The sequence below is a fragment of the Patella vulgata genome, chromosome 9, assembly GCF_932274485.2.
Source record: "Patella vulgata chromosome 9, xgPatVulg1.2, whole genome shotgun sequence".
NCBI classification, from domain to species: Eukaryota; Metazoa; Mollusca; class Gastropoda; family Patellidae; genus Patella; species Patella vulgata.
The window spans coordinates 36,192,640-36,438,848 of record NC_065887.2 but is presented as its reverse complement, the minus strand read 5'-3'; the positions used below and the strand labels follow the sequence as shown (position 1 = coordinate 36,438,848).

General features: G+C 33.8%; 5 protein-coding genes and 1 long non-coding RNA gene across 30 annotated transcripts; 2 read left to right on the top strand and 4 right to left on the bottom strand.

The window, feature by feature from the left end:
* Positions 1–14,873: 14,873 nt before the first annotated feature.
* Positions 14,874–24,762, bottom strand: LOC126832313 (ADP-ribosylation factor 1). The gene is made up of 5 exons (XM_050563061.2): positions 24,671–24,762; positions 19,016–19,187; positions 18,447–18,557; positions 17,719–17,843; positions 14,874–16,496 (listed from the first exon to the last, which is right to left on the bottom strand). The coding sequence occupies exons 2-5, from the start codon at positions 19,161–19,163 to the stop codon at positions 16,338–16,340; spliced, it is 543 nt and encodes a 180-aa protein (XP_050419018.1). The 5' UTR covers positions 19,164–19,187; positions 24,671–24,762; the 3' UTR covers positions 14,874–16,337.
* A 5,288-nt stretch (positions 24,763–30,050) lies between these two features.
* LOC126832300 (rho GTPase-activating protein 12) lies at positions 30,051–54,590 on the bottom strand. 2 transcript variants are annotated; one of them, XM_050563026.2, is made up of 16 exons: positions 53,811–54,590; positions 50,037–50,258; positions 49,023–49,166; positions 47,073–47,186; positions 46,502–46,678; positions 45,563–45,652; positions 43,267–43,325; positions 42,938–43,124; positions 42,050–42,148; positions 41,580–41,616; positions 39,958–40,086; positions 39,200–39,298; positions 38,876–38,953; positions 38,136–38,267; positions 36,624–36,729; positions 30,051–35,696 (listed from the first exon to the last, which is right to left on the bottom strand). In XM_050563026.2, exons 1-16 carry the CDS (start codon positions 54,243–54,245, stop codon positions 35,522–35,524), a joined length of 2,283 nt encoding a protein of 760 aa, XP_050418983.1. In that variant the 5' UTR covers positions 54,246–54,590; the 3' UTR covers positions 30,051–35,521. The 2 variants fall into 2 exon arrangements, with proteins under 2 accessions (XP_050418983.1, XP_050418984.1); XM_050563027.2 differs by having other exon boundaries at positions 45,563–45,649.
* Positions 54,591–60,430: 5,840 nt separating this feature from the next.
* Positions 60,431–69,352, top strand: LOC126832304 (ribosome biogenesis protein WDR12). The gene is made up of 12 exons (XM_050563049.1): positions 60,431–60,535; positions 61,695–61,780; positions 62,150–62,253; positions 62,411–62,517; positions 63,215–63,330; positions 64,184–64,344; positions 65,423–65,468; positions 65,688–65,773; positions 66,327–66,467; positions 67,530–67,635; positions 68,126–68,258; positions 69,169–69,352. Exons 1-12 carry the CDS (start codon positions 60,483–60,485, stop codon positions 69,314–69,316), a joined length of 1,287 nt encoding a protein of 428 aa, XP_050419006.1. The 5' UTR covers positions 60,431–60,482; the 3' UTR covers positions 69,317–69,352.
* Positions 69,353–69,766: 414 nt separating this feature from the next.
* Positions 69,767–83,214, bottom strand: LOC126832306 (male-specific lethal 1 homolog). Of its 3 annotated transcripts, none has more exons than XM_050563052.2 (8): positions 82,654–83,214; positions 77,550–77,683; positions 76,269–76,591; positions 75,782–75,843; positions 75,111–75,178; positions 74,356–74,486; positions 73,914–73,986; positions 69,767–73,131 (listed from the first exon to the last, which is right to left on the bottom strand). In XM_050563052.2, the coding sequence occupies exons 1-8, from the start codon at positions 83,050–83,052 to the stop codon at positions 73,053–73,055; spliced, it is 1,269 nt and encodes a 422-aa protein (XP_050419009.1). In that variant the 5' UTR covers positions 83,053–83,214; the 3' UTR covers positions 69,767–73,052. The 3 variants fall into 3 exon arrangements, with proteins under 3 accessions (XP_050419009.1, XP_050419010.1, XP_055959311.1); XM_050563053.1 differs by lacking the exon at positions 82,654–83,214 and adding an exon at positions 81,404–81,843; XM_056103336.1 differs by lacking the exon at positions 82,654–83,214 and adding an exon at positions 79,235–79,309.
* A 4,822-nt stretch (positions 83,215–88,036) lies between these two features.
* Positions 88,037–222,646, bottom strand: LOC126832302 (5'-AMP-activated protein kinase subunit gamma-1). Of its 22 annotated transcripts, none has more exons than XM_050563028.2 (18): positions 222,518–222,646; positions 207,856–208,295; positions 148,360–148,947; positions 122,008–122,056; positions 102,767–102,879; positions 101,991–102,020; positions 99,947–99,992; positions 98,609–98,712; positions 97,572–97,653; positions 96,870–96,928; positions 96,477–96,522; positions 95,520–95,698; positions 94,740–94,820; positions 93,435–93,557; positions 92,893–92,964; positions 92,105–92,182; positions 91,055–91,148; positions 88,037–90,721 (listed from the first exon to the last, which is right to left on the bottom strand). In XM_050563028.2, exons 2-18 carry the CDS (start codon positions 208,018–208,020, stop codon positions 90,711–90,713), a joined length of 1,920 nt encoding a protein of 639 aa, XP_050418985.1. In that variant the 5' UTR covers positions 208,021–208,295; positions 222,518–222,646; the 3' UTR covers positions 88,037–90,710. The 22 variants fall into 22 exon arrangements, with proteins under 22 accessions (XP_050418985.1, XP_050418986.1, XP_055959304.1 ...); XM_050563029.2 differs by having other exon boundaries at positions 99,947–99,989; XM_056103329.1 differs by lacking the exon at positions 101,991–102,020.
* Positions 116,629–165,909, top strand: LOC126832315 (uncharacterized). The gene is made up of 2 exons (XR_007684656.1): positions 116,629–116,782; positions 165,590–165,909. It is a non-coding gene; the product is annotated as an uncharacterized LOC126832315 (long non-coding RNA).
* Positions 222,647–246,209: the final 23,563 nt, after the last annotated feature.

Below are 246,209 nucleotides of genomic sequence, written 5' to 3'. Positions count from 1 at the left end.
CAGACATTGATTAATCAATCAGCGTTGATGTTTCTAGTGGGTTACCCACAGGTCCGTGCACCTCACGCCAAAATCTTGCCATAACATTGGCTAATCCCTCACATCATCCAAAACGCAGGTTATATAACAACTCTTCCAGAACTATGAAAACGAAACCAAATAGGATGTGTGTTTTGATCAGATTGCTGTTCAAAACACACTTGTTCTCTGTCACAGTTTGTGAATCTTTTAGGATCACATCTGTTTAGATGTTATTTTTCACATACAGTGTAGATGTTAATGAGTAGCTGGAGGTTAATACATGATTAATGCTACTTTTAAATGTATATATTTATTATGGTGCTACATGCCTGTTGGGGACAGGGGCTTTGGGACTTCAGTGTTATAGAAATGAGTATTTACATTGTCATTTACAACTTATATTCTGAACAAACTTGGCCAATCTTATCACAATTACTGGCCATAGATCATAGAGCTTGTATAATGTATGCATATTGTCCGTTTCAATATTAAAAATCAACATTTATTGTACTAGCTACTCAAATAGCATCGAGTCCAAAAAGATTTGAGATTGAAAGAATATGATTGTTCTGGACAGCCACCATCACTAATAGCATGATATATGTAGTGTAAGGTATGCTGTGTAAGTCTGTAAGGTATATGATAATAACTCTTTATATAAATCAGGTTATATTTCAGGATAAAGGGCAATATTACTTTAACTAACATATAATGAAGAAAATTATATCCTTCTTTTCATTCAGTTTTATGTTTTCATTGCCATTATTACAGTAGTCCTACTTCATTATTTATTGTGTTAATTTCAATACTATTCATCAGACCAACAACTTTTCCAAATGGTTAATCCTTTACATCATTATGTCATGGACAAATATCTAGTTGATTGGTTAGACAAGTCCTTTGAATCATGGACAAAAATTTAATTGATTGGTTAGAAGAGTCCCTTGAATCATGGACAAATATCTAGTTCATTGGTTAGACAAGTCCCTTACATCATGTGTTTAGACATACTGTAAGGTAATGAAATATAAACATACTGTAAAGAGGGGATAATTTAAAATAGTTTTTTATATTTCAGTGTTGATAGTATAAACTTTATACTGTACCATGTATTTTATTGTTATGTTATAATTGGTTTAAGGTTAATTTGTAACACTGATTGTTTTTTTTATTTATGTTTTATGGTTTAAGGGATAATTCACACTAACAGATCTGTTAGACCATTTACACATGTTCAAAACTTGAAAGAAATGTAAAAAAGTATGGAAGTTCAGTATATCGGATAGTTGACTTTACATGATAACTGAATATATGTAAAAATGTATATTGTTGTACTAGTCAGAGCCATATATATTGAGAGAGTCAGGTCTACTGCAACCATTATCACCATTTTCTTACCCTATCTGTAAATTTGATAGATCAACAGTTTGACAAATTACAAATAGATTAATCAGACAAAAAGAGGCATTTTTTAACCCAATCGTCCGAATCACATTTGAGACAATAGTTGGTCAGACTCTCTCTATTAGTATGAGCAGGAGAACCGTACCACACACAAAACCTAACCGACAAGACAAACTACACAGACATTGCAAGAAATAAACAACAAATATCATAATTGAGTAAATGCATCCGGGGGTCAGTCTCTGAAAAAATAATAATTAGAATTTAGTCTTGATTGTGGTTGTCTTCTGAATGGTGATATACTGCCAGTTGACGTTTATGTATATAGCTCTGGTTGTAGCCACCATGGCTCAACAAAGTTCAATACCATCAACAGGTGTATGGACTTTTGATTTGTCTTTGTCATTAATAACCACGACATGGTTACATGATTATTCAGACACAGGATATATGTACTAATGATATGGAAATGAAATGGAATAGGGCTTAACGTCTTACTGTTCTGCTCCGACTGGGCTAAGACAGGCATTCACCATACAGTGTGATATGACTATGAGAGAAATTTTGCCGAGACAGTGGCAGTACGACCTACTCTTATATCAAATTCCAACTGTTAAGGGGTCTTTTACAGACGTGCCAATGACCAATGTGTACACGGAACAGTGGATTTTTGTCCCATCCTATCAACTATACATTGTCTCTTGCCAGGCCCTCCGTTCTGCACCACTGACAAGGGGGAACCATGTCGGAAAATCCTGATGAACTTGCTCATTCAACACAGGGATAGAACATAGTTCTTATTCAACTTCAACAGTTTAATTTAATAATTATAGTTAACAATATATTTCACCCTTTCTCACTTTTTTCTACTAATAATAAGACTAGTGACCCATGAGAAATATATTTATTATACATAAAACCTACATAATATTTGAATGATCACAGTTCGTACATTAAAATTATTTGGTAAAATATGTAAATTTATTTAGTCATATTATGAAATATTTGGTAAAACCAGTTCCATGTTATTTGTTTAACTATGACCGTTACTGAATGCAACGTTTCTTGATCATAGCATTATTGTGAGAGATGTTGGCTATTGAGTCATGATTTTTTACCATTTGACAATGTAGTAAAATGTGTGTCTTAATATTTTTCAGTTTCCCAAAGGAAGAAGAAAATCCTAAATTAATTGTGAAGATTCCTCCTAAACCAGCTCCAAGAACATCAACATTGAGAACAGCATCAACATCCTCGGTTCAAAATGGGTAAATTTACAGATTTAAAATAGGATCATGTAAAGATCGTGTATCAGATTTAAAATTGGTTCATGTAAAGATTGTGTATCAGATTTAAAATAGGATAAGGTAAAGATCGTGTACATGTAAAGATCGTGTATCAGATTTAAAATAGGATCATGTAAAGATCATGTCAAGAAGGATGTGTCACATCTTGATTTACCATATTATTGACAACTCAGATGTGTCACTTATTGACGAGACCCGCTGATTGAAGACTATGAAATTAACAACTTGCACTTATCTTCTGTCAGTAAGAATAAGTCAAACAATGGCATGATGAAGTGGTGTAAACATCTAATAAACAAAGTGGAATGAAATGGTGATATAATTTCAATAAGAAATGTGAAAATTGAATCTATATTTAGATATTCTTCTAACAAAATGGCTCTTATCTATCTTGTGAAAATTACCGTTCTTACCAATGGAGATAATGTTTTTTGTATTTTACAGCACAGAGAGTCTAACCAGACGATCTAACAGTAATACCAGTAGTTCTCATGGCAATGAATTACGTACCAGTCAAAGTAGCGATACATCAGATAAACATCGTCCTCCTAGCGATGTATCAGATAAACATCGTCACCCAAGCGATGTATCAGACAAACATCGTCACCCAAGTGATGTATCAGACAAACATCGTCACCCTAGCGATATGTCAGATAAACATCGTCACCCTAGCAATATGTCCGACAAACATCGTCACCCTAGCGATATATCAGATAAACATCGTCATCCTAGCCACAATAGTGATTCGGGTATGAATACACTAGAAAGACGTAAAATAAATCCAACTAATGAAGTGTTCATAACAGGCCCTACTGTTCAAAAAAAGGTAAATGAATTTATAGTTAAGGTCCACCTCTGAGATCATGCAACTTTTCTTGCTCAAGTTATTTTTAACTTTGATTTTGTGGCCAAGGTTAAACATAAGACATAGAATTGCTTCTTCCCTTGTAATTAATTTGTCAATGTATTAATGGTGTTGTATTGTAAAGAGGGAGAGGGTTATACATTTGGGTTGAGCAGGAAAAGGTTTTTACTATCACAGGGTTTTTATTTATTGTGTGTACGGTAATTTTTAAATACTTAAAGTCTCTGTATGGCATTTGAAGGATTGTAAGTCCAAAAATGATTTAATTCGATTGAATATAAATTACAAAGATATGACGAATTAAACATTCGGGAATTAGTCAAAACAAGCTAGAGCCATAGAGAATCTTTGCTAAAAATCTTTTAATGGATCTCATTTTAATGTTATTGATTCCATGCTGGGAGATATCTAATGTTGATATTTTCATTATGTTATCTTAACTAAATGTTATGCATTATGTAAGCTATATCTGCTTATTGCAGATCTTTCTTTTGGCCTCAAATGTTATATAAATTATTAATTAGACATGTATTAACATGGCATGACCATAATCAACTCTCTAGGTCATCGAATGTTTGTGATTTTTAATTGATTGAAGCACGATCACCATTTAATAATTTAATAACTAAAAGTAATTTGACTGAAATTTTCAATATGTTCCTTTTTCATTATCTATTTTCAAACCTCTTACATAAATCTTACATAATGCATCTTTATATAATCAACTAAAGTACATTTTGAAATGAAAATTCAATGTTTTCTGAAAAAAGGCAAATGACATAGAGAGACAATAAGATAGTAGTTATGAGTTGTGTTTTATATGTAAATGTAGAAGGTAAATGGTACATCTATACTGGTATTTATCAAGTATACACGAGGTGAAAGGTGTTATAATCTGTTCCTATATGTAGATCACACTAGAAGCACATCTTAAAAATATCTCACCATTCTTGCACATTGACAGTTATAGATTTCTCTCAACAGTTGATCATAATATTATTAAGTTTGGGATTAGATTTATGCCCCAGGTCTGTCCACATTTTATGTGGATATGCATTATTGTCACCCCTGTCTATTTATCCATTATATTTTATATATGTCCAGTGGGTCCTTCCACCCCCTATCCACAACTGAATGTCAGTACTGTTGAGACTACAATATTTTCTGATCTGTTTGAAATTCAAGCACATTGATTACTTACGATAATGTTTGGAGTTAAGCCCTTTGTAAATAAATCCTGTTGATATATTCCGTAGGCTACAATTAATACAATATTTATTTAAAATTTGTATGTGTTACTTACAAGGGAAATTATTGAAAGATTTTAATATTGTAGGCCTTCAAACTGATGAGCTATTATTAAGACCTTTAAGCCTCTTTTTTTTTTGAATAGTTTTAAATAGCTGTGATGATGTATGCTTTCAATTATTGTATAAAATTTGGATTATTTTGTCAACTGTGGCTCTTTTCCTAAAAAGAAAATGAAGTTCACTTTATTTCTGCTCATTTAGTTTCATTAATTGCCTTTGATATAAAAAAAAAAAAAATTTAGGGACAGGGTCATAGTTTACATTGTTGTGTAGCTTTTTTTTCCTGTGTCTATGTTGTATATTCAAGCCTGGAAATAAGGCACTTGTCACAGACAGTGTCAGGCACAAATTCTCTTATGCCTGTCATTTTGGCTGGCACAGATTTGGAATTCATCACTGATTTTAACGATGTTAATGATTAGTGTCGGACACTTTGTCTGATATAACTAAAACCGTATTTCCACGCCTGTGTATACGTTATTGTAAATCTATTTTTATTTTGTGTTTCCTTCCCACAGCATAATGAAGATAGTAAATCAAAGCGCCCAGCACCACCACGGCCAGATAAACCTCCTACAATAAAAAAAGATAAAACACCCCCTAAAGTAATTACATCAGTAGACATCTCTCATTCTCATGATAACAACGATATATCCACTAAATATACTACCACTCCCTCTATAACTAATACTAAATATACTGGAGTAACCTCTCTTGATATTTCTACTGGCGAATCTCTTTATGATAACCTAATCTCTTCCAAGAAAAACACCACACCCCCTTTTCCAACGATTGGGTTTGATTTTGAAGAAGAAACTAAAATTAAGGATCATCCCTTCCCTCTCACACTTGACGATGACATTCTAAATGAAGATAACATTTCTTCAACAAAAAATCAGATAGAAAACAACTCAGATGAAAAGTCAGACTCATTCTCAGGCTCAGCATCTGCTCAAATACAAGAAAATAAATTTACTTCCCCTGTATTACCAAAGTTTCCAGTCTCAATATCTATTAGTCCTACTTCTAATCCTTTCATAAAAACACCAGCTATTCCTTCTGAACAAGAAACTGATGAATCCAATATGGCTGTTGGTAGCCAAGGTGATATGCAAGAATCAGGAGAAAATAACCCTGTTGTAATTGTAAGTTTCCAAGCAAAAAGTTCCATGCATATTTGACACTTAGCACGAAATTAAAGCGTTGATGATCATAATGCATTATATGAAAGTTAACACAAGCACCTGTTGAATTATTTGATGTATCTTCAGTGTTTATGAATGAAGCACTGTAGAGTTGATTCCTTTTGTTTTGATGACCCCCCCTCCCCCACCAAAACAAAACAAAACAGCACTGTTGATTTGGAATGCCGCACCTTTGTTTTTCTAGTTGTTTGTGTTTGTTATTATAACATGTTGAGGCCATCTTATTTTGTTATGAAGAATACCACCCCAGTTGTTCTCCCCCTATTTACAGTTCCCCCTCTTCAAATCCTTATATGTGTATTACATGTATTTATTAGACATAAACATATATTATTGGTGGGGCTGCATAAGAGGGTCTGCAATCTGCATGCATTATGTGTTACCAGTCAGTTGAATATTAACAGAAGAAAATCATCAAAGATGCTGGCTTTCATGCAGGCTTTTGCAGTACCCACTATCATTCTCGGAAACCCATATTTTCTTTCTAACATGTAAACTCAATCAGTTCTTGACTTTCTTATGTCGAAAGGTGATTGGCAGCATTTAATAGTTGATTAACAACTCAAGCAAAAAACTGTGCATGATGCATGATTTTACAGACTTGGCTGATTTCTAGTGTTAGCATGAGAGAATGGGTCTCGGAGACTGTCTTATTATAAATATGTAAAAATTTATGTAGACTACGTAGATCGCTTTGTATGTAATCAATTATATATAATATCTGGTGGAGTGTGATAAATAACAGATTTCAATATATATTTATGTATGATTAGTTAGACTAGAAAATTTAATAGAATTGAACCTCTCTGATTTTTTGTCTTTTGCCTGGTGTACGGGTTGTTCAGAAATATCGTTTACAATCATTTTGGCAATTTTTACCAGACCGTTATACGGATATACTGAAAGTTTTATACTAATTTATAGTCTGGTTTATCAAGACTACATTTTTCACATAAATCAAAGCGGTGGTTTTGTCATTCTGAATAACCTGTCAGTCCCCTCTACTTCACTAGCATCTACAATAAGTGATATGAAGTAGAGAGAACCATGGCTATAACTATGACTGATATTAATGTAAATAAAGTATTAAGTGAACGAATAACTTCTAATTTGATTAATTAATAGTTATTATACTACTAACATACAACAAGATGTTTTACACAGATTCAAAATTGTCTGGATTTTCTGCTTTTCTTTTTTTTTTTTAATGTATTTGAATGCATCAAAGAATCTAAGTACAGAATCATTAGATAGATTACCATTCGAAAATGGGTTGGGTTTTTTATACAATTGAATACAATCTTTTTATTTTTTATTTATTTATTGATGAAAATGGCAAATTCTTAAGTTGAAAAGGTATGATTTTGGGAGAAAAAGAATAAAAAGTAAGAAAAAAAAGTCATATGGTATGTCTAAATTCTAATATTTGGTTCCATGATTCATGAATATATTGTTTCCACTTGCGCTTCAGAAAAAAATCAACAATAAAAAGCAATAATATTCTGTTTGTGAGATTTATTGTTTGTTCTGTGTATTTCAGGAGACCTCATTTACCGGGAACAAATTAGTTACCAGAAAATCAACATCCACATCCAAAGTGGCATCAAATCAAGTCATAACAGTAACTCGCTCAAAGGCTGAGACTTCCCCGCAAGCTTCAAATGGTAGCGAACTTTCACCATGGCATGTTGCTCCACCAGAGAAGAAAATTGAAAGGAAGATAACTCTGACAACTGAATTATGAGTGATGGTTAAATCGTGTGAACTTCAGATTTATTCAAATGAGAGACATTTTGCTCGTAAAAACATAGTTCAATATAGCCATGTTATTTTAGTTGATAATATAATCTTATTCAAAGGACATATTAATCGTTGGGTTTTTAGATTCTGTTAGTATGAACCAATATTTTATTCTTCTTATAAACTTTTTACGTTTTTTTTTTTTTTGCTCATTATTTAAATATCGAACCAACTTTAAACCAGTACTGATCTTGTTCTAGATTAAACTGCAGATGTATCCTAGATTTATTTATATGTTCACACTGTAGTTAAACAGGTGAGCTTTTAGAAACAAAATTCTTATTTTTTCACCTGTTATTAATATCTACTATACATATACAACAAGAAATTATTGTTAGCAAGAAATTAACGTTCAATTACATATAAATCAGCATAAACTTAACACACCTGAAAACAGTACGAATGTGGTTAATTAAATTGTAGGCAAGTCAATGTTTAAAGAATGTAATTATCTGATAATGTGGGTCTTAATTCTTTGTTTAACTATCAAGATGCCACCCAGCCATCAGTTTTGAAAAGGGTAGGATATGATAGGTCGCATTAATTTCCACGCACATTTATATCAGCTCCTTCCCATCTTCCATCTTCATTAGTCTGGTTGGTGTTAAACCCCATTTTATTTATTCCTTCCCACCGTCCAGTTTTAATAATTTCATTTGATTATCACATTCCAATAAAACGCTTGTCTGTTAATTCAGTTGAATAGATTAAGTCTAGATAGTCATGCATTTATTATACTAAGTGATGTTATTATAATAGATTTAGTGCTAATTTTAATTCTTTTTTGATTGGCATTTAGTAATTGAACATATTAAAACAAAGTACAACTCTCCTCTGTCAAGCAAATAATTTTAATTATTAGTAACATTATGCATTATGTGAAGTAATAAAGAAGATATATTGTAATATTGATGGATAAGTTCATTTTTATGGCATACAAACTTAGGTTTCTTCTGGCAACCTGCTAGGAAACTAGATCCAAGGTATATTAAATTTTGACCCTAGAACAGGATGAATAAATTTTACAAATATACCAACTTGTGTCACTTAATAATGCAGTTTGTTCTTTTGTAAAATTCTAAAGAAATGATATTTACATAAGATTTATTAATTATGGATATTATTTTATGATTAGAAAAGAATAATATTTGTTGTGTTTTTAAATGAATAACCCGGTATAGAAATATTAAATTGATCAAATTGTTGGTTGTTAGATCATCATGGATTCACAATGAAATGTAAAAACATACTCAACAGTATAGAACATTACTTTAAAGGAGCTAAATCTCTAACTCAATATATTTTTAATGTTATTAGAAATTAAAAATACGAATTAGAATTCAATATTGATCAACTTCAATCAATTAATATTGATGTTGTTATCTTAGTCGTGAAAATATAGCATCCTAATATCCAATATTTATGACACAAGGAACATTTTATAATCGGTACATGAGTCGAGTACTCTGTAGTTTTGGGTGTCATTTTTAATCAACAAAGAAAAACATATCCTATAAGGCAATGCGGAAGGAATTAGTAATGGCTGATTCACAAACAAAAAAATAATAATTTAAAAAACGTGCAGAATGGACTATGCAAGCATTATCAACTTTCGTTCAAATTGGACTGTTCCGGTATTTCACCAAAACCAAATGATTACAAGGAAAGCTGAAAGAATTGTCTAATTTTCTCCCTTTTTTCGACAGAAAATTGGCATAGAATGAAATTGTTGAGTAAATCTGTTTGTTAAAAGAAACTGGTTCATGGGTTTAAAGCACATAGTAAAATTTTGACATGTGAATGAGATTCAGTAACTTAGTTAATAAGAGAATCTATGTGAAATGGGAAAGTAAAAAAGAATGGTAAAGTAAAATAGAATCTATGTAAAATGGGAAAGTAAAATAGAATTCATGTGAAAGTAAAATAGAATCTTTGTGAATGTAAGATAGAATTTATGTGAAAATAAAATAAAATCTATTTGAAAGTAAAATTCGAATGTGAAAATTGAATCTATGTGAAAGTAAAATTCAAATGTGAAAATAGAATCTTTGTTAAATAAAATTCCATATTCACATTCAAAATAACTATGTAAATATTATAAAGAACGTCATGAAATGAAGTATGGAGTTATGGGTCTATTCCAACCAATATGGTGATAAAAAAGAAATACATCGGCCAGGGGCTGATTGACATAAAAAATATATTTATTTTTTGTATTCAAGATTTGTAACTCGTATACCTTAACAATAGATTCAAGACATTTTTTAACTTGATTACAGGTACATTTTCCACCTTGAGTGCTACAGACACGTGTTTGAAATTTGAGTTAACTGAAGTAAAGCAAAACAAAACAAAGGATTTAAAGGTTTATGGCCTTAGGAGTCCAGATCGTTGTGTAGATGCAAAATTCATGCTGGACTTAAAACTCTCCCAATAAAATGTAACATTGCCATATTGTTTCAAATACACCAGACTGTTTATATAACAAGATTCCATACTGGCTAATTTAACAATTTTTAAAACTAAATCTAGTGTTTGAACAAATAATAATGTTATAAATGATTTTTAATATCTTACGTAAATTCCCATGTAAAAGGTTGTGTTTTAATATTTTGTTTATTACATCTTTAATTTTTATATATATATATATATATTGTATTATGTTAGGCTGGTGCAATGATTATACATATATACTTTCGTATCATATCTTACATACATTAATAATATTATACAAGCTTTTCATCCAACTCAAGCTAAAATATTCTTTGGATAACAAACAAACATTATTCTTGTTAAATTTTCATTTTATTTCCAAATTCAAATGGGGGAAGCAAATCCATTTTGATAATACAGTAAGCTTTTATAGGATTATGAAATAGAATATCAATTTATTGATAATTTAAAAATAATAAAAACCGACATGTAGTATATTGCATATTATTAATTTGACAAATATGTCATTATTATTGCAATAAATATAAGATAGACTTAATTTATTTATGCATATTAGTTGATAGAAAGTAACAGTACTTAGTGTATATTTCACTTATGAACAAATGTGACCAGCTCTGGCTAAATGAAATAATTTTTAGAAAAAGGCAACTAAAATTACAAAGCCAAACTTGATAGTAATCTAATGTCATATCTAATCTAATATAAGGGACCCACGATATGCATCTCATTTAGCTAGAGCTGTTCATGAATTACCGGTATAAATGATATTGTTATGTTCTTTAATGTAGTAAAAGTCTAGGAATCGTAACAATTTGACTTATTCTGTCATTAGTCTTTAAAATCATCTTGGATGTATTTTGGCACTAGTCTGATATACATAGATACAGCCTATATAAAGATTTGTATACATATACATATAATCTACAATTTACAGAAGTAGTAGTACGATTGGGTTGAACCGCATTGTAAGTACACAAGTGAAATGTTTTCTCAGTTGAGGTAGATGATATTGTTAATGCTAAATGGAGGGTGGCAGGAGTTACAAAGAAAGCTCTCTTGAGTCCAGTAACGAAAAGAATATTTCAGGCATAATGGTAAATAATTTTTGATTGAACAATTTGGTTCCCTTATAGAAAGTGCTCAGATTCTTTTGGTTCAATTTATAATGACAAAAAACCAATACATGAATTTGCATTCAAAATGGCTGTCAGCAATATGTTAGTGATTGAATAAGAAAATTGACAGAATATGTTTAATGTTGTGATTATATGTATATAGTTGTTTATTATTTAGCTTTATCAGTATTCATTATAGATAAATATAGTGGGCTATAGTTAGCTTTAACAAATATTTCCTTACCCAATCCAATTAAAATACAGATACTATTTCATTTCGTTTTTTTATGGTTCAAAATTTTGTTTTACTTGTCTTTCCTACACTAGGATCTGGAAGAGTTGTTATATAACCTGCGTTCTGGATGATGTGAGGAATTAGCCAATGAAACGGTCTTTTAAGGCGAGTTTTTGGCGTGAGGTGCATGGAACTGTGGGTAAAACACTAAAAATGTCAACGCTGATTGATTGATTAATCAATGTCTGACGTCATAAGGTCAAAAGCTGCTCGTATGACACCTGACGCGACCTTCCACTACAACTGGTCAGATCATGTAGTGTAGGCCATTGAAATTATAAAAAAACGAAACAAAATATAAATCTGTGTTTTAATCAGATTGTTCCTAACCAGACCTCCATTCATTATCTTATGTTTCATACTTCTGGATTGAGTATGGTATATTTCAAAAAGCTGAAAGATACTTGTACTACGTTACGTGACATTGGCTTCCAGAAAACAAAAGACTATGTTTATCCCAATACCAAGTTGACTTATATACTGAAAATTACTCATATTAAAGCATGTTTACTTTGATTTTAAAAAAGGATTTTAGATTTTTTATAAATAATTCTGCTGATAAAAAAAGATTTTTCAATGAATTTCAAGATGATTTTAAAATCTGTTAAATTTTCTATATCCAGGGTAGTGAACTGACTGATAAGACATAAAATGGTATTTTGTAAATCTTTTTTTTATTCTTGTAACAAATCCTCTGATATTAGGATCTATATGCATTGTGTGAATGAAATGTACAGTAATGTTATGGATATTGAACCGATATGTGATTTTAGATTCAGTCATTGTAGGTGTAAAACTGAAGTTAGTAATATTTCGAATTGCTTAATTAATGCGTTTAATCTAGAATTTTTACAAGTTTATAACCCAATATTTTGAAACTAAGGTTTTTTTTTTTTTACATTTGTTCAATCAATTCCTAGTCTTTATTAGTAAATACAAACTATTGGATCTGGTTTTCAAAACATCTATACCAATTTTTAAGATTTAAAAAAAAAGTACAATGAAAACATTTGCTCAGTGAACTTCCTGAATAATGAAATCTTGAAATTAGGTTTTCACAACCACAAGAATAAAATATATTTTAGCTTGTATGAAATATTATTTTGATTTTTTTTTTTCGATATTTGAATAAATATGGGCTTGTTGCAAAATAAGTTCAATTTTAATGGTATGCATATTTTAATGCAGAATATTCATGCAATATTTGTGAAGTAAAACAATAATGGGGAATTATTTGTTCTACAAGTTTGGGGTGAAAATGCATTTGCTTTTGTATATGATTTTTTTTAATACTCTATTGTAAAAGATTTATTATAATGTGAAGCTATCTTAGCCAAATATATTCCCATCCATACTGTATCCATAGTTTTATTTACTATTTGTTCTATATGCATTATTCAACCCTTGTCTACACATCTGATCATTTCAGTTTATTGGCTGGTTTGACTTCCCATACATAATTTATTGGCAGGTTTGACTTTCCATGCATCATTTATTAAACTAAATGATTTGGTGTGTTGAAAAGGGCCTCCACACATTGGCAAGGTATTTGTCAGATTGGACGATTTTCTTGTCACATGATCCTTCATTTATTGAACAATTTAACAAACACTGGGGGTATGAAATAACCCAGAATCTCAATTATTCCATTCTTCTGAGTATTTTCAAGGTAATACTTTTATTGAACAAGGTGACAATGCCTATGTCCATGTTTTGTCTTTTGAGATTCTAGTTTGTGCGATACAGTCATGAGTAGAAGAGTTACTCCATTTGTGAAGTTGTTTGAAATCAATGTATGAGCCAATGTGTGAAGGCCTTGATGCTATCTATGATATTATATAATCTGTTGTATATAGCCTGTATGAATTTGTTATTGTTGGCTTTATGTAGCATGTTATTAAGTTTTATAAAGTAATTGTTGTAGTAAAATGGTGTATAGTGTAGAATTAAATATATATATTCCAATTTTATAATAACGTTCCATGTAGTATATCACCTTGTCCACATATTTTTAAAACATATTTCAATAGGCAATCTTTTGAATAATTCTGGTTATTGTTTATAACACCATTATTTAAACTTTAAACAATGGAAAGAAGAATGCTTCTTGCTACCAGATTCCTGTCATTCCAGTTTTAGTAAAACTGATATTAATTCCTGTTTCTAACAAAACTCTTCTAACAATTCATCCTTCTTCTGCTTCTCTATTCTTTTAAACTTTACTCATTCTCCATAACTGTACATTTTCTTAGAACAATATGGATTTTATTTTATATTAAGGCAATAATGTGTAATTTTAACATGTGAATTGTTTCAGCCAAGGTTATAGTTGAATAATATGGGACCATTTTTGTTTTCTGACAAATGAATACTGTTTGCAAGACAGGTGTGCTACATAATCAATCATCTTAAAAATTTTAATCTGCACATGTATTTATAATGTTAGATCTATATTTATGTAATATTTTAACATTTTGGAGATCTTTTTCTCTATATTCTGCCGTCATTCATATTGCCTTATTAAAGATTAAACGTCCTGTAGTTATATATCTAAACATATCGCTGTGTTGATCTAGCCTAATAACCATATATACACCAGGCATCAAGTCATCAGCACATATCATGCCTTAATATTTTAACTGAAAATAAAATACTTAAAATCTGGAATCTATTTTCATGGTGCTCTTTTATCAGACTAAATTTGATACAGATTTTTGCAAGATAGGATTGTTTAGAGAGTAGAAATGGAATTTAACATCCTACGCCATACAGTGTCTCAGTTTTCTGTACCATCCAAACGACTAGTCTGTCCCTGCCATGCCTTCCAACAAGGGGGAAAAATAGTTACTTGCTTTCCCACACTGCAAGCCAGCATGACTCTCAAAATTAATTACTGGTGGCTTTGATATATGCAACTTGCTGCACTTGATCCAAAGGTTGCGACACATGTGTATTGAAATTAATGCAACCCAAAGTGACAAAATTAACTGGGGTTTCACGGTCGACTTTTCTGCTCCATAGCGGCTATTGATGACTGGGATTCAATTCTAGATTATTGAATCAAATAACCTATGTAATACACAACTTTGAACTCTAGTAGCTTTTAATTTATTTCCTTTATTACATAAAATGACCATATATGGGAGTTAACCTACTTAATTTATTACTTTGTTCCGTGCAGACACCATTCTCTCTTTCCGTTAAATATATAATAATCCATGTACACCGTAATAGTACTCACAGATTATTAGAAATAATTAGAAGTTTTATTTAAATATGATTCATTTTGCTAAACACAGAAATTATATTACCTTACAAATACTGCCAAATAATAATATACACAACAGCTCAAATTAAATTACAGATTTTTTTTTCCCTTTAAAACAGCCATTCAATAAACCTTTATGTACTGGTCTTTACACACATAAATTACTAAAATTTGTGTACGTAAAAAAAAGTATATGATGCAAAGTTTGTCGTCTTTCATCAACGTTCTATTTAACTCCCCAAAATATCACAATATAATAGTTCTGTATATTTGTTTTTAAATGAAGGATGATAAAATGTATTGTTTTCACAGAATTGAAATGATAAACAGTAACGACTATAAAGCTTACATACATAAATATGCATCCATGTGCCATTCACGACTCAAGACGGCCTTTTTTTTGCTTGCTTCAATATAAGAAATTATACAGAGGAAATTTGAACATTGAGAAATTACAAAGCTACAACAAAAGAGAGGAAAATAATATATACACCCAGCATTTCATTTCACACACAAAATTACAATTTTACCAAATCACTCGCACATTGTCACAATATTACCGAATATACCTATTTCTAACACTGTATAGAAAGAGTTGAGAAACGTTCACAACAAAAGCTTATAGTATAATTAATGTAGTTTATAGACACTTGTATTATTGTAACAACATTCTAGTCATTTGATAAAATAATGATCTTAGACATTCAACTTATAAAACATGGATGACACTTTCGTTTCCATCACAGTCTCCGACTCCCCCCACCCCCAATCCTTCCCCATAGTGATGCCCCCTACCTCAACATCATTCAATCCGAATGATATAAATAAACTTTAAAAACATTAGACAAGATGCCGTGCCAGTAACTATATAAGTTCAATTGATATACAAAAAATTCTTTTCTAGAACAGATTAATGTGAAATAAACATGTCAACAACACAAATATTCATATTTATACAATTAATAATTTTATATCAGAATGTACAATTTTCTTTCTTTTTGTTTTGCGATTTGGGAACGTCTATAATATACATATATTCTTAGTCATAACAACATGTAGGACTTGAGGAAATGTTTTTCATGTTCATGACATAGTTTTGCCGATTTAACGTCAATTCAAATGCCACAAAAGCTGACTGGGATAGTCTTTTAAGCTGTATGACACATAAATCGGTAAAATGTCCCCAAATAAGCAAACATGTTTTTTTCTTATTTTACTTAGTCAACCCTAGTAGATGGATTTGTTTTGAGAATTTTTAACAATTGATAATAATTGTCTATAAATGGAGTGACTTTATTTCTTTTTTAATTGATTAGAGAGCCAATCAAGTCCTTCATATAATCCATCGCCACTAGTAGCACATGTTGACTGTATATACCAAGTACGATTTCTTAATTGATGTAAGCCCAGTTTATCAGTTATTTCGGCTGCATTCATTGCATTAGGCAAATCCTAAAATCATAAGAAAAATACAATCAGATAATATACTCTGAGACTTTGTGGGTTAAGATCGGATAGAACTATGTGAACTATAATAAAATACTCTTTTTATAAACTACACCGATACTTGCAGTATATAGCATTTGAGATGTCATCTTAAATACTGTAAAGTGTTTATTTTTTATCATTTTTAGCTTAATTACTAAATAAGGTTATGTAAAATAATGTCCATTTGGCATTTATAATACCGAAAGACTGATATATATATATGTAACCTGGGTATTATTTAAACATACATTATGCAAGAGCTAAATCTGTCTATTGCAGGTCTTTCTTTAGGCCTGAAATGTTATCTAAATTATTAATTAGACATTAATTAACCTATCCACACCATAATCAATTCTAGATGGCATCACTAGCCTGCGATCTTTAGTGGATTGTGAGCCGATTTACTGCATACATTTCCTTCACGATTTAACTATTAAATGGATAATCAAGACTATGCTGTTTATTGTACTGACTTTAGTAATGATGATCAAGGCTAGCCGAAATTTCAACTGCTTAGTTCTCGGTTCATAGTGGATCAATTTGAATGAAATTTTCAGCAAATTGCCTTTACATTATCTAGTTTTAAATATTGCAGTGAGAACTGCGAACTCGTTATCAAATCTCCCATAATGTATCTTTAATCTTATGTATTAAACATTAATTTCTTTCACATTCCTTTAATAACAAATCTGTTTAAAAATTTGTAAAAATCTTTAAAAATCACCAAAAATCATTATACATCAATGATCAATTGGGTTGTTTATTTTTTTAACAGTGATCGAGAAATTAACACTTGTAAATTGGAAACTCATCAAAATTGAACGGTCAGCTTTAAACTGGACGGAAGTAAAAATTAGATGATTTTTGGTGATTTTAAACAATTTTTACAAATTTTTAAACAGATTTGTTATTAAAGGAATGTGAAAGAAATTAGTGCTTAATACATAAGATTAAATAATATCGTTATTACAGTTATATATAGGACATGGTAAATGAGGGAAAAAATTTAGGGTCCTCGATTTGGCCTAAAAAAACCCAAAAAAACGACAATATACGGGGGCGACGACAATATACGACCACATTTCAATGTGGGTGTATAAAAAGAGTTGGTTGGGGTAATCGTCAATAAAGGTATTTTTGTTTTGGCTAGACCGAAAGATTTCATCTCAATGCTCTTACTACTAACCTGTTTATTTGCAAAAATTAACAATACTGCGTCCCTCAATTCATCCTCACTTAACATTCTAAGTAATTCATCTTTAGCTTCTCCTACTCTCTCTCTATCATTACTATCTACCACAAATATTAAACCTGAAAATTAAAAATGGAATGAAATTTGATTTAAAATATTGACCGCTTCCTCAATTAAGCAACAGCATCTGACAATGTATTTTTGTTGTACCTACTACAGTCTCAACTAGAAAAAACCTTGACATTAGGCACCGGTCACAAACACTGTCACTTACATTCATACACATTAGATTCTAATACATGTTTATCACCCAATAATACATTCTACAGTAGATATCACTTGTGTCATATATTTCATAATCTAATGCGATATCTCCTTTACATGAATTTGATTGGTCAGTTGAAAAGGGACTACTTTTATTTATTTTCAAAGAACAACTCATTTCTTAAAATGAACTATTGTTATTCAATTGACCTTGATAGAAACACTGGGTCAATATATATATATATAAAGGATTTTGCAATGGTTGAATAACAGAATTGCTGTCAAAAAATTATGTATCACTACGCCGTAATGTAATCAGGTTCAGTAAAAGAGAAATCTACAGTAAAGAATTATATTTATTTGTGCATGTAAGAAAGGATTGGGTGATAAATAAAATCTCCTACTCATCTTTTTTGATATCAAAAAAGACTCGTAGGAGATTCTCTATATATTCATACCTTGTGTATTCTGGAAATAATGTCTCCATAAAGGTCGGATTTTGTCTTGTCCTCCGACATCCCATACAGTAAAACTAATGTTCTTATATTCTACAGTTTCTACATTAAATCCTACAATAAAACAAAAATATAAAATATCACTTTCATCGCACTTAGTCAAGGTATTGATGTAATGAAACTACATGTATACACCATATTTAATCACTCTTACTCAATTAGAATCAAGGTTATCGAGTAACGGATTAAAAATAGGGTAGGGTTTTTTTTTGGGGGGGGGGGGGGTCGTTTTTTTTTTTAATGTTACATTGTTAGATCTGGTAGATCTACCGTAGCATAATATTCTGTGCGAAAATCTTCAATTTTATGTTAGGTTGAGTCGGCATCGGGGAATATGAAGCATGAATAGATTGGTGGATGGAATTCTTGGATAATTGTTTAAAATGTATCAGAGGCTAGAATTTGATTTAAATATTCTCTTAGGGGGCAATTGGACTTTTTAATCGTTCTATGCTAAAAAAAAAAAAATAGCACAGGGATGTCATTTTGTTCAAGGGAAAGAACCTATTTACCTATAGTTGGAATAGTTGTTACTATTTCTCCCAATTTAAGTTTATATAAAATAGTTGTTTTTCCTGCAGCATCTAGACCCACCATTAATATTCTCATCTCTTTCTTTCCCAAAATCTTGCTAAAGAGGGCTGCAAATACATTCCCCATCTTTATTCTTTATATGGATCCAATCTTAAAAGACAAAAAAAAAATATTATGAATAATATAAAATGTAAAAGCTAGAAAAATGATACCATTAAATATAATCAAACCAATAAGGTTACTTTTGCTGAAAGTCACCGATCAATGACATTGACTGCTACTTTCAAGTGCGGGGACATCAGAGTACAACATACATGTACATGTACATGGAAAATATCATAGTAGACTGTAGTGTAAATGCATGCCCCCCAGCCCCAGTACAATAAATTGTACAGTACATGTACAATCATTTGCTAATTTTATTATCTGCATAATGTTCCATAGCGATCTCGATAAAGTAATGAAACAGAACCTGTCGTAGCTGGAAAGAGAGCAAGATGATGTACGATACCATATGATTTGCCTAACTTCCAAACTGGGTCTTGATCATCTTATCCTTTAAAACTGATTGCCACGGATCCGTTAGAAATCTGGATCTTTCGAGACGTAATAGAAATGAACTAAAACTCTACAATTATTTATGTTTTATATATTATTAGCAATGTAAGTAAAGGCAATAAAAACTGATAAATCAATTTCCAACACAGACATTGATATATTACCATTTATTATACAATTCGTATGGGTACATTCACACCCGCTTCCTCCAAGTATCTACAATTTTTCCTTATAGTATAGTTAGAAGTTTTGACTCTTTCCGAGCATGTTTGATATTGATGTTTCTTTTAATGGTTGACATCTAGAGAGGGAAAAAGAAAAGGGCATGAGGCCCCGCGGATTTCATCTTGTTCCAATGCTTCAGGCGTTTTTTGAGAATTTTAAAGGGTCAACAAAAAGCAATAGAATTTATTTTTTGAAAAAGCAACATGACAGAAGTGTTATAAAATTTATATTATATAAACAGGATAACAACAAATATAATCAAATATATTATTATGACAGAAGTCCACAAAGCGGCATATAGATGACAACATGCAATCAATACAAATTAATGTTAGGTTCGGGTGGTCAATTTAAATAATGTTTGGTTGGACCAATATGGTTTTCATGATTATGTCTATACAACTTTATATATCTGTTGAAATAAATGGAAATTTCTCGATTTTAATCATTTTACATGGTGTTGATATGTGGGACTGTCAAACCAAATAAATATTAGCCTATCGATGTTTGGATATCAGCAAAACACTTCAAATCCATTTTCACGAAAATCATTTTTGTTGCTAATGTTTTGTTACTTAATAATGTAGTAAAACCTGTGAGAAACCTGTAGGATTTATATAATCCACTCTGTTATCAATCTTGGTTATTATCTATATTTTTCACAAAGGTGTCGCGATCACATTTAAAGAGACAAAATGGAAAAGCCCCGGTTTGGATTTTAGAAGCTAGTTAGATAACCACACAAAGATACACACTTCAATAATTGAACAATAAAAGTTGCCGTTCGAGCTGTAGTACGGTATTGCGATTTAAGAAAAAAAAACATAATTTATTTAATCCAAACTCTTTACATTTTACAATAAGGCTGACCTTAAAAATATCTTTGTTTCGCCTAACGCGACCGACTAACTAAAACCACCCCCGACTTAAATTATTTTATTGCACTTTTCCGCGATCTTTTTATTTTATTTTGTGTGTCAACCTGAAATATATCACGAGAGTTATTTCCCTTTACTATGGCTATGGTTTGATTCATCATTGAAACTGGTTGATCAAGACGAAAGCGTCATAAGTGTCGCTTCTCAACAAAATGGTTGCAGACGAAAGCACGTCCATTCCCACGAAATGATTCTGCCTCTATGTCTGTGGGGCGTCGTTTTAAACATGACGAAGATATTTTCAATATCCATTTTCGAGAAAAATGAAGGCACAACCCGCACGATCGTTAAAAACGTGTTGAAGGGGTTTCACACTTAGAATTCGTGGCAAATCGTGTGCGAGTCTCGGAGTCGTGCATCACGAAAAATCCCGATGTCATACTCATTGATTTGTTTGACAATAAAAAAAGACGAATGTTTCCCCCCCAGAAAATTATCAAGCTGTCAAATTAGCTCTTTAAAAAAAAATCTGAAAAAAAAAACCCGACCTACCGACCCTTCTCCTCGATTGTGGGTCGGGTTTGGCGAAACAAAGATATTTTTAAGGTCAGCCTAAACGGACATTTAAGGCACCTGTTGAAACTTGTATCCGAATATCTACCATTCACGGATATAATCTCGCAGATATTCAAATACCGTAACTATTCGACGCTATCCGATGCTTTTTTGCATAACCAGGCCTTCACGTGAATAAATTCCTGGGGAGTCAAAAAAAGCTCTCCTGAAATTGGAAAAAGAGGAAATCGCTCTCCTGAGAAAGCTCTCCTGAATCTCTTGAGGAGAGCTTTGTTAGCATTTGTGATAAAGTCCAGAGATTTTAATCCATTTCGAAACCAACCGGCCAGAATTGGGTCAAATGAGGTCCCGGTAAGAAACAGGGTAATTCGAAGCTCCCGTTAACTTTAATATCTGACTTCAACAAGTTCAAGTCAGTAATATTCCTGAATAGACTACTGTCTTCGTTTATCATCAGTCGATCGAAATTAGGATTTATCTGCTACGGCGAAAATAAGCTGATGCGACAGCATGACATTTCTTCATATTTAAAACACAAATTAATGTTTTTGTCTATCACGTAACTTACAATATTTTTTTCATTCGTGGATGAAAGACAAGCCACACAATGATCACGTGACTCCCATGATTGAAATTGCTTTAAATATAAAATAAAATAGCGTACGACGATGCCATGGCCTTAAATAAAAACGGCAATATTTTTAAGAATAAATCCCTGTCAGCATGTGTAAAAAATAAAATTGAATAAAACTATAACACTATTTAAAAATAAATCTTGCAATGCTGGTTTACTGACCTAATTCCAACCAATGCATGTCACGTGTTATCGGGAATCTGAAAGCATTGAAAATCTTGGTGGAAAAATATATTAGTTATTAATATTTGTTTCTCGGGATATCCGGTGTTCTATCAGGGATTATTCAATGAATATTTAAATTTAACTAACAACGGGTCAGTGAAACCATAAAATGCATTATCCAATTATTATTTTCAAATCTACCTAGAATTCGTACGGATCGAGAGTCGAAGATGGGGCGCGAAGCATGAGATTAACAATCCATGCAGAGCGAGATGTCTTCCTTCGCCATGTGGTTTATTATTACACAGGAAACTTAGTGGACCTGTTATGAATAACCAGCAGGCTTGTTGGGTTTTTTTGCCGAATTATCAAAATTGCCGTTAAATGTGCTAATTACTCGGATTATGAAACGGATGGCGGATTCTCACTAAGGTATGCTGTTATTGTAGCCGACAAGCAAGTTGATTGTCGATATGATATTGACAGTATTTTTCGTTACCAGTATATTTTTCCTGGTTATTTTCTTTGAGGGGAGTCAAATTAGACATTGAGGAGAGCTATAAAAAGCGCACCTCGACTGACATCCAGGCGCATCCAGGCGAGCGAGAGCGATCGCGCTCCTTTTACGTGAAGGCCTGCATAACTGTTTGTGTTATTTTGAAACGACACCTCTTGTCGTTGTAAATGAGCAATAATTTCCTGCAAATAAGGCTTGAAACTTTCTATCCTACACAACTGTTTTATTACTTTTAAATATTAGACGAATGCCATGGGGCATGGCGAGCTCCCAGTCATGCACATTGCCGATGATTAGGGCTGTAGCTATTCTGCGCGTTCACGCAAAGTCAACACGTCTTTGTTTACTTCGTCTGCTAAATTATGACAGCCATGACTGGCCAAATCTTATCTTAGTGTTCCAGCCACCTTGGTACTATCAGAGCGCGCGTTTTTTCCTGAGGGAAATATAGTTACCACTTAAAGATTAAATCTGGATCCCAACACTGTCGACCATCTAATACTCTTACACGAGATTTTACAAAATAAAAAGCTGTAGATAGTTTTAGACAGTAATCAATTAAAACTTGTTGTTTAAACAGTTTATGTTTGTTTCCTTTATATGGTGCCATTTATTACAGCTTTTTATATAAAACCTTTTGTGGTAAAGTTTTACTCTCGACAGTTTGATTTTTTTAAGCCGACCCATTTTTCCAATGTCAGTATTCGATGTTGGTAAAACGAAACATAAAAGCCAAAAAAGGATTGATCATTTCAAATAAATTAGTTCAGATAAAATAAAGTTTTAGAAAAGACGATGGCGTGATCGTTTGATACGTCCTGCATTAAGCTTATTAGTGACAATGACAATATAGGCTATTAAAAACATTAGCATTGCCAAAAGAGAGAGAGAGAGAAATGGAGTTTAACGTCCACTCGACACAAACTAGGTCATTTCAAGACTAACATATTGTTTAATATTATTTACATAATTCGCGTAGGGGTCTTTAGCAGTGGGAGAAAACCAGAGGACCCGCAGAAAACCCACGAGGTTGGACAGGCGACCCTACTCCTTGCCACGTACAACAGTGGATTGCATTGCCAAAAGGATGTCTGATAATTCAAATCATCTCTAATGGTTTATTAGCACATGTACAATAGACGAATTTGCATGCGCTTAAAACATCAAAACTAAGTTTTAAATTACACACAAAGTCTGAATATGTTCGGATAGTGCAGACAGATAGCCAAATACCAAAATATGCCCAGAGTTTCAACACTAATAAAAACTGGGGTGGGGGGGGGGGGGGAGTTTTACAAAATATTTTTCACTTCAATGGGATTCAAGATTGCAGTCTTGAACTAGATTTTACCGTTAGGTCTAAATTAGAGTATGAAGAATTGTTTCCAATTTCTCTAACAAATATATAAATAAACACATTAGTCCTGTAATTTCCTTTTTTTAAGACAAGTCACTGGTTTACTCTAACAATCCCACCCCTTAAAATCAATGAAATTAATCTTTTTATGATCTGAAAACAAGAAGTTCTAGGGTCTTTTTCATGAAAAAAAAACACTATTAGTTATTACACAAGTAGATGGTGAATTCGTTTTAAAAGATTTTCTGTTCAAGATGTGACGCATGTATTATATACTATTACTAGTACTAGGCTAGGCCTTGTCAACTCAAATAACTACGACGAATATGATCACTGACACAGTAGCCTAACTGACTGAGTCAGATCAGAAAAATGAGAGAAAAACACCTAAAATTAAAAGAATAAAACTTACACAATGTACAAAATATAATGGACGATATGAAATGATATAAATCGAAGCCCCACCCTTGAAATAGGCTTACAAAAATCAGTCTGAGTAATCGATTGGGCAAATTTCTGAATGTGGTCCACTGTTCCACAAAGCGGAAGCAGATTTATTATAAGAAATAACTGAATAGAATATGGATAGTTTACCGTCTTCTCGTCCGTTACCCACACCTAAAACGCTTATAATAGCCCAAAAATACCCCAGAAGGCTAACAACATAAAATTCGTGTTATACAAAAATTGTCTTCTGTCTAAATAAACGAATGGAACACATACCTGTAACAAATAACAAGTCAAAATGGCGGTCAATGAAAAGAATATCTCGTTGCACATGCCACGTCAATGTCCCGGCAATTGGGATGACACAATTGCTCAATACAGTTATCCCTGTCACATGACCATCTAAAATGTCGGCCCCCATTAAATGTAGAACATTAATGTCTATCCAGCCACAGCCGTAAATTAATTGTGGACAGAAATTTAATTTTCTACATTATCTATTTGCTAACTATAACGGTATTTTCATAAACCAAATTTATACCAAACTCTCTTTTATCATAATATGTATTTTGTACACCCAATACATACATATTTTAATCATAGTATTGCAGCCAAGTAATATAAAAATTAATTAATATATATACTAAATACATGCAGGCCTACATCTGCTTTCTTCGACATGGTACGTGGGTGTACAATTAAAAATATATATATATATATGTATATAAATTTTTGGACGACGATCGGTGAGGGGGAGGGGGGTATTGGGTGACCCAATGGTTAGCACGTGCGCGCTGTATGATAATGTCTGCCATTGAGTCACCTATGAACTAGCGTACGTGGTTTCGATTCCCCCGGTTGTACGTGACAAGGCGTATAGGTTCGCTTGTTCATCCCTGTGGGTTTCCTCCGGTTGCCCCCCCCCCCACTGCTAAAGACCCCTACACGCAAGCGAGTGGACGTTAAACCCCACCCCACCCCTCTCTTTACGAGGATCAAATAGTAAAAAATATGAAGACGAATGCATAAGTGAACAGGTCACAAACGTTAAAAGTAAATATAAATTGACACTGAAAAAGTCTGGTTGTTAAAAATAGGATACAGTTATAAATTGAAACGGATAATTGATCTTAAGCTTTCAAAAAAATGGGGTCATACAGGTCACTATTCCACTGAGATCTGGATACCATGGTTTCCATTTGTCAGTGGTGCAGGACGGATGACCTGACCTGCTGTCTAGTCGTTCGGATGGGACGAAAAACCGAGGTCCCGTGTATACATTGGCGTGCACGTAAAAGATCCCTTGGCAGTTGGAATTCGACAAAGAGCAGGGATCATAGTGCTGCTACCCGGGCAAATCCCCCCCCCCCCCATAGTACAATGCTGAGCGTGGTAAATGGAACATTGCCCTAACTTTACAGTCAATATACCTCAATTCTATTGAATAATTAAAATGTTTCTCACTTAACATAGACTACATGGGTTTTTTTTAATACATTTCACCAATATGGTTACTTCAATATGCTTACATTCATATTTTATGTGGCATATAGCAGATCAAGACTCGTGCTGGTATTACACCGTGTTTTTCTCTGGGTTGTATTCTTGATTGTTTATTTTCAAATTTGCGTGAATTCTGTATCACTACAGGCCCGAGACTGTACAACACAGTGGACGCTTACGGCTAGCCCACAGATCCATTCATTTAATATGTACGTTTGTTTGTGATTTCTGCGTATTGTGTCTTGTCCGTAGTTTTGTTTTGTGTAAAAAAAAAAACAACAGCTGAGTGTCGTCAGCATAAAATGATAATCCATGTTTTCTGACCATGTGACCGAGGGGTTTGGTATAAATTCCCAGAAGGGATCCTTGGGGGACCCCTGAAGCCAAGGACGAGGAAGCAGATTATACATTATTGATGATAACGCTTTGCGAACGACCGTTAACATACAACACCAACAGTGGCAAATCATTTCCAGACACACCGAACTAGGATTCCAGACTAAGCAGGAGAGTATAATGGTTAACCTATCAAACACTGCAGACATGGGCGTCACACATGGGGGGGGGGGGGACTGTTTGTAAATGGGATAACGAAGCATCCAGTTTTTCGTGGATTGTCGTGTATAGTTGTTAAACATGACGTACATAGCCCAGTTTCTACTGATTCATAATCATTTTGCATTTTATGATGTATTGAACGTATAACAGATTTTTTGTGGATTGTCTTGAAACTTTGCATGGCTGCACCACCGATTTTGGAGCTGTTTCATTTATTCTTTGCCATTTATATGGTAATAGAATTTGTGAAATCAAGTCTTACAGTTTTGATGGATTGCCTTGAAACTTTGTATACTTTTCTTATAGATATATTAAAGATGTATACGTGTATCTAAGATTTTGACACTGCAGTTACAATAATGTTTTTGCCATTGATGATGCTTTGTACTTAGTCTAAATTTCCACTGTTTATAAATTTGACAGTAACCAATTCGTGAAATCAGTATTATCACAGGGTTTTTTTTATAAGGGGTTTTGATTAAACATTGCGTAAGTGTCAGCGCTAGGTGTATTTTTAATCATTGCAATTGGCGGAGTTTTGAATGCTTCGGTACTAATATTGTGAAATAATGTATTCAAGATATGCGTAGATCACGTAGAAATATTGTACATACAATACCGGTTGGGGGGGGGGGGCAAAGTTTCATAATTGTTTGACCCGTGTACTGGTGTAAAACTCAATATTCCATCAAGTTCATATTAAGTCGCCATTTTGCAGTTTTACAAACTAGACAGTTTTCTTTTAACTTCCAAATTTTGTTAACACGTGTATTTTGGTACAGTTTGCAATGTAAGCAATGAGCTTTTTTAAGAAACAAATTTATAAAGTTTGTTCTTGGCTGAATATTCGACAAGTAAAAACATTTATGTAACTGTTTCACAAACTGCAATGCAATCTATGGTAATTCTGTTGAATGCCCGAGGATAAGATGTTTTCGGGACGTGGATGTCCTAGGGGTATAAATGTATTACGTGTACATGTCAGAACTTCACAGATAATGTTATTATTTTCTATACCGGTTTAAAAAATCATTTATATCATATTATACACGTAATACCATTATTTACATTTTAATGGCACATGTTAGATATAGAGTCGATTATGTTGAACCAGTAACTACAAATTGATCAATCCAGACGTAATTTATGACTATTTGGAGTTTTAATTAGTTTCTATCGATTTACCGCCACCATCTTTATACATTTGTATTGGTTTGAAAATAGGTCTATATTAGCTAAAATTCGACATGAAGGTACTCTATCATTCTTTAGTTTTCTAAATTCCTATTTAAATCAAACTAATCAGAACTTATTTGTCTGTAAAATAAATACAGACCATAACAGGTGGCGAGATGTTTGGGTGACAATGGAGCCTATGTCGATTGTTGATATTATAAGTGAACCAAGTAACACAAATATAAGCAGTGTTAGAAATCTATACTATTCAAAAAAAGTAGGGGATATTTGATTTTTAAGTGTTATTAAAGTCACCTAATGAAACTGATGAAGAAACAAATGACAAAATGAAATGAAGTTCACATTCATCGATTTATTCCAAATGATCGTTAGACTAAGTAAGGCACAGACTGACCATTATAAGGGTAAAATGATACCCGGGGTCAAACAGCAAAGTTACCACAGCATCACAACCAAGTCAGTAACGGTTAAATCCTCCTCTGTTTGCCAAACAAGCATTGATCCGACGTGGCATACTCCTAAGGTCATTTTGGTCCAGATTGTCCCATTCCTGTTGCAACGCAGCAGCAAGTTCTTGGACATTGGCAGGACGTTGTTGACGTTGACGTAACCTCTGTCCAAGCATGTCCCAGACATGCTCGATGGGGGAGAGGTCGGGACTCAGTGCTGGCCAAGGTAATGTGGTGATGTTCTGTTGTTGGAGGTAACCTGTAACGATCCTGGCCCTGTGACATCTTGCGTTGTCATCCTGGAAGATGAAACGGCGGCCATGACGTCGTGCGAACGGCACAACATGGACTGCCAAGATGTTGTTCCGGTAGTACTGGCCTGTAACACGCCCTGCAACAACATGTAAAGCCGTTCTTCCAGTAACAGTGATGCCTCCCCACACCATAACAGAACCACCCCCAAATCGATCATGTCTGATGACGTTAACGTCTTGGAAGCGCTCGTTTCGACGACGCCACACCCTCCTACGTCTGTCCAAAAAATCAACAGTGAACCTTGACTCATCTAAAAACATTACATTGCTCCAGCGTCGATTATCCCAGTGTTGACGATCCCTACACCAACGACGTCTTGCCTGAATGTGATGATCTCTCAAACAAGGGATCACGCGAGGACGTCGGGCGCGAAGGTGACCCCTATGCAGTCGATTCCGAATCGTCTGGCCACTCACTCTCACACCAGTGTCTGTTTGAAGACGAGCGGTGATCTGATTTGCTGTGATGACACGATTTCTCAAGGCCAAGGTACGGATAAATCGATCCTGGGCTTGAGTTGTCGCCCTTGGTCGACCTGAGCGTGGTCTGTCCTGTACAGATTGTGTATCACGGTATCTGGACCATAGCCTGCTTATGACAGACTGAGAAACATTCATCGTCCGCGCCACAACCGCCTGTGTTGTGCCGATCTGTAGCATGCCAAGGGCACGTAACCTTTCATTTTGGGTAAGCCGACGCATATCAAAATTTGTTTTCTGGTCACTAAAACAATTAAACTGACGTTTCCACCCTGGAATTCAATGCCACAATGACTGTAACATTCAAAGTCAGAGTCGTGCAAATCTTGGGTTGGACCCCCATGATGATCCCAAGCATCACCTGCATTCCATGCGGTAGCTATTGGTGCGTTTGGGCGTCACATTTAACTGGAAATGTTTCTTCCGTTAGGTTCTATAGTGACTTTTTTCGTAGTCACTTGCATATTTTAGTATTATGCCCCCAAAATCAAATATCCCCTACTTTTTTTGAATAGTATATTAAAATATAATTATGTGACTCTCAGGTATTAAAATATACAGGACTCTCATGCAAGTATTAAAATATATATGACTCTCAAGTATTGATTTCAGTATCATCCAGTCTTCGACACTGCAAACACGACTTAATGGTTTGGTCCGATTTTCAAGAACTCAACCAAAATTAGGGTGCAACGGTGATATAATCGAATTTTTTTTTTTAAATCGGATAATAATTGTGACCTCTAGAGGGACCACAAGCTAAAAACGTGATTTTTTCGTACAATCAGGGGCCATAATTCAGGAAGTTACGATTCGATATGCGTGAATATCGAAAGGAACTGAGATTTTTGGGTTATAAACATGCATTGCAAGTTTCATCATAATCAAAAGAAAATTGTGACTTCTAAGGGCCCACAACCTTGGTATTACATACTTTTGCACTATTTACGTACAGGGGACGGCCATTTTGTCAGACAGTTTCAGTCAGATTTTCATGTAATCAGAACTCAACCATTATTACGGTGTAGCGTTTATATATTTCAACAGTTTTTAAAATCAAATAAAAAATTATGACCTGTAGAGTGTCCACAAACAAAATGTGAACCGACACATGGAATTACAGACAGACAGGGCGTATAAAAACAAGAATTTTTATTTCAGAATTTATTAGGCAATATAACAGTTGGTGATTTACCACTGTCAATCAGGAATATATACAATTAAAATCTTCTTTAATATATTTAATATGAGTAGGATGATGTAATAACAAAAAGATGAACACGTTTATCTTGTAGGGATAATAATAATTAATATATCACTTGATAATATATACTTATATAATACATATATAGGTAAATAACAATAATTATTCTTTATATTTCACAAATTTTGTAACTCAAAATATCAGATTTTTTTCTTACCAATTCTCTAATAAAAGAAAAAACTGTTTTTCAATCTGCAATTAATGGCATGGCAAATTTGGAAGGAAAATAAATCAAGTCTTCTTTAAAATCCCAAAAGGAAAATGATTAAATGCAAGATAAAAAAAAAAACCTTTTGAAAACGGTTTGAAATGGCATTTATCACCCAAAACGAAAGATAAAAATCACAAAGTTTAACCAACTCTTTAGATACAATATGTGAAAATTTTACATACTGTCTACAAAACTGTATATCACATAAACTTAGAATTTATGACATGAAGAATATTGGGCTGGATACAAGAATCTATCTGGTGTTATCTGTGTATTGTGTAACATAATACAATAAACAAGGGGCAGGGTTTATATGAGGTTTAGTTATCAGTGAACAGATTCTGAAAGTCCTCCAAATTTTATTAGATTACATGGATTATGAAATTTCAGAATTCTGAATTACAAAAATGTGTAAAATAAAATAATCTATCTGTATTGGGGATTAATATAATCTATAATATACCATATCATATAATTTTAACAAAGAAGCAATAACAACTTGGTATCAGTTTCATCCAGTCCTCGAGAAGGAAATTAACATACATACATCCATTAACAACAATTAGAAAGACTAGTTGCCGGGAAACAATACATACATATACCCACCAGCATTTAACCTGACCAAATGTAAACTCTAAAAAAAAAAAGCCCCAAACTATCCTACACGAAAAATATCCCAATTTCAAGAATGTTTCATTTAAACAGCCCCCCAGAAAAACCCCTAAAACATTAGACAAAGTTTCAGTGATAATTGTTCAAGGCAAAAACACATGGAATAATCAATAAACATTTGGAATTTCTTTTCTATATTTAGTTAAGCACAAAGACAATATTGAATCGAAAATAAAGATGTTTACCCGACGAAGAGAATACAAAGATATACCGGTATATAAATATATATGACCACATTAATATGTAGGTGTACAAAATGTCATTGCTATTAGAGTCAGGTTCCTTTTCAATGGCCAATAGTTTGATAAACATTCAAGCTTAGAAAGAAATACACCACAGAACAAGAAATCAATCTTGATATTGTTTTGAATAATTACAATACTAGTATATTAGACTCAGCATTGAGCAATGGGAAGTGAGGCTAACATCAGCCAGGAATAGATTAACAGGGTTTACCAAGCTGTGCATCATTATAATATATAACAAATCATCATTTAAATTATAGTGGGTTTAATTAACTAATCACAATTGAGCATGGGTGTTACTTTTGGCATTTATTAAATTGGGAGGTTGTAGCTAATGGGAGATAATGCCATCTTGGTCTTAATCAAGTAACATATCATTATTATTAATGGTTTATTTGCAGTTCAATAGTTTCAGGTGCCTGCATGATCCTATTCACAAACAGTTTGATATCAGCTATTTATCTAATAAATAACAAAAATATGATTTATTTTACAGACTATGGTACATATTTAATTATATAAATAAGCACATCCATGTATAAAAAATACCATTATGAATTGATGTATTGGCTGGCTTGTACCAAAAAGATAAAAAGAATTACGTCAATCAATGTAAACATTAAATGGTCATAATTTATTAAAGTTATCATTTATTGATATGAATCATGTTTGGACCAGAAGTATTTTTTAAAGAAAAGTATGTTTGATTGATTTAACTTTTATTCTGGCATGTTGGAATTTTAATGAAAAGTACAGTAGAGAGACTCATCTCCTAATGATACTGAAATATACTGAACCACTAGTAGTAATGCTATATTATGGATATTGATAATATCAAGACGGAATATATTGGTAATCAAGACATTTTGTTTCTACTATATGTAGCACAGTGAATTATAATATCTTCTATTAAATTTGTATTAAATATTGTCTATTCATATGATAATCATTCTGAAATTTCAGGAAAACCTCTGAATCTTTATTTCTATTTGTAATAATCATAGAATTAAAAAAAAATTTCTTTGACTAGTAATATCCTAGACCTAGTTTAATATTGAACAGTTATTCCCCTTCATTTGAGCATTCCCTGGCATTTTGAAAAAACTTATACTGCCAATACTGGAAAACCTAAGGGGTAACTAACATACTTTGAAAAAGTAGGTCAAAGTTAATAATTTATTTTACTGTTATAACTTAGTTATTGTCATTCTTAAAGCAACATTATACATCTACTTTTTTAAAGTTATTTTCAGAAAGCATGATTGTGGATTAATACATAAACAAACATAACTAGTCTTAATATATAATTAGCAGCTGCAGAGTATAATACATAATTAGTTATGGTATCTAGGTATGTTATAAAACATATAATATTAGCTATGGTAAATAAAATAAACAGTAATGGTATATAATGTAACTAGGTGTGTTATATAACATAATCAGTTATAATATAAAATGTAACTAGGTGTGTTATATAACATATAATCAGTTACAATATATAATGTAACTAGGTGTGTTATATAACATAATCAGTTATGGTATAAAATGTAACCAGGTGTGTTATATAACATAATCAGTTATAATATAAAATGTAACTAGGTGTGTTATATAACATATAACCAGTTACAATATATAATGTAACTAGGTGTGTTATATAACATAATCAGTTATGGTATAAAATGTTACCAGGTGTGTTATATAACATAATCAGTTACGATATATAATGTAACTAGGTGTGTTATATAACATAATCAGTTATGGTATAAAATGTAACCAGGTGTGTTATATAACATAATCAGTTACGATATATAATGTAACTAGGTATGTTATATAACATAATCAGTTACAATATATAATGTAACTAGGTGTGTTATATAACATAATCAGTTACGATATATAATGTAACTAGGTGTGTTATGTAACCCAGTTGTATTACATAACTAATTGTTGTATATAACCCAGTCAATCATACAATAACATTTATATAAGATTTGTATTTAAGTATTTTGTTTCATTTTTTTACACTACATTTTAATCTAACATACTTTCTATTATATCTGTGTTTTACCTGTGACAGTTCTATTTATACTAACCACGTCATACTATAAACCAAACACCATCAGATTTACAAGCTTAGGTTTTAAAATTCACCACAAATCACAGCCCTGTATACCAATACAGACAAATGATTTGGTCAAGAAGATCACATGATCTGAACACTGTTTCCAAAAAAAAAAAAAAAAATAAATGTCAGATAATAACTTAGTATAAGATTTTAAAAAAAATAATTGGCAAGGGATTTTAATCAGATAGCAGTAGTATAGGGCATGATTTATTAACAAATGATAACGCTTCAGCTACGTAATTTATACACAAACTAATCCTCATCATTTATACCAACAATATGGAAGCACATTCTCACAATCCTATTGTTTCTCTATTAAACATTTAACTCAAGAGTTCCAAATTTGATTTAAAATAAGGGAACAATTGATGCTGTGTTTTAAAAAAAAAACAATGGGTTTACAAGAATTAGGGAAGCATATATATATATAAGTTTTATACTCACACTAATAAACAAAATAATATTGTCACCTGTAATGTGACCGTTATTAACAACTGTATTCCCTTAATCTATATTACCTTACTCATTCACTCATCATATCTGATCTCGAGTTCACAAAGCATTCTCAGACTTAAGTTAAGAATTTACTCAAAATTGTTTGTCTTATATTAACTAAAATGTAGTCCTTTATCAAACTTTGTTTGTTTTAATGTATCAAATAAATTAATAAGAAACTAAGAAAAGTTTTGTGTTTCTGTATCAAAGATATTTCTCATAAACAGTGATTAAAAGTTGAGTAAATTCTTAACTTAAGTCTGAGAATGGTTTGTGAACACGGGGCCAGGAGCTACTAATTTCTCTTTTGACTGGACCATGATGTAATCGCAGCCATCTTGGATGCACAATAAGAAGAAGAACAAGAAGAAGATTACCAAGTTCTTGGTTCAAAAAGCAATGAGTAGCTATGAGTTTGTAAAAAAGACAATATATTTGAAGAATACAACTAGAGATAGTATAATATAACTACCTAATAATCATTCTAGTTTATATAGTAGGTATACATGTTAATTAATATTCTTAGTGTTGTACACCCTTTTTCAAACAAAAGTCCTATTCCAAAATTTTCAAGATTCATGTTTCTAAACATCAATATTTTAGAAATTCAATATTTGGTATTCATTTTTAATCCACGGCTGAACTGTATACTCAAATCTAACTTATAATATTTCATTAAAGGTACATTTAGCAAATATAGACGTTCAGATCAGATGCATTTAAAGTAGTCTTATCAAAATGCATCAATGACATCATGATACATTGATTCAGAATTTAACAAGCCACAAATATCGAAGAATAATCATTTCTATCTGTAACCTGGAGGTCAAGATGATATCTAACCTAGGTTTATCGATCTTATTGTCTAAATTACAATGTAAACAACACATTGCAGCCCTTATATTTGTTAAATTTAAATAAGGAAACTGACAGGTAGCTTTCTGGTGCACTGAGATTTTAATATAAGATTTTAGACATTTAAAGTAACAGTGACCAATATGGTCGTAAAATCACAGTCAAGGGCGGATCTGGATTTCTGACTGAAAAAGTCCCATTAAAATTCATTATTTTAGAACCGGATTCTTGTCTCACTGGGAATGGCATTTCCAGGCTCCTAGTTTTCGAAATATTCCGGTGGAGGCCACCAGGATCCCCCGTTGTGTGCTTTGTGCCTCCGGCACTCACAGTGTGCGGTTTCCCTATCCATGGCCTCTGGATCCGTCCTTGACAGTCACACATTCAATCTTATAAACAAAATATTTGAAAAATATTTTCTTTTCTCTAAATACTGCTCAAAATAATGGGCAAATCATACTCATATTATCTATCAAAACACATACTTAATTCTTATATAACAAATTATTGTTTTAGATATATCTTAGGACCATAACAATAAATTTTATGTTTATTATTATAATCAAGAATACCTTTAACTACCTGGTTTCTAAAATACAAAGAGTGAAATATAAAGATTCCAATTCAATATCTCAAATATCTAGCTTTAAAAAATATATATATATATATCACACTAACAAGTGGTGACCTGAAGATAATCTGTAAGGAGAAGGGGGAGATAAGGGATTTGAGGGGAAGGAGGGACAATACTTAACAAGGCTATTTAAATAATTTATCAAATTCTAGTAACATAAATTCTACAATACGACTTTGAAAAACTGTCAGAACTGCTAAATTCTGGGCATCTGCATCATTTTTCCATGACAATGTTGGTCCAAACACAATGGCAAGATTATGAATCTGCATTCGATTCTTTTGACTTTCTTTTGTTACACTGAAAAAAAAAATCAATCCATGACTCTAATGCACTCACAACCTATTCTTGACACATTTTCACTAAGTCAAGGGTTATTACTCCACAAATAATTCAAGGAAGTTCATTCAATTTCTGACTCTCCTTAATCTCAATGATATGAATCTACATACCAATAAATCAAATGAAATATGTAGAATCCAAAGCATTAACAAGATATTAGTTAAATATTTTGCAATGTCAAGGGCAACAATTCGGCGAATAATTCATGAATTGAATGCGAGTCAACCAAGATCTCAAGGATACAGAGCAACATTAAAATCAGTGAACTAACAGATAGACAGGGGTGTCCACATTAAATGTATAATAAAAATACATCTTTTAAAGATTTACGCAATCGGAAACCCTAATTTATAGCCAATCCAAGGAAAATGAAAATACACAAATTAATATCAGGGCGGCAAAATCTTTCTATGGAAACTGAAGTACAGAAATTAATAATTTCCATAAGACAAACCCACTGACATTTCAAACTATAAACGTGTATATTAGATAAAGTGAATGGATCCGAAGACCATGTCAGACAAGTAAGTCACACTTATATAGTGCAATTTTCAAGAGAGAGAGAGAGAAATGGAGTTTAAGGTCCACTTGACACAAACTAGTTCATTTCGGGACTAACATATGGTTGAATTGTATTTCAATACTTTGCTTGCGCATGGGGGTCTTAGCTGTGGGAGGAAATTGGAGGACCCGGAGAAAACCCACGAGATTGGACAGGCGACCTTACTCCTTGTCACGTAAAACCGTGGAATTGAAACCATGCCAGTTGACTCAATGACAGACCTTATGATACAGCGCGCATGTGCTAACCATTCGGCCAACCAAACCCCCTGTGCAACTTTTAAAGATAGTTCGTTATAATGAAAACAATGTATATTTACTTACAGTATTAAATGTTGAAATAAAAATTTCATGGTCTCATAATTACATCTGGGTAATTCAGGTAATAATTCCTTCATAAACTTAAATTTTTCAGTATAAGATTCTTTTTCTACAAAAATAAATAAAATAAATATAAATTAAAATATTGTCACTTAATTTATTTGTAGACCTAATATTAACATCAACAGAACATAATTTTTATTGGAAACAATCACTGTTTTTTTTATTAACCTGATGTTTCGACAAGTACCCTCTTATTGTTTATCAAGCACAAAGATTGTTTCCCATAAGAATTGTGTTCTGTGTTTCTGACAATCTAATTAAAATATAGATCTATATTTCGTTTCGTTTTTTATACTTTCGATGGCCTACACTACATGTAGATCTAACAAGTTATAGTGGGAGTTCACGTTATATGACGTCAGGTACCAAGCAAGCGACATTTGACTCGATTACATCAGTCATTCGATTAACCAATTAGCAACCGCCATGTATTTTTTAATCTACTTTTGCTTTGTTTTGATTTCTATTGCCGCTAATGTCTACCCACAGTTCCGCACAAAAAAGATCAAACGCTCGATTCAACAGACCATTTGATTGGCTGACCCCTCACTTCAAGCAGAACATGAGTTAAATAACAACGCTTCCAGGTTCAAGTGTAGTAAAGACAAGTAAAATCAAAATTTTGAACTATAAAAACGAAACGAAATTTAAGCAGATTGTGTTTCTGATCAATCGCTAAAGATCACCTAAAGATTATACTAATAAAAATAAAAATCTTATGGCACTGAAATTCCACAAAGTGGCTGCTCATAAATAATCTATGAAAAGAGGAAATAATCTTCTTTATCTGTAGACTAAAATCATTTAATTAAAGGAGCTAAATCGCTAATATTTGGGCCCTAGAAATTGACACAAATGGGTCACAACGCATACAATAATGTAATATGAATGTATAATATAAATTGATTTACATTCAGTCATTACTGTTTTTACTGTAATTTCGACGAATTATTTATGTAAGGCGAAATACGCCAGAAGGCTCAATCGAATGGCAATCTCTAGCGTCTGGTTATTCCAGTCTACACTGATAGCATTTATTGTGCATGCTCTCCAGATAAGAATATGGCGTTACCGTTTGACATGACTTGTGGAACATGTCTGTCTCATTCTTCGAGTCCCTTGTTATAAAATGGTGCTGGTACACAAAATGGTAAAATGTTTATTTTGTCTTAAATATTGGATATCAGAAGCCCATCTTTTCCCGGTAAGATCACAACATCAATGTTGATTTAAACTGACAAATAATTTGTGTTTTTAATGTTGAAGACTTTGGATGATATTGAGTTAGAGACCTATCTACTTTAAGTAATTTTTTAAAAATTCTGAAAATATTAGAAGGAAATCCTGGTTATATTAAATTTTACCCTGTTTTCTAAGAAGCTCCTTTAACTTAATACCCTGTATTGACATTAAAGGAACTTTAAATCGCTTGCAAACAAAATAAATACTTACGAACTGCTGCAGCAAACATATCAAACATGTCAAATGGAATAAGAGGTTCTTTTAATTCACGAAAAAATAATTTCAAAGCTCCAGTTAATACGTTCATATCCCATTGTTTATCATCTAGATTATATGACTCCTCTGTAACAATAAGATTATACCACAATTCAAATACAGTCTGTGGATTTAATTTATCATTTTTAAATTAAAAGGACCAGTACCTCTTTAATTTGGGCTAAAAATAAAATTGTCAATGGATTTTATATGTTTTGGGATCGAAAATTATACTTGTATAGATAAAACCTGTACTGGGATATGATCGGATAAATTCTGCTTAGTTAAATGTATTTAATCCTTCATTGACAAATCAACAAATCACCTGACACCCCTGAAGAACTGTCATTGGTAAGTGCTGGAGAAATGAAATGGGGTTTAACTACTTTTCTGCTCCAACTGGGCTAATGGAGACAGACACACAACATACAGTGTGCTATGAAGGAAATTTTCCCCGGACAGTGGTGCTACTACCGTAACTACTCTTTTTTTAAACTGAAAAGGGTTCTTTCACGAGCACGCCAATGTATAAACAAGAGGAAATTTCTCAGCCAAAACCAGGAGTGAACAGAGGACCTCCGGGCTAGCAAGCCCGCATCTTACTCACCGAGAAAGTAAAATAGTAGATGCATCATGGTGATTAATTATATGAATATTCAGTAAAATAATCTAGAATGAAGATGATGTTTATTTACCTTTATCTACAACATATCGCAATCTTTGTATTTCTGCTAGATTACCACTAACTCTATATATACCATCATGATCTAACCCTGTTTACAAAAATATCAATTGTATAATCTCTTTTAAGACATTTTACTACCACCACTCAAAATAATATGTTAGTCGTGTGAACTCACAGGATAAAAAAACAGGTGTTCTGGAAAGATTTAGCATACCTTCAATCATACACAAAAATAGTTACAATCAGATAATTGTCATCAAAATACAAAAATAATTTTACAAAAATTAGACCCTTGTGGGACACCATCTTCATAAGTAAATCAAAGACTACTTACCTCTCTTTTCTACAGCTGCTACACAAAGACAGACAAATTTAGGTACCTTAGCATGTTCCTTTTCACATAAATCTTTTAACCTTGATCCAAATACTGAATCTGTAACATATTATAAAACATATCTTATTATGACATAATCCATTGAATCAAAATTAGCCATAAACAGAATATGAAATCTGCCGATAGATATGGTATGTACAACATCTGTGTATTTGGAAAATACAATGAACTTAAAAATGATTTATATTTATTTTGGAGAATTCACGAGATAAAAGATTCAAAGGACTTTTCTACCATTTTAATTATGCCGAATTTCAAAATTTACTAATAAACATGTGAATACAATTATCAAATTGAAACAAAAAGAAAATGGTTAAAAAAAAAACATGAAAGCTATATAAAATGAAAAAAAATACAAATTAAGATTTAAAAATAAAAGTTAGTATTGGTCTAATAAAATAGTGCCTACATATACACTTTCATCTAATTCAAATATTTACCTATAACTATTCAGAATATATTACACTCAAAAGAAAAACAATGCCACAAACTGAAGTCGAACAAGTGGCCGGAGAGGGAAGAGACAAAGCGAAAGCGTGTCACATATTGAACGAATCACCATAAAACAATGCTATAAATTTTTGATCAAATTTTTTAAATCTAGGTAAGTCGCGACTTTATTTTACCTTTGAGTAACTATGTCCTACTTAACAAAATGCTATATGTAAGCTACTATGATATTAACATGCGTATTTCACCTTTAATAATGCCCCGTTTGACTAAATCTTCTTGTGCTGGTCTCGTTCTCATTAAACTCAATAACTTAGTTTTTATGTTCCATATATTACGTGCAGTACTGCCATCTTCTGATAAACTTCTTGGCATTCCTACATAATCCCACATGAATCAATAAAATAGGTTGCCAGACAACAAAACATACGCCCACAGCAGCTAAATTGTCCAAACGATCGACAAAGGTTGTCGCATATTTATTTGTCTGTAGGTAATGGTGGGGAGGGGGCATTTATTTACAAGACAATTTCATAAAGATCAGATTATAATTTTTGTCATTTCAGGGTTCACAGGGTTCTGCAAACTGAAAAAGGGCCTTAACTCTGGAAGTAACTTGCAGAAATTGTAGAAATTTCATTATACTAATTTAAATAATGCATATAAATTTTATACAGATCGGATGATAACATTTATCCTTCAGGCGTTTATAGGGTTGAACAAAGTAAAACAAGGGCCATAACCCTAGATGTAATGGAATTTGCTGAAATTCAATAGGATTCTTCGTTTCACTAAAGTAAGTGATGCATATAAATTTGTTACAGATCTGATGATAACTTTTGTCTTTAGAGTGTTCACAAGGTGCAACAAAGTGAAACAAGGGGCATAACCTCTAGAAGTAATTAATGGAAATTGCTGAAATTCAATAGGCTTCTTCATTTCATGCTGCATATCAATTTCATAGAGATTGGAGAATAACTTGTCATTAGAGCATTCACAAGGTTCAAAAAAATTAAACAAGTGCTGTAACACCAGAAAAAGTTAACGGAAATTACTGAAAATAAATAGCCATAGGCTACTTCATTTCAATAATGTAAACATATATCCATTTCAAAACAATCAGAAGATAAATGTGGTCTGTAGAATGTTCACAAGAAATTGTGGATGGCAGACTGATGGACCGTCGCACAGACGGAGGCGACGGCAATATACGACCATATTTCCATGTGGGCGTATAAAAACATACAAATACAAGGTCTTTTCTATAACACTGATGTTTGGTCCAATGACTACACCGATGTAATAGTGAATACACAAGATGCCGACACCCACTTTATATAGGAAACACGACTATGAGATCCTTGTGTAACATGAATTGCTTTTTATTGAAAATAACCATTTAGGGTTAAACAATTCAATTTATTGTCAAAATGTAGGTACCATCCATAACAAATAATAATTCTTTATTAATCCTATCACGGTTGTCCTAATGTGTAAAATAAATATAGAATACATGTACTACTATCTGCTTAACTGTTAGTAAAGAAACATGCATGAATAACTGACACTTATCATACCACCATTAAGTAATGTTTGTTAAAATCAGTTGTAAATAAAATACATCTGAGTACATTTAGCATGAATTAAGGCGGGAGAAATGAAATATTGTCTGAAAATGCAAATGACAGTCAGCTGCTTTCAATTTATTTATTTGTTAGCATTTTCTGTTTAAAAAAACTGTTAGATCTATTAATCAAATATATAAAGATAAATACATGTAAAAAATGTATGATATATTTATTATAAATTGTTAATAATAATAATAGGATTAGTAAAGTCATTGATTTATAATATGAACATAAAAACATACCCTTCTTTTCTTCTCTCTGAGCATGACTAGTGTTTTCCTAAAATGAATTTAAAAACATCAGTTGAATTTCAATGTACCTTCAATGTCAATCAACTATATGTAGTTTTGTCTGTGCACAGCTCTCACTCAACTAAAGTCATACTTTATTAAACTATTACAAAGAAAATCTCAGTATAAAGTTTAGAAGCAGATTGAAACATATAAATTGATTATAATAATTTAACACTTGAGTTCAAAAGCAAAACCACAATATCAATGATAGATTATCTCCTGGCTTGGATTAAATTGGATTAAAGAGATTTTACACCACACTTACGGAAGGTGCTGGACCAATATGCCTTTCAGGGATTCAATTATATTGTACAAAGGATTCAAAATCCCTTAAATGACAACCAGACACTATAAAATCAGTTATAATGCATTAGTATTGAGAATGGCGCAAACAAAATAATTCATGATTTTCTACTTACATTAGTACCTCCAGCAGCTAAAGTTAATTCTGCTATCCATTTTAATACTGTTTCTTCATCTGACTGTAGTAAATATTTACTACCATTTGATGTTGTTAACTAGAAAACAAACAAAGGCATTAGAATCTTCAACATGAAAATAAATGTAAATAATTCTATATATAATATCATATTCCAGATCAACCCAATGCTCCCATGTACAGTCAAATCATGGCAAATCAAAAATTATCAATCATCTAATTTTTCTGTGAACCAAATGTACATGTCAACTATATATTGTCAGTGACAATCTGTATAGGAAAAGACTCACAATAGCCACATAGCAATTTCTCATCACAAATGTTTTTTTACGCCAACTAAACAGTTAAATACAAAAAGTATCATAATTCACCATCAGTTTTATCATACTTGTCAACATGTATGACAGATACTCTAGAAGCCAGCATTCTCCTGAAGGAAATACTAGTTGGAAGTAAATGCCTTTTCCTACTGGGGATATCACATATTCCATTTGAATAATGAGTAACAAATACAGCATTAGAAGATAATAACAATAAATCGTCGGTGAAGTGTCAAAAGGGTGTATCTAAGAGTTTCTAAAGATTAAGAAATAGAACTTTTTGCATTTCAAAGTTTCCACAAATCAAGACACAACATTTGGACACATGATACCCAGAATAGTTCTAATTGGCATAGAGATACATGGCTTGGAAAGAAATGTGCATATTAATTAGGAGATTTTAAAAATGCAAAAAAGCGTATTTGACTAATTTCCCGAGTTACACCCTTTTGACACTTCACCGACGAAATGTAGATAATCTCTTTACACTGATGTAGGTAGATACAAATTTAATATATTCACTAGAGAGCCCATGAAGTTTAACTTACCAATAAAACATTTTTCTTGCTGGTTAATATTTTGGGATTAAGTTGAATGGTAGCACCCTTTAGACTAACAACTTGATCTGTTTTACCATGAGGTGAACCAGGTTGTTTCTGGGTAGCAGCTTTCTCATCTTTATAAAACACCAGATTTGAATGTTTTAACACTAAATATGAAGAACTCCAATTTTTCCTAAAAGAAATAAAAAATGGCATTAAAGAATGAAATTATGAAGTTAAGTTTTGAATAAAATTCTTTGAAGAAAGAATTAATTACAGAATTCCAGTATTTGATAAAACAGTGGATAAATAATTTAACTTTAGAATATACTTACTTGACCTTTTTACCGACCTCAGCTAATCTGCATGTATTAAATGTGGTAGCTAATAGTCTCTGTTCAAATAAATTAAGATATATTATTAACTAATCATTAATCAACTACTGATACATATTTTAATTTGTTCCCTTTCTGAGCATAAATTGTATTCAAATATGCTCAAATCTAGTATATTAGACCGGAAGCTCAGCGTTGGGGGGGGGGGGGGGGTCCATCAAATGGGCACAAAACCAGACCCAACTTTTCTAGAGTAAAATTTTGCGTAGAATATGATGGCGAGTGGTAATCAGTCCGCCGTTGGGGCGTTTTCGAGATATTCGGGGTCAAAGGTCAAATGAGTTCATTCGCACTGAAAGTGAATGCGCAGTCATTCTTGTATTATGAAAAGAAGGTGAAAATGATCGAAAGTAATCACACTTTCAATAAAAATGTAAACTTGCTAAATTCACCTTTAGTCTTAGTGACCCTGGAGGTCAAAAGGTGAAATTTACCGTTTTTGCTCTAGGAAGATTTAAAGCAATAAAATGGCAACGTAAAATATAAAAATTAAAGCGAAACCTGTTCTAATTAATAATAGGAACATTTCAAATTTATCTTTAGGTGGTCTTAGCACCGAACTTTTACTTTGGAACGTCGAAAATGATCTTGCATAACAGAACCAACACATTTTGAAACCTGTTTCAAAAATACGTAAAAACTGTCAAATCGAAATCTCTCCGATTTATTTTCACAACGATTGTTATACATAATGATACTAGATATCTGAAAAACAATTGAATAGTTTCAGTGTTGGACTCCAGCCTGCAGACCGCGTGGATTTCCGAGAATCCCAGTCTAGGAAAACCAACGTTAATCTGTGACTGGAAAACACGCATCTGGCGACGAGATTAAAAGTTTTTATGAGTTTTTATGAATTTCGCCGGAACATGGACGCAGATAAAACCGACGAATGCATTGTACATAGTAGTTCACAGGATATATATGTCGTATTGGTAAATGTTAGCGGGGAAAATTATGGCAGGCTTTGTGACGCGGCCTGCAGGGTGGAGTCCAGCCATGGAACTATTTAATAGTTTTTTCAGAAAACTAGTATCATTATGTATAGCATTCGTTGTAAAACTAATTCGGAGAGATTTTGATTTAACAGTTTTATGTATTTTTGAAACAGGCTCCGAAGCGTTTTGGTTCTGTTATGCAAGATCATTTTCGACGTTCCAAAGTAAACGTTTGGTGCTAAGATCACCTAAAGATAAATTTTAAATGTTCCTATTATTAATTAGAACAGGTTTCGCTTTAGTTTTTATATTTTACGCCGACATTTATTACTTTAAATCTTCCTAGTGCTAAAACGGAAAATGTGACCTTTTGACCTCTGGGGTCACAAAGAACAATGTGAATTTAGCAATTTTACATTTTTATTGAAAGTGTGATTACTTTCGATCATTTTCAGCTTATTTTCATGATACAAGAATGACCGCGCAGTCACTTTCAGTGCAAATGAACTCATTTGACCTTTGACCCTGAATATCTCGAAAACGCCCCAATGGCAGACTGATTACCAGTCGGCATCGTATTCTACGCAAAATTTTACTCTAGAAAAGTTGGGTCTGGTTTTGTGCCCATTTGATGGACACCCCCCCGCGCTGAGCCTCCAGACTATATGGAGACAGAAAGAGAATGTATAATATAATGTATAATGTAATTGTAACTGCAAAACACTGGCATCAAATACAGGACCTCCTTGTTAGTGAGCCTGTGTTTTACTCACTGAGCCACCGTCGCTCTATGCTGTAAAGTAATGTAATGATGTCATGTAATAATGTTTCACTGTTTATCTCAGGTTGTTGAATGGCTTTAAATGTAGGACGCTCTGTTTTAGTTAGGTTAGTTGGTATGTTATAATATAATGAAGGTATGTAATATAATGATGTAATGTAATATAATGTAGTAATGGAACAGTATGATGAGGTGTAATAGTATGGTGTAATGTAATGAAATCATGTAATATAATGATGTAATGTAACAGAAAGATGAGATGTAATAGTATGATGGAATGTAATAAATGAAATGAAATGTAATATAATGATGTAATGTAATGATGTAATATAATGATGTGATGTAATGTAATATTATGATTTAATGTAATATTATGATGTAATGTAATATAATAATGTTATGTAATATCATGATGTAGTGTACTGTAATAGTAATGGTTTTATGAACTCTATTACAACTTAATATTGTAATGTAATACAATACAATAATGTTTCTGTTTTGAAAACATGATATTTACCTCAGGTTGTTGAATGGCTTTAAATGTAGGACGCCCTGTTTTAGTTAGGTTAGTTGGTATGTTATCACTGGAGGCTGATGACTGAATCTGCTATAAAAATAAAACATAAAATATAATGATGATAATCAACCACAACTTGGGTATTTTAAGCCTTAAAAGTCAATAATACATACTATTTTACTTAACACTATTAATCTGTAATTAAGCAAATCAGGGTAAAAATAAGGACCATAACTCTGGCAGTAATTATCAGAAATCGCTGAAAATCCATATGATTCATTGTCTCATGACCTTGAACACTGTATAGAAATGTAAAGTCAATCGGGTGATAACTTTATCCTCTAAAGCATCTACAAGATTTTTCAATAGGGTTCTTCGTCTCCTGACATTGAACAACACTGTGTATGAATTTGAAGCCATTGTATATATCAACAAGCAATAATGGACGCCGTTACGCCGGAAGGAAAGACTGGGGAGACTACAATATACAGCCACATTTCAGTGTGGGCATATAAAAGGCATGATGAAGAATGAGATAGCTTGTATGAATTAATATTACTTTATTTGTGTACTATAGTACTAATCAATCACACAAGAACATTTTTTTTTATCAATAGTATAATGAAGAATGGGATAGCTTGTATAAATTATATTACTATACTTGTCTACTAATCCACGATACAAGAACATCTTTTCATCAATATCGTCCAAAGTATGGCAACAGATTTTATAAAAAAATTTAAAAAATTATGAACAATTAAAATATTGAAAAAAAAAGGTCTTTCTAATGACTGACATGAGCGTTATTTCAGACTCTATTGACCAAAAACGCCCTTGTTGGTTGATAAATTGATCCGACAGAATCTAATCACACACTTTTTTGGGAACTGTTGAGGTTCCAATAAGTTGAGAACTGAATGGTTTGAGAGTTTAACGTACCATTTGATTGGCAGGTGAAAAATTAGGAGGTAACGTAGATGATTTAGATAGCGCATTTTCCAAACTTTGTCTGAGTTTTTCACCACCATGTACAGATCGTGATTTAGCTGATCTGGGTAAACTGAGAGAAAACTTGTCATTTTGTCCGCCTACATCTCCATTAGCGGGTTCTTCAACCTATTATTAAAAAGATCAACATTTAACATCCTTCTGAAACTCTACTCGTGTCAATAATTATTTTATCTAAGCTATGTGGAAGGCTAATATGGTAGGGAGGCTTGGCAACGTTAATATGTTATGGTTTGCAAGGCATTGGTTCAAAATTCAAATGATGAAAATTCTGGTTTAATTTCTATCAGTAAAACATTTCAAGAATTTGTAACTCACAATTCAACAAATGCAAATTGTCTCAAAAGAAAATTCTTACTAGCAATTCTGAAAACTATCAAGAAAACTAAATTGCTCAGATTTTGTATAATAATGTAGGGGTAACTATTAGATGACAAAGGAATTAGGTGTTTTTATAATGATTTATAATATTTATACAGTATAACAAAACAATATATTTTACCTTTGGAATAAAACTAACTTTTCTGCCAACCTTTGATGGAAGTTCCCAAACTGTTTCATTTCTATCTAAACTAATATAATATTCAGACTGGTTGTCATCTACAGCTTTCTTCCACTGAAATAAACTCAAATATTATTGGCTAACATATAAAACAGGTTGCTATAACACCTCATTTTCCCAAAGTGGGTTAACTTGAAATTCTTTAAAAACATGCGATAAGAGTACTGACTTCCGTTTTTGTAGGCGACAATTTCAAAATGTGATGGCAAGGTAAATTGTATATTCTAGTAAGCTGAGTCTATCCAAAAAGTTAGTGCATGACGTAGTAAAAACCTGCAAACATCTGGAGTTTAGAAATTCAAAATTTCTGTATAAACTAAATATTACCATTTTGATTTTAAAATGGTAGCATAAGTTTGTGAATTGGACTGAATAAAAATTTCTGTTGCCATATGAGCTCTAGTATAATTAGTTATGTTCCTCCTCTGTTGGATTTTCTCTTTTACTTTTTTGGCTGTTTTCTTTTTTACTTTATCTATCAAGAACATTTTTCTTTGATAAAATTTCTTGAGTATGTAATATCTAAAGAACGACTAGATGACAGGATAAACTGTGCTAGTGCACCAGTAAATTTCTAGATAATTTACAGAATATAATGTTACTACTGTTGTGTTAAGATATTGAGATGTTGTAACGTGTTTTATCTCAGAAGATTGCTACTTCCAGCTTTAATTTTAAGGCTTCAATTTGTTTAGAAGAAATTGATTAAAACAAATTAGTTCAGATAACTATGAAGAATTCTGGGGAGAAATTTGTTTTTTCTAGATGTTTTAAAAAATGGACGAATTACAATCACATATGTTTAAATTTTAACCGAGTCACCTTATTTCAAAAGCTTATGAGATCATGTATCTCGACAACTAATTAATATAAAGATCGCCATTTGAAAGGTAAGGATTTGTACTGAATAAAACACACTGTATTCAAATGGAGTTAATCTGATATCCACTTCTATCCCTCAAATGTAAAAAATCATACAGATAGTTTTATTGATAATGTTCTTCATATGTAAATATTTTATCAGCTGGCTTCCTGGTGGCCAGCTGGAATTATATATTCTAACTATTGTTATAATAATTGATAAATATAATATAGGGAAGTAGTAGCTTTATGCTGTAATTTGAGATTACTGTTAATTGTAATACATAGTAATTTATATAATAGTTTATAATTATATATTTTAAAAACAGTTTCATGAAATAAAACTTAAATATACTAAGAGTTCAGTCATGATAATTCTCTTGAGTGGCTGCTGAATAAAGATTCTACTGTATGTACAGGTTAAAGTAGTCTGTGACTGCCACCACAACCAAACCGTCTCTAGTCAAGAGATTTTAATATAAACATAGTCATAGTGTCTGGCATTGAAATCATGTGTTACACATTAATAAGTGTGATTCTGCAGCTCAACTTTTGGGCTCACTTGATTTATTTATTATAACAAAACATTTATATGTAGGACTGTTAACTGACATGCTTAACAAAATATCTGAATGATAAAATTAAACATATAAATTTAAACAATGAATAATAAACTTAAAAAAACGCCGAGTGCAACATAACAAGAGACAAATCAATATCAATTTTTTTTCCTTAAATCAGCTCAAGACTGGATATTGCACTTTAGAGCTTGTGTACCAACAGCCCTTAAATGAAAGAAATGTGTTTATTTTTTTTTGTACATGTATTAAGTGTAGCACTTACACACTTAACATCTTTATAAAACTGATTTCCTAGATAGAACGGTTAACATGAGCAATTAATAGGCTGACTTGGGACAATTACAACAATTATACAATCATATTTTAATGAATATGTCCTTTAGGCATTTATGGTGTGTAATAGGATGTTAAAGATAACATCTATGGTTTATCAATGTGTAATACATACCCTTTCTTCTGTAACTTTATGTGTATAAATTGTATCACCATGTTCTATATTTACATGATATTCATCTATAGCACTTTTACTTTTAATAATTTCTGGTACACTAGCCGTTCTTTTGTGGGATTTTTCAACAGTTTTTCCAATTGTCTATAAAAAAAAACAAATGCTAATCTAAAATGGTATTATAAAACAATACCGAGGTTGTAACCATGACTTAGTGGTGTTGTCGATCATCTGTTACAGTATCGACCAATAACTTCTTTTTCCTTTTTCTTTTTTACCAATATGCTACTAAGTAATATCTTGCATGGGATTTGTAATGCTTATCACTATTTGTCTGCCTTGCATATATACATATAAAGATCAATAGCATATTTCATGTGAGATACATGTACCTATATGTAAACAGTATCACAATGTGCACTACCATAATCTTCTTGATGCATGATATCAAGATCCGAATAATAAGATTCTGTCATTACAATCTGATCAAAATACAGATCTATATTTCATTTTGTTTTTTTATATTTTCAATGACCTCTACTACACGAAGATCTGACAAGTTGTAGTGAGGGTGTGTTGGGGGTGGGGTGGGGGTGAGGTTTGCGTCGGGGATCATATGAGTGCTGATGTTTCTAGTATGATACCCACAGTTCCGTGCATCGCACTCCAAGAACTCGATGCAACAGACCGTTTCATTGGCTAATCCCTCAAATCAACCAGAACACAGGTTATATAACAACTCTTCCAGATACTAGTGTAGTAAAGACAAGTAAAACACAATTTTGAACTATAAAAGACGAAACGAAATAGGATCTGTGTTTTAATCAGATTGCTGTCATGAATAAATGAATGAGAAAGTGAAAGAGAACAAAATGAACACAATAATAAATCATCTTTTAAAGACTATTATTGACATGCAAATGAAGATTTATTACGAAGACATACATGTAGTATCTAATACACTTAATTGTTTATTAATAAGCTTGCAATACAATCGGTCATTTTTATAATTACCTCTGGTGGAGGGGATGTAGGAGTTCGTGCTTTTCTTGGCGGTTTCCATGTTGTTTCATTTGTTTCTCTGTTATGAAAGAATTCTCGACCTGAATATCTATCTCTATAAACATCCCAAGGTAAAGGTTCGAGTAAAACATGAAGATAATCTCCTTGTTCTACTGATGGAGGGTGGATAGAACTTTGTATGAAGGCTAAATTTGCATATTCTCCAGAAGGCCCCTGCAAATATTAAAATAAAATTACCAAGTTTTTATAACAAGTAAAAGTTAAAAAAAAGCATATGCCAAATATGTTACAAGAATCACAAGAATCAAAGTCAAAATAATCAAAGAGAAAAGGTATAAAACCTGGAAATTTAAAACAATGATTCAAAATAGCACCACATTTTTAACCTTTTCTTGAATTGTCTGTCCAAAGATATTTATCATAAATAGTCAGTTAAAGATACATTATGCAAGAGCTAAACCTTACTGATGCAGGTCTTTATACTGGCTTCAAATGTTATATAAATGATTATTTAGACAGTTACAAACATGATTTAAATGGATTTAAAAACCGCAAGATTTAAAAATATAACAATAAATCTTGGTTGTCGAGTACTGTTGCAAGGATAATGACCGATCAACACTCTATCTTCAAACAGTCATAACTTTGCTGAAATATTCATTTTTAATTATCTATATTTGAACTACATGTATTGTAGTAAGAACGTCCAGCTCTTTATCTTAATCTTACTTAATACATCTTTAATAATTTACCATATGCCTAATACAAGTATCTACATCCCTGTTCATTTTATCTCAAGGAACAGGAATATTTGTCTTTATGTATCTGGGGAAAATTTCAACATAGCAAAATGAATAACATTTGTTGTGAAGAGGTGGTGTTGACAAATATTCATTGAAACCGTTTTCATCTCAACACTAATTAATGTTCCACTATGTAAATATATCTGGGATAGGTGTATAATAATAGTGTGACTATCATTTTATTAGATAAATTTAGTTTCTAATTACACATACACTGTAGTATTATAGCAAACATGACTCCATGAAAGAACATATCATTATATAAAGTTAATTAGGCTATGAAAAAAACAACACTCAATTACTTTGGCTGTAATTTTTACACTTAATCTGGATTAATTTTACCTGTATATATCACTTGCAACTTACATGTTGTACCTGGTGGTTGCATGCATAATTACTATTTAAATATTAAGACAAATATACAGGTAGTCATTTTTAGACTGTTACCTGAATATTTGATTCAATTTACATAATCAATTAAAGGATTGTTTTAGTGCATTTTTAAAATTTTTAGAAATCCTGAATCTATTAAATAAATAGATTTACTATATCTTTTTATTTATTTTTGAATATTAGTAGATTTCAATGAATTAATATATTAAATAATTTCTATTGGTGACAAAAACTATTAAAATTCCATTCATTTTAATTGATTTTAATTTACATTGAATAACAAGTGCCAAAAAAACACAAGATAAACATCTGAAAAAACAGATGAATATTTGTGTGAACACTAATGTCTTATCACAACAAATAAAATCCATCATACTGTGTAATTCTAGAACTTTATTTCCTAAAAGTTTACCACATTAGTTTTTTTTTAATTGTGCAAGAAAACCAGTTTAGCTTGACATATAAATACTAAATACTAATGACCTTTCAACAGTAGTGGTGATTTTCAAGTTGCAGTTCATGTGATATGTACAACCTTTCTGATTTAAAAATAGGCTATTTATATTAACAAAGTCATGCAATAAAAAAACAATAGTCCTTTCTAAGGTCATTATACAGGCTTTACAATAACACACTAAGTAATTAAATATGTGATGTTCAACTTATATTTAAGATTATGGGGGTGTGTCTTAATTTTGGCTTAAATGTTGTTCTTCTCAGAGAAAACAAAAAGGCTAGATAAGATAATAATTAAATATAGGTCAATAATTTTACATTATAATTAAGAAATGAGGGTATATGTTAATTTAAAATTTTAATTATTCAAATACTCATGTTGGTTATATGTTTTTGAAACATAGTAATATCAAATGTTGCACAATATTTCTCAAAAACTTGTAAAATTTAGGCTACCCCACTCCATGTATTTAACTTATTGGAAGTTCTAGTGAATGCCTTCACACTTTTGTAGGAATTTCAGCCCAAATGTTTCAGTTAAAAATCTCTCAATCTCTACATGCAGCTAAATAGGCTACATTAGATATGAAATAACTTTGTTAACAGTTATTTCCTGTCATGATTGATATGGAGGTCACTGGATGATCATAAAACAGTCACAGTAGACTAGTCACAAATGTACATGTATAAATTCCCTTCCTCTTCATTTGACCTAATAACTTCCAAAATCCTTTTCTTTAATTTGAATTATGAACTGTATGTTTTAAAAAATATATAATGTTCCAATCTCATCGCATATTTGAAATACAGACTACCACAATCTGATTAAAATACAGATCTATATTTCGTTTCGTTTTTTTATACTTTCGATGGCCTACACTACATGAAGATCTAACAAGTTGTACTATAAGGTCACGTCAGGTGTCAAACGAGTGGCTTTTGACCCTATGATGTCAGACAGACATTGATTAATCAGTCAGCGTTGGCGTTTGTAGTGGTTTACCCACAGTTTCGTGCTTGGCACGCCAAGTAGTCGCTGTAACAGACTGTTTCATTGGCTTATCCCTCACTTCAACCAAAACGCCGATATCAAAACAACTCTTCCAGATCCTAGGGCAGAAAAGACAAGTAAAACAAAATTTTGAACTATAAAAAACGAAACGAAATAGGACCTGTGTTTTAATTAAATTCGGATTACCGCCGCTGAGCACCGTACCTTGTAGCTGCATGTATTTAATGAAGATAACATTGTTTCAAGTACAGATTGAATATCATCCTGTTTTAAACATTTGAAATTCTTTGAATGTTGTGATCTGGGAACAATTTGTTTTAAAAGTAAGCTAATAGTTTTGGTCATTACAATGTTTCTTCTGTGTAAATTATTGTCTGTTACTCTACACTAATATCAAAAACAGATTCTATTTATGTTGTATTCTATATACAAAACATAATACATGTAAGTGTAGGAGGATTGCAACCCACATACACAATTACACAAGAAAAACCTATGGACTGGACACAAAATACATGTAGACATTTCAAACAATAAACATATATATATCAAATAAAATATAATGTTTTACACAATAAAATTAGACTAGAACATATTCATATCCCTGTTTAATTGGAGAGAGAGAGAAATGGGGTTTAATGTCCACTCAACACAAACTAGGTCATTTCGGGACTAAAATATGGTTTAATTTTAATCAATAATTTGCTTGCGTGTAGGGGTCTTTAGCAGTGGGAGGAAACCGGAGGACCTGGAGAAATCCCACGAGGTTGGACAGGCGACCCTACTCCTTGTCGCGTACAACCGGGGATTCGAACCTGCGCCAGTTGACTCAATGACAGCCCTTATGATACAGTGCGCACATGCTAACCATCCAGCTACCATCCCCCCTGTTTAATTGGTGATATACATGTTGCTAATTGTCTATGAAAGAAAGAAAAAGCATGGGGTTTAACGTGCACAAACTACATGAAGGTCATTTTGGTATATCTCTTTATAAATAAAAGGGTTAATTAATGCATGTAATTAGAACTTAGAAACATCATCAGATAAACTGCATTATCTACCAGATAGAGAAATAAATTTTATGCAATACAAACTAACATCATTATCAGCTAAATCTAATTTAGCCGGAGGTTGTGGAATGTTGGCTTTGGCCCTGTATTCATCGAGATTCGCATAGATTACTTCTTTGGTACTCGAAGGAATGTTGCTGGGTTCCTGTGTAGTTTTATTAACGCCCTCATCTTGATTATTTGATGGCACATTTTTGATGGCTTCTTTATTGGAATTTTCATCAGTAACTATAACACTGTCTATGATTTCGACATACTGAGCAGGTACATAGAAGGTGTTGGAGTCTTTCTTTCGGCAAACTTCCCACCATTCGTCATTGGTTTCTTGAATGAGAAAGAACTCCTCCCCGGCATGCATCGCCACATCTTCTTCAATATCTGAGTCAGTATAGCTATAATCATACAAAACTTTTACACGCCTATAATTCACATCTTCTTCTAGCGTTGTGTCAAGGTCACCCATGTCTTCAAATTTCACAAAACGTTAGAGAAAGGGTGTCAGTGACAACACATATTATATAATCACCCATAATACTGTTGACATGACACACAACAAATATTTAACACCTCCATGTTAGATCGTCTTCTCCAATTCTCAAACTATTATTTTGTTGTTATGTCCAATTTGGTCTTCTTGGAACAAATAATTACTGTCTCCAAAGTCAGTGGATTTCAAAGTAAATGCAGCTAAGTAGAAATCTAACAAATACTCCAACTTCCTACCGATAAATAGTATGTATTAAATTTAAAATTGTTCTGTTTTTGACAGGTGTCATGTACAAGGATTAAATGTCCGAACTTGACACATTTTCTGCAATAGAAGGCGGAAGTATTTCGATAATCGGCCACAGTTGTCGCCCCCAACCGGATGTTTACTAAGTCCATGCGCGAATGTGTCGACTTGTTGGATTGGTCAAATATCACGTCATCGTTTGCCCAACTAAACCAGAAGTAGAGAAATCGTACTCAGCTTTCATTAGCATTTTTATACGCCCACATTTTCATGTGAACGTATATTGTCGTCGTCCCTGTCCGTCAGTCCAGAATTGGTTTGTAGACAATCTACAGATCACAATTTTTATCCCATTTTGACGAAACTTGAATATATAGGTATAATAAGATCACCAGGATGATTGCAGGCTATCGGAGCATTATATACTATATAGACCAAAAATTAAGCCAACGAAGAAATGCAGGAAAAGAGGAGATAAAAAATTAAGGGAAAAGTCGTCTACTTAAGCAAAGTCGCCCACACGAAAAATATGGTTACGTCGCCCACACGAAAAATATGGTTAAGTCGTCCACACTCGTTGATGGTGTCGTCCACACGGCATTGGTTGACTCGTCCACACGACTTAGTTTAATTTCGGGATGTAGAAATAGGGCCCGGTAGAAATACGTTGGTTAAGTCGTTCACACAACATTGTGTAATGTTAGGGACACAGAAAGTATTCAATTCATAGTCAGTATAATTGAGTGTTTGATATGAGTATAATTTTCTTTACGCCAATTGGCGAACGCATTTATAAATAACAAACAACAAAATATCACTTTATTCGACCATAAATAAAATAAAACCAAGTACGAACAATCCAAACCATGGCATTAGACAAAATTCGAAGTCCTAAAAAATACGGTATAGGCAAAATAGTGTAATCAGCAAATGGACTGTTCACCGTGTACAAAATACACAACAAACAGTGGTAATCTAGGTGTCCGGAAGAGTAAGCCTACCCTGCCTGGCGCAACACCCGCTATAAATATTCCCCAGTTATTCTCATTTTATAAATATTTTATTGTGAATAGTGTCCAACTTCTTCCTTTTCATGCAGGTTGGTTTCATTATAACAGAATTGGCCCGTGATATAACAGATCAAAGAATAAAATTGCACGTAGCCACTTTTTCGACACGTGTTAAATCTTCATGTTCAGAATTATTTATTAAGACCTGGCGCCACAAGTAACCCAACATTAAAGGAGCTAAATCGCTAACATTTGGGACCTAGAAATTCACAAAAGTGGGTCGCAACGCATATAATACTGTAATATGAATGTATATAAACTGATTTACATTTAATGGTTTCCGTTTTGACTCCAATTTCAAATCAGTTATGTTCGGCGAAATAAGTCGTCAATCTCAATCGAGTGCAAATTTCTAGCGTCTAGTTATTCTAGTCTACATAACTCCATTTGATTTGGTGCAATGTGTCTAGCCTCGTCCCTCGAGTCTCTCAATACAACTGGGGCTGAAGCGCATTATGGTATACGATTCGTGTACCAATGTTAAAAAATTTATTTTACCTTAAATATCGGATATCAGAAGCTCATCTTTTCCCGGTAAGTTTACATCATCAATGTTGATTTAAATTGACCAATAATTCGTGTTTTCGATGTCGAAGATTTTGGAGGATTTTGAGTTACGGACTTAGGACCTTTAAAAGAAAGCATGCAGTGTCCATATATTCCATTGATTTGTGATTTATTTTATAATGTATTACACAGTTTAGACCACAATATGTGTATTAGTTGTGGAGGACTTAAAATAAACACAACAGTTCTATGGATAACAATTACTATATTTAATTAAAGCTACGTTTCAACGTAGCTTTAATTAAATATAGTAATTGCTATCCATAGAACTGTTGTGTTTATTTTAATGTGTCCAATTACTAAGTGCCATTCAAACAGTATGTGGAGGACTTAATCATTAGTTGTGGACGACATACCAATTATAATGCCCTGTGGACGACTTAACAAACGGTTGTGGACGACTTAACTGTTGACGACTTTGCATGTGGACGAGTTAACTAGCACAACCGGAGATAATTAGCCTTAGACCATTTGGATCAGTGACGTGGTTCGATTCCTCTGTTGTACGTGACAAAGAGTAGGGTTTTCTCCGGGTTCTCCAGTTTTCTCCCAAAGACCCCAACGAGCAAGCGAATTATTGAAATAAAATTGACCATCCTAAGTCTCGAAATGATCTGGTTTGTTTCCATTGGACGTTGAATTTAACCCATGATTATGAAATGTTTTGTATGCTAAAAAATGTTAGAATAGGATAGAACTATAGAATACAAGCCAAATGGGTTGTTACTCGTAATCAGATTTTAGTGTGTTGTAAATGTTTTCATTTCTGACAAAAGAAAAAAATATGAGACAACCCTTGTTGACACCCGGACGAATTAGCTGCTGACTGTCGTGGGTGTATGTTTCGTTGCCTGGCAACCGTTTTTTCTTTTAATAATAATAATAATATGTATATTTATATCGTGCACAGTTCCATGCTAGTATGCATGCTCAAGGCGCTACACAGACTGGGTGCCATGATAGGCCGTAAATAGATGAGTTTTTAAGTTAGTTTTGAATGTTTCTAGGCTGGGTGACAGTTTAATGTTCAGCGGTAATGAATTCCACAAAACAGGCACAATATGAACAAACGATCTGTATCCAAATGATTTGAGTTTATATTTTGGGATTGTAAGAAGATGTTCCTGTTTAGAACGGAGTGGACGTCCGGGAAAGTATGGTAATAACAGATCTGCTAGATAGGAAGGTCCAGTTCCATGTAAACACTATACGCAAGGCACAAGAGCTTAAAAGCTATTCTTGATTTAATTGGCAGCCAATGTAGTTCTTTGAGTGTGGGTGTGATGTGTGAGTTCCTGTTTAATCGACTGATGATTCGAGCTGCAGTATTTTGAATGGTTTGGAGTTTTGATATCAGTTTGTGGGGTATTCCAGATAACAAGCTATTACAGTATTCGACGAGTGATCGAACCAGAGTATGAGATGCGTCCTTCGATATTAGATGACGAATGTTTCTGATAGAGCGGAGGTGGAAAAAACAGGTTTTACAGATATAATTAATCTGAACTTCCATGGAGAGTTCTGAATCGATGTAAACACCCAGATTTTTAACTTTGTTGGCTGGTTTAATTTCTGAGTCAGCTATTTTCAAAGTTGATCTATCAGATTTTGATAATGAGTGTCTTGATCCAATCATGATAGCTTCAGTTTTGTCATCGTTTAATTTCAACATATTGGTGGACATCCAGCCTTTTAAAGATTGGGTGCAATTTGATGTACGTTGAAATGACTGGTCAAAGTCACAAGGATAAAAACTATCAATAATCTGAGTGTCATGTAATGATGTAATAGGCTGTGTTGGCTGATGATATGAGATACACTAGTTGTTTGGAGAATAAACAGAACATGTCCGAGCACCGAGCCTTAGGGAACTTCCCAGTTTAATTCAACTGCATCCGAAAAAGCATCTGCAATGACAGATGATTGACTTCGATTATTTAAGTATGATGCAAACCATTTTAGACAAGGTCCTTGAATACCGTGATGGGTCTCGAGAGTTTTCAACTTATGGTCATGGTCAATCGTATCAAAGGCTGCAGATAAATCCAGTAACACCAGGGAACCCACTTTACCGCAATCACAGCGCAGCGAATATCATTAACTACTCAAAGTAATGCTGTTTCCGTACTATGATTTTTTCTTTATGCAGTTTGAAATTTATCAAACAGATAATTAGAGGATAAATGTTCTCGAAGCCTAAGGTAAACAGCCTTCTCCAATGTTTTTGAGAGAAAGGGAAGATTTGATATCGGCCGAAAGTTTTTAAGTATATTCGAATCTGAATTGTCTTTCTTCAGCAGTGGTCGAACAACTGCTTGTTTGAAGATGTCAGGAAAGATTCCACTTTTTATACCAGTATTTATTTTTGTTGTGATAACTGGAAGAAGAATATCTAAATGTTGTATAACTATATGAGTTGGAATAGGATCGTTAATACAAGTTGTGGGCTTGGAAGAAAGGATTATTTCAGAGATTTCCTTTTCAATGAAGACTGAATTCAAGAAGCGGTTCACCACTAAAAGTAGGGGTATTATCCAGGGTGGCTGAAGAAGAGATTTGTAGATCCGACCGAATCTTATCGATCTTCTAATGTTTTAGAATTTTCAGATGCTGGTAGCTTAGTGTTGTATTTCTTGCCAATCCAGGAGTGCATGAATCTGTGAAGTTTTTGCCGATCGTTACTACATTCGTCAAATTTCAGCAAGCAATAATCACGTTTAAATGTAATTTTTATTGACTTTATGGTCAGTCTAGAATCGAAGATGAGTGTTTTGGTTTACATTTCCTGCCAAGATTTGGTGAATATTGATGATTTTGCGGCGGAAGGATCGGGAACTTAGAAGTAAACAGATATCTACTATTAAAATAACGTCATTGGCCATTGGTATCAACCGCCGGCCTAGTAAAAAAATCGAAACTGTTGTCATCCAGGGGAGGATTAGGCAATTCGTCTAAAAAAAACCTTTTCTGCTGAACATTATATTTGGGGGGGGGGGGGGTATTGGACCGGCCATGGAGCGATGATGATCATGTTGTATGTGGCCGGTGGTTTTAACGGGCCGCCACGCTATCACTGGAGTCTGGAATGGGCTGGTATAATAGACTTTCTGGGCCGGGTGTGCTGGGTGTGGGCCGGAATTCGGAATCCTGCAATGGGGATTCCGAATTTCATCCGAAAATTTCATCGGATTCATCCGACACTGTCGCCCGCAAATTTACCAATTATTAAGTCACCTGCACCCTGTTCGTGGGGATACGCCAGAAACGTCTGCCGATGGTTCGTAACTCCCCCCCCCCCCCCAAATAAAAAAAAAAAAAAAAAAATTAATTTTAAGGCCTCAGCAAAATTTGATGATAGCTGGTCTGCTGGTTGAATATGAGTGCTACTTTAGTACTTATTCAATATTCCTAACTGGTTAATAAAATGGTCAAAATTTTCTCAACTAGTCCCATTTTTTAACCAGTTAAATTCTCTTGACTCTTGACGATACAATGATAATACGTAAATTAATAATATGACGATATGATAATTTTACAGGTTGGTGGTTGTAAATTACTTGCAGGTCGGGGTTCTGACCTAAATTAATCGATTTATGAGATATATTATTTGACAGAGATTATAATCAGATATGCCACCACATCGCATATTTGGGGTTCATTTTTCAAAATTTTCCAGGGGGAGAGCCCCCGGACCCCCCCCCCCCCGTTCCCTGTCCCGATCCGCGCCTGTTGTCATCTCCCACCCCGTCATCCCCTTCAATATGTTTATCGGATGTGACATATGGGACTCTTTGAGATTATACAGATTAAGACTATCGGAATGCCCTCAAAATATTATATAATATGCCAAGTTAGAAGTGGTATGGATTTACTTTCAAGTCAATGCAAGTGGAGGCAGACCAACATTAAATTTCACCATCTCGGTACCCTAGTTCGTCTATTTATAGCAATTCTCTCTCTGTCTCCTTTCTCCCCTTTTGGCTTTTGCATGCCCATTTTGGTTGATTTCTTGGTCTGGAATGGACGAAGAGGGTTTGAATTAACAACAGTTATGTTTTTAGTATGCTTCTTCAAGTTTGTGTATCTCAAAATTTTGGTCGTCAACCTCATACAAATTTTAGTGCAAAGACATGACCATTTGTTCCTCTGTCTGTAGTGAAAAGCTTTCAGCATAACGAAAATTTGGGGAAAAGTTGGACGTGGGCAAAGAGGCCTGAATTAACATTGAAGTCAATGGGGAAATTAATGGTGGTCTGCATCCAAATGAATGACAACATATTGTATTATCTCCCTTAGATAAGTTCTCTTCAATTAAAGATAAATAACAATCATGGATGAAAACACACCACACGTGCAAGCTAAATTTTTCACCAAACAAACTCAGTAAGTAAACAACAAAAATATAGTAATAGAATTATTTTTTTTAAAGAATAATCTGACGATAACCGATTGATATAATCGTATAACAAGAGAAATTAAACAAATGAGTATCAGATCTTTGACCGTAATTGGCATGAATTATCATTATAATTTATAATAATTTAATGATCGGCATGTTCGCCCCCGCCCCCCGCCTTGGCCTGCAACATGTACACAGTGGCGGCGGCGCCGGGAGGGGGGGGGGGCAATCTGGTCTGCCCTCTGTTTGCCCCCCCAATAATTTTAGAAAATAAAAAAAAGTATTTGCGATACGTTTTGGTAATCAATGCCTTCTACGGTGAATAAATCCCACATCCCCACTCAGTCATAAACTTGCATGTTGTAGAGCATTTCCAACAGTCTATTTTTCAAAATATTCTTGGCGAGGTCCCCAATGGACTCGCTACTTTGGTGCTCACAAGGGGAACTCGTTGAGGTTCACAAGTCTGTTCGTTTGATCGACATTTTGTTCTCTAGTCGGATAAACTAGTGATCAGGCGACAAACAGTATCTGGGCAGATCTATTTATCTCGACGATCGGTGCCTGACAGAATACTGTAAGACAGCATTTCCGGCAGTCTTTTTTTCAAAATTTTCTGGGGGAGGACTCCCTACTTTGACGCTCGTGAGTGGACTTCGTTGTGATTCGCAAGTACGTTCGTTTGACACTTTACCTCATCGATCAGAGTCTGAAATACTGCCAGGTTGCATTTCTGGCAACCTGTTTTTCAAAATTTTCTGGGGGAGGCCCCCTACCCCTAGTTCAAGCTCGTGCGTTTGCCCCCTTAACCTTGGACTTTGCCCCATCACCGACGGCTGGCGCCGCCACTGCATGTACATGTAGACCTACTCATCCTAGGGGCATCAACTGAAGTGTTATTTCGTTGACATTATAGATTTACCAGAATAAATAGAAAGTATTGCTTCAGCTTTATTTTCATATACTATATTTAATGCCCAAAAAATTGTCATATGATTGACATAGTCAAGTTATGAAACTTCACAAAGATGTGAATAGACTGCATTGGAAGATTTGTTTCATCAGACTCCCTTGTCATTAAAACATATTTAGCCTTAGAAAAACTAAACTGTATGATTCAATATGGGTATTTGTGTTTTTCAGATATTCTGTTCCTGATACTCCATTTTCTGTTCCTGTAACAGTTGGTGTTGAAGAATTATCCTCTCTTATAAATGGACTTTTAAAAGGTTTTCATGATTGTATTTTTTTTTTGAATTAAAAGAATCCTTAACGTTTGCCTACAAAATATAAATAAAACACAACAAATATAATTGAGTTATTTTGAGGAAAAGCACCTTATTGTGTATAAATAATGGCCAGGCTGATATTATAATATCAGTGTTACTATTGTGGAGTCAACTGAACCTATGTACCCGGTAATTGCTATAGTTTAAGCATGTATTATAAAGGTCCTTGGTTTAAGCTTAGAAAACAAATGAAAAATAATATTTTTGATCAGAAATGATGAGAATTATTTAGAAACAGGAATAGAGTTTCATTATTTAATTTTAAATCTAGTCCCGATTTCTTGATATTTGTTTTTTTAATTTTTACAGGTGATGAAATTGAAGATGAATCTGTTAAGTTTGATTTTTTGATAAATGAAGAATTTTTGAGAGTAGCATTAAATGAATACCTGGAACAAAGAAATATCTCTACTGTAAGTAATTAGTTGTTGTATGTTCAAAGGCCTGTTATTTTGAGACTTTACATTTGATTAGTGAAATTGTCCCCACAGTTCATAAATTTAACATGTAGCAAATATAATATTCAATTGAATATAGTATGAATGATCTACTTTTGTTTTTTTCTTTTAGGAAAATGTTTTAGAAATAGAATATATAGAGCATCATCCAGCTCCAAAACCTGATAATTCACTTCTACATGATGACTGGGTCAGCTGTTTACAAGGTTATAGTCAATAGTGAGTTTTACTTATATGTTACATGCTTTCTACACTTTCTTCAATTTAATTGGAATTTATACACAATTTCAATTTTATATTTTTAAAAAAGAAAGATTAAACACCTACTGGACTGGAGACTTCCATTAGTTATTTACTTTAAAACATATTTTGATCTTCTGCTCAATGATTGAAACTATTAGAAATGCATTAGGTAAGATTAAGATAAAGGTGTGGTCGTTCTTACTATACTAGTACTGATAAAGGTCTGGTCGTTCTTACTATACTAGTACTAATTCAAACTAGATAATGAAAAATTAATATACTGAATATTGCAGTCAAACTACTCGTTTCAGACTTTGAAGTTTTCACAATATAGTCTTGATGGTCAAGTACCATTGTTACAATAATAAACAAAGTCTTGATTATCCATTTTTTGAAATAAAATTATTATGTGGCGATCCTGTTTCAATCCATTGAAAATTGTGACCATCTAGAGAGTCTAATTATATACAATGTTATTTATATAACATTTGAGATCAAATGGAAGACCTTAAATAGGCAGATTTAGCTCTTGCATACTACATCTTTAATTTAACTCAATGAAATAAACTACCGGTAATAAGTTACATGTGGTTTGAGAATAGAATTAGAGATGCCATCTTGGACAAAGGTTCTTCAACAACAGCTCTATTTAATATGTGTATATTTATTTCAGTGTTTTATCTGGTTGTTATGACAATACAATACGACTATGGAAGACGGATGGGACTGAGTTAATGACAATACCTGCTCATACTGGACCTGTAAAAGCTGTAAAATGGATAACACAAGGTATATAAACAGATGTAACTCCTATTGTATTTGAAGGACTATCAGGATATACCATTTCCAGTTCCCACTCATTGCCTCTCATAACATCAAATAATATTGCAAGACGCCATCAAGACTTCAATTTGCTAATAACAAAAACTCTGTAGGTCTCCATTCCGGTTTTTAGTTTGATCTTATGATATGGGGTTTTCAGTCCAACTGTTCTGCTCTGACGGGCATACAGTGGGCTATGTGCTATGAGGGAAATTTTGCCAAGACAGTGGTGCTACGGCCTACTCGAATTCCAACTGTCAAGGCTCAATGGATCATTTACGTGCACGGCAATGTGTACATGGGACTTTGTTTTGTTTTTTTATCCCATCCGAACGTCCTGCGTCACTGACAGATGGAATCAATACCATAAAATCCTTATGAACTTTCTCTGCCAACACCGGGAGCAAACTCCAGGCTAGCCAACCAGCGTCTTACCCACTTAGCCACCGTGGCTTTCTCGATCTTATGAGAAGTATAGTCATTTTCTAAATTGATGGGTTTTCAAGGTTTTCCACATTCCTGCCACAGTGCAATCGAAAAATGAAATGAATGTTAAAAATACTGCATGTTAGTCCCAATTGATTTAATAATATTTAAATATTAGTTAATTTCATTATAGATATACATGTTAATACATTCTATTTATATAAATTTACTTAAATTGAATTAATATTATTGGATAATTTCTAAAGGAGATAAAAACAAACCAAATTGACATTGAAGAACAGATACCAAAATATGAGTTTGAAAAGCGTTGAAAAACTATATGAATTAAATTTGTAAATTTTTGTGATCATGGAACTCTTATTCATATTTAAAGATGAAGAAGACACATCACCATTATTTATCAGTGGATCACATGACCAGACAATCCATATATGGCAATGGAACCAAGAAAAGAAAGAAGTAGATTGTATGGTGACCTGTAGAGGTCATACAGAAAGTGTTGATTGTCTTGCAATAAACAATGAAAATCAAAGGGTAAGTGTGTGACTAATATGTAAATCTTGAATTATTTCCATTCAATGTTAGCAAAGGTTATTGGTTATCTTATAAACTATATTGTAGGAACTTCAACATGCTCGTTGTTATTGTACAGAAAAGCAACCCCATTTCTCTATATGATTTCTTCTAAAACTGGCATAAACCAGCAAAAGTGTGCAATAACATTGAAAATGTCTGGTTATTGCACGGTTAAGCTCCACCCAATCTACTAGAGGGAAAGCAATCTGCTTATTGAGCAAAAACAACAAAGGATAATTCCCCGTCCTTGTTACAAATGCTATTTGTTGTATAGTTTTTATACGCCCACATGGAAATGTCGTTGTATATTGCCATCGCCCACATCCATCCATCCATCTTCCACAATTTCTTGTGAACACTCTACAGACACATTTATCATCTGATTGTTTTAAAATTGATATATGTTGTCTACATTAGTGAGACGCTCTAAGGACAAAAATCAACATCCAATCTGCATGAAATTTATATGCATCCTTTAAATTAGTGAAACGTAGAACTCTATTGAATTACAGCAATTTCCGTTAATTACGTCTAGAGTTATGGCCCTTGTTTGACTTTGTTGAACCCTGTGAACACTCTAACGACAAAATTATCATCTGATCTGTATGAATTTTTTATTCATTATTTAAATTAGTGAAATGAAGAAGCCTATTGAATTTCAGAAATTTCTTCTAATTACGTCTAGAGTTATTTTGTTGAACATTGTGAATGCTCAAACGACAAGTCATCATCCGATCTGTATGAATTTTATATGAATTGTTTAAAATTAGTAAAACGAAAAAGGCTGTTGAATTTTAACAATATTTGTATATTATTTCCAGAATTCAGGCCCTTGTTTCCCTCAAAGGACGAAAATTATAGTCTGATCTGTATGAAATTGTTTTGTAAATGCCTCCCATTACCTACAAAAGATTAAATATGCAACAACCCTTGTTGACCGCTCATATGATATTTACCTGCTGTGGGCGTATGTTTTTATGCCTGGCAACCTATCTTAATTATTTTATTGTGTTAAATGCTATTTATTTTATTGTAGTTTTGTAGTGGTTCATGGGATAAAATGTTAAAGATCTGGTCAACAGGTAATATATCCATTTATCAGTATTTGACCAGTAATTGGGGTACCTACCGACAATTAGATATTTGTGGAAGTTGTTCTGTGACAGAAAATTTCAACAGTTGGTCAGTAGTCTGTCATTTGATGTCATGTACATGATATTCTTCTTGTTAAGAAATATTTTCTTGCAAGCATACTCATTTTGCTTACATTCCAAATATACAAAAATAATTTTCTGTTCCAGCTTCTGCTTCTGAACAAGATGAACAAGAAGACAGTACATCAACACAGAAAAAACGGAAGAAAACAGATCAAATTATTCCAACTAGGGTACATTATTACTTTGTTCTCTAGAGTTTTCAATAAGGAAGACAATGTGTAGCATAAGGTCTGTCATTGAGTTAACTGGCATGGTTTCGATTCCCTGGTTGTACGTGACAAAGAGTAGGGTTGCATGTCCAACCTTGTGGGTTTTCTTCAGGTCCTCCCTTTCCTCCCACTGCTAAAGACCCCTACGTGCTAGCGAATTATTGAAATAAAATTGAACCATGTGTTAGTCCCGAAATGTGTCGAGTGGACATTAAACCCTCTCTCTTATGAGAAGTATAGTCATTTTCTAAATTGATCGGTTTTCAAGGTGTTTCTTAATTAGGTACTTTTATCAGTCTTCATTAGCATATCTCTCTCTCTCTCTCTCTCTCTTGTACACCCAAAACAAATGTACATAACTACAGAACAACTTTTTTCATATTAATCTCTAGCTTTGATATCTAAAAGCACCCTGCCATTAAAACAAAACAAAAATAATAAGAAATATTGCTAAAGAAATAATTTTGTGTTGTGGGTTTGGATTTAGTGTATGCATGTAGATTATATTTACTAGGTACCTATCGTTACAATGTCTGGTCATAAAGAAGCTATATCATCAGTAAAATGGTTAAATTTAACAGATGTATGTACAGCATCCTGGGATAATACACTACGTATCTGGGATGTTAACAGAGCTCTAGAAAAATCACAATTGGTATGTTATTATTTACAGAATTGTAGAAATAAATAGGGAGTAGAGATTTGTTAAAGATTATGTGTTTTTATATGTCTATATCTACAACTCGGAAGTAGAGGATCAAACAGTATTTAACAAATATACTCATTTATTAGAGAATATGGACGATGTACACAGAATTTAAACCTTGTTATATTTTCTAAACCTGGGTAATAGAATCTGAATATCAAAGCAGAAAAAGCAAACAGATCTGCAATTGCATGGGGAACGTTAAATAGAATACTGTGAGCAAAAATGAATACCATGTGCAATTAAACACATTTGAGAAATTGGGTGGTTCAGCTAATAATTTAATCATCATTTATGATTAAATGGGACATTCTTTTTGAACAATCATCGGTAAATTGAACGCTCATGATCAAAATAAAACAGTAAGCTTTGAATTGGACAGAAATACAAATTAGATTATCACAAATTGAAGGGCTATCCCACTAGTTTACATTCAAATTTATGAAATCTTGTAAATACAAACTTCTGGACATAATTGTTTATGGAAGAACTCTATTGAATTTCAAAATGTTTACATCAGTGCTCTTCCATTTTATCTTGCAACCAATCTTGGTCATTTGTTATTATCTCCCCCTCTTGCATATACTTAGGGGATATCCGATTGAACACTAAATTGAATTCTCTTAATCCCCAAAATTTTGAAAATTGAATGAAAAGGGGGTATTTTTGACTACAACGCATGCGCCGCCTACATAAGAAAATATTTCAACCAAACATGACAGCTGAAACATATTGGTTGTGTTTAATTACGTCACGATTCTACTCACACCACCTCTGTTGTCGAAACTGAATTTCGTGCCACTTGATTGCAATTCTGGCAATTTGGGACGTTCTGGACTGACAACCGTGCATCTCCATAAACACCAGCCAGCACTGTTTGTTGAGAACTGAGTGTATTTTATTGGTCTGTGTCAGTTGTTATTTAGTAAAGCCTGACAAGATTTTCTTATAGCCTATTTTAAACATTAATTATTGGTAAATGTATAAACTATAAACCTGTTTATATTTCAGCAAGGACCAAAAGCTTTTTTTGATATATCATATTCACCTTCAAATGGAATGGTTATAGCAGGTGGTTCAGACAGACACATACGACTTTATGATCCACGATCAACAGGTAATTTAATATATTATACTACACTAAGTACAAATGTCATGGTGAAGCCAGTTCTGTTAGCTACACAGAAATAAATTATCCTCACAGAATGGCCTATGGACAAGCCTGGATATAAGGTACCAGTTACAGACATTGTCAGACACAAATTATCACACAATATTTCTATTATAAAAAATATGTTGTGTGTTGATTTGTGTCTGACAATATCTTTAAGGGTGCTTTATGTCCAGGCTTGCCTATGGAGGTTACAATTTAAGAAAGCAAGATTGACCAAATACGAAGCTAACAAAGTGTGGTCTAAGTGATTAAGTGACAGAAGTCAACAAAAAGATATTTACTATTTGAATAAGACACCGTCTAATGAAAACTGAAATGCATGAAAAGTTAGATTTTTAATTTTAATTTTGAATTAGATTCTTTTTAATTTCTTAAGAGAAAATAAATTACATTTTACTTTTAATTGAACTACTATCTTATCTTTTGTTTAAAGATGGTGCAGTTGTTAAATGTGCATTCACATCTCATAAATTATGGATAGTAGGTGTGGCCTGGTCGTCAACCAATGATAATCATTTTATATCTGGATCACATGATGGTATTGTTAAATTATGGGATAGAAGAAGGTAGGACAGTTAACCTGTAATAACAGTGTTTATAAATGTATTTTACTGATTTATTAGAGAGTAAAATGAAATGCTGTTTAACGTCCTACTTTACTGCACCGACTGGGATAATGAAGATGGGCTTACACCATACAGTGTGCTATGTGGGAAATTTTGCCTGGACAGCGGCCCTACATCCTATTCTTAATTTCAAATTCCATCTGTTAAGGGATCTTCTATGTGCATGATTGTGTATACACAGGACCTTGTTTTTTTTTTTGTACCATCCAAATGACTAGACAACTGTCCTTGTCAGACCCTCTGTCTTGCAACACTGACAAGTGGGAACCGTGTTGGAAAATCCCAATGAACTCTAGGCTAGCAAGTTAGCATCTTACTTACTGAGCCACTACAGCTCCCAGAGAGTGAAACATATTTAATACATTGTAATATATAGTCTCGTGGGCATTATGTAGTCAACATCAAGTTAAGATAATATATCGTAAACTGGTGTTAGATCCCTATCTATTGGGATGGTATGGCAGTGTGTTTGATTAATTTTTTTGTAAATAGTTGAGAGCCAACCTGAGATAATTGTACAAATAGTGGGCGGAGACTCTGTTGTAATGTTGTCCAGGCAGTAATTTCCACCCATAGCACAGTGTATGCCATGTCTTTAGCCTGGTTGGTGCAAAAACTTAAGATGTTAAACCTTATTTTTTTTTTTTTTGTAAATAGTTCTCAAATTATTTTTATGTTTTATTGATAACCTCCTGCAATATATATATTTCTCTTTATAATGATTTACATTATTATTTATTTTGTTCATCAACGGCCTTCTGACCTAATTTACTTTGTAAATAGAGTCGTTATTATAAAGCAAAATGTTTTCCCACTCAGATTATAAATCACTATTTTATCTATTTTTCAGCCCCAAAGCTCCGCTTTATGATATGACTGGTCATGAAGATAAAATACTAGCAGTTGATTGGTCAATACCAGATTTAATGATGTCATCAGGAGCAGATAATAATATAAAGATATACAGTTATTCACATCATAAAAACATTTCATCTTAAAGTTTTAATATTTCAATAAAAACCATAGAAAATCAATGTTTTATCCGATTTCTTTCTAGACAGACGATCCATCAACTGGAAAATACATTCTGTCACAGAAAATAAACTTAATACCAAAATACTTCAAGGGAAATGTTCAAATGCTGCAGATAATTTCAGTTGTTCAACATAATGGGGCAAAATAGCAAAGTTTGTAATACTGTGATATTATAAAATCAATTTGAACCCTTTTAGTGCTCCTTCATAATAATGGTTGGAAAAGTTGAATAGAAATCCATCGTAATTGCCCAAGTGTAATTCTGACATTGGACTAATGTTTGGACATTTCCAGAGTGGTATCTATCTGTCATAGTGCACCAGCTATTCTTAACATTCAAATTAAATATTTGTCTGACTTTAATACATGCTGTTAAAAGATGGCATCCATTGTTGAATAATAAACAAATACAGTGAAGTATAACATTTTAATTTGGACAATGGACAAACTTGACAGTTTATATACAATAACAATAACATACATTATCACTCATAGATTGTATAATAATCAGTTTATTACATAATTCAATTATATACAAATATAACCACTATAAACTAACCTAATTATATACAAAAATAATCAACATAAACCAACCTATCGCCTTAAAGCAGAACACCGATTGCCATTTGTTTAGATTTTATCTAACATGTACAACCTGAAATACAAATAATTTCAATACAATCTATGAATGGCATTTAACCATTGATTCTAGCAAAGAAAGAAGTAAGGCTTATCATCCCCCTTCTCTGCCCCAACTGGGTTTAAAAAAAAGACAGACTTATAGGAGAAAATTTCAGTCAATGAGAGAAGGTGTCAGTCAATGAGAGAAAGTATTTATAAATAAAGAGTTTCATGTGCTATTTGATTCAATGAGTTTATTATTGTTTATTCAGTCATGTGTTTACAGAATAAGAACAGCAACTATTATAACACGAGCACATGATTTTGTTGATAAACACAGATAGTTACCCTGATCGTGTCCTACAAATGATTTGTATTTCAGATTACGCATTCAGAATCTAATATGAGATGCAGCAGCTAGAGTTCTCCTTTAAATAGATATGATAGAATACTGTCACAAAGGTCAAATGTTGAGAATACTAAAACAATGGTACAACCATTTAAACATTATAACATAAATAGAAATGAAACCTCATCATAACTTTGATTTGTTTCTTTTGTAATAAAGAAATAATTTGAACTTAACCATTAATATACATGATTGAGTTTTGTATTCAAAGCTTGATATATGTCAAAATGATGTATTAGTACATACAGGAGGACTGAACAACACACAACAAGCAAACAAACACACACTATCTTTCTTATGTACAGTATATACATTTAAATACAAAATATACAAATGGTAGCAACCAATATTAATTATATAGAACCCTACTGGTTACTCAGCTCACACATCATATATCATGTTCTCAGAAGATTAGCAGTAGTTAATAAGGATGACTTTTCAACAGAAAACTATGTACAGCTAACCCTAATCACGATAATATAACGCAACGTGATTTGTAAAAAGAGGGCAAGTAGTTGACAATGATCAACATCTTTATAAGCACTAAAATATGTTTAACATATAGAGTTCAAACTTCTGTAATTTGAAAATGCAAAACATTTTAACCATCATACAATGGCCGTTCCCATGTACAATTGTTGAAGTGTCAGAAACCATTGTAGGTATGTAATGTTTCACCAATTGTACCAGAAGATTGTGTATGAAGATTAGAATGCTGTACAGTTTAAAATTAAGTTTGAAAATAAAACATTTTTCAGTCAAAATCCAACTTCAAAACATACAAATAATCATTATTGTAATACATCCAGCATACAGTCATTAGTCTATATGAGCATTATTTAATAAGCTACTTATATACAAATTTAACATAACTGAAAGAATTCATATTTAAAGAGGCATTAGAACTTTCAACAAGAGAATAAATATTTTTAATATATTTTAAATAACTCTAATTATTGGCAATTCAAAAACTAGTCTATATGGATTAAATCATTATTCACAAGTATCCATAGGCTATTAATGCATACAAAATCTTCAAACATCTTCATCTCTCGGATAAACAGGCAGATTAATCTTCAAATTTGAAAGAAATCTAATTTGAACTCCGACCATATGACCATATAACCCATATGACAATATAACGGTGTAGTGACTACACGTCAAATCAATTTTATTTTTTTTAACAACCCACAAAGATCACCAAAGTTCAAAGTTATAATGCCCCTTTAACATAAAGTGAAAAAAGTTGACATCTAAATCATACTACTCAACAGTGTCAACACCAATATATCAGAACTGAAACATTTTATATTTATTTTACACAATCTATCTGATATATACAAAATAGTATTATAAATGAACTGAACCTTCATTATGGTCTGGTTTCTGATGAAAAAGAATTTTAAAATTTTGGAACCACTACAAAAATGATATTATAAAAATATTTGATTGTTTTTTGGACATTGTTTTAATGAATTATTAAAATAAGGACCTACATTTACAATATTTTTTAATCCTTATACACATGAAACTGATAATTTGGAGTGATATTTTCAATATTTAATAACTAATACTCTATAATCATGGAACATGAGATAAGGTTACGTGTATTATTGTAACTACTACCGGTCACAACAAATAACACTGTTAGTTTAGTTTATTCAGCTGTCTTATGACCTAACACAATAGCAGAAAAATTTGAGAAAACTAGGGGGCAACAAACCATTTACTCAAATTTAAGTCATTTCTTGTTAGTGCTCATCGAAAAATATATTTTATATCAACAAAGTAAAAAAATTTTTTTAAAGATATTCTATTTTAGTTATTGGTCGACCTTGAGTAATTGTTAAAGTTGTTCCAGATCATTGATCTAGCCATGTATTTATTCATTATGCCGAACTTACATTGTATGGTCCCATTAGTCCAACGTGAAGATGAGTAATTGAAACTAAATATTGCTAAATATATTTCTATAAATTTAATACTAGATATAAACTAAAAATTTTATCACTCAACAAAACTATAAATAAATCACTATCTTATGATAGTCGCCATTATAAAGAAACTAAATGTCTTGGATTTGGGTCACGGTAAAGTATTATATTGGGTTAATCTGATCTGTTATTTTATTAGTGATGGGGTAAGTTGTATTCGATTACATTTTGTGTTCAAAAGATTCATTAATAGTCTGCTTGTTTGCTAATTTTAGTTAATTTTTTGTCCTACTTTGTCAACAGTGGAACAGAACATCGGTTATATTTCATACCAATTTAATACATTATATCCAAAGAAATGAACAATTTTATTTTTGACTCAAATTACAGAGGTCTAGACATTTTAAATTTTAATGAACCTATGATCATGTAAAATCTTTAAACACGAGGCATTATTTCGAACACACCTAACCACTTCAGATAATAGTTGTATGGATTGTCTCACCTGTCAAAATATGTAATATTTATGTACATTTATTGTCATATTTTGTCAACTATTCATACCATACACTCTGAAAGAGATTTGGTGTGTTCACTAAATGCCTTATGATGATGAATTGTGGTAAGTAATGACTACTTGTGATTATGCGTGTGATGAATGAGGAACAATGTTGATGAGTATATATGATAAATAATAAGATAAATAACAGTTTAATATAGTACAGATCACTTATATCACTTTCTACGAGATCTTGATGCCGTATGACGTTTATTTACCAGAGTTTTATCACATTCCCATGGTAAATCAAAATCTCTGAAAAATATTGAAAAAACATAATATTTAAAATTAAATTCGCTATAAAGCAAGTAAATGTACTATCCAAGAATGTTTTTGTTTGTTTTCCCAAATTTTGTTCGGATTGTGATCTTCGTTCCTTTATAATTATATTGTTCAACCAGTGCCAACCATACTGTATACTACCATGTCTCAGATAATGACACAAATCAACTCTAGCATGTTCCACACTGCCCAAACAGTTGCCAGCCTTGCCCCAAACGATACAAATATTGGATTATTGTGATCCCCACCTTGGGATAATGTTCCTTGTGCACAATCACCAATCATTTCTTCCCTGTTCTGGGTAGAGTTGGTAACTTAACTATTAAGTAAGTACAGTAGGACTGCACAACACACAAAACTAAACCAACAGGACAAGATAAACTACACAGACATTGCAAGAAATAAACAGATATCAAATAAGTAGTCATGGTTAAGGCAAGCAATTTTCAGTTATATGAGAATATTACACAGCTATCAATTCAAACTATACCTTTGTACTTTCTATAATTCAGTTCTTACAAATATAAATCAAATTACTATGTGTAATATCCCAAAAGCTGTCATGACCACAGTGTAATATAAGTATAAATTACTATGTTGTAATATCCCAAAAGCTGTCATGACCACAGTGTAATATAAGTATAAATTACTATGTGTAATATCCCAAAAGCTGTCATGACCACAGTGTAATATAAGTATAAATTACTGTGTGTAATATTTTGAAAGATAAAAGTTGTCATGTATAAATTACTTACTGTTGAGTAAGACCAGGTAAGGGATGACCAAATGCTATAACAGGTAGTTTATCTCTAACTTCTATATGTGTTACTGTAAAATATAAAACATATATTCTTCCTTATTTGTACTAAGTAGATTATATAAAATCAAATTTTCTTATGTTCATTATTGTTTTGTCTTTATTTGTGTATAAGAGTTTCACTGTCTATATCATACTATATGACAGTGCTATTATAATATGAACTTACTTTCTCAATCAGTCCTGTTAAACCCCAATTTATTTCATTTCTCAATCAGATCTCATAGAACATAAAACCACATGTCTATATCATATACACCCAAGACAAACGGAAACATTGAACTGTACTAAATGATCTTTACAAATGACTAATCTTATATAATCATTATGCATAATTTGTGAATGAAAATTATTTAATTTGAGTAGAAAGCTATACTAACTGTCATCTAATATAGGTAAAAATGTATCAATATCTTGTGATGGTTCTATATTATGATCTGTAGAAGATGAATTCTCTCGAACACGTAATTTCATCGCTGCTTTCTGTTCTCTCATTCTCTGCATATCCCATCTAAAATATACACAAATTCCACTAATAATAAACTTATAACTTGACTTATAATAATACACCTGTACTTATTAATCTGATGATTTAAATAGAAATGATGTTACTAAAGACCACAACGGTTTAATTCTACATACTGGCTGTATATGAGTACAACTGTGAATGGTTATAAATAATATAACTGTGTATGGTTATAAATGATATATTACTGGCTGTTTATGGTTATAACTGTGTATGGTTATAACTGTGTATGGTTATAAATGATATATTACTGGCTGTGTATGGTTATATTTAACTGTGTAATACACTGTGTATGGTTATAAATGATATATTACTGGTTGTGTATGGGTTATAAATGTGTAATACACTGTGTATGGTTATAAATGATATATTACTGGATGTGTATGGTTATAAATGTGTAATACACTGTATATGGTTATAAATGATATATTACTGGATGTGTATGGTTATAAATGTGTAATACACTGTATATGGTTATAAATGATATATTACTGGCTGTGTCTGGTTATAAATGTGTAATACACTGTATATGGTTATAAATGATATATCACTTATTACTGGCTGTGTATAGTTATAAATGATATATTATCGACTAAGTAACATATTTACCTCTTTCTACGTTTTTCTTCTAATTCAGGTTTCTGATGTCTTTTAATAATTGTATCATCTTCAAGATTCTGAAAATACACAGATTAATTATAATGTTATAATTTTCAATTATTATAACTATAGTTTTATCTTAAGATGACTCTTCCACTGATGTTGGGAAACTAGGTCTTTTCAGAACAGATATTATGATCGTTAGGACACCCCACTTATAACGGACGTTGAAGCAAGGAAGCAATATATATTTATTTACTTGTTACTGTTGTATAATCTTTTAGTTTATGTCTACATGTGTATTAACTTTTCTTGAAGGTTTTGTGATCATTAATACTCAACTCTATAGTACGTCAGAAAAGACAATGGATTCCTAACTATCTGACTTAGCCTGATGTATGAAGTAAACTGTTTGTACCTATAAACAAGAGAGAGAGAGAGAGAGAAATGGGGTTTAACATCCACTCGACACAAACTAGGTCATTTCGGGACTAACACATGGTTCAATTTTATTTCAATCATTCGCTTGCGCGTAGGGGTCTTTAGCAGTGACAGGAAACCGGAGCCAGTTGACTCAATGACAGACCATATGATACAGCGCGCTCGTGCTAACCATTCAGCCATCCAACCCCTCTAGGAACGAACAAATTTATATATATCTGTACTGAATTAATATTTACCTCTGTTCCTTCCATTTGCCATAAGTTGGTATATTTTATTATTCTCCAGTTAGGTACTTCAACTGGACAAAAAGAAAAATTGATGAGATAATTAAAACATATTTAACACTCATGGTCTTCATATTATATTTGAAGAAATGGGTTAATAATAATAAAATGAAATGAAATGAAAAGAGGGTTACCTTCCTACTGTTCTGTTCCGACTGAGCTAATGAAGATGGGCATATTCGCCATACTCTAATATTGAATTCCAACTGCCAAGAGATCTTTTATGTGCACATGTGCACAACGCCAATGTGTACATGGGACCACAGTTTTTTCCCACCCGAATGACTAGACAACTGTCCTTGTCAGGTCCTCCGTCCTGCACCACTGACAAGGGGAAATCACATCGGAAAATCACGATTAACCCTATCGGCCAAAACCGGGATCGAACCCGCGACCTCCAGACTTATAATCAACTTATAATGCAATAAATACTACTTACTCTCTCTCTGGGACTGGACACCGGATTGGATTTTAGAAGCATCAAGAATCTCCACATTACGAGAGCGAAGTTGAGACTCCACTACATGATATATAGTGTCTGTATTTAAGAAAGAATTATCGTCTTCAATCAGTTGGTTATGTAACTGTTTGTATTTACTAACTGGTGTATCAGTGTTCTCTGTTTCCATAGCAACATGACTTGTATAGTTGTGTTTTTTGGGTTTATCTGTTTTAGCTCTGGATGGTATACTGGGTGTTTTCGTCATTCGTCGTGCTGGATGTTTACTTGGTGTGGGAGAGCCAAGACAAGATGTGGATTTTCTGCAAAAATGATTTTACTAATTCATTAAAACTGTCATAGTAAAAGAAAGGAAATGAAATTAAATGGGGTTTAATATCCTACTTTCCTGCACCGACTGGGCTGATATTGTAAATAGTAAATACATTTCTGTTAATATACAATCCAAGTACCTATATAGATGGAATAAAACTGTACAACTGAATTAGCCTGCTATGTAGTATGGTGTCATAAATTCAAATTGAATACTCAAAGTTTAACCTAAAAAGACTTTGGAAAATAAAATTTTAAGTCAATATCAGGTCATAATTCAGTAAAAAAATTAGTGGAATCTCACTAAATGCAAACTTGATTTGTTACTCTGTTATTTACAGCAGTGTAGGCCTATCAAACTTTAAAATTAAATAAAAGAAATACAACGACAGAGAAATCCTATAGTCGCTTCAATTTTATCAGTATGATACACGAAAACTTACAATTTAAATTAATGTTAAATATAATGGGAGGTAACTCCAATTTTAATCAAAATTGGGAACAGAAACTATTTGGTTTCTAAATAATCCAGTGAAGTGAGAAATAACTCTGTAAGTATTTCTAGGGTTTTTTTTCATTTGAAAGGCACTTGATAAATAAATTGATTATTCTGAGCATATTTACAAGATTGTTCAAATTTATCTAGGGCAATAACTCTAGCAGTAATTAATGGAAATTCTTGAAAATCAATAGGATTCTTCATCTTATTATCATAATAAACAACGTATATTAATTTAAAATGAAGCAGAGAATTAATTTAAGACTCTAGGAATTTTCAAAGTGATCAACGACCATAACAGTAATTTTCTGAAATCATTCAAAATCAATAAGCTGCTTCTTCTTCTAATTTAAAGTCAATCGGATGATAACTTTATCCGCTAGAGCTTCCACAAGCAATTATGATTTCAGACGCTTGACATGAGCCTATAAAAAGGGTTTATTTTTTACCTTTTGAGAGCTTTATCAACAGATTTAGTGGGAGTGACATCGTGAGTTTCCTTGGCAACAGATGCTTCCTGGAACTCTTCTTTCTGTTTGAGTAGAGACATTCTTCGTTCCATTCGTTCTAACCGACATTCTAGCTATAAACATGAACATTGAATATATATTAACACGGACTCAATCAGAATGGTCTGACAGTATCTCATAAAACATGTGCTTAATTTTCAAAATGGTAATAGAGAGAGAGAGAAATGGGGTTTAACGTCCACTCACCACAAACTAGGTCATTTTGAGACTAACGTAATGGTTCAATTTTATTTCAATAATTCGCTTGTGCGTAGGGATCTTTAGCAGTGGGGGGGGGGGGTGACCGGAGGACCCGGAGAAAACCCACGAGGTTGGACAGGCGACCCTATTCCTTATCACGTACAACCAGGGATTCGAAACCACACCAGTTGACTCAATGAGAGACCTTATGTTACAGTGCGCACGAGCTAACCATTCGGCCATCCACACCCCCAAAATAGTAATATGCGATACTACAATAACTAATACTGTGTTCTCATAATTCTGTGCGTCAGGGTCAAATATAAATTACATGTATAAAACATATTCTATCACAAATAAAATATTCAAGTATTTTCACATACATGAGCTGAAAATCAAATAAAATATAAAATAGTTAACATCTACATTTCAGCACAAACCAGACTAACGAAGACAAGCATATGAAGGAAGTTTTGCCTAGACAGTGACGTTCCGTCTACTCTTTATCAAATTCCAACTGCTAAGACGGAAAAATCAAAAAGAATATGTAACGTTTGAACATTAACTACTGATTTTTTAGTTTTTGTTGGACATCAGGAATTTTAATCTATCCAACCAACAGAATTATAATCTAAATATTTCAAAAATATGTTTCATGCCATTGTATGACAAACTGGGGCATCACAGTCAAGGAATCAGAGTACATGTAGATACCAGAAGCTGTTTACCACTCACATTACCTATAATGTCACATACATTATTCTACAGGTACTATTATAACTTATCTCAGACTATCTATACCAAGAGAAGACCAAAATATGTGTTCATTGATGAGAATATATACTGAAACTTTTATAACATTTTAACAGACCATTTCAAATCCAACATTTTTCATGACAAACTCTAGCCTTAATCTTTGAGTGGCATTTAGCAATTGGGAAACACATTAACAGAATTCAATTTTTATGGGAACCAATCACTGGTTATATTCTAAAAGCAAGTTTCAACAAGTATCCTAAAAACACAACGTTTCGACAATTATCCTCTTATCAATTACTTGTTGAAGCGTTTTGCTTTTAGAATAAAACCAGTGATTGTTTCCTACAAAAATTGTGTTGTGTTAAACTCTAGCCATATTGTCAAAACTGAAGTTAAGTCAATATACACGGACAGTTGACCAAACAACTGTAAAATTTAATTTTTGAAAGTTCAACCATTTACTGTCACATCTTATGTCATTTCTTTACAAATTATTAGCTTTCCTACTTATGAACAAGTTGTCATCGACTTTTCAACGATGCTCAAAACAAGTGTGCTCCTTAGACATATTAAGTTTGAAAAGGGGTTTAAAAATATAAATCCTTAAATAAAGAAGCCATTTAGACATATCTATTAGTAATCCAGTTACGTAAATAATTAATTACGTGACAGCATTTAACACCACTACTATGATATAACACTGATTAGTCAACAACAACAGCTATATAGAGTCAGGTTGGTCAACATTGCTGAGGCCTAGTTAATAAACATCACTCAAATGGTTGTTATGACAATACAAGCTTATAAACACAGGCTTAAATTAGCTCAATGATGTATTTAATTCAAGTGATATGTGAGTATAGTATTTATAACCTGACCTTATAGTTATAAACTACCATCAGATGTTAAAGATGCACCAACCTTATTGCAATTCAAGAGTTTATTAAAACCATACCTGTTTAAAGAATACTATAAGATATAAACCATAATGTCATTAGACTTTTTGTAGCGCTATGAGCAAATGCTAAGTGTATGGAATTTAGTGCATTAAAAGTGCACTATTATTACTTATTACCTACACAGTGCATTAATCTAGTGACATGTCATGAGTGTTGTTGTCCTCCCTAAAAACAATTTGATCTGTAGATGTCACAATGACCCTAACTCCAGAAGGCCAAAATATGTGGACAGTGTGGCCCTGGCAGAATTTATCTATATGCAACCATATTTGACCCAGATAGTAATGAATGGGTCCAGGATACAGAGTTTTGGCTGTATATGCAATTTATTTGAAACAGAAGAAATGAAAAGAAGTCACCTTTAATGTTGGAATCCTAATTGAGAGTATTTTTACAGTGATGATAATATGGAACTAGTTAAAATATGTCTAAAACTACCCTGTGGTTTCCAGCTAGCTTCGTCAAGTTGCGATCATGAACAGTTAATTTTGGTGACAAACAAGCTGTCTATAAAGAAAAGACGAGAAAGCAAGCGCCTAACGGCAACAGACACCCCATATGTTAAAAATCTGATTCAAGAAGCAAACAGTGGAGAATACATAGCCAGATACAATAAACATTATATTTTGGCAGTTCTCCTCCAAATTATTTGCAAGGGAATTAAACTTTAAAATACGAAATGAAATGGGGTTTAACGCCCTACTGTTTTGCTCCGACTGGGCTAAAGAAGACAGGCATACGCCATACAGTGTGCTATGAGGGAAATTTTACCCAGACACCAGCACTGCGACGTACTCTTATATAGAATTCCAACCACCAAGGGATCATTTACAGGCAAGCCAATGTGTACACAAGACCTCAGTTTTCCATCCCATCCGAATGACTAGACAGCTGTCCTTGTCTGGCCCTCCATCCTGCACCACTGACAAGGGGAAACCACGCCGGAAAATCCAGATGAACTTTCTCTACCAACACCAAGATTGAACCTGCAACCTCTAGGCTAGCGAACCAGCGTCTTACTTGCTTAGCCACGTGGCTCCCAAATTTTAAATTTATTAACCACCTCATGTAATATTTTATGTGATTATTATAAATTTTATGAGACATCAAATAGAACAGGATGTGATATCTACTGTCTGAACTGTCGTAAATTTTAAACAGATTTCTTTGATTATGAACAAACTACTTAATTATGTGAATAAAATTTAGTTGACTGACAATCAATTGTTTCAAAATTAATCACCAGTGTAATTGCCCTGAGTTAACATTTTCGTTGCTAAAACAATCGAAAGGATCGCGCTTTGTTTTGATGGCAAAACACATGATCGTTAAAATTTGTCAACCTTCAACATCATACGATGGTTTCGTTCATCATTTGACTTGTGAAATGTTTTGATGAACTCTGTCAAAAATCATTTAATTGTACAATGGATTTTATTTAACCGGAGGTAATTTCAAACATACGGGCAAGTTTATAATAACCGTAATTAAGTAATTTATTCATAATCGAAGAAATCGATTAGGACAGTTCAGACAGTAATACTCAAACCACTTTTAACCAGTGTCAACTAGAAATAATTAAATAAAGTCTAGACACCCCTCTGTGCGGAAATATTGTGTTAGTCTATTGACTATTTGTATTCACTGTACATATCTCCCAACAAATAAAACCAATATCTTTGCCTCAGCCAGACTGCAGACGAACTAAAATTCGCATAAAACGAAAACATAGTTCTCTATCAGACGGCTCCGTGCCTTCAAATAAATAAGCCAACTACTGCGGCGTCCTACTAGACATCCATGCAGTTAAACCATAAACCATTTAGGGGATAATAGAGTCGCACGAAATGTCGATGATCAAGCAAAAATTCTCACCTTATCGACATTTTTACTTCCCATATTCCACCTTGATGGATGAAATAAGTGACCTATAAATTTCATCATAGTTTACGCAAATGTTCCCCCATTTATTCACACGCACACACATACACGAAAAGCGTACTCAACCCAGGTTGCTTTCAAACACGAGTCAAACAACGTTATTAGCCCATTTCATTTCGGCCATGACGCGTGTTTGTACACAAAGGCCAGTCTGCACATATCCCAGTGTCACATGATCGGTCATGTGATCTTATATCCGTCATAAATATTAGTATTTACCGACCAAAACACTTCAGCGTTGGATGCTCGCAATCAATAGTCTGTTTTTTAATTAGAATATTTTGGAAAACATACGAATCACGAACGTAAAATAACTAGATACCGGAACTTCAATTAATCTGCCGGTAACTACACTGTCCTTGACTGATGACCATGATGACCTTGGCTTTATTTTCCTTCATAATTTGACCCTTGAAGTTGAAGTCGGCGAGATGCAGCGCACCGGTCAGAAAATATAGGCAACTCGCGCCGCGGTATCTGTAAAGTGTAAAGTGTAAGCCTTTTACCTAACGCTTCAATAAGGATTCGATAATGCGATTACGTCAAACGCGCACCTGCATTCTGAATTAACGCGCTTTGGAATGCGGGGGCGTTTTCATTATTCTATTTCTAGTCCTACTTCTGACAGCTTGCATTGGCCTTCTGCTGCCTAGCCCCCACCAGCTGTAGGTGAATTCCGGTGTTTATAACTGATTTCCGGTGAATTCCGGTGATTATTATAGTCTACCCGCAGCCTAAAAAAGGGACTGTCAATACCAGGAAAGTTAAATCAACAGTAGAAATATGAACAAGAACGGCACGCCGTACGACTCAGTACGAGTTAGAATAATATCCAAAATAAAAAAGTGTTCCCTCCTTAAAAATGGGGCATTTCTTCCTATCATTCTGAGTGAAAGTAGGCGATCCTTCCGATGTCACAGTCAACATGTAAAGGGCATAATCTTCTATCCCTTACCTACCTGTTTCTAAAAAAAATAAACAATGAAATATACCGACAGCGCATTTTATCAAGATACTTCTTTTGCATTATAATCTGACTAAAATCTTTTGTAGCAGACAACCGGTGTCCGCCATTTTGAACTCGCGCACAATAACAATAATATTCAAAAAATTAATGGGTGGGACGAAGAAACAAAATTGAAATAATAGATTAAAAGTTTTTCGTCAGTGTTATAAAAGCTTACCGCCTGCTTCTCGGTTTTTAAATCTTTGACTTCTTTATCTTTTTTGGCCAACAAGTCGCCTTGATGTTGGATTAATTCGACGTGAAGCAGAAGAAGATTTTTCAAATCTTTACATTCTTGGTTCCCAGCGTCTCCGCTGTTGTTGATTTTATCCGCCATTTTCGTGGCAGGAATAACATCTAGAACGGTGCCATTAGGCAAAACACGATTTTCAATATCCTTAAGACTTAGTTCAGTTTCTTTCTGTCTGGCGAGCTTAAGACTTTCTTGCATGGCAAGAGCCAAGTCTGAATCGAAGTCCCCATTTTTGTAATGTACAGGTTTTGTCAAGCGACGCCTTTGTAAATATTGTCTTCCTTCTGTTCTGTTTCTCCCGTCCCCAATGTATTCCGATTTCATACCTGCACTTTCTCAAAATGATACAAATTCTCTATGAATAAATGTCAACAAAAATAAATAAGGGAGTTGTCACAAGACTATTAAATCGAATTCATGCACTAATGTAAACAATGGAGATTTCAAACTGCACGATCAACTGGCTTCCGATCTGCTATCCCACCGAAGTTAGTTAGATATTCGCAATTGAATATTCGTGTTTGCAGTTGACTACGTTTGTCTGGTTGCTGGTCTATATGACAGAGTTTGATAGCAGGCCCGTGTTACCGGGGTTGTTCTAGATACCAGGCACGTCATAAGTGCCGGGTAAAAAGGCATGGGCTGACCGGGCTGCAGCCAGGGGCCTCCAAATTAGTCCCAAAAAAGAATTTGTACTATAAATATATGTGTCAGTTATTGTGTTGTATACTATATGTGTTCTCCAAATAAATATATATATATATATCTACCATGCTGACTGACATACAATTTGCATAAAATAATTTTGTGAGTGACCAGAATATGTCCCCTTTTTACTGTTGATGCAAAAGCCCTGGTGTCATTTTCAGCCAGGTGCACCATTCAAGCTTATTTCGACCCTGTTCGCCATGAACACTTCACTAACAATAGAAAATATCACACTTTTCAATATATCAATATACATGTATAGTGATGTAAGTAATGCCACGGGCACAGGGATGAGAATATATATATAATATTTATTGTCATGTCACACAATGGATATCAAGAGTTTAAAATTTTCTTAACAGCTTGGAGTCGAATAATTCCCGGTAAACAATATGCAAACAATGTCTAAAAAGACCAATATGCATTCCACAGACACAGTGAGCTTGTCAAATTAGAAATGTCTGGGGGCGGTTTCTGTCTTAAAGGGAAAAAATATTGTCATTGTCGACAATCTGATTAAAATGCAGATCTGTATTTCGTTTCGTTTTTTTCATACATTCGATGGCCTCTACTACATGCAGATCTGACCAGTTGTGGTGCGAGGTCGCGTCAGGGGTCGGTCACACGAGCGGATTTTGACCCTATGACGTCAAGACATTTGATTAACCGATCAGCGTTGATATTTCTAGTAGGATACCCACAGTTCGGTACATCGCACGCCAAGAACTCGCTGCAAAAAATCGTTTCCTTGGCTTACCCCTCACATCAACTAGAACGCGGGTTACATAACAAGTCTTCGAGACCCTAGTAAAACGAAATTTTGAACTATAAAAAACAAACGAAACGAAATAGGATCTGTGTTGTGATCAGATTACATTGTCGCTTTACTTGTTTACTTCGCTACTAAAATAGCTCGATTTCAAATGAATTTCATATGAAGTGAATCGGTTCGGTAGTCGCTGATAAAAACCCGTTTTGTACCAAGGAAGCACACAATTCTTAAATGACACTGAAAATTACATCCCCAAGTCGAAACGAGTTAAAATGCCCGGACTACTACCTGTATATTGAAGCTCCTACCCGCAAAAAAATTTTATACGCCCACATTTTCATGTGGATTTATATTGTCGTCGCACCTGTGCGTCCGCCCACAATCTGACGAAACTTGAAAAAGATCTCGGTTCCTTTCGATATTGGCATGTATCGGATCGACACATCATGGATTATGGCCCCTAATTGTACGAAAATTCACCCTTTTAGCTTGTGGACATTCTAGAGGTCACAATTATTATCCGATTTAGATGAAACTCGAAATGTATGTTTATAACCCAAAGATCCCGGTTCCTTTCGATATTCGCGCACATCGGACCGTAACTTCCTAGTTTATTGCTCCTGATTGTACGAAAAATCGCGAACAATTTTTATCTGATTTAAAAATCGTCAAATATATCACTGTTACACCATAATGATGATTGAGTTCGAATTTCGTGAAAATTGGACCGAAACTGCCGGACAAAATGGTAGCTATATGTACGCAAATAGTGTTAAAGTATGTAATATCAAGGTTGTGGACCCCTAGTCACAAATATGGTACGATTTTGATGAAACTTAAAACATGTGTTAATGTCCCAAAGATCGCGCATATCGGACCGTAAGTTCCTGGATTATGGCCCCTGATTGTTCGAAAAAATCGCGATTTTAGCTTGTGGACCCTCTATAGGTCACAATTTTTAACCGATTTTAAAACTCGTTTAAATATATCACCGTTACACCTTGATGATGATTAAGTTCGAATCTCGTAAAAATCGGATCGAAAGTGCCCTACAAAATGGCCGCTCCTTGATCGCAAATAGAGTAAAAGTATGTAATACGTAAGGTTGTTGACCCGCTATGTAATACGTAAGGTTGTGGGCCCGCTAAAGGTCCGATTTCGATGAAACTTAGAATATATATTTATATCTCAAAGATCTCGATTCTGGGCCCTCTAGAGGTCACAATTTTTATCCGATTTTAAAAAGTATGTAATACTAAGATTGTGGACCGTCTAGAGCTCAGAATTGTTATCTGATTTTGATGAAACTTAAAGTATATGTTTATATCCCAGAGATTTCGATCCATTTTAATTTTCGCGCATATCGGACTATAATTTCCTGGATTACCTCTCCTGATTGTACGAAAGATCGCTTTTTAGCCTGTTTTCTGTCCATCTCATGCAAGATAGGTGGTATTGGCGCTGCCTGGGCAAAATTTCCCCTCATAGCACACTGTATGGCGTATGCCCGTCTTCATTAGCCCAGTAGTAGCAGAACAGTAGGACGTTAAACCCCATTTCATTTCATTTATTTAAATACTCTATTGAGCTCAGCTTATAAAATTGCTAGGTCATGGAAGGGGGGGGGGGGGTCATAATTTTCGTTGATAATAATTAGGGGATCTTGCTGATAGCCAGTTCAAGAGCGTTGCGCTCTAACTCAATGGTATCCAGAGTCTTCGACACTACAAACATGAATTATTGGTCCATTCCAATCAGTAGTTATTTTGTTCTCTTACCGAGAAAATATGGGCGTCTGATATCCAATATTGTAGACACAGTGAACAATTTTAAAACCAGAACACACCGGCGTATACGCTATGCTCTCGAGTGCAATTTGTAATAAGGCGCCTTGATAAATGAGGCAAAACGTCAGTGCGTAAGTGAAATGTCAAATCGTACTTCTGATGTAGACTAGACTAACCCTGCTATTCAATTTGGGCTGCTCGCTTATTTCGGCAAACAAAGCTAATTAGAAATTACGATAACAAAAAAAGAAAAAAGAATGTAAATCAGTCTATATACACTCATATTACATTTATATGTGCTATGACCCATTTTAGGCTAACAAAAAAATCGAGATTTAGCTCCTTTAAGTTCGAAAATCTAATTGTTGAAGACTAATGTAAAGCTAACTTCAGTAGCGGGCCACCGGTAGTTACCATTTTAATATTCTTTAGTTTGCACTGAATTCCGCGTGGTCTTTCCATACTATAGGGAAAATAACCCGCTTGCGGAGTTATACAAGTTTGTTTTGCGCCATAAAGATAGCACCCTTTATTTTCAGAGTAAGAATGTATTTCCAGTTTACCAAATGCGCAATTAAATGTACCTAAAATAGAGTTGTGTCCCTTTAACCATTTGAATGAAATGGAGTATTATGACATGTCAGCCCCAACCGGGTAATATTCCGCCAAACACGGTGAACTTTCACTCCCATATATTTTTGTTAATTGTCCCCCACCTTTCGAAAACCTTGCTTCTAACCCAGGCAGCGAGCCAAAATGGAGCTCCAGGGGAAAATATTTATGTGGGCGGGTCTACATGAACTATGATTATGCACCGTTTAACGACACTGTCTGAACATGGCATTTTCGTGCATATGATAATATTGAACATTGATAAGATTTCTGATCTTGGAGATGGTGATGATGCTTCTTTTAGCTAAAACTCTTTTATTTAGACCAGGCATCCCCATTTTTCTACGGGCCACAGCCCATCTGTGCGACACCCTCCCCCCCCCCCCCAATCTGTGCGTTCTTTAGCCATATTTTTAGTTTGTTCATATTGATGTGCTAAACCTTCTATCATTTAACCCTGTATTACATTTATGATTGTTACCTTGTTATTCTGTCCCTAAATTTTAGGTTGCGGACCAAATCAATTGGGTTGAATTAGAATGATCTGATGTATTATTTCCATTAGTATTGGTACCAGCTCTATTGAATGTTTATTTCGTTAGATTAAGCCTGATTCCTCATTTTTGGCTTATTATGTTTACCTTGGAACACCAAATTGGTTATGACTCCTCATATAGAATAACCAGGAGTTCTCGGGTTGGATCCCAGTGATGGCTGAAAAAGTTCCTCAGGATTTTCCGGCGCAGGTTCCCCTGGTCAGTGGTGCAGGACGGAGGACCTGGCAAGGATAGTGTATAGTCGTTGGGATGAGTCAGAATACAGAGGCCCCATGTATATATTGGTATGCACGTAGAAGAAATGAAATAAAATGAAATGGGGTTTAACGTCCTACTGTTCTGCTCCTATGCTGGGCTAATGAAGACGGGCATACGCCATACAGAGTGCTATGAGGGAAATTTTGCCCGGGCAACCGCACTATCGCCTACTCTTATATCGAATTCCAACTGCCAAGGGATCTTTTACGTGCATTCCAATGTATACATGGGACCTGGGTTTTTCGTCTCATCCGAAGGACTAGACAGCTTTCCTTGTCAAGCCCTCCATCCTGCATCACTGACAAGGGGGAACCACACCGGAAAATCTGGATGAACTTTCTCGGCCAATGCAGGGATCGAACACTCGACCTCCAGGCTAGCGAGCCAGCGTCTTACCCACTAAGCCACGTGATCTCCCGCACGTAGAAAAACACTTGACAGTTGGCATTCAAAATAAGAGTAGGCGTAGCACCGTTCTCCGGGCCAAATTTCCGTCACAGCACACTGTATGGCATATGCCTTGTCTTCATTAGCCCAGTTGGTGCAGAAAAGTAGGACGTTCAATTTCATTTTATTTACTCCCTCTCTATAAAAACATATAACAGACATCAAGATGTATTAGAAAAATTTATTTACACCACATTCTTTTGAATATAATCCTTGAAATCATTAGATATATTATTACCAAATCATTTTATTACATAATCTAATTTGTCAATTTTGAAGAGAAAAAAGAAGAAATTCTGATATGAATAATTTTACATTTATGCATGTTTTATTACAAATTTGACAAGTTCACGATTTAAATTCATCTTTCTTATTTCACCCAATTATATATACCACCCTCGAATCAGTTTAATGAATGACATATTTACAATGAAAATGTATCTAATAATGTGGATATTATCTATAATAATGCCCATACAAAATAAATATTGGATGAAACACCTTAATTCTAAATTATTTACAAAATATGCATATTTCTTTTTTCATAGACCTAAATAAATTTCATTTTAAAATTTTAATTCTGAATACATCAATACATGTTTTCTGCATTTAATGTAATGACAGAGAGTATTAAATTTGTGTGCAATATCATTTATCTCATAGTATTTTTTCTAATTAACAGGAACTTTAGAATACCATATATCTCAAAGCAATGGTAAAGAGCATTATTTGGCGATTCATCCAAAAGGCTAATTATGTTAGTAAACTTTGCTTTAGGAATATCAAGAATTTAGGTGTAGATACACATTCAAACATACTTTCTATAAATACCAAATCATATTACTATATTCAGGATGATACAATGAACATTTATACTTCTAGACTAGATTAGAACCCCTACAAGAACAGTATTAAAGGGAAACAACTCTTGTTCATTTTGGTTTTAAAGCGTCAACAATCCTAATTCTGTTCCACAAATAATAGTATCTTGTATCCCCAAGGAAAGATCTGTATAATTATGCATACATGATAAATCTAACTAGTTTTTTTGAAGTAATATTAAAATACTAATAATCAAACAAATCTTTCATTTGGCTTCCTGTTCCTGTAAATAAATCTAACTATCACATCATTATAATTTAATAGCACTGTTTAACATTGAATATATCACACCATTTCTTTTCATATTAATCACATTTGTTTTAAAGGGGCAGTCCCAGATTTTACACATAGATGTTGATGATAAAAGTGGTTGTAGGTAAACAATTCAACCAAACACCTTTGTCTAAAAATTTCAACTCAAAATATGGAGCAGTATGGGGCTAATCATGATTACATCACTTATTTAAGGAGTTTCATTATCAAACTCTATGAGTGAATTGATACTACCATAGCCAAGTACCAGTATGTAGAAATAATTATCCAGGCACTTGGAGACAGTGGACATTGTGGAATTCAGGGACCTTTTCCCAAACCACATGTGGAAAGTTTGTATTTCTGCCAATAGGTAACACAGAGCCTTTCTCACACAATTAACCTGTTTGATTCACTGGGAAGGCTCCTTTAACATTAGTATGATCAAATAAACAATTTATTTTTAAATGTAGCATGTTGGTAAATAAGGTATGATCTAATAGATATTAATCTAACAGTAGTACTCAGGCTTGCATATATCATTCTCCCAAGTCATGTATCATTGTAATTTACATCTACAGACAATGGTAGATGCTAACAGCATTTCTTGATACACTGATATATGATTTTCACCTTAAGTTTAGGAGTTCAATAGTAGATAAATCTAACTTGTCAAATATCTCAATGTTTTAGCATATTCATATACATGTAGTTAATTCAATTGAAGATGTATGGACATTTTTTTTTTTATTATCAAATAGTAACAATAAAGTTCATTATTAAATCTATGAGTCCTTCACTCGGCACCATGCCCTGCTTTTAACTCAAAGCAATTCAAGTGGATAAAAGGGTGGAACAATATTACACATAACCATGTAAAGTCTGCTTTGCAAACGCTTATTAATTGTTTAGTCACGATGGTTGACTATTTCTCAGTCATGTCATCTTGTCACACGACGACGTCAATGTCATTTCAATGTATTGTAACAGTAAACAGAGTATTTTAACGGCCAAGATCAATAGTTTATGAAAACTGTCTTAGTATCTTCATTTATTATAGACATACAGTTCTATGTATTCTTGAATAATTGACCTTAATCTGCTAAAATGCTAACATTTGGCTCAACGCTAATTAATTACAATGTCTTGTACTGCCAAGCGGTCATGTGACAAGTAAATGCATCATGGGAGTTACCTCCCATAAAAAACTTCAGTAACCATGAAATAAGTAATTAAAACAATAATATTATGTAAACCACTAGTAGCACTATTTATGCATTATCATAAATTGATTTTTAAAACTACTTACAAAAATAGATTTTTTTTTTATTAAATGTTTGCTGTGATGGATCACCTCGACAACACAGACTAATTGTCTAATTATCCTAAGTAAGATTATGTACACCATATGTACAAAATGTTTTTTTATGAAATAGGTCTCATTATTTCAAACCACAAGGTAGAATTTTTCCTATCTTGAAATTAATGATCGTAATTGTTCTCTGATTTCTATATCTGACAAAACTGTATATGAGTAGAAACGAGAAACGAAGATTATATATTAACAATACATAACCTGATACAGTTGTAAATGAATGTTTTAGATGTTAAAATAAATTAGCTGTTTTAAACACTCTTCTTGTTACACTGGTGATCAGTCAATTTAATATTTCAGGATGATCATCAACCATATGATTGTTGTATTGTTCAGTGAGTTTCTGGAAATATATGACAAAAAATAGAATCAACTTAAACTATAGTAAAACATTTCAGAGGTATAATGTATGTGAAATATTGTTGAATATTAAATTTGACCAGGAACAGTTTCATTTTTACCATGAGGTTTGTGCTTTTCTCTTTCTACTACAGCCATTACATTTACACTAAATCTAATACAATTTACCCATGTGTTTAAGATTTATATATTTTAATACTACCCACCCATAGGTTTTAGATATATATCTGAATACTATCTACCCATTGGTTTAAGAACTATATAATAAAACTACCTACCCCTGGGTTGAAGAACTATATATTTTAATACTACCTACCCATGGGTCTAAGAACTATATATTTTAGGATATCTGATAGTGAGATAACTCCTGTTACTATATCTTTATCATTCACAATAACTAAACGATGCACCTGTAAAAAAACCCAGTAAATACAGTAATATATAAAAGAACAGTCTTGTGGGGAGCCACAGCAACTCAGTTAATAAGACACTGGCTTGCTAACCAAGAAGTCTCAGGTTCTCTTCTGTTGTTGGCCAAGAAAGTCTGTCTTGATTTCTTGCCAATGGTAAGTTATGGCCCTTGTCACCAAAAGCTTGTAAACACTCTAATAGCTAAAGAGTTTTTGAGGGTTTTTTTTAAAACTCTTGCTAGGATTGTTTGGCTAGTTCGAAAACCAATGTGATCAAAATTTACAATGGTTTAAAGATGTCTTTATATTTTAGAAATAAGAAGCAGAAAGATTCAGAGCAGTATTAAACCCTTGTGTTTAGATAAGCTATGAATCTCCTCGTTTAACAGATACAAAATGAAATGAAATGAAATAAGGGTTTAACGTCCTACTGTTCTGCTCCTATACTGGGCTAATGAAGACGGGCATACGCCATACAGTGTGCTATGAGGGAAATTTTGCACGGGCAGCGGCATTATCTCCTACTCTTATATCGAATTACAACTGCCAAGGGATCTTTTATGTGCATTCCAATGTATACACAGGACCTCGGTTTTTCGTATCATCTGAAGGACTAGACAGCTGTCCTTGTCAGGCCCTTCCGTTCTGCACCACTGACAAGGGGATACCAAGTCGAAATCCGGATGAACTTTCTCGGCCAATGCAGGGATCAAACACCCGACCTCCAGGCTAGCAAGCCAGCGTCTTAACCACCTAGCCACCGTGGCTCCCAGATACAAATTACAATACAAATTATTACTTATGTGAACATGACAGGTATAGCTTCTGTTGGGATTGAAACCTATGTCCGTTAACTTGGAAGACATACATGCTATCCAGTCAGTCATAAGGGTGTTCTCCTCTCCGAATGCCAATAAGATCTAACAATATTAACCAGGTTCGCTCACACAACTTACCTCAGCCTTTACAATTCTTTCTATAACAGATTTTAATGTTTCTGTTGCTCTACATCTGGCTACACTCTCAACTCCTTGCTGTAAAACATTTATATATAAACAGTTAAACAGATATAATTTAACTTAACACAAGGTACAATTTTATGGATACACAATTACTGGAATTGTGTATGAATGAAATTGTACTTTAATGGGTATGTAATAATTGAACATATTAACACAAAGTACAATTTCATTTGTACACAATTCCAGTAATTGTGTATCCATAAAATTGTACCTTGTGTTAATATGTTCAATTATTACATATCCATCAAAGAAGTAACAGCTCAACTTGTTTATAATAAGTTTGTTTTTTTGTGAAATCTTTTAACTTTTTATTTCTTGTTATTGTTATTTAATTTGTGTAAGGAGCAATGTGTTTGATTATGTAAAACCAATGATTATTTCCCGTAAAAATTGTCTTCTGTTAATTGTCTATAAGAATCTTATGATCTTTTACTACCCCACATGTATATTTACTGTAAAATTCAAGTGTGGTTAAACATATTGGTAAAGAATCCTCAACATTGAATTAAGAGGTAAATTTATATGATGAAAAACTATGAAATTTGAGCAAAAATGTGATAACTGTAATATCTATATTTCACTTTCAATGCCAAAAAATAAATTTAGAATAAATTTGTAGACATATAAACATGTAGAATTTGTATATCACTGGCCATAGTTAAATAAATAAATCCAATTGTTGATAGATTATAACAGAAATTAAACATAAAATGAAAATGTACCTGATCTCTATGTAATAGTGCTTGTTCTATTGTAATATCTAAATTATTATATGTTTTCTCTGCTGCTAAATTCTGAAAAACACATAACAAAATATTAATTTAAAACAGCATATAATTGCTATATATATTTTAAAAGTCAGTTTATTTCAGAAGATCTCAAAGCCTTAATAAAACAAATGTACCAACAAGGACAAGGGGAGGCAACTCATCTGCTTATCTCTCTTATCTCCCCTTAGACCACATGATGCTTTTTGTTTTAGCAAAATATTAATCAATGGTGTTACTTTCTATTGATTTCATGAGATCATTTTCTCTGTAAGAATGTCCACCAGTTACCGAAAAATAACTTGTTTTCATCTACCGGTACAAACATCATGATGGCTTTTAACCTGGATGTTTTCATTAACTGTCTAGATTACTACGGTACCTAAAAAAACATCTTCCGACACAATATTAATTTTGTAAAATTTAAATAAAGAAAATAGCTATTAGCCATTTGGCGTATTGAGGCTTAAAATCAAAATACTAGTATGAATACTTACAATGACATCAAATTTAGCATATATATCAACTATCTTTCCCTGGTTATCAGTCACGGGTAGAGCAGATATACGATGTTGTACAAATAAATTTAGGGCTTTAATAAGAGGTGTTTCTTTTGTAGCCTGGAAAATATGTTAACCATCATATGATTATAATAAAGATCGACTTTAAACTAAAGATGGGACTTTCAGCTGATGTATCTATTTGTCAAACAGCTTACACTTTCTGATTTAGATACAGAGAGGGAGAAATAGTGTTTAACATTCACTCAACACAAACTAGGTCATTTTAGGACTAATATATGGTTCAATTTTATTTCAATAACTAATCGAAGGAAACTCATGAGGTTGGACAGACGATTCTACTCCTTGTTATATAACCAGCTTGAAATCAAAAACCACACCACTTGACATAATGACCAGAGGTCGCAGTGGATCAATTTCGAGTTGCGTAAAAATACGCAGACATTCCAAAATTTTGCGTTTTTGCCCTCTACATCTGCGTGAAGAGCCTCTTAAAATATTCAATATAGAAGCATGTAAAGTCGTTTTGTGAACAACCTTATTTTAAGCATCCTTATTTCATTGATATGCCTACTGTATTTAGTCTAATGACGACTGGAGGTTAACGGCATGTCTATGGTTGACGGCACAGTCATTTCAATCGTTCACTTCGACAGGACGTAAAGAGAAAACTATCGCTATGAAAGCCAACATTTGATTGGCTGTATCTAAAAAGTATATCTTGTTCTAGTCAATCCCAACTCTTGTATGAAATGCGCTTTATTGCTTCCAATAGGATAGCTAAGTAGGCTTACTGCCATGAACTTATGAATGAAATAAGAGGAAATATAAAAAACTACAGAGACTACGTACAGTAGAGGTGTATAAATGCCGGGTGAAGCACATAAATTGTACAAACGACGACATAGAATAATCTAATTATTCTCACGTCGGGGAAATTTTCTGCGTGTAAATTATACAGCGTCCGTCAATATTTGCGTTTATTTTGAAAAAAAATGTGTGAAATACGCAGATTTTTGCGTGATTGCGACCCCTGATAATGACATACCTTATGAAATGGGGTTTAACATCCTACTGTTCCACATACCTTATGATCTAAAGCACACACATTAGACCACTAGACCAACCCATCCCTATCTTGATTTAGACATCAATCAAAATTTTATAAATATAGGATTTTATAATTAAGTCATAATGTAGAAATTTTAACAACAAAAGTGAACTATAGTAGATAAGTGGTATGAGGTGTTCTATTAAGTTTATTGATCATGAGCTACTTACAGTGATAACATTTTTAAGTGTTCCTATATTTAATTCTTCTAATGTCTGACTCATAAATCCTGGTGATGGTAAATCCTTCATCTAAAATATACCATATTCATACATATATATATATATAAACAAATCAACATATACTATAATAGAGAGGAAAAAAACCCCTAGTAATCATGATATAATGAAAAATATAATTACTGTATTTTATTTCTTTCTATTTTACTAATTTTTTTGTTTATTTCCAGAAGGTATAAATAAGTATTTTATTTTAAGAATGAAACATTTATATTGCATTGTCATTCAAACCTAAATCAACATGCACATGTTTTGTTTTTCTGTAGGTTTTTTTGTGTATCTTTTGTCCTGTTAGGATATTCAACTACTGTATTGTAGCAGTTTTACATCATCATCCATTAGAGAAATATATACTGTAGAAATAATCACGATAAATGCAAATATGTCACCCCGAGAGATATTTTTCAGATGGGGAGAGAGAGAGAAATGGGGTTTAATATCCACTCTACATTAACTACGTCGTTTCGGGACTAATGTATGGTTCAGCTTTAGTTCAAAACTGGAGGACCCAGAGAAAACCCATGAGGATGGACAGGCGACCCTACTCCTTGTCACGTACACCCAGGGAATGGAAACCACGTCAGCTGACTCAATGACAAACCTTATGATACAGCGTGCACATGCTAACCATTCGGCTATCCAATCCCCCTTTTTCAGAAGAACCTCACTTTAATATTAAATGTCAGTATAAAAAATAAACAAAAGACTTACATAGAGGTAGAGATATCTCAATATTCGTTTGTGTGTTAGAATATAGATAGCGTTACCAGTAGCTTTCTCTATAACAGGTAATCTATGTACATGTGATTCTAATAATCTTTTAACAGCATCAAATAAACTCTCATCCGGATCAATACAAACAAATTTCTTCTGTTGTGTTTTAAATAAATCTATAAATAAAATATTAATATACATTTTAAACTTTATGAAATAAATCATACTTCTATTATTGTCTTATCCTCTTAGATAAAAGATGGTATGTATATAATAGGTAGCAATTTAAAGGAGACATCTGATTTTTATGGACTATACGATGGCTTGAATGTGAAACTAACGGCCTAGGTACTCTAAATACCAAATGCAAAAACCTGCCTTCTCGAACCGGTCTGTTAGTTCTCTAGAGCATGCTAACTGTCTAGTTCTGCAACATAACTCACTACAGCACACTAACTGTCTAGTTCCATAATATTTTAATTCACTAGTTGTCTAGTTCTGTAATATAACTCAATAGAGCATGCCAGCTGTCTAGATCTGTAATGTAACTCACAAGAGCACACTAACTATCTAGTTAAAGATACATTATGGGAGATTGTCAGTTCTCACTATAATAATTAAAAACTAGATAACATAAAAGCAATTTGCTGAAAATTTCATTCAAATTGATCCACTATGAACCGAGAACTAAGCGAATCAAATTTCTGCCTAGCCTCGGTCATCATTACTAAAGTCAGTACGATAAACAGCATAGTCTCGATTATCCATTTAATCGTTTAATGGGGAAGGAAAGCGATGCCATCTAGAGTTGATTATGGTCTGGATGGGTTAATTAATGTATAATTAATAATTTAGATAACATTTCAGGCCTAAAGAAAGACCTGCAATAGACAGATTTAGCTCTTGCATAATGTATGTTTAAGTAATTTTACTGTGAAGAAGTTAAATATTTACCTCGCCAAGTATCTATTTTATGATCTTCTAATTCATCTATTTTTACCTGTAATCAAGAGTACAATGTTTAAAGATGACTATCTGTGATTCTTAACGTTATCTGTGATTCTTAATTCACATTAAATGCACATATATATAATTCTTTATTCCTATAATTGAAATTCTGTATCCAACCCATTGTTTTTCTCAGTAAATCACAACCCAATAAGACTATTCCATTTGTTGTATTGTTCAGAAATTAAACTAATTTGTTCTGAAATTGGTTTCATTACGTAACATCCTCCACGTTTCTACAATACAAACATTGCAGTAAAACAGCATCAAGTAATTCCTACTGTCACAACCATTTTGATTGGACTAATTTTCATGTGGAAAGAAATCTGTTCAACTTACCAGTGGAGATTTATAATACATTTTAAGTATATTGATGAAATCTGTTATAGTTAACATTCCTGAAAATAAATACAAGAATATATAATATTAATTATTTAAAAACATTAGCCATAGATTTGTAGTGGTGCAGTCAAAATACACTAAAAATTATATAGGTAATAGCAATTACTGGTATATTAACATGAAACGTTTCAACGATTATACTCTATCAAAACATTGCATGTTAATAAACCAGTAATTGTTTTTCCATATATTTTTGTAGAATGTTACTGTTCAGTTACAAAATGTCACTTAAAAGAAGTTCTTAGGCAGTCAAAATAGTCTACATCAAAAATTATAATGTTGACTATCATACAATTTAACAATAAAATAATCCAAGCATTTATTGTTTAGCAGTAGATATCTCACTCTGTCATTTATCCCTAGATTTTATAAATAATTGGTAATCTGGTTTCTGTTATAATAGCTCTCACTTCAAATTTCGTTTGTTAGTCAATTTATTACAAAATCGATTCACCATAATTTATCTATCAGGGTTTTGATATGAATTTTAAATATGAATGACTAATTTTATGGCATATCTCGGCTAGTAAATTTAACTGACACTTGGGACTGAAATATAATATTGGAGCGCTGTCAAGTACCTGTTTACATACAATTGCTAGTGTTAAAAATATACACATGTTAAATATGTATACGAACCTACATAATCTTGTTGTTTAGAATCCCATAGTGGTGCTGCTCGAACACCATTATATACCAACGCAAAAAACGCTTTCTTTACCTATAACAAAACATGTCAATCAAATAAATATTAATATTTCAACTAATTAACATCTCTATGACCCCGGTTCAATATATGATGCTTTGAAGCAATATTAGAATCTGTCCACCAATATTTTATAATACCACAGCCAAGAATGTTAACTGTATATATACATACATATACTGGTAATGCAAGGTTCCCACTTTGATGATTTGTGCTACGATTGAAATGGTGGTTTTAATTGTGAAGTAATCGTGGTGATCCTATCAGGTCTTATCATATATTGAGGTCAATCGTAGCAATCGTGTTGATCCTATCGAAGATCGTAGCAGATCGTGGACTCAATAACGCATCGCACGACAGTAGGAACCTAGCATTATGGCTAATAGAAGTGGTGAACTGATTATAAAGATGGAACATCACAGGATTATCTGTAAAACAAGTGACATGTAGGACCCCCAAATATTGATGCCAGGAAAAAATATTAAATATTGAGCTTACGATCATACACAATCAAAAACGTGATTACTAAAAATCAATTTTGTTAAGAAATTAATCAAATGAATTAATTGTACTGATTTCAGACTGCCATATATAAATAAGGTATAATTATTTTTCATACAAGCCAGTCTATTCCTCATTAAAGTTATTTTTAATGCACAGATGTACATAGTTAGTCTTTACTTTAAAATATATTGAGTTTTGAGATACATGTGATACCTATAATAAAATGTTTTCAATAGCTCTATAAATACATCCAGGTATTTAAATATCCTGTTTTAGGTCAACTCAATTTCAACCACACATCACAATGTCAACGAACATTTGGCAATAACTATGTTTGTTATGCCCAGCTTGGAAAAGTGTTGTCCCCTTTTGTGCTGTTTTGGTAAAACAAAATTTCTTGCACTACTAACATCGGTACACAGAAATAAATCTGGCAGACAAACCCCAAATAAAGTTGAATACTTACATTTAATTGGGTGTCAAAAATAACCAATTTGGCACTGGTAGGTATTAAATCATAACATTTATGGGCTCGCATAAATTTACCAAAAGCTTGGTCTATATTGTCTTCTGAAAAACAGAAATTAAAAATACAAATTTACAACAATCATAAAAAAATGTCTTCATTCAACTTTCTTTTCTTTTGGTTAATAAAGAAAGTGATAAAAATCTTGAATGTACCTTGTGAAATCTTTTTATAACAGCAGAAAAACATACTTAAAAAGTTATCCACAATCAAGTTTTTTACATTTTGTTTTATATACACCTATCTAGGTCTATTATTTCAAAGGTTACAAATTTATACCCAGTGTTTGAAAGACCTTTGAGTAGTGTAAATACATTTAGTCAATGGCGTGAGAGGGGTTAGAAGAATTTTGACATTACACTGAACATCGAAAACAGTCTTGATGAATGAATGGGTAGACAGGGACAACAGGGTTCAATATGACTGAAGGTTCATCAAGTATTTTACTCGTTACTTATTTACATGAGAATTAATCTCTCATTCACATGAGAATGGCCTAATTTAGAGGTCATTGGCTCAAATAAATATTTAAACATTTTTTTAAAACCGTTTTATTTTGTTAATATACTTTATAGAATGGGAGCTAATTGACACTATAACTTAAAAACATTTGGTTATTTCTATTTAATACTTCAAAGAGGATTATGACACAGCAGTGGCATTTCTATCTACCCTTCTTCAAATTCCTACTGTCAATGGAACTTTTATACATACTTACAATTTATGATGTGTACCGGTACATGGAAGTGGGAGCCCTAAAATATGGGACCCCAGATAACAGACCATCAAACCTCAAAACAAATAGATCAATGGGAAAGGATGCTTCTTTCTTCTTAATCCATATTCTACCGGCCTGTAACTAAGCCAAATGGCTTACATCTAGGCAATATTTGATTAAAATCTTGGCAATGAATGTCTGATATCTTGGCAATGAATGTTTAATATGAATGTTTAACATCTTGGCAATGAATGTTCAACATCTTGGCAATGAATGTTTCATATGAATGTTTGTTATCTTGGCAATGTATGTTTGTTATCTTGGCAATGAATGTTTCATATGAATGTTTTTTTTTTATCTTGGCTACATGTTTCTAGGTTTATTTTAGAATCTGTGGGAGAAACCACATTAACAACTTGGCAATATGCCAACATGGGATAACTTTTTTCTTCACTTCAGCCCCAGTTATCAACAAACTGGGCCATAATGCAAGATGGAGTAGGTAACTAGTTTATCTTGTCTCTCAACAAGAGAAGATTGTAAATTTTAATTCTACAAACCTAAATCTTCTATTTCCATCTTATCACTGTCTGAATCCTGACTCAGCTGAAATGTAAAAACATAAAACAAAAAACTAATGTGGCATAATATAGTTACAGGTGCACATATCCTGATCACCTGACCTAGATAATTGTTTTTAAATTGTCAATCTATTAAACAGATGATATAATATCTTTGCTATAATGGATTAAATCTCAGTGGGGTGTAATTTGTAGTTAAACACCTGAGACCATCTTTATCAAAGAACGGCAGTATTCATGTCAGTTTTTATACATAAATTACATTACGTGTAGGTTAGTGGTTACATGTATTTCCACAAACAAATTACAAAAACAAGTTCTCAGACAAAGAACCTAGTGTTGAGTTGGATTTGAAACATAGTGCCACACCAACATAGGTGTATAGCAAAATAAATTCCCTTTTATGTAGTTATAATATCGTACTTTCATCATATTTCCACAAACAAATTACAAACAAAAACATGTTCCCAGACAAAGAACCGAGTGTTGAGTTGGATTTGAAACGTAGTGCCACACCAACATAGGTAGAGAGCGGAATAATTCTCCTTTTATGTACACGGTCTACCCGTTGCAGATTCTTTATATCATATTCGTTATCTGATAATAATATAGTTTTCACAACAAAGAACCTCTAGAACAACTTATTTTGACTGGAATTCATCAATTGAGATGCTGGCTATGACATCATCAGGGCAATCTGATTAAAATACAGATCTATATTTTGTTTAGTTTTTTATACTTTCGATGGCCTCCACTACATCAGACATTTGATTAACCAATCAGTGTTGATGTTTCTAGAGGGATACCCACAGTTCCATGCACCGCTCACCAAGAACTCGCCGCAACAGACCGTCTGATTGACTAATCCATCACATCAACCAGAACGTGGGTTATATAAAGACAAGTAAAACAAAATTTTGAACTATAAAAAAAGCATAACAAAATAGGATCTGTGTTTTAATTAGATGGTCATCAGGATAACTGTCAGTCATTGTTTATAAACCAAACCATGTGATTGTATAATAACGGCTATATATACTCACTGAACTTTATAAACACATGGTTGTGAAGTGAAATTAAAAGGTATTTAATGATATATACATGTCAAAACACACGGTTGTACTGTAGGTAACTAACTATAGGAATGAAGTCATTTAATTGAAAACTGTTTTATATACTTTTAGTACAGTGCATTAACAGTTACCTTCATATGGTCACAAAAACAGTTTGCACTTCAAATTAAACATGGTTGAAACTTTTTCGATATCAGATAAATAAAAGATAAAGAATTTTTTAAGGTATATTGCCAGATAGTCCTGATAATAGTCCATCGGCTTGGGTTTGCTTTAACCCTTATTCCTGGAGGTGGCTAATCATGGTCTCACTTATCCAGACATTGTTTCTAAAGTGTCAGCCTAAAATCAAAATGTAATTCAATGTTGACAAATCTAGCAAAACCCCTTTATGGAGACAAGCATTTTAAAGTAGCAAACATCAGGCTTCAAATGTTATAACAATTCGCAAATTGATAGGAGGGAAGGGGTTGGAAGGGGAGTTAATTGGAGGTTGCGAGGGACTTTTTCAATCCTGTATTCCGAAAAAGCATGTTCAGTATAAGTCAATATCAATGTTTAAACATTGTAGATATAGAGGCAGATTGGATGTGTCTGTTGGTAATTTAATAGGGTTGGCGTAGGTTGGCAAAATTTATGTTTCATTACTGAGATGCACATTCAATTATTGTTAATTTAACATATATCAAATTTTTCATGCCGAAAAGGGCAATAAAGATATTATTCAGAAAATGCTTATTGATCTTAACCACAAAAACACAACAATTCTATATGAAACTACATGAAACATGAGAACATTAATTGCACTATCATATTATAATATTATTAATTCTCAACTTATTATTGAACCAATCGATAAGACTGACAGTAAAACAGAGAGCAATGAACGAAGCTTAATGGATAATACATGTTATAATATCACAAAACATGGGACAATATATTATACGTACAAACGGTAAAATTCTTTTACAAACTAAAGTCTGAAGAAAGAAAACAAAAAATAATGGTGCCTTGATTCTATTTTATACAAGGAATTGTTGTGGGTTACAATTTATTCAGGTCATATAACCAAATACCTAAAGGGGTAAATATTCACTATGTAAATTTTATAGTTCAATTCTAACCAAGCCTGAAAATAAGGCATTGGTCACAGACACAATCCCAATGGTGCCTTTCATTTTGTCTGCTACAGATTTGTTTTTTTCTGTGTTTTTATTGATATATATCCAGACCAAAGTTCAAAATGCAGGTACTAATAAAATGTCAACTACATCCAACATTGTTATTTAAAGGCCTGCTTATAACACTTATTTTATAACAGTTAGTGTGATAATAACTGATATGACAGGAAACAGATGATTTGGACCAGCAATAGGTGTTGGTATGCTAATGTTAAATGGTTTTACAGAAGTATGGTCAATTAACATATACATTTTGTTTGAGGTTCAGACAGGAGATAAATATTTAGAATTTTTATTACTTTGCTCGTATTATTTAGTTTTACATGTCAAAATCTGGACATTTTGATTCTGTCTTCAGGAGTTGCTACAAGGGCTGATAACTCTCATGAGGTCAAATTCAACAGTAATATAATAAATATATTTGTTTTGTGTGTACTAACTACTTATATGTATGTTTTGTAAACCAGATCCAACAAGGTTTACTGTCAACACTCACGAGTTAATTAACAAATGAAATAACTGTAAAATTGAATTAAGTGACTTACCTTCATTAGATTTGACTTGTATATCATGGCATGTGTATGCTCATTACCTAATGACTGTGCCATGGTTGGTGGTGCCGACTTTGGTTCACTTGATGGATGCGGCCGTGGTGAGACTGAAAATATAAAAAAAAATAATTTAGATTTTTTAAATCAAATCTTTACAAACATTGTCAAAATTGTATGGGAAAATGTTTTTTATATCTAAAATGAACCAAGCCCTGAGATTCAAACCAATCTAAAGAAGCATTATGCAAGAATTAAACTTGCCTATTGCAGGGCGTTTACTGGCTTCAAATGTTATATAAATTATCATATAGACATTATTAACATGTCAAGCTCATAATAAACACTCTAGACCATGGAATGGCTTAAATATGGATTGGATTAGACAACTTCTGTCATATCTGCATAAAAACTTGCATATTGTATCTTTAAACAAGATATTTAGTTACCAGGAAATTTATAGGAATTTTTGTTGTGGGGAACATAAAAAAAAAAGAGAAATTTATTGAGCTATTAAGCAACAAACAACGTCTTGGAAGTGAGTCTGGCTTTTTTCCGATAGGGTGTTTCTGTGAGAAGTTCCGATACTCTTACTTTCATCTTATGGCTGATGAACACAGGTTAAATCACCTAGTCAAATAACATCAACAGTTTTACTTCATCTCAGATATTTTTATGGTACAGACAAGAAAGCCAGCAGTTGAAAGCCAATAGTTTTGTTTTAAAATACTTAAAGACATAATCTCAAGGGCTCTTCTCTATAAATCCTATAAGTTTAAGATGGCTAAGATAGGTCAAAATTAAAAGTGTTGATTTAACATAATTTGATCTGTCTATACTTAAAAACTACTACTACTAGGATACAACTCAATATAAGTAACCATTGAATGTTAAATCATAAATTTAAAAACTCAACATGCTATATTAAAAGTTGAATATAAAACATACACAACCAAAAGGAATTTTATCTGGTCTATTATAACTTAAGTTATGGCCATTTCAAGTTTAACTTAGATTGGATTTTACTGAAATGAAATGGGAGTTCATGTCCTACTTGTCTGCATCAACAGGGCTAATAATGAATACTGACATACGCCGTGCAACGGCGGAAATTTTGTCTGGAAGGCATAGCGAAGGCCTACTCTTATCTTGAATTCCAACTGCCAAGGGATCCTTTATGTGCACACCAACGTGTACATGGGACCTTAGTTTTTCGTATCATCCAAATGACTAGACCACTGACATGGGAAGCTACACGGTAAATTCTGAGGAACATCTCAGCCAATAGCGCGTCAAATCCAAGGTCTCCTTCTTAGTGAGTCAGAGCCACCATGGCTCCCTGGAGTGATTTCAAATCCACAATCTTTATGTGTCTTAGACAATATAGTAAAAATAATTCTGCTAATTTTTTTATATGAGCCAATATATTCTACATAAATTGTTATTTCAAAACTTAATCATAACAAATTGCCTTTACATAAATATAAACATATATTTATATACTAGAATATTTATAAACCATCTGGCCTGTTGTATCATTAATATAATCTATAAACTACTATTAACTGTTTAGAGCTGGTGTCAATCCATTTCAAAAATTTATTTTGACCTAAAATCAAAGAGAAATTGTCCTATGAAATGAATTGTGTTTCAACGTCTAGGTTTCTGTATTAACTGTCTAATGAAGACAGCAGCTCCTGAACTGACAAAATAAATATCTGTATGATTTTTATGGTGTGTAATGTCTGTTCACATAACAGCAGCATTCATTTTCATGTTTGTTTTTTGTTATTTGCAGTAATATCTAGTCCCAGCCATCATCTAACTCTTGTTTATATCTGTTTATAATCTTCATCTTTTTGTTTAATATTCTACTTTTATCATCTATAAATCTATATTTACTGTATCCATAACCTTTAATATATGTATGTAACTCTATACATCATGTTGGAACAGATTAACATATATACCTAAACTCAAGGCTAAACTTACAAAATTTGGTAAAATACAGAACGAGAAATCATGTAACAAGTATTTCAACTTTTTAAAACATAAATAAATTCCACTGTACCTTTAGGTCGCAATAAAGACATAATAAACAACGGAAGTTTAGAAACCATCTTCACAACTTTTTACCCAAATAATCCGAAAGTCTAAATTATAAAGTTCTAAAGACAACTGCCACTGTGTACTCATCAATCGCCAGTGAGCGGCACGGCGCTGTCTAATCCTGCAACTAAATGCTTCAAGTAACAGGTATGTCAAGTTGTCGGTAACCACTTTCTCGCTAACATTTTTGCAAATCCATTAAAGAATAATTGTTGGCAGTGAACGTTGATATACATTAAGCCTACATGTAACTGATGTATTACACTACACGGCCATGAGATGTGTTTACCAGTGATTTTAATTACAGTACTCTTACATTCAACCTGTAGTCTAAGTTACTGCTAAAATAATTATATAAGCGATATTATAATAACAGACACAAATTGTAGATCTCAATCAACAATAACAGAAGTTAAAATGAGCAAACATTGATGAAAAAATAAAGTCCATTTAAAATCACTGTTAAGCTCCAGACATATTTTAAATTATAGCTACATTGAGCTACAAGTGGTGAAAGGTGTCATGAACAAGGTAGGCTATGTTTATTCATTCTAGAACACTGGATACCACTTCAAGATCAACAGTTTCTGTCTAGAAGTCACTCAATCACGAAAAGAAGATATTTTGTTGAAATTCTATTAGGGATGTTTTCACTCTTCACTGGAAATCCACAAAGTCAACAGAGTATTTAGTTAAACTGTTGGTTTATTAGCCTACAGGTGGATCATGACTTGTGATAATATATTTAATACGTGACAGATATCTGGCTTCAGTAAAAGATATTAAACTTCGATATACAGTGGATTGTCGTAGTGGTCATTTCTTAATGGATCTTCAAGGTTGTTCAAAAATAGTTAATCTTATTGGCCTAGTTTAGTTTTAATTTCACATACATAAAGAAACCCACCATTGTCTTACATACTTGTCACGTTTTCATAAAAGACGTCATATTCCATTAATGGATATTTCAGGGGGTCGTAGAAACTATGACATTTATTCACCAAGTAATTATGTTCAATACTTAAATTACAGACCAAGATTTAATACAAGGTAAAAATCATAAAATCATATAAAATCAATACACAGATAAACTTATCAACAGATAACATACACAATAGAGAGAAATGGGGTTTAACGTCCACTTAAAACATACTAGGTCATTTCGGGACTAACATATGGTTCAATTTTATTCAATAAATCGCTAGCAGTGGGAAGAAACCAGAGGACCCAGAGAAAAACCTCCAGGTTGGAGAGGCAACCCTACAGTCACGTTCAAGTGGTGAACTGAAACCACACAACTTGACCCAATGACAGATCTTGTGATTTCACAAGTACTAGACCATCCCATCCCATGTACACTAAACGTAAGTATAGAACAATTTCCCAAGAACTTGAACAATATACAGTTATATTAATACTATACATATACTGGCTATACATATACAGTGGTTTCCAACTAAAATAAACTGTCACATATTTCATATTTTCACTCCTAGCATGATATGTTGTAAAGTGGTGCATGGCACGATATGTTGCAAGTGGTGGCATGATATGTTGCAAGTGGCTGGTGGTATATGTTGCAAATGGCTGGTGGCATATGTTAAAAGTGACGACATGATGTGTTGCAATTGGCAGCATATGTTGAAAGTGGCAGCATAAGTGGTGCTATATGTTGCAAGAAGTGATATGATTTGTGGCGTGGCTCTATTTTACAACCTACGTGTATTTAAATTACTAAGACTATCATGGATTATGGAAATACTGGACCAAGTTGACAATTTTTATGTTGATTACGGTAAGTTGTATAAACAAGTAACATGTTACTAAGTTTATTTTGTTTCTTAATATAGCTATTGTTGATCTGAAAGTCTGGAGGCAGCAGTATATTGTAAGGAATAAACTGTACATTGAGGAATGTCACTGTAGACTCAAGGCAGTTACTCACTGGTTAACAATATCAGTAAAATATAAATGACAGTCATGCTATGGAAGCTAACATCAAATTGTTTTGTACTTTATGTAAGTATTAGTACTGCCAGGCTTTTTACAATGACAGAAAATCTATTTCTAAAACACTTTCATACAAGGTACCGTCTTCCTTCAGGAATTAAACACGCACAAACAGCCCTATGGGTCTGTCATCCACGCTCACTTTTGTTTGTATAGAAAATTTTGTTTTGTAACATTCTCTACCAAGTTTACTATTGTAATTCATTACAAATGACACACTGTTTATATTGATCAATTTTATCATCTATAATGATCAAAATTTATTATCTATAATCAAGTTATTGCTTTCTATGGCCCAGATTAAACAGGCATTATGCAAGAGCTAAATCTGCCTATTGCAGGTAGACCTTTCTTTAGGCCTTAAATGTTACATAAATTATTGATAAGACCTTAATTAACATGACAATTCCATAATCAACACTCAATGCCATTGTATAGTCTAGCTTTATCATTGGATATAAATATGATTTGTGGTTGATGATTTAATGTAAAAATGGATAATCAAGTCTTTGTTTATTATCTTAACAACAGTAGCAATGACAATCGAGGCTATCCTGTAATTGTATCAGCGATAACTCGGCTCAGAGTAAAATAATTTGATTGAAATTTTCATATATATTCTCTTTTCATTATCTATTTATTAACTATTATAGCGAGAACTGCCAGCTCTTTATCTAATCTTACATAATGCCCCTTTAAATAAGTACGAGTACTAAAAGAATATTAAAACAGTAGTTTAATAACCATGATTCGTATTCAATTAAATATGATTCCAAACATTCTCACATCAGTAGCTCCGCAATCTGAACCAAACTTGTACAAGTTTTATTGTTTTCTGATTTTATCATCCCTTTTATTAAAGCAACAATTTTTTCAAGTCATATTTTAAAGAATGTTAAAATAAAGTCTTGATAGTGTCGTTTTAGCCATCAAAACCAATGACGTCATTGATCAAAACAATGGAGGTAAATTTGATGTGGTCAATTATCCAACGAAAATTATCATTTAAATAATCTTACAATATTCTTAACCTTTTTTTTAACAATAAGCTTTTATTGATATAATAATATAATGATATGTAAGGTCAGGGCTCACACTATAAAATTCTGTCTTAACATAATAGATTAGCACAGTTTGGATTTAATAAGATTAGATTTTATATTTGGTGACTTAAGTCTATTTAAACAGGTGCATGCCAATGTGTACATGGGACCTCAGTTTTCCATCCCATCCGAACGACTATACATTGTTCCTTGCAAACCCTCTGTCCTGCACCACTGACAAGGGGAATGACGCCGGAAAATCCTTTCTCGGCCAATGCAAGGATCGAAAATTGTGGAAGGACTGACAGCAACATCTACAACCACATTTCATTGTAGGCTTATATATATATACCGGTATATAAGAAAAAAGAATTAAATGTTCAAATAGAAATACACATAAAATAATGGACTAACCCACATTTGCATTAAATTACAGAAGTCTTGAAATTTTGATTGCCTTTCAGAGAGGTGTATGGGTAATATAATGTAAACAGCAGTGTGTTCAGATTGTAAGAATGGTATATTATGATCTTTTAAAACAGAAGTCATGTTACTGTAAAGTATGTTTAAATTACAGGAGTATAGTAAATTATCAAATTTTAAAGTGAGTAATAAATTATGAATTTTAAAGAGAGTAATAAATGTATACTGTACAAATATTATGATACATCTTGATCTACTTTCATTGTAGTTAATACAATAACAAACTGATTGATGTTCCTTAATATTATTTGTAAATATTAAAATCATTCATGCAATATATATGATATATTACTGTTTATTCTCATATTCTGTAACACGTTTCTCTAATCTTAGTTGTTTTTAGTAACAGGAAACAATCCACCTGTTCATATTCTAACTTAAAGGAGACGATCCACTTATTTCTATATTTTAATTTTATGGAGACAATCCACAGGTCAATAACAGTTAGATAGAAATGGGGTTTAACATCCACTCAACACAAACTGGGTAATTTCATGACGAACATACGGATTTCGCTCGCGTGTATGGGTGTTTAGTAGTTTGAGGAAAGCAGAGGACCCAGTTAAAACCCACAATGTTGGAAAGGCGACCCTACTCCTTGTCACGAACAAGCGAGGAATAGAAACAAAGCCACTTGGCTCAATGACAGACCTTCTGATCAAACGTACATGCGTTGGCCATTGAGCCACCCAACCCAATGACTACTTGTAGAATCCTGCCTCTGTTTGAATGTTACACTAACTTGAGAATTGCTTTGAACCAGTCCCTGGTAGAACCAGAATAAACAACTGTCGATCATTTGGAATGGGTAGAACATAACTGTTAAGCTTGATACAAAAAATTAAACAATTTGACCAAGTTACTAAATCTACCACCATTTTTGTAAGCTAGGAGGGATATGTTATTAATAGATCTGGTAATGTTGGTGATGGCACTTTAGATCTTTTATATGCAAGCAATTTGTGAAAAAAAATTGTTAGTCCCTAAATGACCTAGTTTGTGTCCAATAGACGTTGAACCTCATTTCTCTCTCTCTCTTTCTGAAGGGAGGGATAAACACATGTTTAAATTGAAAAGTGCACTTAATAGATCCCTTGACTATTGGATTGAAAAAAGATTGGGTCAGGGCAAAATTCTCCCCCTCAAACTCCACACAGCCAAACATAACCAATGAAACATAACTTCATTCCATTATCTTGCTTTATCAACATTTAGTTCAACCTGACATTGTTGTTGTTATAACAATAATCTTATCACACTAAAATATACATTGTTTACACCATTGAATCATCTGATTGGTTGGCTAAAACCATTTAGTGCAACAAGGGGATTATTTGACAAGCTAGCTTCATAACTTCTCTTTTTCTAATGGACAGGATTGATAGAGACATCCCCATACAGATAATGCACAGATCCAAGCCACCTTTTTTTTTAATAAAATGGTGACAATATCCTCCCTCACAGCCTCCCCCCCAACCCCCGGATCCAAGTGAGATCCCTAACAAACCCTCCCTCATTCATAAATATACCTTTTTCTTTTATAAAATGGTGACAATATCCTTTCTCACAGCCTCCACCACGGACGGAGGCGACGGCAATATACAACCACATTTCCATGTAGGCGTATCAAAATGCAAATGGTGTACCGGTACAGAGCTAGACTTTAATAAAAATAATAAATAAAAAAATTCATTTTATTAAGTAGAGGTATAATCAAAATAGGATATCTGACACAGACAACACAGGAACAGTATCTTCAAAAGGGACCACAGTGGATTCAAACAAAACCCCCAAAGATCCAAGAAAAACCTTGTCAGTTGCCCATTACAAAGCTAGCCATGACCATTACAGCAATAATAGACAATCATCACACATACTAGAACCTAGCTCACAAACTGTCATTTTCAACTTATGACCTTGGCTCAAAACAAGTATGTTAAAAATGTATGGATCTCCTAATACTAATCATCATTAACATTCTCCCCCAAGTCAACTTATATACATGTAAATATACATGTATTAATTTATTATGATTAAATATATCTTGTATTATAGTTTTATGATTATTAAACATTCATTAATACAGTGTAATACTATGCCAAAAATATGACAAGATTGCAGCTACCTATGATAATGATCTACATTATGATAATTTTTACTTGATGTTGAAAATACTATATGACAAAACAGTAAATACTATATGACCATCTGTTTATATATTATATATATATATCGGTAGGTCACCTCCTTTTGATGTTTTTACAGTCCTACAATAATATAGAACAAGCGTGAGATAATACATTTACAGAATCACAATACAGTATATTATCATTTCTTTATCTAAAGTCGCTGATCCGGACAATGTCTCATTTTCCGGGCAATATCCACTTAATCCATGCTAAATATACTCATATTTATTATTTAACATTTAAAAAGATTTATACATGATGCTGGCTTGTTGGCAATAGTCTGCATAGGATGTCAATCAGATTAAATCACAGATCATTTATTATAATTCAAAATTTGGTTTTAATTGTCTTTACTACACTAGGATCTGGAAGAGTTGTTATATAACCTGGATGATGTGAGGGATTAGCCAATGGAACGGTCTGTTACGGCGAGTTCTTGGCATGCGATGCACGGAACTGTTGGTATTTCAATAGAAACATCAATGCTGATTGGTTAAATAAATGTCTGACGTTATAGGGTCAAACGCCGCTCTAATGACCCCTGATGTGACCTTCTACTGCACCCGGTCAGATCTTCATGTAGTGCAGGCCATTGAAAGCATAAAAAAAAATTGAAATATAGATCTGAATTTTAATTAGATTGCAGAGGATGTCAACTGTTGCAAAAATTTTCAATTTATCTTTTATTAGTAGATACCGGACGAATTTGAACCATTTTTGGACCGATACTCCATTTAGAGATTTAACTTTGGCAATGGCAATATCGTAGCTTGCATAGGATTCAAAATCCATCTCAAGGCGAAAACAGACTTTACAGCAGCAATAGTGTCATTTGATGGGATGGAGGCGGACATTATAAATTTGAATTATGATTATATACTAATATCCAAAATTTGAGTGTCTTTTTGCCAATTAATTATCAAATGCAGCTTGTTCTAGTAGATAACAACAACACAGCAGTTTTTCTATTTGTCACTATGGCAAAAAGAAAGTAGTATAGAGGGGCATGGCACAGTTAACAATTGAAATGAAATGGGGACTAATGTCCTACTTTTCTTCTCGATGGTAGTAATGAAGATGGGGTACAGTTAACTATAAACCCCCAAAATAACCCCCACAGACATTGTAAGCTATAAGACAACTATCAAATCAAAAGAATGTATCAAGGAATTAATATTTCTTGATGAAAGAAAACCTGCCTCTATTATCATAAAGCCATTAAACAGTTACAGGAAATTGCATCCAAGCCAGCAGGATCAGTAACCACATGGTTCAATGTTTATTGTTCTAAGCTGACTAAAAAAACAAAACTAATGTTTTAATTCCAAGTATGCATCACAACAAATCTGAGAATTTTATAAATATTTATATATATGGTGATTAAACTGATATGAATTGTTATTGTAGATTGTCTCACGGGTGGGTGGGTGGAAACATTGTTGTAAGTATATAAAATAATACATTGATTTAATCAGATACAATGATATCTATATTCTCATGATGGAAGATGCATGCAAGGATGTAACTATTAATTAGATGATTATATTTTCAATCGCATCAAAAACACAACCGGATTTTCTCCAATACCTGACTCAAATCACCAGAGATTTAATCTGACAGTGTATAATTAATGATATTATCAAAGCATACTAGAGCTGCTATATTCAGGTCTCAAACCACCGAACTGACAGAATTTTAATCTAATTAGTAAAATCTTAAAGCGAAAACTATTTTCTTTGGTGATTTCCTTATCATTACGTCAATTGACCTTAAATATATCCTGATCTATTGATTAATCAGCAGGCTGGGTTTTTTTTCTAATACAGATAGAAATCTATATATATAGATCATATAACTGACTAAGTCGTCATGTTTATATAAAATTAATTAAAAAAAACGACATATCACGGAGGTGGTTTTATAGAAATAAACACATTTAAAGAAAGAAAAAAAATCGGGTCTCCAGTCTATTAATTAGAAAAGATTAGCAGACATTTTTTTTGCAATAATTACTACTGTACTTCTGACTTTCATCACTGAATACATCCTACACAAAAACAGCAGGCATAAATAAGACGAGCAGATAAGATGTCAATCATGTGTAATAATGTAATATAAATATATTATCATGTAATAACAGGGGCCTACATCTTTTGGCAAATAGCCTTGAATGCTGACCTCCAAATGTACACAAACAAACCACCAGATTTTTAATGAGATGCAAATAAGGTTACTTACTGATCGGAATTCTCAACCTCAAACTCAACTTTCGCTTTTTACTCATGGTGAAAGGTTTGGCTTATTGATCTAACGCTCTAATCCGTTCGTCCTTGCACTCTTAAACCCCCAAACTCCGGCTGTCGATAGATAAACACACTATAGTATTCCGAGTATATTACTAGCCTTGGCTTGTATATGAAGAGATATGTAGCTAGCCAGGCCTATTCACCAATACTGGTTTACATCTAATAGCATGGCTAGAGTTGTTTTGCTGGCTTGCTCTCACTACTCAAGCTGTATGTAGAACCAGTTGTAGGATATGGATAGGTTTACATGTGCTATAGCTAGCCTGTCACAATATGTAGGCCATCTAACAAGCTTATGGTCCCTGGTCCATAATACTTCTACATACAGCAAGCCTAGCAAATCACACCAATATTATCATTATCATCACGTGACTGTGTGTTTACAGGTTGATTTTTATTAATAAATAACTGGATAATCTATTAACAGCAACGTTAATTGCTCTAGTGCTTTTCTATTTTTCACAAATTATACAGTGAAATCCTGTTTTTCACATGAATAAATTCATGATATGCCATTGGATAAAGTGTTCTTAATGCATTCTTCGATATCTCCATTATCTGTTTGTTTCAAAGCATTTTGCTACTGCAAGAGTTACGTGGGAAGAGAAGAAAAATTAGCATAAAGGTTGTCAGTGAATGTCACACATCTGCACAAGAATAGTTCCAGACGAAGAAAGCACAAGAATCAAGACTATTGGTTATTTTCTTACATCAAGGTGATTTATCAAACAAGGCGTAATATATTTATAATATTTATCATTTATAATGTTAGAAAGCTCACTAATCTTAAAACTTTTTATGACCTAAATGTAAGAAATAAATCTATTTTTATATCTGTTACCGGTAAATCGTAAATTACTGAATGTTGGTAATAACATGTTGTAAAGATTATAGAAACAAGCAGACAGTATGTAAAGGAATAAAATTTATTTTATTTCAAATGAATTCATTTCAATGACAGACTGACAAGGTTAAGGGAATATAATGAAATGTATAAAAAATACAAGACAATTTATATGTTATACAATCACTGGTTTGTTAAACATATAGATTGTTCTAAGTAGAAAGGAATTACCCATAATTCTTTGCATAATGTTTCAACAAGCACAAAAATAAAATCAGTTTGAGACGTATGACAAGTTATTTTGATACTGACACAATTTGTTTTTAAAGACCAACACAATCCAATTTTACTCCAATATAAGTTGTTTCATATTAACACAAAAACAAGAATAAAAAACTGCAGGTCATTTCTAGACTAAGACAATGTGACAATAATATTACAAACAGATTACAATACCTAAAGATAGGTTGCCAGGCAACGAAACATACGCCCACAGCAGCTAAATCGTCCGGGCAGTCAACAAGAGTTGTCGCATATTTTTACTTTTTTCGGTAATGAAACATTTATAATACAACAACTCAGAAAACCATTAGAATTTGTTTGGTTTTTATAAAATTCTGCCCCATGCTAACGTTTTGTATACAAAACTTTTAATACTGTATCATGGATTTAGCTGTTCCAAATTCATTGAAAATCAATATATTTGTTCGTCTCAAGAGATCATAAACACTGTGTATCAATCTGAAGTCAATCGGATATTAACTTTGGCCTCTGGAGCGTCCACAAGATTTTTTGAAGTGATCAAGGGCCATAACTCTGGCAGTAATTATAGGAAATCGCTGAAAATCAATAGGCTTTTTCGTCTCATGACCTTAAACACTGTGAATAAATTTAAAGTCAATCGGATATTAACTTTGGCCTCTAGAGCCTCCACAAGATTTTTTGAAGTGATCAAGGGCCATAACTCTGGCAGTAATTATCGGAAATCGCTGAAAATCAATAGGCTTCTTCGTCTCATGACCTTAAACACTGTGTATAAATTTAAAGTCAATCGGATATTAACTTTGGCCTCTAGAGCGTCCACAAGATTTTTTGAAGTGATCAAGGGCCATAACTCTGGCAGTAATTATCGGAAATCGCTGAAAATCAATAGGCTTCTTCGTCTCATGGCTTTAAACACTGTATATAAATTTAAAGTCAATCGGATATTAACTTTAGCCCCTAGAGCGTCCACAAGCAATTGTGGACGCCGGACCGACGGACGGACGGACGGACGGGGGCTACGACAATATACGACCACATTTCAATGTGGGCGTATAAAAACTTGTTGCACAAGGAACCAGACTTTTTTTCCATTTTCACAAAGAGATTTTTTTTAATTTAAGAATGATATAAGAGATAAGAGTGGCTTGAAGACCTGGTTATCCCAAGTGTCAGTGAATAGTTTCGTTCGTATTGAACTCTTCAGACTGATTGGACTCACGTGGCGGGCATTTTTAATTATACTATTCGGAAACCCTGTGGGGTTTCCATGGTTACTAATTGGTAGGGTTACCAGGGTTGGCCTCTTGGCGGGGTTTGCGAATTTGTTACCGGTATCAGTAGCTCGCTTAACGGGGTTGTATAGAAGTTTTCCAACTTATCGTTTAGATTGAAGTGCTAGTGTCCATAATTTAGCTAACTAGGATGCCTTTGGTTGGTTTGTAACATTGTTACTTGTCATAATTCTTAACGGGATAGTATATATATAGACAAGAGAGACTGTAGAATCAAACCGGTCCAGAGCCGATCTGGTTGATAAGAAGCTGCTCATTCAACAAAGATACATAACCGAAGAATGACAGGCCTACCCGTCCAGTTAATACAACAGACAATCTTACCTCAGTCCACAAAAGAGAGACAAATATCGGCGGCTCCTGACGATTTCCAAGGCATAGTCCAAACCTTGATTCCCATATAAATAAACTATTTGGTACTAATTCGTACATTTATATATCAAACCCCTCGGGCGCCATGTTGAATTACACAGTATTTAACGTTCTAAAACCTAACTACTTTATGGAATCAACGACAAATCTAAACTTGGGCACTCCAACCATTTTTATTTTTAATTTAAGAATGAGTTCAACAAAAAGATATGTGGGAGCCCATGACAATACTGCTGATGATGTGTTCAAAAATACAAAATACACCCACAGACATCCAAGCTGTCCATGAATGTTGTCGTATTGTGAATATTTAGATAAATAAAAAAACAAAATCTTTTTAAACAGAGCATTGACATAATGAAGGGCAATAACTATCCATGAGTAATTATCAGAAATTGTAATTGTTATTTTGTATATAGTTTTTATATGTGCTATAAGCATGTTTTGTCGATTTTGCATTATATAAATGGACATATTATTCTTCATTGTGGCTTTATTTACATCTCGTCATGGACTTATATAAAGCAACGTGGAGTTTTATAAGAAACATTGCACTGTACCAAATAACAACTGTAATGACAGTAGACAATTTTAATCTTTTATCTTAATCAATTGAATTTTAAACAAGTTTGGGTAAGACTGTCTAGTGAAAATAGCTTGATTTAGATTATATTCAATAGTCTATCGACGCTCAAATGATATTCTAACCTCAAAATTATATCATTTCAGAAACTGCATAAATGAATACATTATGAAATAGATTTTGACATTCACAGATATAAATCAGTTATTCTATCTTACCTTGTCAGGGTCTGCCTTATTAAAATAATTTATTTCATTATCTTATCTACCTGATAAAACCCCTGGGTAATCAAATTAATATGTTTATTATTAATACTGGCTAAATATAGCAACATATATTAATATATCCTTCCTGCTGTTGTCAAGTAGATTATAGGTCTGTCATGGCGGCCATATTGAAATAAATATAAAGTCTGAACTTGTCAATAGGCCTATTCAGTGGGAATTTTGAAATATCTAATTTAAATAACAACAAAAGTTTGTATTGAGAATTGAAGTAGAAACCAACCATGTGATCAGGTAGGAAATGTTTTTATTAATACAGAAGTAATTTTTGCATGGCTGTTTAATTGGTTGATGACAATCGCAGAACAATCATCTTAATGATTTAAACTATATATTTATTCACTTCTGTTATGTCAGACATACTATATTTAGGGCTATAAACACAAAAACAAAACAATTGTCAATTGATAAAATTCACTCAAAGAAGATAAGGGCTATTTTCTTCGAAAATTGGGCCATAATTAATTTTAGTACAATAAATGTTTCTTTAAATGCAAAAGTTTAAGATAAGAAAAGTGAATTCCAATAGACTACAAGAATCTTGTTTATGATGATTTTGAGAGAGAGAGAGAAATGAGGTTTAGTCCACTCGACACAACCTAGGTCTTTTCGGGACTAACATATGGTTTAATTTTATTTCAATAATTCGCTTGCTCGTAGGGGTCTTTAGCAGTGGCAGGAAACCAGAGGACCTGGAGAAAACCCACGAGGTTGGACCGGCAACCCTACTCCTTGTCACGTACAACCGGGGATTCAAAACCACTCCAGTTGACTCAATGACAGGCTTTATGATACAGCGCGCACATGCTAACCATTCGGCCATCCAACCCCCCTTATAGTGATTTTGAAATCCAATGCCATGAATAAGAAGTAGGCAGATTTAGCTCTTACATAATGCATCTTTTATTACATGTATGCTTTGTTAATGAAAACCGTTGACATTTAATAGACATTGTCTCACAAATGTAAACAAAATATAAATTTTAAAAAGCACCGCGAAAGCAATGAGTGACCACATATAAATGTGGACGTATAAAATAATATTAGTATGATCAAGTATAGTTAATTTATAATGCACCCAGGTCCCAGACTGAACCATGCTGGACAGGTCTCAAACTAATTATCAGTAAATATTCTCTTGGCCATTACCATACCATCAGTATCACTGAGAGGCATGACATCACAGTGTGTTAATTAGCTGTTAATATTGAAGAATTAGCACTATAGGAAACCCTACACTGTTCTGAAGGTTGAACCTATAATAGGAAAATAAGTCCATAAATGGTTCAATTCCGTTCAGTATTTACAGAGTTATGACGAATTGAAATTTCTTCGATCTATGCTTCGTGTGTATTACAAGACGACGCCGTCTTTTATTGGTAGCTGAGCAACCACCAAACGTTAAATAATCAATCGGAGTAGAAAACACAAATTTTTGATTATTACAAAAAAAAAAAAAAATATGTTGGAAGTGTATCTAGATAACAAAATATTTCCTATTTAGTGTAAATGGGCATATAAAATAGAATTCAGAGGCATAAAACAAGTAAAAGGCACCAATTCTGCTCACACGTAGACATATACTGCAAGTGACCTGGGAAAAAGATTGCATAATTCTATAACTTGAGTCTCATTGACATAAAACGACTACATGAAATTTCTTCATTATATCGCTTATCTGTAAGACTTGAAGGCTTCTACAATGTATAGCCGAGAAAATATATATGTTAGTTAGGTAACCCTTGTTATTTTGGCATCAAAATCAGGTGACCATAGTTTATCACAGGTAGGCTATATAAAGTTATAACAAACAGTACAGGCAAAATTTGATTCGTATACATGCTCTATAAATCAAAGATTTCAATTGACAGCAAAAATGAGCAATAAATAATATTATAACCCTTACCACTAAATTATACATGTGTGTATTATCTCTGAATTGATACAATCAATTGGTAGAAAATTTCTAAAACATATTATAATGATATCAGAATATATGATTACAAACATGCTTGATAAAATATATGTATACAAGTGTTTTGCTTCACTAATATCATCTTACATCATCGTTAGTAAATGTAGATCTGACTTAGACATGCATGTAACAACGTAAACATTCTAAAAACCAACGGTCTATGTGTTTGTTTGTAAAACCAACGGTCTATGTGTTTGTTTGTGAAACGATAACAAGTAAGTCTTATTATTTTCCACTTTGACAATACTCCAATGAAGAGAAAGCAGTATATATGTAACTTTCAGAATGTTTAAGAACAGAAACATGTGTGTAATAATATAATCAGTATACTGAATGCTGGACTATCAGATTTACGAAGCAATGTAAACTCAGAAAAAACTACTAGAATTGGCAAAGATGTTGAATAAAAAACATACAAGCACAAAAACAATAGTGTAACTGCATATAAAGTGGGGAGATGCAGTGGTTTAGTGAGTAAGATGTTAGTTCGCTAACCAGGAGATGTCAGGTTTGCTCCCAGTGTAGGCAGAGAAAGTTCCGTTTGTAAGTGGTGAAAGACGTAGAGCCTGGCCACTGGCAAAGGAAGTGCATAGTAGTTCAGAAAACCAAGGTTCTATGTACACACTTTGACATTTGGAATTCGAAACAAAGTGAGAGGACTGGTGATATCATAGTGACAAAAACGTGTACCGGTATATAAAGTGTTATGAATTGTGTACCTATACACATGTAAGACTGTAAGTAAATTTATATTAATGGTAATTAAAAATGACCTTAATTTGATTTTGATGAATAAAAAAATTTCTCAATTCTACTGCTTTTTAATTTTCTTTGCAATACTCCTGTTTTTCCATTGACAGTAGTTGACACCTCTGGCCTCAACTGAATTAGTTCAAACCAAACTCCAACCAAAGTAATGACAATTCTTATAATTTTCAAAGAAACCCAGCTCATAATGTTCTTATGACTTGATTACAATTCAAATGAACTGGTAACATATGAAATTATAATCCAAATACTGTTCAATGACGATTTTCATTATAGAACCTAAACCCTCATCAAAGAATTTAATGCTATGATGAATAATTTCCACATTATTTGGATATGAACGTGTGTATATAAAACACTCAACAAATCACGACATTAATTTTAACACGTAGGTCTAAAGAGATGACATTGACAGGGGACAAAGACAAAAGAGGACAACAAGATGTACATACGTAGGCCTAATGCAGTTCAGATAGCAATAATACTTTCAGTTTCACAATAGAAAATCTTTAACTCAATATTCAATATTTTTATCATTCATTACATGCTGGTACTAGTCAAGTGTGAAATATTACCTTGGCATTGAGTTCACCACATGAGCAAAAAAATCAATTTTTCAACTAACTGTACATATTGTATATGAGCTATGTCTTGAATGTGTAGGGAAGGTCTGAGTCTGACTGTTTTGTGTGGTGTACATGTATTTCACCAGGAAATATTCAGTTTATTTCACACAAAATCTAATGGGGAAAGAAGCTAAGATAAAGAATTAGCCTACATACAACAAAAATAATGTAGTTATACCTGTGTATACTATGTAAGTTGTAATATACCCAGTATTCAATAAATTGTTGTTAACTAACTAACTGACATTCAATGAATCAATGACTGATTACCTGCTGGAAGTGAAAGGTCAAGTCACCCTTCAAGGCCATTGAACCATACCCACAATTCCATTCCCCATAGCCTCATTATCAAATCAACCAATAATGAATATTCAACTAGGTTAATCAGTCAGGTTAGATCAATTAACCAGTCTCTTTGTCTATTCCAATATCCACCACTTGAGTTTCAGATGAATCAATTTATGGCATGTTTATCTGTTCTGAGAAATTTTATTTATGGAAGGTTTAATAAGTTGGGTATTTGATGAATGTTTGATTAATGTATTCCTAAAATAACAATGATCTCTATACATTGGCCTACTTTATTGTTTAAAGGAGCGAAGTCTCTAACTCAATATTTTCTATAATATTCAAAATTAAAAACACGAATTAGAATTCAATATTGATCAGTTTTAATCAATATTGATGTATATTAACCCGTTAAGTGCGTAGGTCGTTATATAACGCCCAGGACAACTGCCACTCACTGTGTGTAGGGCGTAATATAACACCTTGGAGGTATTTTCCCCAACCTATTCTTAGAACATAGTTCGTCACTTGGGGGAATCCCTTGGGAATTCCCCCACGATCGCAGCATGTGTAGGACATTATATTATTTTCCCCAACCTATTCTTAGAACATAGTACATAGTTCTTCGTCACTTCGTCCAATTAATTACACAATAGGGGGTAGTTAACGTTTTAAAAACGTCACGCTTAACAGGTGAATATGTACTTTTAGAACCATTTTTGTCTATTTCAAGGTTCCAAAAAATAGACCCATACACACTTTAAAATGGCCGTTTTGCATCCTTTCCTTATAGTTTTATTTACATGGAAACATGAGTTTGCCACAAGTATATCGAAATACACTTCAATGTTCTTGTAATGTTTCATTTCTGAGAGCTCTGAATTTCCCGGTGAACTGACTGATGGTACTGTCATCTACGAAGCCAATTGTCAGCCGCTTTAACTGTGAAGTTCTCGAAGTTAGAACATCCCATCAAAATTCCTGTGCAGTTGTACATACATGTATATAAACTCCATATACATGTAGGCTATGTGTAGTTTACTGCAGAGTATGGTACACAAATGTAAGTTACACAAATGTAAGTTATCTGCTATTTTAGTCCTATTTTAACATCTGAAAGTCCTACACTTGTTCCACCTTCGAGTAAAATAAAAGCCTAATTTACAGCAACTGATTATCTGAAAGCTCTGTCATTGACAAACATCAAACCCTGCTACTTCACTATTTTTATGCATTACTGGTAAATAAAGAAATACTATATCTTTGCTATAAAGCACAAACAGAATCTAATTTCAGATATTTTCCACAACTTCAATTATTCTCTATAAAAAACTGAATAAAATTTGATTTTCCATCTGCTATTTCGTTCCGAAATGATTATTTTAGTCATTTTCCTTATTTAAATTTAACAAAAAATAAGAGTTGAAATGTGATCTTTAGATAACAATATCTACGATTAAAACAAAAAAACCTGGCTTAGATCTACATGTCATCTTGACATTGATGTTCATGGATAAAAATGAGTTATTCTGCTTACTGACATCCTAAGACAGAAAAAGATGACATCATGAAAAACCTAGACAGTGATGTCAACTTTAGAATTTATATGGAGATAACTTAGGTTAAATATTGTTAGACCAACATGCTTTTCAAAAGTCTGAAGGTTTAGTGTTGAATAGTGTGCCTTTAAACCTACATACTGGTAACTATTATAACACATACAACAATTTATAACATTTAGTTCCAAGAATGCCCGAGACCACATTGTATTCAGTCTATAAATTAAAATAATTTGAACATACCTGTTAATTTCATTGGAGTTGAAGGACTGCTTGGTGGACTTAAAGTTTTCTGTAAGAGAACAAATCAGATAATGTTAAGCATCATAAAAATTACACATCAAGTCAAATTAACATTGTATGCAACGAGCCATAACTTACATAAATCATGAAATGTGTTGATATCTGAAACCCTGCAATCAGTGGCCCAAATATTAAAGGGGCCGCCAAATTAGTTTTCATTCAATTTTTTTTTTATTTGCCATAAATAAATAAGTATTATATGTCTATCTATGTACCATACTGACATGTACAAATTGCATTTGTATGAGTTTGATGGACAATGACCAGAGTATGCCCTCCTTTTACTGCTGATGTAAGCAAGGGTGTCAGTGACATTTTCATCCATGCAAGCATAATACGGCCCTGTACAAGATATAATCACATCTGATGAGCAGGGCTCTATAAAAGTTGAGTGTGCCTGCGCACACACTTGAAAATGTGCCTGCAGGGTCATACTGAAACACAGGGATGTAGCCAGGATTTGGTGAGTGGTGTAAAAATATATTTGGCGAGCGGAGCGATGCAAAAAAAAAAATTTTGGGAGGGGGGCGCATGGTCTTTTATGAAAATTAAACCCTTCTTGGTGTATTTTCAGAGCATCTCCTGCCTTTTGTATTTGGTTCAGTGCAATTCAAATTTTCATTTATATATTCAAATTTTACCAAATTCACTTAATTTTCATCAATGATACAGGGATCTAAAAACTTTTTGACACCACCCGACCGAGCATAAAATTGTCCCGCCCCACTCAGTTTCTCTGGATAGATAAGTTGAGGACCTTTCGGTATTTGTTGTTTTGTTGGGTTTTTTTCAAATATTACTTTATTACTTTGAGATTAAAAATTAAAACGATTCTTAAAACGGTGTTTGTGTTTTATTTGAGTACAACGAATTATGATAACAGGTAGATATTAATAATTACGATTCTTAAAACGGTGTTTGTGTTTTATTTGAGTCCAACGAATTATGATAACAGGTAGATATTAATAATTAAAACACTTTGTATTATTTGACTTGTTTGTAAAGTTGTTGTACGTGTCTCACGAATATTATTGTTATTACGGTGGAATGAGAATCAGGTCAGGCAGAAACTGAGAAAGCTCTCATCGTCCTCCTAGTCCTACTCTCGGGCCGTAGCAAATCCACGGTCAACACAGGTAAGAAATAAAATTGGAGTGCCGTAAATTGGTCTGTGTGACCTAATTACGGCAAATAAACAAATATAAAGACTGTAGAATAATGAATAGACCTAGGCCTACACATCTTCTAAGTATAAATAAACCAAATACCAATACATCTTTCTTTAAACTAATTTGGGATGATAGGGTCTACTACGGCACACATAAATAAATTATGCCCTGACAGCTTTTACCATGGCTTTGCCGTTTAATTGCCGTGGTAAATTTCGAGCGCCAAGTTTCTTGTGTACAGAGAAGGACGAAGGGTTTAAATACAACTGGGCGGCTTTCTTCGATTTTTTCTTTGTGCTGTGCGGCAAAAAATAGTGCCGGGCGCGTGGCTACATCTTTAAAAATGTGCCTGCAAAAAAGTTTTTTTAAAGCAAATGTGCCTGCGCATGCCGTGCGTGGAAATATCGATGCCTGCTGATGAGTAACAAGCCAACAATGAGGCTGATGTCCCCAAACCACAACTCCAAATTAAATAAATGACACATATTAATTAATTGCATATTATCATTATTATTATTATTATTACAGCATATTTATAGTGCGCTCTTATATAACATGTTCAGGGGTACTTAGTATCGAGCAATAAAACTGATTATCTATTCTTAGTCTAAGCAGAAAATGTTCACAGTTGATCTCAGTTAAGTTTCTGGTAGTGAAACCCAACACTAAGTTTCATCACTATACTTATTCTAAGTAGAAAATGTTCCCAATCGAACTCAGTCAAAGTTTGGTATGTGGTAGTGAAACTCTACACTAAGTTAGAATCAAAGACCAACGAAACTGCTTAGCTCTGCTTAGCTTTGCTTAGCAGAAAATGTTAATCATTGAACTCGGTGAAGTAATTCACCTAATGAACATCTACACCAAATTTAAAGATTCTACCTCAATTAAAAGCAGAGTTGTTATGTTCCAAAATCTTGACCAATTAAATTACTTAGAACTTAGTCAAGGTTTTGATATAATCAATCTATTTTCTGTTTCATCACTCTCACCCATTATGGACCAAAGTTATTATTTTATAAAGTCTCAAACAATCAAAATGCTTATCTCTGCTTAGCCTTAGTGGAAAATGTGCATGAACGAACTTTGTCCAGGTATTCACCTAGTAGACACCTACATTAAACAAACATTATACAAGAGCTAAATCTGTCTATTGCAGGTCTTATTTAGGCTTAAAATGTTATCTAAATTATTAATTAGACATTGATTAACTTATCCAGGCCATAATCAACCCTTGATGGCATCGGATTTCTCTGATATTAAATAGATTAGAACAGTTCAGCCATATTTTGATTTAATCTAAAAATGGAGGAGCAAGACTTAGCTTCGAACAACCAATACGATGGTTGAAATTATTGCACGTCTTGTCAAACCTTCAAAGGCTAATATCTTCCCTCGTAATGGAGTAATTTAAATAAAATTTTCAAATTATTCATTTTACATTATCTATTTTTGAACTATTATAGCAAGAATGGCTAGCTCTTTATCTAAATATTACATAATGTATCTTTAAGTTTGAACAATTAGAAAGAGAGCTATTGTGCTCCAAAGGCTCGACCAATCAGATTGAATTTTCTACTTTGCCTAAGCAGAAAATGCCCATCATCGAACTTCATCAAGGTACTGACGTAATGAAACCATACACAAAGTTTCACCACTCTCACTCATTTAGAATCAAAAGTCTCAACCAATCGCTGTACGTACCCTGAGCAGAAAATGCTCATCTTCGAACTCCATCACGTCAATAACCTAATAAAACCCTACACAAAGTTTGAACATTCTAGCTCAATCAGAAGGAGAGTTATTGTGTCACAAAAAGTGTGGCGGAGGACAATAAACTGATTGAGCGCGTGCCCGTAAAAAAGGAAGAAATAGTTTAGAAGAATACAGTTTGTTTTATGCATAAACACAGTTTCTGTTTGCATTCTTTCTAAAGAATTTCTGTAAAACAATGTATGATTTTGCATAAAGGCTACTATGACTTGACATAAGTATCCATGCCTTTGCACAACAAGAAAATCGAGTCATGTTTAAATGGAGTTATTTCCCTTGCATTGTACCACACATTTAATAAAAGAAAAGCAGATGAACTTCTTCAGCCAGCGTTAATGACATTTGTAGAAGCTAGAAATTGATTTAGGGATCAAGAGGGAATAAAACAACTTGAATACATCAACATGTTCATTCTACTTAAAGTACCAAAGTGTTGATCTAAAATTTACATATTTCCAATTACCAGTTACTCTTCTTTGTCAATAAAAAGAACTAGTAGAATGGCGTCAGTCAATAAGAATACTAAATACATGCTTTTAAGATAATGGCTATTGATTGTGTGATCCATAAGGCTACCTTTGGGAGTTCAAGTACCAACAGTTATACAGGTTTAGAGCAGTGAAGTAGTACTATCTGTAGTAGTGGCTTTGAATTGGATTTATCTTCATTTCACATGGAAAACATTATGGTAAACTGGCACGGAACCAGAGGAATTTATGACTACTGAAAGTCATTTACCAGTATTCTTTTCAATGTGCAACCCTTATTTTTCAGAAAATACATTTCTAAAAATTGAGCTCAACATCCATTCTCTGTAATCCAGTTCATTTCATGGTAATGCTCTGATTACAAAAATTTGTTTGTGCTCTGTGTTTTTTTAAACAAGGGGAGGAAACCCGAGAACCTGTAGAAAACCCACAAGCAGGGTGACCACTTGCAAACTATGCATAGATAACAGAACATGTTCATTTACTGGTCACATCATAGACAAATCTACCACGCAACTCCCAGGTTTTCAAGGAGTAGCTTCCCTTTTCACAAATTTTTGTATCAATACATGGTGGTATTAATGTATACACCAGTATAAAACAATACAATCCTGTATCGACGCTCTAAAATCTTTAAAATATAATTGTCAGCAAGTATTTCAGAAATTCAGGCTTACCCTGCCTCATGCACATCAAACATCACTACTTACATTTAACTAACAGAAATAGCTGTCACAAATTTCCCTACTATAATGCACATAAATATAATACAATAAACTGGTATGCAGTTGGAGTAGAAAAAGTCACCAGAAGGCACCAGCCGTTCAGAATTATTCAACACAACAAAAATATAGATACATTGATAAAACAGAAATTATCACACAAATACGTAGGAGTGTTTGTAATAGCTATACATATAACCAACAGTGAATTAAATTTGTACAAATAAAACCAGAGATAAGTTCTGGATGGTGTGAGTGTTCCTCCTTAATAAATCCAAATAGTTGGTGTGAAATGTCATCTATTAAATGACAACTGAAGCATTAGGTTCCGACAGTTATTAAATGTAATCATGCTTATGGTTGTTTACTTTTATGTCGGTTTGCCAATGCTTATGGTTTGGGTTGGTTAGATGGGTTTCAACTGCTTATGGTTTGGGTCGGTTAGATGGGTTTCAACTGCTTATGGTTTGGGCTGGTTAGATGGGTTTCAACTGCTTATGGTTTGGGCCGGTTAGATGGGTGTCGATTGCTTATGGTTAGATGGGTTTCGATTCAGCCCATTTTCCATCCTAAATTAGAATGATTTGTTTATTTGCCATGCTAATGCTGGTTAGCTTTTGGGTCAATTTGCCATTGCTGAATTGAAACCCATCTAACCAGCTCAAACCATAAGCAATGGCATGCCACCATAAGCAATGGAAAACAAACAAATCATTCAAATTTATGATGGAAGACAGGGTGGACGGAGGGCAGTTCCAAGTTATTTTTTAAGACATTTTATCTTACGATATCAAATACGCACAAACATTAGTGGCGGTACAACAATGGACATGCCACCAGAAATTAAGCTTATACGAGTTAGATGCCTGTATAACCACGGCAGTTGACTCAATGACAGACCTTATGATACAACGCGTATGCACTAACCATTTGGCAATCCCCCCCCTGTAATAAACAGTGTGTAGAAAAGAATGGCTGGATGATTATATAATCAGACCTGAATGGTAAAGGAAGTTGTTATATATTTACAGTCTTTAACGATTCTTGATCAAAGGCCATGACAACTGCTGATGTGCATGCTAATAACTTGACTGACATTTTGGATTTTTTTTTTTTTAGTTTCCAGGATATCTAGATTTAAATATTGATGGCAACTTTTGAGATTAAGACTTGAAATATATTTTTTGTCACAACACTAGATTTTGTTGGAATATGACACTGATCGAGGACATTAATACAGTGTTTTTTCACCTGACCTCATATCAGCCTCCATGATTATCTTGTTATAAAAGAATTAGCTTCCTGTCTATGAAAAGGTTATAGTAGTGAAATTCTAATCTCATGGAAGGGAAATTCCTGTCATTATTGCTCAGTATCTCCATCACAAAATACATTTTCTTGACAAGTTAATTGAGTCTTTTTTGTGAGGCTTAACAAGTTTTTATCAAGTTATTTCAAACAAAACATATATCCGTATTTCTGGACATGCACATTACCAAAACAATTTGTCATAGATTTATATTCAAAGTGAAACTCAACAAGAGCAGGGTATACTAAATCTGTCTTTGACATCCCATTTGATTATTCCATTCTATTATAACTATATTTTTTACAACATGTATTTATATGAAAACCAATTAACAAAAACAATATATTCTAATGAATGTTCAGTGTTGTGACTCCCGGAATATACTTCTATACTCAAGGTCGAACACCTATGTCAAGAAAACCATTGTTTTAAAACCATATTGTCCATGTGGCTGATATGAAGAAAATATGGTGACATTATGAAGGTGATATTTGCCAGCTATATACTAACATTATATATCTTTCATCAATGTCATACTGTAAACTATTCAATATAGAATAAACATTTGTTATGTTATATTCTCATCTCAGAAGTGGTATCAGGTATTCCAGATAAAGTAAGCATATACAACATCGGTCACTACTTGTGGCTCTAACTGGAGCGATACTGATCAAAAGTTGTGTTTTATTAGGTCTGCCTTAAACATACATTATGCAAGAGCAAAATCTGCCTATTTTAGGTCTTTCTTTAGGTCTGAAATGTTATAAAAACTATTAATTAGACATTAATTAACTTATCCAGACCATAATCAGCTCGCGATGTCAAGGTTAGCCTGCGATATTTGTTGGATTATAGTCCTATTTGCTGCAAAACTTTCCTTCGTGATTAACGATTAAATGGATAATCGAGACTATTAGTTTTGTAATGATGATTGAGACTAAGCGGAACTTTCATCCGCTTAATTCTCGTTTCATAGTGGATCAATTTGACTGAAATTTTCAGCAAATTGCCTTTACATTATGTAGTTTTTAACTATTATAATGAGAATTGCCAACTCGTTATCTCATCTCCCATAATGTATCTTTAATGAACCATGTTCTATACTGCCGTTTTTTGTTGCAGGCTTTATTTGGTCAGTCAATCAACAGTTAAAACACAAACTGGCTCATGAATTCAAGGGTTCAGAGGAGTTCCTGATACCCTTGTATTCGGAAGACATTTGTTAGGATAATTTTGTCACTTACCTGTAATATATTGTTTTATCTCCTTCATATTCAAAATCCAACTGTATCTTAGACAAAATCGCTAGTAAGTTCAAATAACTATTAATATAGTTTATCATAGCTAGTGTCAAATAGCTATACTATATTATTATTAAAGTTTACCATAGCTAGTTTCAAATAGCTACATTAATGGTCTTTGCACTGTATAGTCTATCATAGCTAGTGTCAAATAAATGAATCAGAAAGTGGTATCACATTAAAGCCATCAATGGTAATTTGAGTGATTTTGAATCCCTTGCAAACTACAACATTTTGAAACTTGAATTTCTAAATCAGTAACATTAAAGATACATTATGTAAGATTTAGATAAAGAGCTAGCCATTCTTGCTATAATAGTTCGAAAATAGATAAGGTAAAATGAATAATTTGAAAATAACATTCCAATTACTCTATTGTGAGCGAAGAAATTAACCTTTGAAGGTTTGAAAAGACGTGGGCAATAATTTTATCCACCGTACTGGTTGTTCGAAGCTAAGTCTTGATCCTCCATTTTTAAATTAAATTAAAGTATGGTTGAACCGTTCTAATCTATTTAATATTGGAGAAATCAGATGCCATCAAGAGTTGATTATGGCCTGGATCAGTTAATTAATCTCTAATTAATAATTTAGAAAACATTTAAAGCCTAAAGAAAGACCTGCAGTAGGCAGATTTAGTCCAATTAAAGGAGTCTTCATTGTGCGTTTTTTGTTATTCAAATATAGAAACCCCGGAACACCTTTTTATATACTGCAATTACGCCCAGGTAATATGGAATGATTTACATGAAATCTTCTCATTACATTTCATTACAATTACAACATACGAACATTCATTTCGGTTTTCTGAAAGAAACAGTTTTTAAATCATATCGTGAATTCTTATTTGTAAATCATTTAATATTTTTAACAAAATACTACCTCTACAAATCGAAAATAGAAAATATCAGACCGACAATTATTAATTATCGAAACTACCTAAAAGGTAAACAACAGATAGAAAATGAATTAAACGAAACCTTAGTAAATAAATGGGATTATACCATATGAATATTATGCATACCTCTAGTATTCCATTCCTAGTATTCCAACCCCTTAATACCTGTAGCTATCTCTGTATTTTTTTTTTTTTTTTTTTTTTTTTTGTTTAGTTTTTTTATTAGATTTTATTTTCTTTGTGAATATATTTGTTCTACTCAATGTAATATAGTATAGCCTTCAACATTAAACCGACGCTATCTGTATGATGCTACACACTGTGATTGTAATATGTCAACTATGTACTATGCTGTTATTGATTATTTGAAAAAAAAAAAAAAAAAAAAAAGATTTAGCTCTTGCATAATGTATGTTTAATATCAGTGCCAAAAATGGTTTGGTTCTGATCAATACATACAATGATGAGATGATTATCTACCCTTGATATGTTTCTTGAATTAAATGTTATTGCCTTAAAGAACATTATTTATAGTGTTGTCTGAAAAATGCAACTGACCATGATCAGCTGCTTTATGACCTCAAACATAGGTTTCCAGCAAACAAACATATACACCCACAGCAGCTAAGTCTTCTGGGCAGTCAATAAGGGATGTAGCATATTTTTTCTTTTGCCAGTAATGAAAACATTTATACTAAAATCTGATTCTGAGTAACAACTCATTAAGTAATTATCAGAAATCATTAGAATTAGCTTCTAATAGTTTTTCCCTACCTATACTAACGTTAAGTATACAAAACATTTTATATTAAGTGCCATAACTCTGGAAGCAATCATATTAATTTTAGCCTCAAGAGCCATAACTATGGCAGTAATTATAATAAATTGTGGAAAATCAATAGGATCCTTCACATCATAGCCTTCAACTCGGTGTACAAATTTAAAGTCAATCTGATATTAACTTTGGACTCTAAGAGTGTCCACAACCAATTGTGGACGCCGGACCAACAGATCAACGGATAGTGGTGACGGTAATATACAACCACATTCCAATGTGGGCATATAAAAACAATCCCTGCATATCTGCTAACAATTCCCCCAAGAACTGAACCATGACCTGAAGAGTGTTGATGTGGACAGATCTACAGTGACAACAATATTAGATTAAAATAGTACAATCAATCTAAAGAGCATTTAAACAGAAGTCAATAAATACAAAAAACAACTGTTTTAACATCAATCATGATAATTATGGGCTTATGTTCTTTGTCAGGTAACCTATCTGGGGTTTTTTCTTTAGTTATTCGGTACAATAAAACTATCTGTCTGTCTTCCAACGGACCAATGACCTTTTAATGTTACCAAGACCGAGACTATCAAACGAAAAACAACTTTATCATGCCAGACACCAAAGTTCTGAACAAGTGTTTAATGAGAAGCGATCAAACATGTTAATGGAGTTCCGACTGATCACAGAGTACGGTCATTGAAAATATAATATTTGAGATATCCAAGGGGGAATAGTTAATTTACTTTGGCAAAAGACATAAACAATGTTATATTTCATGATTTTTACAACGCATTGTCGATCATACGCGCTTAGAAAATCAATATAATATAATTATAAGAATTTTGGTTTACGCGTCCACAAGGTATTCATACGCCTCGAGATTTATAACTAGATAACTACAAGTTGGTGTCATTTTTCATGTAGATGGCAATATTACTAGTGATTAGACAGCTTACCAGTAAGTAACCCACTCTTCATTCGTGATGGTGCCTAACAACTTTGTTATGGTAAATGAGTTCTGTCAATAAATTAACTCGTTAATTTCTGTTTTCTGTAAGCCCAAAATAATTGCTGTTCGTTTTTATTTTTATTATTCCAACTGATAAACTGAATAAATTTAGTAGATTGTTGTCCTTTAATCATCCAGGATTATTTCTTGAATATTGAATAATAGCCTATAAGAGTTTGAATGAAATGGGGTTTAATGTCTCATCAACACAATACTCTGGTCATTTTGAGACTAACATCTGGTACTTGCACAAATCAATTTTGACCAGACAGTGGCATTTCCACCTATTCTTCAAGGGTGTTGTTTTCTTGCACGCCAATGTGAACACAGTTGGACCTTGTTTGTTTTGTCCTATCTATAAAGTAGGCACACCTTCGTTATCAGTCCTGCAAGACTACGTCCCTGATATAAAAGAGCATTGCTTTAAAAATCATGATGGTTCTTCTTCTTGACCCATGCTCTGACCTGAACCTGGGACACTCTTGGCAACAGACCTAGAACATTCTTGTCAAGAGACAAGTTCCCAACCACTTGAACATTGTGGACTCACCAAAACAGTTTGAGAAGTTCAACCATGATTGAAGGCATGTTTATCTAAAAGTCAAATTATATTAACTAAAGAAAGGGTCCAAGTTTTCTAACTGTAACTTAAAAGTCATACTTAGGAATCTTGAATTTCTCAAGTTGAAGCATAAAGAAGCATTATGTAAGATTTAGATACAGAGCAAGCCATTCTAACTGTTATAGTTCAAAAATAGATAATGCATAATGAATATATTGAAACTTTCAGTCAAATTACTTTATTCTGAGCGAAGATGTTAGCCTTTGAAGGTTTAACAAGACGTGTGCACTGATTGTAACCAACATACTGGTTGTTTGAAGCTTAGCCTCACTTCTCCATTTTTAAATTAAATCATTAAATGGCTTAACCATTCTAATCTACATAATATCAGAGACATCTGAAGGCATCGAGAGTTGATTATGGTCTTGTCATGTTAATAATGTCTAATTAATAGTTTATGAAACATTTAAGGCCTAAAGCAAGACCTGCAATAGGCAAATTCAGCTCTTGCATAATGCCTGTTGAAAGTGCAAATGTGACTGTCCTTTGAATATTTTACTCTTCTGTATTATTGCATAAAAATCTGTAATAATGAACTCCTTTGTAGAGGTGTTACATTTTAGCATGTTAAACACATAAAATGTCGCGATGACAGCATAAAATAAATGACTATTGTTATTCAGATAATAGTTTCAGGTAATTTGAGTCACAATTGGCCGCTAGTCAAACAGACACGATATTGCTGTTAAAATACTTAACGAAAACAGATCCTAATCAATATAATTACTACCCCATAGCTTTTTACGAATTTTATGAAAGTATATTGATTTTATTAAAGACTGTTTATCCTGCTCGACGTTTTATGTTTTCGGGAAATCTGACTATTCCTGACACATGGTCTACAAGAAGCTTTTAATGTAGAACTTCAGACAATATTTGATCATCCACCAAGATGGTTCTATACAAAAACAACTGAAGAGAAATAAAAAGCTAACAAAAAACGGAAGAATGATTATTTTTCTAAACTCAAGCATCAATAAGGACTCGTTCAATTTTCCACTGTGATGAAAGAATCGCTATCCACAGGAGCCTTGTTGTTCTCATCTACTGCGTGTGAAATGAACAACCTGACAATAATGGTTCAATAAAATCAACCTATTTTTTGGAGACTTAAATTAACCAGTACCGGTACTGGAATATCAATTTCAACTATAGAGGTTTTATTTTGGTAATTTTCAGTTTGGAAACTGCAATGCCTCAAGAATATTCTAGAAAGTCTGTCCATCCACTGAAATATTAATTAATGGCAAGCCTTGAAATAACTGCTAAGGTTCAGCCTGACATAATGTCAGGCTGAACTGATTTTCGGCCGGACATTTCAGATTTTCAGCCTGACAAATACTTTATAAAATATATGAAACCAAAAAACTGTTGAAATTTACTATGTTTATATATATTATTATACATACATTTATTAATAAAATAAATTGATGACTCACATACAACCTGGAGTTTTAAGTTTTTATATGTATATGGAATACAACTTTATAGGTCATATAATAATGTCATTAATCTCTTTGGTGGGGCTGGGGACTAAATCCTAAAAACTCTGATTAAGATTCAAATTTAACTAAAGAATAGACATCTTGAGTTATCCTTAATGGTTCAGAATCTGCCAAGTCATTTTTGATCCACTTTTCTACGGTTCGTGTTTGTAATTTTCGAACTGGTGACGGCGACGGCCCCCATTTAGAAGTGTCTTTATGAGAGACATAAGATTAAGACACAGTACCAGTCTTTGAATTTTCTCGAACGGTCCCACTAGCCGGGATATCCGTGTCCGAGGGTTGGGAAAAGTAAGAAGTTATTTTATTCGACACGTTTTCACGGCTCTTCTATTTGCATTCACATCGGAAGTGTCCAACAAAGTGAGATATTTTCGTATAAAAAGTCTGTCCCTAATTACATCCATAGTCAACTTGGACATTTTCTTGTAAACTAATTTTAAAATATTATTACTTTTATTACTAATAATTTATATAATTACATGTCATGTTAGGTGTGATTTAGAGCTAATCATATACGAAAGTAACGCAAAGCTAGCTACGAGACTCGAATAACCAGTGTAAAAGAGCCGATTCTCAATATTATTCATTATTTTTTCTTCACGTGGCCGAGAGAGATACATGTATAAATAGTAATATTTTTACTATGACTCGGGTCGTTGATATAACCAGCGTAAAAGAGTCGATTCTAAAAATTATTGAAGATTTTATCTGCACGCAGCCGAGATATAAATAGTAACATTTTCACTATGACTCGGGTCATTGATATTTTTGGTTCTGGACTTTCGAGTCTAATAATAAATAGCGATCGACTCGAATATTTTTGACTTAATGTTTTACAAAAACACGGTCGGACAATTATGTCCTGACGAAAGGCAATTTGTCCTGTCAAAAGGGGTCAATTCGCCCAGACATTGTCCGTGTCCGGACGCTTATTTCAGCGCTTGATTAATGGTAAAATCTATGTACCAGTATTTATTGTACAGTGAATGGCCATGTTTTCCTACTTGTCTTCTGTATACAGTGTAGGCATGTCAAGATGATATATTGAATTATATAATAAATCTGCTTCTGAATATATGCAGAACTATTACTGTAACTGCTGTTTTCTTCAAGCAAAACATATCTAGATTGGTCTCGTATCCCCTATTCTTTGTGAGGTCAGAAAGTCCCAATATTATACCCAATGTGGGTGTATAAAATGTTCTGCCTGTAATGGTCACCATGGCTGCCCAATTCTTAGTGCTACTTTAGTAACTGGGGTTTATAATTTTTTAATAGTTCATTTACCAGAAATATCGATAGTAGTAATGATTCCACTAGGAGAAATGTCTTCATCAATGCTGTTGCAACATGATTTGTGATGAAATAATTTTTTTAAATGTCTCCATTGAGCAATAACATCTATTTTCAATAATTTGGGTTGTTTGTCTGACTGTGTTCTGCAGAAGCCTGCCCCATCCTACAATCCTATGTTATATATGTTATTGTGTAAAGTCGACCAAAAGGGCATGAATTATGTGAGTCAGAGTTCAAGTACTCTGTTGATAGGATCACAGATGTGTAGATAACCAGGATATTCTTTATACCTAGACTATCTATCTATCTCTTGCTCAGATATACTTTAAAGAGACAACATGGCAGAGTTCAACACAATAAAATAACACTAAATCAGGATGTTTAATAAGCAGTTGTCTGTAGGCCCAAGGTAGACCCGACTTAAATTGTGAAGTACTTCAGACAGAATTTCATATAAGTCCTTCCGGCCAACATATGATTTTATTGATTTAGTATAATCCTAACTTGATGGAGGATCTTTGCATAGGATTTTTTAAAAGTCCACCCAACCTTTTTGGTTTACCTTTCTAGCAGTACGTGTGACTGGATACACCTCTATGTTATTACGAGTTTAATCAATGTGTTACTTTCACTTCCCTTTAATTTCTCACTTAATAATATACATATAACAGAACACAGGCAATTAAGTGTGTTCGTCAGATTAGTAAACTTGAAGACAAATATATAAGAGTGTGTAATAATTTAATCTTTCTCATGAGATGCAGAGACAGTGACATTATTATTTTTGTTACTGTTACTTTAATCCATGTTGATGGTTTCACTATGAATTTTGTATATATTGACCTCAAGTTTACTAAACGTCATTGTGCTTGATAATGATAAGAGGATACTTGTCGAAACGTTGTGCTTTTAGAATAAAACTAGTGATTGTATCCCATAAAAACTGTGTTCTGTTAATGTGTTTCTGATCGCTAAATGCCACTTAAAGATTAATATACATATAGGGTCAGTACTTTTTGCACAGTGGTGGGTTATACTGTCCAGATTTGGTAGAAATGATGCTGTTGGTTTATACAGAAGACAAGTATGACCGTACTCTATGGACCATGAACTGAGTATGACATCATCGCTCCACCATCTTGGAAGAACATGATGAGTAATGCTTTGTCCCAAAAAATATGTCTTTCTGTAACATTCTTCACCCACACATCTTGCATTTAAATTTTTCATATTTCGTGTCTATAATATTTTTAAAATTGTATATATGCTGTCTTTTATTGATGTTTCTATACAATAAAAACTTATCTAATCTTTTAATTTGGGACTAGATGACATTCATTGTCCGATTATCTTATTGTCATACCATTTGATCAATTCAAAAGACACATTTCCCACGATCTAGATTATGTATAATCAAAAAAAAAATCAGAGGTTCTATATGGGACCTTTTCCTTTTAAGGACAGAAGTAAAGCGGCTTAGACCATTTCATGTAAAAAAAACATAATACATAAATGAAAAAACACACGTTACAAAATTGGTAACCTCTTTTCCAGTAAACTGGGAGATAAGGTAACTTTTATTTTAGAGAATTTAGGAATCGGTTCGAGAGTTTATAAATTTTAGTTCCTGTAGATTGTGAAAGTAATCTTAAACTGGATTGAAATGGGGTTTTAATGTCCTACTGTTCTGCTCGGACATGGTTAATTGTCTCTATAATTTTGCTGTTTTCCTCGGGAGCCACAGTAGCTCAATGGTGCAGAAGGTCTGGAAAAGAAACAGCTTCTAGTTCTTTGGATGGGACAAAAACTAAGATCAATTGTACTCAGGGGCGTAAATGTGGGGGTGTGTGACCCCCCCAGGAAGAAAAATAGTCGGTCGCAAAATCAGTGCAGTCGGTCGCAAAATAAGAGCAGTCGGTATCAAAATAAGTGTTCACTGCATACGCCACGCTACTCACGCAAAACTTTAGTATAAAATAACCTTGTCAACTTATCATGTTTGAAAAAATGTTGTGTTTCACTCTTATTCTGTTGTGAGTATGTTTGTCTATGAACAAAATTTCCCCCAGGGAGAAAAATAGTCGGTCTCAAAATAAGTGCAGTCACTGCAGTCGGTCTCAAAATTATGCATCGGCGACTCAATGAATTAATGAGGCAAACAAACAATACCAGAATAGATCCCAAATACTATGTATTTGTGTGAATCCGTGAGCCTAAATTGCATACGTCACACAAAACTATAGTATAAAATAACCATGTCTGTTTGTCATGTTTGAAAAAATGTTTGTCACTCTTATTCTGTTGTGAGTATGTTGTTCTATGAAATGTTTTTCCCTCATGGCAAAAAAATAGTCGGTCTCAAAAAAAGTACTCACCGCAGTCGGTCTCAGACTAAATGAATTAATGAGTCAAACAAACAATTACAAAACAGGCGAAATTGAAAGATAGGCCACAAGATTCTGTTTCATTTCTTATCCTCGTGTTAGCGAGAATTTGGTTCCATTTGCCATGACAATGACTAAAATTTTCAGGCCCAGTTCCGAAAAATTAAAAGCTTGGTTACATATCTGAATTTTTTCGCGCCTTCGGCACTCGATTCCATTATAACATTATTCTTCTATTCCTCTGTTTCTTATACTGTCTCAGCACTATCATATTCACGATTATAGTGACCTCCCCGTTATACTGGTGTGTGGGTCGTGGGGCGTCAGACTATACAAATGTTATGTCAACTCTTGCGAAACAGGGGGAAATGACAGCGGCAGATCTCGAGATTCTGTCCCATTGGCTCACATTTTTGGTCCTCTCGTCCTCAAGACTTTATCCCAGCAATAACCTCAAATGCTATAGGATATTGACTCATTTTTCAAAATTTTCTCAGGTTGCTCAGTGTTATAGGCACAATCATCATATATGACATAAACTTTATATCAACTTAAATAAAACTGCTTTCTGGCGAGACAACGATCGGCGAATTGTGGATAGCGCCCTAGATTTGGAACCACCCCCACCCACCCCCTATTCCCAGCTTCTAGACCCGCTCTGCACATGGCCCCTAGAAAACTTGCACCTGTGGTGCGCGGTTCCTGACTGCGTCACTCATACTGGGGGTATGTGCATCAGTCGGTCGCATTTTGGCTAAACACCCCCCCAAACAAAATCGTTATGTACGCCCCTGCTTGTACTTGTTGGCGTGCACATGTAAAAGAACCCAAGACATTTGGAAGTGGATGAAGAGTAGAAGCACCCACTGTTGTATGGCATATGTCCGTTTCAATTAGCCTGGTTGTTGCTGAAAGGTAGAATGTTAAAACCCATTTCATTCTTGCTTTCCTCCTTCTTGGATTCACACCACCCATTAATTTATGGCTTCTTCAGATTTCAGTAACAAATATTTCATAGTGTTTTTCCTCTTTAACTAGTATCTGTCTAGTTCAGCTGGTTATAGTGTAAGACATATAGAATGTAGTTATTGATACAGAATAAACAACTGGTACACTTTACATTTATATTCAACCAGCATCCATCATCACAGGTCATTGACAGTAGCAAGCAAACAAGCTAATCTCAACTAGATCAGGACAAACAACATGATCAGACTCTAGCTAGATGTAGATCATTCTATCTATGACTGGGGCTAAATAAAATCCAACTGAGGATATAAGAGTTTAAAAGATAGGTTGCCAGGCAACGAAAAATACTCCCACAGCAGCTAAGTCGTCCGGGGAGTCAACAAGTGTTGTCACATATTTTTACTTTTTTCGGTAATGAAACATTTATAATACACTAAAATCTGATTAAGAGTAACAACTCATGAAGTAATTATCAGAAAACCATTAGAATTTGTTTGGTTTTTATAAAGTTCTGCCCCATGCTAACGTTTAGTATACAAAACTTTTAATATCATGGATTTAGCGGTTCAAGTCATAAAAATTCATTGAAAATCAACATACTTGTTCGTCTCAAGATCTTAAACTCTGTGTATCAATCAGATAATAACTTTAGCATGTAGAGTGTCACAAAATTTTTCAAAGTGATCAAGGGCCATAACTTTGGCAGTAATTATCGGAAATCGCTGAAAATGAATAGACTTCTTCGTCTCATTACCTCAAACACGGTGTATGAATTTAAAGTCAATCGGATATTATCTTTAGCCTCTAGAGCATCCACAAGATTTTTTGGAGTGATCAAGGGCCTTAACTCTGGCAGTAATTATCGTAAATTGCTGAAAATCAATAGGCTTCTCCGCCTCATGACCTTAAACACCGTGTATAAATTTGAAGTCAATCAGATATTAACTTTGGCCTCTAGGGCATCCACAAGATTTTTTGAAGTGATCAAGGGTCATAACTCTGGTAGTAATTACCGGAAATCGCTGAAAATCAATAGGCTTCTTCGTCTCATGATCTTAAACACTGTATATAAATTTGAAGTCAATTGGTTATTAACTTTAGCCTCTAGAGCGTTCACAAGATTTTTTGAAGTGATCAAGGGCCATAACTCTGGCAGTAATTATCGGAAATTGCTGAAAATCAATAGGGTTCTTCGTCTCATGACCTTAAACACTGTGTATAAATTTAAAGTCAATCGGATATTAACTTAAGCCTCTAGAGCGTCCACAAATTTTTTTAAAGTGATCAAGGGCCATAACTCTGGAAGTAATTATCGAAAATCACTGAAAATCAGTAGGCTTCTTCATCTCATGACCTTAAACACTGTGTATAAATGTAAAGTCAATCGGATATTAACTTTAGCCTCTAGAGTGTCCACAAGATTTTTTGAAGTGATCAAGGGCCATAACTCTTGCAGTAATTATCGGAAATTTGCTGAAAATCAACACTGTATAAATTTAAAGTCAATCGGATATTAACTTTAGCCTCTAGAGCGTCCACAATAATTTTTGAAGTGATCAAGGGCCATAACTCTGGCAGTAATTATCGGAAATCGCTGAAAATCAATAGAATCCTTCGTCTCATGGCGGGCGTATAAAAAGGGGAAGCACCCAGAAATGAAAGTGGGCATGGCATTAAATGGTTAATTATAGCAGCTAATTATTAGGAAAGAAAGAAGAAAGACTTCTGCGTTCTTTCCCTTTATGAAGTTTCCAATACACTCAAGAGTTTACAATGTTTGAAGTCCTCAATTGTCGAAATTATGAGGAAATGAGCCATGGTGGTGTCTTATGCAAGTGCTGAATAGCTAAAAGCATATTATGTCTGACTTCCCCGTATTGCTTCAGACCTGGTTCAATTTACTGAAATATGTTAGCCCAACATGATTTTTTAAAGTGTTTACTGGGCATTCAACCACGTTTCTGTAGTAAAAAATGGAATAAATATCCACCATTGTAGTTTCACTAATTTTCAGTAATTCAAATAATTGTATGTAATTGTAAAGATTCTCTAATAAGTAGCTACTTTTCATTGAAATGCCACATGTACCTTCACGCTAATTTTAAGTAAACTTAATGACATATAATGCATTAGCTGCTTTTATAGTTGTCGAAATGTCACTAAATGTATTTGTAAAACTTAACAAGAACTTAAAGGAAATGGTGTAATAAATCCTCTCCAATACGATTATCCATCAACAACACTGTCCATTGTGTTTTTTGAAAATACAGATCCCATTGAGGAAAGAGAAAAATTTGTTTGACAATAATGAAGTGATATTTAAATTGCTCTGAATCCAGCTCTACTTAAATCACAATAAAGTGAAAGACTGTGCACTTGATAGATGAGAGAGCAGCCGCATGATTTCCTTCATTCATCATTTGAGGTGAAAAAAAAAGTCTACCTCGATAACTCACAACCTTTCTATACAGCAGAATACATATACATCCTTATTATCTGATAAGCTGGATTGCTTTTTTTTTTTCAAGAATAAACAACATATTAAACCACATCAAGCAAATGGAATTTTTACAAATATAAAACCTTTCTAGAAAATTATATTAATGACTTTTTTCACAATATCTTATTGCCTCCGTCATGTTTTTCTGGTAAATGGTTATAATCTGATCATTGAACTTGAGCCAGTACAGTTCTAGCTAAATAAAAAGCTTCCATTATAAATTGAATTTCTAACACTCCATTTATTAATCCAAACTAATTTGTTTTTATCATGACTTCTATCTGTTGGATCCAAGGCCAAATATTTGAGTAGAATGGTAATAAATGAGATGAATTGCCCGGTTACCATACTGTTCCCAGACTCCCTATCGATGTAATAAATCAAGAAAACTTAAGTCAGTGGCTACCAGTCTCAACATGAACATTACACATTGTGTAATAATTTATTGAAGAACTCTTCTTAACTGCGGGTTGTCGTTAAGAATACTGATGTGTTCTCGTAATAGGTAATCTGATTAAAGAAACAGAAGTATACACAGGGGAGGTAACCCAAGGGCATAACAAACTTTCTGAAGGAAATTGCCAAATTGTTAATGAGAAAATCAGAAAGAGGGTTATTAAACGAAGAAAATTGCACGTACACAGAACTAAGTGAAATTCTATTAACTGGAGCATTACGCTATAAGGTGTTTTTAATACATAGAAATAAGAAATACCCGACAATAGGGTAAGCCACATCGCCAGAAATCGGCTCTAATAACAGTTGAATTTACTTGAACAATGGATGTTCAACCTCATGTGTATTACACAACAGAGACCAGCACGTGCATTATCAACAGAAGATTATAAATGGCCATCGCACGTAACATTCCCTTTACAATCAGATAATAAAGGCCTAAAATAACCTGATATTAATGAGTCTGAATTATACAGTAATATTTAGAAGGTTGGTTGTGAAAACAACTTTAGACAATTATAAATAGCTGTGGGTGGTGCTATGCCAAACTCATCAGTGGACCCATAAATTTATAGAAATGCTGGCACGTTTCAGTCAGGACCAGATTTATCAATCTATCTGTGTGCCCTAGACCAATGGTCTACTATGCCTATTGGTAAATCCGATACGGCCAACTGCTGTCATCTTGGCATTGAGGTACTGTATGGAACCTCTTCTGGTTCAAAAATATCACTTTATCCTCAGCAAATAAATAATAGGGCTTCGATCCTGCCTTTCATGCCATTCATACAAACACATTATACTGAATCAAAATTAATTAACTGAATGATGACAACCCAAAGGAATTACTGTATTGATTGATTGATAATTACGATTATAAATGAGATCCAAAACAATTTGGAAGTTTAACGTGAAAGTATGCTTAGACATCTTACAGTTTTGTTTATCTGTGAGTGTGACAGAAGATGTATTCTTAATGGTGATCAACAATCAGAAGTAACAGTATGTAATCTAATTAATTACTATGTATCGCTAATCAATGACCAATCCCTATGTTTTTGTTATGAATTTTCCACCCATGCGTGTAATGTTTACCAACTCATGTTTATTTCCTGTTGACTGTGTGTTTTAAATGAAAACAAAATGTTCATAGTGTATTGCACTATGGCTTTCTATGTACAAACTATGGTCAATGTATTATACTACTATTGAGTTCCACCCTTTTTTTCCCATTTGTGGTCTAGCATCATGGTTTAGAGGTGGAAGGATAACATAGCTATGAAGATGGTTATATGTATGGCAGATTGTTAACAATCAAACGAAACCATATTGTCCTATTAATTAATGAAAGATACATGTTTTTGGTATTCCTGTTCCAGTGATAATGGCTTCAATCCCTGCATTGGTCGAGAAAGTTCATCCAGATTTTCCGGCGTGGTTCCCCCTTGTCAGTGATGCAGGACGGAGTGCCTGACAAGGACAGCTGTCTAGTTGTTTGGATGGGACGAAAAACCGAGGTCCTATGTACACAATCGTGTGCAAGTAAAAGATCTCTTGACAGTTGGAATTCGATATAAGAGTAAGCTGTAGTGCCGCTGTCCTGGCAAAATTTCCCTCATAGATCAATGTATGGTGTATGCCCGTCTTCATAAGCCCAGTTCAGAGCAGAACAGTAGGACGTTAAATTTCATTTCATTTCCAGTGTTAATGTTCCAGTCTCATTGGGCCAACCAGTACTCATCGTACACATGATTCTAAATATAATTCTTAAAATAATGATCTTCACTATCCATCTGTAAACACAATTTGCATATTCCGTAACACTTCACTAAAACAGGAAACCATTGTAAAAGATGAAGAATTCATGCATGCGATAAGATCGTGTATTTTTCTATCAATATACGAGTGGCAAGACCAAGTTTTACTATGTGAGAAATAAAAACAGAATTTAATAATGGCAGTTTTAGTAGAATTGTGATTTATAATCCAAGTAGTGAAGACATTGCTAGTGTCATTTGTTATTCTGGTTTCTGTTTTAAAATATTGAAGATGCATGATGTAAGCACGGACAGCTCTTTATCTAAAACTTACATAACCCATCTTTAATATGGATGAAATTAACACATACTAGTTTGATTTTTTAGTTTCTAATAACTTTCCAATCACCCAATACTTCAGTTTGCAATGGCTGCAAATAACCAGATACATTGTAGTGTCTCCAATAGAACAGTTCTAGACATTCTAGTGAAGATTATAAATCACCAAAAGAATCGTCCTTGTGAAAATTATAAAATTGTCAATAGAAATGCTCTAAATATTACATATTTTGGTAGACATGGCTATCCATACAACAGTTAAGGGTAAAATTAGCACGCTCTTTCTGCTCTCCTAGAAGTGATGATGATTTAGTAGGGCTTCAATAATCTGGATAGCAGAAGAAATTAAAATGCTAATTACTTGTAATTTATATAACTAGAGGTGTATTGCACCTAGTAACAGTGATCAGCCTGATTATAGTAAAATCAATGTGTTTATTTGTCCTGATCACAACCACTACTATAAAATGATTGACATATAAAACAATATTATCATACTTAAATATCTCCAAGCTGTCATATTCTACAAGTAGACAAGTCAAACTCACTGAATTATTAACCTCATGTATGCATAAATGTAAGTCGAAAGGACAAAAACTTATATTATATAAAAATATGAAAGTGCTGGTTTGATTAAATTTGATGTGTCATTTCATTTTGTTGGGAGAATCTCTTGTCATATAATCAAATTATAAACAGATATTTTGTTTTTAGACAACAATGATCGCTTGCCAGGGAATAAAACATACAGATGGCAATAGTAATTTAACTCATTTTGCATTTTTCTTATCCCTTTCACAAAAACATTTCAAGGGCTATATTCATAGCTCTAACACTACAGTCTAAGACTAACCTAATATTATCCAAACCATCAAGATTTTTTCAGCAATTTTATTTTAACAGTTTATTTGCTTATCAAGGGAATATTTTGTTTAATCAAGGGAATATTACCTTAATTACAAGTAGGTTTACTATAAATTCTGTCTACCTAGCTATAATAAAGTTAAATAAATATTATTTTTTAAAATTGTTGCTATGGTCATGATATTATCTAGACTGAAAGATAAAATCAATTTTGACACATTTACTCTGTTCGCTGTAGGCAATCATCTGTGATTTAATGATTTCATAATAAGGTTTCATTAAGTTAGTTTTAACATACTGGTACTCTTAAATATTAAATCAAATTGCTTGAAGCCATGCGACAACTGTTAAACAAACCTCAGATTAATTACTCTTAGTTTGGCTTTAATGTATTGTGATTCTGTCTTAACTATTTCCAATGCAGTTGAATGACTCTAGATTTCAGACAAGTCTTTGAATGCACATACTATATAGATTCTAAATGCAGCATTATCTCTTTTCTAAGGCAGTAGAAAGATTACTTTCTTTAAAACTGAGCACCATGTCACTTAATGATTGTAGATTTCAGACATGTCTTTTAATGCATCATTTCTATTACATTACACATACTAAAATAGATTCTAAACGCAGCAGACCTAACGCAATAACTAGTAATATGTGCATAATGGCTAAAACAGATTTAGACAGGTCAGTATTTCACATGTTTCCAAAACCCTTTTTCTCTTTGTTTTATCAATATATAATTGAATAAAACTGCAGGACGATATTGACAGATACATGTTGCTTACATTGTTAGCGTTATACAATATATCATGATTCTTTTATTTCTATTAATCAGATTTTACCAGTATAAATCATATCTGTTGTTTAATTTCATTAAATTAATGTTCAATTTGTATATCATTTCTTTCATGTTTCTAAATTCTAAAACCATCTGACATGTACAGTTCCAGGAATTTATTCTATTTTCAAGCTGTAATGCTGTATAAGTTTATAGTATACATAAGTTATCGTTTTATAATTGTTTGGGTTGATTCCCTGCAGCCAGTTTTATATAGAGTTTAATTAATCAACTAATAAATTCTATACAAACTGTGACCAGAGGCAGAAAAACATACACCCACAGAATTACATTAGCATCCATGTTGAAAACAAAAAACAAATTTTATTATCTTTTTCCAAAGCATGCTGCTCTGATATATATTACACCAAAACATTATTTAAAAGATTTGTCTACAATGTATTGATTTGTAAGCAAGACTCTCAGTCCATTTGTAATAAAAATAACCAGCTAACACTACAAAATCTCCATAATGGTCAATAATTATAGTAGTTAACTTCAAGCCTTCAAGTAGAATCTTAACATAAGAGTTAATTACCTTACAAAATTAAAAGCAACTTTTTTTTACAAACAATTCGATCTCAATATGTTTTAAAATGATCAATTCTAACTTATGTCCTACTCCTGGGTCCAGCAATCTTTTGAGTGTGTGTGCCAAAATTGGCCAAATCTTTGATACAAATTTGTCTCATGTGCCAACCAAAATTTGAGACAAATATTATAATAATTCTATTGTCTTTTTTGTACAAGGCTGGCCAGGATGATGGTTTTTGTACAAGTCAGCCCAGTTAACATGATGGTTTCTGTAAAAGTCAAAATGTTTTTTGTATAAGTCAGTCCAGTTAACTTAACGGTTTTTGTACAAACCTGCAATACTTAGTTTTATTACCCAAAATAATATTTAATAACAGTCTTTACTTTAAAATAGTACATATTTTATATTTTAAAATTAGTTACAATTAAAGCATGTAAAATGGCAAAATAAACCGTCTTATGGGTTTTATTTTTCAAATGCAAGAAACAGTAATAGGCTCTTCAAATTGTTATAACTTCGCTGTAAAAAATGTTCGCCTGGAAAAATTTTGGACGGAGATCCCTGGTCTTGATATATAACAAACTTTTATTTGACGAATAATGACAGGACAAGACCAGGAATAGATTGACAATGACGTCAGTGATCATTCAAACCAAGTTCACTCAGTTTTTCCACTACAATTCTTGCTGTCACAAGTATTTCCAGTAAAAATTTCCATCTCATTACACCCAGATATATCAATGGTCTCAAGAGAATATGGTAGAAAGTTGATACAGTTAACCTACTCAAGGTGTCCAGAATTAATGGAACAACATCTATGTTATTGGTTTGCTGGGTAGTTGGTTTCATCATATTTTATGCCTGTATTGTCGCTAGAAGGGTTTGAGTACAGTATGTCTTTCGTCCAAAAAAGAGCTGTACCACTTCCTGAAGATGTAGACATGAGTATTGCTACCTTCACTATAGTAATGTTTTAGGATGCAGATCGCCATTAATTTACCCATTAACTTCATTCAATGTTAATTTTGTCTCTTTGCCCAAGTTTTGCATGAGATTATCCACCAAAACTTTGAGATACACAAACTTGAAGTAGCATACTAAAAACATGTAACTATTCACCGAAAATATCACCATAACCATCCTGTTAACCCTGTTATCCTTTCATGAATATTTACCAAAACCTGGTAGAAAATGTTAATTCATCCATTCTAGATCGAAAATGAACAAAAATACCCATGCAAAAGGGGAGAAACCAGAGTGAGAGAGAATTGCTATAAATAGACACACTTGTGGGTACCGAGATGGTGAAATTTAATGGTGGTCTGTCTCCTTGTGTTTCTGATTAGTGATCTTCCCCAGAGTCTAATTTCTATGTCAACTTGTAGGAAAGCCAAAAACCAAAGTAGCCATACTCTAGAAATCAGACCTATGTCCTTGTGTCTGTTTCACAACTCTCAATTTCTCTACTGCAGCAGTGCAGAATGAATTAATGTCCATTTGAGTTATTTCCATTTTATATGGAATAGAATGGGGTTAACGTCCTTGAGAAAAACAAATAGTAGTAATTTTAATCTCTATATTTACGTCTGCAATGTGAGATACAAAGAGACTTTTTCCCAAATTGAGGCATCTTCGCCTACTCTTCATCAATTTCCATCTGTTAAGGGTTTTTTTGTGCACATGAATGTGTACATGGATGGACCTTGACTTTTTGTCTCCTTCCTGAAATTTCTGGTCAGCTCCTAACAAGTGATGACCAGTGAATGTTCTTCTCATATCATGATTCAAATCTGGGAGATACTAGTTGTTGGCAAGTGTCCACCCCCTAGTCCTCCATTATATGATAGCTACTAGAGGAAACCTTAATAGAATTACACAGTAAAACACCAAGGTATTTATCAATTATCTCGATTAGTCTGCAAGATAACAGACAATTTATTGAAAACAAGGGCCTATAATTGCTATCTAAATAAGGCAGTGTTTAAGAGCTGATAATTCTCATTGGCATGGCCTTGGGAATATTGTACTCTTAATGCCATTTAAAATACAGACAGCTGCTTCAGATTTTTCATAATGAATTCTGACTACAATAGGTCTTTCATTTCATTGAATAGATGTCCCATGTCTTTTTACCAAGCCTTGTATTTGGTAACGTAACAAATGATTTATATAATTCATGTAGTGGGTCAAAATTGAAGACATGTTGGATTGTAGGACCAAGTGGTGTCCTTTAAAACCCCAATCGCCGGTTTAAGGTAATGATGCGCCATTGGCATTTGTTGCTAAAATGTCAAATTTCTCATGGCATAAACCATGCTCAATATGCACTCAAATTGATTATTTAACATTTAATTAAGAAAACCTAATCAAAATACCAATGCTAGATAATGACCCGACTCGGATTCAATCGGATTTAAAACAGACCTATCATCATAAAATTTTCATTGACATCGAAATGGCAGCAGACTTATTGCATAGCAAGCAGCATATAGATCGATGAAATTTTATTTCTTCATGTCTTTGTAAATACTGAACAGGAGTAAACCATTATTGTATTTTTATCTGTACTATTAGATTAAAGACCAGCTGGGTTGTTAGTTCTGGGTTCCTTATTTTGAAATACCTTCCAATTTAAAGCCACCATGCATCGTTATTTAGCTCACAATCATTAATAATTAAAAGTGTGGTTAATCAAGATGTCCACATGTACAGTTAACATACATCTAATAACATGGAGAGCTAAAAATAAATACTTTACAAACCTCTGGTAAGTTGGGTTTTTTCTTTGGCTGAGAATCTGAATTAGAACGTCCCCGGAATCTGCTCATAAACTGTTCAACAGGAGTTACAGGACCTGATTTATGTCGCAAACGATCATTAACACTAGTATTAGTAACACTTAGGTGATTTCCGTCACCCTTATCCAACATTTGATCCTCTAGAATCTGTCCCATTGGAGTGAGTGTATCCATAGGTCCCCTTCCACCTGGACTCGGAGAGTCAGCAGGTCGGGTTCCTCCAGAGCTCAACGAATCTTCGTCCATAGAGTGTTGCATCACTTGAGAATTTGCATGTTTTTTACCAGGTTTTTTCATGCCTGACACATCCGATTTCGACCGGGGGCGAATACTCTCAAAGAAATTTTTCACTTTACTTCCTGACGTTGGAGAATTGCCCTTATCCTTATTACCAAGTTCATCTCCAGATTTATTGCGCTGACGTTTACCAGCAAAAAGAGATTTGATACCACCTGACCCTGACCTTTGACGAAAATCTTCTGGAAGTTCCATTCCACCAGTTCCATCAGCTACATCCGACTCCAGTAGTGGCATTGCAAAGGCACTTAAGTCCTGAAAATAATAAAAAGTTCTACAATTGGGACTTGAACCAAAGAAACATAAAAAGTTCTAAAACTGAGATTCAAACAGAAGACAAAGGATTAAAAAAAAAAATAATTAAAAAATGACAATTTAATGTCCTACAAAAGAAAAAGGGTAATGATGCTTGAAAATAAAAAATACATTTTTTTAATTTTTTTTCAGAAACAAAGAGTCCTGTTTGAAAATTAAAAGGTTATAAAAAATGAAAAAAAAAAAAAAAAAGTCAAAGCCACAAGACATAAATGAATATTGGAACTACAATAATAAAATTGATATTAAATATAAACTTAGTTATTGGTCTCACTCCGGGATATTATGCTAATCTATGACTAATTCTATACAGAAAATTCAATACACAGTGTACAAGAATAACCAATGACTGTAGACGATTATCACATTCTTTTGACTTATTCTAAAGGCTATACTTGTTTGAACATAGTCTACAGGTATCAATAAGCACCTCTGTAAGAATAGAATTTTAAGACGTAGTAACAAGTATCACTCTTTGTCTAACATCTATAATAAAAACAGTCATACGATGTCTTACTATTATTGTGTTCACATATCACACCCTTTTCAATGTTCAACACTTTTTATTTGTATTCAAAGTGTTTTTTATGAGAACATTTGTATGCAATTCTTGATTCATCAGTCACAAATAAGCAATTAACTGCACATAACATAATCGTGGGGATCTTTAACGTCCCATAAAGTTCACGTTATTCAATGTGTTCCTATGGGATTATGTATATGAATTTTGTATAATGCTATTCTGAATTCAGCATTGACAAACAAACAATTACCTACATGTACATAATTCTTTGGGATTTTTTTATCAGTTAGTTACCAAGGACACCACCATACCAGCATAAAAGACTGTGAATACTGTACAATAGTATTAAACCCCTCACAGTCAGACAGCTTATTCAGTTACAGTAGCACTAAGATGATCTTGTCAGTGTCACAATAAATTAAGTTTATAATTGGCATTTAACATCTCCCATAAGTGGTGGATGAACAGTTTACCCTGTACATATTGATCACACTTGATCACATTCAGCTATTTATTGTATCAAGCATTCTGATTGGTAAACAAGAGGGGACTCCACCAATTAAAACAATCAATACCATAATAAAAGTAACCTATATGGGTTAAAACTCCTGTCAATAAATGATCAATCTATTTTATCAAGTAGCAGCACATAAGAATTCATTTGACGTTCCTACCACTCTAAAGATGAAGAGGATTTTGAATAATTGATATTTCCTCCTCAGAATCCCAAAGAAATGTATCTTATCCAATAATCTGGATTTGAAGACATTTATACAAATTTTCGGTCGTTCTTGATATTGATTGATTACAGTATATGAAAATATTCCACAACTTCACAGAGGTATTGAAAAGCCATCCAAGAGATAAAGCACACACCATAGAAATTCTTCATGCAAGCTGAATCTATTTATTCTTACTTTTTTCTTATTCAGTATTTTCTTAAAAGCCTTATTCTAGAACCATATATATAATCTGGCCAAATGTTGTCTCAAATACTGTTTTGGGCAACAAAATGACCTTTTTGTCTTATCTTAGTATTAAGCAATTACCAATTCTTACACAGTTCCCACCTGACTCACAATATCTTATACTGAACTATCGTCTGTTTTTACTGACACTCATTATCTTTTATCTTAGATCTAAATCTGTCTACTGCAGGTCTTTTTTCTAGCTTCTCGACTGCTAAGTACCATTGCTATGATGATAAACAATCTAAACTACATTTTTTCAAACTTCAAACACTCATAACTTTCACACAGAATAAAGTAATTTGATTGAAATTTTCAAGATTTTCATTTTTCGTTATCAATTTTCAAACAATTATAGCACAAATGGCCAGTTCTTTATCTCATTCTTACATAATGCATCTTTAAACTTACAAACTGGATAACAAACATGGCTGAAGTTGGCCAGACTCTTTATACAGTATGGCTTTGGCTTACACTCTTTTTGAAAAAAAAAATTCCATGTCTCAAGCATTTATCATCGAGACCAGTGCTGACAATTTGAAAAAAAAAAAAATGAAGTACTAGTAATTCATTACAAATACAAACTATCTGGTCCAATATTATATGTCTTACCACATTTAAACAATTCTATCATAATATAGTCTTGTCCTTACTTCTGTAACCATATGTACAACCAAGTTAGCACTAATTTCACCTTAACTTGATTATCTTGCATAATTCCTGCAACGCTAATCTTAACTAATCAAAACTGATCTATCCATTATCCAATCATTAATGTAGTTTTTATCTGAATGAGGAAGTATTCCTAATGGACGTAAAAACACCTACATGTAAGGTATCGCATCACAATAAAGCGTTACTCTACGCATTAAACCATTCTTAGATTCGGCACTAACATCATTCAGTATAACAAAATTTAAATAAAAGATGGTTGTCTACATGGGTCTGGTTCTCGTCAATTGATTAACAGACAATACCATTATATCCTTAAGATTTCACATGACTAAATTTATCTGCTGTTCCAAGACGTATTTACACAGCTTTATATGGACCGATACACATGTAGATAATAACCAGTTAGATTCACCTTTTAAGCCAATTGAACGTCAATACACAACAAATTGATGTCTGATAAAGGTAATATGATGAACAATATAAATGATACCATCTATTTCTCATTTTACACCCATATCTTGTGACCTAATGATAACCTCCACGTAAACATGATTATTAAACCTACAATATAATACCTGATAAACATGATGTCTGACAGCCCCATGGCAGTCTGATTACCGTACTTAAAATAAGAACGATTATTCCTTCATTTACAATACACTCCACTCAATGACCAAAGACAATTAATGTTCAAGGAACCATACATACAGAGCTGGATTAACCATTAACCAACACGTCCTTATTAAGGAATCATAGAATGAGGCACATCACAGAAATTCTGCTTTGTTACAGATGTCAAATTAAAAAATATCTAATCTAAAAATTAATTAGTTTTTCATTGTTTTTGTCTTTCCTTACAGTACAGTTATCTGACATGTCTCTATTAATAGTGATGAGTATAAAACCTCATTTCGAAAAATAAAAATTTATTCTATGGTTTTTTATGTTTATGTTTTGAATTTCATATTTTGCGGACATCAAAATCTAAGGAGAGAGAGAGAGAAATGGGGTTTAACGTAAACTTGACACAAACTAGGTCATTTTGGGACTAACATATGGTTTAATTTTATTTCAATAATTCGCTTGCGCATAAGGGTCTTTAGCAGTGGGAGGAAACCGGAGAACCCGGAGAAAACCTACGAGGTTGGACAGGCGACCCTACTCCTTGTCACGTACAACCAGGGATTCGTAACCACGCCAGTCGACTCAATGACAGACTTTATGATACAGCGCGCGCACGCTAACCATTCAGCCATCCAACCCCCCCAAAATCTAAGGGCTCTATGGGTCTTAATCTGGCCAGTTATGCATATATAACATGTACTATGAATAAAACATATATTCTTACACAAATTTAATGATACCGGATGTAAGATTCAGATAAACGGCTGGCCGTTCTTGTTATAACAATAGTTCAAAAATAGACCATGAAAAACAAAAATATTGAAATTTTATTCATATTAGTTTTTATTATTACTTATTTCTGAGCTAAAGTTATCGTTGTTTAAAGTTTTAGCATAGATTGTTTTATTATCGTAGCTAGCAACAGTACTGGACAATCAAAACTAAGTCTCGAATATCCATTTCTAAATTAAATTGTCAAATTGCGATTGTGTTTCAATCCACTTAAATCTCAGCCATCCGATGGTCCAAGGAGTTGATTATAGGCTTGTCATGTGAATAAATATAATAATTTATGTAACATTTGAAGCCAAATTTAGAACTGCAACAGGTAGATTTAGAATTACATAATGCATCTTTAACAGTCACTATTGTACAGTAGTGTTTATGATTGGGAGCAGTGCCAAATTTTTAGAAGAAATTATCCTTAATATATGAAAACAAAAATCAAATAATCAGTTGTTTTTCACATGAAATTCTATCTTTGGAAAAACAGTGACAGATTGGGCCGTTATGGAGCAGGTTCTTGTTGTAGAAAAACAAGTTTATACTCAGTTTGACATAAATCTGGTTTAAGGTAATTGACATCTCAAAAAATAAACATTAAAAACACGTTATTTAATAATCAATTCTCATGGGGAACAGTTTTAATGTGATTCCTTAACAACAATTTGAACAACAATTAAATATAATTTGACTTGAGAACATACAGCTTGGTAGTTGAAGTGATCTAACAATTCTTCCCACACACTTGCAGCTAACATACATACAACTCATCTTTTAAAAAGTCTGTTGACTTAACTGCCATTAAATAAAATTAAATAAGGTGTAATGTCATCTAAGCAGCTGTTTGTGTTTTATATGGCAGCAAAGATTACAATATTCCCAAGGCAATACCTACCAATGAGAATTATTAGATCTTTAAACATTGTCTTATTTAGATAGCAATTATAGGCCCTTGTTTTCAATAGATTGTCTGTAAGTTTACTTGCAGACTGATTAAAATAGCTGATAAATACCTTGGTGTTTTTACTGTGTAATTCTATTAAAGAGGCATTATGTAAGATTAGATAAAGAGCTGAAAGTTCTCACTATAATAGTTAAAAAAATAGATAACGTGAAGAGAATATGCTGAAAATTTCAGTCAAATTACTCTACGATCATCATTACTAAAGTCGGTATGACAAAAAACAGTCTCGATTATCCATTTTGACGTTGAATCATCCATCACAAAATGTATTCAAATCCAGTAAACATTGCAGGCTAGCGATGATATCGAGAGTTGATTATGGTCTGGATAAGTTAATTAATGTCTAATTAATAATTTAGATAACATTTCAGGTCTAAAGGGACACCTACAATAATCAGATTTAGCTCTTGCATAATGCATGTTTAAGGTTTCCTCTTGTATCTGTCAGATAATGGAGGATTAGGGCGTGGTAACCAAATAGGATACTGGACTCTCGACAATGACTAGTATAAGTATGTCTCAGATTTGAATCATGACATGAAAAGAACTTTCACTGGTCATCACTTGTTAAGATCTGACCAGCAATTTAAGGAAAATGTGTCTAGTCATTTGTAATGGACCAAAAAACGAAATACATCTATGTACACATTCATATAAGAATCCCCTAACCGAGGGAAATCAATGAAGAGTAGGCAAAATTAAATGAAATGGGTTTAACTTCCTACCATTCTGCACCAACTGGGTTAATGAAGACAGACTTATGCCATACAGTGTGATAAGGAGGGAAATTTTGTTTTGACAAGGGTGCTACATACTAACACTCTTATTTCGAAGTGAAATGGGGTTGAATGTTCTACTTTTCTACACTGACTGGACTAATGAAGACGGGAGAAAGTTTAACACAGAGCTTCACAAATGAGAAGTGGTATCAGTTGTTAGCAATGTGATCTCCTCGAATGAGAAGTGGTATCCGATGTTAGCAATGTGAGCTCCTAGAATGAGAAGTAGTATCCGTTGTTAGCAATATGATCTCCTCGCATGAGAAGTGGTATCCGATGTTAGCAATGTGATCTCCTCGAATGAGAAGTGGTATCAGTTGTTAGCAATGTGAGCTCCTCGAATGAGAAGTGGTATCAGTTGTTAGCAATGTGATCTCCTCAAATGAGAAATGGTATCAGATGTTCTATAAAGTCTGAGCTTACCCTGCCTCATGCATGTCATTTATCACTATTTATATTATATTTGAGGGCTGTTTATCATGTTTAAGTGACACAAATATCAAAATAAAAGTAAATCAAATCGTATGTCAGATAAGCATATTATCATATTAATTCTAAACCCACACATGGCTTGGAATTCCCATACATAAATCTGGAAAATCGGTACATAAAGGAAAACTTGGTCAAATTTAGTGTTTTCATCTATTGACACCAGTAAAGTCAGTTTTTATTCATTTAGATGTTATTATGAACATCAAAAAAATATCTGAATTGAAAATATTATAAAAGTGTCTTTTATCACAAATTTTGTTTCAAATTAGGCAACAAAAAGCTAATTGAATAAAACTACCATCTTATATTCCTATTTAAATCACAGTTTTCACTACACAAACACGATCTAATCATCATTGATTATTTGGTCTGCTATTAATCATTAAATCATTCTGATGATATCAGGAATTATTCGTTTCCCAACTTACACACGAGTATCCTAGCCATCATCTAATTATATTAGTTTTGTACTAAAGATTTCTAGATAATTCTTGTTATCCTAATGTACAGTACACAGACGTCTACAAACTATCACACTGACTCGACATAGGTATAGTTTTCTGATGTGGATATTATGCCACAAATACAAATATCATAACTTTCCATTTATACACATGGTGGTCTCATTCTGCAAGCAGAGATTATCTACTTCATAACTGGAGAATAGCGCAGGTAATTGTAGTCAATCACCTGAGTTTAGTATGAGGGTTGTCCATGTGCACACCAGACCCACTCCGTTATTTCTATATTACGCCCATTTTCATCTTTATTTAAACAGTTATCTGTCTGCCCCCAACGTAAATGATATATAATATATGCAAATTGATAGAAAATAATTCTATTTTTGACCTAATCTAAATAAACTTCTCCATTGGAGTCTCCCTTAAATCAAAAATAATAGAGCTGTGATGCTGTGTCATAAATATTCAGTATCTTCGTCTATTCCGTGACTTCCTTTATTTCAAAATTACATTTTACACTGTCTCTGTTTCTAGTTTACAAATCACTCTAATCGTAATTCCCCTCTCCTACATCTATCAATATTGGTATCATTTCAAAGCCACAAGTTTCTTGTGAATGACAAAAATGATCATTTGTCTATAACATTACAGCAAAAAATAAGTCAGTCAACAAAGAAAGTAAACAATATGATTAAAATACAGATTTATATTTTGTTTTGTTTTTTTATACTTTCAATGGCCTCTACTACATGAAGATCTGACCGGTTGTAGTGGGAGGTTTTTTCATTGGCTAATTCCTCACATCAACCAGAATCTGGATTATATAACAACTCTTCCAGATCCTAGTGTAGTAAAGACAATTTTAAGTAAAACGAAATTTTGAACTATAAAAAAACGAAACGAAATAGGATCTGTGTTTTATTTTTAATAAATTGAGAAAGTAAAGTGATGTGTGCCCAGATCATCTAGCTTACAGTAGCATGACGAGACTAATAAAAGTGGCAAAGGACCAAGGGAACATTTAGTACTATTTCACAGGTCTTAAAGGGAATTACATTTGTTGGCAATAACATTACGGAGGATCAACCAATTTCTTACTCTCAGACAAATATTCTGTTCATTAACTTCTGGAAATGATGTCTGTGAGCCTCTGAATCAATCTCTAAAGTAAAATCTACGCTAATACTTAAATGGGAAGCAGATTATGCAAAACCACGACATATACCCATACTTGCATGTATTTATGTGGGCACAAATCATTTACTTCAGTTCTCAGAAGAATAAAGTCTCAAAGAGAATCTACAGCCTGGGGTTTCGAAATCCAATGACAAGAAATATTTTAATTGTTGATCTGTCTAGATCTCTAGAAAATGAAGTTGTCAAATGTTATTAAAAAATAGGTTAACGCACCCCATTCCCATTCGTATCAACCCCACCCAACCCCTCTTTTTACTGTTATGAGTTTTATAGTAAAAGTTGTTATTGGTGTGTTTGGTGAGGCCATATTGTAATTACTATAAAGGAACTAAACTAAACTTCATTAATTTACATCTTCTTAAAGTTACAATTTCATATTTTTAAGTTATATTTTTAAAATGTATTAAAATAAAGCCCTAAAATAGGTGGTATCTATAAACAGTCCTACCTTGTTAAAGAATAATACTATTAATCCTATAATTCACTACTGCCAGTTGAGAAATTGGCAAAAATATCATTTTCAACTTCAAATTCAAAAGTTTGAAGATAGCTATTCCATGTTGGGGAATAGGAAAACAAGGGAGGTACTTGAGTTATTATTTTCGGTGTGAAGATTTTTGAGTGTGAGAAAGATAACCCATGATCATATAATAGTGAATTGACAACCCATTGATCAAAAGACATAGAAATAATTATGTTTTGACTTTCTTAGAAAATATGAAATTGTAACTTTAAGACCAGTGATAGGAAAAAGAATATACAATATAATTTTTCGTCAATAAATATTAAAATTTAAAAAGTTGACAGATACTCACTTCACAAATCAAATCAAACTTAATTAAATCAACACTTTTATTTTATAATCAATGTAGTTATTTCAACATATGAACAAACACCATATAAAACTAGACAGAATTAAACTCACATACTATATATTGAGAAAAAAACAACATTATGATGTTCAGGCCAGGTCGTAAATTGCCTAAAAATATTTGATACAAACCCTTCATAAAAGTTGTAAATTCTGGAGTTTTTGACTTATAAATGTCAAACTATATTTAATAAAACATGGCAAAGACTCTTAAAAGTCAAATGACTGTATGGCAAGAGCAATAAAAAATCTTTATGTTGTTTGTTACATGAATTTAAGTATAAATTCTATGTAAAGTTTTAGTAAATTATATTCCTAACATATAAAAACTATCAAGAATCTGACACAAAATTTGTTATAATTACATATTAGAAGATTTGTCACTTGTGCAACCGAATCATACCCAGTTAACTGTTTACATCCTTATTATTACTTGTATTATGCAATAAACATTTTATACAAAATTGACAATACAAGGAATCAGGAAACACGAGTAGACAGATTCTACATACATGCAAATATCAGACGCTTAAGTCAAGCTGATTTAAAGTAACTTATATTAGGGGCATTATGGAAAATTAGATAAAGAGCTGGCAGTTCTCACTATAATGGTTAAACCCTGAATAATGTAATGGGAATATGCCAAAAATTTCAGTGAAGTCAAATTGCGCCACTCTGAACCAAGATATTAGCGAAATACATATTCAGCCCATGTGTATGCCCGTCATCATTAGACCAGTAGGAGCAGAATAGTAAGATGTTAAACACCATTTAATTTCATTTATTTCCCAGCCTGTAAAATATAACTTGATGATGATGCCTACTCATGAAACCAATCTGATTTATTTTTGACATCAATAATATCTCCTGTTATCTCACCCACACACAACTCAACATTGCATAATGTATTTGATCAAAAAGACTGTAGTTATTTGGAAACTCTGGTCTGATTCTACTGGAATAAAAAGCTATTAAATAACGTTAGAACTATAATATTACATGAAACAACACAATCTGGTTTACTCAAATTCAATTATTTAACATCAAATGATTTTTTTAAAACACATCATTCTAAAAATAAAAATACAGTACCATTGGTTCTAAAAAAGTATTCAAACTCAAAGTGCATAAATACAAAGTGACAAATGAGTGTAATAGTATGTGGACTATATCAGGGGAACGTTTCACAATAACTTTAATTAACTACCACCTACATGTACACGAAACTCAAACAATAAAAGCAATTTGGATAAAAAATTTTGACCAGACTACAAATAGATGATAATGTGCTAAAAAGTATGAGAATGCCAAACTGAAATTATATAAACCTATGAAAGTTGTGAATCTGGAAAATTTTGATTAATTATTTGTTTCAAAAGATGATGCAGAAGTCAGCTTGTTAACTAACTTTTAGTTTTAAAACGTTGGATTTACTTTGTCGACAATACGGAACATATATTTTAACATTGGGTTTATTATTTAGATAGATGTAATATTCTCAGTGAAGGCAAATGAGATTGTCAGCTCACAAAACAAATTAAATTCTAATTGACTTGTATGAAGGAGGTCTAGACACTATAGTTGTTTTAATACCATGGGCAAGAAATAAAATATTGTATCGGGAAATACATGTCAGTATCATCTATCTAATTATTTCTAATAAGTAGGCCTACTATTTACTGAGAGAGAGAGACAGAGAGAGAGGACCCAGAGAAAACCCATGAGGTTGGACAGGCGACCCCACTCCTTGTCACGTACAACCAGATAATTGAAATCCCGCCAGTTGACTTAATCTCAATGACAGGCCATCTACCCCCCCCCCACCCACCCCCCCTACTGACAGTCAAAAAAAAAAAGAAGAGCAAAACAAGAAAACATTGAACATACCATAAAACAATCTAGACCTATAGTTCTCTTACTTTTATCACATTCCCATGACAATTGGTTAATACATTTGTCTTTCAATAATTTACCTAATTGTAATTCTCTAGAAACTTTTAGTACTATAAATATTGTAATTGTATCAAATGCTGGGTAGTATTAAATGTTGTTTTTAATGGAAGTAAGTAAGACTATAAATATGTCACCCATTTTATTACCAATATAATATAGTATATAGATACCGATCAATTGATCATAAACTTAACTTAATTTATACTATTGATTCTGCCCTCATTTCTATAATAAAACTTAGTGGAAGGGAAAAGATCAATCTTTCAATGAGCACTGAAGCTTCATGGGTGTATATTTTGTTATATTTCTGTGGGGGATAGCTCTGTAATATACCATAGTGTACCACAGTGAATGATTTGACATCAAGAATAAACCTTGAGAATACCAAAGAACATGCAACAACTCTTCAAGTTACAAATTATACATACACACCTATACGTAATTCTGTGCCAAAAATAAGTTGTTTGTTCGACATCATCATTATGTTTTAAATACTTTCCATGTCTGGTATTTTAATACAAATTATTACACATTTATACCATAATAACACCGTTCACCTATCAAAAACGTGTACTTCCGCTTTAAAATATCACAGACAAAAAATTGCATTAATGAACAAAAATTGCATCAGATTTTAATCTTGTTTGATGCTACTCAGTATGTCCCTTTTGACTTTGAGAGTTAATTACTAAGTCTGTATACAAGATGCAACTCCATTTAGTTGAGATCTATTTTTAATCGAGTTTTGTCTGCACAGTCCTTTTCAATCTGCAGAAATATTTTCCTTCTCTTCAAAACATCCAAAAACTGTTCAAGACCCCTTGAAAAAAACTCATCTTGGCATTAGAAGGAAACTTAATTTGATCAATCTAAAGAGCAAGAAAATAAGAGACCGGAGCTGAACCACTGACTTGCGAATGTTTATATTAAGATATTAAAAAAATCACCTACAGCAGACAATCTATTAATGTCATTTATAATCTTTTTGTTTTTTATGCTATATAAAATGATAAAACAGTACACACATTAGATTGTTAATATGAATTGTGTAAAAAAATGAAATGAAATGGGGTTTAATGTCCTACTGTTCTGCTTCATCTGGGATAATGAAGACGGCCATATGCCATACAGTGTGCTATGAGGGAAATTTTGCCTAGAAAGCGGCGCTACGGCCTACACTTATACCGAATTCCAACTGTCAAGGGATCTTTTACCTGCATGCCAGTGTGTACACAGAACCGTGTTTTTTCTGTCCCATCCAAATGACTAGACAGCTGTCGTTAGCAGGCCCTTCGTCCTACATCACTGATGAACTTTCTCGACCAGTACAGGGATCAAACATGGGAACTCCAGGTTAGCGAGCCAATGTCCTACCTACTGAGCCACCATGGCTTTCCTGTGTAAAGAAATGAAATCTATTTTCTCTCTACTTACAAAGTTGTCAATCAAAAGTCAATAAATTAAGACTTGTGTTTTATGGAGATTCTCAAGAGAGTAGTTCGATCTCAACAAAGACATCCTATACAGGTCTTTATACTGTACATGTAATCATTTCAATGCAGTGTGGGAATTGACATAATTCAAGTGCTCACTACTGCACAATATTTATATTCCATCAAATGCATTGAGAAGACAAGTCTCAAGTTTCATTCGTAGAAAAAAGATTGCCAATTTCTGTAAGGCGCCAAAATGACTAATTTCTAGCTCACATAGAAAGAATTCCATTACATAGGAGTGTGTGTAGAACAAGATGTTTAGATATTACGCCTACAGTATAGATCATCCATGCCACTATCACCTGGGGTTTATGAACCTCCTTATAGTCCAAACTATTTAAGTGACATCCATTCATTCATTTACACTTGTCTACGATATCACCCTTGATGGAAGTGAAAGTATAACTCCAGGAACGAACAAATTCATTTACTGAGGTGTCTACTTGATTATGTAATTGTAATGTTTATAGATGGATTATCTCATTATTACTATTACTGGTCATAGCTGACTTTAGATAATCCATCTTGGGTGCCCTGTTATGGTGTAAGTCTACCCCTTAATATTAGGTGAATGGTTGTATTAAATACTACCTGGTCATAGCTATATAATATACACATGTTTCTTATAACAAGATTAACTCTCGGTACCAATCTATATCCTAATTTATAATAGTCCTAATATTTAATAAGATTAACACTCGGTACCAATCTATATCCTAATATATTTTGGACCAATTCATGACTAGTCCACATTGAAATTTGTTTTGATGTGAATGAGAAGTGGTATCAGGTGTTCTAGACAGTGTAAGCATATCCTGTCTGGCTACCATCTGTTCCAGACCACTTATAGGACAATTAAAGCCATTTCTGTTAATGATGTGAAATTTTAGCCTCGCGGGGATATATCCTTTATTGTAGCTCGGTTTGTATATCCTAATGTCGTCATTAAGCAGAAGACCACTGTCACGACTGAATTCATTGCTTAGTTTACTACCTTTCTGTACTTATTACTGGAACATTGTTTTTGTTTTCTTGAAGAAAGGCATATGCCCCAATGTTGTATTAATAAAATTCATTCTTACTTTTTTTTCAAAGTGTTTACTTCATTGCATACAAATGTAGACTAGAATAATATAATAAAATTGGGAAATTAGTCTACCCCTTTTTTGTGTGAGTTTGTTTTCATTCTAATTGAAGCCTGTATCACACTATAAATGAAATGAAATGAAATGGGGTTTAACGTCCTACTGTTCTGCTCCTAACCTGGGCTAATGAAGACGGGCATACGCCATACAGTGTGCTATGAGGGAAATTTTGCCCGGGCAGCGGCACTATCGCCTACTCTTATATCGAATTCCAACTGCCAAGGGATCTTTTACGTGCAATCCAATGTATACACAGGACCTTGGTTTTTCGTCTCATCCGAATGACTAGACAGCTGTCCTTGTCAGGCCCTCCGTCCTGCATCACTGACAAGGGGAAACCATGCCGGAAAATCTGGATGAACTTTCTCGGCCAATGCAGGGATTGAACACCCGACCGTATCACACTATAGGCTTGCATCTGTACAGTACAGCATGGGTTGTGTGTGTTTGATCTGTGGGTTTGTGTTCTGTGTTTCTATTGGGTTGTTGTGTGTGGTGCATTACTCCTGCACTTAGTGTATGATTTGCTTATATTTGTGCACAAATTGGAAGAAACCAGGAGTACCTGGAGAAGGCCCATAAGGCAACTCGAATTATGATGTATCAGGATCAAACCCATGACTTGCATATATGACAGGACTTATGATCTTAAGATGTATCAGAATTAAACTCATGACTTGCACAGATAACATACATTAGACCACTTGGCCAGCCATTCCCCACTGCCCCAGGTGTTGTTAAAGTAAATTGTTATAACCATGCAGTATAAACATATGGATGTTATTTATTATAAGATGTTTGGATTACCTGACTCCTACCTGTATGATACCTGTCAGTTATAATTAAATATTTTTTTAAATCACTTTCAATACTCAAGTGTTGGCTTCAATGTATAAAGTTATATAAACCTTAATGTAAACAATAAATGAAAACTCTCTTAACTTGTATTTGTCCTGTAGCGGCATTTAACTGTTGAGCACAAAGACTATGGAAAACAATCACGTTTCCACAAGTGTTTTCTTATCATTAAACCACAAGGATGTTTGTGCTTAAAAACGATAAAGAGATTTTTGTTGAAACTTCACACCATATATATATAATAAACCAATGATTGTATTTCATATAAAAGGTATTTCTATGTAAAATGTGTATTTAAGTTAATCTGACATTCTAGTTACCGGTAATTAACCCTGTGCTAGTGATAAGAAATGGCTTACTCACAAGTAAACTGACCTCCAGTATATCTATAATACTAGTTCTCACATGATAATAATATAGTTTATACATGTATCGTCAGTGATGAAGAAGCAGAAATACAACTATTGAAAGAATTTTCAATAATGATTGACACGTTACTATTCTAACACCATAATGTAAGTGTTATAAGCTACATGTAGTCCATAGATGTGCAGGGGTTGTGGGTGTGGCCTAATTGTTTAACTTGTGCGCACAAGACCATAAGATCTGTCATTGAGTCAAGTGGCGTAGTTTCAATTCCCCATTTGTACGTGACAAGGAATAGTGTCATCTGTCTAAACCTCTTGCTTTTTCTTCGGTTTCCTCTTACAGCTAATTACCCCTATGCACAAACGATAACTGAACTGTGTGTTAGTCCCGCAATGACATTTCTCTCCATTTCTCTACAATTACTTAAGAAATTTTAATTTTAAAAAACAAAATTAAGTACCATTAAATATAGGTAAGGTCTGTATAGACAGTTTATACATGTACCGGTATGGGTTTTATCTATTCCCTAACAGATGCATATGAGATTAGTAACTCTAGATTATAGTAAAATTCATATTTCGGAGATAGCATGTTTTCAACCATCTAGCGGTTTTCATAATGAAATTAAAATACTTTAAAGAGCCAATTTTAATCTTCTGACAATATTCTTTATCATAATTGTAAGTATAATTTTACAAGTAACCATACAAATTGTTATCTATAGTACTCATATTTTTCCTCATACCTATATATACAGTACATCTAGATGTTCTGCATGGTTACTCCTGAAAGGACTCAAAACTCTGAAAGACATGCGAATATCTAATTACATACGATTCAACTGGAGTGCAGTAGTTTCCTACTAACCTAAGTATTTTTCTAGTATCATCAAATAAGATGTCTATTGTGCCAAAAGCATTGTCACTACAGGTGTTTATTGTGCTAAAAGCTGCCCAAACGAATTGTCAAAGAAGGTATTTTATATGTCTAGGTGTAATACATCGACATATAAATAAAGTTCAATGGATCCTAAACATAGTCAGTTATCTACATACAACCTATATCTCCATTTAGTGGTAAAAGGTTGGAAATAATAGATCTTTCTAAGTTATCTTCTCATCGGCTACATAAATTGACTGTATCATCCTTCCCTTGAAGAATAATCAGACAAGCGTATCTATGGTTTGTATTATCAATGACTATTATACAACATATATGCACCTTGTATACCTATATCATTATATCTATATATGTGGTGATTAATGGTGATCATAGTGTGAGAGATAAACTATCTCTAACTTCATCATATTATATTATATAACATCATACCAATCTATTCTAAAATAACTTACACCTCATCATACCATATTATATAAAACACTAGACCATCATAATTCATATTATATAACATTACTAGACCAATATTATATCATACTATATAACATCACTAGACCATCATATTATACTATATAACATCACTAGAACATCATATCACGATCATACTATATAACTTTACTAGACCAACATATCATACTATATAACATCACTAGACCAACATATCATACTATATAACTTCACTAGACCAACATATCATACTGTATAACATTACTAGAACATCATATCATACTATATAACATCACTAGACCAACATATCATACTGTATAACATTACTAGAACATCATATCATACTATATAACATCACTAGACCAACATATACTATATAACATCAGTTAAAAACACTTATATAGATATACTATGAATCTATTAACATACATGTACTACATTTCGATACACATACAGGTATCGTATGATGTTAATAAATTCAGAAGTAGTATATATATCTATATAAGTTTTTCTAATTTGTGAAATCTATTTCTATGTCTTATAAGTTATATAAGGATTATATATAACATCACTAGACCATCATACTATAACATCACTAGACCATCCTGCCAACCTATTCTAAAATAAACAACATATATATTGTTACGTCTGATATATCTGGTATTACAGCAAATCTTCAATTGTAGACTTTGTATAAAACATGCATGAGTTTGATCGTACTCAGCCATCTAACCTGTCAAATTAAACAATGCTCAGTTCCCAAATAATTCTTAACATTTTCCTTATTACATTCTCCTTATATAAATTTACATTTTAACAAAGTCTTCTTTAAATAGAGTTTTAAAAAGTAGGTCAGATATCGTCTCAATTTGGTATCCATTTTTGAGGACAGAGATACGATATTGCCTTGATAACAAAATACAATTAAAACAGCAAGAGAAAAGAGGCTGTGAAAGTAATAACTTCAGATGGCCATAACTTTCAATTTAAACTTATGATTTTTTTTTTTTTTGTTGTTGAGGGTGAATAATTTGTTGTTTATTATAAATGCAATATAATAGATCTATCATTCTTTTACAGGAAACTTTTTCCAAGCAATGTGTGACTCAGGTTTATATATATCTGGCAGACATTTATTACCTTCCAACAAATAACTAGAATAATTGATTCAAATTTCATTCACGTTTCTAAAGGCCAATTGATATATTTAACGATTGATGTACACTGGTTAAACAGAGTGTAAAATCATGTGACTTAGAGTATTAACTGCCACACTTACTCCATCTTGAATAATGTTGCAGAGGGAACATGATGGTTAACCATCGAAAAACTTTTAATTAGTTGGTGTTAAAATTGTTTTTATATTTTCCATATAAATAAAGTTGGTTATTATGAACATTTCCGGAGAACTTGTTTGTCGTATAATCTCATCTATAGCTTACCGAATGTGATTATTTCTCCAATATTGAAATAACAAAAGGGGATATTAAACTAGAAGAAAGAATATTTCAAAATTTAATTATTTCACTCTTGCACGAGACATATGTGTGTTTTGTTTTGATGGTACAAGCCCAATCAAACACCAAGTGAACCTACATGTAGATATAACAAGACGACTAGGTCATCAACATCTTGAGCTGTTGGACAAGTTTGGGAAGGTACAGAGAGATATTGGTAAACAACAACCAAACACTAGTAGTGTACATGTTATTAAATGTACAGCAAATTTCAAGAGACATCCTAATTATGCCACCTGGTTGAGTTCAGTAACAAACTACAACTACCGTTTTTTTTTTTACATTACACTGTCAAAGTCAAGTTTAAAAAAAAATTAAAACAGTTCAAGATGTAGGAATGAAGCAAGATGGTAAAAAAAATTTCAGAACCTTTTCAAGTTTTATAATGATCTTTTGAGTGGTTTCCAGAATAATGATTACACACCAAAAGTTTTTTTACAATTACACTGTCAAAGTCAAGTTAAAAAAAAAACCTGAAAACAGTTCAAGATTTAGGAATGAAGCAAGATGAAAAACAAAATTTCAGAACCTTTTCAAGTGTTGTAAAGATTTTTTTAGTGGTTTCCAGAATAATGATTACACACCAAAACAAGTAATTCGTTAACCAAGACTCTTTGAATTAGCAAAAGTCACAAGGTACTATAATATTTATAATAGGGTACAACATTTCACAAAGATATCTTGAACAGTTTATGTGCTGTGCACCAAATATTAAGTTAGATCTGTTTCCATGGTATAAAAGTTGTTCAATTGAGAAATTTTGAATTAGCAAAAGGCAAAATTACTATAAATAGGCTGATATATGTGTACAAAGTTTCATAAAGATTCTTTGTTTATGAGATGTGCTCCAGAATTAAAATTGCATACCAAAAATTTCAAAAATTAAAAACTAGAAGATATTTATAATCAGCCAAAGGCACAACTACTACAATTGAGTGATAGAAACAAACTTAAGTAAATATATCCTGAGTGGTTCCTGGAAACTGTGACAGACGGAAACAGCTCCATTAAATATCCCTCCCTCCCTCCCTGAACTTTGTTGATCTGTAACTCAAATAGAATTTAATCCAATACTAAAATAAATAAACTTTTAAAGAAATTCTACCACCAACTCTTTATTAATATTTGAGTAAAATACAATCCATGTTGTAAAATTAACATGACACATATGAAAGGAATCCTATTATATACTTTAAACTCACAAACACAATTGCAGTTTAGATCAATCTAAAATAGTCCTTCACATAATATGAATTACACATAGATTTAGAAGGCATCATGCATGTACCTACCTGAGAATCATAGTTACTTGCTTAAAGTTATAAGTCCTTACTCCTTTATATATACTGGTGTATATGGGATTATTCACTGTATATTATACCTGCCTATATAATCTATATAATATTCATACAATAAACTGTATTCAACATAACATGCTGTATCTATGAATAAATCAGTTGAACTAACTACTAGAGTGTGGAATACGCCACCACGACCCTGAACACAATACACATGTAAGTAAAACACTATACACAGTGAAGTCCCAAGTCTTGCCTCAATGCTATAGTCACGTGTGTTACATGTACGGTAATATAACTCTTAACGCATGCTACGATGGAAACTTGAACACATGGTGTACAGTAAACTTGTAAATCGTGCTCTATTGGAGAAAATCATTACTGTATACTATCTGTATAAACATTTAACATCGTGTCATAATATAGGTAGTCAATATGTCTTGTTCTACAGTATAAGAATTCTTGAATAAAACAAGATAATTCTATCATAGATTAGTTTTAACCGATAACAGACACATCAAGTTGAAGGGCGTCAATAAAAGTGGTGTACATTGGGAAGATGATCCTATTCATGCTAAAAGTCAACTTCTATAAGTATCCTTAAATGGGTTATTTACACAAGAGCATTATACCGCCCAATAAAATACATGGAGGTAGTATGTAGTCGATGCAACATTATTAATTGGAATTTAACCCTATTTATTTTTTAATTTACATCTTAGGAACTTGATTCTTGTAAACACAACAACTGAATAACAACTGGTTATCCAACAGTGACCTCTAGTTGACTAATGTCAAACATTAGTCAAATTAACTTTAGAACTTTGATTTAGTCAATATCTTTTAATGCATTTGTTCCTTTAAAGTACTGAGACTTGAGAGGTACTAGTATCTGAAAATAAGGACTTGCCTGTCATCCGAGCCCGGTCAACATGGAGGTAAAGTATGCTGACTGTGACTGGAAACATACATGTATACAACAAGAATTTAGGTTAGAAATATGGTAACACTTATTTCAACAGGGCCAATTCATTCAGTCAAATTATTAATATTATATATATATTTCTGCCTGGTGATACAACTGCGATTTGGCACACAAGAGAGTTTCTCTCCAAACTAGTTTGCTTAAAATCAAATTTATTCATTTCGATCATTGTTTCGTTTTCTTTTGTCTTGTGCTCCATATTCTATGTGACAAGATTCAACATTTGACAAATTTTATCACTGCATTCAGTTATTAGTCCTGCAGATGTCTCAATGAAAATATCAAAATAAAACGCATCTGTTCAGATAACGAGAGACAGAGAGAGAAATGGGGTTTAACGTCCTCTCGACACAAACTAGGTCATTTCGGGACTAACATATGGTTCAATTTTATTTCCATAATTCTCTTGCGCGTCGGGGTCTTTAGCAGTGGGAGGAAACCGGAGGACCCGGAGAAAACCCACGATGTTGGACAGGCGACCCTACTCCTTGTCACGTACAACTGGGGAATCGAAAACCCACCAGTTGACTCAATGACAGACTTTATGATACAGCGCCCACATGCTAACCATTCAGCCATCCAATCCCCCATTCCGATAACGAATGGCTGCATTTGCTGAATAGCTTTTAAAGTAGTGTAAAAAATTGGAACCATAAGAATGAAACAAATACTCAAAAGAATTTAACCATGCCGTTTTCATCAAGGTTCCCATACCACCTCACAACAGTTGTCCAGAATGGAAACATTCTTAGAACCGAACGCTTACATTTGACCATTTGTAATCATTGTAGAGATAATGTAAACAGGGTTTTAATCTGACAACCACTTGATGAATATCATTAAACTAGAGAGTAATTAATTTTAAAAATACACTTATAATACAAAATCCTCTTATATAGAGTATTTTCTAGGTTCAATATAATAACACATGCACGCAAATTTATGTAAAATAGCATTAAATTTCACTTAAAGGACAACACTGGTGTTGGTCATTATCATATATTAAGTATTATCTAGTGACATTCAATTACGTTTTATGAATTGTCAGATATCCTCTCACAGTCTCACCTAACAACTTTTGGTCTTCGAAGGAATTATTTGTGAGCAGAAATTTGCTGGTGTATCTGTTATCACTTGTCACTTCAGTCAGTTATATAGAAGGATAACTCGTAATTTCCTTTTGCATTCGTCACTTCCATTTGTTGAAACCTTCATTACCCATTTACCGTAGCAATGATCTCTGTGTTAAAATTATATTTGGAATGTGTTTAATTAGTTCTATCACATATGAAATGAAATGAAATGAAATGGGGTTTTAACGTCCTACTCTTCTGCACCTAACCTGGGCTAATGGAAGACGGGCATACGCCATACAGTGTGCTATGAGGGAAATTTTGCCCGGGCAGCGGCGCTACGGCCTACTCTTATATCGAATTCCAACTGCCAAGGGATCTTTTACGTGCACGCCAATGTGTACACGGGACCTCGGTTTTTCGTCCCATCCGAATAACTAGGCAGCTGTCCTTGTCAGGCCCTCCGTTCTGCATCACTGACAAGGGGAAACCACGCCGGAAAATCGAGATGAACTTTCTCGGCCAATGCAGGGATCGAACACCCGACCTCCAGGCTAGTGAGCCAGCGCCTTACCCACTTAGCCACGTGATCCCCCTATCACATACGTGATAATGACTGACACCAATATTGTCCTTTAATATTTGAAAAATCAATATAAGAAATTATCAGATATAATATTAATATCAATATGAATGATAGGAACCAAGTTTAAAATAACAATATAATTATTACAGGATAGTCAATATTATTACCTGTTTTATAACTGATTAATATCACAGATTTATAAACTTCAATAATATTTCTATAATGTTAGTCTGGCTATCTAATTAGAACATTCATCACCAGAAAAATCTTCCATATAATAAATCTCTTCAACAGTCAGACTTTCTGTCAGACATAAATGTACATGTATGTAGTTCTGTAATGTCACATTTTGAATTCTTTGATCAAGAGCTTGAACACCAGAATTATCAGGAGTAAGAGCATCCCAAGATTCTAATAATAATTGATCAGTGGTAATAAAAATAAATCTTGATGTAATAATCAGGGAGGGTTTTTTTTTGGGGGGGGGGGGGGGTTGGGGGGGGGGGGGAGGACGTTTCTATAGCACAGACCTATTCCCTATCTTTTTTAACAGGCTGGATCCTCCTTCCCTGCAAGTAAATTGAATAATAACTATTCCTCCACTCTTTGGTCCTAAATTACATGAAAAAGAAATAAAGCAAAGTGGCTCACTCTCTTTTTTAACTATTTAACCCAAGTCAAGAAATCAAATATTTATCTTATTGAGGCCAGTCACAAGAACAGATGACAGCTAATAAAACACATAAAACAAAATGTCTACATTGATGAGATAGTAAACATGCTTTTTATTTTACAACTCTTCACCTCCCGTGGATTAAAAGGTTAAATCTAATCTTAATCAGTTTTAAACAGACTTTTAAACAGACAAAAATAACTTTATTTGCATAAGTCATGTCTGAGATAAGGAAGTCAAAGACAAGGAAGTGTCTTTATTAATTATATTGTAAACAAACAAATATTTATGCATTGTTATTTATATCTTGTTGTTGATCAACAATTTTTGTACTGTGTCATTATCATAAATGTTTAAACAACAAAAAATTCACCTCAGCAGCGAAGCTTGCTACAAGAAATGCTTCAAAGCATGCTTCAAAGCAAAATATTGCTAAATATAAGTAAGAAATTGAAACGGCATTATAAATTTCATTGAAAATGTTTGAAGAAAGTACAACAAATACTAATCAATGCGTCCAAACTGCTTCTCAAATATATACTATAGAACAAAAAACTACTATACAAATAAATAATTTGGACCTTCTTCAATTTGTCAAGTGGGTAAATAAAAATTATATTTACCTTGGCTAATCTTAGCTATCTATGTATATAAAGCACAATATTCCAGGTTAAAGGAGTAACATATATCACATAAGTAGTCTTATTGATAAAGACTTTGGTTCAAAAACTATTTAAATCCATTCGTCCTAACAGGTGTTCTGGCGGTGTCTGTGATTCTCCCGAAACAGCGAATGCCAAAAAAATAGGGATAATGCAACTTGATGAACGGGATTCCTATTTTTCCACCATTTTTTTTATTCTGCTGTAAAAATCAGAACTACCAGAAAATTCACAACGAAACGAAGAAATACTATGTGCTTACAATTCTAGAAAGCGTCTTTTTAAAATGCCATTTAAAGACATGTCTTCTAAATTTATTAAATATTCGCTTATCTGTGTAAATAAATATTAATTATTCAGTTTTTTCAACCAAAATTAGATTTCAAGATAATTTAATCTCTGAGGTTTTCTCATAACTTACATGACAAGGCCATAATCAACTCTCTAGATCATCAGATGCTAGGGATTAAAACACAATCTCTTCTTACATAATCCAATTTAAAAATTGATAATCAAGACTTGTTTATTATCGTAACAATGGTAGCAATGAAAATCAAGACTACAAGACTACACAAATCTTATCAAACTTTTCAATATTCATAACTTCAATCATAATAATGTAAATTGTATGAAATTTTCAATATATTCCTTTTTCATTACCAGTATCTATTTTTTAAAACTGTTATAGAAGAAACTTCAGCTCTTTATGTAAATCTTACAAAACGCATCTTTAAATAATGAATTTAAGTACATTAAGCCATGAAAAATCAGATATTGTGACTGTCACTCACAATCAGAAGCTGTATAAGCAAGAAAGAGATTAGATTGAAAGCAGTCTATGCAAAAGGAAGAAGGCTTTATTGTGTATTAAGGCATCCTAAATTAATTTCATTTCAGTTAATTGTTTGTGCTTCTAGGAAGGAATTGCAGTCATGTGATGTTTGTTCTTACATGGTTCTCCTTATTTCTAGACTGAGTTTACAGATGGGAATATCTTGGCAATTAATTTAAACAGTTCAAATTAAAACGGTCTGGACCTTGGAATGAATACAAGAAAACATTGACAAATGAAATGAATCCATTGTCGTCCACCTACTGAGCCTAACCTACAGTATATAATTATAATTACCATTTCTATTGTTACCTGTGCAATGTGGGCTAGAGAATTTTGCTCGGGCAGTAGTGTTTTTGCCTACTCTTCTTCAAATTCCAACTCCCAAGATATCTTGCACAACCAGTTTCCTCGCAAGCTTCATCTCTGATGATTGACATACATTCACAGATCTTAATCTATGGCGAGATGCGAGTCCAATGTCATAATCACACCGTGATGCTCCAATAATTGCTACATTCAAACAAAAGCTACAGTTTGATTTTATTTCAGTCAGGGGCGAGCAAGTCTAGCAGTTTCCGGTAAATAATGGATTCTGGTGTAGAAATATATGAAATTTGATCATTGAATGTAACATTGAAAGTCCCAAAACTCAGGGCCATCTTTAACAGCATAAAACATATTTATATTTATTGTATTAATACTTCCAACAAAATTGGTGTTTAAATAGCAAGTCACAATAGCATGGAGCCCCATGCATTAAAGGGACAATAACACTCTTGCTGGCTTGACAGCTCCAGAAAATAAAAAATAGCCTTATTCTAAGTACTAGATGTGTTTTTCGAATCCCCGGCTGTACGTGACAAGAAGTAGTGTCGCCAGTCCAACCTCGTGGGTTTTCTCCGGGTCCTCCAGTTTCCTCCCACTGCTAAAGACCCCTACCCGCAAGCGAATTATTGAAATAAAATTAAACCATATGTTAGTCCCGAAATGACCTAGTTTGTGTCGAGTGGACATTAAACCCCATTTCTCTCTCTCTCTCACTAGATGTGTTAGTGTCCTACCTAGTACCTGTTGTGTAAATTATCCATTAAATCCTATTTTACTTGTCCAAAGAGTTCAAAAATATTTTTAAATCCAAGTCACCTTTGAAAAGCTTTACGTCAGGCTTTTCAAATCATTTAGTTGAATTTTTCCAATTTTTTAAATTAGGTGTGTTAAGATGAAATTTGTATCATCAATTAATTGGAATATTGTAAAATAGTACAATTTGTTGACCAGAATAAAGATTGGGACATATTATTCAGTTACAACAAGAGTGGTATTGAGCCTTTAAGATGGCTCTGACCAAACTATTCTTTTTTTCAGACCAATCTACAACATTGACTACTCTTAAACTCAATTCAAACGGAAAATCTACTTTACACTTGCCTGAACTAGCAGTCTTCTCTTAGACAAAGGATTTTTATAATAAATATTTAATTATGTTGAAGATCATTACCGAAGGTCATGCTATTTTTCTACTTCCATAACCATCATCTTTTTGTTTTGTCTAATGTCACAATGGTATTTGTTGTCAATCAATTAATAAAATTGAATTTCCTTTTAGTCCACAGAAGTGTTTCATTTGAAATTTTCATATCAAATTCTTAAATTGTTTTTTAATCTTTCTGATTTTCTGTAATATAACAACTACATATGATACCTTTCTATATTGCAAAAATAACATTATGGTTTTAATGGTCAATCATTGTGGCTCAGTGAGTAAGACGTTGGCTCACCAACCTGGAGGTCCCATGTTCAATCATGGTTTTATCCGAGAAAGTTCATTTGGATTTCAGGCATGGCTCCCTCTATCAGTGGTGTACGATGGAGGGCCTTACAAGGGTCAACATATAGTCAATTCAGATAGAATGAAAAACCGAGATCCTGAGTACACACAAAAGATTTCTTGACAATTGGAATTTTGATATAAGAGTAGGCCATAGTGCCGCTGTATGGACAAAAATAACTCATCACACACTGCATGGGATAAGCCCATCATTAACGCAGTTGGTGCAGAAAAGTAGGACATTAAACCCCATTTCATTTCATTTCACTTTGATTGATATTTTCTACATTGACTGAACTAGTAACACAGAATTCAATTGTTATATCAGATAATGAATTACCAGTATCCAATCTAATAAATTGTGAATCAACCAAAACATCTAACAACACCAAAAAATATTTCAACTCTAGTAACTCACTACTCACTTTACGATCAAAACAAACCACAAAAGCTCTCAGTCGCCACAGATTCATTGATAAGAGATAATATAATCAATTAGGAATTCTCTGTTCTCCATCAGATGTTTTCAACAAATGCTGGTCTGTCAGGAAGAATCACTACACAGCAACTTGAAAAACAACAGAACTACATTTCAATTGACATTTTACTCAGATAAATAAGGAACAAAAAAAAATAGTGCCAGTAAATCTTCATACGTGAGCCAAACTCGACCTTAGTCAACCCAAACCTACTTTCAGGAAGACTTGTTTATTCAAGACACTAAAGCATACATGTACAGAAGCCTAAACATGTCAACGCTTGGCCTTCATTCAGGTTTTCATTATGGCCTCTCAGTTGGATTAATCGCCACCTTTACAAGAACTTTATGTCTTTTCTGAACCTGGTGCTTAGTTCAGAAAAACAATTTTTGTCCTCCAATATGGATTCTTTGATAATAAATTCAAACTGTATAAAAGATTGAGAAAAAACTTACAGCTTGGAAGTAAAATGATAGTTGTGTAAAAATGGATAGAATATTACATGGTCATTTATTATGCTGACAATGACAGAGACCGCAGGGAAATTCAAACACAAAGAAGCTAAATCTCTAACTCAATATTGTCCATATTAAACACATCAAGTGGAATTCAATATTGGTCCATTTCAATCAATATTGATGCTATTTATCTTGCCGTGAAAATATAGGATCCTAATATGCAACATTTAAGACACAATGAATATTTTAAAATTAGTATATGAGTCATGTACCCTATGGTTTCGGGCGCCATTTGTAATGAACAATGACAAACAAATCCTATAAGATAATGTGGAAGTTATTATTAATGGCTGATTCACAAACGACAAAATAATAATTAAAAAATGTGTAGAATGGACTTAGTAGACTTAATAGGTGACCGTTTAATTTGGACTGTTTGCGTATTACACCGAACATATAACTGATTAGAAATTACAATATTTCTTTTTTAAATATGAATATAAATCACTTTATATACATTCATATTACATTAAATTAAGCTCTGAGATAATACTTCTGCTCATTTTGGTGTATACATCTACATGTAGGTCCTATAGGATTAGATTGGAGTGAGGCCAAAATGGTGGCAATCCTTCATACTTTTATTTGTTTGTTTGACATTATTTTTTATGAATGTAGGAGAAAAAAATATGCTCTGGACACGTGCCTGATGCTGTGTTTTTCTGGTGTGGTTTTCCAGAAGTGATTTCAGACCACTTATCTATTACCACTTCTCATTTGTGGAAATCATAATTTTTGTAATGCATGTATGATAGAAAACTATTTTATAGGATGTACTTGATAATCTAGACTACAATATGGCTGGATATGGGAGTTTCCCTTTTGAACAATCATATGATAGGGCAACAGAGTGCATGGATCATAGAATGGCACATTATAATAGCTCTTTCGCAAAATATTGCTGTAAGCTACTTAGATAAGAAACCTCATATCTCAACCCTTTTAGCTACATTCTTGTAGAGCTCTATAAGTTACTGTGCTCCATTTGATGAGATATTTCTGCATAGTAAGCAGAAATTAGTTTCTCTACTAGTACTAATTATAGACTGGTGAAAACATAATCGGTTTGATCACAGTGTAAAAAATTCCATCTGTCAAAATGAATTGACATGTCAAATTGAACCTTGGTCCAGAACCTAACACTTAGAGCCCGTTCAGACGCTTATTTTTAAACCAGTTCATAATTGCTGGGGTTTTTAAGACAGCATCGTGTTGCGTTCACACGTACTATAAGCCAAACCAGTTTAACTATTCTGACCTCTTCGGTCAGAGGTTAGAGTTAACTGCGCATGGGTAGCTTCATATTCTTTATTCGGTTCTCGCACGCTTTCGATAACATTGGCACTGTCTGACCCCAATATTTTTACAGGAATGTAACTAACTGCGTACTGCGCATGCTCGAAGCAAGCTGGAGCTGGGGTTTTTAAGCCAACCCGTTCAGACGGCTAAGATGAACCAGTTTAAAATAAAAAGCCTTCTCGAAGACAGGTCGCGAGCAGGGGTTTTTAAACTGGTTTATTTGCCCCACATTTGCATTCAGACGCTTAAGTTAAACTGGTTTAACGATCCCCAGGGTTTTTAAACCAGTTCAACTTAAGCATCTGAACGGGCTAATAGTTAGAACTTTATATCTTTATTTTTAAACCAGTTCATAATCGCTGGGGTTTTTAAGACAGCATCGTGTTGCGTTCACACGTACTATAAGCCAAACCAGTTTAACTATTCTGACCTCTTTATTCGGTTCTCGCACGCTTTCGATAACATTGGCACTGTCTGACCCCAAAATTTTCACAGGAATGTAACTAACTGTGTACTGCGCATGCTCGAAGCAAGCTGGAGCTGGGGGTTTTAAGCTAACCCGTTCAGACGGCTAAGATGAACCAGTTTAAAATAAAAAGCCTTCTCGAAGACAGGTCGCGAGCAGGGTTTTTTAAACTGGTTTATTTGCCCCACATTTGCGTTCAGACGCTTAAGTTAAACTGGTTTAACAATCCCCGGGGTTTTTAAACCAGTTCAACTTAAGCGTCTGAACGGGCTAATAGTTAGAACTTTATATCTTTAAATGTGTTTAAATCATCCATTAATAATATTAATATCTTTTCTTTTCTGGTGTGTTTTATAAATTGTTTGAGTTATTAAAATGTTATCAATTCAATCTCCATTTACTGAATAAAACTCACTTAACTATTAATACAACAGCTTGCCTTTAACAACAAAACACAGACCTTAGTCTAATCAAATGTGTTAGAACACAGAATAAATCAACTATGTTAAAAGAAAATTATACAAAAATCAATTTTATCTGCAAAACAATCCTAGAATCTAATATATATTGAGAACATGTTTGTCAACAATATTGTTATTCTAAAATGCACAGCATGTACATTATAGGAGCTGATCAAAATCATAATGCAAAATTAATGGAACAATATTCAAGAACAATATTCAAGAACAATAGTCAAGATGAAAAGCCAAATATACTGCGATTATAAACAAAAAACAGTATTCTTCCCCCCCCCCCCTTAAAAAATATACTGGTCAAAAAATTATTGCGATCTAATATTTGCATAACTTTTTATTGACAATATTCCATCTTTATTGTCTTATCACACAACTGATGAATAACTTGTTGCTATTCATCAAGCTGAAAATGGTGACCTATGTTTTTTATTAAACTTTTAATCATCTTCATGTATTACTAATGAAGAGTGACTCATCAGTGAGTAAGAGTAAGATGTTGGCTCGCTAACCTGGAGATCCCGGTTTCATTCTTGGTGTTGATCAAGAAATTTCTTCAGGATTTTCAAGCGTGCTTTCCCCTTGTCAAAGTGTCATAGTGCAGAACAGAGAGCCTGTAACTAACAATGTCCAGTTAGCTGGAAAACTTACATTGTCATGCTTACATTGGCATGCACATAAAAAAAACCTTCAAAAATTGGAATTCAAAATTTCCTTCCACACTAGCACACAGTATGGCCGTCTTCATTAACCCGGTTGGAGCGAAAAAAGGAGGAGTTACACCCCACCCCATTCATTCATTCATTCATTCATTCATTCAATGTAATTGTAATGAAGACTTTTCAACCATAATTCACTTTAATTCTAAATATGGAACATGAATATTGGGCTTCTGGCATATTTGTGTTTTAATTTGTGCCTTCCTACATCATTTTTTTTTTTTTTTTTTAATTCAATTATCTATTAAAGTGGTATGGCAACTATCGTTTTTTTTATACAAACTATTTTTGTTTTCAGTGGCTTATGGCATAATACAGTATCAGTTGTTAAAGGAATATCATATATGCTTGCGTACATAATAAACACAATCCAACGCAATTATATTCAAATCATTTCTTTTTTGCCAATAAGGAAAGCACATTTTGTGTAGAAATCGAATCAATTTAAAACTGTATCAATCATGAAAAAAAGCAATTCTCAGATCTATGGACAAAATAATGAAATGTGTCATCGGTACTCAGGTCTGAACAATATACATGTAAACAACAAAGTCCTCAATACAATTAAATAATATTTTGCTTATTATTCTTACTTTAGTATACAGGACTGTAATCTAACCTATATATCCCATGCTCTGTACATGTAAGTGAGAATTCTACATCTATTTTCATCAAAATTTTGGGTGTGGGTTTTGCAAAATACATCATGGTGTGGTGGGACATTTCATGTAGGACTGAAAACATGTAGGTAGCACTAACTGTGAGGAAATAGATCACCAAGCATACAGTAAAACCTGGTTATCCAACCACTCTTACACATAACCAAACTGCTACTCAAAGCAAGTACATATAAGTTGTTAATTTAAAACGTAGGTGTTTTAAAATATGACAAAGATCATCCCCCCCGCCCCATTTTTGTTTACCAGTATGAAGTTTGGGGTCAATTGGACACTGGAAGCACTTTAGGACAGAATCAGTGCTAACCTTTAACCTTGCTATCTCAACTACATCTATCAGCAATTTCTTACAACTACAACTAAAAGAATCTAAATCAGTATCCTGGCGGCTTATTAAATCTACCTATTCCAAGTCTCCTTTTCTGGCATCAAATCTTACATAAATTATTATCTAGATAAACCCATAATTAACTCTCTAGACCATCATATGGTTTAGATATTGAGTGGATTAGACAATATCCGCCACTCGTTGAAACTGCTGATCAAAGAACTGAAAATCGAGAGTTCATTTATTATCGTGGAAATGGTACTTCACAATTGAGAAAATAAACAGTTAATTGGCAATCTGCGAGACTAATTAGGCTATTACTGGTCAAAACTTCAAACACTTATAACTTCGCTCAGAATAAAGGAATTTGACTGAAAACCTCAAAATATCCATTTTTTTACTATCTATTTTTAAAGAAGGGTCAGCACTTTATCTAAATCTTACATAATATAATATAATGCATCTTTAAAGAAAAGCTCACTTAAATATTTAAGAATACAATCTTTTCATTGGCTTCAAAATAAAATATGTGAAAATGTTAGTCCATAGGTTCTACTGTATTTTACTTGAGCTTATTTATAGATTAGATGATGCAATATTTACATTTTAAAAGCAAATTGGTCAAACCGGTTTTTAAGTGATATGTAAATATTTATACAACTAGCATTCTAATTCTAACTGATGTGAAAAATGAACAAAGAGGACAGACAAAAATTTATCAAGCACATCTTTTATGCATATAACATACATAATATGTGCAAAAAAAATCCTTTGTTGGGTTATGTTAGTGAAAAGTCAACATATTTTATAAGTAGAAATGGTTGGCTGTTCAAAGACTGAACAATATTCAAAGGATTGGTTTAACAGTAATCTGCACATAATTGAACACTTAATGGCTGTGGTCGGTGATGGTTGCGTAACCTATCTTGATAAATATTCAACAATAAGTCATCCAATACAGAGCATGGTTTTAATGTCTCGGTACCTCCGCACAAATTATTCAGCATTCCTTATTAAAGGGACTATCCCGAATTGAACAGAGTCTCAAAAATAAAAGTCCGGGTACGTATGAAATTTAAGCGCCAAAATATAAAGGAATGGTGTATTTACCCTGTCTCAAAATTTCAGCTCAAAATATTGAGGCATTTGGACGTGAACATCAACACTGCTTATCCGGACACGTAACCCTTTTAAGATATTGGGTCAATTCTTTCGTTGGGTGACCTGATAATCGATTCCCGTTCCTTTGGAGGTTTATACAGTGAATGACCCATGTGCTGTACTTGCTAATGAAAGGTAAATTTCACCCACACATTATTCTTATAAAATAAAAGTCTGGTTTTATCCAGACAACGCATAATACAGCTTGGGGCACCGGTCCCCACTTTCAGATTAAGACTGACGGGTTTAAGTTGTTTGAAAACGTATCAAATATATTGAGTTAGTTGCTCGGCCCTAAGGTAGAGGATGTTAAGGGATTTTAACACAAAAGTAACCAGTTTTATTCTCCAAAATATTATCGGGATTGGCCCTTTAACTACTATATAATTGCTCGTAACAGTTTCATACCAACTATATGCAATCGTGAAAAACACAAAAATAAGCTTTAATTACTTAATGTTCAAGAATGTAAGCTTAACTAATTTAATTTTAGAAAATACTATTTTCCAAAACTCGCCTAATTGTTAAAAATGTAAGTCCTTGCCTATTTCTTTTTGAGGGTCCCTGATCTCCTGAAGTACCACACCACACAAAACAAAATCGACAAGACAAACCTGCTAACAAGACAAACCAGAGATAAGCATCCATTGTGCTGTACAGCCCCAGGCTTCACTCAAATGAAAAAAAAAAGACTCTTAAAAAAAATAGAATTGTTTTTTATTATATATCCACTGTCAAATCAACTCCAAATAAAATATTTATATTTGCTGAATAAGGTATTGAGTTGTGATGTATATGTAGGCTGTTTAATGAGACATTCCACCAAGCAAAATCAAAAAGAATCCCAAAGAAATGACATCAAAAGATAAATGCTTGGAAAAACCTATCTGTAACCTCAATCTGTATGTTACATCGTTCATGATGGTGAGGGGCGTATTTTATTACTCATGCGGAATAGTTCAATATATATCGTGCTTAACATGATTAACAGTCTGGAAGTGTTATTACCCTAGACATTAAAAAGCACAAATAGAGTATTTCTAACATTCACATCAACATACTTTATCTTACCAATTCCGTTAATTAATTTCTAATTTACTCAAGTCTCATCACATGATAGTGCTTAAACCAATTCCACAGATATTTAGGATATTATCAAGAGTTAGAGGAAATCACAGACATTAACCATGAAAATGGTTCTCAAAGAAATTACAGACGACATTACTCACAGATGGAATGAATGGAACAGTCAGTTAATCAATGTGTACTTCGGTGCTGCTATTTAACGAAAAGTAATATTGCTATTGTGATATAAACTATATATACATAATGAAAAGGTTAATAGATTTTAAGCATTGATCTATGAGAAAAAAAGACATAAAATCATTTTTAAAATGATCAATACGACCAAAATAAATATTATCATCTTTTTTAAAGTCTTATGCACTTTAAAAAGAATACTTAATCCTTTTCTTAATCCATGCATGAAATAAAATATATAACAATCTATATAACAAGCGGTTATAAACATGTATTTCAAGTTTCATCAAATTCGGATAAATATTGTGTCCACATTCCACAACCTTGATATACCATATTTTTACACTATTAGCATACGAGGAGGCAGTCCGGAATTCATACTCAACCGACATTACGGAGTAACGGTGATATATTAGAACGTTTTTTTAAATTGGATAACAATTGTGACACTTAGAGGGATCACACGATAAAAACGCAATTTTTCGTACAATCAGGGGTCATAACTCAGGAAGTTACGATCCAAATGATCCGATATGCGTGAATATCGACAGGAGCCAAGATCTTTGAGTTATAAACATGAATTTCAAGTTTCATCAAAATCAGATATAAATTTCATACTGAGCAGATAATAACTTTTGCAGTTTAATGTTTCAAAAGATTCTACAAAGTGAACCAAGGGCCATAAGTCTTGAAGAAATTAACAGAAATCTGACGACAAGAAAGTGTTGACAAAAAACGGACCTTGTGAGCATGTAAATAGTCAAATATCAAAATCTGCAGCTATATACCAGTAGTCTTTCCCTGTCGCATTGATTAGCCTATAAACAGGACCTGATATTTAAATAAAATCAAACTGCACAGTTGTTCAGCTGTGCATGAAATGGTCTAAAACTAGTCAAGCTATGTAAGACTGTTCAAGCAGAATAATAATAAAATTAAATACCGGTAGCGGTATTTGTAGTAATATTCTGTAGGTTACAGGTAGTCAATGCGGTTATGGTGGACAAATGACAACACAATGAAAACCATTTTTTTAACAACCTGTAAAGATATCTTGCATGTAAATAATAAATAAGAGTATAAAAGTCAACAACCTTTTTGTTGCCATTATCTCAATATTTAATCTTATTAATTATTCAAGTAATGTTATCTGGAGGATCTTGACAATAGGTCATTCGAGAGTTGTTATCTCTGTTGTTTCAGTTTGTAAACAACCTGATAAAACAAACCATCATATCACTGAATATTCAAAGTTGGGGTCAGGTCAGTCAAGTCACTTAAAGCGGGACTTCTGTCGACTTCGCAACTGGAAGCAACTACTTTTAACCAGTTGCAAGTTTGCCTATCTCATCAAATCAGCAATTGAGAGCAACTGAATTTGGGGCAGTCACGACGTCACGTCGACTGTTAGCTATTATAATTAACATGTGACTGTTAATTTATTTATCACATGATGAACAAAACGGCGACTACTTTAGAAGAATTTTATGTTACAGAAGGTTAAACAGAGGCAACTGGCTTCAACTGACTGGAACTTGTTGCTTTGAGGTGTAAAGCAGCGCTCAGGTCAATCTTTTTCAGTTTCATTCAGTTCAATTCAGTGGAACCAGTTGCTGAAGTCAGTTGCTCTCAGTTGTAAGGTTGACACAAGCCCCACTTTACACCTGAGAAGTGACTCTAACACCTGGCTTATGTGGCCCTTACAATGAATGAATACTTGGTTTGAACTGGCCTATCTGTGACTAGAGGTCCAAGAAACAAAAAACATCATCCGGAACAACCCAGACTGCTATTGTCTCAGACAGTTGTTTTCAGTGAGTTTCACATACTCTAAATAATTTTATGGTTTACTGGAGACACAAGTTTTAGCACAGGCCAAGGTAGCCAATAGGAACTAGTTTACATGATACTACAACGAAATGGGATAACCACCAATTTAAATGATCACGTGAATGCCATGTGGTTTCAGTTGGCAATACTGGGTGACATGACCTGAGTGCAGTTACGATCCAGACCAACCAGTTTATAAATGTTTACCTATCCCTGATTATGAGCTACACACAAGTTTTAATAAATGCAATTATGTTTCAAACGATCAGATTGTGGTAGGCTGCAGGCCAATTAAAAATGCCTAGATGATGTTCATCTTCAAATCTTCAAACTAACTGATAATGAAATGAAATGAAATGGGGTTTAACGTCTTACTGTTCTGCTCCTATACTGGGCTAATGAAGACGGGCATACGCCATACAGTGTGCTATGAGGGAAATTTTGCCCGGGCAGCGGCACTATCGCCTACTCTTATATCGATTTCCAACTGCCAAGGGATCTTTTACGTGCATTCCAATGTATACACAGGACCTCGGTTTTTCGTATCATCCGAAGGACTAGGCAGCAATCCTTGTCAGGCCCTCCGTTCTGCACCACTGACAAGGGGAAACGACGTCAGAAAATCCTGATGAACTTTCTCGGCCAATGCAGGGATCGAACACCCGACCTCCAGACTAGCGAGCCAGCGTCCTAACCATCTAGCCACCGTGGCTCCCAACTGATAATGAAGTACTGTAGATGAAGTACTGTAGATGAAGTACTGTAGATTCCTCGTTCGATTAAAATTATTTCAATAGAATATAGTTATTGGGTTTTAAAGGTTAAGAAATTCAACATCCACTCCACACAAGCATGATCATATTGGGACTAACATGGAGCATCTTCATTTCATTTGCTTGATCCAGTGGTCTTTAGCAGTGGAAGGAAACTAGAGAAAACCCATGAAGTTAGACCAGGTGATCCTGTAGTCTTTGTCAAAACCACATTGACACAATGACAAATGGACAGATTGTTGGACAAAAAGATAAAATGCTTTCACTGAATATCAAGGCACAATCATGAAATGGCACAGCAGACATAGTGCCACATGTGTCTGCAGCCACCATTATTGGAGCTCGGTGACTCAGTGAGTAAGGCATTGGTTCTCCAAGTTTATCGGGATTTTGCGGGGTGGTTTCCTCTTGTCAGTGTTGTAGAATGGAGGGCCTGGCATGGAACAATATATAGTCAAATTCATTTCCAATCCAACCGATAACTTTGTTTTTAGGGAAAGTAGAAAAATGTTAACGTTTTCCCGCAGCATGCAGACAATCTATAATGATTTCACTTTTAAAGAAAATGATTTACCCGTAAGATGGTTTTCACCCAAAATGACCTTTTATTTATTTTATGGTTTTCTTCATGTGAAATGAACTAGGGTTTAACTGGTTTAACTTCCTACTGTTTTGCTCCGACTTTCTTCAATGTAAAATATAATAATTATCAGAATTCGTAGATGAATAATGTGTTGTGAGCAGACGTTAAATCTACTTTTAATGTGCTAATTGGCGACAAAGTGGTCCTCATGGAAATCAGTTCACTTTTCAGCAAAGAATTTTACCTCATGGAAATTAGACGTATTGCCAGTGCCGGATTAACCATTAGGCAAATAAGGCATATGCCTTAGGGACAGCCAAAAATCCAGTTTAAAAACAAAGTTGTAATCTAGCTAATTTAATCTTATAGTAAACGAATTACAGTAAGTACCCTAAAAAAAAAATTGGTTCTGAATTTCCTTGTAATAAATTTTTTGTTAAATTTAACTTTCTTCCTTTTATCAGTGAACCCAGAATATCTGTATTATCAGGACACCTATCAAAATGTGCCTTAGGTCCAGCAGAGCCTTAATCCGGCACTGCATATTGCACATAGACTAATAAATGCCCATGACTATACAATCATCTGTACAAATTTGTCAATAAATTTATACCAGTTTATTCATAGCCTTTATTAAAAAAATATACTAGGCCTAACCCAATTACTCTGTACTAAATTGTGTCCTTTAACAAAATACTAATGATTAGTAATTAAATGTATATGCGCTCTCACATGTACTTATAGACCAGCTAACAGTGTAACAGATGGTCATTATTATTATTAATTCTTATTAATCTGATAATGACCTTTTAAAACAACATTAATCAAAGACTATGACAATGCTAAATTTGACAATATTTGTTCAATTGTAAAGCAGAGTGTAAATCACACCAGTTTGACTTAATGTTTTTTTAGGAACACATAATCATTTTGCTTCAAAGTGGATATCTATTTTTAAATACCTAGAGTGAACTGAATTTGACAATGATTTTGTTTAATTGTTATGCAGATATGTAATTGTTTTCAATATTGAATGATCTGAAGACATGTCGCTCTATCTTGTAGAGGTCACTTCTGGAGATCGCTACTATATTTGTAATTAAATTATTTTTAATTGACAAGATGTCAAAGGCAGTAAAATAGGTGCTGGGCCATTGGAACTATGGGGCCCAGCTGAGAGGGTTTGATTGGTGAGAGTGGGTGGGGTGGGGATATTCGCCAGTTGCAGGAAAGGATGTGTGTTCTGCCCACACCACCAAATATGGAGACATGAGACAAAAAGGTTTCATTTTATGGAGAAAGAGAGAGCGAGAGAGAGATGGGGTGATATATTAATCACAACTTCTTCTAACTCCCTTTACTCCAAGCTTTTAACCTAATCAATAATCTGCCTTCCAATTCTCTTAAAAACATAACTAAACACCAAGGCAAGTGTTAATCTGTTTCTCTGCTTATTGACTGTTTACACTGGCTACTGATGGCAATTGGTATACTGTCTTCAAAAACTCAAAGACATGGTACCCTGGCTGTTTCTTTGTTAGCAGGGTAATCTGTGTGATCAATAAGAAGAAGCTATACCGTACTATATTTCTCTTTTGGCTGAATGCAAGTCTATGGTTTCATCTTGGTGTTGGATATGAGAAAGTTCATCAGGATATTCCGATGTGGTTCCCCCTTGTCACTGTCACTCAGTGGTGTATTTCGGGGCAATATTTCCCTCATAATAATAGTCATAATAATAGGCTTACACCTACATATAGGCCTAATATATGTCCGTCTTCATTAGCTCGGATGCAGCAGTTAACCCCCATTCCATTTCTATTTCTGGTTTAGTTTATTAATCAACTTTTGTTTGCTAGTTGAACCTGCTTTTCCCCGTCTGCATTCACGATTTCCGCACTCACGACATGAAGTTATTGTTCGCCAAACAGTTGAAAATGGCGGACGTTGAACCCGTATCTAACCGCCTCTTTGAACAGTGAAAAAGAACAGTAATAATAATGTCACACGATGACGATAGCTATAAATATTTCAATAAATGGGAGTCGAGTATTTTCCTCGAAATCACGAGAAAGACGAGCAGTTAAATGAATGAATTTGAGCAGTCATGCCGTAGTACAAGTAAGCTCATTGACTGAGTCATTCATATTAGCTCAGTGTCAGCTGATGAAAAGTCAAAATAATAAACGACACTTCTAGTTCTTTAAAGTTTATAAAAAAAACGTAGAATATTGTCATTGGGTGATCACATAGGAATATAACCACGTGGAAATACTAATATACATCATTCTGCCATGGACCAATCTCACATGTCTAAATTCATTCATGAACGTAGCGGCTTGTATGATCTATGTCTCTTTCTTTGAGTTGAAAAGTTTATTAGTATTTTTAGCAACACGCTAACAAAGGAGGAACTAAGTAATTGGGTAATGATTTGAACCTACCATATCCCTAAGATCTGCTAAATCCTGAAGAATCGTTGGAAACGTATTTTCTTTCTTATTTCACTGTTCACCGAATGGGTCTCTGCGTGCACTTGTGATTGACAATCAGTCGACAACTAAAAACTCAAGGCTATAAATAATATGGAAAGCGGAAACCGACAAAAATCAAAAGCTTTCAGACACCGTATCATCTATTAGTGATGCTAAACTGCGTTGTCGATGAAATGAAATACTTACTTCCTACTTTTCTGCCCTAACCGGCTAATGAATACTGGTATACGTCATGCAGTGTGCGATGCGGAAAATTTTGCCCGGATAGCGGTAATTTCACCTACTCTTCATCGAATTCCACCTGCTGATAACTTCCGTCACTGACTTCAACCATACGTCGATGCGACTATATTGCAGGCTGCAAGAACTATATAGTCCTACGTGTTGGGACCTCGGTTTTTCGTCCTATCCGAACGACTAGATGTTGTTCCTTACAAGGCTCTGCACCCCGAAACCACGTTAAAATAAATCCCGGAAAACTGATATTTCATTATATAATACGATCATGTCGACTAGAAGAGAATTTGAAAACGAAATAAGAACGCGATATTTGCACTTTACTTGTCCATTATAAACATGATTTTATATAAAACCTAAATTAAATAATTATTCCCAAGACATGGAAACCACGAATGAAGTGCAAAAAGAGGAGGTTCAATAACTGTCTATATTCGATTCCGAAGTAAACATTTTTAGACATTCCCCCAACATTCTTTTACTATGCCTATTCTAAACAAGTGGTTATTGATGAAGAAACGAATAAATAATACGGATATTTCCTCAAGAAAAATATCTTTGAAGAAAGTGGGCCACAAGCGTGTACAGGAAGTTATCACAGTTTGACACAGTGACCCACAGATTCCTAGAAAGTTAAACGTGTCTGACTTAATATAAATCCAAATGCAAATACTTGACTGGTTGAAATGATCTTTTAACTCGGAAAGGGCACGAAAGATATGTGCACTGTATAGCGACTGCTTATTGATGCGGGCGCGGGGGGGGGGGGGGGTAAGCCCGGCAGTGGCAATGGGCGCACGAATTAAAACAGCTGCATCGGCAGCAATTTATATTCCATGATATGTCATGACAACAATAAATATCAATAACAATGTTTCGCTGTACAGCTTGGGTGGATTAAGAAATAATGGACCATTACTATACGTTACGTCAGTCGTCTATACCACGTCAGGGATTACTTTTCTAATTTGCGCTATGTAAATTATCTTAAGTGTGATATCAGTGGCTTATACATTTGGTTGATTTGAAAATATATAACTGAGCGAAGTGAGTCGGAACATTTTTAAGGAACATCGACATTCAGACAGGTACTCGGAAGGCCATCTTTATAAGCCATAAGTCAACATTATACTCTTGATCCCGTCCTAAATGCACGATTTTTCCCGTTAGAAATGAATGGAAAGGAGTTGGACTGTTCTGCACCGAAACTGTACTATATGAGGGAAATTGTCCGCGGGAAGTGACACAATCTACTCTAATGAATTCCAACTGTCAAGGTTTCTTTAACGTACACGCCAATATATGTACACAGGACCTCGGTTATTCGTCCCATCCGAACGACTAGACACGGTTCATTGCCAGAGGCCCTCCGTCTTGAGCTACTAAATTAATTTATTCGATTTTTTAAAAACATAATGTCGCAATTCCGAGATTTTTTCGATCATGCAGATAATTTTGATGTTGTTATTCTCCGAATAAGCACCGCCTACTGATCAAGGTCGCCATTTTCTTGGAAACCTTACAAAATTTATGATACAATCTTAATTTCTAATTCCTCAGTCAGGTATACTCTACTCAAGCACCTTTAGCAAACCAATGTCTGTTGTTTTTTAAAAAAATAAAAAGTAAAAAGAAATGTGAGCGCCAGAGTAGGAATACATAATTGAGTCGGTGGTGTATTTTTAATAAATGTGTCGGCTGAAGACAAGATAAATATGTTCACCCTTTTATTATTCCATTTCCTGTGCCAGATATTGCCAGACGTAAAATATAATAACAAACCAGAGGCAGATAATTTTAAAGGGTCTGCATGTCAGCTTAAAGGGATTAAACTTTGGAGTCATGTGCAACAGGAACAGAGTCCACCTCGTCCATGACACATTTTTGAGCTATAACTGGACCAATGACATCCTCACAAAATTAGAGCTATTCGATAATTATACTGTAATGATTGGTTGTATAGATTTATTATTAAACGAAGGATAATGTGCCATTAAAATTGACAATAAATAAGAAATAAAATGTCCTTACATACACAATTACTTGCGAGTACCAATTTTATAGCAAAAAGATAAAAAAAAAATATTTGTTTATTGTTCAAGTCGGAGCCAGACATGTTTTCCTGTAAAACAACGAGATTTATTTTAATGTCCGGTCAGCGGCTTTTCCCTTCATCTGTCTTGAGATTCCATCCCAGAATGTCTTCCGGGTTTTTACCTCAGTAAATACAGCGTGTTTGAGCTCTAGGATGAGCTAAATTCACGATATAAACATTTCCATGACCTGATAATCTGGCAAGATTCTACGTTGATATGATCTGATATATTTATGATTTTACGTCGAGATTTTTACCTTGCAGTAAAACTGAAGCTTCCTTATACAGTCATATTGTAAATTTATGCTTGGGCGATGTCAAACAAAAGTGTTTATTAAACAGGGTTAAAACCCATAAAATATTCAAAACGATTTTGACGAAAAAATTAAAGAGAGAACAATTATGTTATTTTACAATATTAAATTAATTTAGGCGTACCACAAAACCAGCAATTTGTAACTCAGAAATTGGTGTTACCCACGGTGTTTCAGTCAGTGAGTAAGACGTTGGCTCGCTAACCTGAAGATCCCGTGTCCGACCCATGCGTTGGTCGAGAAAGTTCACCGGGATTTTCCGGCGTGGTTCCTGCGTGTCAGTGCATGGTGCAGGACCGAGGACCTGGCAAGAGACAACGTATAGTCATTCTGATGGAACGGAAATCCGAAGTCCCGTGTACACATTGGCGTGCACGTAAAAGCTCCCTTGGCATTCGATATACAGGAGTAGGCTGTCCGGGCAGAATAGAAGAAAGTTAAACCCCATTTCAATTCATTTCGTTGTGGGGTTCAAATTTGGGACTTGTTTGACGGTTTCATTTGGACCTAATTACCACAAAATTATCCAGGGGAGGGGTGGGACTAGATACGTCGTGGATTTTCGCACCTGCCCAATTTCCCAATGCAGATTTGTGAATGAAATGAAAAGGTACGATCCCGGTCGGATTAATCTTGCACGGGGCCCTGGCTGAAAATGTCACTGGGGCCGTTGCCACAACAGTGAAGAAAAGGGGGGATTGTCTGATCGTTGTCCGTCACTCCCAGACTTAATGTCCCCTGATGGTACAATTTTTTTCAGGACTAATTTCGGGGCCCCGTTAATATTGGGCTATCCGGCTGTTGCCCAATCAGCCCCGCCCCATGCCCCACTCCCTTTAATCACGTCCTGGATATAATGGCATATGTTATCGATTTATAATACAACTCATAACGTAATGAATACAAAATCAATTAAATTCAATTGAATTCTATAATCGTGTATATAATATACAAATGATGGTAGCTACAAAGAAAAGAGCTTTTTAAATAATAATAATAATATCATTAGTGTATTAATTTTTGCCCATTGGAAGTCATGACTACATGGTTATAAAATATTAAATTAAAGCCATTTATTCTGTAAATGATATTCTGGTGTAATTTAATATTGTTGAAAGAAATAAAAAACTCTATTGTGTTATATATTATTGGATTTATTTCTTTCTATCTTTCAGTCATCACGTCGACGAATTGTATTACAGAAAAAATGAATGTTCAGCTATAAGCAAACGAATTTCTATATTAACAGAATCATGAACGTCTGTTGAGCACGAGAGAACATCGAACTCTGTCCCGGAATGTCTGTTGTTGAACAAATATTATATACGCGAGGAATGGTTTAGTTTTTCTAGAAATGTTGGCATTTTCCTCGCTGAGCACTGCATCAAAATGTGTGATTGAGCGGTTCACCAGTGTCAGTATTTCAAATTTTTAATAAACTTTAGCCACAAATATTTCTTTCCATTTACGTGTTTCTTATTGTATTAATTAGTACGATTGAAGACGATGAATATTTCTGATGATCATGTTATGATAGTAGACCGTTTAAAAACCAAAGTTCACATGACGTTGGTGGCCGAAACGTCGTATACAGCAAGAACAGTTTGGGATCAGTAGACAGATACACACAATGGTGCCATATTTAATCTTAACGCAGTAAACGGTTATAATGCATGCTCTATTCCTATGTATATTTCATAAAGAACAAAATTACTTACTTTTTATAGAAGAATTCGATCGGATAAATTAACAAATTACACGTTTATGTATAGTCACAGATACCGGTACATTACATTGTAAAAGTTATGCCCAGAAAGCAAATTTGAGCTTCAATATAGCTTTTTTAAAATGTATCCTTGATGAAACGTAAGAAGGGCCTATAATAATGTGAGGATTTTTGAAAGCATGTATATTATGGATTAGAATAAGTTCAAGGCTATGACCTATGTTTATCTAGAGAACTTGATGTAAAATAAACAGATGTTAGTCGATCCACTGCACCTGTTGTGTGTGTCGAGGGTTAAACACCAGACAACTCACCAACGTACAATATCTTACATGTTGGCTCCTCGTGAGTCCAGGTGTCGCATCGCGGAGATCAAACACAATATATTCTATTTATTTGCGAATCAGTCATGGATCCAATTAACTTGAGACTGAATTCACGGCATCCTATATATAATAATATATTTATGATAGCCTGTAGAATATCAGCTTCCAAGATTTTAATCGAAAAAAAGTTGGACAGAAGTAATGTATCTGAAGGTGGTTAAACAAAAATATGCAAGTACATTAACCGTAACTAATTTTAGCCGGGCATCAACCTTTTCACCAAGGAATAATTACGTCAGAAATTTGAGAAGCTTAAGTGCAGTTGTCCCCCTTGAATCGTCCACAGTTGCAACGGTCTCTTAAACCCAAATGAAGATATTTTATACGTTCTTTCGTGGACAATAATTAACTCCATAGTTCTTTCTAGTTGCTATATTATATGCAACTAGAGGGATTAAATAGTAATGTTAACCAACAGTTTATAATAATCGATTCGGACCAGGCGTTAATGTAATAGAGTAGTCGTTACATCGGAGGTAATAATACAAACTGATCCAGACAGAATTGGTGCATTAATTAAAATAGCTTATGTGTTATAAGGTCCATGCTTACTATTTTATGTACTATTTTATGTACCCATTTACATTAATTGTTGTAGAATTTAATTGGCAAAAAAACAAATAATTGTATTGAGAGCTAATAATTAACTCGCACCGATGTAATCCCATTTACTGCTGATCAGTTTGATATCAAGCATGCTTTATGCTATTAAATATTTAAATATAAATATTAGCATAAATAATAGGCCCCCATACTTGTCAAAATCCTATGTCGCTCAGTTTATCAATTGAAATTCTATAAATATTAGAATATGTGGCTACACCACAAAGTTTTTTTTTAAATAAAAAGTACTCACATTACATTTTGAATTGGTCTGACATCGATCAATCAGGGTTTCGCTTCATATAAAAACGTTAAAACATAAACCCACGCGGTGTTTATTTGTAGGTGGGTATAGAGGATGTCATTGATTGATTAGGATATATTTTATATATCCAGGCCTATAATTAGACATATCAATCCTCGCTGCCCTCTAATTATTTAAGTCCATTTTCTACTGTGGTAGGAGGTAGAAGTCTGCTCTTTAATATGACAACATGCACTTCGGTGCTTTATTATCAGTTGAGGCACCCCACCCCAATCGTCCACCCTGAAATTTGGCCGTAGCACCGCTGTCTGGGCAAATTTCCCTCATTATGTCCTGTCCGTTGGTTTGTCTTGTGTATTGTTGATGTGTGATGCGGTCATGGTGTACTTACTTATACACCCGACTTTATTATCCCCGTTGGTGAAAAACGTATTCATTCAACCAAAGTGTTCCGGGGCGCTTTATACTATCTAAAATATAACATTATTGTGGAAAGAGATACAAAATCTGAACTTTCTCTTAAATCATTATCATAAAATATAAATGTGAACTTCACTACATTTTAAAATCGACATACAGAAGCGCCGGACTGTATTTCGAAAGACAGTGTTTAAAGAGTTGACCATACGTTGAAAAAATAGCAGTTTGTTTGGAAATAACTTTATGTTTTGACCTCACTCCACTTTAATACAGCATCTAAAGGAGCAGAAACCTTGTCTCAGAGCTTCTGACTTTATTAAATTCTAAGGTAATTCCCCAGACTCCAAGTCCGCCTTGCCCCCCCCCCCCCGCTGTTGGGCCGTCGCAGGCAATCGGAATTAAGCCACTGCTTGTCAACAGACCATTCATTTAGCCTCTTCAATAAAACTTCTCGAAAAAAAACCCCATGAAATATGAAACAGTTCATTAAATGAAGAGAAAAACAACTATATAAATAATTGACATCGGTACCCATCTCTATTTACCTTAGTATGTGTATCCTATTACCATCGGAAGATAACAATAATATAGCAATACGAACTCATAAATGGTTGATGTCATGAGATCTTTGACCTTTACCGTTTTATTCATAATTATACACTTTTGGCAGCAATGGTTATCCATATAGTTGCTCCAGGGCACGTCTATTATTGACTATGCATATCGTGATAGAGATGTTGAAGATAAAGACTGTTTCAATATTTCACAAGTTCAAATCAACAATTGGTATATTAACCACTATATATCATATCGATCAATATATCCACCTAGTAATGTACACAATATTACTCATATCTATACTGACTGAAACAAAAGACAAATAAATATAGCTTTTCATAGATCACACACATGGTAAGGTTGATTTACTGACATGCAAACAGTACTGGTTAAAAAGCTTTTGGTTCAAAAATTATGAAAACCGATCAAAGTTAGCAAAAGTTATAGCAATCTTTCAAGTTTACAATAATTTATTTTGATTTCATGCGTCATTTTTATTTTTTGACGTCTTATGCCTAGAAACACCAATGTGAAGAGTGTATATTATCTAACCTCTGTAATTAAAGGTTTTATTGACGAAGCACAGTTTCCGGAGAAGGTTTTTTTATGAGTATTTCCCCCCTTGGGTTCCGAGAAAATTCCACAGAACTTAATTGATATGTCCAATTTAGCGTCTTCCATCGCCTTTATCAGCTCTACTGTGTCACGATACACCTTCTGAAATCGTGACCAATTAGTCGCGACCAAACCAAAGGCTCGTCAGAGTTGGAATAAATACCTTCTGAATTATCAGCACGCTTACGCTTTTATAACCAAACAAGCGGTTGCCATGCAAGATGTGCCGAGGTTTTGTATAAAATGAGCATGGAACAGGGAAAATTGATATGGCGCATCCTCTTATTGTCCCAGGCCTTACAACGCATAATATGGAACTGTAGCCATCGCGTTCACAAGGTGTTTTGAAAAGTATGGTAACTCGAGAAAGGAAAGGTCGCGAACGCTGAATGTCGATAGGGTTCGTCTCATGACTTCAATGTTTCACACCACATTTGAAACAAACACGGTTTATCGCTTCCACAAGGGTTTCGAGGGGCGTAACTCCGGAACAGAAGGTCGCGGAATGCTGATTATCAATAACATTCGTCCCTGTCGGACGGACAGGCCACCAGAGAATGACGAGAATCGACAGGTTTCGTGCTCCCATATTCCCAATTCATCAGACTAGAATTGTAGAAAACTCACAAACTTTGTTACGCTTTGTGTATGTAAGGCCATAACCCAAGCAGTTGCACTAAAATCGAATTCAAACAAGGTCTTTTGATCCTCAATATCAAAAACGGAGAAACATTGAGATACAAATTAATATGAAAATGTGGCCGTATAAAAATTTACATAATTGACAGATTTGTATTTATAGCTGTGTGTCGGCAAAAAAAAACCCCGCCACAAAACAGCCGAATCTTTACTAGATGCACACCGGCTGTGCAGGGGGAACGCCACTGGGTCATCAACAGGTTAATTTTTAAATATTTACATACAAAACAAGAAATTGAAACGAAATCAAACGACACGACTGATGATCATAATGATTTTCCTGATGGTACACTTGCTAAGATTCCACGTGCAATTTTTTCAGATTCATAAGGATACATACCATTTTTTCAAAGCATGGATTTTAGATTCTCAAAACACGGGTCTTTCATTTCGACGCACGTTAAACCTACACATTTTGTTTTAATGGCCTAAATTACATCACTTTTGTTAAATATAGATAAAGAAAACATTTACTGGTCTATATGCCTTTAAACCATACATTTTCTCAATATGTTTTCTTATGGCATCAATTACGACCGGGCAATATGTAACATCCACTTAATATTCGATAATATGAAAATTTTTTACCAAACACATTTCCACTTAAATTTCCAGAAATATTATCCCCGCTCAATTTGGCAGAAATTGGGATGGGTCTTTTTTTTAATGGTATGGTGTCTCATCAATATTAAATCGCCCTTAACTGAAGTAATGAAATGAAATGGGGTTTAACATCCTACTGTTCTTCCCCGACTGAACCTAACTAAAGTCTAGAGCAAGACCAATAAACAATAACGATATTGTCTGTTTATATTACGATAACGTAGACTACCAATTAACTAAATTACACGTTGCCAGCGTATATTTGGTATTTGTAGGCATAATGATAGATCGATATAATAACAGGGGGTTCCCCAGTAAAATATAATACCCACCAATGATTTTCTGATCTTAAAATAATTATAGGGCCTGAATCATGTTACATGCTAGTGTTTACGAATTCAAATTTAATTTCTAGCCTGCAAGCAGAAAATATGAGTTAGTAATGACTTCACAAAGTCTAACGCCACAGTTCGGAAAATGACCCCTCTCTCGTCTCCCCATCCCATTATCCATACAAAGACCAGATTAACATTTTGGGGAGCCAGAACATTTTGAAAAATAGATTCGATTTTGTGCATTTGCAGGTACATATTCTGGCAGAGTAACACCAATTAAATAAAATAGAAAAGTAGAACCTTTTTTTTATTATTAGAACAAAAACTGCAAACTTCAGTCAAGGTACAAATACCAGCCAGTCCATGTTAAAATCAAACAGTCACAAATGAAAGGCTATATGAGGAACAGTATCTGCAGATTCGATCAAGTTACGAACCTCAGTCAATCGTATCATTTCAGAAGCTTTCGCCTTGATTTAAGAAGGCCATTATATTACCAAATCTAAATATCCTATCTTTCAATCATTCAGTGGAACTATATATATAGGGCCTACTGATCTTGTACTCAAATCCAAAAGTCTCCCCCCCCCTCCATCCTCGCCAAATGTGGGGTTCCCAGGGACATTTGTCTTACTTTGACCTCCATGCAGGTACTGTATCCCTAGTTTGTAATGAGGGCCCTATTCACAAAAGCTTAAACTTAAATATTTAAAGAATGCACCCTCTTCATTGGCTAAGAAATTTTAACTCACAGCCAAGGAAATGGCTGCATCCTTAAAATATTTTAGTTTAGGTTTTCATGAATGGGGCCCCTGGTCTCTCTTGTCTTTTTTTCTAGTATAAGGACATTACCCTTTAAGTAAGTCATGAAAACAAGATAACAAACGGCCATGGTCATCAATCAACAAAAGGCAAACAAATAAATTGATATTGCCCGAATATAATACCAGGCTACACGTATCAAAAAGGTCATTGTTTGACTGTATATATTGACTGCGAATCAATACACAGCCCACGTGGGTAATTGCCTGAATCAACACAACCCATATTCATATTCAATGTAGGGCGATAAACAGACCCAGATTGAGCCTGTATCCCTGACCGTAATACAAACAGGACACCGTTCAATAAAATGGTTACTGTGTCTTTTTAAAAATGTAGATATTTTCTGTGACAATATATCATCATCAAACTGAATAGTATCCTCTCAACTTAAAAATCTAGAGTAGAAAAATAAATCATTTGCTTTAAATGGATTGGTATTTAGAATGTTTTAGACATTCACGGAAGGCTTTGACTGTAGCATCAAGTAAGTTCTCAGTCTGGGCATCCCAAAGACACCGCATTGCTGACAGTCGGAATCATGATCATCGCTCCTGAATGTATTTTACACACAAGCAGTGTATTCATTGTTATCTAATTTTGGATAACAATTCACTACTGGTAATAACATTTTTTTATGTACGGAATATACATGATATAGGATACAGGTCATCAATTATTCCTACGCTGGGACACATGTCACCAATTATTCCTATAAAACATGCGCCAAAGTTATTTATTTTATTTATAGACTTGTCTGCGATATCACCTCGGTGAAAGCGGACGTTAAATAAAGCTATTTCACACATATTTATAGTCTTTCTCTCCTTTTCCCTGGCGATTCTTGTTGACTTGTTGGTGTAGAATTCAAGAAAAGGGTTTGAATATACATTTTCTGTCAAGTTTTGGTGAATATTCATGATTTTGAGGCGGAAGGATACAAGTGTTAAGAGGTAAGGTTAGTTGAAATGTAGAGTGGAAAATTGGATGTTTCATTTTCTCTACTTCCAGTTTGTGTATCTCAAGTTTTCCATGGTGAACCTCATATTTGCTTTTGAACAAGCGGTTGCCACATGTCGCTCCATCTGTGGTAGAAAGCATTTTATCCAACGAAAATTTGGGGAAAAGTTAGAGCCGGTCTATGAGACGAGAATTAAAATTAGTCAATGGGAAAATCTTGGTGATCTGGGACCATACGCAGTTAAAGGGAGATAATCACTAATTTCAATTACTACCTTTGGATGCAGACCACCATTAATTTCCCCATTGACTTCAATGTTAATTCTGGTCAGTTTGCCCGGCTCCAACTTTTCCCCAAATTTTCGTTGGGCTCAATGCTTTTCACTACAGACAGAAATAAATGGTCATGCCTTTGCAGTAAAATTTGCATGAGGCTACCACCAAAATTTTGAGATACACAAACTTTAAGTAACATACTAAACACATATAACGATTCGTTGTACACATCACCGTCTGCTGAATGACATCTCTTGACGGCGGTAGTCCAATGAGGTATAGCGTAAGGAAGATAAAACGGAAGAAAATGAATTATAAATCTTATTTTAATAAATATTTTTAAGCACTTAATGCACAAATGCTACTGCTGTGTACGTCAAAGAAGTTTTCATCCAATATATTTGAAGTTGATTATCGTCTATATGAAAAGATTTCAACCTTTATATTTCTATCACCTCTTCATTGTCGTTAACAGTTAATATAAAAACATTTCTTGAGTGTTTTCCTCCTTTAAACGATCGTAAAATTTCAACGAGGGGCTAAATTTTTTATTTTATTGTGTATTATACTGTGTAAGGTTTGATATAAAGGTTTTCTATATTTATTTTGTACAGTGATAGAGACGTAATAAAACAGTGTATATAGACATAAGAAATACATGACTTTATTATATACTGCACATATACAACAGTATTTACATTAATAAATGGAGACCTCCACTCAATTCTCTAGGTAAAGTTCAATAACTTCTGCGTGACACACAAAATAAATTTTAATCCCAGAACTACCTAGGCTTGATTATAACCCCAACTGAAACGCAATCGGCATTCGATACTTTAGAGAAAGATCGATTGGCGTGATTGAATTATTTGCCTCAGTTATCCCAGAGAAAAGGTTATTTGCTATTAACAAGACGAATGAGATAATCATCTACGAGGATGGAATATTCGAAGAAATGTCGTTTATTTCATTAATACATTAGCGGTTTCTTGAAATAAATTAGATACTGTACTGACTTTCTATGACGGGAGAAAGAAGGAACCGTGTCGGTGTTTTATCTATAATTTTTTCATAATTCAACTAGGATTGCTGTACCAATCGGTATAGGATATTCTGATTGTTCTACAATCTGCTTAAATTATGTACCGTACACAAGACGATGTATGCTCACTATTTCTGAAGCATACGAAAAGTCGCATAGCTATCTATAATGCACTTAAGTTCTATGATGGCCATTTGCGATAGAGCATTTCACTATTGTTACGAGGATGCTTAAACAGCCCTCCGTCGGCGAAGTTAAAAACTGAATAGTCGTAAAAATAGTCCTAACCCTAACCCTAACCCTTCCCATCTCTTAATTGCTGCCTTCAGTTCTGAAAACGTTGAAAATACTGCTCCTTTTTCAAAGCTGGTGTTGGGGAGATTGGCAGCCATTTTGGAATTCGTTCTAAACTTGGCTCAGACTCGTCGTAACAATAGCCACTTTGTTTTCTTTATAGAAATACAGTCGGAGCAGAACAGCAGAACGTTAAACCCCATTTCATTTCATTTATACAGATATTATTTACAAATATTAAATTTTTGCAATTCAGGGACTTTACCAAACTTTCGACTGCGTATATCGTAAAGATTTTTTCTTTTTGTGCCGGATACAAAACGTTATATACAACATACAACATATATGGAACTAGAGTGTATGACGGTGGCTCGGTGAGCATAGCACGAGGTATCCAGGAAGTTCCAGACTGATGGAGACTGTATATATATATACATGTATATATATAGATTATATATTGATGAAATTTAAGATGGGTGTATAGCTTTAAGTAGTGTACTGTAATTAGCTAGAAAGGTTATCAGTAGGAACATTATAAATAAATAATATATTCATTATACAGATCTGTTTAAAGGGATACACTCATCAGTTTGTTGTTGAAGATTCTAAAGCCCACAGATTGGTACATATCCTTACTATTGGCCAACATCAATGTATAGCATTGTATAGCACTTTATTCTCTCGTTTTCATAAGCTCAGTCAGGGCAGAACAGTAAGATGTTAAACCCAATTTCATTCCATTTATGGCCATAGTCACTGCGATCATATCCTCGTGATATTGAGCTGTTAGTAATACGACGATTTGATGTAGCTGTATTTTAATGAACTTATAAAACTTGGTTGAGCTATTTGTGGGAAAGCTTTCCATTTTTATTGGCAAAAGGTATTTTGAAAATACTTTCGGTCAATAAAGAAGGAGAATTATGGAAGTTTTATTACTTTTCGCCCAAACCCCAAATTTTCCAAAAAGATATCGACTAGCTAACGAATATATAAAATTAAATAAAACGGAAAACTAAACTTATCAGATTGAAACAAACGTAATTCAAGATGAAATTTTCATAAGAAACGACATTTTAAATAATACTTACAGTTTCATGGTTTACAATCCCACCACATTATGAATTGATAAAATGTAACACAAATCTTTGATGGGTCCTAGAAAGTTATCATGGTTTCAAAACTGATATTCTATTCCCAATCATCTGGAGTAGAGTTTGGTTTCTACTAACGTGACAAGATGTTCGTGACTGACTTATATTTAACAGAAATTTGTTCTTGTTATGAGAAAAATTGTTTTTATTGGGATAAATAAATGGCAAAAGTCAGCATGCTTGACCAGCAAATATCAAATATGGTTAAAACACGCGAGACTCATTTTCTTTTTACCATTCTGTAAGAAAAGATTGGATAACGTTAGACGCCAAGTTGACGATTGAGACTTGGATAGATGAGTCTGATTTTGGATTCAGGGTAGGGAGTAACATGAATTAGATTTCCAATAATAAACATTTAAATTTGATCAAATATCATAGACCAACATTTCCTAGAATCCAATCATAGAGAAAACATTGACCAACTTTTACAGAATACTTATATATTAAATTGTTTTCATTGGCATGTAAACATTGAACTGGAAAGCACGGGTCATAATTCTATGGATTACAATTACTATCTACTACTGAGAGCCTTGTAATAAACAGTAATTTTATTCCATAGAACTGTGACCTGTCCTGTCTACATCTATAGTAAGTTGGGGGTAATATAAAGTATACGTGTTCGGCCACCCATAACCCCCATCTACAATAAAAGGCTTGATCTCGCCTTAACTACGTACATCTTATCGTAAAACTCGCGGTCGTTGAACATGCCCAACCCCCAACTTACACATGACAGAACACAATTAATTACACAATTCTATAATCTATAGAATGCCTTGTGTGTGTGTGTGTGTGGGGGGGGGGGGTCGAATGGTCTAACTCGTGTGCTTTGGGTCATAAGGTCCGTCATTAATATGGTTTCGACCCCACATTTGTATGTGACAAGGAGTAGGGTCGCCTGTCTAACATGTGGGTTTTCTCTGGGTCCCCTGGTTTCATCCCACCGCTGAAGAACCCTACTCACAAACAAATTATTAATACTATATTTAATCCCGAAATGACGTACCCCCAGACCATCTCTCTCTCTCTCTCTCTCTCTCTCTCTCTCTCTCTCTCTTTGGTGTCACATGGGTGAATCTTATTTCATAATGTTCTTATTATTGATCGATTGAAACTGTCGTAATATTGACATTTGGTAAATAACGAGCTATAATTGTCAAATTGTGATTAGTTGTGTTTAGAGTTGACTCAAGACAAGAATAAGTTAGTTTATTAGTACACAATCTATCGTCCATACTCTGTAGTATATTAGAATAACGACAGATAAGAACATTAAATAGCTGGAATCGATGTTTAGTAGTTCATATCATGGTCAGTCCAGTTCTTATCATGGTCAGTCTGTTTATATTACCTACACTAGTTCAGATCTATAGAATAACAGGGTTAACTAATAAGATAGTAATTTGTTGACTATATTTAAGACTATGATCGGATCAATATTGGTATGCTGTATTGAATGTCTTTGGTCATTTGAATAGGAATGGATTCATTTAGAAATTTGATCTAAGACATGCTTGGCTTTGGGAAACTTCACAAGTAGACACTTCAATATCCGAGGTCAGTCTATTGAAGAGCGGGTCAGTAAGTAGATGTTTCCATATACGACGAGGTGAGTCAAATGAAGGGCGGGCCAGTAGCTATAAGAAGCTTTATTTAACGTCCTCTTCCTCAATATCCCAGACCAATCTATTAACGGTCGCGGCAGTAGGTCTATTGAAGGGTGTGTCAATACCTAGACAGGTAAGTAGCCGGATTCTATTCCTGGCAGCCAATATTCACCTGCCACGCTGAAGTCAATTAAACAAAACTATATGTAAAGCTAGCTCGCTTCCACAATAACGTGCTATGCTGAAAGTAACAACATTTACATTATAATGACACAAAATCTGTTAGCTGGGTATATCCGGCATTATAAATCACAAAAAGTAGAAAATCACAATAGAATTTAAATTTTAAAATAAAAAAATAGAATGGCGTGATAAAAACCATATAAATACGTATATATTAGTTTTATATTGGACATCAATCATTGAGCTTTATAAAATAAACCAGGTATTAAAATGATATTTATCAGTCATTTTATGAAGATAAACGTTTACAGATAATACAATTTATAGGCCCAAAAAGGATAAAAAAAACCCACAGTGTCTTCGAAGATGAACGAGATTTGATAGATTATGAAGGAAATTCTATTCCCTTTATTCTACCGCCCACCTATCTATATTGCTACATATCTTTTAAAATTACATATTCTCTGCGAGTGGCTGGTTAATTGATGTATAAGCCGGTGGGAAATCTATATGCTATCCTTTAATCTGGATCAAATATTTCGCAATCACAGTATGAACGGTTTAAAATTGTCTGCTTTGTGATCTTTAGTATGATTAAATATTCGTTTTAAAGATGCATTATATTAGAGCTAAGTCGGCCTTTCACAGGGTTTTATTTTGGCTTCAAATGATGATATATAAATTATTATTTAGACATTTATTCACATGACACGCCTATCAACTCGCTAGACGATCGGATGGAGATTAAAATGTGATCGCCATGTTATGATTTAATTTAAAAAAAATTGTCGATTAACAAGTAACGTTACAAGTCAAAACTTCAAACAGAGACGTGGGGGGTTGGATGGCAGAATGTTAGCACGTGCGTGCTGTATCATAATGCCTGTCATTGAGTCAACTGGCGTGGTTTCGAATCCCCGGTTGTACGTGACAATGAGTAGGGTCGCCTGTCCGACCTCGTGGGTTTTCTCCGGGTCTACCGGTTTCCTCCCACTGCTAAAGACCCCCACGCGCAAGCGAATTATTGAAATAAAATGAAAACCATATGTTAGTCCCGAAATGACCTACCCCATCTTCTCAGTAGTGCAGTACAAAGGGCCTAACAGGGGACAATGCATAGTTGTTCGGATTAGAAAAAAATCCGTCTTCATTAGCCCAGTTGGCAGAGAAAAGTAAGACGTTAAACCCAACTTCACTTCTGAATGACCTACTGTAATAGATTTTATCGTGTTATTCTCCCAGCAATCCAACATTGTCAATGCTGCTAATCTGTTCATAGATCTTATTGGCAGACAGTGGACTTAATTGGGGTTTAATATAAGTGTTTGGTTCATTACCTGATATTTTCCTACTCATGGCTACAATTGTGATTTTATACTTTGTACGTTTTTGTTTCGTACTATCATATATGTACCATGTATGCAGGATTTATACTGTCTATTTATATGAGTGCTTTGAATTGATGCCCGTCCATATTTTTGTACCCTTCCAAATTCTTTGTATTTGCATTTAATACTTTGTACATGTATATTGTATGCTGTTATCAAAGAACGTTTCGATGCAATAAAATTCTATTCTATTCTACTGCACTTTGTCTCAAAATAATCCAAGTAAAATGTCGAGGAGACATTACACCCCGATCCATTCTGCTTCTTTTACATGTTGTATTAATTATATCTTGATGTGCACAAAGGTGTCTGTTATTTTTCTACGTGCAAAAGTAGCTGTTGCCTTTATAAAACTATGTGCCAAGACTCACATCATATTTTTGGTTGTACTTATTATAATAACCTATAACCACCTGTTATATAACAAATAACACCTACTTACTATATTTAAAGCGACACTTCACCCATTGTTGGGGGGGTTGGATGCCCGAATGGTTAGTGCGTGCACGCTGTATCATAAGGCCTGTCATTGAGTCAACTGGCCTGGTTTCCATTTCCCGGTTGTACGTGACAAGGAGTAGGGTCGGATGTTCAACCCTGTGGGTTTTCCCCGGGTCCTCTGCCCCCCCCCCCCCTACTGCTTCTGGATCAACTGGGCTAATAAATAAGGGGTATACGCCATACAGCGTGCAATTAGGGAAATGTTAAGCCCAGCTCACAACACATCTTATCTCCCATAATGTTTTCTTTAATGTGGGAAAACTTGAGATGGAAGACATGCACATTGCAATATTGGGGTAATTAGCCTGTGACGTCATGATAAGCAAAATCCTGAACCTGATTTAAAAGTAACATAAAATAAAATTAGCTATGTGAATTTCCAAAATTAAATAAGAAGTGACAGAAAGAGTAAATAAGGGTCCATAGCAATAAATAAAACGCCTTCTGTTTTTTTTATAAAGGATTCTAAAAATCAAATTATATGAAATGATTGATGATGATGTCGTATGGAAGATTTCGCCCAACAAAAACAATGGCGTCTATATGATGTATTTTAATCATTAAGAAACTTTCTTTACGGATACCAATATATTAAAGGCAAATTGCCAGCTTAATAAATAAAATGAAGAATGTTAAACAAGTGTTCCTGCCAACAAAAATTTCTAAATTAGTTTAAAGCTTCATTATTTAAGAGCTAAATCTACCTATTGCAGGTCTATACCTTCAAATCTTATATACATTATCATTATTTAGACATTTATTCACTTATCAAGCCTCAAATCAACTCTTTAGACCATCAACACCCGCGAAATTTAAAACTTTAAAGATAAATTGGATAATTGAGATTTAGTCTTGGTTGCCAAGTATTGTTGCTACCATCATAACAAACAGTGCTACATCTTCACACAGTCATAACTTTGCCCAGAATAAAGTAATTTGAATGCAATTTTCAACTTATGCATCTTTTATATATTCAGTCATGTAAGTACATAGCGGTTGTACATCTGTATAATAAATAATGAATTATCGATGTCATGGCCGATATTATCATCACAACTAATGCAACTAAACAAAGTACTAATTATAGTAGGTTGTGAACTAAGTAAATGGCTTCATAAATACAATGTACATGCCAATACAGTTTCATTAGGCATGCTAGATGTACCAAAATTATTTTGTAACAATTTCATGTTTACATCTGCACAAGTATCTTGCGAACATGCTATTGTCACATGAATAAAAATATGAACACCATTACCATAAGATTCTTGAGCTCACCGACATGCTCCTTTCATTCAAATGCACGAAAGGAAATCATAGACAAATTACAACACGATCATAAAAACATTAACTATCTCTTGTTCGGGTCCACAAAACAGAGTACAGATGTAAACAACAATAATTTTAATCAAGTCCACAAGTTTATTGACATGTCAAACAGATTTTAATCTTGCTTATTAATTGTTTTAATTTAAAATATTAGTTTTAGATTTACGTGATGATGTAACCTATAATATATATTGTACATTGCCATCCGTCTCATCATATATGTATATATCTATGTATGTCTTTGCCATTTTAACTGTGTATATACACCCATGTTGTTCCTTTGTTTTAATATTATGTATGTATATTATCTAGAGAGAGGGTTTTACATAGGCTAAGCCTGTTCCCCAATCCCATTCAGACAAACTGAATAAAATAGAGGATAACGAATCAGTACAATGAAGGCACGTTAATCTTCCTGATCTAGGGAAATTAACTTCACATTTAACCTTTTCAGATTAGCTGAGAATTTGTCCATTATATATTCTAGTAATTTCAATATCTCAGTGGGGGTAATAATTGAACATCTTCTGTCTATCTTAAGGCCATGTGTTATATATTTTATAGAACTGTTGAAATAACATGACGTGATGACACGTGATAAACATAATTACACACGTTTTTCACATTTTTTAATACGCTAATAAATTATCTGATGAGAAACAAATCCTGAAAAATGATTAAATATGATATATTACATCATATGTATTGTTTTTACATATATCTCCTATTTTGGGGAAGGGTGGTTTTATCAATGGATGCAAAACTTCTAACGAAGACAGATTGTCATTTCGCGAAATAAAACAACATGATGAAATCGACAATTTTATTTTTGAACCCAATCAAAGACGTCTGGTTATTATGGTATAAAAACATATGGATATGTCAAGGTCGTTCTATCAACAATAATACTACTCTACATTGTTCAACACTTCTTTCTTTCACCAGACTTGTTATTATAAAAACAGGCATGTCTATAGTAGTAATCATAAACAATACAGTCTAACTAGACCATATTATTGTCTTCTCAGGCAATGTGGCGCTAGAAGAAGATCTTTGACGATATTATTGTCTTCTTCAGCAATACGTCACTAGTAGAAGATCTTTTGATGATATTATTGTATTCTCCAGCAATAAAACCCGATCATTATAATATATAGAAAGGCCCGCTTTTGATGCACCAAAAACATGTATTTTAATGCCTAATCCTTTAACAGGAAGTAATTTATAAAAGTGGACATGCCATGACAAGTTTGACAACAAACCAATTCAATAATAAATTCACTGTGGGGTTAAGGGGATGAGTGTAAGGTCTGTATTTAGTTTTAAAGGAAGTAACTAGTTTCCACGACGTCTACAGATTTAAAGGACAATATTGGTGTCAGTCATTATGGTTAAACACGTTCCAGATATAATTTTAACACAGAGATCATTGCTACGATGATGCGTTATGAAGATTTCAAGAAACGGAAGTGACGAAAGCAAAAGGAAAACACGAGTTAACCTTCTATATAACTGACTGAAGTGACGAATGATAACAGATACACGGGCGAATTTCTGCTCACTAATATTTCCTTCGAAGACCAAAAGTTGTTATGTGAGAATATCTGACAATTCAAAAAAGTAATTGATCACGAATGTCACTGGTCCGTGCATTCTCGTGTTTTTATTCATTCTATACTTAATAAAAAATGTACGGACTTTTCTATTTGCACGGACTTTTATATGGTTCTTGTGTTATTGAATACTGACACTGCTTTCAAAACCGGTTTCATCTCCTGACTGTTTGTCAAGACTGTGTTGCAAAACCATCTCCATCTGGCACCCCATTGTACACAGACAGTTTGTTTTGTTTTATATAAAAAGGTATAAAACTCAGACCAAGAATTCCCTGCGGTCCAAAACATTCCATTTTTTATATTTCCACACATCAATAAAGATGATACTGTCTACCATCTTTATCATGTAGAGTGTAACGTGTTGGACTGCAGAATTTAACGATCGAGGCAGCTGTTCCAATGTCTGATGCTATTTTTATGGGTTCAGGTGGATAACAACAACAATAAACGGATCTAAACTAACTGTCTTCCCAATCCTCAACGATCCGTTAATAAGATAAATAATGAAAAACACGAAATTTCCTTCCAACCATATTGTCAGGGGCCCAAATATTCCACTTAGCTGTGTTTGCTGTTTACTTGTTGAAAAGCTGGATTCAGTGCAAATAGGTTAGTGATGACTTTGACCATTGTCTCTATAAATTTGATGATATATATTCAATACAATTATGTGGAATTAATGGAGAATGGTATGGTGAATGTTTATGTAGGAAAAGTAGGAATGTGTTGAATAGATATCAACGGGGAAGGTTATAGGTGGAAAGTTTAGATAGATAATGTGAAAATTGACTCACCAGACTAGTGACCGGAACTGACGTTCTTCTGGACTTCATACTTTTCATTAACTTTTGTTCTTGTTTAAAATCCACAGGGGTATCATTATCAGGGATATTGTATAGTGCCCCTGGGGCCGCGTAGGATTTACGCCGACCCGTCCGCATTTTGAAAGCCGAATTCATTGATTAAAGTATGAATACAATATCATATACATATAACTATTACACTCTTCAAATGTACTAATATCCACAAATCCTAGATCTAGTATCCCATTAACATAATTCCTGGTGTTGAAACCAACATTACCAATATCCGTAATTAATATTCCGTAGTTTTGATTCGGAGATTATCCAGACATCCAAGGGTGATATCCACAAACACGATTTCTTGATCCAGATGATGTCTACAATCAAACAACGTGTTGGGCTCAATGGCGTATCAGATCAGATGTTGTTACCTTAAAATATAAACAGAAATACGTTATAATAATACTCAATGTTTCTTTTTGTATATCATATTAATGGTGATGATGATACGGATAATGGTATAAATGATAGGATAAGATCAGTCAATGACGATACGGATGATGGTGTCGACGATAACGGCGATGATGATGTTGATAATTTATGTAGGGTGGGGAGGGGCTACGTAATAAGACAAAATGGCGTCCCGGGGACAATTTTTAAACTAATAAACAATGTTTCCAAATTAATGGGACGGGAGGGGGGTCTCCACACAATATTTTATCTCTCTTAGATAGATACAGTAACAATACTTCTGTAATCTTTTCCTACATAACTGCTTATTCTCCATGACGAGGTTTTTATACCCGGATGTGCTTAATTGCATAATGACAACAACATTCTTTACACTAAATTAGTACATATTTTTTGACTATGGATATATATATGAGCGTTCTGGCTTGTCGTGCCTTTAACAAAAGAACTGTTTGATATGATCTCGCAAGATGATATTTCTAAATATCGCATACAATTTACATAGATCATCATGACATTCCATTATAAATCATTCTGCCGTGTCATGTTGTAATAATTGTCCCTTATTTAGTTCACAGTCCTCCATTGTCATATATTACACAGTTTGTATTTATCACGACGATCTCAATTAAGTGTTATTAATAAAATAGCACACTTATCAAAAACTGTTTAAACCTTAAACAATTACCAACAATTTAATATCAGTATTCACGTATTATTATTATTACGAACAATATATACCCCCCGCCATTTGCATACGTGTTCAATACTTGAGTGTTACAAAACATGCAAACAAACAACAAAAGAAGAATATCACAACAAACTTAGAATATAGCAACAAAAGAGAGAATATAACAACAAAAGAGAGAATAACAACAAAAGAGAGAATATAACAACAAAGCTAGAATATAACAAAACAAGAGAGAATATAACAACAAAAGAATATAAAAACAAAATAGAGAATATAACAACAAAAGAAGACTACCAAAACAAAAGAGAGAATATAACAACAAAGCTAGAATATAACAAAACAAGAAGAATATCACAGAAAAAGAGGGAATACCACAACAAAAGAATAATATCACAACAAAGTTGGAATATAACAACAAAGCTAAAATATAACAAAACAAGAGAGAATACAACAACAAAAGAAGAATATCACAACAAAAGAAGAATATCACAACAAAACAGAGAATATAACAACACAAAAAGAATATCACACAAAAGAAGAATATTACAACAGAAGAAAAATATCACAACAAAAGAGAGAATTCCACAAAAAAAAAAAGAATATCACAACTATTTCCCAATAAAAAATCTTAAAATATATACACAATAAAAATAATAAAAACATAATAGACCAAAGTACATGAATCTAAACTAGTTCTATGAAATAAAACATAAATGAGTTTGCTAGATCTATTATTATCATGCGGGGGCATTCCACGTCAAATGTATACACTTTTATGACACCGTGTCCCCGATTTTGACGTAACTTGCAGGGATTGATGTCCACCCTGAAAGAAATCACTATCCCGTGTTTTCGGTCATTTGGCCTAATGGGACCCATTTTATGGGTCACCAAAGATTCGGGCCATTCGACTGACTTCGCAGTTTCTATCAGCCATAACTCAACACACAGCTGTCCGATCTCGATAATGTTGGTATCAAAATACTCAGCAGACTGGACCTTTTCATTTGACGTAAGGCACCATGTTCTGCGATGATATTTTTTTTCTGAACATCTTTTTGTGTGACCTTTGACCTTAAACCTCTACCAGGATCACAAATCGATCAGATCATTTTTTTGGCCAAAAATGACATATCCTATAATCGTCATACACACCAAAAATCGGAGTGGAATATCCATGGGAACACGGTCAAAATGATCGCCAAAGATGGGTACCTCTACCTGATATCCAGTTCAGCTGTCACATAGGTGCCAACTCTTCATATACTAATGCATTCGACAATAGGCCCACTGTAACGTCTACAATAACTTTCTGGGCCTATCGATCCCACTCTGAGTTCACCAGTCCCGTGAACACCCAGTCTCGTGCTTCCAAGTGCTACAAATTATACGATTCCAGGCTACAGAAGTTCTCATTGCGCTTACGGTAGGCAGGCAGGACTATTGGCATTATCCACACCATTATAGCTTTCGACAGCTGATCCCCCTCAAGCAAATGAAGCGATGACGCCACCCATATGAAGCGTGGATAACACTAAACCGAGACGTGTCCGAAGTGAAAAATTTGATATCTGAAGTATTCATTCCTATCACACTTCCGTAACAACACTTCAAATTTTCAATGAAATAAAGAAGGCAGAAATGATATTGAAGTGAGGAAGATGCCATGCCAAATATGCAAATTAGGCTTCCACGAAGTGTTCACTTCATTAAGTGTTTTACTCAATTCAACACAGTGTTTATCGGGTGTTTTCCGTTTGCGTTTGCATCATTCACCAAAACGTGAAGCTGATGATGACTGGATCGAAGATGACTGAAATAGCGAAACTGGAAACGTACAGAGATGTCATCGCTAAAGTACTCTGTGATCCCCTGTTACCTTTGTGCAACATCCGGAAATGCCAAGTCTGTCGTGATAATGTGTCTAGCCTGCAAACAGAACTAATGGAGGCCTACGATGGCCACGCTGTTGATGAAGTACAATTCCAGAAGTGGACAACGACGGATAGGTCGCAACTTCACACGGTGACTATGTATTTGGAGCATTTTTTCGAAAACGTTTCTGAAAAAGTCACCAGACTAATTAGACATGATTTCATTGCAAAATCGCAGGCAGCTTTATTGCAGCGGAATAAGGAAGTCTTAGTCAACGGGGAATTTGTGGTTATCGGAGACTTTTCGGAAAACTTTTCTTTTGTAGTGCAGGACAAGGCCCAAGGATACCACTGGAATAATTCGCAGGCTACAACCCACCCGTGGGTATATTACTACAAGAATGGCCCAGTACGAGAACTGCAAATCATTTTTGAATTTGTGCTATCACGAACATGATTTCAATTGTCAGGCCGAGTGGCATTTCTTTGCCACCAGCCACGAGAAAGGCCCATCTGGTGTCGTTGGAGGAACAATCAAACGCGAGGCTGCTAATGAAAGTTTGAGGCGTCCATACGAAAATCAGATCACTAGCCCAAAACTTCTGTATGAATTCGCGACGGGGAATTTGAAATTACATGCCATAGTCCCAGTATCCGAGTCAACAGTTTCTATACGCGAGTACAGCAATGTTGAGGATGAACGGATTGAGGCTGTAACCTTAGTGGAGTCAGCCCCATTATTCATCGGAAATTCAACTGGCTACGTCACTGCTAAATATGACAGACATTAGTGGCTGGGTTTTATTACGGAATTCCGGCAGGAAACCGGGGAAATTAAGATTAACTTTATGGATCTCAGATGAATTGGTGCTACGAGTAGATAAATCGGACATACTGTTATCAGCCGAACCAACAACAGAGACAGGATGCACCTATAGACTTTCTAAACGTGAAATGACCGAATCAAGTAAAACTCTGTCAAAGAGACATTGGTTACAATAATGTTCTCTTGTGGTGAAAACAAATAACTATGTGACGGCTTAAGCGGATAGCATGTAGGGGTGCCAATCTTTGGTGATCATTTTGACCGTGTTCCCTTGGAGATCGCACTCTGATTTTTGGTGTGTATGACGATTATAGGATATGTCATTTTTGGGCAAAAATATGGCCTAGCTGATCGATTTGTGATCTTTGGTGGCCCATAAAATGGGTCCCTGACCCAAAACATGGGACAATGTTTTCTTTCCAGGTGGACAACAATCCCTGCATGTTAGGTCAAAATCGGTGACATAGTGTCATAAAAGTGTGTACATTTGACGTGGAATGCCCCTTTGAACAATAAAATGACATTACACGATGTTATAATTTTTTACTATTTATTTTGAATAATATAGTTCGTTCATGACGAGGAAACTTGATATGAAGGTCACTACAGACTACTATAGTCTCTGAATCTCTGCAAAGGATCGACGAACTGACCTCAAGTTTTACACATAATCTAGCATGATTAAAATATGTCTCACATTAAAACGGAATATGCTGGTCTTTTCTCAGCAAAAGAATAAACAGTGCCCCTTTAATGTCGAATTTCCATGTGTACAACAAAAAATAACCCTTGACCTTAAAGATGTGAGATAAACATTTAGATATTTGTTGACCATAGTAAACATTTAGATATTTGTTGATTATTATTAACATGTGGCCCATGTGTACCCTATCACGTTCAAATGTTCCCATAATTTAACCGAAAATAAAAATGTTACGTCAAGCTAGTACACGTAAACCAGTACTAACATATGTTAGGTTATAAATCACGCACATTATAAACGGAATCTACAGTTGAAGTAGAATAATGATAAAAATTCATTTACAATCCACTCATTTCACGAACCTACTCAATCCACTTAACCCATGACATTTAAAAAGCGAACTCAAGCTCAAAATTTTCCATAAAATTGGAAATTAAAAACACCAATTAGAATTAAATATTGGTCCATTTTAATTAATATCAATATTGTTGTCTTTCCCTGAAAATATGTCCTCCTGTTATCCAATATTTAAGAAACAATCTACATTTGAAAATCAGTTCCCGGTGTCGGGTTCTTTATGATCTCGAATGCCATTTGTAATGGAATGAAATGGAGTTCATCGTCCTATTGTTCTGCACCAACAGGGCTAATGAAGACGGGCATACACCACGCAGTGAGCTACGAGGAAAATTTTGCCCAGGCTGCAGCGCTCCGACCTACTCACATCGAATTCTAACTGTAAAGGGTTCATTTGTAATGAAGAAAGCAAAAACTATTCCACCAGCCAATGCGGAAGTAATTATGGCAAGGGCAAACGACCGTCATTAAATTTGGACTGCTCACGTATTTCACCGAATATCAGTTATATCAGTTACTGCTCACGTATTTCACCGAATATCAGTTACATTTACAATAGAAATTACAATAAAAATGTAACACTTTGAATGTAAAACAGTTTATATAAATTTATATAATATTACTATATGTCGTTTGTCTCATTTCTGTCTAATTTAAGGTTCTAAAGAATGGAACTATACGCCCTTTAAACAAAAAAAATGTGAACGTATATTATCGTCACCGTCCTGTCCGTCTGTGCAAAGATCCTTCCGGTCCCCAACACTTGCTAGTGCGCACATCGCTGACGTTATCTTTTAAATACGAATTTAACATTAACTGTATCCAAGAAATGGTGCATGCGTAATAATTTAAACGTGATTCGCCTATTATTCGTCCACATATTGCGATCCATGTACCGTGGGATAAAACGCACAATAAGCCAATAAGTGTAGTCAACCACCAAAACCTGTTCATATAAAATGAACTATTTACACTTGTATATTACATTAAGTGAATAGAAGGGAGTTTATGTGTCCAAGGTAACCGTTTAATTATATATATATAGTGTAGGGTTGGTTATTTGAGACAATATCATTGTGTTTACATATGCTATACATTAATCTGTATGTAGGTAAAATTAACCAACCGTATACTCTCTAGCGTACAAAACGGTAACCTACAAAACGTCAATTACAGTATCGTTTATGTCTTCGTAAGTGGATCTTATTTAACACCACCAATTTAAGAATTGCCTTAATTACCAGCAATGTTAGAAAATCTTAAATGTCTTCAGAAGTAGACACCTTTTAAAGCGGGAAGTATCAAAATGCTTTAATGACCAGCACTGCCTGAAAGTCTTAGCAGCACAAATGTATTTCAAATAGGAGTTAGATAAAATATCATAGGGGATCGATGATTGGTTTTCTTAATAATTCAATCTCCGAAAGGTGAAAAAACCGGAAATTGTCTACTTGGACAGTTTGACAGATATGATCGTTTAGTTATTCCGCCCAGACTGCCTTCTAACAAGATTCAACACCCGACCACCGAGCACCTATGTTTTGATATCTCCCATGTAACAAGACAAAATGACTTTAAGTTCACTAGACTTATTTAAGATACACGGTTACATTCCATGGCAATATGTTCTATAAATATAAATATCCCCACAGACACAGTAATTCATCTAAGATTATAATCTGTTTCAAAGAATTCATCAATTATCATTTTTGATCTTCGTCCAAGACTACATAGATCGCCATCATTGACAATCACAGATAATTTAAAAGGGTTAAGATACAGGCGAAGACAGGATATAGAAACGGTATAATTTGAACAGTACATAATCAACTTTAAATTAAAGATGCATTATTCAAGAGCGAAATCTGCCTAATGCAGGTCTATCTTTAGGAGAGAAATGTTCTATAAATAACCGAGACTTTGTGTATTATTTAACAACGGTAGCAATGACAATCTTGACTACACTGTACTGCAATTGACGATAACTCCACAATGAATGAAGTAATTTGACTGCATTTTTCAACATATCCCCTTTTAATTATCTATTTTTGTAAAACTAGTGTAGCATCTTTAAGAAATATTATGTGCTTTACTTTGATCTAATTTTATATGGAGAGCACTCATTTCTTTGGTAGTCTGCGATTCAAGTTACTGGTAGTCCCCACGATGGCACTTCCGTCAGATTGGTATACGGAAATAAACGACTATCGTAGATTGTCGTATATTTTATTTTGAATAACGTGCAAAACGTCGTTCTTTGAATCTGTCAGAATTGCGAAGGGTTCGCTTAAAAGGACAAAATAAATCATCGACCCAACCTAAAAACATTCACTAACAAAAACGTTACTGGCTCTTTTCATAGCAGGCCGATATTGAGTTTATTTTAAAACGGGGTTCAACGTCTAGTCAACAAATTACATCGGTAATTTTGAGACTAACATGGTAATTATCATTTTAATGAGAATTTTGTGCAATGAGAATTTTGCGCGGCCGGACAATGGTGTTTCCGCCTGCTCGCTCCCAAATTCCAACCGTCACGGGTTCTTTTACGTGCGCACCAATGTGTACACTGGCTGATTAGGGTTTTTGTCCCACGACTAAGAACACCCCTGATCGAACCTGGCGTCTTCTACTGTTCAACTACCACGCCGTCACTCTTATGGGGATGGCCTGGATGGGATCTCTCTTCCAAACAAAATAGGTTGAACGATTTGCATATATTAGGATTATGACACGTATTTAATCTTTTAAATCCATATTGAAAAGATCAAATACAGATCTTTAGAGGTATAGGTGTACTTGAAATTTTCCATTTATTCTAGAATAATAATACGCCGCAAGGATTATTATATAAATAATATATATCATTATTCTATAAAAATGTATTTCGAGTTTGATTGATTTGGCCATTTAAATGTTTTTATATCAAACCAAAAAAACCCTCACATATCATTGACATTTACTAGAGTGATCTAATAAAACACACATTGCTTACACTGCAGCACGCTAAGAAATAAAAATAATTCCCAAGTCTCATTTGATTCTTAAAATAGTATTGATTTTTCGCACGGCCATTAAAAATATCTTATTTGAAAATCATGTTTGAGTCTTTTAGGTAGAAAATAACCGGCAAGTTTGACAAGAAAATGTATTTAAGCCAACGGTTATTGCCCTATTCCGCTATTGATAATACTGTATTTGACCTTATTCATCGTATGAAATATCATTACAGATATAATTGACGATCTATAATAGAAATAATTTCAGCAATGACAATACAGAGGGCGTGTAAGATTCCCATAAGGCGGAGAAGTAACACATTTAAAAATAAAGTGTGCATATTAACGACTACTTTAACCCGAACTTCTCTTAAAATTTCTAATCGGCGCTAATAGACATCTTTATATTACGTGCATAGTGACGGCATGCTATGTAAAATAATAGGACACACAGGACTTAGTCTCCATTAAATTAACTTTAATGGTCGTATGAATGATTTTTCTGAATGGTAGCACTCGGAATTTCTCGAGAAGTTCCGTTTGACCCCCGGGTTTATTCTTAAGAAGGAATGATTTTATATTTCATAAAGCTAGAGGAGCTGAAGAGATATAGCCCCGCCAGAAAAGCACAAATAAATACGAGTTTAGTGAGGTCAAGCATGATACTCATAAATCTTCCTTCCTATTATTGCGATATGTTCAAGATTAAAGGAGTTGACCCTCATTGATTTAGCTAAAAATAAAGTGTCGCATTGGGTTAATCTGATGTTTTATTTCGATAAGTAATAAGATAGTTATATACTATAACATTTTCGTTTCGAAAGATTGAGAATAAGTTGGTTTGTTTAATAACTTGTGTTTTTCAATTTTGGCTAAAACTGCATCCCGACTCTTTTTTTTAAAAAAAACAATATTTTTATTCAGGTTGTCTGAATGGGATTGGGGAACAGGCTTAGCCTATGTAAAACCCCTCTCCCGACTCCTGTAAGCACCCTTATCTCAACATTGGATTTATCTATACTGTATATGGACTGAAATCAACATACCCACAATGAGATCAAATCGATAAGTTTATTATCCAAATTTAAAGAGGGGGTGATATTTTAAAGTTGTGTGAAATATTGCCTAGCTGGCTGGATTGGATAATAAATACATTGTAAATTTAAGTGCATTGATTATCGACCAGTGTTAAAGTGAGCTCTGTGATTTTTAAAAAGTACTGAAGAAAGATTAAAGTAACAGAACATAGTCGTGTGAAATATTCATGAGAACTTCTTCACGCCTAGTCGTAAAGTTTACAATAATGTAATTGAGTTTGGGATCAATAGCATGACATCGTACATAGAAACGGCTATATATACGTAATAATATATAAATGAAATGAAATGGGGTTTAACGTCCTACTGTTCTGCTCGGAATTGGCTAATCAAGACTGGCATATACCATACAGTGTGCTATGTGGGAAATTGTGCCCGGGCAGCGGCACTATGGCCTACTCTTATATCGATCCTTTACGTGCATGCCAATGTATACACGGGACCTCGGCTTTTCGTCGCATCCGAACGACTAGACAGCTGTCCTTGCCAGGCCCTCGTAATAATATATAGGTTTACTCGTTTAAAGTTGTATGACATCTTGAGATGGTTTATTTTGAAGTTTTTAGTTAGGTTTGACACATATAATATTGTTCTAAATTACAAGTTGTTTCATTCCGGGTCGGGTTACTGAACACTCAAATAGAATGTCCATGATTTTTTGTCAAGCTGCTTCCCGCTGACAAGGAAACACGAAGACCATTATATATAGTGTAGAAATTGGTGTGTACGTAAAAGAACCATTGACACATAAAACTGGATAAACGAATCCCACCGCCACCACAGAACACGTGACCACAGAAACAGATAACCTATGTTGGTTTCAGAAAAAGCGAATTTTTGTGTGAACAGAACTTAAAACACACATCTCTCCTTTAGAAGAAGTTAATAAATCAAGTGGCGGATGAGTTTGGGCCAACTATAATTTCTTAGTATCCTAAAGAAATAAGCCACGGCCAATTCAAATCTTGCTTCATTGCTACTAATTTCGAATATTCAGGTTCTTATTTCTTTTTAACTTGAGTGTAATGTGATGATCTATAAATGTTTTAACATTTGGTGCCATGACGTATTCTCCCTGTGATCTGATGTATATGTATTTTCTAATGACGTAACGTATAATAAATAACACTCTAACCAGTCGGTTATAAAGACTGTAAGACTAAAATAAAACCACCATAGATAATATAATACACTTCTCGACATGACAGAATACACTTGACTTCTCGGCTTATCGGTTAGAAATGGAATGGTAAATTGTAATTAAAGGAGGCGAGTCTTTAACGCAATATCATACTCAGTCTTCGACATTGCAGACACAAATGAAAACGTTAAAATTGGCACACGAATCGTGGGCCATAATGCTTTCAAGCATAATAAAGCGACTCGACGAACGAGTCTAAACATACCCCATGTAGGAGAATACTACCGGTGTAGACAGAAATAACCAGACCTCAAAGACTGTCATTCAATTTGAACTGTTCGCGTATTTCGCCGAAAACAACTGATTAGAAATTACAGTTAATAACAGAAACAAATGAATGTAAATCAGTTTATATACATTCATATTACATTATTATATGCGTTGTGACCCATTTGTATCAATTTATAGGCGCCAAAGAATGGCGATTTAGCTCCTTTAAGTTGTGGATTGTTTGCCTTCGAAGACAATTGTTTAGTAAATATTTCGATAATGTCCCGTTTAGTTGATTTCAATTTTAATAAGCGTGGATCAAAAAGGGCACAAGACCCAATGACCCCACTCCCACACACGCCCCCCCCCCACCACAAACACATTTACCTCGATTCACCCTTGATGCCTACGTAATATTACATTAATTATAAGGAACCATTCTCCATGTAATTCAATGCTGTTCTTATATCACAACATGCTGTTCCATATTCAGCCTCATCCATCAACTGCGACTGAATCTACTGCCAAGAACAGTTAATCAATTATAAGCAAATAATTCTTCCCGATTTCACGCATTAAAAACGTACTTGAAACTAACATACAGACGAGGTAATATACCACAATGTAAACACATGTTGTAATGTATTTCTCATAAACGACAAAATTCAATTTAACTTTTATACGATTTATGAACGTTTGAAGAGTTTTTAACATTGTATCATGTATATATATTATATAGTCTAAGGTTATCTCAAATAAACACAGATATCAGATAAGACTACCCACGTCAGACCGCATTTTTCAAAAGAAACACCTTTTAAAACTGACTAAATGACTTTTATGCGCCAATAGTCTAGTCTAGTGGTAACCTTTTAAGAAGAAACATTTGAATTGTTATCTTTTAATGTTATAATAGCTGATCATATACGGATTTTTTTCAAAATAGATTAGTGCAAATGCCTCAATCAAATTTATTCTGAGGAAACGTTCAAATGGATTTTGAGGAGTTGGTTTGTACTAGAATTAGACTTTTCAGTATTAAGACTTCCTCTTCTTCTATTAGTGTTTAACGTCCGCTTCCACCGAGAGAGATATCGCACAGGAGTCTTTCTTGTAGGGGGAGGGGCGATGAGGGGATTACCCGTGGTAAACCAACAAGGTTGAGAAGGCGCCCCTATTACCAAAGCCACATACGCTCACACCAGGGCTTGTACTGCCACTGTAAGCTACAGGTAACCGACCCGCTGGAGTTCGAGGCACGACCACTACGCCCCCCACCCACCGCCGCCTACAAACCCTTTCAGAAGACTTGACATGGCTTATCTGTTATATGAGAGAATCGCGAAAGTGCGAAGATACTCTATTTCAAAGACCAATTTGGAACAATACAATAAACATAGACAAATATGGTAAACTCATGACCAATAGAAGCCATCGGTTGAGAACATTCTTGTATGGACTTGGTGCCAACTAAAGGTTTTCAAGATTCACTATTGCCTGGTAGACGTCACATTTAACAGCATAGAAAGGTTTAATTAACAAGGGATATTATTACCAGCTGACATTTAAACTCTTGTGCAATAGTCTGTTGAAATTTTCCATTATTCATTCCAGTAAAGGTCGTTTTACAATTCTGTTTTCCTTTTTTATACAAGATTCATTTCCTGTACTGATGAGGTAAAATATCTCAGAAATTGGAGATGTCAAAATGATGATATTTATCGCTATTGTTTTTTTTTTAATTTCACTGGACATTATTTACAGTCGGTAAATGCGGGTACCGATGACAAAAGGGTGCCAACATCCTGAACAAAATAATAGGCCTTTTGTGGACGCCATGCACACACGACTCATCTATTCATAGAACTGTAATGATTAAAAAGATGACAAGATGTGATCTGTTTTTCACAAATTACCTATAATCGATTGTTGACTTTCTATTTTAATAACTGTACGTGTTTGGTGTTGTTTTTTTTAACATTTAATGGGGATTGTCTATATATCAGTTCTGTAATAATATTAAAATGAGGGGTATTAACCACAGTAGGTATAAATCTTAATCAATTTTTAGTGATGCCAAAAAGAGAAATTCAAAGACACGCTAAGCACGACTTTCATTAGGGATTGTCTTTGTATCATTTCTTTAGTAATATCAAATAAGAGGTATTAATCAAATTATATATTTTAACCAATTTTAATTGACATCAAAAATAGAAATTCAAAGAGACGGTAAACACGACTTGTCTGGATTATTTTTTTAATTCTTCTATACCCACAAGACATTCATTTACATTTCTGTATAGAACAAGATGCCGCAGTTATAACCTGACTGCCTACATTAGGTGAAGCTGATGATTTTATTAAAAGCACTTAAGAATAAGATATAGCATGATGATTTATTTTCCATTTATAAGTTATTAGAAGACGTCAATAGAAAAAAACAAATAACAGATATATAACGGTTAGGGCCAAGGATATTTTTTCTCATTATGAAACAGATATAGTTTTACTTATTATTATACGGGTGTAATTCAACTAAATCAATTTTCTGTTTATTAGTTTAAAATCAAGCTGTCAATAAGTAGGAATATTACATTAAACAAAGATGGACGATGATGACAGTTCGGGGACGTCGGAACGACATTTATATTGGTGGGGGAGGGGGCTGATAGCGTCCAGTGTAGTCATCCGAATTCTTAAACTAAGAAACAGATATATGTAAATTATTGTATTGTTTGAATATAGAAACACGTAAACTATCTCCTCTGATGGTGAAATAAATACATTAAAATACTATGCTAACCCGCAGATATAATAGAAAATCAAACCAGCATATTCTACGAAATCCAGCAACTACCAAATGCCACCAACGGGGTCACCGGCACCGTGGTCTATAGTACAATACATTTATGATAAGTTATGATAACGGTCTATGGGTCTGCTCAGACTGGGGTAATGAAGATGGACATTCCCACACAGTGTGCCATGAGGATTAAACTTCCTACTGTTCTACTCCGGGTGGAATTTTTGCCCGGACAGCGGTACTACGACCTACTTTTATACTGAATACAAACTGCCAAGGGATACACGGGACCTCGGTTTTCCGTCTCATCCGAACGACCAGACAGCTGTTCTTGTCGGGTCCCGCGTCCTGCACCATTGACAAGGGGAAATCATGCAGGGAAATCTCGATGAACTTCTCGCCAGCACCAGGAGCGAACCCGCGATCTCCAGGCTAGCGAACCAACCCCTTACCCACTTGCCACCGTGACTCCCTCATAAGTTATAGTTATTTAAGATTTTATTTTTGTTCAATCATTTTGACATCATCATCTTTAAGTATTAATAATACTATATTTTATATACTCGGATGTGCTTGATTACATAATTATAAAAAAACAATCTTTACATTAACGTAGTACATATTTTTGACTATTGGACAATATGTGACCGATCTGGCTTCGGGCCAACCTCAACTAGAAACTGTTAGAAAGTATGATTCTTTGCGTCTTCCACACAGAACTAACTCCTCAGTTCACTAAATTATATCTGGTACGACTCCTTTAAATTACTTAACTCTCCGGGAAAGTTATCATTCTTTTCGGCACTAGTGATATCTTCGTATTTACATTTATATAAATGCTCTTTCATACACAATATAAACCGTTTGATTTAAATAGTAAACTTATATATAAGTATAGTCATTCAATAGCGGACTAAACGGTCTACATTTTATCAACTGTGACGAGATTACACGTTTTTAATTCTCCTTCAATACCAATTGAATGTAAATTATAAGATAGATTTGCTGAATGACTGAATGACTGAATGAATTTACTTGACATGCAAATCTGAAATATTTCACTTCCTGTTATACCATTAACCACACTGAGGCCCTAGTCAAAGGAAAAACGTAAATCATCGAGGGTTACACTAACATGTCTCTGTAATCCATGACGGATAGTTGTGATTTGTTTTACTAACCATTATTAAATATACTTCAGGTATACTTCATTCAAATGTTTTAATAGACATATATTTCCCCCCTACCATCGATTTCTTCTAGATTCAATCCAAGTTTTCGAGAGATATGTATTACTCATCCCTTGCAATAAACTAGATACAACTGTTTAATAAAGTGCTCTTCACTACTTGACAAGTTAATACCTAGCCCAATATCGACCTTCAATTCTTGACACTGTATTGAATGAAAAAGAAACCTACCTGCGCTTTTAAATTAGATCCAGATCCAAGTCTTTGAGAGATATTTATTACTCGCCCCTTGCGATAAACTAGACACGACTGTCCTTGAAGCGCCCTTCACTACATGAGAAAATAGAACCTAACCCAACGTCGACCTTCAATGTGCAAAAACGTCAACCACTTTTTTTGTTGTTACAAATATAGAAAGAACATACGTATAAAAAGATAGCATCTACTCAACAACATGATTACAACTATAATAAACTTTATATCAGATTTCAAGTCTATGTGTCCTCGGTTTACTATAACATTACGTCTGAACTAATAATTAAAGGTATCAGACTACTTCAATCACGATTCTCGGATTCAGGGCGGAGCCGTTGTGTTGAGCGTTAAGGGCACTGTAGTCTTGTCGAAAATATCGAGGGTTCGAATAACCTCTGGATTTGTCAAGACCGGTTTCCCAATTGTCACGGATGGTGTCTGTGGGTCTGGCGGTTGAAATGTAACGATAAACCGAGGACCATGTTGATCGAAGTAATGCTTTGTCGGGACTTAAACTCCATCCCTTTTTATTCCAGTCTCATTAAACCACACCCCAAATAAATTCCCAATACACTTAAAATATCCCATTTGATTTATACACATCCAGAAGTCAAACTATTCCCGGTGTAATGAATTTCGACAGGGACATTTTAAGATCAGTAAACATGTAATAAAATTGATTTGACTTATTTAGTATGGAATGGATTATCTATCTGTGTTGACGTCTTTATAGCATTTAATACTAACATGTATCAGGATTTGTAGTGATATAAATGCTGTACGTCTGTAGAGTTACCCAAGACTCTTAACAGATTATCATCTAAAGTACACTCGACGTCTAAAGAAAAAAAAAATAAATAAAAAAACCCGAAAGATAACCTCTGATATAAGCCAAAGTCACTTTTAAATTTTACACCCCAATAATTTTATAGGCTGGGATGTTTGTATACAGCCGTTATCAGTAAAACGATACAGCGATTTACACACATTCATCCACGTGATAATCTGATACACTATGAAAATCCCCGTTCGTCAAGTGATCGTTAAGAACACCACCACGCCCATCTAATACAAGCTTCGTGGCTTGGCTCGGTTCCTATGCATCAGACTCGAGTGAAACGACATCTGTTACGATTCTTTCTAGTTCCCTGATTTCATATGGAACCCATTTTAACATCCAACTTGTTTGTGTATCTGTTCAGTCTTCATCGAATTCCAAAGGTCAAGGTTTCTTTCACGTGTCCGAACGACTAGACGTTGGTCCTGCGCCACTAGTCCTGTTTAGTTAGTCAGCGCCTTACAAACAAAGCCATCGTGACATAGAATCCATGGGAGCCACGGTAGCTCAGTGAGTAGGACGTTGTTTCCGTGTTATATCTCTGCGTTGGCCGAGAAAGTTCATCGGGATTTTCCGGCGTTGTTCAGTGGTAAAGGGCAGAGGGCCTTGCAAGGTCCGGTGTACACATTGGCGTGCACGTAAAATATCCCTTGGCAGTTGGAATTCGATCTAAGAGTAGGCCGTAGCGTCGATGTCCGGGTAACATTTCTCCCACAGTACAATGCATGTCGTTTACCCGCTTTCAGTAGCCCAGTCAGAGCAAGGCAGTAAGACGTTAAACCCCGTTTCATTTCATTTCATTTCTGAATCCATTTTTCAATAGCCCAAAATTGATTTATGATGTTACTTTACATTTTTTCACTGTTATTATGAAACACTACCAGAGAGCAGTTCAGCAACTCAGATGTATATTATTAGTATAAATATTTGATTTGATGTTATATTTCTTATTCATTGTTCCTTTGTTTCTTGCTATTCTTGTTGGGTCTGTTGAATACTGTATTGTATTGTTGGTATGCCTACCATTTTACTTGAAACAAATAAAATTAAAATAATAGCCTGATACCGAACTTAATCGGGTACCAAGCAAAATCACAAAACCTTCCTTAACTTTCGTTTAAGTGATAAACGCAACTCTGCAAATACCTCGTTTGACAATGAACATATTTATATGTAAGGTGACCATTTAATTCTATTTTAAAGATATTCGCCGACAATGGCGTCTAAGATGGAGTCAACCTACTTTCTGGGTTAAATGACCCCATATGAGGACCAGGTTAATATCCCACTTGTAACGACACCCCGTTCGCAGGCACAGATTCGCCAAGGGTCAATTTAAACAGGCGTATTTTCTGTAAATTAAATTGTACAGCAATTTTATAAGTTGATAAAAAAGTAGTTCAAATTATATGTGTATAAAAATATATCGCATTTAATGTAAATTTGTACATAAAATACCAAAAATAGGACGTGGCGGCGTCAAAAGAGTTAAAGTTGACAATTCTGTTCTGACCAATTTGTATTACTACATGTTCGTCTCGTGTAAACAAATTTTGGTACGTGAAGCGATTAATTTGATGTTTTTTGACACTTTGTCATTGTTTGCTTTTGTTCAGTTCGAATTATGTACCTAATTTGAACATCGGCTGTGGATGATAACGGATTATTATATATTTTACAACTAAATCGACGGTGTTAAAAGCACGAGGGAATATATTAACGAGTTAATTTTTAAAAATAGCATTGACGGTGAAATTCGAAAATGATGACATCTCAAGGATTTCCAATATAATTTGATAATAGACCTATAATAAGGTTATCAGTCTATTTGGGAGGGGTGTAGTTGTGTTACTAAGGCCTGTATAGACAAAAGGGTATTTATAAGGAGAACGGTTCAATCAGAAATCTATGTTGTGTAAATAAAACCTAGTTAGTGTTTTACATGTGTTATTTTACCTACGTCAACAACAGGTGAACATAGCCGGAATTTTAATCTCGCGGACATTAAAGAGGCAATGTCAGATATATTTGGGAAATTAATTTTGTGTGAAAAGCCCCTCTATCTTAGCCCAGGGCAACCGTCTCAAGCCATGTGATACGTTTTCAAACAACTTACTCTTTTAGAGTATTTCTAGTGGTAAGAACCACTTGTCATTATAATATTCTCCTACTACGGTCAACATTCTATGCACATGGCAATTTCCAATATCACTTTATTTTAAAATTTAGTTCTGGACTTCGTGTCGTGAACTGGAATTTAATGTAGATGGTGAATTTAGGGATGCTAGAGGTTATCTTTTCCCAAGCAGCGCCAGCTTCTGAAAGCATCGCCCCACATAACTACACGTTGTGATAGTCGAAAGGGAAACACCTTAAATTGTAAAGCTCACATGGTTAACAATCACAGTATTGCTATCAGTCAGTAAAATATCCGCTACCCTACAAAAGAGCCAAACAACTTTTGTTGAAAGTACACCCTTTACATCAAACGATGTGTGTAGAGCTTTATTGAGTGCATGTTGATGGTTCATTACCTAGACTAACTGTAAGAAATGGGTTTGACGACATACAGACTGGGTGTAAAAGGAATTTAATTATTTTATTTCAGCTCTGATGATGCACAATCCTACCAACTACAGTTTGTATTATGATAGTTGGTGCTCGACTGACGCAAGGCGCTGCTTAATCTTCTATGCAATCACAACTTTAAGGGTTCAATTGTTTAATAAACGAATTATTGAAAGAAGGGGAGAATCATTTGCTAGCCTAGTACCGAGAATTACACCGGTATTCTTTCTAAACATTTATCCATATCATTAATCATATTCTCTCTAAATATATTTATTCAAATTCATCATTTATAACTTAAGTTGAGTCCATTCGAAGTCAATTGCCGTCGCAATATTATTTAGTCTAACGTCGTAAAAGTTTGAAACCTCTTTGATCCTAATCTGCGTTTTCTTTATAGATCTTTGGTGAGTGGTATGCAATTTGATGAGGTCGTAATAAATAATGTCTGCTCGTTGATTTCTCAAAAACCTTCATTTTTTATATCCCAATTGCACTATGAGGGAACAACACGTTTAAAACATTTACAGCTTAAAAATATTTACCGTGGAGGTACTATGAAGGTAATATGGGCGTAACACGTGCTCCATTGAGCACTAATGTAACCAAGAATAGCAGTTATTAACAACCATAATCATTCAGACTAGAAATATAAACGGTTATTGATGTTGCGCCAAGACAGATTTTGTTGCTGTAAATTTGAAACCATCTTCCCCTGAGCCAAGAAACTGTCAAATTTTATGTTGGTAAAAAATTATGTTTTAGTAAATTCCTATATCTCAGTTGGTGACTCTATTGGGTCTCTGGTAACTGAACTGTGCAGAACATGGGAGAATATGTACACATCAGATGAGGTACTGGCAACAATACTTTTAGTCACGTACTGTTGGGTTGGTGCATTGAACCTCACACCATATCCGTCATCACTCGACCACCCGACCCCTCCACGGGAGCACTTCAAAAGTTAAATACATGTATAATGAAACTATATAGTTTAATAGTCTATGATGAACAGTTGTACGTGTTGTGACAACCCAGGTACAATATATACAGGCTTTCATATAATTGTAACCTTTTGCGGATCTTTTTACATTAATTACTGAAAATATGGTCGGCAGTTCAGATCTCGTGGGACTTTTCTCACAGAATGTTTACACGCTCGTACAGGTCCGAGTGTTTTGAGAGACAATCGATTTCTCAAATAAAAAAAATAAAAATCTGCCCTCCACCTCCCCTATTAAGAGAATGTGTGCAGTCCTAATCAGATATACATATAAACATAATACGGATTGAAAACGATTTGCTATTCACATTGTCATCGGTCATGGTGTGTTTTCAGTGCACAACGTGCTCTTTTTTACCTTTTGATCACTACAGCCCCTCGGGTTTACATACTATTATATTAGAGAAAATATTTAAGGATCTAGGGACATGATTGGCTCTCCTGTTAATATAGTTAACTGAGTAAGCTAGGGACAAAAATGATTAATGGTCTAGCTTAAAGATTAGAAATTGGCGTGGAATAATCGACATACATAAATAGCATGAATTATATATACAACTTGGAGAGTAGGCGAATAGTAGTATACCATGCTTATTTCTTTTGGAGTGTTTTATAACATGTTTGAATATAATTGTTATATACAACTCCATTTAGATAAAAAGATGTTAACGTTAAGGCAATGATTATTTACCGATGTGACATCATCATAACTTTATTATATAAAATCCCTAATCATAAGATATACAATATCCAGCATTTCAGTTAGCAGTTTGTGCTTTGATGAAGGCAAATTTTATCTAAAATTTTGAATATAAGATATACAATTAATATATAGTATAAATTGGGCAACTGATCAACTTTTTAAGTCCAGTTTTATCTAAAGCTTTTTCATCTGGTCTTTCCTTTAGTCTCTTGGGAATCATGACACTTTTATCATCTATGAAGAGCGCTTGAAACTTTTGAAATCAACATCTTGTCCATTTTTGCAGTCGATAATAACTAAATTTAGAATCAGTATGAAATAAACAAGACTGATTAGTTTGCACTGGGATTGAATTAGTGGGTTATTTAAAAAAATGAATTTATTAAATTAAGAATCGGTATGCAATAAACAAGACTGATTAGTTTACACTGGGACTTAATTAGTGGGTTATTTAAAAACTTGAATATGTTACTTTAATTAATATCCAGGCACCGTTTACATTTATTTAAATCAATAGACCGTCAATGACATTTAAATGGAAATTAAAAACTCGATCTAATACAATGTGAGAAGAAATGCAATTTCGAATCCTTCAATAAAATGATATAATGTAAATATACAGATATGGGCTAACTCTTGGTCTCTAAAAATAAAATGACCAGTTTTCTGCAAGTCAGACATATGGAACGAATAGAAATTTGAAGTCGTTTCATATTCATAATATACGTGGATAGATCAGAACATAGTGGGGGCAACAGTTAAAGTCAGGCCGTTATAAATTCTTTGTAGATATGCTATTATTACTAGAACAGGAATACTTTCAATCATGCCCAACCCGGAGTACAGATGTGACGTTATAGGGGTAACCGTCACCCCCTCTTTAAACAAACCAAAGTAGTTGCTAAAGTCTTTGATATAACGGTATTCTTAGTATATTTCCTAAAACAACGTATTTACAGATTGCAAAAAGTAGCTACTTTGGCAAACGCACATGATTTTGTTTGTAAACAATGACGATTGGTTACCCTAATGACGTAACAGCTAGAGTCTTACTTAGTTAAATAATTCTGAAATAAGTTGTACATAGGGTATTGCCTTGTTGGAACTATTTTAATATAACCTGGTATGAGAAGACTAAATTCTCTTGGTTAGATAGATTGTCCATGGCCATCTGAACGGCATAATATTGAACCGACCGGGGGACAGCGTGGCGTGACATCACGCATAAACAGCGCCATTCGTATGTTACAACCTCAAACACAATCAGCCCAAAGGTCACTGATTTTCCAATATGAGATATGGAGGCATCGATTACAACTATTTTGGATCACGACAGAGGCTGGTTGAGTTATTTTGACTACCTGCCTTCAAAGCGGGATTTACTGAAATATCATTGCTTCTAGACATTAGTAAATGATGTAAATCAATTGATTTCATGTCGGTCGTCCCTCACCCCTATTATGTGGCCATGTGCAACTTTATATAGGTGGCCATGATATATGTTTATGGTATTACAAGTTGGGCGAATTGAAGTTTACAAATTACACAGACTAGGTTCAGATTGACGGAGAAAATAAAAAGTCTTTTATTTTGGACCTCATACTGTCCCAGTCTTTTCGGTGCGAATTGTAAGACGTTAAACCCCATTACATTTAATTTCATTTCATTAAAATGTCACCCAGACTGTACTTCAAACTAAATTGCATGAATAACCAAGTGTTGGATAATAAACTGATTGTTTAAGGACCCCAGCCTTTGTTCAAATTTCAAAGTTTAGACGTTGTTCTTGTATAACGCTTTCAGTCACAAATAAATGTATGCTTTCAATTTAGATTAAACACAACTGGGGAAGTTTTCCATCAATAATTACGACGGTTTTACATCGTAAATAATGTAGGTTACTTTCAGGGGTTTCTATCTGTCAGAATTTTATGACATAAATACGATTTGAAGTCATATAGCATGTGGAGAGCAATGTCCCGTCTCTAGAAAGATGCTAGCTGATACAGTGTATATTCCATGAAGTGTTAATACAGTATACCGTGCTATTCTTATAAGATTTCAGCAAGTCGCCACTTTACATTCTGTTCCAATCAGATGCATTGGACTGTTTCTGCACCAAAACATAATGCCAGATGTTCCTGCAGTGCATGCAACATATACAGAATAAAATTTGAAACTAGATCTATTCACTGTTTACATTACCTATATAAATCGTATATTCTGGCTTAATAACTATAACTCTACAAACGATTCTTCTTTGCTTTCAATATTTTGAGCGTCGCTATGACAACTATTGATAAACTAAAAGACAGTACCAAGTAAGTACAAGCATCAGTTAAACAAAAAAAATTGTCAATAATATACAAATACAAAATTAGATACTTACAATATATATTCACTATACAACAGGTAAACTACAGGTATCCTAAATATATGTACACCTCTTGTGTTGTTTGTAAACATAATAAAAACACAACATGCTTGGAACGAGAAGAAAATTCCGAAACCATCACATTTACAGAAAAACGCAATTTAAGTACACATGTAAACTGTTCAAAGATTTGTTACACTTGCTTAATACGATAACAAAACTCCCCTTCGATCGTGCATATCACAATCCGCTTAGTGAGATTTGGTTCATATACATATATATATATATCCTTGACTTATATATACTCGGTATACGTTATAGCTCACTGAATCGAACGGCTCGAATGTTTCCTTTGATTACTATATATAGCACAGGTTGATTTTAACCGTGTGTACATACTAGTCAGTCAAACAACTAAAGCTTTGCTAAAACCCCTTCTTTTATCGCATATAGAACTGTCTCATTAAATAGGCATGGCATATCCTAACCACATTCACATGTAACGATTAGAGCGATTGGTTGCACACACGCCTGTGTTTAAACCGGGCGCCATATTGCATAGAGTTTTAGAGATTAGGACGAGATGTGTGGTAGTTAAAACAGAAAGTAATGAAGTGGTGCCATACATCTAGACTGTTTTCACTCTATTGATTAATGCTATTGATTGTTAAAACGTCTGTAGGCTGGCAAATCGCAAAACTATCAGCTAATGTAACCCTTTTATCTTAAAGGAAGGGGACCTCCTTTATATATGTTTAAGAATGTTCCTATGTAGAAGACAATCATCTACCGTACAATGATATAAATAATTCCTTAAGTTCGGGTATAGTTTACACTTTTCATCAATTTGGGAAGTTCAATTAGGTACAACTTTTATAACAATCGTGTATTTAGTCCAATAATCGTGGCCAGAGTCTCGCAATCTTATATATTGTCCAGAAATATTGAATGTATTCCAGCATTGTTGTATATACGTAGATCAGCAATCTTGTATAGTGTCCAATGCTTGGGCCTGGTGCCCAACCCTTGTGTAAGAGTATCCAACCTTCGTGTAGAGTATCAACCCTCGTGTGGAGTATCCAACACTCTTTTGTATAGTTCAAACGTCTTGTAAATACCCCAATAATAGTCTTCTAATCAGAATAAATTCCGATTTCCATGTACGTGTTTTCGCACACCATTTTTTGGTATTTCTGTGTACTGACAATATCGCTGAAAGTTTGAGGATTCTCGAGAATCCCATGTCATAAACGTGGATTGTTTTTCGTTCAATCGCCGCCTTTTTGAAATAACACCAACACCAACGCTCATCGGGCAACGTTTTTTTCAGCGCCCGCGGAAACATCATCAGCATTGGACGAACGTTATCGCCTGCGAAAACTCGTACATTGAAAGCGGGCCTAAAACAGCGCACAGAGGTGCCTTGACTTACACTGTCTAGAATTAAAATATATGAGATTTTAAAGTGCAAAAAGGAGTATGAAATGAAATGAAATGTGGTTTAACCTTCTACTGTTCTGCTCAGACTGAGCTAATGAAGATGGACATATGCATAATGTGCTATGAGGGAATTTTTTTTTCGGACAACGGCGCTAAGGCCTATTCTGGTATCGAATTCAAACTGCCAAGGGATCTTTTACGTGCACACAAAAGAGTACACGGGACCTCGGTCATTCGTCCCAAGGGAATGACGAGACAGTTGTCCTTGTGAGACCCTCCGTCCTTCACCACTCACAAGGGGAAACTAAGCCGCAAAAAAGGAGTATGAATAACTTTGGCCCGCCGAATACACAGTCAATCTCTTTAAGGCATAATCGGATACTGAATACTCTAAATGGACTTTGGCCATAAATTAAGGATTTTCCTTTATAACAGCGTAGGCGACTGTTCTAGTGATTAGATTCCCAATTGGTTTAGCGACCTTTTTAGCCTTCCACATGTGTGATGATGATGATCATAACTTATCTGAAACAGACTATTACTTCTATCGATGAAGTGTTACATCATCCTGAATGATTGGTTCGATACACAACCCACAATCAATGCCAGAATACATGGTAATCATTATTAAAATAAAGGGCAATCAATGGCGGCAAATAAACAATCACTACTTTTGAAAACATGTAGAAATAACAACGTGAAACAAGTGTAATGTGCAGATACCAAAAAATTGGGTTTTCGGTACCAATGATGTATATGTTTCTGTCGGAGTGACGAAACTGATTAGTAGTTTCTAGAATGCCCGCAGTTTGTATTCTTAAGGGTGGTTGGGGTGGGGTAATTATTGACACTGGCCCCACTGCGAATTGAGTAATTTAAAGGTGGGATAAGGGAAAGGAGGTGCGTATTACAAGATGGAAATGACGGAAAGTTTTTAATGGTTATTAATGTGCCATGGAAAGGATAAGAGACTATCATGGTGAAAACCGAACGGCTCATAAGACAGGATGTGAATAAAACAAAAATCAGAGGTCCACAAACACGAGTACATTATATAAAGTGGAATAATTCAAAGAGTAATGTGCCTATATCATTATCGATCAAATAGTGTTAACATAGTCCGAGTTTTGAAAAAAGAGTGTCAAATTATCTTTTGGCAGACTGAGAAGTTACATCACAGCCCAGTTTACATAAACACATGATTAATATGGCATCCGTCTTGCACTAAACTCTCTTTCCACCCAGAAATCTAATTTCGTATTTCTTCTGGTCTTATGTCTTTCCATTTTGCTCGAACAGTATCTTTCCGTTTAAACAGTGTACTCGTTTTGTATAAAACCGCCCGAAAAATGTGGGTCGAAAAAGAATCAGAGGTTACATAAGTAGATATGGAAAAAATCAGAGGTTATAAATGTGGACGGGGAAAGAATCACTATCAGAGGTTATAAATGTGGACAGTGAAAGAATCAAGAGTTTATAAATGTGGACTGGGAAAGAATCAGAGGTTATAAATGTGGACGGGGAAAGAATCAGAGGTTATAAATGTGGACGGGAAAAGAATCACTATCAGAGGTTATAAATGTGGACAGTGAAAGAATCAAGAGTTTATAAATGTGGACGGGGAAAGAATCACTATCAGAGATTATAAATGTGGACAGTGAAAGAATCAAGAGTTTATTAATGTGGACTGGGAAAGAATCAGAGGTTATAAATGTGGACGGGGAAAGAATCAGAGGTTATAAATGTGGACGGGGAAAGAATCAGAGGTTATAAATGTGGACGGGGAAAGAATCAGAGGTTATAAATGTGGACGGGGAAAGAATCAGAGGTTATAAATCTGGACTGGGAAAGAATCAGAGGTTATAAATCTGTACGGGGAAAGAACCAGAGGTTATAAATGTGGACGGGGAAAGAATCAGAGGTTATAAATGTGGACGGGGAAAGAACCAGAGGTTATAAATGTGGACGGGGAAAGAATCAGAGGTTATAAATCTGGACGGGGAAAGAACCAAAGGTTATAAATGTGGACGGGGAAAGAATCAGAGGTTATACATCTGGACGGGGAAAGAATCAGAGGTTATAAATCTGGACGGGGGAAGACTCGGAGGTTATAAATGTGGACAGGGTTTATTACGCTATATAGAGATGACCTGTCAGCTGTCACTCACATTTCATAATTTCTACACTGATAATCTCTCTGTACATTTATAACCCTTGGGAAGTTGGTTACTTTAATGCTTTCCACACTTACAATCCCTGTTTCATTTCCTGTCCATATTTTTAACCCCCGATTCTTTCCCCGTCCACATATATAACCTCTGAGTATGTCCCCGTCCACATTTATAACCCATGATTATGCCCCCCCCCCCGTCCACATTTGTAACCTCTGATTCGTTTCCACTTAGAGATCATGACGTTCAAAAGGGAAAGAATCAAGAGGTTATAAAAGCGAAAACTGAAACATTTAATGTGGAGAACGAAGCAATTATAGTTGAAAACTTGGAAAGTGAAAAGATTAGAGAGGTTATCAACGTTAAGAGTGAAACAATTATAGGCTAACAAGGTGGAAAAACAAACGATTAGAGAGGTTATCAACGTTAAAAGTAAAACAGTTATAAGTTATCAAGGTGGAAAAACAAACGATTAGAGAGGTTATCAACGTTAAAAGTAAAACAGTTATATGTTATCAAGGTGGAAAAACAAACGATTAGAGGTTATCAACGTTAAAAGTAAAACAGTTATATGTTATCAAGGTGGAAAAACAAACGATTAGAGGTTATCAACGTTAAGAGTGAAACAATTATAGGCTATCAAGGTGGAAAAACAAACGATTAGAGAGGTCATCAACGTTAAAAGTAAAACAGTTATATGTTATCAAGGTGGAAAAACAAACGATTAGAGGTTATCAACGTTAAAAGTAAAACAGTTATATGTTATCAAGGTGGAAAAACAAACGATTAGAGGTTATCAACGTGTGAAGCAATTAGACATTGGAAACTTGAAAATTGAAAACAGCATGGTTATCAACGTTGAAAATGAAATAATAAGAAGTTCTCAATGTGATAAAGCAAACGACTATTGCTAGTGTGAAGAGGGACGTAAATGAAGATGTTTTTCAAGCTATATCACAATTATCCGACTATTGCTTGGTTCTGTCCACAAATATCACAGAAAAGACAGTAGTAATAGTAAATACAGCTTATATTACTGAATATAAACCTAACTTATAAATTCAATTTTCATCATGACTCAACACAACATTTATGTCAAGACACCGACGTGTAAAGTATGACGAAATAAACTTAGATATCAAAATGACCGCTATCTAAACAAAGTGTTAAGAAGGATTTTAAAGAGAAACTGCGTGATATGGTAACTCTATACAAGCGAGCTTCCAGAATTTTTCTAAAGAAATGGGCCATTTGTCCCTTCGGAATATTCTTATTAAATAGTTTGTCATCATTATTCTGATAAAAGGCACCGACGTAACTCTTTATATATGTGTAGCCCTTGAATAAAAGAAGAAATGCCAAATTATAAAAATTCTGTGGATTGATCTTTGGAAATTCCAATCTATGTGTGAGTTGATATTAAGGGTAACTGGCATATTATTTGAATAAAAATTATTTGAAACTGTGACTTTAATTCCAAATTTCATTTTATTTTTTGTGGGATTGTGAACAACACTATATTTTCCGAAGTTTGGTTCCAGAATTAAATGAATAAACAGCATCTCAATTAAGGCATCGTTTATTCTGAAGGAAAGCTAATTCAAAGAAATCCATGAAATCCAAAACTTGGATTGAACCCATCTTTAATGTTACGTTAGTGCGAGAACCTGTGCTCGTGTCGGCTTGAAAAAAATGTAGACAATTTTTGTCATTGTGACCTTTAAAGGTTTCTTTTTCTGTTCAAATGACGCGTTACCGAAACAACCCCATCTATGTTGCTGAATCGTCAGGTTTTATCATCTGCGTGACATTGTCACCTTTCTGGTGTACTTTATTACCTACAACAGTATAAACAGTTAACCAAATCAAATCCATTGATCGTCAATAGTAGAAATACATTTCATCCTTAATGAATATAACCATGGCTTTCAGACAATTTCCATACGAAAATAAAGCATTTTTATGAGTAGAATTTCATACGAGAATAAAGCGTTTTTATGAGTAGAATTCTCATACGAAATTAACGTTTGTTTATAATATAGGTAGAGTTTTCATACGAAATATTGTATATGTGTATATTTGTTGAGTTCATATATGATAGGGTATATCACAATACCGATTACCTATACTCATATATATTTATATTTTCATTGCGTCATTTTAGCTCAATGACAATCCTTTGCAATATCGTGAAATATTGAATTCGAATAGGATTATCGTTCAAAAATGATTCTGTTCCGTTTAGTATATTCCATCGATCTATGCGGCTCACTTTGAAACAGAATTGACAGGCCTATTTTAAACCCGATTGAATCAAAGCCGGGTGATTTATTAATTTTGTTTTCTTAATTATAGGGGCATCAGGTACGATTAGATAAAGAGCTGACAGCTCAAAATAGATAATGAAAAGGGAATATGTAGTTCAGTCAAGTTATCAGCGATATAATTACAGTCTAGCCTCGATTGTCATTGCTACTGTTGTTACGATAATAAACAAAGTCTCGATTATCCATTTTTACGGTAACCGCACCAACCGAAAAACGTATTTAAATCTACTTAAATCGCTTATATCGGAGCAATTATGGTCTCGGTAAGAAAATTAATTTTCAAATAATAATTTATATAACATTTCAGATTTAGCTCTTGCATAATGCCTGTTTAATGATGTTAAAATGTAAAATAATAAATCTAAGTACATAGCTTCGATTAAGCAGCGAGAAATTTGATATTTTAGCGAAAAATGCAAATAACGCACTCATCGTTACTTTGAAATAAGTTTTCAAAGATAGTATACTCCGATGGTGATATAATAGACATTTCAAGAAAACTGTTCAGTAAAACATAGACATAACTAACAACATATTAATACAACAAACCTCCTATTGGGAGTACAATAATACCATACCTACGCTAGAAATTCTATCGGAATCTCTATTTTCAGTATCATTTGAAATATAATGTCAATAACACATACCTGTAATTGATCTAGACAAAATTCGAATATAAAGCTGATATCTATATCTATTTATATAGATCGATTACCAAGACCAATAAATGCATACTTAATTATTATAAGCTAATCCTAAAATGAAATGATATGGGGTTTAACATCCTACTTTTCTGCACCGACTGAGCAAATCCTGAAAGCGAGGAAGATACACAACATTTTATCGTCCAGGTAACTATTATTACACCCCCGTGTAGTGATTTGTTCTCAACTGGACCTGGCCAGGCGGGACTTTACTAAACTGGACTTCACAAGACGAAGATTTTCGGTCTAACTATTACAGGGAAATAATCTTTATAAGTATAAACAAACCGGGATTACGGAAATATAAAAGAGTGTCGATTGAAATGCAGTTGATTTGATAGAAGTAAACGAGCGGAATTGAAATGAAATAGGTTTTAGTGTCCTGTAAGTCTGCCTCAATCTATAGCTGATGAAAAAGAGCCCCTCACAGACGCTTTATCGAATTCCACGAGATGTAAACAGAGCTAGCGCTAACCCTAAGACCTAGCCCTAAGCCTTATCCTATCCCTAACCCACAATCCTCGGCAACAGTCACGTGCCCTAACCCTGTTTACATCTCGTGGCGTTGAGGAAATCTGCAAGTCCAAGTGGTATTGGTAAATAGAACTGACTAGGTAATGAACCAACGTAAAGGAGCAGATAGCACAGTACCATAAAATGACACATAAAAAATATATCGATTATTATAAATATAGCTTACTATGTATTAATAAAGACATTGCCTTCAGGTATAACCGCTTTTGTCTCGTTAATAGATTTGTGAGTTTGTTTCAACTTTCAGAGACAGATTATGATTTAAAAAAAGATATCCAATTAGGATTAAATGACGCCATTTTGATGGCAGCTCGAGGCTGAATGGTGTTTATCTATTCACTTTTATAGAGCACTTTTTATAGAGCACTTTACTGATAATGGATTCGATTATTACACGTGGTTAGTCCAGGTTTGGGAACCATGCATTTTGTCTGGAGTGATTGTTACTCGCTTTGTTTGTAGCTAAAATAATTGTTGAAACCATTCGATTAGTTTACCGTCCCCATAACCCAGTTTATATCGCATTTTGAATTGAGACCCAGGTTGAAGTTTCGCAATTTTAAATTTGACTGGATTGATACGTTTCTATCTTATCGATTGTTAAATCTTTCGCGCATGTATTGAAAATTCATAATAAAAGCAATTGGGTTGGGGGTCGCCATCAATCAATAAGTTAATCAATAACAGAACATTGCATGTTTTTGTTCATGGTGATCATTTAAAATATATTTTCAATCGCTTGAACAGGAGAAAGCTTCTATCTGTACTTTTACTTTAATATTTTAGAATGAAACTTCTCGACCAACTTGCTTCTCGACTCTATACTCATGTATCAGATTCTTTATTTCAATAAGCTCACGACTTGAGCTAAAAGGACGCACGATCGTTAGGTTACTCAACTTTAGACTTACGTATGAAAACAGCGTGATGTCAAACAAAGCGGATAAAACAACATTGTTAAAAGAATAAGTAAATAAAACTATAATATGCCATTAACGTCATAGAAATAGCCTATTACCTATCATTTTCAATATTTCAAATTCTCTTCATATGCTATCGCATAAAATATTTTGGTTGTAGGTACATGCTTCATTTATATAGGTAAAACAGTTTGTTATCAACTTGACCACAAGTGTCAAAAACAGTAACAGAAGTGTTTAAATTCTACTCTATTCAGAGAAGAAGTGATAAATGACACCAACCTTTATATTACACACAAAAAGATCCGATGTCGGTTGTTCTGGTTTTTTTTGGCAGAGCTGTTCTCGAGTTTCACTTGGCCTTGTTATTATTAAAGATTTTAACTTAGTCTGATTCCAACTTTAATAATGATTACGTCTTAAGTATCACTTTGTCGCCCGAAGAGAATGCTTATACCTTTAAACCAAAATTATTTTTGGTCATACCAGGCTTACCCCCCCCTCCCCTTTAAGAAATGCATGTTGTTAGACTCTGGGAGAAAGAAGCAAAAAGTACAAGAAGTTGTGCATGTTTTCACCAAAATTTCCATAATATATTTTTACATGTTTAAAAGTATTTTGAATAAAAGACTGAGAGAAAAAAGTAAATATATTTAAGAAAGATAGTCTTTTAACCGAACGAAATAAAGCGCAGTAACAGGAACCGTGGTGGTTCAATGGGTAAGGCGCTGGGTGGCTAACCTGGAGGTCCCGGATTCGAACCCGGTGTTGGTTGAGATAACTCTTCGTGGTTTCCCCTTGTCAGTGGTACAAGCAAGAGGGTCTGATAAGGAAAAGCTTCTAGTCGTCCGGGTGGGACCCAGGAACCGATGTCTCGTGTCCACGTTGGCGGTCACGTATAGAAACCCCTGAAGTTGGAATTCGAAATGAAAGTAGGCCGTAGCGCTGTTGTACGGGTATATTTTCCCTCCTTGGACGCTGCATACCCCCCATTTCATATAGATTCACATAATTCAGACCATTAGAGTGATACATGATTAAAGAGTGATAGTTTAGTTTTCATTACCCTTGTTGGTGCATAAAATTCGTTTTATTTATAATTATAGTAGGTGTTTCCATTACCAATCTCATTAGTGAAATTGAGTCATTAAATTGTTACAATTAATGAGCCAAACCTATTAAAGCACTTGGAAGGAGTTTACTAATGAACAATAATTATTACAGGTACACACTTTAATAAATATAACTATACCTGATTAACTCATGTTTTTCTCACTACACAAATTCCACAAGATAATTATAAAACTACTGAACCTGGTATTTATAATTAGTGTTACAGATTAATTGATAACAAATGTCGGGAGAAACAAATATCTTTAGCCTGGCATATTATATTTAGTGGCGTGCACAGAGAGAGAGAGGGAGAGAGAGAGAGAGAGAGAAAGAGAGAGAGAGAGAGAGATTATTACTGTTTACTATGGTGTACATGCTGGCCCATTTAACTTGAATAAAAACATTTTTTGATCTGTTTTTAAATATTTAAGATGTCTCGCTTTCTCACATTCCTTGGTACTAGACCCTATACTTTAGTCTTGGGGGCATACATTCAAGGAGTTAGTCTGGGGTATCACCAAACCTATATTGATCTTTGCCAGTCTTAGAATTATTTACAACAATATGCTAGCGCAAATCTAGGTAACATTGAAAACAAGATTGGCCACGGGTATAACAAAGTTAACATTAAGTGAAGCAGCCGCCGAACCCCTGTAGAATCGAGTTATATTCTTGGCGTATTGACTTTACGCGGGTCTTCGACAAAGGGAAGTAACTATAGGCACACACAGGAACGACAAATTTGTGTAGAAATCAAAGGAAAAATGTTCATGGAAGACAAATTTGGACATGCCGAATAGTGGGCTTGTGGGAGTGGTCGATGGCGCCATCACATGTCCCTCGCTTTTCAACCGGAGTTTTCCTCCAGTGTACGAGAAATCATTGAGAGATTTTATTTGAACGGGTGGATTATATACCCTAAATGTCACCCACTGAACACGAAGACATCTCCACCATTTACCACCCACAATCACCAACAGCTAAAACACGTTTTCGTTTTCTCTATTACGTCATGATTTTGACAATACTCGGTCAATTCGGATAGTTCAGGATTCAACATAGAGTTCTTTTTACCCCCCCCCCCCACTACCAATAAAATAAAATAAACAAGTCCAATAGACGCCCCCTCACCCCCATGCCTGACCCGATCCCCTCACCACAAACCTTATATATAAAGAAATCAGAAACGTGGTGGACTATGTGTATTTATTAGCTTCAAACTTACCTTATTTAAAATTCATCTAATATTTTTACCATTCCTTGGCGTCTCCTATTTTAAACATGTAAGATTTATATTCATATTCATAAAATCCCCACAGAAGATAAGTTGAACATTATCATTTGTACTCCACGATTCAACTTAGAATAATACGCGTGTAAGAAATTATTAATAATACATTGTAGTTATTGTATCACCTGAATTAAGTAATACAGAATGGACTCGTCTATAACAGTTAAAGGTCCGGGACTGTGTAAAGATTATTCCCAATTAGATGTAATTGTTTTTACACTAACTTCCCGGCAATTCTTGCCATAAACGCAGGCCGACTTGATCTGGATAAAATTTAGAGAAGAGTATCCGTTTAAAAGTCCCGACCTGTATTAGTTGAGAAGTGCCGACGTGCACTAGTTGAGAAGTGATTACCTATATTAGATTAGAAGAGCCGACCCGTGTACGTTTAGAAGTGCCGACCTGTATGCATTTAGAAGTGCCGACCTAGTATGTACGTTTAGAAGTGCCGACCTGTACGTTGAGAAGTGTCTACATGTATTAGGTGTAGGATAAAACACGAGACTGCGGTTATGCTGGGAAAAGAAAGACTGAAGAAAATAACCCGAGAAAAAGAAAAACAGAGGCCCCTAGGCCGAGGTTTTTCTGTCGGTTTTTTTTTCTGAAGTCTTTCTTCCCCAGCATAACCGAAGTCGAGGACTTTATCTTGCTTATAAACAGTGTATGTTTACATGTACGCAAGATGAGAATATCCCAGAATTCCAGCAAGAAAAACCTTATATCATGTTTTCTTATGGAAAAAAACCCTAAACTGGAAGAATAATCCGTTACAGGTTTAAAAAAAAAACTTTCAGAAGAATAACCCCAAATTTCCCTGTATATATCCAAAACCTCCCCCGACTTTCAGACTGCATGTTTTTCCGGGCATGGAATATACCCCAAAGATCAAAGAGATTTACCGTTACAGTTTTATAATTGAGAAGAGCCGACCTTTAGAAGTGCCGAACTGTATACGTTTAGAAGTGCCGACCTGTGTACGTTTAGAAGAGCCGACCTGTGTACGTTTAGAAGTGCCGACCTGTATACTATGAGAAGTGTCTACCTATACTAGATTAGAAAACCCGACCTGTCTACATTTACAAGTGCAGACCTGTATACGTTGAGAAGTGTCAACCTATATTAGATTAGAAGTGCCGACGGCTCCATCTCCAGCGTTTAGACAATCAAATATCATCCAATAGGAAAACTTGAATTTTTGAGCATTAATTTACACCCAAATTTAAAATGAATCTTAACCCTAATGAGAAACTCCAGTCAGAATCAGTTAAACGGTTAAAACACAGTTCATATTGAAACACAAATTACATTTGACAGTTCTTGAAATCAATGCCCCTTTAAACTGTTTATTTTTACCAACAACTGTGCGTTCCTACTTCAAATGATATTGGTCTAATCCTTGTTATGTGTGCTTAATACGAAGTGATTTATCAGGCAATTATAACGGATTAGCCATTGATTATAAACAACAGTAATATTGATAGAATACATAATAACGTATGCAAGTTCAATGTCTTATTGATCAATGCTTTGAGAGATATAACTTAAGATGGAGGCAAACGATTTGTTGTTGAGGTGCTGCTATTGTAATGAAATTAAATGGGTTTTAACGTCATGCTGTTCTGCTCCGAACTGGGCTAATGAAGACGGAGCTGCTATTGTTGCGATAAGGTTATGACATCGACGATGATGGTGAATGTGTTAAGACGACGACGATGATGATGATAACGACTGTTTACTTTATACCCCTTTCCATTGATGATTTGCTGATAATATTCACTAATATTTTAGTGTATTTTGAATTGTTCAACCTTTCTGTCTGCTCAAATGCTGCGATTAGACACCAAAGTTTCAGACTTTCAATAGTCCCCTAGAGTAAACTGAAACTTTAACCTATAAATTGATTAATTTCTTTTTGTCTGGTAATGTTGGTCGTTCAACTAGAAACTAGACTTTCCGTGTTCCATTCTAGTTATTGGGGTAAGAATCAATAAGAAATCTTGGTTGATTTAGATTGCGTGATTGAGTTATTATATTAACCTGTAGAGACTGGAGACTGAATATTGACACGGTATCTTTTCTAATATAAATATCATGGTTACTATTCTAATAATATTGATATGTATATCTCTTCTAATATAAGTGCCATTGTTACTATTCTAATAATAATGATATGGTATTTGTAACTATTCTGTTTATAATGATTATTGTATCCGTTCTAATGTAAATGTCATGGTAACTATTCTAATAATATTTATATGGTATATGTTCTGATATAATTGTCATGGTAACTATTCTAATAATAACTATATGGTATATGTTCTGATATTATTGTCATTGTAACTATTCTAATAATAACTATATGGTATATGTTCTGATATAATTGTCATTGTAACTATTCTAATAATAACTATATGGTATCTGTTCTGATATTATTGTCATTGTAACTATTCTAATAATAACTATATGGTATCTGTTCTGATATAAATGTCATGATAACTATTCTAATTAGAATGATACTGTAACTATTTAATAGTAAAACAAAATATGGTAACTATTCTGATATAAATGTCAAGGTAACTATTCTAATAATAATAACATGGTGTGTGTTCTAATATAGATGTCATGGTAACTATTATAATAATACTGTCCTGGTAACTATTCCAATAATACTGTCACGGTAACTATTCTAGTATTACTGTCATGGTAACTAATATTAGTGTCATGGTAAGTGTTCTAATAATACTGTAACTGTTCTAATATGTATACCATGGTAACTATTCTAATATAATATGTATGTCATGGTACCTATTAAAAGAAATACCTAGTAACTATTCTAATATGTATACCATGGTAACTATTCTAATATAATATGTATGTCATGGAAACTATTTTAATATAAATGTCATGGTAACTATTCTAATATATATGTCATGGTAACTATTAAATGCAATACCTAGTAACTATTCTAATATACATTTTAATACAATCTTTGACAACTAATAATAATTGGCAATTGTTAAAACAAATACATTAAATATCCTACCTTTAAAACGTAATGAGATTTTTCCCAAGTTACCTCTGTTGGCATTATTCTATGAAACCATTCGTAATATAAGAAAAAAGGCTTCATAGCAAGAATGTGTAATGTGCTCTCTCTAGAACAACTTATTTAATATGCATGGATATTTCCAGAATTGTATCCATTCTTTTCTAATAAGCTAATACAAAAATGTATTCTTAGGATTTAGGTAAAGTTAACGTATTCAACCCTGCGCTGATCATTAATATACAGTTCTCTACAACGAAAAAGGATGTGTCGTAATTTTTATAAAAATCCAACCACTTATAGGTTATATTACGTGTATAATGGATATAACGCGAGGAAATTTACTACATGCATAAAAAACTAAGCTGTCCAAAACAATCACATAGTTTATATTCCGATAAATCAATTACTTCAAGTTGAATGCACCCACATTAACAAAAGCTATTCCATATTTATATCAGTTCATATAAAGTAGATAATATACCTTCATTATATAATCAGAAAAAAAAGTACCAACATATTTCAAAATGTCGGTATCAATTTACATTAAAGCTAGAGATCCAGATAAACGAACGTTTATCAGTTAAAGGCTGATCGTTTACATCTATTGCAAAAATATAAAAAAATATGTACTAAATTGATGTTAAAACTGTTACCACGAAAGTTTCTATTAAATTAATATCAGGGTTGTTATTTTTATATTTGTCTAAGCGAGATAAAGATGGCGATGTGACCTCACTAAAACCCAATGTATAACCCCCAAATAAAACAATAACACTACCAACCATCAACACACCACACATAACAATAACAAACTATAACCCCATCACACATAACAATGACAAACTATAACCCCTCTACACACAACAATAATAAACAATACCCCCCCCCCCCTCCACACACACATAACAATAGCAAACTATAGATCCACCACACATAATAATAACAAACTATAACCCCACCACACATAAAAATAATAAACTATAACCCCACGATACATAACAATAACTAACCATAAACCCATCACACATAACAACTATTAACTATAAACCCAAAACACATAACAATAACAACTACTAACTATAAACCCACCACACGTAACAATAACAACTACTAACTATAACCGCACCAACCATAACAATAACAACTACTAACTATAACCGCACCACGCATAACAATAACAACTACTAACTATAACTGCACCACCCATAACAATAACAACTACTAACTATAACCGCACCGCGCATAACAATAACAACTACTAACTATAAACCCACCACACATAACAATAACAACTACTAACTATAAACCCACCAAACATAACAATAACAACTATAAACACACCACACATAACAATAACAACTACTAACTATAAACCCACCACACATAACAATAACAACTACGAACTATAACCGCACCACACACAACCACTAACAACTACGAACTATAAACCCGCCACATATAACAATAACAACTACTAACTATAAACCCACCACACATAACAATAACAACTACTAACTATAAACCCACCACACATAACAATAACAACTACTAACTATAACCGCACCACTAACAACAACGAACTATAACCGCACCACCCATAACAATAACAACTACGAACTATAAACCCACCACAAATAACAAAAACAACTACTAACTATAAACCCATAACACGAACAATCAACAAGACAAAACATCGTAACCTTAAAATAATTATCAAATTAAATAAATGAATCTGGAGAGGATATCAATTTTCATTACTGACTTTCTATAAACGGTCAATCTGGGTCTGATTCACGAAATGTTAACTAAGATAAATTCCAAATTTTAGTAATCTGATTAGATAATATTAGTTTGATTTTAGTGCGTGGCCAATCAAAATTAAAGTATCTACTAAAATTTGGATTTTTTATCTATTGTTAAGATTTCGAGAAACGTTGCCCTGGTTTCCCGATCTGACCCGATCTGACATGGATAAGAGTGAGTGGAGCATATTTGTTTACATGTGTTGTTATTATTGGGTCCATCGACAGTTAACTGTATATGGTTACCAATACGACTCAAGCCAACCCAATTATAGTTGATTATATCTGTGTTTTGTTGAGATCGCTTACACCTTCAATAACACTTGATACAACCAGCCGTCTAGTTACTTGTTCTCATATTATAGAAAGAGAGAAATGGGCTTTAACGTCCACTCGACACAAACTAGGTCATTTCGGGACTAACACATGGTTCAATTTTCATATCAATCATTCGCATGCGCGTAGGAGTCTTTAGCAGTGGGAGGAAACCGGAGGACCCGGAGAAAACCCACGAGGTTGGATAGGCGACCTACTCCTTGTCACGTACAACCGGGGAATCGAAACCCCGCCAGTTGACTCAATGACAGACCGTATGATACAGCGCGCGCGTGCTAACCATTCGGCCATCCAACCCCCCATTCTCATATTATATGTTCGTGGCTTAATGTAGCCCAATTTTACCGCGATCATTCATTAGACTTTTTATTTCCAGGAGACAGGCACCTCTACTTTAACATTGCATTTAATTTAAACATAGCATTTTTTTTTTATCTTTGTATAATCCAGGATCAAATAACACAGAACTGCATTGTGTGCCTATTTATAACTGAT

Bases quoted from the DNA above. Each gene is read 5' to 3' on its own strand.
- LOC126832313 (XM_050563061.2), bottom strand. From the start codon at position 19,163: ATGGGGAATGTATTTGCAGCCCTCTTTAGCAAGATTTTGGGAAAGAAA. The intron at 18,558-19,015 runs GTAAATAGGTTC...GTTTTATTGTAG, and splicing joins AACAACTATTCCAACTATAG to GATTTAATGTAGAAACTGTA. The intron at 16,497-17,718 runs GTTAGTAGTAAG...TTATGATTTTAG, and splicing joins TAATTTTTGCAAATAAACAG to GATTTGCCTAATGCAATGAA.
- LOC126832300 (XM_050563026.2), bottom strand. From the start codon at position 54,245: ATGGGTGACCTTGACACAACGCTAGAAGAAGATGTGAATTATAGGCGT. The intron at 38,954-39,199 runs GTAAGTAGTCTT...TTTTGTAAACAG, and splicing joins AGCAGCTGTAGAAAAGAGAG to GGTTAGATCATGATGGTATA. The intron at 35,697-36,623 runs GTAAGTAAATAT...TTTTTTTTTCAG, and splicing joins TTATTTCAACATTTAATACT to TGTAACAAAAGAAAGTCAAA.
- LOC126832304 (XM_050563049.1), top strand. From the start codon at position 60,483: ATGGATGAAAACACACCACACGTGCAAGCTAAATTTTTCACCAAACAA. The intron at 61,781-62,149 runs GTTTTCATGATT...TAATTTTTACAG, and splicing joins TATAAATGGACTTTTAAAAG to GTGATGAAATTGAAGATGAA. The intron at 65,774-66,326 runs GTACATTATTAC...TATATTTACTAG, and splicing joins ATCAAATTATTCCAACTAGG to GTACCTATCGTTACAATGTC.
- LOC126832306 (XM_050563052.2), bottom strand. From the start codon at position 83,052: ATGAAATCGGAATACATTGGGGACGGGAGAAACAGAACAGAAGGAAGA. The intron at 76,592-77,549 runs GTAAAAAATAAA...TCATTTTTGCAG, and splicing joins GTTGATAAAGCTCTCAAAAG to AAAATCCACATCTTGTCTTG. The intron at 73,132-73,913 runs GTAAGTAATTTA...AATATTTTTCAG, and splicing joins TTACCTGGTCTTACTCAACA to AGATTTTGATTTACCATGGG.
- LOC126832302 (XM_050563028.2), bottom strand. From the start codon at position 208,020: ATGAATTCGGCTTTCAAAATGCGGACGGGTCGGCGTAAATCCTACGCG. The intron at 93,558-94,739 runs GTAAGTAGCTCA...CATATTTTCCAG, and splicing joins CACTTAAAAATGTTATCACT to GCTACAAAAGAAACACCTCT. The intron at 92,183-92,892 runs GTACATTTTCAT...AATGTTTTACAG, and splicing joins CACTATTACATAGAGATCAG to CAAGGAGTTGAGAGTGTAGC.